Source organism: Eublepharis macularius, chromosome 18 (genome assembly GCF_028583425.1).
Source record: "Eublepharis macularius isolate TG4126 chromosome 18, MPM_Emac_v1.0, whole genome shotgun sequence".
NCBI classification, from domain to species: Eukaryota; Metazoa; Chordata; class Lepidosauria; order Squamata; family Eublepharidae; genus Eublepharis; species Eublepharis macularius.
Genome location: NC_072807.1, coordinates 26,550,360 through 26,838,717, shown reverse-complemented (window position 1 = coordinate 26,838,717; position 288,358 = coordinate 26,550,360). Strand labels below are relative to the sequence as shown.

Below are 288,358 nucleotides of genomic sequence, written 5' to 3'. Positions count from 1 at the left end.
TGCCAGAAGGGCAACTTCAGCCCAGTACAACCTCTCCAAGTCCTAGCCCAGCTCTGGAAGGCAGTTCCAGCCCATTTCTATTCCTCCCTACCCTCTGGTTGCGATTGCACACAGTTTTAGACTGGAGAGGTGAAATTGCCAGAGCTTTTGGGGAAGTGAAGATGAAATTGAGAAACCCTCTAAGGAGCAATCTCTGCCGGCTCTGTCTTTTAAAACTACACTTCCCAGCTAACATTGCTTCTCCTTACACTTGATGAACATGTGCCAAGGCATCTCATGTACAGAGACTTTACAGTCTGTGTGCTCAGCACAGCTGCATTAGAGTGCAGAAGGAACTGAGTTTAAAATGTGTTGTTTGCCATTGTAGCTTCTGGGCCTTGCATGGCTCTTCGCCCCTTCCTGTGACTTGCAGAATATAATGTATACATTTTGAAATTTAAGCAAATATATGCATTTTCACAATTGATATTGTTTGTAGAATCCGTGGTTTTTTGGTGCAAATTTTTGATTTTTCTTTTTTTTGCAGAAAATCCACACAGCCGCCTGGATACATGCAGAATAAGGAAAACTACATAGGCCAGGTTGCTAAGTGGCACTCCGAAGTTTCGAAACTGGCTGGTAAGTCATGCAAGGCACAATGAAAAAGGGACCTTTGGATTCGATCTGAAGCCAGTTATTAATTGCCTAAGGAAGGGCTATCTGAGTCGAATGCCCTGAGCAAAGCCAGAATCGGTGCCAGGTCTGGAAACACTATGGATCTTTAAAAAGAGTGGCCTGAATTTTTTTCTTCACCTGATGCAAGGTTATTGGTGAATTAATTCACCATCTGGCAGCGACGGGGTGGATCTTATATAACAGTTGGATATGGGCCACAAGAGTACAATGTAGCAAATTAATTTATGCTTCAGAGATATGCAGAAGGAGGATGAGGGGTCAGAAGAACCATGACGGAAAGACCGCAAGGGCATTGTCATGCAGGATGGCTGCTTCAGCTGGATTCGCGGAGGGGATGTCAAACCCACGTGGTGCTAATTTTTGCATGTCAAAAGGCTCTCCTGCTCTGTCTTCTTTTTGGCACCACTGTGGGATGTTGGAGCTTCATTGCCAACACAAGCCTCCGTGTGGAAGCAGAAATTACAAATTCTGTGGTGTGGAAGTCAATTACAAATCTATGATATTTGTAAACCATGTCTCCAATTTGTAATTGACTTTTAGACAATGGCTAATACCTGTTGGCAATTTTGTCCTATAGTTAAGTAGTGGATGATGGTGCATTCTAAGCATTGGCAGGTATTTGCACATACATCGTCAGAACTGGGTTGGATTCAGATTAAATTTTCCAGTGGCAGAATGATCTTTCCTCCTTCCACTGAAGTCTATAAATCTCCACAAATTGCTATGCCTAGGGGACAGGGGGACCTGGGGGATGACATGAGGGGGGGGGGCCTGCAGCAGAAAGGGGGAAGCAGTAGAAATTTCCAGTTTAGTCTGGATCCAACCCACTGTGCGCACCCCAAGTTTCCCCCAGTGGCAATAAAAGCAGCTGGAGGGTAGATCTTCAGCAGGGAAAATGGTACAAGGAGAAAGGGTTAAGAAACCTCTCTGCCCCTGTACCAGTCTTTCACGCACATAAAGCTGCCTTGTACTGAATCAGACAATTAGTCCATCAAGGTGGTATTGTCTACAGCACCTCTCCAGGGTCTCTTTCGCGTCACCTACTGCCCAGTCCTTTTAACTGGAAGAAGCCAACAACTGGCAATTGAATCTGGAACTTTCTGCAGGCTGAAGGTTCTGCTCTCTACCACTGAGCCATGCCCCCTGCCTTTAAATCGCAGCCCCAGGAGCTGTTTCTGTTTTTAAAGAGTTGTGGGGCGGGGGGGGGGGGAAGAATCACAGGAAGACACGCAATGGGAATTGATGGGTATTGTTGCCCCCTGAAGAAGATTCCAAGTCAAATTTAAACCTCATATGAAAAAGCACAGAACTTTCAGAACCAGGAAAAACCAGTTTCGGGCACTTCTTTCTGAGCCATAATAGTTTTTCTTTTTAAAATCCAGAAACGTCTGGTGCAGCTACATTTCTGCTGTAATTCCTGTAATTAACCCCCCCCCCCCCAGCTGCTGCTCTTCAATGCAAAAGTTCAGTTTTTATGTAATGTGAGATAGGCAAACGTTCCAAAGGTCAAGGGAAAATGGAGTCCAGTGGGAAAGCGCTTCACCTATTGGAGCGGTCTGATTTGAAAAAGACCAGCGTGAGATGCTGAATCACCACTTTTCAGGCGATGCTTGCTTTTACTATCGCCTTTGTCTGTACCACTGTTGGACCAAAGCTACGGGCTTCGGAGCAGCTGTGGGATTGCCAAAACTGGGTTTGAACCAGGGTGCTGAAGGGGGTGGTGGTGGTGAACACTGCCCTGCACAGTAGTTTCTCTGCTTAAACCCCCAGCTGACGGTAACCATAATGGGAGTGGAGGAGGAAGGCATAATAAGATGGGCATATTTTTCACCCACAGAAGTATAAGTACCATAGGGAGGAGGGGAGACTAAGTGGCTATCAGTTCAATTTGTATACTGCCCCCCACCCTCAAGCCTTTACAAAACATTTGGAGATGTGGTCATGGATTTTCTGTATAATGTGAAGTTTTTCTCTGAGTGCTTCACCGCTGCAACATTGATTTTGAGCAAGAACTTGGCACTCTGTGCATGCTCAGAGGTACCTGTCTGTACTACAAAATATTTAGATATTTTCCTGTAGAAAGGCACATAGTCACAGGCGGAAGGGTATTGTGCTAAATATGCATGGAGCAAAAGCAGTGGTGGGGGGCGGGTGCAAGCAAGAGAGCCACACACACACCCCATCCTGCTTAAACTGTTGCCGCCATCTGATCCATGTTTCTTTGGAAGCGAGCCCTGCTGAAGTCAGGGGGACTTCTTCTTCCAAGGATGTAAATCTCTGCATGGGGAAAACAATGTCTCTTTGTACAGGCCAGATCTACACAAGCAGCAGGATGTAATGACAGACTCCTGAGGTGGGGGAATGGACTCTACTACTTCAGGTGCAGGTAGGGAAATCATATTTATATGGTCCTTTGGCTCCCCCCACTCGAAGCCCAAGTTCCTGCAAGCAGAACAGTAGTACAGCAGGGAGAAGACTGGGCTGGAACCTTTCTCCCTGAGGTGCTAGTTTTCTCCTTACAAAGAACTTTCAGATAAAATAAACAGGAGTCTTGTCGTGCTTTAAAGACTAACTAAATGTCATAGTAGCCTGAGCTTTCATGGACTATAGCCCATTTCTTTGGATGCTGGAATAACGCTGTGATAGGCTTTTAGGGGCCACTGGCCTCCTGATTATTTCTGCTGCAACAAACTAACAGGGCTACTGCCCTGGAACTCTCTCAGAAGAAACCCAAAGCAGAAGCCAAGCCTGGCCAAAACGACACGACACCTTGCGGAAGTGCTCCAGTTCCCCATAGCAAAGCATCCGGCCTGATGAAGAGTTTTCCAGAAAAGCTTGCTCAGTACAGTTGAGTAATTTGAGTTGAGCCTTAAGACAAAATATTATGTGGCTTCTGTTTCTTTCTTTCCTTTCCTTTACTGTTTCTTGATTTTGCTAAGCACCAATGTGGCTGACCTGCCATGACCCAGATGGCCCAGGCTAGCCCAATCTCATCAGATCTCAGAAGCCAAGCAGGGTTGGCCCTGGTTGGTGCTTGCGATGGGAGACCAACGAGGCAGTCTGGGGTTACTATGAAGAGACAGCTCTTGCCTAGAAAATCTTGTGGGGCTGCCATAAGTTGGCTGTGACTTGATGGCACCTTATACTTGCAAAATGCTGCTTATCTACTTTTACAAAAGAGAGATTTGGGTGTAGGGAAAGCATCCTGAAATTTGCTGGCTTCAGCCTGATGTGAGGCAGCACATTCTGGATTTTACCATTTCCATCTGCTGGGACGTTGGATTGTTGGGTTCAGGATTTTATCGCCTCAATCTCTCCATTGGTGAAGTTCCAGCCACATGGAGCAGCCAGTGATAATTTATTCATTTACTTCATTTCTACCCCACCTTTCTCCCCCAAGGTGGCTTCCATTGCTCTCTTTCATTTTATCCCCACAACAACCCTGTGAGGTAGGCTAGGCTGAGAGGATGTGATTGGCCCAAGGTCTCCTGGCGAGCTTCCATGGCAGAACAAGGATTCGAACCTGGGACTCCCAGTTCCTAAGACTCCCAGATCTAACCACTACACCGCAGAACCTGAAAAAGAGAAATCTGACGCTGGGAAGCCTCGTTGGTCTCCAAGCTGCCCCTGGACTCCTATCGCGCAGCCACACCGCCCGGGCTCTCCAATGCAGCTTTCTTGGGCAGCAGAGATGTGGGTGGCGGACCCTTCCCCGTCCCCCCCCCCCCGGCCTCTGGGCGCTATAAATGGCAACGGAGGCGCCTGGCCCGGGCGGCTTTGGCTAATTTCGGGCTCTCCCCAGCCGCCCCCTCCCTCCCCGCGGGCCTCGGGCAGCCAATCGGGACGCGGCGGCGCGCACGGGGGAGGCCGATATAAGCGGGCCCGGCCGCGCCTCTCGCCTTCGCCTTCTGCTGCTGCTGCTGCTGCTCGGCGCGGGGAGCGGAGCCGATCGAGCCGCGTTGCCAGCGCCGGGCAGAGAGAGGGATGCTGCGTGTGCGGTGCCTGCGAGGAGGCAGCCGGGGGGCCGAGGCCGTGCACTACATCGGGTCGAGGGTAGGCGCAACCCCCTTCCCTGGGCGCGGAGGGGACCCCGGGCGAGGCGCGGGAGAGAAGCCCCCCTGCTGCCGCTTTAAGGGGCTCCCCGAGCATCCGCGCGTGTTGCACGGGACACATTTTGTGCCATCCAAAGCGCGGCAGCAGTTAAGAAAGACTTCTCCCTCCCCGGGAAGATGTTTTGATTGCCGCTGTTGTTCATTCATTTATACCCTGCTTTTCTCTCCAATGGCTTCCATCTACTTTATCTTCACAACAACCCTGCGAGGTAGGCTGGGCTGAGAGTGGATCGTTGGCACGTCACCCAGTGAGCTTCCATGGAAGGGTGTTTCAAATGAATAGCTGTGTTGGTCTGCAGTAGGTGAGCAAGCAAGGTTTGAGTCCAGAAGCACCTTAAAGACCAACTAGGTTTTCAGGGTATGAGCTTTCAAGAATCAATGCTCTCTTCTTTAGGTGCTGTATCTATCAAGCTATCTACAGCATGCGTTATAGCTAGTTTCCTGACACTCTAATTTACAATACCCTTCCCACTCTGTGCCTGGATTATAAGGATCCCTTCCTTTTCTCACTCCTTGTATCTGACAAAGGGAGCTCCAACTCTTGAAAGCTCACCCTGCAAATCTAGTTGTCTTTAAGGTGCTACTGGACCTGAATCTTGCTCTTCTGTATCTGCAGAAGGGAGCTTTGACTCTTGAAGCTCATACCCTGGAAATCTTACTGATCTTCATAGCAGAGTGGGGAATCGAACCTGGGTTTCCTAACCACTACACCACACTAACTCTCCATCTGCATGGAATTTCTACCAGGGATTGATTCAGGGATGGGGTAATTTTTTTTTTAAAAGGCAGAATATTTCTGAACATATGCAGAGTACATTTCACTGCCTCCACCACAGATTGTGTGGCAGGTTGGTCAGATTCCACAGAGGCTGGAAGCCTGGAGTCTCTCTTGAGAATGGAGCGACTAATGATAAGGTCCACTGCATTCATTCATTCGTCCGGAGTTGGAATAAAGTTTTGAGAAGCGAAGAAGAGTTTGGGCACCATTTCAGAATCTGACATTTTAACCATGAGGTGAGTTTTGCTCCTGAAAGTGGCATTTGAGAGCAACTTCGGAAATGTGAAATCTTGATGGAAATACCAGCTCTTCAAACTCTATTTACATTCTTAACCCCCCCCCCCGCCCCAACCCCAAACTCAAACTACAGCAATAGCTGAAAAGAAGAACTAGTTGGAATAACTTTGAAAGTCACTTTGAGTTTGCTTAAGACACTGTCCCTCTTTAATGGACTCATCTCTTGAATCTCCCGAGTATATAAAATGCTTAACAGTCTAAAAGGTTACTTGGTTACCTGTCAAAAGAACATATGGTGATAATTCCCTTCCTGTGCTTAGAAATATCAACAGTACAGTACTAAGTAAGGACTCTTTTCTGGAAGTAAGCCCCATGGAATAGACCTGAGAAGCATTCTGAGTATACCTGCTTCGGTCCACTGTGAAAGTCGCACATCATACCTAGCTCATCATACTAGCGACCTAGTGAAAGTCGCACATCATACCCCCCCTTATTCTACAGTTTCGAAGGCGATGCAATTTATCATGCATGTTGGAAACACCTCCTGAAACATTCCTTCTGTTCTGTGGAGTTGCTTTGATAAGCATTGTTTTATACCTGAAAAGCTTATTAAGTAGCAAGTATAACATAGTCTGGGCATGGGCCAGCTTTCCAAACTTAAGGTCTGCATAGTTTATGGACTGGAGATTTCAGGGATTCTTTGGCAATTGGCGCCTTTTTTTGGCGTGCTCGTTGATTGGATTTTCTGATGCAGCAAGTTAATTAATTAAGAAAGACAAGACATGCCGTTTCAAGTTTTGAGAACTGTTTTAATCTAAATTGTAACTTGTATTTACCGAGTGGAAGCAGGGACTTGAAATGCAGTTGGATGTTTAAACAAAAAGCCACTTTTAAGAACAACTGAGAAAAGTGCGTAGAGATTAGAAAACCAGTTAAATTACTCACAAAAAATCAGCCTTGGGCTTGCCCCCCCCCATGTGTCTATCATCATCATTATGTGGAGTTGTATGCATATCTGAATGGTGCCTGCAGGGCAAGGGAAAAATGAGCCTTGCTAGTACTGCTTGAAGTGGCAAATGACTAACCATTGAATTAAAATCACTACTGCACCACAGTAGCGGTTAGGGTGTCAAACTAGGATCTGAGAAACCCAGGTTCAAATCCCCACTCTGCCATGGAAGCTTGCTGGGTGACTTTTGGGCCAGTCTCACATGCTCAGCCAACCTACCTCACAGGGCTGTTGTGAGGATAAATTGGAGGAGAGGAGAATGATCTTGTAAGCTGTTTTAGGTTTCCATTGGGGAGAAAGGTGAGGTATAGATGAAGTACATAAATATACACGAACAATTAGCAGCAGTAATAACAGATCACCCTGCTTACAAATTAAAAATAGCAGGAAATTAAAAGCATCCTGCATCATTCACTTACAGTATGTGCCAGTTAATACAGTCAAGGTGATTAAAAAGAATTTTTTTTTTTGGAATGGTCCAAACTGTTCTAAGCAGTAGAATAAGGCGCTATTTCTCAAAATTGAGTGTTTCCCCCTCTCAACTGGAAGGGGAACAATGACTAATGTGGAGGTTCTTGTGCTATGAGGGGAGGGGAAGCCATTCCGAAAAGATAACATGACAAAATTGTTTTAAAAATGTCTTCCTTTCCATCTTGTTCCCTTACTCAGTCATTGCCAGCCTGTTACTACAGTATTTGTAACTCTGGTTTGGTTGCGAATGTGACAAGAACAATCTGTCTCTCTTTCTGTGTACCTGTATGTACCTGGCTATCCATCTTGATCTCTCTCTCTCTCTCTCTGTGTATTTGAATGGAGTAGCACATCGGTAAGATGTAGCAGCTTTAGATCGTACAACATTGTAGCATGAAGAACCCCAGAGCAGGTGGAGAACTCCTTCTGCACTGGGTAATGAAGCCAGAAAGTAGACCTCTGTGCTTGCTCACAGGCTGCTCCCTTTTACTCAGTCAGACCATTGCTCTATCTCACCAGCCCAGGTTCATCTGTGCTACGAGCAGTAGCTCTCCAAGGTCTCAGGCAGAGACGCTCACCTCACCTCACCTGCTGCTACCTGATCCTTATTAACCAAAGATGTTGTAGCCAGAATCAGGGACCACCTGCAAACCAAGCAGATGCTCTGCTATTGAACTTTCATAGTCCTTCCCCAAGAAGCCTGTGCGTATGGAGGGAGCGTTCATGGGGCCCAGCATTTCCTCCCCAAACTCCAGCTTCTGAAACTGACACCCAGGGACTGATTTCTGCGTTAACAGCCACAAGACACTCTGCACTTCCTACTCCTAAAAACGACAAAACTAGTCAGAAAACCAACATCATCTTCTCGGTTCTGATATTCTTACAAGACTCTTTCTAGCCTGAGAGACGGGCAGAGGAACTCTGGCCATTTATCTTCAAGCCAATGGATTCCTTTCCTATTAGGATGCGTTTGACCTTTGCCTTAAAGAGCCCAGATGACTGGAGGGGCGCTTACAGTTAATTTTTCCATATCTTGTCACTTGAGCCAAGGTCTGTGCACTGTATACACTAACCTGGTTCATAGCCTTGAGTTAGGTTAACCCCTGAGAATCCCACTCGCCTGTGCCAAGTGTCCCATTTCTAGCCTTCAGTATGCCTTGTGGATTCCCCCCCCCCTCTTTTTTTTTTTGCTGAAACGGCAGACATGCACACCCCTCCCGTATTGGGATAGGAATGTAGATCATTAACCCGTCTGCAACCGGATCAGGCATGCTTGCTTGGACACTGTCTAGCCTTCCCCAACAACTGGTGTGGAACAGCTGTGACTCCTTCTGCTCAGTAGCTTTGCAGCGCAAGGCATCGCCTTCAAGCAGCCATCCCAGTTAAACCAGATCTCTCTCGGTTTGAAGCCAGCTAGAGTGCTTGCTCCATTTGTGGGGAAGCAAAGTGTGCCTTCCGCTGCCTGCGGTGTAGCATCTGATGAATGTGGCAAACACCATCAGGGGGCAAACCGAAGCAACCCCCTCAGGCGATGGAGTGTGAGTGTGACATGGTTCTGTTTCATTAATGCAAGCCCATTCTTCTGTGTAAGCACAAGGGAGCGGCTGTGGCTTAGTGGCAGAGGCTCTGCTTGGCATGCAGACGGTCCCAGGTTCGATCCCCAGCACCTCCTGCTAAAAAGGATCAGGGAGTGAATGATGAAAGAGACCTTGATCTGAGACCCTGGCTCAGTGGTAGAGCATCTGCTTGGCATGCGGATGCCAGGTCCAATCCAGCTAAAAGGACCAGGCAGTATGTGATGCGAAAGACGTCTGCCTGAGACCTTGGAGAGCTGCTACCAGTCTGAGTAGACAAGACTGACCTTGATGGACCAATGGGTATGACTCAGTAGAAGGCAGCTTCCAGTGTTAAGGTGATATGAAAGACCTCTGCCTGAGACCCTGACTGTCAGCCTGAGTAGATCATACTGACCTTGATGGACCAAGGATCTGATTCAAGATAAGGCAGCTGCATGTGGATGTGTGCCCTCACTGCCCTCACAGGCTTATATAAAAAACAATTATTTTAAATCATTTGGCCTTTTGTAAGAGTTAGGGAGTAATCCATCAAAGGAAGGATCTGGGAGGCACCCTGGCCTGAACAGCTGGAGTCTGGCCACTGGACAGATGAGCCTTGCTGCATGATTTGTTTTTCCTCTCCCAACTGATATTTGGGCAGTTTGATGTCTTAAAAAAATTATTTAGTATGACGGAGATTGGAATGGCAAACCAGCCCAGATCTTGTAACTGCAGAGGGCATTCTGAATTTGACGCGGCTACAGTCAAAGCGCTTTGCTGCCTGCCCTGCGTGCTGGATGCTGAACACTGCTGTCTGGTTCTGTGTTTGGCGGTAGTCCATGGAATGCATTCTGGCGATTAAGGCAGCCTGCCGAGTCCCTCCCCCCCTCCCCAATACACGCACTCCGGTGCTTTTATTCCCGCCTCTTTCCAGCTGGAAACAGCCTTCCCATTCAGCAGCAGGAAAGCCGGCCCGGCATTCCGTTGGCTGCTGGCTGAGAAATGGACTTGCAGGCAGTAAAACCTTGGCGTTGGGTGATTCCCACCCCTCTTCTCAGGTGTTTTTCTGTTGCTAAGAGTAAGAGTGAAGCTAGACGAGAAGGAGGAGGAGGAGATCTGGGATCAGCTTCTCCTGCAGGATTTTTTTAAAAAGAGAAAATTAAAAGCAGTTCGGGGGGCGGGGGGGGGGAAGAGCGCAGATCAGATCATGACCACAGCAGTGGTAGAAGACCTGTGTAATCCTTCCCCTTTGGCCTTTCTGAATATATATGATCAGGGATTTTTGGAGGGGAAAAGAGGTGGTGGAACTCAGTGGGTTGCCCTCGGAGAAAATGGTGACATGGCTGGTGGCCCCGCCCCCTGATCTCCAGACAGAGGGGAGTTGAGATTGCCCTCCTGAGGGCAATCTCAACTCCCCTCTGTCTGGAGATCAGGGGGCGGGGCCACCAGCCATGTGACCATTTTCAAGAGGTTCCGGAACTCCGTTCCAGCTGAAAAAAAGCCTTGTATATGACCATCTCCTCACCACCCCATTGGATATTTTTTTATTTAGAAAAATTGTATGCCATCTCTCCTGATCTACCGGAGGTGGCTTACAGGTGAAACAATAAAACCAGTGAACAATAAAAACTAAAAAATTGTGGTGTTTCTGAGGGCCACGTAGCTGGTATAGAAGTGATTTTAAATAGAGAAAACAGTACTGGAGGAAGGAAAGCAAACATGCTTGGCACCTGTCCCAGGTGTTTAGGGGAGCCAGGCTGAAGATAAATGAGAAGAGAGCCTCGCTCACACAAACAGGGGTCCCAAAGCTCAAGGGAGGGGGGGGCTCAAAAAAGTGCTGGAAACCCTCATGGCATTTTTTTCAGCTTCATTGAGGTAAGTGACTCCAAGACTTGATTTGGGACTTTCAGAGGATGTGGCCTAGTGATGCCGAGCTACTGTAGATAGAGTTGCCAACTCCAATTGGGAAATTCCTATAGACTTGGGACTGGAACCTGGGAATGGTGATGTTTTGAGACCGGAGGAACCTCAGAGGCATACGATGCCATAGCATCTACCTTCTAAAGCAGTCACTTCCTGCAGGGGAACTGATCTCTGTAGTCTGGAGATCAGTGGTCAGTCCAGGAGATTGCCAATTCTCACATGGGGGTTGGCAACCCTAACTGTGGACTGGCGCTCTCTTAAGGGGATCTCTGTGATTGCCAGGCAGTATGGAGCCGATGGTTTTGCTCAACCTGGTATAAATACCCAGGGCCTGGCCTTCTGTCTTTGCCTGGTCAACACAGCAGTATCTTCTGCAAGCTGCACTTCAGATTCCAGGTCAGGGAGACAAAGTCCTCCAGGTCTGGGTTCAAGCACAACTGTTTGTGGGCTCATTTCATTCTCGCCCTGCCAACCCCTGTTTGTGTGAGCGAGGCTCTCTTCTCATTTATCTTCAGCCTTGCTCTCCTACACACCTGGGACAGGCGCCAAGCTTGGCTCATGCATTGGAGGAACTTCTCGAAAGCAAGAACGCCCTTTTTGCAGAACTGTGAGCAGGGGGGGTTGTGCGTACAAATAACTGTTGTTGCATGTGGGCTCTTTGAGCTGTGTCACTTGTGTCATAAAAAAGCTCTCCCCTTACGTTGCCTTGCTTCAGTGAGCATACAACACATATGAACAGTTAGCGGTACAAATAGTACTGTCTGGTAGGGTTGCCAGGTATCTGGTTTTCACTCAGAAAATATGATATTTCCTTAGTGCGCTTATGCTACTCGAATCACGAGGACTAGCAGCCTGGCTTCTCACTTAGCAGAATAAGCAGGGTTTTTTTTGTTTAAGGGTTGGCAGCTGCTTGTCTAGCTGGATGCCATTTTCTTTTTCATTCCCTTGAAGCTTGGAAGAGCCGTCACAGGATGGGTGCAGCGAACTTTCCAGAGCACCCAGGCAGCCACAGCCTCCCAGACGTCCTGTGTTGCTGCTGAGGAAAACAACAAAGCCCCTGACCCTGTCCCCGAAGATTGCCCCGTCTGCTCGCACAATGAATGGGACCTGCTCGAGGAAGTCATTGTGGGGAGAGCCGAAAATGCCTGCGTCCCTCCTTTTACTGTGGAGGTCAAGGTAAGGCCCCTCCCATCTATATACTGGTGGAAAGTTCCATCAAGTCACAGCTGATTTATGATGACCCTGTAGGATTTTCAAGGTAAGAGATGAACAGAGGTGGCTTGCCGTTGCCTGCCTCTGTGCAGTGACCCTGGACTTCCTTGGCAGTCCCATCCAAACACTAACCAGGGCTGACTGCGCTTAGCTTTCAAAACCTGATGAGATCAGACTAGCCTGGGCTATCCAGGTCACGGCTGTATCTATATAAAAGGCTTTAAATGCATTTCATGGCTTCCCTCTTCCTCAAGTGAGGGAAAGTAGTTTTGCAGAGCACTGAATTTTACAGGATCTATTTCCTTGCAAGGAGAGAGAACAGGCAATTTACAAGTGCATGATTTGAGCATAGAGGATTCTGGCAAATGCTGAATATCTCCTTTAATGAAGATGTTCACTTCTATACAGTCTCTGTACATTGCACTGACGGGCTTTGCGCATGTGCAGAGCAACAATTCTGAAATCCCCTCCCCCCCGCCGCCCTCTCTGCTTGGTGATACTGTTTTGGATTTTGAAAGGGTTGTTGTAATTTGTTTTCTTTGTTGATATTGCTTGGATGTTTGCTAGTTACCTTGGGTGTATAATAGTGGACATTAGGCTAGAAATATTATAAATGAATCACATCTAGAAGGATTGACCTGGCCCATGGGGGCTCAAGTTTGTCCTGAACAAACTTATACTCCCAATTCTTTTGTAATTTACACAGATGGATGTCTTTAGTTTTTAGGGTCCCCCCACCCCCGCCCCAGATCTTGGTATTTGCATGCAATCAGGCTGTCCAGGTGGAAAAAAGGATGGCTTGGGGCTCTTGATTAGCCTTGCTCTATTATTTTTTCCTATGAGCTGATTTGGTTTTTTGCAAGAGAAGTAGGAAACTTAATAGAGATGCCTGCTTCATGGATGGATTTGATGGGTTTCTTGTTCCCAGGGCTTTAAATAAAACCAGATACATGAAACATCTGAATTTGATCACAGCTCTTACTGTTGGATTTACTCTGCAATACAGCATTCGTTGAGGAAGCTGATTTGTTATCTGTGTGCACTTCATTTAGAAGACTGGGTAGAAGTCAAGTCCTGTAGCGTTTTGCATTTGGAAAGTATTCTCCTTAGTTAGTTGATTCATTCAATTGACTTCTTTCTCTCAGCATGCCAAGGATGCCACCTTTAAAAAAACCCCAAAGCATCTTTCTAATCTCCTAACATTAAAGTTTGAAAACTTCATCTGCAAAACAGTTTTCACTCTGACAGTCAGTGAAGATTTTGCTTAAGTTATGGGCTTATTCCTGGCCTCTTGTAAGGCTACGAGACTGCAGTCTGTTGGCAGAAGATCTCTTGTCTTGGGCTGTGCACTGTACCACTGTACGTTTGGCTGCCACTGCCTCTACTGGAGCGATTAATCTTCTGGCTGTCAAAGCCCTTCTTAACATTTCCCTGCTGAAACATGAGCAGAGTTACAGATGTGAGCTGTTGGCTGAGGCTCTGCAGCTTGGCTGATTTATTTTAAGAGCCAGGCTTTTTAAAAAGTGATCTTTGCATATTCATTGACACTTTGAAAACCGTAATACGTGGCACACGCATATTAAAACAAGGCGTATGCACACAGCTCGCTCATGCTTTGCTTTGTGCCTAAGGGCATTGGTTCCCCTTGCTTATGGATTTTTCAGCACGTGCTTAGAAGCAAGTCCTGTAGATGAGAATACATGAGCTTGGATGGGCTCCACCGATACCATTCGACTTTGAGCAGCATGAAATCTGGTTTCCTCTGTGTTTGCATGGCAGATGAAACCACAGCCTGGCCATCTCAGGCCTGATGCCAGCCAGGCAGGAAGCTGCTGTGAGAATTCCTTCCTGGCTATCATTCTTTCTTACTTCTTACCTATAGAGGTGCCATTTCAGACTTCAGCCAAGTTTAGGACGAGCAGATAATTGACTTCTGTAGGAGGGGTTGGAGTGAACAAGGGTCATACTCAAGACTAACCAATTTTATTGTAGCATAAGCTTTCGAGAATCAAGTTCTCTTCGTCAGATGCATGGTACAGAAACTGGTCTGCTACAAACTAACACGGCAAACTCCTTTGAAGCCTCACACCAAAAGGAGATGTTTACATTTACTAGCAAAGGAATGTTTTGGTTGCATCCTCCCTCTCCCCCCCTAATTGCATCTTCTCTCTCCTCCCCTCCTCCCCCCTCCTCTTTCAGTTTCTGTACCATGCATCTGACGAAGAGAACTTGATTCTCGAAAGCTTATGCTACAATAAAATTGGTTAGTCTTAAAGGTGCTACTGGACTCGTTTTGATTTTGCTACCACAGACTAACACGGCTAACTCCTCTGCATCTATACTCAAGACTGAATTGCAAAACAAACATTGTATTTTAAGAGCGTTTCCTGTGGTTAATGTTTGGTCCTTCAATAATTATAGCAGTATTGTCATCTCCATATGAACATAGGGGAGGAAAGACAGAAGAGCAGAAGACAGAAGAAAGACAGAAGAGCAACTGATGACTGTTCCAATATAATCCTCCCATTATTGGTGACTTACAAAAATGTACTCTCTAGTAAGACACGGCAAATGAGAAAAGGGAATCTAAATGGCAGAGTCGAAAAGAGTCCAGTAGCACCTTTAAGACTAACCAACTTTGCTGTAGCATAAGCTTTCGAGAATCACAGTTCTCTTTGTCAGAGGGATGCCATTTGTCAGTCAGGGGGAGGGAAGGAGACGGAACTTAAAAGGATCAGTAGGATTAGTAGGTTTAAGAAATTTTGTTGTCTAGTATATGGGCATCATTAATTTAAACTCTTTAAGTACTTAGAACTCTTCAATTAGTTAGAAATAAAATTTGGTGGGTTTGTTTGTTTGGTAAGTGTTATGTAATTCTAACAAGCTATTTAGTTGGACTCTCCTTCTTTTACAATTTTTTACCCAATAGGCGAACACCTATGAGAAGTACTGGGGATTTTATCAGAAACATGGTGGCCAGAGCTTCCCCCCAGATCATGTCAAGAAAGCAACTGCTGAAATAGAAGAGATGTGCAATATTTTGAAAATGGAAGGTGTGGCTGTCAAGAGGCCAGAACCACTTGACTGGTCGGTCCGATATAAAACACCTGACTTTGAATCTACCGGTAATTACTGTGGTTGAGTTGTAGTTATGGTGGAATGGCTCATAATGTGTGAACTGGAAATAAAGTCAAGTTTACCATTTTAAAGTTGGAGGGGCATAACTAGGTGTGCCTTGAAGATCTCTTCGGTGCTATGCTTGTAGCCAATTTTAGCTTTCATTTTCAGCTGAGGTTTTTCTGTGCTTCAAAGTAGATTCTCCTTCAGTTGTCTTTTCTGTTTCCCTTTCCCTCTTGGTTTCTCCACAGACAAAGAGGGAGAGCTGTGCACTGGAATAGCATTGTTCTGTTCATTTTGCCCACTGATCCCTCTGCTCTGCCCTTGGCACACGGGTCATGGCCTTTGACCACATCACGTGCCATTCCATGACTCTACAGGGCCTGCCCCTGGGTGGCTGAGCCCTGGGCTGGGCTCCACCCCAGGTGTGTGCCTTCCAAGAGTTGGCAACCTTCAGTGTAAGAAAAATCAAAGAGCATTATTCAAAGGGTGTGGATGGATGCGCATAATTGCCACGGGGAGCCTGTTGTAGATGGACACTCACAGAATCTGGGGCGCATACATAGTCTTCTTCACCAGATGGAGTGCCGTGGCAACTCGTTCTTCTCATGTTGCATTGTACTGATTGGCTGTTCCTTATGTCGGTTGCGAAGTCATTTCTCTTCCCTTCTTTTTGGAGCAGGGCCATGCATTGCAGTGATTGGCAAGGCTGCACTTGGCACTGCCTTGCTAACAGTCGCTCATCCCTCAAGCTTACCACTGGGAGTGACAATGTAAACAGTATCCAGGTTGCTATGAATGGAATGACAGGGGCTGCTGGTCTTTTTCCTTTCTCCCTTGGTAGGTATGTACGCAGCCATGCCGAGGGACATTTTGCTGGTAATTGGAAATGAAATCATCGAAGCTCCGATGGCTTGGCGTGCCCGTTTCTTTGAATACAGAGCATATCGACCCATAATCAAAGATTATTTTCGCCGTGGGGCTAAATGGACCACAGCACCAAAGCCTACCATGGCTGATGAACTTTACGACCAGGTATTCGTCTGACTTTTCCGAAACGAAAAACCATCCATAGTACTTCTGCACTGATATCATTCCCTTCTGGCTCCTTCAGGGCTGGAAAACTGCAGCTATGTATAAGGCTCAGAGATGGCACAGATTGTTTACCAACTAGTGATACTGTTGTGGCTATAGTCACAGCAGCACCAACAGCCTGTAACCAGGGTGTGCTTCTCTGGAGGACCCCTGGTATGCTAGCGCTGGACTGCTTGGGCTAACATGGTGCAGGGCATGGAAGAGAAGTCAATTTACAGTCTAAATCTTCATCCTCTTAACAAGGCAGAGAACTAATGTTCCCATTTTACAGATGGGATGGAACTGAGGCCAAGTATCGATTTGTCCAGCAGTTTTGAATTCATACCTGAGCTCAAAATGTTAGCCAGGTGTGTTGAACCCCGAGCACCATCACTTTCCCATTGATATGGGGGCCAACAGGGCCAGTGTTAGCATAGCCCGAGGTGGAGCAGTAGCTGGGTCCTGGGACTTTGGTGGGAGCCACTGTTGCTGACCCTTCTGCCTATGCACCTCCCCTGCTGCCCATCTGCCCCCTGTCAGCTTGCTGAAAAGCTGCTGTAGCAGAGTAGTTAAATGGCTGGGCTGCAAATCCACATTCTGTTGGATTGAATCCCACTACTGCCATGAGCTCAGCAGAAAGCCTTGGGGCAGCCACTCCTCTCAGCTCCGGCTGTATTGTGGAGTTAATAATAACACTGACTTTGTTCACTGATCTGAGCGGGGCACTAACCTGTCTAGAAGAATGGTCCATAAGCACACTGATATTGTTATCTTATTCGGCCAGCCATACTCCTAGCTGTAGACACTGTCCAGCATCGTCAGGGCAAAGGCATGTAGGCTGTCCAGGCATCTGTGAGCATGGTTGGAGAAAGGGGCTCATCAGGGAGAGGGGGAAGGATTCACAGGCATATGGGTCAGCAGGTGGGAAGGGAGGCACAAGCAGGGGGCTAGTGATGGGCAGAGGAAGGAAAGGGGGGCTGGGCACTATTTGGAACATCCGGGGGGGGGGGCAACATTTCGCTCATTGTCTGTACTTCAGTGTTGTTTCAGCAAATGCAGAAAACAGACTTTCCTCATCCAGTGGCCCGCCCGACCAGAATCTGAGATGTACCGCTTCTCCCTTCTCTCTTAAAACCAGGATTATCCCATCCGCACTGTGGAAGACAGGCACAAGCTGGCTGCCCAGGGCAAATTTGTCACGACTGAATTCGAGCCGTGCTTTGATGCAGCTGACTTCATAAGAGCCGGAAGAGACATCTTTGTGCAAAGAAGTCAGGTGAGCAGACCTGTTAGCTTACACTTTTCCTGGGCTATTCATCCTTTGATCAGCTCTGTATTAGACTGCCGTCGTATGCTATCCAACAGGCTGCTTTTGAAGACCTCAGTTCATTTGACATTTATTTATTCATTCATATCCTGCCTTTCTGCACAATGGGGACCCAAAATAGCTTACGTTGTTCTCCTTTGCTCTATTTTATCCTCTCAACAACCCTGTGAGGCAGGTTAGAGAGTGTAACTGGTCCAAGCTCACCCAACATGCTTCTATGGCACACTAAGGATTTGAACTGGGGTCTTCAAGATCCTAGTCTAAAGGCTCAACCTGGATCTTACAAACTGGCAGTCATCTTCCCACTGAAATGTAGGTGCAAGACTGATTACTGGAGCCATGGCTTTCATTTATATGTCCAGGGCAAGGACTTTCCCATTCCCAATTCCCGCCCCTCCCACCCAGGGATATCAGGAACAGGAGAAAAAAATGGCCTCCCCATATTGACATTCCAGGAATTTCTCTTAGTCTCCAGGGTAAAGACCATAGAGACTAGGAGAGGTAGCCTAGAACATCACTGGGAAGTGAGATCACATCTTCCTCCAACTCCTCCCTCCCCAGGCATTGCCCCCCAAATCTTCTGGTGTTTGCTGAGGCTATGTTGGGAACCCTTCTACTACTGGGCGCAGGCAGCTGGGAAAGTGTTTTCCAAGAAGATAATACTGCCCTGTCGAAAGTGGATTTATATCATGGACCATTCTCAACAATTTGCTTGGTCGCTCTGTGTCCTTTCCTCCCATCACCACCTCCCAAAAACACACACATCCTTAGGGGAAAGGATGCCCTCCCTTCCTGCTTTGTCTTTCCCTTTTCTGTTAACATCTTAAATGTTAAAGATGCATGCATCTTAAATGTGTCTTAAGTCAGCTGCTGTTGAGGTCTTAAGTAAAGCTGTAGTAAATGTAGATCTGAAAGACTTTGGACCCAGATTTTGGTTTTCCTGTTCTTTTAATTACCCAAAAGCTAGATTTTAAAGCTTGTTTTCTGCTGCCACTCTAGGTTACCAACTTCCTGGGTATCGAATGGATGCGAAGACACCTCGCTCCTGAGTACAGAGTGCACACCATCTCTTTTAAAGATCCCAACCCCATGCACATCGATGCCACGTTTAACATCATTGGGCCGGGCCTTGTGCTTTCTAACCCCGATCGCCCATGCAATGAGGTCAGAGGAGAGGAGGAAAGAAACGGGGGTGCTATGTCATAACCTTCAAATGTTCAGGAAAAGCACGTGGTTTCAGGTTGTAGGCTGGCGAGGTGGGGGTGGTCTGGCCTTCTCAGAGATATTCCAGCCCCTTCCTGAGATTTATAGCTTTCATTACTCAGTTGCTCAGTCTCTCTCTACACGAGACCTCTTACACAAGGATGCTCAAGTGGAAGGAGATGTAATGTTAGCCAGGAATCATAGTTTCACCCCTCTAGAGCTGGCGGAGATCACTCTTCAGAGGGTTTGTTAATTTCATCTTAGCCTGGGATGGGGAGGTGAAATTGACAGAGCCTTCAAGGAGGCAAAGATGAAATAAACAAATCCTCTGAGGAGTGATCTCTGCCAGCTCTAGAGGGGTGAAACTGACAGAACCTTTAGCTCCGTCTTTTTAAACTATGATTCCCGGCTAACATTGCATCTCCCTTCACTTGAGCATCCTCATGTGAAAGGTCTCGTGTAGAGAGACTCTCAGTAAGAAGCACTGCTGGTACTGTCCTTCTGGAGTTCTTTCCAACAAATGCTAAAGGCAGAAAGGCATTGGAACAATCAACACGCCTTAGTCACATTTCGTCCATATATTCTACAATTTATATGTTTGACTAAAGTTTTAATATAGTGAGATGACTTTAAAAATAGCTGGATGCTGGAATTTTGCATTGTTTCTGCACTAGCTTGCTCTCTCACCTGCACAGCAGTTCTGGCAACAGGCCTGTGGTACAGCCATCTCAGGACTGCATTGCTCCAGAATACAAGCAGGAGGTGGCATTTCATTTCTTGAATGCTGCTGCTGCTTTTTTCAAATTCTGTTTATTGTTTCCAAAATCTCAACAATACAAATAACTTTTTACAAGGATAAGTATCTATAAGTAGACGTTACATTCAGTATACGTTTTCCAAATCGTTATACATTCATACTTTCAAAGATAACATGTATTTACAACACACATTTGATCATATAGCAATTTGAATCTTACTGCATCGCATATCTATCCTATTACGTGCTGTTGTACACGAGCATGTGAAAGTGGGTGTGTATATCTAGTTGTGGGGATTTCAATAATAGTCATGTTTGACTATAGAGATATTGTATACTTTCAATTTTGTCCTCGAATGCTTCTATTGCCAGCATGTGGAAAGCCAGCAGGGCTTAGAAGTGTCCATCCCAGAACACTGCAGGAACGTTTGAACATGTGATTCCCTTATGTGGGATGCAGAAGTAGTCGAGTCCTTCCAGGGCTCCGAGAAGTGCCTTTGCCCTCTCTTCATGCCTGACAAGGGAGCTTGCCTCTCGATAGCTTGGTGGTAGAAAGTGCCATCCAGATAGCTGATTTATGACAACCCCTACGTTGCCATCACCAGGAGTTTTCAAGAAAAGAGACTAAGAGCCAAGCTACAAGTGACGAATGACACTTGCCTGGAAAGTGAACAGACTCACATGTATTCCTCCCTGTTCACTTGTGCTGCACTTGATCAAGTGGAACGCAAGTGAATGGCAAGTGAACAGGGCGGAATACACGTGAGTCTGTTCACTTGCCAGGCAAGTGTCATTTGTCACTTGTAGCTTGGCTCTAACAGAGATGGTTTGCCATTGCCTGCTTCTGCATTGCCTGGTCTTCTTTGGAGGGTCTCCCATCCAATTACTTAATGAAGGCTGACCCAGCTTAGCTTCCTCTTCCAAGATCTTCCATCTTGGAAATCTTGTTGATCTTTAAGGTGTTACTGGACTCCAATCTTGCTCTTCTGCTACAGTACAGACCCACATAGCAACCCACGAGAAACAACATTTCCCTCCTTTGTTTGTCTGAATAAATTCTTTGGACTTTTCTGAAGCAACTGAGAAAAGCTCTTGTTTTGACAGCCTCAGTCAGGTGATCAGAAGACAGCCTGGTGCAAAGGTGGTGACGCTTTTTACAGCTCTTTAATCTGAACAGACTCTTCCTCTGAGGTTGTCTTACCTGTTTTTGATGAATTAGCAGAATAGCTGTCAGGCTGCTGCTCTCTCTGTTCTTGTCTAGCCTCCTTGGGGAGAAGGATTTGTGTACACATGGCTTGTGTGGAGAGCTTTATCGGCGAGGCAAGGATAGGGTGCTAAAGCACTCATCAGTTCTACAAGGGAAGAGGCGCTACTGTGTCAGCCACTTGTTTTAATCCTGTCCCTGGGGGTTAGATAAGCTGCTCTCCTCTCCTCCTTGTTTCCTTCTCCCAAGCAAAAATGGTTGCAGCAGGCAGAATACAGTTTAGAAACTATGAGCTGCCCAGCAGTAAAACTGGAGATAAAATTCAAGTAACAGACTAGTGATAGCAACGTAGGGGTAAGAAACAGGCAGCCCAGTTCAGCTCTGGGGGTTTCCTGTCTGGCCCCTGTTATAGCTCTGATCCAAGAGCGTTCCCTTCTAAGCCATTTCCTCCCATGAGAGTCAAGGTGGCGAGACAGGAAGATGCTTTATACTGAATCAGACCATCAGTCCATCAGGGTCAGGGTCATTTACTGACATTGGCAGCAGCTCTCCAGTGTCTCAAGTAGACGTCTTTCACATCATCTTCTGTCTAGTCAGTTGGAGATGCTGGGGACTGAACCTGGGACCTTCTGCATGCAAAGCAGAGGCCCTTCCACTGTGCCACAGCCCCTCCAATAGGAGCCCTCTTTTCCCACCCACCCCCAAACCATGGCCGTTTCCACATGTTCTTAAAGGGATGGCTCACTAACCAAATGTGGGCGGCTTTTCCACTTTAGACATCTATGTTTTCAAAATGGTTGCCAGCTGTTTGGCTTCCGTTTTTTCGGCGCCTTCTCTGGAACTGCACTTTCCCGCAGCGCCAGAAAAGGCGCCGAAAAAAATGGAAGCCAAACAGCCTGCAACCATTTTGAAAACATAGATGTCTGGATTGAAGTGGGAAAGCTGCCCATGTTCGGTGAGTGGGTCATCTCTTTAAGGATGTGCGGAAATGGCCCATGTGAGTTGCAACAGCTTTTTCGCAGTTCACTCTTTATAGACATCAAAGAAACCAAATGAGAAGATGGGGAAGGCATCCAGGAAGAACTCTGTTTCTATTCGCACCAACAAGGAGAAATTAGGAGCCCTTTGCCCTTCTGCATCTTAAGCAGAGAGCTGTACCAAAACCTTCATTGCTGTTCACATTGGAGGAGAGCATTCAAGAGCCCTTTGCCTGAATCTCATTTTGTAGTGGAAGGGAATCAGTGAGCACAGCCAGTGTCGCTGGCCTTTCAGACTTCATTTGGTTAAAACTAAGGAATTTAAAAAAATTAACCGCTGACCTGGGAGGTGACAAAGAAGGTTTCACGTGATCTCTTTGATAACGGAGGTCACGGCTGAATCTGAGGTGATGGTCAGTTTCATCTTGTCTGGGATCTTTACTCTTCCGGAATGTTTGTTTTGGACACGGCAAATATAGCAGCTCTGCTGGGCAGTTTCAGGTTGGAAAAATGGAGGGAAAGGCTTAAAGCTGCCCCCGCCTCCCTTTTGCTGTTCAGCTCTGTCTTGCGTACCTTCTATTTAAATACATATTTTTTAAAAAAGCTTGGAAGCAGCTCTGGACAAGCACCTCCCAGCATCATCACATCTGTGTTTGGCCTGGAAGAAGCAGGCTGTGTTTTAAGAACAATACAGTGTTTGTTAACACAGAAGCTGAGCTCCCTCTTGTGATAAAAATTAAAGTAGGCAACTCTTGCAACGCAAGGACGTTTATAAAGAAACCAGTCAATGGTTCTTGCTAAAAGTAAGAGCTTCATTTTGAAGAGTTTCTGAGAGGCCTGCGAAGATTTTTTTAAAACCCAAGTTAGTCCTAAAAGTAGGACAGAGCAAACATTTCCTCCCCCGCCCCCCGCCCGCACAGCATCCCTTTCCAAAGAGGAAAACGAAGTGAAATCTTAGGGTTTTTTCAAGATTTTTCTTCTTCTGTTTACTTCAAACTTTTTTGTAAGCCTCATTTGCTTTGCTCTAACAATACTCTAAATGCCATAAAACTGTTTCCTTGAAAGGAAGAGTCAACGCTTGTAGAACATTTCCTGAATTTTTCTTTAACTAAAATTGGAAAAAAAATTGCTGGCACAGATCTGCGTTTTAGAACATCACATAATGGGAGGGAGGAGAACAGACAGGGAGAGGGGAGAGAAGACAAGGAAAACAGCCAGCTCAATCAATCAAATGCCCCAGTGAATAAAGCTTATTGGCACCTAAAGCTAGTAAGATCATAAAGGTCAAGGTAGTCCCCTGTGCAAGCACTGAGTCATTACTGGCCCACGGGCAGACGTCGCATCACGACGTTTTCTTGGCAGACTTTTTTTAGTGGGGTGGTCATATGCCAGGTGAATAGCTGAGGATCAGGAGTTTCCTAAATAAGGAGCCATTGCAGAAAATGCCAGCTCCCCCTATAACTAACATTTTGTGGGTAGATGGAGTGTTAGAAATATTTGCTGTCTAATTGGTAAAAGATATTGGGAGGGTAGCTGTAATCCATACAGTGAGGGAAAAGTATAGTGAGACAATGAAGGAAGCACAATTGATAAAGCTGAAGAGTGCATTAAAAAGGAGCTGAGAGAGAGAGATCCAAGAACAGGTGAAGAGAAACATCTTCAAAATGCCAACTTTTAATATTTCTCTGGTTTTAGATCGAACTCTTCAAGAAAGCAGGTTGGACGGTGGTTCACCCTCCATTGCCCCTCATTCCGGACGGTATGTTTTGATTTACATTTAAAGGACCAGTCTCGTTCTATAACATGAGGCCCCAAAGGCTTGCCTCACTGTTCTATGCTTGAGCACTCAGAGGTTTGCATTATTGCATCTAGACCACCCGCTGTGGATGTCCTCAAAATGGCTGTCCATGAACGTCCTGATGTTGGGTGAAAAACGTGTGATGGTGGACGCCAATGAGATCCCGATCCAGAAGATGTTTGAAAGTTTAGGTAGGACGAACGATGAAGTCTAAGCCAAGGTTGAAGGATCAGGAGGGGGAGAGAGTGTGTGGGGGAAAGTTGGCCTCTTTGGGAACATTCCAGCTCCTTGCAAGATTGATCTTGATCATTTGCCGCCTTGGGGACCCTAAATTGGACGGAAAGGCAGCATACCAATAAACTGGGCCATCCTGAGGGCTCATTCGGACTTCCCCCTTTCCCTTCCTCTAACCTACCTGATAAGGTTGTTAGGCTAAAAAATGGTGTGTGGGGAGGGAAATCAGCTGTGTACCATCCTGAGTTCCTTGGAGGAAGGTGGAGCTAAAAATATGAGGTGTGCCAACTTAGGCTGTTTCCCATGTCTTAAAAATAGCACCCCGCTCACGAAATACTCGTGGCTTTTCCGTGTGATTTCTGACGTCACGAAAACGGAATCATAAATGCCTGCATCCGTTTTGGAAACGGTGGTGTCAGAAATGGCGCGGAAAAGCCGCCAGCGTTCTGTGATTGGGGCACTACTTTTAAGACATGGGGAAACGGCCTTAGTGTTGACTTCTTGGCAGCTCTCTAGGTTTCCAGGCATGGAGAGTGTTGGGCTAGAGTTTGGGAAACCCGGGTTCAAATCCCCACCCTGCCAAGAAAGCACACAGTCCGTCTCAGTATAACTTACCTCATAAGGTGACTCTTATGAAGGTAAAATGGAAGAGGGAATGACGTATGCCATTTTGAGTTCCCATTGGAGAGAAGAGTGGAATATTAAATATCTGAATTAAATATCTAAATAAATAGAGATCATTTCCTAGCACCTGATACTGAGAGCCAAGCTACAAGTGACGCCTGACACAGGTTGGACACTTGTCAGCTTCCCTCAAGTTTTGATAGGAAATGTAGGCATCCTGGGCCGATTCCAGACGACTAACCTGAAGGCGCTGCATGCTGCCATGTTCCAGATCACAACGGGGAAAACACGAAATATCGCGTTTTCTCACGTGAGTTTGGCGCAACGTCACGCCAAACTCGCGCGAGAAAACGCGATATTTTGCATTTTCCCCGTCGCGATCCGGAACATGACGGCATGCAGCGCCTTCAGGTTAGTCGTCTGGAATTGGCCCTGGTCTTGCAGCTGTAATGGAGAGCCAAGCTGTAAAACTAGGACGCTTACGTTTCCCATCAAAACTTGAGGTAAGCTGACAAGTGTCCAACCTGTGTAAGGTGTCACTTGTAGCTTGGCTCTGAGCTTGGTCTGTTCACACTGCGGAAAGAGAGGGCAGAGTGTTGGAGGTGGTGGTGGAATGGATTGCACTACCTGAAACTGCAAGTGGAGGATCACAGGTCAGGGTTACTCTCCAAAGTCTACAGCCACCCACAGCAAATTGAAAATCAGCACAGCAAGCCAAGGGGGAGCGGAGTGGGTAGAACCCATCTCTCCTTACAGTCCTACTTTGTTTCACCCTCACTGGAGGAACAACAACCCTACTGCATGCCTTTCCTTATATCTCAGCTTCATCGCTGAGCCAGGATTTAACCCCAGAACTCTCCTGTTCCGCACTCCATCCATTGCATTGCATTCTGCATGTAGCTCCATGATAATAAACCGGCCTCCTCAAAAGGGTCTCGCCTCTCCTTCACTTTATAGGGATTTCAACAATCAAGGTCAACATCCGCCATGCCAATTCTTTGGGAGGAGGCTTCCACTGCTGGACCTGTGACATCCGTCGCCGCGGCACCCTGAAGTCGTATTTCGATTAGGGAGGGACCGAGTAAGCCCTCCCTGCGGTTCAGTTTGCATAAAATAGCTGTAGGAAGAAGAGGCCGGTTTCATCTTTCTGCTTTAAAACAGAGAACGTGAATGCATGAGCTGTAGAACTTGGAACAATGGCGCCCTGAACAGAGGTCCCGCAGACGGTTGGTTTGAAGGGCCAGTTTGCACATTATGTGGAAGACAGCCACAGTGCGTGTGCTCCACAGGTCAGTCACGTGATGAGCATAATGTGTGCATTTGTCCCCTGCTTAACGCTTTTCAGTGTACAAATGCAGCCTGCTATTCAGAAGGCCCTGCTGCGTGCTGCAGCCTGAATCGCAGAATTCACTTCCCTTAACTATTCCTCTTACAGAGAAATACTGGTCTTGAAAGTGCTCCTACCCTGGGTAGGAGCACCTTGGTGGAGCTGAAGTAATGTAGTGACACACAACCGAACTGTACAGGGCATTGGGGATCTCCCACCAGATCCCCGATATATAGTTTAGCTGCAAAAAAGCCACTACAGGGGGCTAAATATCCATCAAGGTCATAGCACCAGGGAAAGGGAATGTGTGTTAAACCTCAGCTTCCCACACCGTATCACTGATTATCAGTGCATTTCTACACAGAGTTATATTCTTCTGAGTGCGCTGACTTCAGTGGACCGTAGCACAGAATGTGCATGCATGTACTTACGGTTGCACTGAAATACGTATCTCCTCTTCTCCTCCCTTTGCTACATTTAGCCCTGGTAATGAAAAAGACAGGTGCTGATAGCTTACCTAAACTTTTTCCCTAGCGGGGCTAAAAGCAGGCTAGCTTCCATGAGGGAAATAGAGGAGGAAGGAAGAGGGCTTTTTTAAAAAAAAACCCTTCTGGAGCATCACGGCTCTGATCCATATTGAGTGCAGCTGCATTTTGAGGCTAATTAGGAGATCCAGTTGTGAGTCCGCAGCGTCAAGCATTTTTGGCCCTTGAAAAGGAACTGTGATCCAGGCTTCAGCCCTTTCAAAGCTTGGCCACAACAATGGTTTAGGCAAGCAATACATCTCTCAGCCCCTGCCATATGATTTTTTTTAAAAGGCCTACCTTACAGGACTGTTGTAAGAATTATCGTGACACTATGCATGAAGTATTTTGCACACTGAAAGCATTAAGCATTAAGTATTACTAGGTTCTGAAACCATCTTTGGTGTATCCCATAAATCATGTAATTTGCAGAATGGCCCTTAGCTAGGGGAGTCCCATCCTCAGCAGCACAGGTCCTCTGGCTGGCTTTTTGAAAGATTTCCTTCTTTACGTGAAGCCCAGGTATACAAATGTTGGCAATATTTCTCATTCTCCTAGAGGTTGGCCAATGATGTTACCCATCTACCTCCGCTTGAACTTCTATCAAAAAGGCAGCTAGAAATGTTAGACCTGAGTTTAACGTTCTTTCCAATCAGTGTTTTTTAAAAAACTGCGTGTATGTATACCACACTTTCTTTTTTAACTAAAAAGAAAATTAGAGCAGCCTAAAACAGCGTGGCTTGGATCCTGAATTGCTGTTCTGTCAGGGTAACCGCAGTTCCTCTGACTGAACGGCATTTCTGTTTGCAGAGGAGTGGGTGATTTTCACCAGTTCTCCCCTTCCCACTGTTGGTTCCAAGCATTGTTCCTGGGGTGGGGGTCCACTGAGTGCAGGAGGACAATTTCAGGGGGCAAAGAAGACAGTGGAAGGGGGAGGTTTTAAGGAAATTTCCTTCCTATTGCCTGCCTCTGCAACCCTGGTCTTCACTGGAGGTCTCCCATCCAATTACTAACCAAGTCTGACCCTGCTTAGCTTCTGAGATCTGATGAGATCAGGCTCACCTGAGCTATCCAGGTCAGGGTTGAAATTCCCTTCCTCTGTGGCAACTCAGCCCCCAGAATCCAAGCCATCTTACATGGATCCAAGTTTTTACTCTTTTTTAAAAAAAAATAGATAATGCTATTTGGATTAGATTATATTTTTTTGCAAGAAAGTTTAAACCCAGTGCAGATGTGTCTCTGATTGTGCGGAGCCTCAGGCTGCCCCATCACATCTGCTTTGCCTCTGGAACTGTCTGATATTCGCACAGAAGAGCTGGATGGGTGGATGCACATATAAAGCCTGTAGGCACAATCCTTGCCTTCCAATTTGAAGGACATGGTAGAAACAGCATGGCATGGATTGAGCCTCTCTACACAAGACATCTGACAAGTGAAGAACACGTGTCAGGAGATGCAAGGGTAGCCAGGAAGGGTAGTTTAAAAAGACAGAGCCGGCATCAGGGCAAAGGCTTTGATATACACTGGAGCTGTGTGGGCTGTGAAATGCCAGAAGGGAAACTTCAGCCCATTATAACCTCTCCAGGTTCAAGCCCAGCTCTGGAAGGCAGCTCCAACCCATTTCCATTCCTTGCTGCCCTCTGGTTGCAATCCCACACAGTTTAAGACTGGAGAGGTGAAATTGACAGAGCCTTGGGGGAGGCAAAGATGAAATTAACAAACCCTCTGAGGAGTGATCTCTGCCTGCTCTGTCTTTTTAAACTACCCTTCCCGGCTAACTTTGCATCTCCCTACACTTGACAAACACGTGTCAAGGCATCTTGTCTAGAGAGACTCTCAGTGTGTACAAATCCATGTGCATGGCCCTCTGCTCTGCTGCATGGCCATCAGAAGGCCCCAGAGGTAAGGAAAGCATGCCTGGAGGCTGTAGGGAGATGATCTCACTCCTCCGCCATATGCAATTTGCAAACAGTGATCACATCCACTGTTGTTCTTTTTGTCTTCATTTAAACTTCCATGTTCCAAAAGCTTCAGTGACGTAGCCCTGGTTTGGGAAGTAGTTTATTTCAGCATATTCTGCCTCATCAGAGAGATTTTTATATTGTGTTTTTTGCTTCGCTTTGCTTCTCCCCCCACCCCCAGCACAATATATGGGATGCCATGTTTGCGCATCTCCCTTTGTGAACTTGTTTACATACAATAAGGTTTCTTATTAAATAAGGTTTACGATTGCTATAAACAGAAATGCAGATACTAGAAATCTAATAGTGCACACTGCTGCTGTAGAAATTTTTTTTAATACTGATTTCCTCAATGTGTATTTTTATGCTATTAAAACATTTTGCATTGACGGTGTTTGTTTCTTGTGGCTCGTTTTAGCTTCAGTGGTGGTGGGGACATCGTGGGTGGCTTTGGTACCAAATTAATTTGGATTTCTGGTCTAACTGGGGTGTATCAAATCATCCATGGACTTTGCGGAATAGGACTTTCTCTCTCTAGATACAAGCCATCTGAGCCCTCCAAAGTTTGGTGGCCAGCAGACCTCCAGGAACAGCATTAAGGCAAAATGGGCATCTGTAGTGAAATGGTGGGAACTTTTCTAAAGACTTCAGGCCATTTAGCTTCGAGATGGATATGTGCCATTTTCCTGGAGCATTTCTTCGGATCAAAACTGATACAAGGAGAAGCCTAAGGTGGGGGAAAGTAGCAGCAGAATCCTGATTTTGCTCAGGCCATTGAGCAAGGCTGACATGTGAAACCTTCCTGATAAAAATCAAGCAGTAACGTGATCTGCTCTCAACAGTCTGTAGGCTAGGCTTCCTGATTGGCTTTCCTGTAAGTCACTTCTGTTGACCACACCTAAGTAGTAATGCACGGGCTGAATCTGTGGCCCATGCCAATCAGGTTCCCACTCCAGTCCTCCTTTACAAAGTTTTGGTAATAGTCTCAACAGAAACCAGAGCAAGTTTCCTCAAATGAACTATTTGTGTTACAAAAGTTTACCCCCACGCACCCCAATCTGGAGAGGAGGTTGTAACAGTTGGTGGCCCACTTCCACCAAAGTTAATAGCTCCTCTGGGAAATTAGTGTGGAAGACTCAAGCTACAAACAGCTGAACTTGTGAGGACATCGTATCCTGGCAGCAAAATAAATATGCATTCAGGAATCCTGGGACCCCGCTGTGGTTGCAACACTAGAGGGCTCTCTAGCAGGAGCTAATAAGCTTCGTACCCATCAGAAAGAGGGCTGTTGCTTAGTTGCTTGTCATTGCTTAACAGCATTAACAGGTTTGTCCAATGCTTGTTTAGTGGAAAGTAAAGAAGCAGTGAGTAGGAAAGAGCTGGGTGCCGCTTTCTTCTACATAAGGAGTAAGACTGAACATCTATGAAGCTGCTTTATATAAGAGTCAGATCACTGCCCCTGCTAACTTTAGCATTCTCTCTTCTGATGCAATAGTTTTCCAGGTTGCCAGGCAGAAAGAAGCCTTCCCCACCACTTATTGCCCAAGATCCCTGAACTGGAGATGCCAGGAGCAAACACAACATTTTCTGCATGGGTGTTCTACTGCCGAGCCACAACTTCTCCTCTTAAATGGATTGGGGGACGGGGTAGCCCTAACTGTACTGTGTACTGATTTCACTATACAAGTAAGGCTACCTCTCCATCATTGGAGAAGGGTATCCTTGTGAGGGTTACTCTTCCCATCTGCTAGACCAGCAGGGTTGTGCTGGAAATTTATATAAACATGCAAAAGGTCCCAGGTTCAATTCTGGACAGCTCCAATTAAAAGGCTCAGGTAGTGGGTGATGTGAAATACCTCTGCCTGAGACCCTGGAGATCAGCTGCCGGTCTGAGTAGACAATATTGACCTTGATGGGCCAATGATCTGATTCAGTATGAGGCAGCTACATGGGTCACTTTTGACTTACGTCTGGCAGGCCCATGAATTAATGGCCTCCAAAACATCATTAGCCTGCCACTTCTAGTAGGAGGTGGATCTTCAATACAGGCCCTGCTTACTCCTCAGAAGTATGGAGAACAAAATGGCTATTCCCTTACAAAACAGCAGATAGAAGAGGAAAAGATCCACAGGGAATACAATACAAATTTACAAAATTACAAAACTGTATTAAGAGTGTGAAAGCTACAAAATTCCACCATTGTATTCATATAAATAACAACCTCTTGATGCAATGTTCAGGCACACACATCAAACGATACAATAATCTTTTACATAATCATACAGGGCAAGTTGCAGTGGACACACACAATTCCCAACAGTCTTCTTGGTACAGTTATAACAATTCTTTTCAGGACTTCCCTCAGCAATGAACGGTGAAGCCCAGTCGCGAAGCAAAGCTCAAACCCACGCTCGATCTGGGGCCGGCTATCTGTAGCAGATATCGGAATCCTTCAGGAGCGTGTGGAACACTTTACAGCAGAAAAGGAAATTTCCAATGTGTTTAAATCTTCCATGCCCAAAACATAGCCTTGAAAATCTTCTTGAAGATTATTGTATCGTTTGATGTGTGTGCCTGAACATTGCATCAAGAGGTTGTTATTTATATGAATACAATGGTGGAATTTTGTAGCTTTCGCACTCTTAATACAGTTTTGTAATTTTGTAAATGTGTATTGTATTCCCTGTGGATCTTTTCCTCTTCTATCTGCTGCTCCACAGAAGTAGCTTATCTGCATTGCTTGGCTTATTTTCTGTCTTTAGAGACCCCTCAAATTCTCTTCAGAGGAGATCACCAGAGGGTACCATGCCCACAAAGATGGGCAAAAGGATGATCACTTTTCCTGCCTTCTGGTGAGAGACGAGAATATCTCTTCCTCACTTCTGCCATGGAGACGGTTACCTGTACTTGTATAGGCTATCAGAAAGAAAATGCTGATTCTCAGATTGTTCTCAAAACACTTTCTGATTTGGAAGCTGTGACGGATTTCACTTTTTTAGAAGCCTGGGAATGCTGTACAAACATCTGAAGGACTGTTAGGGGTTAATCCCTCACAGATACAGAGAGCTTTGAGTGAGAGGCTACTGCAAAGAATCTGACTGAGTAGCATGAGTTGAAAAGAGGAGGGGGTGTTTTCAGCCCTAGCTGAGAGGAATTGACAGTTTGGGACAGAGTCCTAACAGAGCAATTGAACAGCAACAGGAGAACTGGGGGAAAGTGGGCAAGGAAGTTTGGGAAGTAGGTGCAGATTCCCATTCGGGCCAAAGAAAGGGGAGATTTCCCCTACCCAGTCAAACAGGGAGGTAGCTCTGGAGAGTGATCCCTTGTCAAGTGTGACTGGAAACTGTTTTTGAAGACCTTAAGATTCAGTTAACAACTAAAGAAAGCACTGGTGTTTGAAGAAAAGGGTTTGGGGTGCTAGCCCCAGCATTCTTAAACCAGCATTCTTAAACCCAAAAGAGAGAGAGAACACTAAAAGAAAGTGTGGCAGAGTGTTTGGGAAAAACATAGGAACAAAAGCCTCTAAACATAAGAACTTGCGTATCTGTGAAGAGCATAAGAACCAAAGTCTGTGCATGTATTGATTTTACCTCAGAGATATGTTGAATTACCTCAGAAATGTTCAGCCCCTGATTTCACCTGACGCTTCCCCTCTAAAATATATAAAATAGTTTTAAATTTTAAAAACGCCTCTGGTGCCATCCCTGCTGTTTAACAACAAAGAAAAGGGAAAGAGGAGGAGGGAACATCATGGAAGCCCCCTTCTCTGTGGTGCTAATGTGGGGTCTCTGTACTCACATAACAGTGCGGAAAATATACTCTGCACATGCTCCTGAGCACTTTCACCTTCTCTTCTTGTTTTCCAAGAATCAGTTCTGGCATTGAAAAGAGAAGTGATAACTGGCACAAATCAATCCCTGCGCAAAAGAAAAGTATGCACCGATGAAACTCTGTTTCTCCATCAAGAAAAAAACTTGAGTTTTAAAGCCTGTACAGATTGATGGACAGTACAAAATGAGTACCTATTTCTTTAGCTTCTGCTAACCCTGGAGAATGGCAAGGAACATAGCCACGGACCTAGTCCCATTGATACTATTCAGCCCTTTCTGCCTTCAGAGAAGTTTGCTGGTGATTGCTTGATTGCTTTAAGGCTTGGCTTTGCATCCCTGAGGACTAGAGACTCTTTTTTTAAATTGAAGCTGGAAACCTCAAGATGCTGGCAAGAGCTGATCTTGTGGCTTGTGTAGACCCGCAGGATGCACATAAACCTGGATGTAACCTGTATCATCCTAAGAGCAAAAGAGCCATCTTTATCCAATCACCTAGAGTCAGGGGAACCCTTTTCTCTCTCACATTTGGTCTCCCTTCCATTATCTACCACAAGGTGCTTGCAAACTTTTCCTAACCAAGACAAACCAGTTTCTATGTTACCCTATTAGAGCAGTGTGTTTTCCAACACTCACATCTCTGCCTTGAGACTTATCTTGGGGGAAACATTCAGATCTTGGTTTACTGTTTGCCAATAGCATTAACATTGTAGATTAACCAGTTCGTATAAATCTGTTTGCGTGCTCCTGGGAACGAACTGCTCCTGGGGTGATAAAGAGCAAGTACACCACCCACGTAAAGGCTGTGTAAATCTCAAATAAAGGAACAGAAAAGAAACATTAAACACACACACACACACATTAAGCCAGTGGCTACCCTAGGAGGCCCTCATGTGTTGCAAGGCCCTATAAAGCAGGCATTTCTGACTGCTTAGGGAGCCACAGATATTGTTTGTCTTTGTAAGCATGCTGAGAAAAGCAGCAGGAGGGTGACAGAGTTGCTAACTCTGAGCTGGGAAGTTCCCGGAGATTTGGGGGTAGAGCCTGGAGAGAGATCTCAGTGAATTATAATATAAAATCCACCCAACAAAGCAGCCATTTTCTCCAGGGGAACTGATCCCTGTAGGCAAGAGATCAGTTGCAATTCTGGGAGATTCCCCAGACTCTGCCTGGGAGTTGGCAACCCTAGGACAGGTAAGGTCACACAGCTGTGGAGGGGATTCCTCCATAGCTTTGAGCACCCTTGTTTTTTCCTTGCTATGATACGCTTTCTGATGTTCAGCTTGCATAACCTGTTGGTCTGCTGCCTTCCCAGGTCCTGGCCTAGGCACAGGTAATGTCATAACCCCGGCTTCCTCCTGTCACATGACTCTGTTATCATGTGACTTCCTACCACATGCTTGCAGAGTCTCACCTTTGGTTGATCTCAGGTAGGGTTCAGGTTGCCATCCTCTAAACGGGGCCTGGAGATCTTCTAGCATTACAAATGATCTCCAGAAGACCCCTGGAGAAAGTGGCTGTTTTGGTGGTGGGTAGACTCTATGGTATTATACCATGCTGAACTCCCCCCCTCCCCAAACTCTGCCTCCACACCCCAAATCTCCAGGAATTTCCCCACCTCGAGTTGGCAACCCTAATCTCAGGTCTGGAAAGATGAAACACCAGTACCTTCAGCCAAGGAGCCTGCCGACCATTTTCCCCAGAAGCCAGAGTCATCTTCAATTCCTCTGGTTTCTTAATAGCTAGCAAAATGCCCAGCAGTGTGGTTCAATGGTATGTGCTCCAGCACCCTTGCCGAAGCTAAGGCAATTTGCTTGCTGCCTGGAACGGGAAGACCCCCTAGGAATCATGTAAGCTGCCTGTTCGGTGATGGGAATGGGATAGAGAAATAAAATATATATAGTAGGCAGGATGGCTGGATGTGTGTGTTTGTGTGTGTGAGAGAGAGCATGAGAACATATGTTAGGCTTCTTTGTACAGACACAGTCTTCCCATGCAAGTAGGTGGGCCTGGAGATCAGCTAGGATTACCAGCCTCCAGGCGGTGCCTGGAGATCTCCCAGAATTGTGACTGATTTCCGGGCCACAGAGATCAGTTCCCCTGGAGAAAATGGCTGCTTTAGAGCGTGGACTCTATGGCATTATACCCTGCAAAGATCGTTCCCCTAGCTCAACCCCCAAATCTCCAGGAATTCCACAACCTGGGCTGTTTTTACCCGTCTTTAAAATAGCCTGATACTGACAGAAAGCTGCCAGCTATTTTAAAGATGTGTGAAAACGGCCCTGGAGTTGGCAACCAACTCCACATGCAAACAGATTACGCGCCCTGCCCCGCCAGCACTTCCTTCTTGTCCTTATAGCTGCAGCTACAGCACAGGACAAGCCTTTGCCGTGCCAAACTACAATTCCCAAGATTACTGAGGTTTTGTTCCTATTGGCCAGTATCAGTTTTGGATATCCAGCTATGGCAAAGGGTCCCAGATGGAGCCTGGAGAGCAGCTCTCAGCTGGGCCCAGCAGATGCTGGGTTTTGACCAACTGAACTAGGTAGGCTGAGAAGGACAAAACGCTCACACAAACGGAAGGACCGTCAGGTGTGTTATGATTTAATATCACGTTTGTGCTCTGGGCCTGATTCCAGATGGTGTTGTCAATAATATGCAAGTTCCTGATGAGGACGAGAGCCGAGGCAGTTTTGGAGCATCCATTTTGTGGAGAGCGCACCTGCCCGTTGAATCCCAACAGTAAACAACAACAACAGCAACAAAAAAGCCTTCATTTAAAACATTTATATCCTGCCTTATCCACTAAGTCTCAAGGCAACTTCCATAGAGTTTACAGGAACAAGGCCTCATTTGTCACAGAGGACAAATTCTGGTCACCAGAATTATAATGGTGGGGGAAGGGGTAGAATCATTCCCTCAGGGTTTATTTTTGTGTGAGGAAAAGGAGTCTCAGTGTTCAAATACAGGTTACGGAAGGGAGATAGTCTGCTTCACAAATAATGTGTGTGTGTGTGTGTGTGTGTGGTGTCTCCCTTCTCCCCAATTCATTTTAAGGTGGCTTCTTTTTTCAACATGTTTTGTTTCCTTGCTGTTTATCTCTTTTGCCATTCTCTTTTCGTTCTTGTGTATCAGTTCTTTGAATCAGCTTTTGGTCCTGCCTCTGGCAGCGGACCTGGAGCCTGAGATGCTACCAATGTGTGGTTAGAGTGTTGGACTAGGATCTGAGACACCCAGGTTCGAATCCCCACTCTGCTATGGAAGCTTGCTGGGTGACCTTTGGCCAGTCACACGCTCTCAGCCTAACCTACCTCACAGGTTTGTTGTGGGGATAAGATGAAGAATGATGTAAGCTGCTTTGTGTCCACACTGGGGGAGAGGCAGGGTATAAATGAAGTAAATAAAATTAATATTTTCCTGAGTTCTGAGAGAAACATAATATATAGTTAAGCCCTGAGGCAAATAATGGGGAGAACAAGGTATGTGGCTAGTAGTCACCTTACCTTAGTGTGCCTATTAAGCCCAAGAGCGTTTGTGAACAGTAATTATATTATTAAAATAGACTCATCTGCCTGGCTGGTGTCTGGTTGTTGTTGGTGTGGTGGGCAGAAAATGGGATACCCCTATGGGTAGGTAGCTTGACAGCATCATTAAAGTCTTTTAATGATTCAAGGTTCTGGTTTTGACCTATAAGGCCCTGTGTGGACTGGGGCCAGCATATCTACGGGATGGTCTCTCCCCATATATTCCCCAGAGGACAGCCCGATCAGGGGATAAACAGCTGTTGGTGGTCCCTGGCCCCAAGAAGGCCCGCCTAGCCTCGACTAGAGCCAGGGCCTTTTCGGTCCTGACTCCCACCTGGTGGAACGCTCTTGTCTGCTGAAATCAGGGCCTGGCAGGACCTACTATCCTTCCGCTGGGCCTGCAAGACAGAGTTGTTCTGCCAGGCACATGGCCAAGGCTGGGCCTCCGCCAGCCTAAAAAAAGGGTGCGTAACATTCTAACCCTCCCTGTGAAAGCTGTCCACCATTCTGTTTTTAAATTTGTATGAATAGAAATATGCTGCTGTTTTAATGATGTTTTAATGTAGATGGAATTGTTATTGTGTTTTAATAGGTTGTTATCTGCCCTGAGCCTGATTGCGGGGAGGGCGGAATAGAAATTTGAAATAAATAAATAAATAAATTTTAGCAGAAAGGCAGGATAGACTTTTTCTCATGGCCTCTGGAGGTTCCATTTAGAACCCATGATGACTAATACCCTGGAGCTACACCAAGAATTTATTGGCTCACGCTATCTTCAATAGCGGAGTCATTGGGCTGCAATGGTGGGCATAACGGTGTTTAGAGATGACAACTACAGATGTATATAATCCCTTTGTAATCATTTATTTATTTGCAAATATGTAGGTTGAGCTGAGATGCTGAAGTAAGAGCACAGGAAGGAGGTGCTAATTCCAAAGCATATCTGGCTTTGGAACCCCAGAACTCAACTGGGCAAACCAGTTCCCTCCTAAAAGTAAGTGCTACTCAGTGTAGAGATACTTCGGAATAGGATTGTACTGTATAAGGAGAATCACTTGGGACAACAGAACTATTCACAACAGCCAGTGAGCCCTCTTTAGACAACAAAGTTTCAGACAACTCAGCTGTTAAATTTCTGTCTGTCAAGCTTCCATTAAAGGCTCAGGAGCAGGGCCCAGGAAATACATTGGTATCTCAATCCTGCAAGATTCCATCTTCACAAAATAAAAAGATGAAGCCAAATAATGGAAGAGCACTGAAAAAGAGGGTGTGTCATTTGCAACTACTGTTACATCCAGTTTCTGCACATAATAGCTATTTAAAAATGGTCTTTAGACAAATATGAACATGCCTATTAATGATTGTCATAATAACGTATGGTCTCTTTTCTAGACTCCAGTAGCTAATCCTGTTCAAGTTACTCAGAAGTAAGCTCCATGTGGTTATGTGAGACTTACCCCCACATAAGAGTTAGGTCTTACGGATGCAGTAAGCCTTTGGGTGGGCTGTACCACTTCAGACAGCTCAAGTCAAGGAATGTTGCTCTAGGCACCCCAGAATTTCTCCATAGAGAAAGCTAGCATGTCAAGACTGGGCTAGAACCTTCATATGCTAATTTTCTAAGTGCAAGGGATTTTTGTCCTGGAGGAGCATTGAAGCTTGGGAGCACATTTTTGGTGCTCTAAAGCGGCATAGCCCTGCCACAGGTTCCTTTTCTCAGGAAAAACTTGGACTCGGTGTACATAGACTTACTGTCATAATTTTATTAAAAGAAGGGGAGGTTGGAACTATACAAGCATTTACAAGAATCTAGTGGCTGTGTTGAATTCATTTCATTTTGCAGAACGGAAAGGTTGCAAACTGATTCATAAAGCGAGCTGTGTGAACACTGCATGTGACCTTGGAAAAAGAACCAAAATAAAACAGTTATCAACAACACAAAGCAATTTGAAATTTCAGGTTGGCCGGCTGCCTTTTTCCTTCCCAGAATGAATGAACTCAGTAGGGAATTTGCAAGTAAAAAGTGGATTCCAGGCTCTTTATAAGGAGTGGAAGAAAACAACTTCCATATATCAGGGGGTGGAAGAATGGCTTACTATCTGTGCTAGGAGGGGAGCTTACAAATTAATTGTTGTGTAACTTTTATTTAAGATCTTGTCTCACTAAGACAAAGAAAGAGGGGCCTAGCTCAAGAAAGGCCTAGCTCACACATGCAAGGTGGAAATGAGATGTGGAAGAGTTCCTGTATGGCAAAACACTGTTTTAGACTGCATGTGATTGATTCTAGCATTGAAGGTTCCTTCATCTAAATATCTCCCTGCAAATACAAAATTAGTAAGAGTATAGCTTTTACCCCTTTCCGTTGCTTCCTGTGCTGGTTTTTGATTTACAGAGAGTGTTTTCTTAAACACAGAGGAGTGTTCCAAAAGGTTCAAGTCTGTCCATTTTACCACCTCCTTGGAGAATGAGCTGTATGTGTGAACAAAGCCTTTCTGAACCCAGATCAGAAAGCTGTTAGTATTGACTCCAATTCCACAAGTTCTGTCCATTTTTGAACAGTTAAGAGGCCTCCGGATGAGCAGTTAGAATACACTGCCCCTGTTTTTCTATACTGTGTGACTGACAGGCAGTCAATAGGATGTATACTGCCTTTCCTCCAAGGCACTCAGGGTGGTGGACCTGGCATTCTCTACTTTGTCCTCACAACAGCTATGTGAGGCCAATGTGATCACAGCATTCAAGTGGACAAGTAAGCAAAAATCGTGAACCCGTGTAAATAATTTCACGTGATAAACACACGATATTTGTCACTTGTAGCTTTGCTCTCAGTGAGCTTCATGGCATGAGTGAAGATTTGAACTCAGGTCTCCCAGCTTATACTCCCAGCGTCAGGACCATCATTGAGCCTTCCACCGGTCTCCGGTATTCAAGTACAGCTCGTGTGTCTGTCTACCTCCTCTTTATATACTGGGGTAGGGTTGCCAGGCCCCCTCGATCTCCCAGCGGGAGACTGGGGCCTGGCTCTTACCTTGGAAGAGCTTGTGTGCATGTGCGCAAAGCGCGCGTGCGCGCTTCTGCAAGCATGATGACATCACTTCTGGGAGTGACGTCATCACGCAGCCCCCGTTTGGGCGCTGATCGGGCCCGTTGTGGGTCCCTACAGAGCACAGGAATGCTCCAACGCCCCACAGGGGCCCACAATGGGCCCAATCCGCGCCAAAACGGACCCAATCCACTCACGTTTTGGCACGGATCGGGTCCGTTTTGACGTGGATTGGGCCCATTTTCGACCCCTGTGGAGCGTGGGAGCGTTCCTGCGCTCCGCAGGGGCCCACAACGGGCCCAATCCGTGCCAAAACGGACCCGATCTGTGCCAAAATGGGCGCAGATTGGGCCCATTTTGGCGTGGATTGGGCCCGTTGTGGGCCCCTGCAGAGTGCAGGAACGCTCCTGTGCTCCACAGGGGCCCTGATCCGGGCCAAAACAGGCCTGATCCTGGGGCTGCTGTGCGCGGGGGCGCGCAGCACCGCAGGGGGGCACGCATGGAAGGTGCGTGCCCCCCCACTGGCCAGGTAAGTGGGGGCGGGGGTGGGAGGGTGGGGGCGGGGGATCCCCCACCCCCACCGGGGGTCTGGCAGCCCTATGCTGGGGGCAGCAATGTGTAGCCAACTATATCAGGTTTTTGTGTATATATAATTTTAACTGCTGAATTTTATTGTAGAATTTGCTATGCAATTGTATTTTATGATTGTTGTACCCCGTCCTGAGCCCAATAAACTAAAACTAAACTAAACTAATCACTATATCATGCAAGTTCTCAGAGGAGCAGTCTGTGAAATTCTCTGCTTGATGATTATACGGGGGTACAAATGTAGAAAAGGTCTTATTTCCACCCACCTCTGCCTTATTGCTGTTTGCTGTGGGGGGGAAAAGTTACAGAACAGCTGTGGAGATAAGGAGACCCTGCGTAGAGTACAGGGCTTGTGGGGAGAATAAGAGAGAGAGACAACGTGTTACTGGCTACATTCCACACCAGTCAAAATAGTATCCCACTCTGGAGGCAAAAAATTGATAACGTTTCAGAAAGAACAAAAGCTATGATAAGAATGGCAAGAGGTCGCTAGAGTGACCAGACAAAAAGGAGGAAGAGAGCGTGCCTTACTCCCAAATTTCTGGTACCTACACACATCTTGAATTACAGTTGGAAGCACAACCCCCCCAACGATTTTCATTTAAGCATTGGAAAGAGTCTCCCCTCCCCACACTATGTGGCACGAATGCCTCTTGTCAATGTCACTTGATGAGGAGGAGGAGCAGTGACTCATTCACAGCTGTAACAAACACCCTCCATTGTACAGAGGTAATTCTGCTGCATTGGATTGAATTGAATAACTGACACTTGACACAGAGGGACAGTAGAAGTTATTTATCTACTTACTTCATTACTTTATTTACTTATTTACTGCAGCCTGCTTTTCTTACTGAGACTCAAGACACTGGAGAGTGTCTGGAATGAAACAAGTCTATAGCTGTAAAATATACATAGGCACTGCAAGCAGCACCCATTTTTGGCTGACTATTTTGGGCCCACAAGAACCTCTGTGTATTCCGCCTTTAGTCCCAGAGAGAAGGGCAGACTATAAATAACATCAGTAAAATTTATTTTTTTAAATGCTTTATTTATTTCTCATGGTATATGGCTTGGGGAAAGACAGACTATTTTTAAAATTATTTTATTAACCAAGAAAAAGAGGCAGGAAAAAATCATAAAATTAAATCATAAAAAGCAGTAATTGAAACAGCACTTAACAATCTGTTACAGATCCAAGAATCACAATAAACAAACATCTAAACTAGGGTTTTTTTTCTGGAAAAAGGGGTGGTGGAACTTTCAAGAGGGAAATGAGGAAGAAATACACAGGATTCTTTGAAATAATATTATTTTCAAGCACTATTACCAAGTATTTTCAAGAAGTTCCGGAACTCCGTTCCACCACGTTCCCCCTGAAAAAAAAGCCCTCTAAACTATGTTGCATTAAGGGAATTACATCTTTAGCACTTAGAAAATCCAGAACCGGTTTCTATATTTTATCATACTCGAATAGAGGAACTACCATACGTAAGTCCCCCCCAAAACGGATTATGTATAGTCCTACCCATCAAATGTTACTCCCAGATTTTCTGGTGCCATTGTTTGAGCAATGATCCCATAAGGGGTTTCCAGTTCCTGGCAATGACCGAGTGAGCTGAGGCAACTAATATTGAAACAAGAGATTTAGTATTCCTATCCAGCAAAGCATCAGGCCAGAAGTCCAATAACAAAAATTCCGGGGTATATGGCAATGAGAGACCCACCATGTTGGACATTTCTTTATGAACCACCCCACAAAAGTCTTGGACAAGATGGCATTCCCACCACATATGTAGGGCCATGCCCAGAAGGCACAAACCAGGATTCTTAGCCACCAGGCTCCAAAGTCCGATCACCACCAGATCTTGTCAGATTGTGTGCTTTAAAGGTGTTACCTAGGAAGTAGCACTAGCTCCGCCTCCTGTCAATGTACTAAGTCAGCTGACTACCAAGGGCCAATCCCTCTCTAGCGGGTCCTATAAAGTCCTAGGCCATACCTCTTTTTTCTCAGTCTGAGCATTTTGCCTTACTTGGAGAAGAACTTGTTTACCACAACTGTCCTCTCCCTCCTTAGCTATGTGGTGCCTGATGATAAATATTACTAGATAGAAATGATAAAAACTAGAAGAGGGAATTTTGGCAAGTGCAGGGGAAGGGAAGGAAAGGAAACCCTGCCTTTTCTGTCTAGTAACAAACTCTATGGGAGCCTGACCCTTCTTTACATCTGCTTTTCGCTTTGTGAAAAGTTACTTCATTAAAGGGATTCTGAATGCACATTTATCAGATGCGATTGGCTTTTGGGGCCATTTGATCATTTCATTAAGGCTTCAGAGTTTTAAAGGTATTATTCCAAAGGGAAATAGATCTTAAAATAAAAAATGATGAAAGTTGTTTTTTTTTGGATTCAGAGGCGTTTACAGCCAGGAAGAAGCCACCTACCTGGGGACATGATTCATTTGCAGACTCTTGGAAATCTTCCGAGGCAGAAAAGAGGAGAGAGAAAGTGAGTCACTTAAATGGGACAGTGTTGAGATTCTGTTGAAAGGAAAATACCGTGGTCTCTCTCTCCTGTTTGCAAGGGTATCCCCAAACTATAGTTAGAGATCAGATACAGTGAAGTACATTGCCTCAGAACAGAAGTTAGAGGGGCACCTTAAAGGTAAATCAACATCTTGTGCATTTTATGTTATGATGTGGCTGATCAAAACAGGAGAGTGAAGGACCTATTGGTAAGTGTCTGTGCCCTCTTTCCCTCTTCTTTACGTTGCTAGTGGACTATGCAATTGAGTCTAGACATGAAACTGTCTAATTTTTACCCTGCTCTTCCTCTAAGGAGCTCAGGGCAGAGTGCATGGTTCTTCCTTCATAACAGCCCTATGAGGTGGGTCAGGATGAGTGTGTGTGTGTGGTTGAGAGACATTCAGCATGTGTCATTGAGGAGTGGAGGGTTTGAACTCGGGTCTCCCAGATTCTAGTTTAGTGCTCTAACCACTACCCTAGCTCACTTTAATTACTATTACTAAGAACGATACCCAAGAGCAATAACTCTCTCTCATATGAATCGACGTGTTCATTCAGTTCATCTTTGGAGTTCCTTTACTGTGTCCTTTGATTAGTTTTATCCATTGCATTTCAGAATTGTGAGGCTGAGCCTTCTTGGTGGTGGGTCTAAGACTGTGGGATTGTCTCCCCAGAGGGTTCATTTGCCTTCCGTGCTGCTGCGATTCAAGATGATGCTAAAGTGCTTGTGCTTTAGAGGGCAATTGATGGGATCTAGCTCCTCTTTATTCAGAGCTGAATGAAGCTAATTAGTTACTCTATTCAGAGCTGAATGAAGTGATAGAACAGATAGTACCATTTCAGACTACATTAGGTTTGCTGTTTGCCTACCCTCAAGAAATTGAGGAATAGAAGAGAAAATGGCCTCTGTAGTGACACTCTAGGAACTTCCCCATGTCTCTGTGGTTATACCATAGATATTAGGGGAAATTCCTAGATCATCACCTGGAAGCGATGTCCATCCTTCTGGCCAGGAGTCACATCCTCTCCAGACTCCTCCCAAGCACTGCCTTCAAAATCTCCCATAATTTGTCAAGGCAGTGCTGGCAACCCTAATGTGTTGGGGTGGTGGGCAGGGTGGGGGAAGGTTTGCAAAAAACTCCTCACCTTGCAGATAGAAAATTAGCACATAAGGGACAAAGATTTTAGCCTAGCTCCTTGTCTGATGTGCTTTTTTTCTTTTTGCAAAGTATCTTTTTTTTTTTAAAGTGATCCTTTCTTCATGTAATGATGCCGTCCTTTCTGCCGCTTCATTGTGATTCATACATAGGCTTTGGCTGAGAGGCCTGTACTGCAGTACGCCGGTGTTAGATTATTGGTGGGGCTGTGATTTAAAGGCATGCTCATTTTGGCTCTGCTGTTACTGCTCTAACAAACGAAATGGAAAATATTACAGCCATCCTTTAATGTTTTGTCCTTGCTAAATCATACGGAGTGTAGCTGCCTGAAGCAGCCACTTTTGGTTAACTTGAACAGGGGTGAACCTTAGTGGTGCCTAAATGGGAGACCTCCTGGAAGGGTTGCCAGGTCCAGGTTGGGAAATTCCTAGAGATTTTGGGTTTGAATTCTGGAAAGAGTGGTGTTTAGGGAGGGCAGGGGCCTCAATGGAGTAGAATGCCATAGAGTTCACCCTCCAAAGCAGCCCTTGTCTCCAGGTGAACTGATCTCTATGGCCTGGAGGTCAGTTGCAATTCCGGGAGATCTCCAGCCACCACCTGGAGGCTGGCAACCCTATTCCTGGACAGTGCCCAGGCACTCTACCAAGCACTCTATGAGGGAAGAAATGCAGACTATTCCTAGAATAACAGCTATAAAAAATTAAGTGACATTTTGGCATTGCACTGTTTTGAATTGTGATTTAGTGAATTTTGTTTTGCGTCTAGAGTTTTATTGTGGATGCAAATATTACTGGGTTTTTTTTTCTTATCGTAAAACCACCCTGGAAGTTTTTTTTTTTAAAGTACAAAGATGAGGTATGAAATCGTATAAATGGTGGAGAAAGGCAGGTGATTTACCTGTTAATTGAGCCCAAACGTGCAACTTAAATGCACGCAAAATGAGGCCTGTTCTTCCTTCTTTCCCTTCCAAGGTTCGTTCCATTCTTACTGCAGTATTTACTCACCCAGATAATAAGCTTGAATGTAAGTTGACTTTATTACCTTGAGTGACGTGAAAGGATTGGTTGCTGGGCGACCTTGCATCTAGGTTGTCTTTTTTAAAAATTAAAAAAAATATATAATCTAACTCTGCGAACAGAGAGGAGTGGCTAACCTATTGAATTACCTGTGACTTGGGAAGGCGCTCTCTGAAAGTGTCTGTTCTTCTACAGAACCAGAGAGGAAGAGTAATTTGATTTTGTTTTGTTTTTTTAAAAGATGGTTATCTGCAGGATAAGATCAGGGAGAGGTTTAGTCTGACAACAGAAACTGGCAGCGCTGAGGAGGGGGTGGGATGTTGCATGCTCCTTAGTGTACCTGTGAAGTGCGGTCTAATCTGGGATTAGACGAAGTGGACTTAAAAAAAAAAAGAACCTACTTAGCGGAAATGGTTCACTTCAGTTATCCTGCTCAGCGGGACCCAAGTTTCTGTGTGGCTGCTCTGGAGAGGGCCCTTTGATGTTTGCCCTGGAAATCCAAGCTTATAAACTCAAGAAAGCATGGAAGAGAACGAAGCCTTGGGAAGCAGAATAGTCTTCAATGGCCCTTGGTACAAGGTGGGAAAACAATACGCGTCTCTTTCTTTCTCTCTCTCTCTTTTGTTGTGGTTGAATTTTGCAACAGAATTTGAGGGAGAACAGGGAAGGAATCCAGACCAATGTCAGTCTAAAAATGATGTCTGCAGGTGAAAGGGTAAAAAGCTGGGGTGAGGGGGGGCTCACAGAATGTGCTGGGGAAAGCTCTGACTTTGACGGTTCGGGTTATGAGAGGACCCCCCCCCCTTTTATATAAGAAAATAGCTCCCTGCCCCATCCTGTGGTACTTTGAAACCTGGCCAGTCAATCAGTATCTTGCAGTCTGGCTGTGTATATATAACCCCTGAACCAGCTGCAGTAAACAATTTTTTTAAAAAACGCCCTTGGTGCGTTTAAACCTAAGGGCAGAGTGGAACTTCTCAAGTGAATCTTGAAACTGCTATGACGTACAAGGCTTTGCTAATCTGGAAGTGACAAAATAGGGACTCTCTAGAGTAAACATAGCCAGTTTTTTTCCTTTCTTCCAAAGCCATCCTGATGTGAAACTGGAGCCGACAACTCTCGAGTTGCCTTGGATGGGTTGAACAAGTTGCATTAAGTGGTTATGATGACCATTAATGAGCACAGAACATAAATATATGACTTGACTGCCGAGCTATGGCGGTAAATCTCTACCCCTGATGTATTATCAAGTCTGTTCCTCTGGGGTAATTACAGTGAGGTCAGTGAGACAACTCCAGAATGTGTGGCTTTTGGACGCTGGATTACCTGTCAGTTGGATCAACGCCGTGGATTTAAAAGGCAGTATTTATACACCGTGTTTATTCGTGTGCTTTCGTTTTGTGTGTTGTAGAATTAGAATTGCCACCTGGCTAGTAAAACAGACAGTAATGTTCTTTGGTTTTGCCTTTCTAGTACTAGGCAAGGAGCAGTTTTCAGTTTGCATATGTTTACTTTATTTTGCATATGGAGAGAAGCTAAAGACCCAGCTCTTCTTGCCCGTCTGGGAAAGTAGACAGCTCAACTTGCAGTGGAAACTGTTAGAGCCCTTCAGTGTACTTCTCATTTGATGGCGTATCATGACCTTGTCCTTAGTTTGCCTATTAATGCAACAGCAGTTGTGACAGCCAGATTTAAAAAAAGAAACAAAAGAGGACCCCTCCTAAAAATTGTTTCCTATGTATGAGAACTTGACAAATTGCCAGTTTGGACAGGGTAAAGTGTTTATATTAATCTCATCCTGTTACACGAGTTAAAAAGATTAAGCCTTTTAAGAGCTGGGTGTATAATCTTGGTTGTGTTCTCCTGGAGAGGGGGAAATGATTTATTGTTGAATGAAAAGCTCTTTCGGCTTTGAGTTGTATAGGCCTGGGAGGGGATGTCTAAGGCATTAAAATTCTACACATACATATTCACCTTCCAAGTAGATGAGCTGAAATAATACTCTGTCGGCGTGTGTGCCTGGGTATGCCAGAGATCAAAACTGGTGGTTTCTGTAGAAAGAAAGTTACTTCTTGCTTGGGACAAAAATGTGTTCAGGAATGGTGGAATTCCAGATGTGTAATCTGGCACTAAAAACCAGAAACATGGACAGAGGGAGAGAGCGCAATCCGAAGTCATGGTAGTGGGATGGGGAGGGAGGTGTAGCTGTTTCACTGCATCCCATATCAGAGATGGTATGGTGTAGTGGTTAGAGTGCTGGACTAGGATCTGGGAGAACCAGGTTCGAATCCCCAGTCTGCCAAGGAAGCTTGCTGGGTGACTCAAGGGCCGGTCACACCCTCTCAGCCTAACCTACCTCAAAGGGTTGTTGTGAGGATAAAATTGAGGACAGGAGAACAATGGTAGCTGCTTTGGTCCCCATTAGAGAGAAAGGCAGAATATAAACAAAGCAATTTTTAAAAAAAAAATAGAATAACATTTCCCTAATTTGAAATTCCCCACTGGGCTGTTTTGAATTTTGTTCGTGAAAAATAAATGCCTCTTGTATTTGTCTCCCCATCCCCAGTGATAATCTTAAGTAGCCCTAAAAGGACTGAGGCATTTCTGATCAGACAAACAGCTGTGTGTGTGTGGGGGGGGGGAAGAGTTAATTCCCTTCCCCAAAAACGTGCGTCCGATCCTCTCCCTTGGTTGGGGGCCTTTTGGGGGCCAAACTATACACCTGGAGTTGCAGTCACAGAAATCCAGCGTCACATTGTAGTTCAGAGGTTTCTCGATCTTCCCCACGTACAATACGATCTGGTGTCCTTCCCTTTTGATGTGTATTATTTATATTTTTAATGGCTACTGCTGATGAATTGTGTAGTGTGTTTTAAATTGTTGTGATCCTCCCTGAGCCCACTTGGTTGGGGAGGGCGGACTATAAATGTAAATAAGTAAATAAATAAATAAATAATAAATTTTGCTCTATCGGTTTCTGAGTTCCTGAGACAGTTTCCTGGTCTTTAGGTGACTTTGGTACCCTTTCGTCTCTGCAAGTCGCTTGCCTCTTCAAGGTTCAATACGTTCCCTGTGATCTTGATGTTAAAATCTGTGTGTGGGATGGATGCATCTTATCTCTAGCAAGCATCCTTGTAAATGCATCTGAACCATCACATAAACACCATCCATAATATCTAATAAATATTTCCAACAATTCATCACATATTTTGAAATATACTGGAACAGCAAAATCCTTTTTGGGTTTTAAATCAGTGGAGGATAGGCTGTTGCAGAATAAAGGGACTGGGATGCGATAAGTGTCCTTTTACATGCTTCCAGAGGAGTTAGCCGTGTTAGTCTGTAGTAGCAAAATCAAAAAGAGTCCAGTAGCACCTTTAAGACTAACCAATTTTATTGTAGCATAGTTACATGCTGTAACTAAGTGAGAGAAAGGTTTGGAAAGCAGTGGAAAAGAGAACGAGGCTATTTCACGTATGTCCATGTTTTAATCTCTGAAATGCCAAAGGGTATGTTTTAGCTGTTTGTTGTGTGTCTCGGATGACTCATCTGCTCTTGAGCCTTTTCAGTCTGGTTTCAGGCCAGGCTACGGGTCAGGGACTCCACTGGTGTAATCCGCCTTCAGTCTCAGTAAGAATTGCAGACTATAAATAAAGTCGATGGTTGTTGGGGGTTTTCCGGGCTGTATTGCCGTGGTCTTGGCATTGTAGTTCCTGACGTTTCACCAGCAGCTGTGGCTGGCATCTCTGAAGATGCCAGCCACAGCTGCTGGTGAAACGTCAGGAACTACAATGCCAAGACCACGGCAATACAGCCCGGAAAACCCCCAACAACCATCGTTCTCCGGCCGTGAAAGCCTTCGACAATACATATAAATAAAGTCCCCAGTTCAAATTGCACTTTTGCCACAAACACACTTTGCAGAGGGGTCGGGCAGTCATAATCATAATCACAATGTCACAATCATAATAACTTTCTATTTATATACCGCCCTTCAGGAAAACTTAACACCCACTCAGAGCGGCCTACAAAGTATGTTATTATTATCCCCACAACAATCACCCTGTGAGGTAGGTGGAGCTGAGAGAACTCTGGAAGAGCTGTGAATGACCCAGGGTTACCCAGCTGGCTTCAAGTGGAGGAGTGGGGGATCAAACCTGGTTCTCCAGATTAGAGTCCTGCCACTCTTAACCACTACACCAAACTTCGCTTCTTCTCTCTTCCCATCTGCAACAGAAAATGCCACCACTTCAGATTTCAGTGGGAAGGGAAGAGATTATCTTCCTTAGCACCATTTTGGATTTTAGTGGTGTGGAAGAAGAGAGATTTCAAATGAGGGTCCGCTGGGTGCAGAGAAGTTCAAAGGCCTGTTCTTATTAGGTTTGGGTATTTATGCAGAAGGACATATGCTGGCTGAAACCAGTGAAAGCAGAATTGCGTTTTAATAAATACTAAACAAAATTGCAGATGGCTGAGATAAGAAAGTTAGTGATTAACTTCCTGAAATATCTGATCTTAAAGAATAACAACACATTGCAGCTTAACTTCCACAATTTACTGGGAAATTAATTAATTATATGCCAGACTGTGACGTTTGACATGACTTTCAAAGGGTACCTTGCTATTCTTATCTGTACCTACGTCTTAAGTCACTTTAAAACCATCTTGTCTTTCTTTGTCAAGTGCTGATGAGTTCCAAAGTCTAATCATAAGTTCCCTCATATATACTAAATTCTTGGAAATGGACTGCACGTAATTTTTTAAAAAATTTATTGATGTACATTATTGAGGTACATGACAGCCACGCGGGATTAAAATTGTTAGACGTCATCTTTCTTGGAATAATCTTTGCGGAAGTTGTGACGTTATCAATTTGATAGTAGGTTGATGCTTATAAACAGAACGCGATTCTTTTTTGTAAACCATCACAGATCAACAACAATAAAACTGAACTTCTCCAGTCATGGTAGGTATTTATTTTTAAGCAAGCATTTCTTGGCTTCTATGGATGGAAAATGCAATTGTTAAAAGTAGTTGAGTCTCTCCCCCTCCCTGCCCCCAAGAGCAAGGAACCTGGTGTGGTTTAGTGAAAAAGTGCAGCAATTGAAGGGTTAATCTCAGAGTCATGCCTGTGTGCAGTTTGCCTCTTGCATATGAATTGGAGATGTATAAAATGACAAGGTGCAAAGGAGGACAGAGTGTTGGTACCTAAAATACCTGGTACAGAAGAGGGAATCTTGGTAGCTCTAGAGCAGTTAGCCCTGTTAGTCTATAGTAGCAAAACAGTAAAAAGTCCAGTAGCACCTTTAAGACTAACCAACTTTATTAAGGCATAAGCTTTCAAGAACCACAGCTCTCTTTGTCAGATGCATGGCTAGCTCCAGTCATGAATGGGGGTGAAGTTACACCATAGAAACTTCCCTCTGCTACCTAGGCATCCCAGATCCTCCTGTGGAAGCAGGGAATTCTCCTCTCCCCCCTGCCCCCCCGGCCACCATTCACTTGGCTGGGGTGGGGGAGAAGGTGGGGGAACAGGCCTCCTTGGTGCACTTCTGGGGCAGCAGGACACTGTCACTCCTGGGAGTGACTTCCTTGTGCCTCCCTGGGAGTCCTCCTGTGCTTTGCAGCGGGCCGATAGAAGATCCAGAGCCCAACCCTCATTCCGTATCTGCTTACCCTAATATCTATGAGACATGTTTTGATTTAATAAATCTTGTGCAGTAAGACCTAATCAGGGCCGGCCCTTTCTTTAGGCCTGGTGAAAGAGCCTGTCTTAGAGGGCCAGCTTTGAAGAATGGTTAGGGCAGTAAATGGTCCTTGATTGTTTATTATAATACTGGCTAAAAGTTTCCTAGGTTTGACAGACTGGAGGTGGGTTCTTTCCTTAACTCTAGGATCTTCCCACTGTCAAATTGTCAACCTGCAGGTAGGACTTAGAGACCTCCAGGGATTACAGTTGATCTCCGGACGATGGAGATCAATTCCACTGGAGAAAACTGCTTTGGTGCATGGACATTAGGGCATTATACCCCTCTGAGGTTCCTCCCCTTCCTAAACCCTACTGTCCCTAGGCTCCAGCCCCAAATCTCCAGGAGTTTCCCAACCTGGAGTTGGCAAACCTATTCCATCCACATCTGAGGCCATTCTTTCACTGGGGTATGACCGAATGTTGCCAAAATTAAGCAGTGTCTTGGGAACTGGTTTTGGTTCTTAACATTACGGGGCTGCCATTTTGAATTTCTGCTTGATGCACCGAAACGCCTTACATCGTCCACGCAGTTGACAGTGTATTCCCTCCCGACTTCCGGTTTGGGATTCATGGAGGTCTAACGCAGCTCCATTCGTGGAGCTGACCGGACTGCCGTTTTAACCGGCCGGAGGGGTGAAAATAGCCCGCGGCCGACTGCTCTCAGGCGGGGAGCAGGCAAAGAACGCTCAAGACCCTAGGGTGAGCTAGATCTCGGACGAGGGGGGGCTCTGCCCAACGAGTCTCCCCCCGATCCTTGAGGTCCCACCTTGCGACGGGTCGGCTATAATCTCTGCGGCAGTTTTGGGGCCAATTCGGCTGGCATAAGACCTACATACCCAAGCTTCGATTGGGAAAGGAAGCTGAGAGGAGAATTTAAGATCGAAACAGCGATTACAACCCGAGAAAAGTGAAGAGAAGGTAAAGATCGCTATCTTTTGATACGGGACAGATTGACAAAAACAGAGAGGAAAGAAAGTAGATTTTTAAACTGCAACAGACTAGTGAAAAGGAGGTGAAGCCTCGGCAGGAGTTGTATTTTAAAAGAGACTAAGTTTAAAGAAGTTATTAAAGAAATCGGACTATTGTTTTGAATACCTGTGGTTTTGGAGCTGTGGGAAAAAGACACCATCGCGAGACCTGCTGTGGGAAGACGGGAGACAGGAAGTGCGTAACAACAATAGAGTGGCGGGAGAGAAGCGGCCCTTGCCGAAGGACAGGAAGTAGGGAATCGCCATTTTTGAAAGGGGAAGGGTCGCGGCTTCAGCGGAAGAGGAAGTAGGCCATTTTGGATTACAACAACATAGAGAAACCATAGAGAAAAGACGCCCGACATTTTGGACACTTTAAAATTTAATTTTGGCAAAGATTGGGACATTTGAAAAAAGAAAAACGTTTAATTTTACGCCACGGAGTTAAGGAAGAGAGCAGATTCGTGGGAGCGAGCTAAAGCAAGCCCCACGATGTCGAAAAAAGAGTGGCAATCGGCAATAGAAAATCTGGATAAAAATCTGGACAAAAAACTTGTAGATATGCTTAAAGAACTTAAGGACACGAAATTGGAGCTTATTAAAGAGGTTAAAGAGGTTACACAGACAGTAAAGTCGGAGCTGTCAGAAGTAAAAAAAGGTATGGAAACGATTCGTAGTGAATTACAAGGAACGCAGCAGAGAGTTAAAACAGTAGAAGACGCGATGGAGAATTTAATAGACACGCAACAAACAGAGATGAGATTGGTGAAGGGGAGGATGTCAGTTGCAGAAACTAAACACATGGAGAAGCAGCTTCGTTTTCGTGGTCTGCCAGAAGTGGAAGGGAAGTCAGCGCAAGAACAGATGACTGAGGTGTTGGCTGAATACCTGGGGAAGGAGGAGGAGGAAGTTGTGGCTATCCTAGATGTGGCGTACCGTGTGAACTCGAGAATTGCAACCCAGAGGAAATTACCAAGGGATGTGATTGTGCAGTTTACAACTAGAAACATGAAAGAGAGGATTGTGACAAAACAGTTTCAAGATCCATTGGAGATTGATGGCAAGACGATCATTATAATGAAGGAACTGCCCAGATCAGTGTTATTGGACCGGAAAAAATATAAAGTGCTAATTCAGATTTTGAAGGACATGAATATCAGGTACAGATGGGAGCTACCGGAAGGAGTGTCCTTTGAGTTTGGAGGGGCAAAAAAACGCATCAGATCTGAGCGAGAGATGGAGCGATTTATTAAGGACAATGAAAAAGACTTACCAACAAAACTATGAATATGGAGTGTAAAGTATTATCTTGGAATGTAAATGGACTAAACTCACCGAATAAGAGGAAAAATATTTTTCATTGGCTACTAAAACAAAAATGTGATATTGTTTGTTTGCAAGAGACCCATATTAGAAAACAGGATGTAAAATATTTAAAATCTGGAAAATTGGGCAAAGAATTTGTAGCGGCCTCCAACAAGAAAAAAAGAGGAGTGGTGTTGTACATAAAAGAGGAGCTACAGCCAAAATTTGTTATGAGAGATGTGGAAGCTAGATTTGTAGCAGTGGAATGCAATTGGAATTTAAAGAGAGTGTTGGTAGTCGGACTTTATGCACCTAATGGTGCAAAGGAAAGCTTCTTTGAGGATTTAAGGAAGCATTTAGACGATCTTGCATATGACCAGATAATTCTTGCTGGAGACTTCAATGGAGTGACAGACTTGGAACTAGACAAAAAGACTACAACAGCACAAAAGAAAAGAGGACTATTGCCAAAGCTCTTTTTTGAGCTGATTCAACAAGAGACTCTCGAAGATGTATGGAGGAGAGAATATCCTAAAAGTAGACAGTTTACTTTTTATTCTGCAAGGCATTTTACATTATCAAGAATTGATATGATCTGGGCCTCAAAAGACTTAGCGCTATGGACTAAGGAGGTAGAAATAATGCCGATGGTAGGCTCAGATCACAACCCAATTATGTGGAAATTTGGAAAAAGGAGAAAAAGGAAAGCCTGGAGAATAAATGAGGACTTGTTACAGGAAAGAGAGAATATGGAAATACTGAGAAGAGAGACAAAGTTTTTTATACAATACAACGTGAATAAAGAAGTACCAACCAACAAAGTTTGGGATGCGTACAAGGCGGTTGTAAGGGGCATACTAATGGACTTAAATGGCAGAGCAAGAAAAAAGAAAGAGGAGAAAAGACAAGAGATTGAGGAGAAAATAAAAGCCAAAGAAACACAGTTAAAAAAGAGACCAGGGAAAAAGAAAGTATACCAGGAAATTAAAATTCTTCAAGAACAGCTAACAGCAATGAGTAATAAAGAATTGGAGTGGAACCTTAAAAGACTGAACCAAAAAGCGTTTGAGGGTGCTAATAAACCTGGGAAATATTTGGCATGGCAATTGAAGAAGAAAAGGGAAAAGAAAATAATAAATAAAATCTGTGAAGAAAATAAAACGTACTTGGAGCAGACTACCATTAGTAGAGCCTTTTATAAATTCTATGCTAAGCTGTATAATAAAAAAGAAGTAAACAAAGAATCAATAGCATCATATCTGGAGAAAACCAAACTTCCAGAAATCTCGGAAGCTTGGAGAAATAAGTTGAACAGTGAAGTAACTGATGAGGAAATAAGCAAGGCAATACAATCTGCAAATCTAGGAAAGGCGCCAGGGCCAGATGGACTTACGGCTAAATTTTATAAGACAACGGCCAATGAACTGGCACCATTCCTAAAAGAGGTGATGAATGGAGTTTTTAGGGATCAAAGGATTCCAGATACTTGGAGTGAAGCGAATATATCATTGATCCCAAAAGAGGGCCAAGACCTGACTAACGTGAAAAATTACAGACCTATATCACTACTTAACAATGACTATAAAATTTTTGCGAAGATATTGGCGGAGAGATTGAAGGGGTGGCTCTCGGAAGTCATAGAGGAGGAACAAGCAGGCTTTTTGCCAGACAGACAAATAAGAGACAATTTAAGGACAGTGATCAATGCTATTGAATATTATGACAAGCGTTGTGACAAAGAGGTTGGTTTCTTCTTTGTAGACGCTGAAAAAGCGTTTGACAATTTAAACTGGGACTTTATGTTTGCCACTATGGAAAAGCTACAATTGGGAGAAAGATTCATCAGAGCAATTAAGGAAATTTATAGAGACCAGACTGCAGCAATTGTAGTGAATGATGAATTGACCAAGAAATTGACGATTAGTAAAGGAACAAGACAAGGTTGCCCGTTATCTCCATTGTTGTTCATTTTAGTATTGGAGATTCTGATGATACAAATACGACAAGATGAGGAAATTCGAGGAATAAAAATAAAGGACTATTCATATAAGGTCAGAGCATTTGCGGATGACATAATGTTAATTGTAGAAGACCCACTGGAGAACATGCCAAAAGTGATAGATAAGATTAAGGAGTTTGGAGACTTGGCAGGTTTCTTCATTAACAAAAAGAAGTCAAAGATATTATGCAAAAACATGACTAAGCAGAAACAACAATTGTTAATGGAAACAACGGATTGTGAAGTAACAAGTAAGGTGAAATACTTGGGAATTGAGCTGACTGCAAAAAATATAGATTTGTTCAAGAATAATTATGAAAAACTATGGACTCAGATAGAGAGAGATTTGATCAAATGGAATAGATTGAACTTGTCATGGTTGGGCAGGATTGCAGCAGTTAAGATGAATGTGTTACCAAGAGTAATGTTTTTGCTACAGACAATACCAATCATCAGAGACTCTAAACAATTTGAAAAATGGCAGAGGAAAATATCAGACTTTGTTTGGGCAGGCAAGAAGCCTCGAGTGAAAGTAAAAGTTCTACAAGATGCAAAGGAAAGAGGCGGAATGCAACTGCCCAACCTGAGACTTTATCATGATGCAATCTGCCTAGTTTGGTTAAAAGAGTGGATGACATTAAAGAATAAGAAACTATTAGCCCTAGAGGGATATAAAAAATTTTTTGGATGGCACGCATACCTATGGCATGACAAAGTAAAGGTCAACTCGATGTTCCTGCATCATTTTGTAAGGAGAAGTTTATATACAATCTGGAAGAAGTATAGAATTTACCTACAAGAAGGAACCCCCTTGTGGGTGGTTCCATACGAGGTGATAGATCCGAGAGCTGTTGATAATGAACAACAATGTTTAACGTACAAAGAAATAACTAAAACTGAAGTATCTAAACTTAGAATAAAGACGCAAGAGGAACTATCACCTAACTATGATTGGTTCCAGTATAGACAGATTAGAGACTTATACAATTCGGACTCTGCAAAGGGGGGCATACGAACAGAGAACTCGGAACTAGAGCAGACCCTTCTTAAAGAAGACAAGAAAAGAGTATCCAAGGTATACCAAGTACTGTTGAAATGGTATACTGAGGATGAGATAGTTAAAACACAGATGGTGAAATGGGCTATAAATTTCAACAAAGAAATAACAATGGAGGCATGGGAATACTTGTGGAAAACTACAATGAAGATAACGACATGTACTAATATTAAAGAGAACATTTACAAAATGATTTATCGTTGGTACATGACGCCAAAGAAGATTGCGCTAGGGAACTTGAATACTTCTAATAAATGCTGGAAATGTAAGAAACATGAAGGCTCCCTCTATCATATGTGGTGGTCGTGTGAGGTAGCTAGGCAGTACTGGGGGGAAATAATAAGAGAAATGAGTGAAATTTTACAGTTTCAAATAAACAAGAACCCAGAACTCCTGCTGCTAAACTTGGGAATGGAGGGAATTCCAGCCCATCACAGGACGTTGATATTTTATATGACAGCAGCAGCTAGACTTTTGTATGCGCAGAAATGGAAAGTACAAGAAGTGCCAACTATCGAAGATTGGATCTACAAATTGCTGTACATGGCAGAAATGGACAAGATGACAAGAAAATTGAGAAATCTGGACTCAGGGCAGTTTAACACAGACTGGGAGAAGCTGAAACAATATCTGGAGAAGAAATGGGAGGTGGGAGGAAAACTGTGGCAGTTTGAGAACTACTGAAGTATAATAAAAGTATAAAAGAGAGGGGTGACTTTACCGGGGGAGGAAGAGATAAATGTGAATTTATAAGCAGTTAGATTGATAGATTGATATATATATAGATATGTATAGGTTAACAGATAGAATATTGATAGAAAATAATTAATGATAAGGTTTAAATATGAGGACTGAGTAACTAACGATATTTTCTTTCTTTGATAAGATTTATACGCACCAAACTGAATATACAGAAGAGTCAAATTGATTGACTATGTGATGAGCTATATAGAATTACCATAAAAAGATAGAATGAGTAATATATAGAGAACAAGTCAAATTGTTTGATTTAAATGTAAGATTTTTATGGTTTATGATATATAGGTTTATGATATATAGAAATATTCAAAACTGGAAAATGGGATAAATTGTTTATCTAAAGACGTACAGTTTGGGTGTATAAAAAGAAAAGTAGTTAAAGATGTACTGCTTAATATAATGGAGAATGTATATCTGTTTTAGACAGAGGAATTTGATAGAAGTAAGGGAAAAGGGACAAAGGGTGGGAAAGCTGTTGGAAGTCAACAAAAGGGGGGGAAAGGGAGGGGGTTAGAAATGAAAAATTTGGGGAAAATTGAATGTAATGTAAAAATAATAATATTCTAACCCAATAAAAATTTTTTTTTTAAAAAAAGACAGTGTATTCCCTCCCAAATTCGTTCTCTCTCTTGCCTTCAGTTTTTGTTTTGAGCTCCAGATTTAGTATCTCATTAAATAGGTTCCGTTAATATTATCACCATGCCCCTTAGCAAATGTTTCACAGCACTTTTCCTTGGGGGCCTATGTCCTGCCCTTTTCTCTGCTTTTTATCATGGTTTGGAATCTTTTTTTTGTTTGGTTTTAATTTGATTACATGGTTGTGCACACAGCGTTACAAAACAAACCTATTCAGGACTTGTTGCATATTTTGCTGGCGGTGTGTGTGTGTGTGTGTGTGTATTTTATTTTATTTTTTTAAAGGGTCAAGTTTCCCATGAACTATTTGATGTGATATTTAAATGTTCTTTTATAACTAGTAAGGCTGTGTTGCCAGGGGCGGAAGGTTGTCATTCCCCAACCAGCTGAGTATTCACTAGTGATTCGAAGGCCTCATTCCTCACCCTACAGGCAAAAGTAGTCATGCAAAGATAACAAAAAGTGCATACAATTTGTATACACTGATTTACATTCATATGTATGTATCATTGAAATGAAATCTTGCCCTCAAGTCATAGTTGACTTATGGTGAGGTTTTCATGGCAAGAGACTAACAGAGGTGGTTTGCCATTGCCTGCCTCTGCAACTCTGGTCTTTGTTGGAGGTCTCCCATTCAATTACTAACCAAGGCCGACGCTGCTTAGCTCCTGAGATCTGATGAGACCAGGTTCTCCTGGGCTATCCAGGTCAGGGCGTTGTATGTATCATTAGTATAATTTAAATAGAATCTCCATTCGCCATAGTGCCTGCTCTGTCTGCTATCTAGTGCTGAGTTTTGATGGGGAACCTACACCGAACAGCTCAGGTAGCCCATCTTCCAAATGTAGATAGCTCTGGATATCCTGTAGCTTCTCTGGACATACAGTTGCCAGGCCTCTGCCCTCAACCCCCCCCCCCCATGAAGTTTTGGAGGGCAGGGCATGGGGAGGTGAAAGTGTTGATGGATGTCATAACATGGAATCCAGAAGTGATGTCATGACTCTCTAGGAAGCCCTTGAAACTATGTTTTTAGTATAGAGTTTTGGAGAACTCCTAGAACATTGTTGACACTGTGGCATCAATTAATACTCCTTGTCTCCCTACCTCCCTGTTGGTCATTTGAGCACTAGTGGAGGTGGGACAGCGTGGGTGGGAATTTGCCAAGCAGAAATGGGTAAATAGTAAGCCAGGCTGTCTGGAACTAAGATGCCACGATTACTTCAGCTGTTTTATAATACAGAAACAGACGCTAGACAGTTCAGAGAGAGAAGACAAGCTGGCTGCCCTGTTGCAGTCCAGTTTGCACAAGCGTGTTCTTTCCTGTGACTAAATCCTTGTAAATATGTTAAATAGCATGTCACATTAGGCCAATGCAGAGGAGAAAGGAGTCATGAATGACATTTCCCTATAAAGCCTGTGTGGTCAGCCAATGTCTACAGCAGGCTCCGCCAGCGTAGCTGCTATGCAACTGGTGTAGGGCTCGCTGGAGATCAGGGTCAGATCAGGGCATTTTGTCACCCCAAGCAGGGTACATCCATCCCTTTCTGGGCCCTCTGCCATCTGGTTCTAGACCAATCCTCTGAAGCAATACTGCAGTCCCAGGAGGAAACTCCAGTCACCTGCCGTGGCACTGATGGCCGGGGCAGACTGAATCTCTGCTTGGCATCAATGAACGAGTTCTGCAGTAGAATTTTGGTTGCAGGCAGGGCATTTTTTCAGCTGGAACGCGGGGGAACGGAGTTCCGGAACCTCTTGAAAATGGTCACATGGCTGGTGGCCCCGCCCCTGATCTCCAGACAGAGGGGAGTTTAGATTAACTCCAAGGGCAACCCACTGAGTTCCACCACCTCTTTTCCCAGAAAAAAAGCCCTGGCTGCAGGTGTAGGCTTTTAGGGATGAGGCCAGAAGAGGGGATTTTGGTTCCCCTCCATCCACATTCAGGGTCTGCAAATTCTAATATCTGCATAGAGTTCAGATTGATTTACTTCATTTCTGTCCTGCCTTTCTCCCCAATGGGGACCTAAAGGGGCTTGCAACATTTTCCATGTTATTTTCACAACAACCTTGTGAGGAAGGTTACACTGAGAGTGGTTGGCGGAGTCAAGGTCACCTAGCCACAGCGGGGATTCAAACCTGGGTAGGTGCTACTGAACTCTTGATCTTTTCTACTGCTACACACAGATTAACACAGCTACCCATCGGGATCTATCAGGATACAGTCTGATACTCTAACCACTACAGTATACTAGGCAGGGGAAAGGATAACTTCCCACCCACCTCAGATGTGATCTTTTAAGGACAGCCTATTCAGCTGGGCTACCTCGGTGTTTTTTTAAAGTAAAGGTTTTCTTTTAAAAGAAAAGATAGAAATGACAGTAGAAAGCGCATAGAAACTTCTATAAAATACAAGGAACTACATTTGAGTTAGATTTAAGTGACAACAGAAAGATATATTCAAAATATGTAACAGCACAACTAGATTATATAATATCAGGCTACCCTGGTGTTGAGGGATTTAAAGACTACTACTCCAAACAGCTGGTAATATTATTTTGCTGAGGGGTAAATTGTGATTTTGAGAAGATTTAAAAGTAACCTTCCTCACAGTATATTAAGAGGTGGTTCGTATGTAAACAGAAGCATTATTGTGGGAAATGATGTATTTGTTTATACGTGCATACATGGGAAAGAGCGGTTAATGTTCTAAGTGAGGAGAGGTACACGAACAATCAGTTGGAGTGGGAAGAATCGACCCCTGTTTGCTTCCTTGTTTTATGGGATTTTTCTAGATTTTTCTCCTTGTAATTGCACCACCTTTTCTGTAGGAGGGGCTTATGGACTGTTGAGAAGATTCAGTTGAAATTTGAGGGGAAGCCAGAAACAGGGAGCTGGTCTAACTCAATGTAACAATCACATCCTTGGCTGACGAGATAGGGAAGGGAGGAGAGAGAATTCCAAGGCCTGGTTGGGGTCTGGTTCATGTGTTGGTTCATGGGTTGAATGCCGTTTGTTAATGTGAAAATATTCCTTGCAAATTACAAAAATTAGCTCTTAAGGGACACTGTAGGGTTGCCAGCTTTGGGTTGGGAAATTCCTAGAGATTTAGAAGGGTGGAGCCTGGGGAGGGCAGGGTTTGGGGAGGGGAGGGACCTTAGTTAGGTATATGCCATAGAGTCCACCTTCCAAGGCAGACATTTTCTCCAGGGAAACTGATCTCTTTTGCCTGGAGATCAGTTGTAATTCCAGGAGATCTCCAGCTGCAACCTGGAGGCTGAGAACCCTAGGTTGTAGTCCGCCTTCTTCATGTTGAGAAACCTTTCTACTTATAGGGAGAAGTTTGCCAAGTAATGAACAACTGGAAGGAGCCACACAGTCACTGAGTCTAACTGTCCACAGCACTAGAGATGGGCATGAACTGGTGAAAAAAGAACTGTGCGGTTCATGGTTCGTGGTTTATGAACCACGATGAACCACATGGTTCATGTTTCATAAACCATGAACCCCGAACTTTCACGAACTGCCCCGGTTCGCGAACTGGTTCATGAAAACGTCACTTCTGGATCAGCAGTAGGTCACTTCTGGGTCAGCAGAAGGTCTGCAGAAAGCCCATTCCCAGTTGCCTAGGAAACGGATTGATCGGTGCTGGATTGTCTGCCGTGATGAACCGAAAAATGAACCAAACAAACCGGCTTAAAGTTCGTGGCGGTTCATCAGAAATCGGCTCTGACGAACCACAAATTGGCCTCTGTCCATCTCTACCCAGCACCCAAGGAGTGTTTCCCCATCAGCTCTCCAAAAAGAATGATGGACACACTACATTTCAGACTGCTATGGAGATTTACATAATATGCAAAAGACATAGCCAGGATTTGTGTGTCTTGGACATAAAAGCTAGATTACCCTGCACTTGGTGGCCTGTTGGCTGGATTTCTATTTATGATGTTGAATTCAGTGGCGTATTCCTTGGATGGCTACAGATGATGAGATGCTCTTTCCGTTACGGAGTCAGCTAGTTAAACACATTTCTCTATACCTAATTGAACTCGACAATGTAAAGTAATGATGGTAAGTGGCTGACTTGCCATCTTTTGTCCTAAGATGATTGTCTCGATTGCAGGCCGCCACAAACAATTGCAGGAAGCAATTGTTGCATTTATACTATTGTCCTGATGTAATTGGGCATGGCTTTCCTTTTAGAGTGCAGCTAATCTGAGGGCTCCCTTCTGGCTCGTGGAAGTGCAAGGATCATGACTTTGAATCGACATGGCAGCATTGACAGGGAGTGCAACCAGGATATAGAGTTCATATGCACAAGGGATCAATGTGTTTTGAAATCTGCATTCTGATCTCTTCCCTGTTGATTCTTTGATTTATTTCCCCCCATATATTGTGATTTGTAAGTTGCTTTGGAGCTATGAGGAAATGTGAGATAAAAAAGGTGATAAAACCAAATAATAAACACTGTATAGAAGATGAGGCTAGGTGAATGGTCGGACTGCATTTCAGGAGATGTACTTTGAAAAAAGGGCATCTGCTTTGCCTCCTTTCTTGCAAAGTCTAGTGGGGTAGCTGTGTTACTTGGAGCAAAACCGAAAAGGGAATCTATCTAGTCACTTTCCATCCTTCCTTTTCCTCCAAGGAGGCATGCTCCTCCCTTCATTTTACCCTCACGACAGCTCTGCAAGTTAGGCTGAGATAGACTGACTGGCTCACCAAGGTCAACGGGCAAGCTTCATGTCATTGTGAGGGCTTGAACCCAGCTCTTCCAGATCCTATTCCAAGCTTCTACCACTAACTTCACATTAGCCATCAAAGTCTAACACGTGATGGCTTACGCTTCAATAAATCTGTTACTTTTTAAGGAGCTGCAAGGCTCCTTTTCTTATTTCCTGCAGTTTGGTGTCTGATGCACTGGACAGGTGGAAACAAAGGGCCGTTTCACTCATGACAAAGCAACAAATGTGGTTTTGTGGCCAAACTCATCCTCAACAGAGGGCTGAACTGGTCCTCCATGTATCCCTGCATGATACGTGAAGGATTCCTGCAGCACCTTAAAGACTAACAGGGTTCTTCTTCATGGGCCAGATTCCCTTCCTCAGAGGCAGGGAAGACTCCTCTTTGTGTTTGCTGTGACAGATACAGCTGTCTTTCTGTATGAGGTGTGCACCTTATCATCCTTACCTCTCACATTTTTAGGTGTGTTCTTTACCAAACCCCACTCCCAGCGTTAAATGCATCTGAGTTTCTCTTTCACTATTTCTAGGTGCTGTTGGTGTAGGATAGGCATCTTGAACAGGAACTTACACTTCACATACATACAGCCATACACAAAGATAGGATGGTGTAGTGGTTACAGAGATATAGGATCTGGGAGATCCATGTCCCAAACCCCACAATGGCTGACAAACACATTGTGTGACTTTTACTCTTCCAGAGCCCTACCTACAACACAGGGTCGTGGTAGTTGTGAGGATAAAATGGAGGACAAAAGAAGAATGGTATAAACTGCTTTTTGGTCATTGGAGGGGAGAAAAGTGAGGTATAACTATATACATCAATAACTATTTATTAATTTCATTTACATTCTACTTTTCTCCCCAAAGTGACTTACATCATTTTCCCATTCTCCATTTTATCCTAACAGCATGCCCTGTGAGGTAGGTTAGGGTGAGAGTATGTGACTGGCCCAAGGTTACCCAGCATGTTTCCATGGCAGAGCAGAGATTTGAATCTGGGTCTCCCAGATCATAGTCTGACACTCTAACCACTACACAACACCTGCTCTTATAACTCCAGTAAATGCAGTAGGAGGGCGGAGGACTAGATAATAGCCAGTAGAGATGGGCACGAACCAGAAAAAAAATGAACTATGCGGTTTGTGGTTCGTCACGCTTCACGAAGCACGAACTTTCACGAACCTGCCGTGGTTCATGAACTGGTTTGTTTTGGTTCATGAAAACATCACTTTTGGGCCAGCAAATCACCACTTCCGAGTCAGCAGAAGGTCACTTGTGGGTCAGCAAAAGGTCTGCAGAAAGCAGGGCCAGATCAAGGGGGGCAGGGGGGGGTAGTCTGCCCCCGGCGCCGCCAGGGAGGGGGCGCCGGGAGCAGCTGCCAGCTGCTGGAGCACGCAGGCAGCAGCGCGGGCAGCCTCGCAGCCCCCCACGCTGCCTTTCGCCTGCCCCGCAGGACAGGGGGCGGCCGGCTTGCTGCGCACCTCCTGTCCTGCAGGGCAGGCAAAGGGCAGCGCGGCCGCCCACGCCATTCGCCTGCCCCGCAGGAGAGGGGGCAGCTGGCCGCCCCCTGTCCTGCAGGGCAGGCGCATGGCGCGGGTGGCCTCGCAGCCCCCCACACTGCCTTTTGCCTGCCCTGCAGGACAGGGGGTGCACGGCAAGCCAGCCACCCCCTTTCCTGCGGGGCAGGCGAAAGGCAGCGCGGGGGGCTGCGAGGTCGCTCGCGCCATTCACCTGCGGGGAGGCGAATGGTGCGGGTGGCTTCCCAGCCCCGCACACTGCTTCCGCCGCCCTGCGTGATGACATCACTAAATGATGACATCACGCGCATGCGCTCTGTGCGCGAGGTCGGACTAGGGTTGCCCCGGGTGCCGGCAATCCTAGATCTGGCCCTGGCAGAAAATCCAATCCCTGTTGCCTAGGAAACTGATTGACTGGCTCCAGGCTGTCTGCAGTGACAAATAAAAAAACGAACCAAATGAACCGCCCTAAAGTTCATGGCGGTTCATCAGAAATGGGCTCTGACGAACCGCTGGTTCACAAACCGCTGGTTCGTGACAAACTTTGGTTTGTATTTCTGTTCACGCCCATCTCTAATAGCCAAGATGTGCAAATCTTGGTTGATCAACCATTCATAAGACTATGGGCCATCAGAATAAGCCAGTTATTTCCAGTCTGAATGGTTCAGCACGCTCACTGAAGAGTGCCTTGAAAAATAAAGTCACCATCCTGAATGTATCTGCTTATCAAATCCAGAGGCGTCTTGAGTGGCCAAGATGGGGTGTGTACCAATGAAAACGACTCTCTCTCTGCAGGGATGAAACCACAATCACTCGTGTCAGAACTTTATCCTAAGCAACGGTGAGCATGATTTACCTTTTATTGTTGGGATCCCTTTTTTACAAGGGATCTCTATTATAGGACCAAACCAAAGTACACACTCTATAAGCCAGACACAGCTAAGAGAACAATTATCAAATCAATTCAAGCTTGTTCAAAGCGCTTGGCTGCAACAGAAGGCTTTGAGTACACAAAGGCTTAGCATAAAGGTATTTTCCCAGCATCTGTCAATCAATCTTTATTGAGTAATCATGATTTCCCGCCCCCCACCACTGCAGCAGATCCACTGTAGCTAAACAATAACATGTCATTCAACTCCTCCCTGCACAGAACATAATAAAATACACTTCATTTTCTTCATTTTTCCTCTCAAAAACATGCATGTAACCTTCAACTAGCTCTGCAAAATGTGATTTCCTCATAGGCTTCCTTGATAGTAGCTTCCTTGTGTACATAAGTGCTTAACATGGTTTCTTTGAACTGTGTCACTTACTGCTGTGAAGATACCTGATTTGTGGGAGTAATGATAATTCCCTATTTTGTGTCAGTCACTGGGATTTAATACAGAGAAGCTGTTTTTTAAAAAAGAAGCAATATGACTGTACAGCAGGGGTCCCCAACCGTTTTGAGCTTGCTGGCACATTTTGAATTCTGGCACAGTGTGGTGGACGCAGCAACAAAATGGCTGCCACAAAACAGCTGCTACACCTTACCTTCAGTCACACAGTGAAGATCCTTGTGCTATGGAAGCAGTTTCTGCCCAAATAATGTTTTTAAAAAATCTGCACAGCCAATCAATCCTCTATTGGCCAATCAGAAGCCATGCTTTGCAAAAGCCCCACCTGGCCCCACACACTTTCTAAAAAACTTGGTGACTAGCAAAATTGTGCCCATGGGCACTATGTTGGGGACCCCTGCTGTCCAGGGACAGGACAGAGGCTTGGTTTATTTTTGGCAGTTTGCTCTCCCTTTTCCAGGCATCAACAGTCGTGTAATTGGCATAGGTTCCAAGTTCCTCTACAGCTCAAAACCTAATATTGAACCTTAACAGAGGCAGGTGCTTTTGACTTTTAGAGTTGTCAGGTGCGTCTTCAGTTGAAGTGATTTCTCTTCCTTATATTTTTTTTTCTGAAAGGAGTTCCTCTTTTCTTGATGGAACACCATAGCCCCACAATATGGAAGTTATTTTTGGGGACTTTATTGCTCTAGAATTGGGTTTTACCCTGTCATTTACTCAGGCATTAAAGACCTCATCAGACACAGAAGAGAAGAAGGGTAAAATCAGCCTGTGTGATGTGACTGGTTGACTTTGAACACTTTCCGTTTGCTGTACCCTAGCTCAACTGTGAGTCTCTGAACTAGAGAAGACACTGTTCCGGTCTGAATTCCAGCACATGGTTCCATATAGTTATAGTTTCTTACACCAGTGCCTTGAAGTGTCCTTCGACTTGTTGATCTGGCAATCTTGGTTTGCAGAAAGTAAAACACAGGACATAGTTTTCAGTGAAGCTTGTACTGATTATGGCTTAGGCTGTGTGCGTGTTGCACGTAGGCTTGATAAAAGGATTAAATAAATAGAAAAAGACCTTCTGGTAGCGAAAAGCCATGGCTGCCAAATGTACAACCTTGTCAAACCCAACGAGAGCTGGGAGTTCAGTCCGCTGTGCCCCTGGTGATTTTTTTAAAGCTTAATTCTCAGGCATGTGGGGGAGTCCGATTTGGATTGGGACCATGGCTTAAACCTCCCTCCTGCACAGTTTTTCTGACCTGAAACTGTTGGCTTGGAGCTTATTTGTGCAAACTGCAAGAATGGGGGTGGTGCTGCCTTACGGATAAAGACCACATGATGCTTTATTGTTAAGAAACTACATTCTAGGATAGGAAAGAATTAACACTTTAGCTATCTATTTCTGCTAGGATGGAGAGAGAGACTGGGAGCACATCTTGGCCTCATGGAGGCCAGCTTAGGAAAACAATAGGGCGTCCCACCAGAAGCCTGAGGGGGAGCAAAATAAAAAAAAATTAAAAAGTGAGATTGGCTATGCTGCTATGGCAGTTCTGGGGAAAACCCAGGAATGACATGGAGTAGCTTTAGGAATCTCTGGATATGGTTAAAACTATAGTAAAAGTCTATGATAAAAACTGAGTTTCTGGCAATTCCTAGAGCTAACCTATATCACTGCTGACATAGCAGCATAACCAGCGTCCCCCCCCCCCATTTCCCTGCCCCTAACCCTCCTGCCGGTTCGCAGATATGGCCTGGCAATACTAGTAAACAAAGAGACCCCCGGCAGAGCAGATGAGGATGGATTCAGAGGAAATTGACCTATCTAGCTTGCTGGCTCTGCTGCCTGCTTTGGGGTACCAGTGTGCTCTGTACAACGAACCATTGCACAGTCCTTCACTTCCAGCAGAAACATCATTGGAGAACTGCTGTTTGCTCCTTTGGGAAAACTTACATATAGTCCATCAGTGTATGTAGGTTTCCCCAACGGGGCAATTATGCATCGTTTCAGGTTGGCAAAAGAATGAGGGAGGAATGCCTAAGCTGCCCTTTCCTGTGTGTCTTGGTCCCGGTCTGAATCGGTCTCGCACACACCTGGGAGTTCAACTTGGAACTTCCTTTGCACATTTGGTTGCGCAGTGCCTGGGATGGACCTAAGAACAACATGTAGCCAGTCCCTTGAGTTCCATCCCACAAAAAGACTGAAACCTTTGGAGTTCTGTCCTTGTTAGCCCCACCCTTGTCTCTAAATTTCTCACGAGAACCAAATGGTCAAAAGTATTAAATGCTGCAGAAAGATCTGTTCCCAAACGGTTTTTTAAATTGGCAAGATAGAGCGTCTAACACGTTCTATATTTAAACTGGTGTCCAAATTGCATCTGATAAGCCCTGCAAACATGAAGCATGCTTCTTGACCTTGGAATGTGGAGTGGGAGAGGAAGCTGGCAAAATTGGCCTGCTGAAGACCCCAAGGCATAGGCTTGGTTTAAGCATGATGTTGGCAGGGCAAAGAGCTTCCCATGTGACTGGTACAGAGTCTCTTTTAAACTATGCTACAGCCCATGCAAAGCAGTTTAGTTAACACAGGGTTGCCAACCGTCTGCTCGCAACTTCCAGGAGCTTTTGGGGACAGGGCAAGATGACATCGCGACAAATGACATGGCGGCATCACTTCCAGTTATGTATTATTTATTTATTTTATTACATTTCTAGACTGCCCTCCCCATCAGACAGGCTCAGGGCAGTGTAACAACATCCAATTTTTACATAAAATTTATACATGTACCCAAAAGTGGTGTCATAGCACTGTAGTGATGCTGTAGGAATTTCCTAAATCTCTACTGCAAAAACCCAGCTAAATTGCCAGTTGTTTTGATTTAGTAGACATTAGACTCAGCATCGAGGCTGCCATTTTACATCCCCCCCCCCCCTCGTCCTACATGTCGAAATGTCTTGGTTAGCCATGACGGCAGACTTAGGGCAGATTTGTGTCTCGGTTGGTATTTACTGGTAGAATTTTATTTGAAAGAGCACAGAAAGACGTCAACCCGTTCATTAGTTCAATTTGTACAAATGTAAGTAACTTAACTGTACTGGGGGGAGAAAGTGAGCATAAACAGTTCTCAGTCACTTCTTGGCTCAACATCAAAGTACTTCCACTTTTTTTTTTAAAAAAAGCTTGCAACATTTCTGAAAAGTCAGTCTACGCTTGTACATTATTAGTTACATAACAATGGCTGTTCTTATTTGCTAATGTGTGTTTCCTTAAACCTTGAGTAATAACAGCAGTATTTATATTGCATGCTTTATAAAGCATCTAGAATATGGATCGATGTCTTGTTCAGGGTAGACATTAAATGATTTGTAGTTTGGTGTAAGTGCCAGAATGTATTTGATCTGTAGATATATCTTTACCTGTTTTTAAAATTGCTTCCCTGGGAGACAGCATGGTGTAGCCCAATCTTATTGTGTCTTGTAGGCTAAGCAGGGTTGGTACTTGGATGGGGGACCACCAAGGAAGATTGCAGAGGAAGAAAATGGCAAACCATCTTTGTTTCTAACTTACCTTGAAAACCCTTTGCCGGGATTGCCATGTCAATTGTGACTTAACAGCACATACATATGTATAAATTGTTTCACGATAAAGAAGGTAGTTGTAAGCAAAATTTCCAGACATAATGCTCCCCAGAAACGGTTTATTATATTTTCATTGTTTTAGGATGTGCTTCCTTTCTGCTCCTTTGGCCTGTGAGTGCTGGCACTAAGGCTACAAAAGTCATACCTGGTGTAACCCATCTGTTAAACATTTAGTGGCAGATGAAATAACTTCTTAATTAATCAGTGAGACTGACAAGAAACAACAACTTCGAGATCTGAGAGGTTATGAGCAAAATCTGTGACTTAATTTCATTTTGTTTGTAACTCTCATCTCAGACCTATTTGCATGGTTAGCAACCAATGCACTATAGGAAGGTGCAAATATTGCTGTGAATAAGGCTTAAAACAAAAACCAGAGAACAGATCTGGGCAAACAGAGGTGACCAGCACAACGCCAATCTTGAAAAAACATCTGAATAATAGTGTTGGGTTTGGGGGAATGATTGGAGAAAACACTGCAAAGAGATGAGTGGGGGGAGCCAAAGGAAAGGTGGGTGAAGGTAAGCAAGGAAGGAGGACTGCCATGTTGCAGCCAAGAGAACATTTATGTATATTTCTAAATATAATTCCTGATGCAGTAAGTAAGGGCAGAGGGGAAGGAAAGGCTGCCCTTTCTTTCCCAATCTCTTACTTCCCCAGTTATGTCATTCTCTGAATAGGGCCCCTGCCTTAGGTATAACCTGTACAGTAGCAGGGAATGGGCAAAGGTCATATTGGCAGTCATTAAGTTAGTTTTTAAGTTATGTCATGTTTTCTTTTCTGTTTGCAATAATTCATCATACCTTCAAAAAAGCAAATCGTTTGTTGTTTATTGGTTTGTTCAGAGGCTTGGTGAGGGCAGCAGGCCAGGCACCGAGTGTCACTGGAACAGCTTTTCTTTAGTTCTTCTCTTACAGTTTGGTGGAACAAAGTACACTGAAAAGTGCTGGTGCGGGGAAGAGAATCAAAGTTATGGCTTTAGATCGCATCAACAAGCTGGTTAATTATTTGAAATATTCATAAACACCATTTCCAAATTTGTTCAATGCACTTTCCAGTAAGAAGAATACCTACAATCACAATATACAGTATAAAGAAACACTAGCAGACCAGGCTACCAATATAAAATAGGAAGTATGCTTGGCCTGAACAGGACATAAAAATTGTCCTAAAATTGCAGCAGTAAATGCTATATAGCAAAACCAGGAGCTAAAGTTTATCTCAACTGTGTTGTTCTCTATTTCTAAAGGTTTGGAAGTAGAAGCTGTCCAGCAATCTGTTGGGGATGCTTTAGTTTGTTTTTTCTGGATTGGCTGGAGATGATGTGTAAGGCCCCCTTTGACTCTGACTTCAATCCCAAGGATGCTTTCCTGGGAGTAAGCGCCATTGAATAATATGGAAGCCACTTCTGAGTAGGCTTGCTTAGGGTTGCTCTCTAAGGCCTAAAACTTTGATTTTTTTTTTAAAAAAAGGCATTACCAGCCAAGGAAGGTGGGGAACATTAGCCATTTACAAAAGTCTGGGAGAAAGACAGGTTTTTGGTACACCTTCTAAGCAGGAGCAGTCTGTCTGCTTAGTACACTTTGAAATTGCAGTAACAACAGCATTCTTAAGGATAGATGGCCGTTGTTAACTTTGCCATAGTGCCAATTCTGGAGACCACAGGTATAAAATTTGGAGCTTGTACTTGCATAAATACTACTGCTTATGACGCTGCCTGCTCACGATAGGGTGGACAATAAAAAGGAAGAAACCTGAGCTGCCTGTCCTCCAGCAGCATCTAGAGAGTTTGAAGCTACAGATGTGGTCTCTGCATTGCTGCCTGGCAGTCAGACCAGAAAGAGGACTTCTGTTTACCTGCGTCCCCGTCTTTCTGACCTGACATTGGACATTAATGGTCTAATAGGAACGAACGTTGTATACGTGAAGCATTGGATTGAGTTATCTGTTAACACCTGGTGTTTTTTGGCAGGCCAGGTGTGAATGTGTAAAGATTGCGAAACCTGACCCCCCCCTTTAACTAGATTGCATAGCACATACATGATCCTCCACATTCTTTGACATCCATTTAAGAGCACTTCAGATCTGTGTGGAACTGGATTGTGTTTATATTTTGGGCACTTCACAGCGGGGGGCTGGGGTTGGAGAAGAGGAAACCTTTGAGCAATGCTCAGCACCTTTAGCCTACTATCACAGGAGTCCCTTGAAGTACAGAACAAAATGAACGGCTTCAGCCGGAGCCATTTCTCTCTCTAGTAGATTAGCAGGCAGCTGCAACTGTGGCCGTGTGGCTTTCTGGAAGTCTGTTGCAAGCACGCTGCCTTGGTTGCATAACCCCCTTGGCTTTAGAAGGGAGAATTAAAACGGTCATTTTGCTGTGGTGCTGAACTTTTGTTCTGGTACCAGAAAAAAGGGGGGGCTACAAGATGTACATATCTGGGGTCAGGGCTTTTTTTCTGGGAAGAGAGGTGGTGGAACTCAGTGGGTTGCCCTCGGAGAAAATGGTCACATGGCTGGTGGCCCCGCCCCCTGATCTCCAGACAGAGGGGAGTTTAGATTGCCCTCCGCGGAGTTTAGATTGCTCTCCATGCAATCTAAACTCCCCTCTGTCTGGCGATCAGGGGGCGGGGCCACCAGCCATGTGACCATTTTCAAGAAGTTCCGGAACTCCGTTCCACTGTGTTCCAGCTGAAAAAAAGCCCTGTCTGGGGTGGGTGAGTGGAGATGGCGAATGTGTTAAAAGGCCAGTACTGCAGTAACTTCCTAAATTTGTGAAACGGAAAGAATACTGAGTAGGTGAAGCTTGTCATGCCAGAGGGCTGCAAGGGGAGAAAAGCTGCTCCAGATGGGATTCCCTTCCTGTCCTTTAACACACTGAAGGTTCAGTTTAATGGGAAAAGATAGGCACTTACTCCCTATCCACGTATGGTGCAAGATACAGAGATTCTCACCTGACCCAGGGTAGCCCGGGCACAGTAGAGGAATGGGTGCATTGGACCCCCACAGCAGTTACAAGTTACCTTCAGCTACTGGATAAACAAAGGCCTCATTTGTGTTGTTTCTCCAACCTCTTCTTTAACAAGGATGGGGAAGGGGTACAAATCCTTTGTCGGTGATGTTACTTTCAACATACATGTCCGGAGCAGGATAGGGAGACACTTGTTCACACAGTGATGGTGGTCGTGGTCTGGGGCGACTAGCCCATTTTGTCCCTTTCTCTCTCTTTCCAGGCAAGTTGCTCCTACATCTATTCATCCCTGGTCAAGTATCATATTTTCTCTCTGGGACCTCCTTCAGATGTGGGAGAGGGTGGTGGGTTCATGCCTCTTTTGGGTCTACCTTGGAACTTAAAGAAGGGGGTAGGATTTGCTCCTCGGAGAGAGCCAGTTTGGTGTAGTGGTTAAGACTGTAGGACTCTAATCTGGAGAACCGGGTTTGATTCCTCACTCTTCCACTTGAAGCCAGCTGGTTGACCTTCTAGGAGCTCTCTCAGCCCCACCCACCTCACAGGGTGTTCTGTTGTGGGGATAATAATAGCATACTTTGTAAACCGCTCTGAGTGGGTGTTAAGTCATCCTGAAGGGTGGTATATAAATCGAACGTTGTTCTTGTTGTTGTTGTTATTATATTTGATGTGGAAATTTCCAGATGCTGACCCTTAATGTGAACGCGCACACACACACCATTTGAGGAAAGCAGAAAGATACGCCACTCTGTATGGGATTACCAACCATTTCCATTGTTAAATCATTCTCTGGACGTGCTTAGATCTGTGTGAACAGAAATGTTTTACAGAAGCCAAAACAAATAAGCATGGCACCTGTTTCTAGAATCCAGCAATCACATGCCAAAAACACAATGGCCACAAATCGGATGCCAAGCTATACATTACATTATGGGAAAACTGTACAGTGTGTTCCCAGTCAAACAGGCTGAAGAGATAGCTTAAGATGGGTAGCCGTGTTAGTCTATCTGTAGCAATAGAAAAGAGCAAGAGTCCAGTAGCACCTATAAGACTAACAAAATTTGTGGTAGGGTATGAGCTTTTGTGAGCCATAGCTCACTTCTTCAGATACAGTATCTGAAAAAGTGAGCTGTGGCTCACGAAAGTTCATGCCCTACCACAAATGTTGTTAGTATTATAGGTGCTACTGGACTCTTGCTCTTTTCTACTGCAGCCTGAAGACAATTTGCTTTGCCGTATTAGATAATGATCGATCGCTTAGGTGGGGATTAAAAATGATACTTAAAAAAAAATCTGTTAAAGCAAAATAACTGTACCAAAGAATTACATCCTGTGACCTGCAGAGATTCATTACATGTCTATGTATTCTGCAAGGGGGTAATGAATTATAACAATGCTTAGCATTTGTATAGCACTTTTCCTCTTCTGCATAATTCATACAGCTAATTTTGTAATCCTTACAACTAACCTGTAATGTAGGCCTGTACTGTTACCCTTGTGGTGTTGATGGGGGGAATAAAGCTGAATTAGAGTAACTTTTTAAAGGCTGCTTAATGAATTTGAGGCAACACCTAGGTTTACCAATTCCAGGTTGGGAGATTTGGGGATGCAGCTTTGGAAGGGGGAGGGGTTTGGAAAGGGAGTGTCTTCAGCAGGTATAATGCCATAGACTCCACCCTCCAAAGAAGCCATTTTCTCCAAGGAAGCTGACTTCTGTAGTCTGGAAAGCTGTTGTAATTCCAGGAGACCGCCAGGCTCCACCTGGACGTTGGCAACCCTAGCAACACCCAAACTAGGCACTTACAGATGACAGCTTGTTCTCTTAGCCAGTAAGCCACACCGACTATGTAGCTTCCATTTGCTCACCAGCAAAACCCCTGGTTTTAGAGATAGGGCTGGGCCAGGCCAAGGTATTTTGTCCAACCACTCAAGGTACTCCCATCCTATCTCCTGGGTCTACACTGGTGATGTTCCTAAGAGGCAATGCCAACCACCTCCCATGCTGCTGACGGCTGTGGGTAAGCCAAGCCCTTGTGGGGTATCAAGGCCCTCCTAGTTTTGTAGTTCTAAGCAGTCACTAGTGGGGCATGGTTGGAGAATGGTCCTCTTTGGACCTACAGTGAGAATGGTCTTCACTGTACATTCCCTCTGAGTGGAGGGAAAAAGGAATTTAGTAGCAAACCTTCTAGGGAGAAATGCTTTAGACAGCCCTCTGCTGTCTTAGGACCTTCTGCTAAACTAGAAACAGAGTTTCTGCCTCTGACTGTAGACATTTTTTAAAAAGGGAGAAAAACTACAGACAGCTGTGTAGTTTGGCCCTCAACAATGTTGCCAATATGTGCTTCTGGGCAAAATCATAAAGTACACACAGCCCTGGATGTAGCTGCTGGTATTTTCCCTCTTGACTGCGCAACTGCAGCTTTTTAGTCCGTAGTCACCTAAGGTCATGTCATACCTTACTAAAGAGATAAGGTTGCAAATTCATCATGCAAAATCACATGCTTTGGACTTGCCGCTTGTATTTAATCTTTTTTAGTTCTGAACATGGGGACTGGCAAGGCTTGATACAGCAAAGATATAGCTAGAAAATTGGGGGTTTCCTTCTCTGTTAAACAATAAGGAATGGTTCCTTTGTTTGAAAGGAAGCTGAAATGCAGACCCTGTATTAATAGTGTTTGCACAATGGAGGCACTGATTCTGTGAACTTTCATTGTAATCATAAAGTGGCTGGCATGCCATTCCAGGAGGTAGAAAACACAGGCTGCCTACAGACAATCTAACTTTTCTACGTACACAGATTCCCAGGTATCAGGGTGACTTACTGAGAAAGTCCCCATCGGGATTGTTCTTTGGAAAGCCACTGTTTTTATAAACTGTAAAAGGGTTTTTAAATTGTACTTTCAGTGAAGTTGATCACAAGGAAGTTATCCCTGAGACCTGCTGGTTAAAGAGGCATGCAATAAGAGAGCGAACAAAGCTAATCAAATGTGGAGTTCTGATTGGGGGGGACGGGTTGGTTTACAACATCAGCGTGGAGCTCTGTTGAAGTGGCTTTGTAGTTTTCAGTGATGCTGACACAACCTAAGGCCCAGTTGTTGCCTACTTATATGTGGAACTCCACTGCAGTAGTAGTGGTTAAGGCTCCAAAACACATGTTGGCAAGGCAGTTGTCACAATGCCTACCAGATTGAGCGACAACCCTAAATTGGCACATGGAATTAAAGTACAACCATCTTTCTACACCCTGCAGCATGGGTGAAGCTGCACTTGTGTAACTTCATCAGATAGCAATTCTATCCAAGAGAATCCTCTATTTTTATTTTTTCTGTAGATAGGAAATGCTTTCTGTAGATAGGATATAGCTTTCTCTGCCTGTGGACAGGAAACTATCCACCCTTTTTTCTAGGATCTCACAGAAGATTATGTAAATATTCCATGGCTCGTCTCTGTCCATTTCACCTCTAATGATCTATCTGGATTCACAGAGACTTTATTCTGAGGCCTCGATTTCCTCTCCCACAACACTTGTGTATATATTTCTCTATTTATTTTTCCATGTTCACATTACCAAAGATGGTAATCCTCTGCCGTCCTCGCCAATATGTAAACACGTTAAGCATGTAGATCATGAAAACAGTTAAAACGGAAAAAAGCCAAAAAGTTACTCCGGCACCAAACACAAGGCAGCTGAGCTCATGCTGCCTTCTCTAGTGGGGATCTACCTTTCTGAATAAGGGACCAAGCCTGCCGCTGATGTGCTGTGAAAGGGCTTTCACACTTTCTCCACAGGCCAAAGGAATCTCAGTTCTAGACCTCAAGGAGTGGCTAACCTTTAAACAAGCACTGTCTGCCACATAATACTTAACATTTATACAGCAATTTTCTAAGTCTGCACAGTATTTTACATATGTTGTCCTGCCAAGGTAGGTCAGTATTCTTTTCTCCGTATTGCAGACTGGAGTATATGGCTGAGAGAGTGTGGATTGCCTAGGGCCACGATACTGACTTTGTTCACTGCTCAGAGTGAGGCACTAATCTGTCTAGAAGAGCAGTATATAAGTGTAGTTGTTATTATTTCATGGCACTGCAGAGATTTTAACTGGGAACTGGCCGACTCATTGCGAGTCTTACAGGCATGGAGAATAGGGCTGAATCACTTCAGAATGCAGGTGGAGAATTGTCTGTTGGAACACACCACTACGTTCAAAACTCCCTGGGTTGCATGCAGTGAAATGTGGCATCAAGGATTGTGTGTATTCTGCCCCCCTCACGGTCCCCTCACCCCCAGCAGTCTTTTCTGATCTTGGGAAAGTTGATTCCCAAAGCTGCGAAAGGGTGTCAAATGGACAGTGGTTCCTGCAAAGACAGACAAGACTTTTGGAGGGCAAGAAACATTTAAGCTGATGGGATAAAGGAGGAAACAATTTTATAGCACATGAGAAGATTGTGTGTGTGTGTGGGGGGGGGGGTGCTTAGCCCTTGGAGGGAGGGAAATAGGCAGATGCAGCCAGGATCCCCTTCAAAATTTGCACACACAAAGCAGTGTAATTATTCTTGGACATCCCCCTTTTGAACTCCATAACCTGACAATTAATGATTAAAAAAACCCTCCCACATATTGGACGGAACAGGAGTCAGTGCAGATCTTCTGGTTAAACATCCGTTTGCTTGACTGAATATTTGTTTATATGCATGATCAGCTGGTCTGTTTAAATATTCAGATAATGACAGGTTGGGATAAAGGGGAGTGCTATGAAGAGTGACTGCATTGACTTGGGGAAGCATAGTTGACGGATGCAGCACGACTGAACAACCGGGAGGTCTAGATTCGGGCTGCCAGCTTTTCAGCTGGGCGCCATAGCTGTGCCTTAAAGAGCAGTTGGATCAGCAGATATCAGCCAGTGCTGTGTGCTGTAAGGAGCCGGTTTGCTTTCTGGAGGCATGCACACCATGCAACTGTCAAAGGCGCAGGGTGTTTGACAAGCCATTCGGTGTGCACGTGTCAGCAGACAAAGCTTTGCACAATGTGGAAATGAGCATTCTCATGGCCTAATTGCTGCCGATCCTGTTCTTGATAACGGCCCAGTTGTAGCAGCTGGCTGAAAAGCTGGCCGCTCTAGGCTCAACTCAAGAAATGTACACAGTCTCTGTGAGATGTTTATCCTTCCTCCAAAGCATTCATATTTGCTCCCTCTGTTTTACCTGCACAACAGCTCTTTGAAGTAGGTTAGGCTGAGACAGGTCATTCAGTGAGCTGAACGATGGAGTAGGGATTTGAACTCGGGACTCCCTAGTTGTAGTCCAATGCTCTTTCAGTTGTACTGGGACATTTGTTTGCTCTGTCTTTTTATTTATTTATTTAATTTCATTTATGCCTTTTTCCTCAATGGGAACCCATAGTGGCTTACCTCATTCTCCTCTCTTCTATCCTCATAACAACCACCTTGTGAGGTAGGTTAGGCTGAGTATGTGTGACTGGCTCAAGGTCACTCGGCTGGTTTTTATGGCAGAGCAGGGATTCAGACCTGTCTCTCCCAGATCCTAGGCTGACACTCCAACCACTACACCTCACTGGCTTGTAGTTTGCAGACAGCCATGCAGCAAGTTCTGACATGAAGGCCTGAGCTGCTTTTAGAGTTATCTGCTCCTTGCTGAAGAATTTTGCTTCCCACCCCCCACCCCCGCTTGCTATTTTCTTGCATACCTGTACTTTGTCCTAAGTGAAAGCTGACTTAATTCCTTTGAACTTCTTTACTCTCTAGAAAAACAGTCTTTTTACTGACCTTGAGTTGTGGGGGCAGGGGGAGGCTTGTGAACAACACATTTCGGGAAGCATTTAAAGTAGTTTTAAAAAAAGTATATGTGTTAACTTCAAGGGACTGCTGGATTCTGCCCCCCACAATACCACCGCATGCACATGACTTGCAAAACCACTGTTATTTTCTCCTTCTCAGGGTAAACAACGACCTTGCCTTGCGGTTTTATTAGAGGAGGATGATAAAAATGATTTTTTAAAACAGTAAAGCATTTTATGGACACAAAGTTCTGTATGTGATTGAAGTTGGCAGAGCTATGAGATTATCAAGAGGTTAGAGTTTATGGTGAGTAGATGACAAAGAGGCAAGCGTGCATCAATGGAATAAAAAAAAAGATTATCTGCATATTTAAAATGAGACTCGAGATGAGTTCATTTTTTTTTTACACATACATTCCCTGCTGCAAGGAGATTTTCCTCTGGCAGCCCACATCAAGGGATTATTTACACAGAGCTGGGTCTTCTGAGGTGGTATACTCATTTCTGTAGGGTGGAAGGGATTGGCGGGGGCACCCCTTCAACTACCCCTGAGCCCTGTTGAAACTCAGCCTTGCCAAATCTTGACACTGGATATGACACCCCTCCCCACAAACCATGTTGCCACTCCCATCTGTCTCCCATTTGGGACTGGAGAAGTTAATTTGCCCATATTTCTGGAACTGAATATTGTTTGCTGTCCTTCAACGCTCCCCAAAACAGGAGTCCAGCTTGCACCCTGTTGAGCGTTCTGGGTAGCCGTGATTCTTCCCTGTGCGTCCTGCATCTCCTCTGGGGTATCCCCCGCCTGGGAGTTGGCCTCTCTGCCCTTTTGCGCCACCGGAGATCCCTGCAGAACAGAAGGAAGAGAGAAGTGTTGAATTAAGGAAGGGCTTTGTGGAGACTTGGGACTAGCAGGCGGGTCTGCTCAGTTCAATCTGCATATTCTCGTCATGCAAATTGTCTGTTTTCAGTTCATGTTATGTATATGGTTTGGGATTAGATTGTAGCCTGTAGAGCACCCAGCACTTTGTATAAAGAGAGTATTTTTGATAGTTACACACGAGTGTATTAACCTGTTAATTTATTAGCTGCACGGTGCACTTGGTAAGAATTTGTGGGTCTTTTAGACCATACCGCTGTAGGTCTTTATCTCTCTTTAAGTAGCTTACTACATGGTGCCCCCTTTGTTGTTTAATTACTATACCTGATCCAGCATAGACATGTAAAAATCCCAGAAATTTTGAAGCTATAGAAAGATCCCCCCCGCCCCCCGAAAAAAGAGAAATTTGGGGGAAATTGAAATATATATCATACTTACATTCCTGTCAAACCTGAAGTTCTTTTTCTGAATGAACAACATAAAATTCATAACTTATAACTTAATTAAAGTATAGATTTGTAATGGTTAGCATATTTATGGGATTTAAAAGTATAAATATGTTTATTTTCTATAAGAAAAATTGCAAATAATCTTGAGAAAGAATTGTAAATTGCTGCACACTGTTCTACCATAGCACATCTTTAATTTTGCTCTCTGAGAGGTTGGAAAAATGAAAGTGAAGGTAGAAAACAAATTTAGTAGTAAATAAAGTATATAACTTGGTCAGAAATTTGGTGAGTCATACTGAGAAATAACAACAACAACAACAACAACAACATTCAATTTATATAACACCCTTCAAGACAACTTAACACCCACTCAGAGCGGTCTACAAAGTATGTTATTATTATCTTCACAACAATCACCCTGTGAGGTGAGTGGGACTGAGAGAGCTCTGAAAGAGCTGTGACTGATCCTAGGTCACCCAGCTGGCTTCAAGGGGAAGAGTGGGGAATCAAACCCAGTACTCCAGATTAGAGTCCTGCCGCTCTTAATCACTACACCAAACTGGCTCTCTGGAAGAGCAAGATTTGGGTCCACTAGCACCTTAAAGACTTTTTGAAAGTCAACGCTCTCACTCATTCTTACTGAGAAATAGCTCATAGGAGATTTTTTTCCCAGTGCTTTCCCAAAGTTTCCAAAAAGTCCTCTGAAAAATCAGGAAAAGACTCTCCTTCCTCAAACTTTTCCCAGGCCTTGGTAGCTTGATAAATCTACAGATGTAAGCAGGCAGGTGGGGACAGACGAAATCTTCCCTAGAGGGGGAAGAATCCTTTCCTAATCGCAGGTGTTTTCCCTAGCCTTGTGCAAATTTACAGAATAGTGAAGATGGCTGGACAAGATTGCACGGCTCATTTTGTCTAGTTTGATGTGCTTGTATATAGACATTCCACAGCCTACTTTTTGGGGGGTGCAGTGCAGGGATCTGTTAAAACAATGGGCACATTAGGGTTGGTATATCCCGCCCAGTGCCATTTGCTAGGCACAGCTGGGGAGATGTTGAGAGACGAGTCTTGCCAAAGTGCTCGCCGTTTGTGCAAATGACACAACAACGGAGAGTCCCTTGCCCCAAAGTTCTTAAAGTTTAAAATCCCCATGACAACAGATGTATACGCATACTGTCTGTAGTTGCCTCCTTAAATAGTTTTTAAAATGCTAAGGATGGTGAGGAGTGCATTACCTCAACAGAGTTTATCTGCGCCTTATTCTGTGGATTTGTGCGCAACTTTTGCTACAGCACTGCTTGCACTTCAGGTGTGCCAGTTTTGGCTTTTTAAAGGTGCTGTTTGAAGCGGCAAACACAGATACCTTCAACATCCAGTTGTGTGTGTGTGGGGGGGGGCAGGATGCAAGCAAAGAGTCTCATGGTACCTTGCTTCTGGGATGTTAGAGAAGACCTTTGGGATGAGAGTTTAGAAAAAGATGTGCCCTTTCTAGATAAGACTTACCTTAAGTGGCTGAAAAAAACTAGAGCCAAAGGAGATGTGACAGCTTCCATGGGTCTGACCTATGAATGCCACCTTTTTAAAGAATTGAAAAATGCCACGGGCCCACAGCATGGTGGGCTGAGGCCCTACTGTACCCCAACCACCACACTTTTTCAAGGGCCAAATATGGTTGCACCCCCTCCCCACTGGTTGCCATTTTGGCACTTGAAAAGGTGTGTGTGGGGTGTGTGTGTGTACCATGCGGCAGGTCTGTGGCATTTTAAAATTCTTTCCATGGTTTGGGCCTGTGGACCACATCATTGTTTAGTTTGGCCCTTTGCTAGGCTCCTTTGGAGCCTTCCTGGGTACTATGGAGGTATTTAAATACCTTTTAAATCAATTTTCTTTTTAAGAAAAAGGGCATGTAAAAGCTGCTTCTTATTGTTAAGAAAACAATTCTTCTTATTGTTAAAATCCCCAGTGTTTACAACTGGTATTCAGTTGACCAAGAAAGAGAGCAAACTCGGGATTTCTCACTGGCCGAGGCACCCTGTGTGAAGAGATCCTGAGTCTGCAATCTTGTTTCTTGCCTACAAACATAACTGTTTTGTTGGATCGGGCCAAGGTACGTCTAGGCCAGCAGTCTTTGTAAGAAACCAATGATCCAGCAGGTACTGGGTGACCAACCTGGGTTGTTTCCATATGGCGATGATTCTTGCGTGGCTCACATTTTAGGAGCATTTGCTATTGCAACACAGCATCCTCAAAGCAGTTCCCCCACATTTTCCTTCCCTCAGATTCCCTTCTCCCTGTGGCCGTGATTTCCACCCTTCTCACACACAACTGGAGAGCTTTTTTTCAGTAACTGGCAGATCACTATAATGTTACAACGTCCTGCTGTAACAATGTACTAATTCCCAGCTTTTAAAAAGCTTCTGGCCCTTTTCATTGGGAAGTTGAGGAGAAATGTGCAGCCTGCATGCTGCTATACGGAAACCAAAGTGGAGCACAGCATCAGTGTAGAAACAGGCCAATAGGAGAGGTTGTCTGCTTAAAGAGCACTCCCCAAAGAAAAACCCCAACCCCTGGCCAAATGGAAGTTTTCTCCCTGGTGTGTCCCCCCCTCCCGCCCATGTAATGGAAGATTCCTCCACGCCACCCTGAAGAGACCTCTCTCTGCTGCTTTTAGGAGAGCAGTCCAGATAAACATTATCCGCTTGTTTCTGCTGGTCTTGTAAACTGGCTCTTGTAGATCTCCAGATTCTTATCCCCGCTTCCACCTCACTTCCTTGACAGCTGTGAAATTTACAAGACTTTGGATGTGTGCATATGTACTATGCCAAGGTACTTGAGAGGTCAAATAGTGCTTGTAAATTTCTCTTTATAGCAGGCCATGAACAACCAAGTCAAGTGGATGAGGGAGAACCCCAATGGATCCAAGAGAGGTGGGAGAGGAAGGAAGGAGGAGGAGAGTGTGTTGCAGGCGGGTGTGTCTGTGCATTGTGTGATTGACTACTGTTCTTCATGGGGATGTGGTGGAATAAATAACTAGGAATTTTGTGGCAAGTCTTTATTCAGGTATACTATTTCGTGGACTGTGTCAGATTTGGTTCTGTGTGCATCTGATGAAGTGAACTCTGACTCATGAGACCTAATGGTGGAATAAAGAATTGGTCATCTTTAAGGTGTCACAAGACTCTGATTTAGTACTGCTATTCCTTTGGAATTATTACACAGGTATAAAAGTGCCTATCTTCCTTTGTGTGTATGCCTGAACAGCTGTAATGCAGGTATGAATACAAATCCAGTCTTTTAAACCATTTAAGGGTCATATGAAGTTGTATTTACATTTCAACCTCTTACTCTGTTTCTTGATGATTTTTAGATCTGAAAATTCAATAGGTGTGAGTTATTTTAGCTTAAGTTGTTAGCATTTGTGGTTCCAACATACCAGTCGATACGTAGCATGATAATGACTGAAGGCCACTAGCAGTGCAGTCTTAACCAGAGTTATGGACCTAAGTCCATTGAAGTCAAGGGTAACTCCATTTAGGATTTCACGTGTGTAAGCTTCATGGCTGAGCAGGAATGTGATCCTGGCCCTAAACTTGTCCAGTGCCAACATTGTGTCTGCTGACTTTGTGGCAAGGCGTGAGTGGGTGTATTTTCGTCCCCTGCAACAACATTTGGGGAGTGGAAAAATCTCATCTGACACCAAAGATAATTCAAATGATTTTCAGGTCATGCCTCTTGAGAGACCCCCTTTTTAATGTTAGAAGCTGATGGCATTTCTACTTTTACAATTTGTACACTGGTAGCATATTAGTTGGGAAGACACCTGGGCTCTTCAGGGAATCGTTAGACCTGAAGGCACTCCTGCGCAGTATCTGGATCTCACCGCATCTGCTCTTTGAGGAGAAAAAAACACACATTTAACGCTTCACTACAAATCGTATTATTTGCTTACGGTTCCTGTAGCATTGTTTTCCTTTTCTTTTTTAGAAGCACGCGTCTCCTGATTTTTTAAAAATTGGCTGCAGTTCTCATAGACTGTTTAAAGAGCTCTATTTTCCAGTGAACCATGGCCAGCATTTCCCAGTGTGTGTGTGCACTGGTATATGCAGAACGTTGCCTCACCTGTTCGATCAGATTCATGGGAGTCCCACACTTGTTCTGTGGCCTTCAGTAACAACAACATTTGATTTATTTCTGTTATCTGCCCTGAGCCTGCGAAAGCGGGGAAGGCAGAATACAAATGTAATAAATTAAATTAAATTAAATTATATACCGCCCTTCAGGATAACTTAACATCCACTTAGAGCAGTTTACAAAGTGAGTTGTTATTATCCTCACGACAATCACCCTATGAGGTGGGTGGGACTGAGAGAGCTCTGAGAAGCTGTGACTGAGCCAAGGTCACCCAGCTGGCTTCAAGCGCAGGAGTGGGGAATCAAACCTGGCTTTCCAGATTAGAGTCCTGCTGCTCTTAACCACTACACCAAACTGGCTGCATATTAATGCAAAGTTAACAAAGGATGCTTTCCCTAGCGCATGTTGCAATAGTCAAGTTGCAATAGACTTCTGGCGACCCCGGCAAGGGGCTATCAAGGCAAGTGTGAAGCAAAGGTGGTTTGCCAGTGCCTTTTGTCTGCAAGGTCTTCCTTGGAGATCACCCATCCAAGTAGCAACCCTACTTAGCTTCCGAGATCTGGCAAGATCAGGCTCCACATGCCACCCCACTTTCCCTAGTAGGCACATAAGAGTTCACGGGATGGAAGTGTCCCCAGAATCAAACTACAGCCTGTTGTCTCCTGTTATTGCCCTGTGTCCAGCAAGATTTTGGAAGATTGTTGGTATTAATGGACTATATCCCACAGAAGCAGGGTGCTGGCTTTGCATACAAAAGTCCCAGGTTCAACCCACGCACCTCCAGCTAAAGGGATCATGTAGTAGGTGAGGTGAAAGTCCCCGGAGAGCTATTGCTGGCCACTGATAGACCGAGGAGCCAGTCCAGTATAAATAAGGTTGCCAACCTTCAGGGGGTGGCTGGTGATCTTGTGAAATCATAACTGATCTTCAGGTGACAGAGATCAGTTCTCCTGGAGAAAAAGGCTCTTTTGGAAAGTAGACTGTATGGTATTATAATTATAATCCACTGAGATCCCCCAAACTCCACCCTCCCTAGGCTCCATCCTCCAAATCTCCTGGAATTTCCCAACCCGGAGCTGGCAACACTATATAAGGCTTTGCATGCAGCACCGTTTAAAGGCGATGCGGAGGCCCTGCATACTGGCAAGAGGAAGCTCTGCCCTTCACTGGTCGGTCTGTTTAAACTAAGGTTGCCAGCTCTGAGTTGTGAAATTCCTGCAGATTTGGGGATGGAACCTGCTGAGCGCAGCCGGATATGGGGAAGAGGCAGACCTCAGTGGAGTGTAATGCCATACAGTCCACCCTCCAAAGCAGCCATATTCTCCAAGGGAGCGGATCTCTGCCGCTGTAATTCTGGGTGATCTCCAGGCCTCCCCTGAAGTCTGGCAACCCTCGTCTGAGCCCGCTCAGTTTGAAAGTAGCCGTCCCTTGCTTTGCACGGGGAGCGGCCTGATTTACATGAGGACCGGGGTGGTGGTGGTGGTAGTGGAGGGCCGCTTTTGTCTTGTCCCGGTCCAATCAGACCCCCCAGGGTCACCAACCTCCAGGTAGGGCCTGGAGATCTCATGGTATTATAACTCAAGATAATTAGAGATCACTTCCCCTGGCAGGAATGGCTGCTTTGGAGGGTGGACCGTATGCCATTATAGCACACTAAAAGCCAAGCTACAAGTGACGAATTACACTTGTCGGCAAGTGGAGAGCAAGTGAATGGCAAGTGAACAGGGAGGAATACACATGAGTCTGTTCACTTGCCAGGCAAGTGTAATTCGTCACTTGTAGCTTGGCTGTGAGGTCCCTCCTCTCTCCAAAGCCGGGCCTCCCCGCTACACCCCTAAATCTACAGGGATTTCCCAGTCCCGGAGTTGGCAACCCGACCTCCCCCGCAGTTGGGGCTTCCTCCCCCGCAAACGCGCCTCTCGCAGCCTCGGCCGTGCGCGGAACCGCGCTCCGTTCGCGGGCACCTTCCGGCCCGTGCGCCCTGGGCGCAGCCAAGCAGCGGCGCGGAGGCAGGCGGCAGTTTGAAGTTCGCTCCTTCGCCGCCAGCCGGCCGCGCGGCTCCAGATTGGCCCTCGCCGTTCATTTGCATTGACGCCAGTAAAGGCTGGAGGTCAGCGCTGGCGGGGGCCTTTATTGGCTACGCCGCCGCCGCGCTCGCCGGGCTGTCAAACTCCGGAGCCGAGATTGCCCCCCTCTTTTCCTCCTGCGTTTGGGGAGGGGGTCGGAAAGGGGAAGGTCGCGCACGGCTGCGGAGGGGGGGAGCGGCTGGCTTACCGCAGGAGAGGCGAGCCGAGCGGGGCGGGCGAGAGCGCGTTGCGAGCCAGCGAAGATTTCTCGCCCGGGGCGCCGCTGCGCGAAGGAGACTCCGCTGCGGGGAAGAGGCACCAGCCCCGGGTCAGCCGCCGCCGCCGCCGCCGCCGCCACCCAGCGCCTGGGAATTAAAAGTCCTCTCGCCATTTTAATTCATTCCGCGCAGGGCTGCCTCCGGGATCTCCGGCGCTCGTTTGCCGCCCTGCCTGGAACTGGCACCGCTTTGGGTGGCGCGCAAAAAAGCTCCCGCCCTGGAGGGCGAGGGAGGCGGCCACCGGCTCAGGGCTCTCCGGCTCTTCCTCGGGATCCTTTTAAACTTTGGGGCTGGTGACGATTCCTGCTGCTGCTGCTGCTCTTCTCCTGGCCGGCCGGGTCCCTCCTCTCTCCACGAGTGCATCTTCGGAAGGTTCCTCCTCTTCTCGCCCCCGCTCGGATTTTAGCCTCGATCTTTCTTGGCCAGGATGCGCTAGATTTGGGGACCATCTCCCCCCTTTTTGGGGATGTTTGGGGGGGATCGCTGTGCGCTGGAGGGAAGGCGTTTCCTGGAGGAAGGAGGGTAGCGTGGAACTGGAGGTGAGACAGCCTTCCCTTCTGAAGCTTCGGTCGGGAAAGGGGGGCAGGAACGTGTGAATGACTGCGGGCTTCAGTTGCAGCTGCTGTGAAGGCGGTGGAAGAGGCATCGAACCAGGAATACGAATTGGATGGGCGCTTGATGAGGATCGCTGCGTAGGACCGGGGCAGGAAAATCCCCGCTAGAGCCTGCCTTTGTGTGAACCTCTGGCTCTCAGGAGGAAGGAAGAACGGAAAGGTTTGGGGTGGGGGGGTGGGAGAAAGTGTGGGGTGCAGAAGGCAGGGGGTGGGGGCTTGGGGGCAGGAGGAGGATACCCCACCCACCCCCTCCTCTTGGGTTGTATTTTATTACAAAGGCACATGAGAAAAATTGTTTTTTCCAGTTTGGATTTTAGTTTTTAAACTCAGATGAAATGGTACCCTCAGGAAAGCATGTGGCTCTGACCTCTTCTTGAGACTGTGGGGAGGGGAGGTTAGATTCCCCCCCCCTTTCTGCCCCTATCTTCCAACTAGGAATGCTTCCTCCGCAGATATGAAGTTGTTGAACTCTTGATTCCCATTTGAACACTCCCCATCTACCTCCCCCCTCTCTGTGACTTTTCAGCCCCAATTTGCTGGGGCTGAGATCAAGAAAGTCCATTTTCTTTGTGGGGGGGGGGACCGAAGTGGAAGTAAAGGAGCTCCCTCCCCACGCATGCACCATGTTTCTTCTAATGGGATGTGGAAGTGATAGCTGACAATGTGGAGTGGGGTTCAAGAAGGCAATCCAAACTATTAAGGAGCGTAATATCGGAACAAGTTTCCCCCCCCCAAGTGGAAAGGGGACGACGACGACAAAGAAGTTGCCTTCAGCCGCACAGAGAATAACCATGGGCTGTGCTCCCAGCATCCATATCTCAGACAGCAGGGTGGTCTACCACAGCAACAAAGAGCCTGAGGACTCGAACTCATCGCAGCAGCAACAAGGCCACCCTGTCCCTGGGTTATTCATTAAATCCTCCAACACCTCCACATACAAGTTAAGGACGAACCCCTCCAAGAAGGACAAGCGTGACCACAGCCGGAGCATGGAAGTAGAGACTCAGGCCAGCAGATCCAGCATTAAGGTAATTACAAACAAACAAACAAACAGAGGCATTTTGGGGAATGGGGGTGTTTGGAGAGCCACTGGAACCATTTAGATGTGGCCGCTTTATTGACATACCAGGCAAGACACCAGACCCTAGTGAGTTGGTTTTAGACTGCCTAGTCGGTGGATGACCTGTTTGTGGGATTCTTCCATGGAAGAGGCACATGTACAGCCCCTTGCAACAAACTGAAATAGGCGTTTCAGATTTTTATCCTTTCCCTCCCTCTTTGGCTTTTGTGGGCCTGGGGTAGACGAGAGAAGTTCAGCGTACGTGTCAAATGATATTGCTTGGGAATGCACGTGAACACTCTTGGGCCTGTGTTTGCCAGTCGGCCAGGGTATGAGGGGATACTGATTGGTGTAAGCCCCCAGCAGTCTCACTGGTTAGCTCTGATCCCACAACATCCCCTTCTGATTTCTGAAGTTTGTTTGCATAAGCTAAAGTTTATTTTAAGCCCCCTTTCTAAGCAGAAGCAGAGCTGATAGAAATGTTGGCATGAGGCTGTGATTTACAGAAAGAATCATGACTCGTTGGCCTTGTGAGCACCTTCGGTAAGGATTTGTGGGTGTTGGTTTTGAGAACGGGAACAGAATATGCAAGAAAATGATTAATGGAAGGGGGAGGGGGAAGAATACAGTTGTAAGTCAAAGTAAATTTAAGAGGTTGAGGGAATTTGTATGAAGATGTGACTAGCAAATTTATAGGATGTTGATCTGATGGAGAAAAATCTCATTTGGTGACAAGACACACACCTATTGTAAGATGTTCCAAACAAACCAAGCAAATGTGTTTACAATTAAGATATCCAAAGCCAGGCTGGGAGAGAGATTGTCCCACAAGAACCAAAAGGCAAACCCCAAAGTATTAGGGATAAGGAATTCCATCAAGAAAATATAAAAAGATCAAAATGCCAATGATGATGACAGCCCCCAAGCAAGGATTTACTGTCTAATCCACAACCCACTTAGATTGTAGTGTAGGAGCATTAAATAAATGGTTGCGCACCTATCTGAGACATAAGACAAAGCATTTTGGGTAGGACTGAATTACATACAATTGATTTAGCTGCGATTTTATCTTAACCGTTCTCTAAGATACTTAAGGTGACATAGACAGGGCTTCCTCCCTTATTTTAGCCACACAACACTCTTGCAAGGTAGACTGGTGGTGGAGAGTGCCCTCAAGTCAGAGTTGACTTATGGCAACCCCTGGTGGGGTTTTCATGGCAAGAGACTAACAGAGATGGTTTGCCATTGCCTGCCTCTGCAACCCTGGTCTTTGTTGGAGGTCTCCCATCGAATTACTAACCAATGCTAACCCTGCTTAGCTTCTGAGATCCGATGAGATCAAGTTCACCTGTGCTATCCAGGTCAGGGTGTAAGGTAGATTAGACAGAGAGAATGTTTTGCTCAGGTGGTCAAGGGCCTTTCTGCTAGGGCTAATGCCATTATAAGCAAATGGTCCCAGGTTCAATCCCTGGCAGTGGCAATTTAAAAATACCTCTGGTAGCCGGTGTTAAGAAAGACCCTTCTGTGCCTTGAGGCATTGGATAAATGTTGCAAATCATAGTGGATGAAGCTAACTGAACAAGACGGATGGCGTGTCTTGGTATGAAGTATTTTTAGTTAGGATTTGAATTCAGGACTCCAAACGCAGCCCTTTGTCTTCCGCACCACACTGGATCTAATATGTAGATGAAAATGTAGTCAGCTTACTTATTTTGTGTTGTTATTGCATAGAGGTTTTAGGGTATTCTGCAAAAATGCACCTGCAATAAAACAAAAATGGTGTGTGTATGTGTGTGTGTGTACAGGGGCAGTCTCTGATCTAGGCTGCAGTCGTAAACATTCCTCCCAGGTAGTAAGCCTTACTGAAGTCTGTGCTGCTTTACTGGGCATAGGATTGGTGAAGCGGGCTGTGATTCTTTGCAAATGGGCTCATGTGGAAGAAAGTGCCGTCAAAATCATAGTGCATTTACTGTGAGTGAATTTCAAGTAAGTCAGTAACACTCATGTTTACTTGGGCGTAAACCCCAGTAAGCACAAGGTTTTTTTTGCATTTCCATAAATGTGCATAGGATTCAGTCGCACTGGCATTAGAGCCAGATGAAGGTTTGTCAGAATGCAGCCTGTGGTGCCTGCATTCTAAATCCAAGAAGCAAAGAACAGCGGCAAAAAAAGAGTTCTCAGACTTGCACGATCTGTAAATTTTTTATATATGCCACTTAGCAGCAATCTCTTATGACGTCATAACAGACAAATAATTCAGCGGGGTGTAAGTGACTTGCTTATTTTTAGTAGTTTTAATAAGCTTTCAAATATATATGAAGAAATAGGAAAATACAATGTCTGGCAAAAGGAGGAACTGATAAAGGAAAGACTAGGAGGTTGGGGATGCGTTATACATTCTCCAAAGAGGACTCAATCTGGACCCATCTCTGAGCATCCTTGTGCAGTTATGGGACCGAGAAATGGCAAAAGGCAGGTTAGGTATCCTAATGATACTCTGAAATGGGTTAAGGTAGAAACTTTGCTTCTTATAATTTCCCTAGTCAGAAAGTCACACAGACTTAAAGACAGAATTTATGAAGATCAAATGGCAAGGCCTGAAATCTTACACATTCTTAAAATCCTTCATGTCCCTAACAATGCAATCTTATGCTGAGTTACTCCAGTCTAAGCCTACTGATCTTAAGGGGCTTAGACTGGAGTAACTCTGCAAAGGATTGCACTGTAAATGCAGTAAAACTCGAAGGCAAATCGCCATTGGATTTCAAGATACCTGAATAGTTATTTCCATTGCTTGCTAGGCTGAAGATATCTGAACTGATTTCAAACAAATTTATCTTACATTGGCAATCTTATTAAGGCATCTTGGAAGTAGATCATATGAGTTTCACTTGATTAACAAATTGATTTAAGGCTGCCTAGGACATAAACACTAGCTGTGAAAGGGAGGCACACTTTTTTTGTTTGAATGATGATGCCCATATGTGCTACAGAAGGGGGCCGTCTGAGACCTTGTTCTCATTGGCTTCAGTCCCTGGTGTTTTCACCTGGAGGGTCTTGGGCTGCAGGCAGGTGTTGCAAGGTCTCCACTTGCCACCCTGAGGAGGTGCTGCCAGTCAGAGCTTCATAGATACGTATGCAGTTGCAGCTACTAGCTCAGACGTCATCTTTTCTCTCCAGACCTGGTTATCATTTAAACCAGAATTTCATCCGCTGTTGTCATAACCATCACTAGAGTGAATAGAATAATAACCTTTTGTAAAAGAAAAAAATGTTGGATAAGCAGATAAATCCCCAATCCAGCACAAGTGGGAGTTTTGAACACACTACGAGGGCTGTTCCGTCTGCACATGTGGCAAGCCCTCCTGTCTTGAACAGGATTTTCAGTGCATGTAAACAGCACGTATGATTGCAGCCAAGCCACGAAAGCACCATGACTTGGCATTAAAAGCTGACAAACTGGTACAATAAATCTAGCCATAAAATAGGATGTATACATAAATAACATATTGTAAACCAGGCACTGAGACTTATTCTTTATCTAATAATTTAGCGTGTCTGTCTGTCTGTGTGTGTTGTCAGATAATCCTTGCTTGGCCATATGGTGGATAATTGCTTTGGGGGGGGGATTGTTTTTAAATTCACGATGCCGTTACCATCAGACTGTATATCATGTAGTCTCTTCCCCTTAAAATCTCAAGATATTAACTGTTCAAAATAGCTTTTTAAAAAGATTTGTGTCCAAAGTTTAGCAGGTGGAAGAACATTTAGGTTATGTCTACAGTCAGTCAAATGTACTAAAGCGGAGGGGAAAAGTATACTAATTTTTCATATATAATGTTTAGAATTCACTGTCGCAAGGTGTGGGGCTGGCTATTGTTGTAGGTACATGGAGCTAAACAGAACTTCCTTGTTTAGAGGCACTATACCTCTCCGTAGCAGCTGCTCAGGATGAATGGGCAAGCGCTATGCTTGCCTTCATATTCTGCATGTGAGCTTCTGGGATGCATTTTATGGCTGTTACTGGAAACAGAGTGCTTGGTAGGATTTAGTCTAATCCAGTAGGATACTTTTAAAATGACAAAACTGAGGCTATCGTACTTTGGTCACATCATGAGAAGACAAGACTCACGGGAAAAGTCAATAATGACAGGAAAAGTGGAAGGCAGTAGTAAAAGAGGAAGACCCAAAATGAGATGGCTTGACTCAGTAAAGAACCAGTTTGCAAGGTCTGAGCAAGTCTGTTAACTATAGGACGTTTGGGAGGTCTTTCATTCATAGGGTCACCATAGGTCGAAGTCGACTTGACGGCACCTCTCTCTGTCTCTCTCTTATTTGTAAGCCAAAAGGCAAGGCACCTTGAAGCGGTCAACCATTTGCCCTAACAAACAGGCCCTGATGAAGCACTGAGCTCCAGAGGTTCACTGCTTCTGAATGTGGGTGTTTGTTTTATGACTGGTAGCCCCTGATAAATGCTTCCTCTGTGAATTCATCTAAGCTTCTTTTAAAGGCATTTTTACACGTGACCATCCAGTGGCAGAGAATTCTGCAGACCCCTAATAATGCTGCAGCATAGATTTCCCCCCCCCCCCCATTCTCTAGAAACCATTTTACTTTCTTTAGAGCGCTCTTTGATCCTTTAATGCATTCAAATATCCATCTAATTTTTTTTAAAAAGTGAACGAGGTTTTGACGTGCTGATTTATAATCTGACCCATTATGTCACAAAATGGGGCTTACTCTCTGGGAGAGGGAACGGCTTTCAAAATTCATATTCATCCGTCGACATGATAAACGTCGTTCTTTGACGGTGTTGTCGAATAAATGTTTGTTAGTGCAGATGTGCTGCCACTAGACCATCTCCCCTGAATTGATGGTGCGCTCTCTTCAAAACACCTGCGTGGGAAGGATTTTCTTTGCAGAAGTTCTCCCACATGGGTGATTTCTCTTTCCACCCTTTTCTCTCTTTTGCCTTGCCGACTGCAGCAGTTGCTCTGAACCCTCCTCACCCTTCTCCCCTCCTGTTTTTCCAGTGACGTCAAACCTCTTGCACAAAGCTTTGGCTCCCACTGAGTCAGTCCTTTCCCACCACAAGACATTCTGAATGCTCTTGGTTGCTACTGTTGTACGATCCTTAGGCCAAAATGCTGTGCTATAAGGGATGAGCGCTTTTTGTTAGATTTTGGGTTGACCGTGGCACGGACAGGAGGTTTTTCCTCCCTCTCTGTTGACATGAAGTAAACGTTTTAAAATTTATTCTTTTGGATGAGTACCATTGACTTGTACCCCCGCCCCCCTTTTTAATGTTTGAGTTGTGTCAAGGCAGTCAGTCCCAAATTATGTGTTGGGAAAGAGTTGCTAGTGAACCATGAGAGAGAAATTAATTAAATAAAGGCTCCTTCTGGGCCCAGAAATCTTGCCCATAACGTAAGCTGCCTGCTATGTCTCTGCACCATTCATTCCTTTGTCCAAATTTTTTTCAGCTTGGGGAGGTGGATAGTTTTGCTGCATCCTTACATGATAGGGTTGCCAGCCTCCAGGTGGTGGCTGGAGATCTCCCAGAATTACAGCTGATCTCCAGGTGACAAAGATCAGTTCCCCTGGAGAAAATGGCTGCTTTGGAGGGTGCACTCTCTGGCATTATACCATTCGGAGGCCCCTCCCCTTGCCAAACCCCACCCTCTCCAGGCTCCACCCCCAAAATCTCCACGAATTTCCCAGCCTGAACCTGGCAACCCTATTACATGAAGTGTAATTGGGCCAGTCAATCACGCCCATTACAGAGATGCAGAAGAATTACTTAGCTCAAGCAGAGGTTGACTGTTGTGTCCCTGAATGAGTCACCATTTTCTGTTTGCCTGCTTTTAATCAGGAGCCGCGCCTAGATCAGTGATTTATGCAGAGTCCAGGGGGTTGAGCTCCTAACAGGGAAAATTAATTCCAACCCCCGCACTAAAAGGAGGTTAAGATTGAGGTGTGCTTCAAAATGTTTAATTCAGGGGTGGGGGTGAGGAATATTTCAGTAATCCAGATGCATTAAGAGGAGAACGATGAGGCTCAAGTCTTGGCATACAGAGGTTTAGAGTTACAGACAGGCCTGGTGCATCTGTTGTTAATACCCAGAATGAATTCCACCTTCTTTCCAACTTTGTCCCACCAAAAGGGCTGAAGTGGCTGTGCTTAGAAATGTTGTGAGATGAGATGGAATTTGGTCCTAGCCAAGTCAATGTTACGCTTCTTGGGGGTCCGATGGATAGAGGCAGACCAGGTTGATCGGCAAGACACAGGCAGAAAGTGTGTGGTGGAGGGGAGAGGCTGGGAAATACGGTAGGGTTGCCGGCCTCCGGGAGGGGCCTGGAAATCTCTTGACATTACAACTGATCTCCAGGCTATGCAGATTAGTCCCCCTGGATTAAGTGGCTGCTGTGGAGGGTGGACAGTGGACTGTATGGCATTATACCCTTCTGATGCCCCTCCCTTCACCAGACTCCACCCCCCAAATCTCCAGGAATTTCCGAACCCAGAGTTGGAGACCCAAACGCAGAGAGGGGTTAGTTGTGCGGCTGTGATTTCAGCACCAAAAAGGGAGAGCTGACCCTCAGTGAGGAGAAGCTTGTTTAGGACTCCCTCAGTGAAATTTGGATTAGGATTTGCTTGCAAAGTAGTTAGACCTAATAATGCAAGTTTTTTTCATGCCCAGGCAGTCTTTTGTCCTTGATGTTTGTAAAATATGCTAATTATTGGGATCCTTGGGTAAATCTGCTCAGGGGGCTGGCGAGACAGATTTAATACAGTTAACATTTTTTCACCGGAATTTTTAGAGTGGTTTTAATTGTCTTTATTGGCGCCTGTTTGGTATCTTTTTTGTAAGTCAACCCATTAGGAGAAAGGCAGACTATCAGTATTTTAAGTAAGTGAATAGGTGTAGGCAGAGTTTCATGTACAACTTTCTTTCTGTTTACACACACAAACAAACACTAAAATGTTGTCCATATTGTTTTTTTGTTCCTCAAGGATGTAGTCTGATGGAAAAACATGAATTAAGACCCCGAAATATGATAACTGATCTCTTGATGTATGAAAGAATGAGGACTGGAAGCTTCTGCTTGCTATCCTAAATGTATTTACTAAAGAGTAACAACCTGATCCTATTCCTGTTTACTCAGAAGTAATTGCTATGGTGTCCAATAAGTGACTAGCGGTGCCATCTTAAACAGAATTATACCCTTCTAAGTCTTGTGTGGAGCTGTGGCTCAGTGGCAGAGTTCCTGACTTGCATGCAGAAGGTGACAGGTTCAGTTCTTGGAATCTCCAGTTTAAAAAGGATCGGGTAGGAGTAGGGTTGCCAGCTCCAATCTGGGAAATTTTTGGAGATCTGGTAGGTGAGGCCTGGAGATGGCATGGTTTGGGGAGGAAAAGTACCTCAGCATGATATATTTCCATGGAATCCCCCCTCCAAAGCAACCAGTGGGAGACCAGTGAGGTGGGGATGTAAGAGGGTATCCACCAATGTTGGCATGATATCACTTCTGGGAAAGCCAAAGTGATGCTACCTCTCTCTAGGAATTGCTAGAAACTTTATATTAAAATTACAGAGTTTTTAGTGATTTCTAGAGAAGACTGACATAACCTCTGGGGAAAACCATAGAGCTTCCGGCGATTCCTAGAAAGGTTTGATGAGACTTCTGGGTCCATGGTGAACCTAATGTCCCCCCCACCCCGCGAGTACATTGAAGTCAATGAGCTTACAAGAGTGCAACTGCTTAGAATAGCACTGTTCCAAGTGTAAGATGCAGAATGGCTGCCTAAATCCCAGTGAATTCAGATTGCAGCCCTGTGTAATTGAGGAAAAGTCCCATTCAATTCAGTGGTTTTTACTTCTGAGTAAATGTGCAAAAGACTACACTGTGTATGCTTGCCAGGTCCCCTGGAGCCAAACCCGGGGGATGGGAAAGTTTATGGGGGCTGTGGGAGGGGGGCTTACCTTGTGTGTGTGCAAAGTGCGCTGCAGAGCTCTTCCTTGTTGCACCGAGAAGAGAAGGCCCCTATGCAGGACTGATTTGCTGAACTCTGGAGCTCCTGGGCTGATTCCTCACACTCCCCCTGCCCCCTGCTGTCCAGGTGAGTGGTGGGAGGGTGGAAGCTGAGAGCGGGGATCCCCCACTCCCACTGGGGAGACTGGTATCTCTACTCATACCCGCATGATAGACATATTTGTTTTGAAATAAGGTTCTTGTATTATGCACACTTTCTAGACAGTAATTCCCATTGAAGTTGGTGGCATTTACCTTTGAGGTCGGCCTTGGTTAGTAATTGAATGGGAGACCACCAACGAAGACCAGGGTTGCAGAGGCAGGCAATGGCAAACCACCTCTGATAGTCTATTGCCAAGAAAACCCCACCAGAGGTCGCCATAAGTCAGATATGACTTGAGGGCACTACATACACACAGAAGTGTGTATAGGATCGGTAGGCAACTTTCACTTTATTGGAACTAAGCAGTCATTCAGATGCTTAATTGACAGTGTCTTATAAGCTAAAGTACTTTGACTGGAAGCAGTTTACTTTGGCCTAATCAAAGACTTAGGCTACTCACAATGAACGAATGCTACAGAATTGGACCCGTTTACAACATCAGCACTGTGTATTCTATTTATACTCCCACTATGTTGAGATTTGCTTTCCCAGCCAAAAATAAAAAGCAGCGGAGAAGATGGTCGTGACTGGAAAAATCAGTGTGCATTCCACACATGATGGAAAGCCTCATATAAATAAAACAGAAGAGCAAAATGATTTTGGCCTACTTCTTTTGAAAATAAAGCACCAGTTTGGGCATTAGTGGTAATACTGTTATTACTTTTGTATGTGCATACATATGTGCCCACCATGTATGGAGTTGTTTCTCCCCCTAAAATATAAAGCATGAACCAGTCAGTTGTGAAGATGTGTTAAAATGTCTTGAATGAATTGCTTTCAGTGCTTATGTGGCATCACTTATCACTTAGTTGTTTGTTGCCAGATAACTCTTTTCCTCATGACATCTTAGATCTGCCTGGGTCATATGGAGTAATACAATTTGCTCTGTAAAGAACGCTAGAAGCATCTTTGGTCCTATATTTTCAGGTAGGTAGCCGGGTTGGTTGGCAGCTGAAGAGCAAGATCCAGGTCCAATAACAATAATAATATTTGATTTATATACCGCCCTTTGGGACAACTTAACACCCACTCTGAGCAGTTTACAAAGTATGTTGTTATTATCCCCACAACAATCACCCTGTGAGGTAGGTGAGGTTGAGAGAGCTCTGAAAGAGCTGTGACTGACCCAAGGTTACCCAGCTGGCTTCAAGCGGAAGAGTGAGGAATCAAACCTGGTTCTCCAGATTAGAGTCCTGCCGCTCTTAACCACTACACCAAACTGGCACTATACCAATTAGATGACCAGAGTATGAGCTTTGGAAATCTAGTTGGTCTTTAAGGTGCTATTGGATCAGATCTTGCTCTTTGATCCTGTATTTGTCACTTAAAGTAGCAAAGGCAGCAGCCTTGAAGACATTAACTTGGTAGTAAACCCTGTTAAAATGGGTGAGGGTTAGTTCTAAGGGAGGATGCGTCACACTGAAAGCCAAGCTACAAGTGACGAATTACACTTGCCTGGCAAGTAAACAGACTCACGTGTATTCCTCCCTGTTCACTTGCCATTCCAGTGGAGTGCAAGTGAATGGCAAGGGAACAGGGAAGAATATACGCAGTCTGCTCACTTGCCCGGCAAGTGTAATTCATCACTTGTAGCTTGGCTCTGGGTTGCACGTGCAATAAATACGTGGCTTTTTTCAGTGATGGAGCAGTGGAGTGCCATGGCCTTTTCCTCCTATCCTGTCTGCGCTACTATTCTGCCTTTGGTGTGCGTTAAGAGCTCCTGTGCCTTTGAATTGCGTGAGTGGCAGGCATTTAACCTGCTGCTTTTCCCACCTGGGCTGTATTCTTTGAAAAGCTACCCTCCTTGCCCAAGCGAGGAGAAGGATGAGTGTGCAGAGCGCTACTGTCACAAAGGCCCTTCATCCTGCACTGATGAGTTTTCTACACTGTTTTTCTAGAGCGATGGGAACTGCAGGGGGCGGGGTATGGGCCTCCTCTGAGTCAAAGGTTTACTTGTTCCCTATTACCCTCTCTTCTCCTTTTGATGATCACTCTCCTGCCATTGCTGACGAAGCAATTCAAGAAATGGTGGCAGACTGACTGTGCCCGAGAAATAGATGGATGTTTTATTATAGGGTTCTTACTCTAATTTTAAAAAAAGACAATAGGCTCCCAAGTTTAGGGCAATTAAAACACTCCATAGCAAAGGGAAGCAAAAGCAAGACATCCCATCCACTTGTGGCTGCCATGGTAGCCTTCACGTCCTCTTGCAGATCAGCTAGTGGAACTGGCAGGGCTTAACGAGGAACGCTTGAGCAGATCGGGAATAGAAGCAGGGAACCTATTGTGTGGATTCATAACATAAGAAGAACCTGGCTGGGCCAGACCAGCAGTCCAGCATCTTGTCTCGCACAGTGGCCAACCAGTTATTCTAGAGAGCGTAGAAAAGGGCTTCCCCCAGCATTGCCTCCTAGCATTAGTATTCAGAGGCTTTTTGCCTTTAAACATGGAAGTTCCCTTTAGTTACCATGGCTAGTAGCTGCTGCCCTCCATGAATTTAACTAATCCCTTTTAAAAGCCTTCTGTGCTTATGGACATTCACTACATCTTCTGGCTGTGAATCCTACATTTTAATCACCCTTTGAGTAATCAAGTACATCCTTTCCTCTGTCCTGAATCTACTGCCCATCAACTTAATTGCGTGTGTCTGAGTTCTAATATTTTGGGGAACGGGAGAAAAAGTTCGTTCTGTCCAATCACTCTCCCAATATATAATTTTATAAACCTCTTACCATGTTCACCCTCAACGATCATTTTTATAAACTGTAAAGACATTTGATAATATGAAGCTACCTTCTCCTGTATTAGACAATTGGTCCGTCTGGCTTAGTACTGACTATTGCAGTTGACAGGGACCCCAGATGGAGAAGCGTCTTTTGCAATATCTGCAACTTAACGTCCTTTAACTGGAGATACAAGAAATGACTTCTGGTACCTTTGTGCATGCAAAATACCCTCCTATTAAGGTCTGTTTTGGAGTTTGCACTCCAAATTTACTTAAAGCAGGGCTTAAACCCCAATTTCCTATATACCCTGTACCAGGGTTTTTTTCCAGCTGGAATGCAGTGGAACAGAGTTCCGGAACCTCTTGAAAATGGTCACATGGCTGGTGGCCCCGCCCCCTGATCTCCAGACAGAGGGGAGTTTAGATTGCCCTCCGCGCCAGCGTGGAGGGCAATCTAAACTCCCCTCTGTCTGGAGATCAGGGGGCGGGGCCACCAGCCATGTGACCATTTTCTCTGAGGACAACCCACTGAGTTCCCAGAAAAAAGCCCTGCCCTGTACATCATTTCTGAAACCAATTCTAGCCTGAAGGTTTCCCTGTCTCCATCTTCCACTGAAATCAACTGATTTATTTTGCCTCTAGCTTGTTCCATTTCAGAAAAAAAATGTTACAGCCGCCAAGGTTCATAAATTATGACAATATGAACTTTGCAGGATGGGACATAATTAAATAGCAGTGCTTCCGATGTACACATTCTTCCAGATCTTCTTTTCTCTCCTGTGGGCTGAACTTTTGGCCTGAAATTAAACTCCCAGGCTGCTTTTCTCCCCCCCCCCCTTGTAAAATCTGTAAATATATCACTCAACATTATTTGAAAGCTTAATGTTTTATAAGCCAGAAGCTATGGTTTCCAATTGTTTACCTTCCATTTCTAACGAGAGGGGGTATATAAAGAGCAATCCCCCCCCCTTCTCAAACTCCTCTGTTTCAAACAAACCCCCAAAGTAAAGCAGTCCGGTGATTAAGAACACAACATTTACTAGATTACAGTATTTTTTAAAAAAGCTGTTGGCATGCCTGGCCGAATGTCGCCATTTGTGACCTAAAAAAAAAAAAGTAAAATTAATTTTGTAATGCTTCCATGCCTTGTTTGTCTGAAAGCAGTTTTTCTTGCCATAGATGAGCAGCTGTATATATGCCTGAAGAATGGGATTTTTTTTTAAAAAAAGGCTCTTGTGCTGAAGAGATGGTGCACATATAAACTGAATATTTATTGCATATTTCTTCCCAGGAACTCAAGGCAATGCTTACGGATCTCCCCTTCATTTTATCCTCACAAGAGAGAGTGACTCATGGATACCCAGTGAGCAGAAAGCGGATTTGGTCCTCTGGGACCCAGTCCGAAGTTCAGACTGCTATACCATGGTGTTGTTTTGCAATAAAATTGATAATGCAAAGGGATGGCCACAGTTCAGTGCAGATCTAGGTGTGCTTACGCCTTCTGAATATAATGGACTTACAATCACACCTGTCCTGGCGGTGGAGTCACATGTGTGCACACCCAACTGAGATCACCCATGTTTTTTTCTGGTTCTTGTACAGAGTTTGATCTTTGAGCCTCAGTTTTGCATGTCTAGTTTGCATGCCGAGTGAAATGGATTCGGTGTTAGGCGGCCTCTGAAAAGCATTCGTTATGTTTCAGCTGGTTTATATATGATGACTGATTGGATCTCATAGAACTGATTGCTTCTTGTTCATGCAGATATGAAGCTGCTTTATGCTGAATCAGACTATTGGTCCACCAAGGTCAGTGTGGTCTAGATTGGCAGTGGCTCTCCCAGGTCTCAGGCGGTGGTCTTTCCCATCACCTGCTACCTCATCTTTTTAGCTGGTGTTGCCAGGGATTGAACCTGGGACCTTCTGCATGCAAAGCAGAGGCTCTTCCACTGAGCCACAGCCTCTCCCCAAATGTCAATGTCAGGGTCACTTTTACAAGAGTGTTTTGCAATTGTTTTTGAGCTTTCACAGGACTTCATTTCCCAGTTTTTCTCCAACCATTCACTCCCATAGCTTCCCTCTGATTTGGTCTGTTCTTTCCAACACCTGGTCTGTTATGATCTTTCTGCAAAGATCGTGCTCTAAATTGGGTTTGCCCAACATGTGGATGAGAAGTTGCAGATTTCTACACCTCCCCACCCATAGCACTGCCATTTCCTCTCCCCCCTGTCACAGGGTAATAGAGGAAAGAATGGAGAATCCCTCAGTATGGATACCCTGTTGTCGCTATGAATGCCTTTGCATTCACAGCAGCCAAGAGTGCATAACAGAGAAATTGTTTCCCTGTGGAAGAAGGACGGGTCTAAGTTTTGGTTGCCCACAGCCCTGGCCTGGTCTGGGCAGGGGCCTCTTTGTACCAGCCACTACCCTGCCTAAAGCACTGCATGTCCACACCTTAATAATGATTCCTAAAGGGTTGCGGTCAAGCCGCTCATGCGAAAAGAACATGAAGTGTCTTAACCTTGAAATTACTTCCATTTCTTCATTCAGATCTGTTTCCTGAACTAATCCGTGCAAAGAAAACACAGGTTCTCTCTGTGAATAAAACTGAATGATGTTCCCTTTCCCTCAAGTGTGTTTTCCAGGTCATGTATTGGCCATACCTTTGTATTTATTTTGTAACTGAAATCTTTCAAAAAGGCTCAGTTTGTAGATGAACTCTTAAGAATCTTACAATGCAACCCTAAACAGAGTTGTCCTTCTAAACCCATTGACTTTAGGCCAAACTAGATGCCGCTGCCATTTTAAAGTAATTTAGAAATGCTATGAGCACAGAGCACCCTCAGGGGTGAGGACAAGAGTGTATCTCAGCCAGGCCTGATCCGGGGTCATTGTGACATTTTTAAATGACTTTAAAATGGTGGTGTTGGTGTTGTGATGGCCACGAGAATGCTGTCATGTCTCATTTTGCCCAGAAATAGTCTTAAAAGGGTGTCTCTGCTTAGGATTCCACAGCCAGTCCTTAAAGTCTTGCCTTTCAAATCATTTTTAAAAGATAAGTTAATGCAACAGATGGAGTAGATTTCAGAAACTTACCTCTTCAACAAGGCACCTTGGCTCAGAGAAGATTTTTTTGTTTTTAAAGGGACTGCGTATAATAGTGGTAATTGTTGTAAATTTATATTTATTTAATGAAGTTGTACCCTGCATGCTCAGTATAAGTATTCTGAAGGCACCTTTTCAGCATTGTGATACAATACCATGAAATGTGAAAAAAGAATAAAATCAGCAGCATACCAATATAAAATCAGAAGTAAAACCGTTAAGCAAGCAGTTAGCGGATAGGAATAAAAACATTCACACGGTAAGCTGACAGCGTTCCATTTAAATTTTTCAGTCAATGCAGCGTTTGTAACAGTGGAGATAAAAACAACCCAAAACAGAGGAAGCAGAGAGAGATTAACAGAGGGGAAAAAATCTACTTAGAAATCAGAAAGAAAGCAATTCATTTAAAAGCATTTTTCAGGGTGCTGAAACAACAACAGGTGGCAACAGGTGAATTTTTCTGGGGAGGCACTTAAGAAGCTTTTGCATTATGTTAGATAAATAAGACCACCTGGCGGTTCTGATGGGGCAGCACGCAGTGGCCGACTGGCAGGATGTCGTGGGAGAAGGCAGTGCTTCAAATATGGCCACTGACTGGGTAGGACTTTATAGGTAACAGCCAGCACTTTTAATTGTGCTTGGGAACAGTGAGTTGTCCACTGTAGGTTTGACATGAAGATGGTTTGAAGCAAAAGGACAGATGTAGAAATGAATTTTGTATGAGGCTAAGGTCACCTGGCTTCTATTTTCTGTTGTAATTCAGCCCTTCCGTCAGTGTGTTGTATAAAATCTCCTTTCCCTACTGCTGGATTTCGGTAATATTGAGAACAACAACCATGACTCTACCACTGAGCCATGGCCTCTACCCAAATCAGACACTTGCAGAAGAGGCACTGCTCAGAGAGCTAAACTATCAGAGATGAATTACACGAGGATGCTTACGTAAAGGGAGTTGCAATGTTAGCCGGGAAGCTGAGTTTTAAAAGACAGATCGGAAGGCTTTGTCAATTTCTCCTCTCTACAGAGCCAGCAAAGATGGCTTCTCAGAAGGTTTGTTTATTTCCTCTGCCTCTGGCAGGTTCTGTCAGTTTCACATCCCTTTGTAGGAGGGGAAGAAGAAATAAACAAATCCTTTGAGGAGCCATCTTTGCTGGCTCTGTAGAGAGGAGAAATTGACAAAGCCTTTCAATCTGTCTTTTAAAACTCAACTTCCCAGTTAAAATTGCGCGATTCCCTTCACGTGCACATCCTCGTGTAATTCATCTTTTGTAGTTTAGCTCTAAGACTTCCTTGCGTATCTGATCCCTTTTTCATTCTTTTACTCTATTTTTTCAGCCTTCTGCCACATTACAAGCAGTCCATCCTTAACCTTTTGAAACTGAAGGCCATAGCCAAAGCAGGATAGGCAAAGTAGTGATACTAAGATGGCATGCACTCTAAAGGTGCTTTGTAAGATAATTCACAGGATAACGGGGTACAAGAGGCTTTTAAAAGAAATGCCAACTATTGTCAAATTGTCCAGTTCCCACGTTGTAGATGGGTGCTGCCAGGGCAGGGTCAACACAGAGTACTGATTCATCCTCTCTCTATCGTCCGCATTTTTTGCACGATATTTCACGACGTTCTGGGAGCTGGTAAGCAGTGTGAAAAGGGCCATAGTATAGTTTCTGGCATTCCTGCTACCCATCTAGCATTCTGCTAGGAATTTTACCCATATCATGCTGAAGTTAGCCTGGGGGAAAACCTCCCCTTGTAGTCTGAAGCACATTTACTAGGGAGTGAGTCTCATGGAACAGAATGGGATTTACTTCTGATTAAGCTTACATTGCATGCCTGGGAACATGGTCTGAAGAGTGTAAGAGGCAGTAACTCAGGGGAGTTCTTATTTATTTAAAGGAGGTGTTCATTGGAAGAAGACAATTTTTTTTTTTGGAGTATGGCAAATGTTAGTTGAAGAAGAATTCCTAGATGCTAAAATGCGTATTGATGCATGTTCCTGGCCGCCAGGTTATAGACATTCTTATTGGTTTATATAAGCATTTATACCATGCTTTAGCATTGCGGTTGGGATGTGAATCCATACTCTGCTAGTTCGAATCCCACTACTGTCCCGAGCTCAGCAAGTTGCCTTGGGTGAGCCACTCCTCTCAGCCCAGCTCCCCAGCTGTATTATGGAGATAATAACAACACTGACTTTGTTCACCATTCTGAGTGGGGCACTAATCTGTCTAGAAGAGTGGTATATAAGCATAGTTTTGTTGCAGTTATTACACCACATTGGGGGACTCGATGTGGCTTACAAAATAGATGCAAAAATACCATTCGAACAAACATGCATATATGCATGCCGATCCAGGGCTGGTGGTGGCGACAGTAACCTAGCCTTTTAAAGGTTGCAGGCTAAAGACCTGGGGGCCTTTTAGCTCTTGCCTCTGGCCACACCCAGGCTAAATACCTGCAGCAGAGGAGAAACAGCCCTGATCTAATTCAGCCAGCAAAGATGTTCCCAGCCTCCCTCCCTGAGAGAAGATCCTCTGGCTACAGCTGGCTAAATACCTGCACTGAAAGAGATACAAAAGCCGAGCCCAGATCTCACTTGGTTGGCAAAGACGTCCCCAGCTTCCCCCTCCCGTTTTGAAGAAACTTCCTTATTTTGCCCCCCTTCATTTCTTTAAAGTCCATGTCTGTAATTGGGGCAGCCCCACTGACTGAGAATTCAGCTGACTGTGGCAGTCTGTTCTCTTCTTAAAACAGGAACGAAAAAGAAAAGCACACAGTTGAGTAGAATAAAACTCAAGTTATCTGCTGGTTACAGATTTTTCCATAACAGTTTGTGTGTCACCAGTGCAAGCCTTTCCCTCAGTGTAGGCTGAGGTCAGCGACATTAAACATGACTTCTGTTGGGTATTAGACAACTGCCTTGGACAGACTTTCCAAAGGCTATCATAATGAGTGTTTGCAATATCCGTCTGCTGCTATTCTTACAGTCGCATGAATGGCAGAAGTGTGGGACGGATGCCTGTTGTGCGAACTACTTTGTGCATTTATCTGTTGAAGGGAGTGGGGGAGAGACTGGTGCACTGCCTTTCAGTTGTAACCTTCATGGATCATATTTGCACTACTTTGCTGGCACCAGGGACGCCTCACCAGGGCTGACTTTTAGGGCTGAGTATTTTGGTGTTGTTTTGTTTAAATGCAAAACATTCTTTCCGCAGAGAATATTGTGATTCATACCATATGAATCATGCCCTTACTGTCTGATTTGACAAAACGAAGGCTTAACATTTTATATACATTGTATATTCACTGCTCTCCAAAGCGGAGAAAAGAACAACCTGGGGCCACTGTTTTTCTTGGTAGAGGAGAGAATTGAGAATTAGACTGCCTGCAGATGTGTCTTCAAATATGATGCTCCCCCCCCTGCTCCTCTAAGGGCACTGGTACAGCCTCTGGAGTCAACCCTGTCTCCCCCTCCATGCTCCAGGCAGGCTGTTTTGTTTTTGACTTTCCCTCTATCTTTCTGGCTCTCATCACATCTCTCCTGTTTGTCCCAACTCCTGCTCAAGCATGTCAGGAATGTCTTGTCCTGGTGACCGGCAACCACCAGTGGCTGTTGTAGACATCTCCCCTATCCATCAGAAGCCATGGCGCAGATGTTTTGAGCTACCCGTAGAAACAGACAGAACACATGCATGCCGCTACCTATTGGACTTTTAAAAAAACTAAAGCTCTTCAGTGTGCTGGCTTCCTGCACCCAATGCCGTCATTCATGACAAATAGCAAGTTTCAACTGGTGCAAAACACTTCCTCATCGGTATGAGTCATTGGGAGTGTATTACATGAGTGCTCCAGTGTCTTCACAGGACTGCAAAGAAGCACAGGGGAGGCTTCTTGGTGGCTGGTCCTCAATGCTGGGGGGTTCTCTAGGAGATTTGTTTGAACCTGAGCTTGTGTGTCTGAAGAGGGTAGGAGCTTTGAGGCCTGATTTTATGAGGAGTTAGGCATGCTTCGGATCATTAATTTCAGTGGGCTTAGGCGCACCTAACTTCATAGGACTGGGCTGGTGTGCTGATGAGCATATGTGCCCGCCAAGTTTTTCAGAAAATGGGCAGGGCTTGTTTTTTGGCTGCTCACATTCCAATGAAAGGGTTTTTTTGTTGGAGGATCAGGACTGGTAATTAGTGATTCCATTCCCCCTTCAGGCTTCCTTCTTCCCAGGAGGTGAAGGAGGTATTCTGTTTGGCTCTGCCTCTTGTGGCAGCCATTTTGGGTTTGGCTCCGCCTCCTTTGGTAGCCATTTTTGGGTGGCGCTCACCTCCCCCTCTCAAAATCCCAAAGGTGTCCACAGGCTCAAAATAACTGGGGACTCCTGACTTAGTGATTAGTACTAACTGCGTTGTTTAACTTTGAGTAAGGTCCCAAATGTACAATGAAATCAGAGCTGAGCCTGCTGAGCTAAGCACTGTCTTTGGGGGTCATATATAGGGAGGGAGACATCTGTAGTGCTGTGCAGATGACCCATTCATGTGTCAACTCACTGCATGGGGAGAAAGAGTGAGGACAAACACACTGTCCCCACTGCCTCACCTCTACACAACTGCCAAGCTGTCTGTAAAGGAAGTGCCCGTGCGTATGTCCTCCCGTGAACAGTGGCTCTGCTTTCCAAACATTGCTGATCATGAGGGGGTGGGGTGTATGCAGGTAGTTCCTTTGTGCATTTGTGCTGTGCAGATGACTTAGCCATTGTACAGAAGTGGGTGTCTCCTGTCCCTCCCCACAGGTGAGTCAACACTAGAGATGGGCATGAACCAGAAAAAAACCAAACCACGTGGTTCGTGGTTCATCACGTTTCATGAACCACAAACCATGAACTTTCACGAACCTGCCCCGGTTCATGAATCGGTTAGTTTTTGGTTTGTGAAAATGTCACTTCCGGGCCAGCAAATCACCACTTCAGGGTTAGCAGAAGGTCACTTCTGGGTCAGCAGGAGGTCTGCAGGAAGTCCATCCCCTGTTGCCTAGGCAACTGATTGATCAGCACCAGGCTGTCTGCAGTGATGAACTGAAAAACGAACCAAACGAACCAGCCTAAAATTCATGGCGGCTCGTCAGAAATGGGATCTGACAAACCGCTGGTTCACGAACCACGAACCAACCTGGTTCGATTCGAATTTTGGTTCGTATTTAGGCTCGTGCCCATCTCTAGTCAACACGTATAATGGTCGTCTGCATAGGCTAGTGAGACCCAATTTTCTGCTGAAAAGCAGAGAGGCTGGGGAGTTGGGGAAATACTGCCTTAACCATGGCTTGCTCAGTGTAGATGCAATATTTAACCGTGGGCAATGCAAAACCTGTCCACATTTTCATATTCTAGTTTGCAGCCGGATCTTCAACTGAATGTTTAATCACGGCAAAGGAAAATGAAGGATAGCAAAGCACCATGTCTGCTGGATCCATGATCTAGCACGGATTGTTGTGAAGCTAATGGAGTGAGTTTAGTCTAGCTGCTCCTCTGGGGCAATCATATCCCTTTCAGAAGTAAGTCAAGTAATTGCATTTTGTGTCTGCAGAAACATTTTGTCCCTAGAAATGATGATGCCTTCATTAGTCCTGTACTGTTCAGCAGAGCTTAAAAAAAATTCAAGAATGTTAACTTTTGAGTGATGTTGGAACAGTCAAGGCCACTGATGGGTTGTGTCTGCTTGGTAAAAGATAATAAGCGACTGTGCAAGGACTCCCATCAATTTGTTTGTCTGGAAATGCATGGAATGGGTCTAAAGGAGAACTTTCCCTTGAAATGCCATTTGACAGACCTCTAGTATGGTGGCTAAGAGTGCTGAGCTCTGAGCAAAAAGCTCCCGGTTCGAATTTCATGTCCGCCATTGACTCGCTTGTTTAAGTTCCTGGACCATTGATTCAATTGGGAAGGAGGGACGGAGGAGACTATTGCATATTTTCCAGGGCTGAATACTTAACTGGAAGCAGCCACAGTTACAGCAGGCACTTAGGAGTATAGGAGGAACCATAACCAGGCCTCATGGATTCAGGACAGTTATTATGTTTTTTAAATGGGCATCTGTACACCATCTTATTTTCCACGTAATTGTTGTTGCCAGAGAACTGCTCAGAGATGTGTTCAAGTTTATTATTCATCCTCCCCCAAATGTATCCTATTATGCCCGAATCAAAAATTACTAGAAGTAGTTTCAGAGAAAATGGGAGAAGGACTTTGGTTGGAATATTAGCAGCAATGTTTGAAAACAGGTATGGAAATGGCGTCCAAAGCAAGTATTTGCTGTAATTTAAGAGAGCCTAGTAAATATTCAGTAACAGCAGGATTTGCAGTGCAATCTTAAACAGTTATAACCTTCTAAACCCATTGACTTTATGGATTCAGAAAGGTGTAACACTGCTCAGGATTGCACTGTTAACGTTTTATAAACTCTAGGAGAATAACTCTGAATTATGATGAAGGTGGGTTGTTTTGTTTCGATTTGTTTTTAGCAATACACAGTAAAAGCCAACTTTTGCAAGTGGGATTTACAAAATAATCACCAGGTTTGTCTGATTTATCTCTTCCCCAAATATAATCAGGTGATCATTTTAGGATGGTTATTTTCAGTGAAACCCTAACAGAGTTGCACCCTAATAGCCATCCAGTTTAGAAAGGTCTTTTTAAGTATTGCATTGATAGAGTTAGGCATCAGTTCAGAAAAAGTCATGTTTATGATTGTGTTTATGTTTATGATTAAGAGAGAGAAAAGTCATGTTTATGATTGTGTTTATGTTTATGATTAAAAGAGAGAAAAGTCATGTTTATGATTGTGTTTATGTTTATGATTAAAAGAGAGAAAAGTCATGTTTATGATTGTGTTTATGTTTATGATTAAAAGAGAGAAAAGTCATGTTTATGATTGTGTTTATGATTAAAAGAGAGAAAAGTCATGTTTATGATTGTGTTTATGTTTATGATTAAAAGAGAGAAAAGTCATGTTTATGATTGTGTTTATGTTTATGATTAAAAGAGAGAAAAGTCATGTTTATGATTGTGTTTATGTTTATGATTAAAAGAGAGAAAAGTCATGTTTATGATTGTGTTTATGATTAAAAGAGAGAAAAGTCATGTTTATGATTGTGTTTATGTTTATGATTAAAAGAGAAAAGTCATGTTTATGATTGTGTTTATGTTTATGATTAAAAGAGCGAAAAGTCATGTTTATGATTGTGTTTATGTTTATGATTAAAAAAGAGCAAATATTGTGGAATGCACTTGGATTTGCTTCAGAGTCTGTAGGATCTAAACGTCTATCGGGAGTGAACTGCACGTCCAGTGAAATTAAAGTGACTGAAATTAATGGTGACTAATTTGCACCATTGAGTTCCATGACAAGTCAGTGTGGCTAACGTTCTTTGCGTCAGTGCCTTGGGATTAGTATTGTGCAATGGGATGTTGAACTAATAAGGGATTTGTTAATAAGTCTGCCAATGTAGGAGTTGCTAGTAATTTAGAAAGTTTCAACCTAACCAGGGTGAGGCTGCTTTTTAAAAAAAGATATGGGATATATAGCCCTTACAACAAAACTGGTGAACTGTAGGTATCTTATAGAAGGCAGAGAACAAAATTGTACATTTGTGGAAAATTTGATTTTATTTCAAGGTCAGAGGAACACTAAGTTTCATGATACTTTTTATGATGTTATGGTTTTGTTTTATTTTTTTATTTAATAACTGCAACAGCGAATTGTGAATCCTAAACTTATGAGCAGGGCTTTTTTTCTGGGAAGAGGTGGTGGAGCTCAGTGATGGAACTCAGGACTGCACAATGATATCACTTTGGGCCAGGTGGAACAAGGGGGAGTTTTTAAAAGTTTAAATTGCTCTTGGCGAAAATGGTCACATGGCCGGTGGACCCGCCCCCTGATCTCCAGACAGAGGGGAGTTTAGATTGCCCTCTGCACCGCTGTGTGGACGGCAATCTAAACTCCCCTCTGTCTGGAGATCAGGGGGCGGGGCCACCAGCCATGTGACCATTTTCAAGAGGTGCTGGAACTCCATTCCACCACGTCCTGCTGAAAAAAAGCCCTGCTTGTGAGGTTTTCTGAATCTGAATCTTCTCGTAGTCTGTTTCATAGGTGGCTAACCTGTGGGATTGGTAGGGGTTATTGGCTGTCCCAGGCAGAGCCTTTGGACCTGACTGTAGCAGTGGATTGGATTGGGCTGTAGCAGTGTCAGGCTTGCACTTCAGGGCTCTTGCCAAGGCGCAAGAGTCACGGCCTGCTCCCTGCTTTGTTTGCTTAGAGGCAAAAGTGCCCATATCTGTAGCTGTATGAGGCTTCAGGCTCTCGTTGCTGTAGAGTATGGCTTATTCAGGCTCGCAGAAAGCATTAGAGGGAAGGAGAAATATGGGGACTGTCTGCCTCGTAAGTGAGTTTTAGATCAGATCAAGCCTCCGTTCTCCCTAGAAGCTAAAATGACAAAACTATCATACTTTGGTCACATCATGAGCAGACAAGTCTCTCTGGAAAAGTCCATAGTGCTAGGAAAAGTTGAAGGCTGTAGGAAAAGAAGAAGACCCAAAACGAGATGGCTTGACTCAATAAAGGAAGCCACGGCTTCCAGTTTGCAAGATCTGAGCAAGTCTGTTAATGAAAGGACATTTTGGAGATCTTTCACTCATAGGGTCGCCCTGAGTTGGAAGCGACTTGACTGCACATACACACATCTGCATCATACATTATCAAATGCTTGAATTATGGCCCGCTTGCCACACACCAAAAAAACCCCTCCGATTCGGTCACATGTTTACTCCTTCATGAGGCTGGGACATTACACAGAATAGACCAAAACTTGTGCTGTAAATAAATGGTTTTTGAGAATTCACCCTGGAGCAGGCTTTAGCTTTCTGTGAATACCCCGTATTTACCATAGCTATAATCAACTGTGTTTTTGAAAGAAGCTTTCTTTAAAAAAAAAAGAAAGAAAGAAAAAGAAATGAAACAGGCTGGTGGTGTTTGAGGCAGCTGTTTGGAATGGACTTTGAAATTAGTTCCCTCACAACTGCGCCCCCCTATTAGAAAGGGTCACCCTTGTAAGATTGCTTCTAGTCCAAGAGTCTCTTTAGAGAGGTTTGTGTGACTGCCAGCCTATTGCAAAGTTTTGTGTGGGTCGAAAGAAACTAGGAGCCAGTAACCAGGAGCGTAAGCAAAATAACCCAAGGAAGGCACTGGCAGTTTGAGGTTTCTCCCCCCCACCTTTCTGGAGGCCTTTGTGGTTCCTGGGTTCAAACTGTGAATGGGGAGAATCTGTTGTCATAGTGATTTCTTAGCCAATCAGAAATGCATGTCGTCTTCTTTGAGCCAACTTGGCGTTTTCTGAAAGCTTGGTCAAAGCGATGATGGGTTTTCCATGATCTTTCTAACAGTTCTTTCTCTTTTCCATACCTACTGGAAAGTTTCCATTGGTAGAGGCATGGGAGAAATTCTCTCCTTTCCCCCTGCTTTCTGGGTTCACATCTGTCCAGATGCTGGGTTTGATATTTCCAAGCAGATGATGTGACACTGACTCTTTGTGAAGTGCCGTCTACAACGCTGGTTTTTGTAGTGAACAGGCTTCCCTTTTTCAGTCGGGATGTTGCATGTACAAGGGCTGCTTAAGTATTCTTTCCATTCAAGTAGCAGGAAGTATGAGTAGGGGGGGTGTAAGGAAAATAGAAGGTAGTGTAGCTGGACTAAATGTCATGCTAAGTAATGCTGAATGGGGGAGCTTGCACAATTCATTAAGATTGTCTTCTAAAGCCCTGCTCTCTTTGTCCTGCCTGTAGAGGTGCAACCAGAATCAGGTCTTTTTCAGTGGTGGCACCTCCCCTTTGATATGCCGCCCCCCCAACGCGCTCCCTAATTTATGTCCTTTAGATGCCAGGCCTTTTTACACATTTCTTTTTACACAGGTTTTTAAAATGAGGGGCTTCCAGTGTTTGAAGTCTGTTTTTACAATCTCTTTCTGGCCTGTTCTATGAATAGCATTTTAGGCAGCTGAATGTTGTTTAGCGATGTTTTTATGCCCCTGGCTTGGTTTTATGGTTTTGTTTTCTGGCTAATTCTGAGGCTGTTGTTATTTTATGATTGTATTGTTTTTACTTTGAGCGCCTGGAACAGGTCTATGGAAATGTACTACATAAGATAATAGTAATAAGCAATTGTATGGGAGGGAAGGCGGCATGGTATATATAGTCTGATCTTGTCAGATCTCAGAAGCTAAGCAGGGTCTGTACTTGGATGGGGGACCACCAAGGAAGACTCTGCAGAGGAAGGCGCTGGCAAACCCCCTCTGCTGCTCACTTGCCTTGAAGACCGCTTGCTGGGGTTGCCATAAATCGGTTGCGACTTGATGGCCCATGCACAAAAACACAAGCAAGTGTCTACAACTTTCTGGATTTATGGATTTAATCATCTCTGCTTCTCACACTAGGGTCCTTTTACATTTCTTCAGCTGAGAATATGTGGACTGCTCTCGTCCAGAATGGCCTTGGGAACTGGAGGGCTTGATCCCAATATTCTTGTGGTTTTGGTGCGTTGTATGCAACACAGGGTTTCCGTGGGTCATGTTTATAGATGCAGTGAGGATCAAGGATTGTCAGCAATTGGGATTATACTGGATCTGTCCCCCAGCCGTCTTCTCCCTTCTTAGTCCATGGGCACCTCTGATTTGGTAGCTGTGGCTGCCACTTGGGGACATGAATCTAGGTAGAGAATGTAGGAAGGTTGCTTGGCAACTGTCGCACGACCTTGCAGGTTACTAGGGAATGGCCACTGCTAAGCAACCACCACGTATAGTTCTTCCCTCTTTGCCACCCATGGACCTCTTGGTGGGATTCATCTTGGCATCTGTTGAGGAGTGGCTCCCTTATTTCACATTGGCAAAATTTGGGCTGCGGGCTTAGGATAATTTCACCGGCGAATGCCATGTTTTCTTTGGTGTCCTCTGAGGTTCATTTGTGTTTGTATGACAGCAGGACTGAACTTGTTGCTTAACCTAAGGAATTGCTTATGGAAATGTTGCATGGCCACAGGGAAATGCGAAGAAGTAAAAGAGGTAAGCCCGCCTATACGGGGAGCTGTGGGGAGAATTTAGGAGCCCTAGAGGGCCTGGAGATCTCCTGGAATTACAACTGATCTCCAGACTACAGAAATCAGTTTCCCTGGAGGAAGTGGCAACTGTATGGGGTGGACTGTACGGCAGCACATCCCAGCCAAGCTTCCTCCTCAAGCTCCACCTCCAGATTCTCCAGGAATGTCCCAAGCCAGAGTTGGCAACCTTAACTAGAGAGGATGCTCAGTCGTGGAGTACCCCAGGTCATTCTTGCCTTAGGTATTTGTAAACTGACCTTCAAATGGCAACCTGGCTATTGACTGTCATCTTCCTTTAGGTTCAAAGGCAGTAACTTCAAAGTTGTTTAACATTTAATTAGAAAGTTAAGTTGCCCCAGAGGTTTCTGTTTCCTTTGCTCAAACAGAGGTGGCCTCTAGGCATTTTTATAAGTTGATTTTAGTTAACTGAAAGCTTCCTTCATGTTATTAGACAGGGATTTAAACCAGGCTCTCTCCCCCGCCCCCCCCATCCACACACACTTCCCTTGTACAAAGGTGAAATAGTTGCTGCTCCTAGAAAGTCAACACCCCTGACATGAAAAGCAAGTTTCTGGCCCTGGTGAAAATGGACAAAATGTCTGCGGGTTGAATGTGCTTGTTTGTGCGTGCGGCTGATTTTAGCATGAGCCCTCAACCTCAGGATTTTGTGTTCTGTGTCAATCTCGTGCAGATCTAACAAAAAATGACATTCTGTAGCCAGACCCTGGTTTTTTTTGATGAGTCACTTGGCTGGGTGGAAAGCCAAGGTATGTACCCTTCAGTGACATGAAAAAACCGCAGATGTTTTATGGCAAAAAGCAAAAAGATCTTTCCCTCGCTGGTACAGTAAATGTTGCAATTTGGGAGAGCTTGTAAATAGACGGTGCAATGCTGATTTCTTGGCCTTAAATAATGTACAGTTGATGCCAATTAGATATTCCACACACACACGTACGAGGGAGTTATTTCGCTTTGGACAAAAGAAGGCGTGAGAAATCAAAATTCATCACACTACTAGAGATCTGTCATTAAGAAAACAGCTCTTGTTTGAATCCACTCAAGAACTCATCAGCTCATGAAAGAGGAAAAATGTTACTAAGTATTGTTTGGTTAGAATACCATCGAACAGATTTTTAAAGGGTGGCAAATCATACTCTTTATGGGGATGTATTTCCTTGTCCCAGTTTATTTATCTAAAATATTTCTATCTTGTGTCTCGACCGCATGGTACTCAAGAAGACAGCTTAAAACATCATTTCAGATGATATCTATATAAGATAATCAAGGCATATATTTTAAAAGAGCCTGGAAAAAAAGCCAGAGAGTTAAAAAGCGTAAGAACAGCTAAATTCCCTTAATATTGGATGTCATTAAATGATAGTTAAAAAATAATCGTTTTTAACCTCACACCTGAAACTGCAAAATAGAGATCCAGTAAATATGAAGAAGGAATTCCATAATCAGGAGGTACCATAATAAGAAAGACCTCCTTTCGTTTTACTTTTGATAGTGGAGACCATCCAGAGAAGGGTGTCCCCTTAAGATTTTAACACTGGGTGGATTCTGTTGTGCCTTTGAATATCCAGGTCCCAGACTGCAAGGGCTTCATGGATTAAAAACAAGAACAGTAGCTTTGAATTATATCAGGGAACAAATTGGCAGCCAGTGAAGACTTAAGCATTGTTTGGATGCTATCCATTCTGTTTACATCCTACCTTGCCTCAAAAAGGTTTTCCAAATGTCTCCGCAGACCACTAAAGGGACAAATAAGTGGGTTCTAGATCAAATCAATCCTGAATGCTCCCTCGAAGCTCCAATGACTAAACGGAGGCCATTATCCTTTGATAATATTATGAAAAGGTGATGGCAATAGGAAGAGAGGAAGACACAAAATGAGATGTATTAAGGAAGCCACAGCCTTCAGGTTGCAAGATCTAAGCAGTGCTGCTATGAGAGTATATTTTGGAGGTGATTAATTCAAAGGGTCGGCCGAAGTCGGAAGTGACTTACAATAACATGCACACAATGTCTCCATGTTTCTTGATGTTAACAAGACTGTGTGTCCAGGTAACATTTATCCAGAAAGGCTTGCAGCTGGGTCACGAGCCCAAGCCAGCAAAAGGTCCTTTGAGCCTCAAATGCCCCCTGAGCCCCGAAAACAAAGATGAGCTTAACTGCAGACCTGATCTTTAGAGACTGTGCGACTGAATCCCAAACGAGGCATGTCTCTGCTCCTTGGTCAGATGGACTACCAGCCAACAACATGTCCGTCAGTTTGGGACTGAATTTTTGTTTTAGCCCCAAGTGGAGAGTGCCTTCAAGTTATAGCTGACTTACGACAACCCCTGGCAGGGTTTTCAAGGAAAGAGACGAACAGAGATGGTTTGCCATTGCCTGCCTCTGCAACTCTGGTTTTTGTTGGAGGTCTCCCATCCAATTACTAACCAAGGCCAACCCTGCTGAGATCTGATGAGATCAGGCTCACCTGGCCTATCCAGGTCAGGGCGTAATCTCACCTGGGTTGCATGAAAGGCAGAAGAAGGAGAGCTGGGTGTATCAGCCTGCTTTGCTACACATGAAGCTGCCTTATACTAAACCAGACCATCAGTCCATCAAGGTCAGTGTTGTCGACTCAGCCTGGCAGCAGCTCTCCCGGGTCTCAATCAGAGGTCTTTCATATCACCTCCTGTCCGATCCCTTTAATTGGAGATTCCAGGGATTGAAGCTGGAACTTTTGCATGCCAAGCAGATGCTCTGCCATTGACCAGCAGCTTCTCTACCAAAAGTCCCACAACAGTGGTACCCAGGGCTTTTTTTCTGAGGAAAGAAGTGGTGGAACTCAGTGGGTTGCCAGCACAGGGGGCAACTCTTGGTGGGAGGTAGTGCCCCTTATACCACATGTGCGCGTGCAAAATGTGCGCATGCTACCAGGGCCAATGACATCACTTTGGGTCAGCTGGAACAAGGGGGGAGTTTTTAAAAGTTTAAATTGCCCTCAGTGAAAATGGTAACATGGCTGGTGCCCCGCCCCCTGATCTCCAAACAGAGGGGAGTTTCGATTGCCCTCCATGCCGCTCCAGTGGTGCAGAGGGCAATCTCAACTCCCCTCTGTCTGGAGATCAGGGGCGGGGCCACCAGCCATGTGACCATTTTCAAGAGGTTCCGGAACTCTGTTCCACCACGTTCCAGCTGAAAAAAAGCTCTGGTAGTACCAAAGGCAACTCTTTTTACCCCAGCAGTTGAAATTTAATTCTGAGTACATTTAAAATAGTATGTTTAAAAGTGATATTAATGTGTGAAGAGTTTATTTCCAGGTGAATAAAAAAATTAAGAGTCCATTTTTAAAACATTGACTCTAAGACCTTAAGAATTAGGAAGGGGGCTGGCTAAATAAACATGACACCCCCTCCCCTTTTTTTTGAAAGCGTTACTTGCTGTAAATGCACACAACTGTCGGTTTTTCAGATGAATAGGCCATTGCTTTGGGTTATGTCCAGCAGGAAATATTTGAGGTTTGGAAAGCTGTCCAAGTGTTGGAAGGGTTTTAGATCTTAGTTCACTGGCAGACTGACCCATGCTGGGCAGAGCAGAGTGGAACGAATGGCATGATCCAGTCCATAGAATCCTTGCATTTTCGTTGTGATGTCTTTATATGTTGTAGGTAAAGTACTTTCCTCCTAAAGCACAATTCTGTGCCGAGGAAAATGGAATTCTGGAACCTGATTATTCAAATCAGGCAAATTTGGATCATTTGTACTGCCAGGTTGTTTTGTATCATTTATTCTGATCCTGCTGATCATGAGCAATGAACTATGTAATGGTCCAAAGCCCCACTCCTTGGGAATCTTATTATGCAATTTCCATAAGGGCTAGAAACTTAATTTTTTTTAAAATGAAAGGTGATTCTTTTCCAGGAAACATACTATCACATTCTCTGCTCCTTCCTCCCTGTGTTTGAATACGTAATAATAGCCAGGGCTTTTTTTCTGCGAAAAGAGGTGGTGGAACTCAGTGGGTTGCCAGCACAGGGGGCAACTCCTGGTGGGAGGTGGTGCCCCTGGTACCATGTGTGCATACGCAAAGTGCGCGCATGCTTCAGGGCCCGCGCAATGATGTCACTCACTTTGGGTCAGCTGGAACAAGGGGGAGTTTTTAAAAGTTTAAATTGCCCTCAGCGAAAATGGTCACATGGCCTGTGCCCCACCCCCCGATCTCCAGACAGAGGGGAGTTTAGATCGCCCTCTGCGCACAGAGGGCAATCTAAACTCCCCTCTGTCTGAAGATCAGGGGCGGGGCCACCGGCCATGTGACCATTTTCAAGAGGTGCCGGAACTTCGTTCCACCACGTTCCAGCTGAAAAAAAGCCCTGATAATAGCATACACCTAGTCCTGGTGGTGACATCTAAAATACAGAAGAGGCAAAAGTACATTTTGACAAAACCATTTGCATCTACGGCTGATTGCTGTGGATAAATAATATGAGACTGTTTTGGTTTTTTACCTCATTGAGAACTTGCTTTTCTGGTGTGTGATCAGGAATTTTGTTGTAAGGGGGCCTATGGATACATTGAGAGGATGGTGAGAATGTGTGCAGCGACAATAGCCCAGTCTGGTCAAAGTGACTTAGTTGAATTTAGGGTTGCCAGCTCCAGGTTCAGAAATTCCTGGAAATTTTGGGAGCAGATCCTGGATAGGATGGGTTTAGGGAAGGAAGGGACCTCAGCAGGGTATAATGCCATAGAGTCCACCCTCCAAAACAGCCAGTTTCTCCAGGGGAACTGATCTCTATGGTCTGGGGATCAGTTGTAATTCTGGTAGGTCTCCAGCTACCACCTGGAAACTGGCAGCCCTAGATATTAATAAAATACCATGCAGTTTTGGAGTGGGATCTGGGAGACTTCAAATTCCCACTCTGCTATGCAAGTTTTCTGGGAAACCTTGAGCCACTCTGGAGTTGCCAATCTCCAGGTGTGGCCTGGAGGACCCCCCTCCCCCAGAATTATAACTGATCTCCAGATGACATAAAAAAATTCCCATGGAGAAAAATGACAGTTTTGGAGGGTGGGCTTTAAGGCGTTATACCTAGCCGAGAACCCTCTCTCACCAATCTCCATCTCCAAATCTCCAGGAATTTCCCAGCCCAGAGTTGGCCTCTCTAGGCCAGCCTCTCTTTCTCATTCTGATCTATCTCAAAGGGTGATTGAGAGGATAAAATGGAGCAGGGAAGAATAGTGGCTTTGGGAAGAAAAATACTTAAATGAATAAATAAATGATTTAAAAAGTGCTTGATGCTTGTCATTCTTTCCAGTGCCTTTGGAAGTGCAGAGCAGGTTTATTTCTTAATGAGCAGTTGGGCAGAATGTTGTCTGTGTATTTTGATTGTTTTAAGAATTGAACATGAAGGAACGGTCTGGAATGTGCCACGGCTGCCTCCCTTCCCCTCCCCTCCCAGCTACAGCATGCAGATAATCTGAGGAACTGTGTTGGTCTTGCTTTCGGGATCATCTTTTATCAACAAGGCTTTAGACAAAATCATGCATTTTCATGCGCATTTATGCAATCAAACTCTTCTGGGAGAAATTTCAGGGGTGTGATGTGTGATGTTTTGAATTTTGGCTTGACCACAGTATTTACAAATAGAGAAATGGTATCAGGAAATCTTAACAGAGGCAGCCGAAGCATATAAAACGAAGTGAAGCAGGAAGTGTAATTGTTTTTATGATTATGACATTACAGTTGACTAAATCGTAAATTTATTTTTTATGTATATGGTTTTATGGTCGTTAGTCAAAATAAATTACTTACTGGCAGTAATCTTGGAGATTTACTTAAGTTCTAAAGATGCTTGTTTTAGAACCGTAAAATTCACTATTCAGTCCCCTAACTTCTACACCACACTGGATTCGCTAGTAAAGAAACGGAACGGAATCCCAGATCCTGTTCGCCCTCTGTTTGTCACCTTTGCCGCCCCCCTCCCCCATTATTTTATCCTGCATTGCCTCAGCTCCCCTGACACAAAGTTAACGTGGGGGGAACCACATGTTCTGAGATTTTAGATGTTATCTGGGATGTGGGAAGATGCAGCACACTCATCGTGTCTGTCCTACAAAGGTAAAAGGAGAAAGGGCCCCAGCACGTATGTCCCCACATCTCGCTCTTACTTCCGTTCCTTTGGTGCAGTGCTATGGCAATCCTGCTTTCCTGTTATAAAATAGCCAGTGATAATTGAAATAATGAATCACGGAGGTCGTCCGCTGCAGTGAATTAAGCGTTCCTAAGTGTGCAATCCAATCTGACAGCAACTGGCACCAAATTGATGCTGGATGTGAACTTCGCATTCCTTCCGTAATCTGGACAGCTTTCTTCTTCCCTTCAGGGGGTTTAAGGCAAAACAATTAGGGCAAATTGTTCTGTCATAAGCAAATGAGAGATTTGCTGGACTAGCTCTGCCTAACTGAGCAGGCGAACACAGCAATTTCCTAGGGTTTTTTTTAAAGTGTGTGTATGTGGGGGGGGCACCATTCTGTTTGATACGCAAGATAACATTAGGTTTCTGAAGGACAGAAATATTCTCACTGGATTATTTACTGGGTTTTAGCTTCATTAGGGTAGATTTTGAGAGAGAACAAGGAAGAAAATGCAGTGCCAGAAGGAAGGTACTTCTGTGATGGATTGGTGGTCTACCCGGGATAGCTTGGGTCTGGTTCATACAGCCAACAGTGTAGCATCGTGGTCTGCAACAAGGCGGCAGGAAAATGCGATTGTGTGTATGGGTGCCTCTAGGAGGAGGTGGGGTGGGGATGTTTAAATAGTACCAGGTAGGTAGCCACGTTGGTCTGCAGGAGACAAGCAGAATTTGAGTCAAGTGGCACCTTAGAGACCGAGATTTTCAGGGTATAAGCTTTTGAGAACTGGAACCTTATACCCTAAAAATCCTGTTGTCTTCCAAGATGCAGCTAGACACAGATCTTGCTTAAATACTGGCCGTTTTCCTTTTCTTCTCCATGCACTCTTCTGTATGAGACGTTGAGGGAATCCTTCCTTCCCTTGATCCTTTGAGGCTTTCCATCTGAGCTGACACGCACTTACAGCTTGCTCCCCATTTGATGCCTGCTTTCTCATTCCTCCCCAGCTTATTCATGACTTGGCATATCCCATAACACTAGGGAGGGTGTTTCCATCGTTTGTCAACAAGGGCAAGGGCTTTTCTCCCAGCCACCCCTGCGCGGTATTAATTGAGCCGATCTCTGCAGATTTGGGCCGGAAATCAGCATTGCTCTCTTGCTCAATGCCTGGAAGTTCTTGACATCTTTGGGGGAATGAAATTGCATGTGGGCTTTAGAAATCATTTCACTGCTTTCAGGCAGGAAACGCCATCAAGGGTGTAATTTGTTCAGCCGTTAAGAATCAAAGGAATTAAAGCAAGACATGAATCAGCATTGCTGATGGGGGAATTGTAGAACGTAATTGCTCTAAAGACTGACACTAACCACCTCTGTTAGTCTCTTGCCACAACACCCCACCAGAGGTCGCCGTAAGTCAACGATGACTTGAGGGCAGGATGTCATTTTTCAGTGCTTGCTATAGGAGAGTCTGTATAATTGGGATGTTGTTTGCTGTCAGAGGCTTGTGTAGGAGCAGTCTATTGGCAGCGGAGTGGGGAAGGCGCAACGCTAACCAGCCAGACCACTCGAGTGGCTGGAATCCCAGATTTTCCTTTAATGACAAGTTTTGGTTGAACAAGAAATGTAGAACTGAATGTTTACTCTATAAGGCAGTGGGGGTGGGGACTTGAAGATTGTAGCTTGAAAATGTGTTCCGGGGTTTCATTTTAAGATCTTGGGTCCTTCCCCCCACCCCAACGAAATTAAACTCTTAAAGGCTGTAGGTCGCAGCAGGTGAGACCTAAGGCATCCTGTGTTTAGAGTACCCAGACTTTTTGTAGTGAGTGATGCAGAGGTCTGCTGCAATGATGGGAGTACCTTTCCCTTCTTTTCTTTTCCCCAGTCCACAATGACCTTGCAGAATTGTTGTTTGGCCTCCTTGCACAGTACTGAATACTTGTTTTGGGGCCATTTCATTTCTGGAATTTCTGGTCCCGATCTGAATCAGGCCCCTGAATAGTTGCTCTTGGGTTAAAAAAATAGCAGAAGTTTGGGGAACAATTGAAATATATGCAATACTTAGTTTCCTACCAACCCTAAATTAATTTTTCTGTTTTAACAACACAACATGCATAATTTGTAATGTAGCTAGCATATGTATGTCTATGTGTATGTGTTATGTGCTGTCAAGTCGCCTCCGACCTACGGTGACTCTATGAATGAAAGACCTCCAAAACATCCTATCATTAACAGACGTGCTCAGATCCTGCTAACTGGAGGATGTGGCTTCTTTTATTGAGTCAAGCCATCTCGTTGTAGCTAGCATATAAAATTGTTGTATTTGGCCTATTTGTGGATACAAGTATCAGTATCTTATGGAGTATCTTACAAGTATCAGTGTCTTTGTTTTCTACAGGGAAAATTGCAAATACGTCTGCTGCATTCTGTGCTACCTTGACACATGCATCTTAAGCAGGGCTTTTTTCTGGGAAAAGAGGTGGTAGAACTCAGTGGGTTGCCCTCGGAGAAAATGGTCACATGGCTGGTGGCCCCACCCCCTGATCTCCAGGCAGAGGGGAGTTTAGAGTGCCCTCTGCGCCGCTCAGCGGTGCAGAGGGCAATCTAAGCTCCTCTCTGTCTGGAGATCAGGGGCGGGGCCACCAGCCATGTGACCATTTTCAAGAGGTTCCGGAACTCTGTTCCACTGTGTTCCTGCTGAAAAAAAGCCCTGATCTTAAGTAAGAAACAATCAGAGTTGAAAAAAGAAAATAAATAGTGTACTAAACAAATAGTATATTATTTGGACAGAAGCAGTCTCATATAGGACAACTAGCATATTAAGATACAGATTTAACCTATATAAATTAAAAATACTAAACTCTTTCATAACGTGATACTATAGCAGAGTGGTTAGCACACTACTGGTTCAAATCCTATTACTGCCATGAGCTCAGTAGGTGGCCTTGGGTGAGCTAGGCCCCAGCTCCCCAACTGTATTGTGGGGATAATAATAACACTAACTTGTTATAATAATAACACTAACTAAACATATTCTTGAAACTATATTGTATGTGACTGCAGTATGCGCAGGAATTAGGTATCTAGTGTTGCAGGTTGTTTTACATTAAAAAAATCCATTCTACACATGCTGAGTGACTAACAGTGAAATCCAAAGCAGAGTTACTCCAGTATAAGCCCATTGAAATGGAGTAACTCTGTTTAGGATCCCACTGTTAATTCTTGTCTAGTTCCAAAACGAAAAATATTTTAGATGAATTTTCGCAGTGCTCCCTATTTTTCCATTGGGTAAATGGAAGAGAGGGGGCAGATCTCGTCTGTGGGACAAATGGTTTTATTCTATATTTTTCTGGATATAGGATTATTACCTATATCAGGTTATATATATATTCTGTGGTACGCTTATCAGAAAGCTAGAACAAGCCGCAGCTCTGACTACACTCTAGCTGGTGGATGAGAGCCAGCATAGTATACAGGCTAGAATATTATTGAGCTAACACTGGAAGACCCAGGTTCAAATACTGTGAATGACCTTGTACTCCTCATTCTCTCTGAGCCTAACCTACTTACCATGGTTGTTTAGAGGCCTGAGTGGTGAGGAGTATATGAGCTTCTTCGAGGAAGAGCAGAATAAAAATGTAGAAGAACGAAAGCCAGGTTTGCTGTTCTGTTGTGTGTGTGTGACTTTTACTGAGAAAGTAGTGGTTTTTCATTAGTGTAAGAGGACACTTCCTGTTATGTATTGCCTGAGTAGAATGAAGGCTTCTGAGGCCTACAGGGCTATTGGTGTTTGGGTGCTGGCACGGCCAATCAGAACTGTTGCTTTGTAGTCCAATCGCTGTGCTCAAAAGTAGATATTGGTTTATAGTTCATGCAAATGAAGGATTCTAGCTGCTGACATTGTTTTGTTTGTTGCAAAAGTGGGTGTGGTTTCTACAAGTATAAATTGGTTACTGTTGAGCCTCAATATACTATACTTCCTCTTTTCTTGACGGAGTCTTTCTTGCACAGGGTCTTGCTATTTGCACAGGGTTAATGGCCATTCGAGAAAGATCTAGCCCGCAGCTGGAAAGAATTCTTTTGAAAGAAATGGGTCCTAAGCCAGCAATGTTGCCTAGTGAAGAATGTATTGTCAGCCACGCTAATAATACCAGAGCTGTAACTCTGTCTAGTGGCGCACAGTTTTATTTATGTAGTTTCTAAATTATATCTCCAAACAAAAACACCTGAAGCAAAGTGATCAGAATTCAAGTAGTATGGGACTGTGTGCATCTCCTCCAAAGTTTAGCAAATGAAAAGAGGGATAGACTTGTATAACATCCCAATTCTCACTTGCTGCCCTTTTTTACACATTGCTGACAGCTCAATTGCAGCCATCTGTCAAGGGGAAAGTCAGTATTGAACACACTATCATAAAAGCCCACTAACAGTGAGATCTGAGGCAGTTATCCCAGTCTAACCCCATTGATTTCAATGGACTGACGTAACTCTGCTTCGGATTTCACTATAAATGCATTAACAATACACAGATATACATTCAAAAAGGTACATGCAACAGGCTTCCGTTAACGTATATGCTTTTTGTATGTGTATCTGCATGTTGCTAATATATGGAAATAAGGTGTCTATGATAACACATTAAATATTGACTATTTTTATGTTGAATGATATACCTAATCCAGGCCTTAGTAAACTTTTCTTTGTTTCTAGAAGTTAACCCAAATGTTTAGGTTCCAGATTCATATTTCAACCTTCAGGGTTATGTATGACTATATTTTCTACCACAAAAAAATTAGATGCCACAATTACATTTCTAGGTTCCATGGCAACCTGACATCTGGGATTTGTCAAGCCCTTTCTTAATCAATTGCGAGTTAGCAGTGCTTTATAAACACTTCTTTCTTTCTGGGTGTAGCTTTCTGTTCTACATTTGGGTTGAGAGCTCTGATCTATCTTCTCTTTATGTATTTCATTCTTGCTCAGACTTAAAGTGTATTACATTCAACATTTCCCTAAATGCACTTGTCAGGCATTCATATTGGTGGAAGACAGGTGTTGGTTCCTTTTGGGGTTAGGGAGACTTTAAAAGGTCAATGGATATCAACAGTTCCACATATTCGTCCTCAAGAGTAAGTGTGCAAAATGGCACATACTTTGGCACTAGAAGTGGTACGTCCATTCTGATGTTTAACTTCTAGGGAACCTGAGGGAAGAAACTGAACTCTGAAGAATAACAACTCAAGGAACTACCACTAGCAGTTTTAACAAGGTCAAACAAAAATCAATGATCTTATCTGGAACCTATCACTGGAAAGCCAGATATGTTCCAAATAAGATCAATTGGCTAAAAAAGATATGGGATACAGTGAAACCAGTGAGGTGTGACAGCCTTAAAAACTAGAAAATAAAACCTGCAACTAAGGACAATTGTAAGATTAGTTGTGTGTGTATGTATTACATGCAGTCAAGTCTCTTCTGATTTATGGAGGCCCTATGAATGAAAGACCTCCAAAATGTCCTATCGTTAACAACAGCCTTACTCAGGTCTTGCAAACTGGAGGCCGTGGCTTCCTTTATTGAGTCCAGCCAGGGCTTTTTTTTCAGCTGGAACGCGGTGGAACGGAGTTCCAGAACCTCTTGAAAATGGACACATGGCTGGTGGCCCCACCCCCTGATCTCCAGACAGGTTTAGATTGCCCTCCGCGCCGCTGGAGCAGTGTGGAGGGCAATCTAAACTCCCCTCTGTCTGGAGATCAGGGGGCAGGGCCACCAGCTATGTGACCATTTTCGCTGAGGGTGATTTAAACTTTTAAAAACATCCCCCTTGTTCCAGCTGACCCAAAGTGATGTCATTGTTCCTGGGAGCATGCACACACTTTGCGTGCGTACGTGTGGTACCAGGGGCACCACCTCCCGCCAAGAGTTGCCCCCTGTGCTGGCAACCCACTGAGTTCCACCACCTCTTTTCCCAGAAAAAAAGCCCGGAGTCCAGCTATCTTATTTTGAGTCTCTTTTACTACTGCCTTCCACTTTTCCTAGCATGATTGTCTTTTCCAGTGAGTCTTGTCTTCTCATGATGTGACCAAAGTATGATAGCCTCAGTCTCGTCATTTTAACTTTTAGGGAGAATTCAGGGTTGAGTTGATCTAGAATCCAGTTATTTGTCTTTATGGACAACCATAGTAGCCGTAAAACTCTCCTCCAGCACCAAATTTTAAATGAATCAGCTTTCTTCCCATCAGTTGTAAGTTAGTTATAATGGTGAATATGCCAGGACTGGTTGATTATTAACATGCTCATCAATTTTTAATGCCATTATTGACATTGAGTTATATATTGATGATCTATGTATTTTTGTAGGGTTGTTTAATTAAAATGTGAAAATCAAAAGAAAAAGTAAGGACAATGAATTTTGAGGGACAGTCACTGGCACGCCCCCCCCCCCCCATGGTAAATAGAGAATATACGAATCAGTAATTTATAATAAGGCTAATTGTATTGCTGAAAAATTATTGAACAATTTAGCACCACATCAGCATAAAACACCAGTGTCCAGTAACTGGATTATGCCCAAGACCTGATTTATATCGAAAGGACAGATAGGACAGATAAGAGGGAGGGATGCTGGCTGAGTGGCAGAGTATCTGCTTTGCATTCAGAAAGTTCCAGGTTCAGTTCTCTGCATCCCCAATTAAGAGGATCAGTGAGTGAGTGGTGTGAAAGACCTCTCCTTACTCAAGACCCTGCAGAGTTGCTGCCAGCCAGAACAGGCTAATCTGCCCCCCACCCCACCCTGAGAAGTACAAGCCATTTGTATGTGCGGCGGCAAGAGAGATGTGTGGGCCAAGTATTGGCTGCGGCAGTCAGCCTTGCAATTTGAAGTGCAGAAATAAAGCATCAGTTGTGCGCAAGCCCATGTATAAGCCCATCTCAAAGAGGAGAGAGTCTGTACCTCAGCCCTTGCTGTATGGCTTTGAAGACAGAAATAAATAATTCCCTTTGGTTCCAAATAGGCATATGATTGCTAATAAGCTTGAAGCATGGCTAAATGGTGTTTGGGGGGCACTTCTGGAGGGTCAGTGTGAGTTTTGTGCTTGCACATATGATTATCACGCTGCCCGTAAGCATTTTTTCTTCTCTTGTCCATGAGACGTCATATAATCGTCACAAGACTGGGGGGAGAAATGGCTGAGAGATGTCTCCAAGCTGTGAAAACACTTTATTGAGTAGTACTACTGCCCAAAGGGAGTACAAATGAATTTAAACTTTGATGTCTGTTGCAAAATTGCAATTGAAGAACAGACAAAGAGAAGCACACATTCCGTACGATTACGTTTCCACTGAGCAACACCACAATCCCCCTATGGTCTCGCCATGGTCTTAGAATTATTCAATTGATATGGACAAATCCAATCTTAGAGGTTCTAACGGGGCTATGATTTCAAGTAATAATCTTGTACGCTACTGGATAACATATTCCTTGGAAGCTGAGGGGGCTCCACCAAGTATTGTGTGTCTTGGGGGCAGAGAAGTGAGAAAATAAACAACTGGAAATTTCTCCCCGACACAAATCTGTTCCTCAAGGATACTGTAAGTTGTCAGGGATTCAGAAAGCCACTTTCCTATTTTCTTCTCCCTGTTACGTTACTCTTAATTTCTCTGAATGCTCCATGAGCAATGTATATATTGTTTTGTCCCCATGAGAGTGATTTTGGGTTGTGTTAACACGTGGACAATATAAGCTGCCTTATATTGAATCAAACCATTGGTCTGTCAAGGTCAGTATTGTCTACTTAGACTGTTAGCAGCTGTCTGAGATCTGAGGGAGAAGTCTTCCCCTCACCTCCTATCAGATCCGTTTAGCAGGAGATGCTGGGGTTGAACCTGAGGGGACCATCTTGCACGCCCATTAGATGCTCTACACTGAAACTCTGTCCCTCCCTGTATGTAGGGATCTTCTTCTTTTTACTCTACAAACTAATATCTTTCTGCGTAACTGGGGAGTCCCCCAAGAATATATGAACCCTAAGCTTCTTTGCTGGCGGATCTCTTTTGCTACCTTTCTGATAGGGGAGCATGATATTTGCTATCAGAGTGAATAAGCTGGGGAGTGGAAAGAATCACTGGGATGGATAGAGATAAACCACCTTTTTTTCTGGGAAAAGAGGTGGTGGAACTCAGTGGGTTGCCCTCAGAGAAAATGGTCACATGGCTGGTGGCCCTGCCCCCTGATCTCCGGACAGAGGTGAGTTGAGATTGCCCTCCACGGTGCTCAGCGGCGCAGAGGTCAATCTAAACTCCCCTCTGTCCGGAGATCAGGGGGCGGGGCCACCAGCCATGTGACCATTTTCAAGAGGTCCCGGAACTCCGTTCCTCTGCGTTCCCCCTGAAAAAAAGCCCTGTTTATCCCTATCAGAATATTTCCCTCCAGGGTTCTATAAGAGGCTTGAACAGAACAATTTCTTACCTTCCTTTATTTTTTCCCAATTGACTTTGATCTGGTCTGAAGTCTGCGCCTCCTACAGCAAGCACAGTCCTCATGAGGGTGTTTTGTGTGTGTGTGAGTGTGAGGGGGAGCTCCTTTATTTAATTAGTCTATTTTTGTTTTAATTAAGGTTTTTATTAAGTTTTGGGATTTCCCCCCGCCCCCAATATTATATTAAGAAAACCTTTAGAAGACAGAGTAAGAAGTAATAGCAGTAGTTTTCTTCTGCTCTAGTATTTATAAACTTCTAGGAAAGGTCTCCATATACTGTGAAATGTATATTCCATTCTGATGTTGTGCATATCTGGGGAATATCCACCCCCCCTTCCTTGTCGGTAGGTTGATCTTGATGCTGTTTCTGTTTGGCATTAAGCCAATCATAATGATAGTAAATAATGATAATAAACATTATTATAACAAATTATTGTTCTGAATAACACTTAGAGTAATTATGCCGTAAGGCACCACATTTGTGATACATTTGGGTGTATTAATTACTCCAGTGTTCTCAGTCTAAGGCCTAAACACATGCAGCCGAGAGAGGTGATAGAAGGTAATTTCTCATAGTTCAGTCTCCAAGCTGCCATGCATGTAGAAGACTAGCATCTCAGACAGGGAAAGTTACAACTTTGTCTTTTACCCGCTGCACTCTTTTTCTACTTGCAAGAAGATGTGTTAAAAATTATTTTGGGAACATGAAAAAATGTATGAATCTGCCTACAGTCTGAAACACCCTGGACCATTCTGCTCTGCTGCATGTGAGACTTGAACACGTGAAGAATCAGTATTCCCTTTCCTGTTAAAGGGGGCTATGAGCGCTGGTCTTGGCTAGCAGACAGTAACAAAAAGGTCACTAATAAGGTTGCCCCTCTTTTTTCTTTAGCACCGGCCCAATTGCATTGGAATGTTCCTAGTGCCAGCGCAATCAATTCTAATCTGGGGCAGTTCAGTTTATTAATTTGTAACCGTTATCTTGGTGTGCTTTTCTGTCTCTTACAATGAGTATTATTTTCTGCATTGACTAGTTATAGACGCTTCCTCATTGTTCAGGATGGGTCATCCGTGTTGGTTTTCTAAGTTGCAATGTTATTGTGTCAATACTGGAGTTTTTGTGTGACTCTGCATAGCCATATTGCAGCAAATTTTACATGGGGTGGGGGAGGTGTTTGGTTTCCTCATAGCAAGAGGGCACAGAGTACATTTTAGACTGTAATCCCCACAGGGGGGGCAGCAAGCTTTCTGACTTGCACTCTGTAAAGCCCCGTGCACATCAATGGCCAAGTATAAACAAACAATAGAATATAGTTTCCTTAAGTCTTGAATTTTTCATTCCTAGTAGATTTTTCTCTGACAGCTGCAAAGAGCCTTTCTGTGGTTCACACCTAAGGGGAAAGAAGGGGGGGGGGGACAGCAGCATGAATATGTAGAATCTGCATAGACTGTTGTTACAGAAGTGCCAAAGCTTTTAAGGAGCGCTGTAAATTATTAATATTAGCAACAGGAGATTGATATGGTAATGGATTTCTCACATCTCAGTTAATAATGAAATGCAGCGTGAGCCTGTTCTAAGTAGCATTATGCATATCCAATGTGTGCCAGTAATATTTCCAAGAATTTTCAGTTTCCTGGCTTCATGTTTTTTTCTCTTTGCAAGAGCTAGAAAATGAACCCAGACAGCGCTGAATGTGGATTGCATGTTTTTCTGGAACTCCAGAATCAATGTGGTTGAAATGCTTTTTGCTTCACCCACCTCACCGTCACCAGCGATACCAGCCACTCTGCAGTGCCCTGGATTGGAAAGACGTGGGGTTTAAATCCCCGCACAGGTGTAAATCTCACTTGGATCACTTTGGTTTAGATCAACGTCTGTGATTTGTATTAGCCTTCCAAACGATACGAGTAATTAGAGATGGGCATGATCCGCATTATGATCGAAAAAACCCCACGATAATGGCGATCGCGCGATCGTGACCTGGCGGATCGTGATCGTCCACGGCCAACGATCCAGCTATCGGAAGGGGCCTGGATCAGGGTGATCGGGCTTGGATTGGGGATCCAGACACTCAGGCGCCAGCAATCTATTCCCCTGGCAACGGAGCCAGGGGAATGCCTGAGCTGTGTTTGCCCTCCTTCTGTCACCCTGGAAACTCGAATGGAAGCCCAGCTTTCCTTGATCAGCAGGGCTTCCTTCCAACCATGGAGCAGCAAAGCAGTCACCAGTTGGGAGAAGACACCCAGGGGAGGGAGGGGGAAGGGGGTGTTCTGTAGCCATGGGCACTCCAATCTCATCCCTGCAAACCCTGATAGGCAGCTCTGACAGCCAAACACAGACCCTGAGGGGAGGCGGCTCGTCACCATCTCTCCGTGCCTGCCAGGCCTGGCGGCCACCGGCACTACCCACCGTTCCTTTCTTGCTGGGAATACCTGCGCTCTCCACTTTGGCCTGGTGGGCAGGCACATGGGGGTGCCGCTGGCGAGCGGCCAGACCCCCCGCCCCCTGAGGGGAGGTGGCTCGTCGCTGTCTCCCTGTGCCCACCAGTCCCAGCGGCTGCCGCCACCACCCACCTTCCCATATAGCTGGGAATAGCAGCGCGTCCTGCTTTGGCCTCCACGATCCACAGATCGGGAACGGGAGAAGATCGGTGCGGATCATTTATTCAGGATCGTCGCCGGCACCGATCCATGATAGCTGGATCGTTAATTTTTTTTGGATCATGCCCACCTCTATGAGTAATACTTAGCATTTATATGGCGCTTTCAGAGCGGTTCCCCTATGTTATTTTGTTGCAGTCCCTACAACAGCCCTGTATGGTAGGTCAGTATTATTGCCAGCAGAGGCAGACGGGAAGGCAGAAATAGATCTGGAAGTGGCCCCACCCCTGGCCACGCCCCCTGATATAGGAGGGAGAAAGGAAGGGCAGGTTCATGCCGAGTGCAAGCCATCCCTCACTTGGAACCAAGATGGCCCCAGCAGGGTGGGAGGAGAAGCCTCTCCAGGGCGTCAGCCTACTAAGACTTTCCCCAATAGCCTTAATGACCCATCCACCCATGACTTGCTGATGAGACTAAGGGCCAAGCTACAAGTGACGAATGACACAGGTTGAACACTTGTCAGCTTCCCTCAAGTTTTGATGGGAAATGTAGGCTTCCTGGTCTTGCAGCTTGGCTCTCTGACTGCTGTCTAATGGATTTTTCAACTGTCATTTGTCCAACATTCCGCCAAGCTGCCTACATTTCCCATCAAAACTTGAGGGAAGCTGACAAGTGTCCAACGTGTGTCAGGCGTCACTTGTAGTTTGGCCCATTGAATAGCTTTCCTGATGCCATCTAGTGAGGCACAGCGGTGAGACACCAAAAGTGCAAGCACGCTTCTGACCACATGGCATCAAACTGTGGCTTATTTTGTTGCGGTAACAGCACAGATACTTCTATGCTTCACTGTTTATTTACAAATTTCTCTCCCTCCACAACAGCCCCCTAAACTGGAAGGCCCAAGGGACTATTTAAGATGTGCAAAAAAATAAACCCAACTCCGAACCGTAGTTAGCAAAAAAAGTTAGAGTGGATGTAATACTAACCACAGTTATCTAGGAAATGGAAAAGGAGACGAGTGGCTGAGCCTGTGGCATGCTTCTAATCACTAAGCCATGTGGTTGGTTAACCAGGCTCTGTTATCTCTGCACTGGGTCATTTTGCAGACTTGACTTTAAGGACATGAAATTTTTAATTTATGAAACAGATTCTGGGCTTGATTCTATTAAGTTTGGTTCCATTCACTTGAAGTTAAGTTACATCCTAATATTTACTTCATTTATACCCCGTCTTTCTCCCCACTGGAGACCCAAATGGCTCTCCTCGTTCTCCTGTACGCCATTTTTTCTTCACAACAACCCTGTGAAGTACGGTAGGCTGAGATAGAGCGGTTGGCCCAAAGTCACCCAAAGATCTTCTATGGCAAAGTGGGGATTCGAACCTGGACTTCCTGGATCCTAGTCTGACACTCTATCCAAGGATTCTAATTGGTTGCTTTGGGGTATGGGGACAACTTAACTTGCAAGCTTTGTTCACCCTCCGCTGTGTTTTTTTAAATGTCCTGCCTTTAAGAAGCTGTTTCCACTTAGACTTTTCTGCTTGCGGGCTGGGGGGGGGGACGGGGGGGACACCTGAGCATTTACCATGGAATTCCTGTACATCGCAGAGAATTCTGTACATGTGCCAGGATACACAATTGGTTTGCATGGGGCATTAATAAAGACTGCTAGGCTTGAATGTTACTGATCCGTAGAATGCACCCAAGATTCCCTTGCAGCTGCCGGAGAGGTTTTGTCATGATCGGAAAGCTTTCTTACAGATGAGAAGTCCCTGCTAAAGTTCTGTGAGACACCAAGGCCCTTCGGAATGCAGTAAGAAAACTTTGTGGAGATGCATTTTTTCAATTCCAGATTTGTTCTGCATTCTGTACCACTTGAAAAATATTATCCGAAAACGTGTAGTGAAAAAAGGGTGAATAATTCAGGCAATAGTTGGACATTTTTTGACAAAGGGGACATAAGGTACCTCGCTGGCAGCATGAGTCACGGCAGGACAACTGGGAACCTATTACAAGAAAACAGCTAGTTTACAGAAATGAGTTACTGTATTAAAAACTATTTTAGTTTTATAAAATATAAACAAGGGTGCATGCTTCCTACCTATGTCACCCTTCCTCCAAGGAGTTCTGGGATACATGGCTCTGTTTGGCTCCATTATGCTCCATTGTACTTCCTGACAGCAACTTTGTGAGGTAGGGTAGACTGCGTGTATGATTGGCCCAAAGATAACTTCCTGCCTGAGTGGAGATTTGACTGGATCTTCCCAGTCCTAGTCCAATTTGGTAATCACTACACTGTACTACTTCTCACTCTTCAACTCTTCTCGTTTCCTTTGGACAGTTCCTATTTTGTGATCCATATCTGTGGTAATTTGATGTCCTTTTTTGTACTTATTGAAGATTATTATTATTATTATTATTTTTAACAACAACAATCGATTTATATACCATCTTTCAAGGCAACTTAACATTCACTCAGAGCAGTTTACAAAGTATGTTATTATTATCCCCCCAACAATCACCTTGTGGGGTGGGTGGGGCTGAGAGAGCTCCAGAGAGCTGTGACTGACCCAAGGTCACCCAGCTGGCTTCAAGTGGAGGAGTGGGGAATCAAACCCAGTTCTCCAGATTAGAGGCCTGCCGCTCTTAAAGATCTGTTAATAATCTGTAATCATCTCCTGTGGAGAAAAAGGTTGTATAAAATTATTTCCTTCTGAATGCAAAGTTCTGCAATTATGGCTGAACTTGACCTCTGACCAATTAGAGTTTCTGGTCAGCCGCTGAGGAGAACATTGTCTAAGCTTTCTTGCTTTCTGGTGAGCTACGTGAGAAAGGTTTAGAATGGATTTTGCAGCACTGGTGCGCCCCCGTCTACAACTTTTGCTTTGTACCAAATACAAGAATAATTTTCATGGAGTTTCCACACTGAATGTGAGTTGCACTCACGCCACCCCACCCCAACCCAATGTCAGCTTCACAACTGTAGGTGTAATAAAATGTTTAGGAAATTCCAAATGTAGTGGTAGAGCAATAACTAACAAACCGTGAAATCTTAAGCAGAGTTTAGACTGGAGTAATTCTACTTAGAATTTAACTATAAATCACCCCAAAATAGTGAAACAAATGTTCCCATTTCCTAAGGTTTTTGGGGGGGCAGGTAGGACACATTAGGTGCAAAACGGATTTCAGATTGCGTCTGCTGGGACAAAAAGATGAGCAGTGATTCTGCTCCCGTTGAAAGTGTAAAAATCAGTAATTGTTCAGCTCCTTCTCTAGTGCTATGGAACACATGACAGGGTTGCCAAACTCTAGGTGGTGGCTGGAGATCTCCCGGGATTCCAACTGATCTCTAGGCTACAGAGATCAGTTCCCCTGGAGAAAAAGGCTGCTTTGGAGGGTGGAATCTATTGCTTTATAACCCTGCTAAGGTCCTTCAAGTCCCCAAACCATGCCCTCCTGGCTCAACCTCTAAATCTCCAGGAATTTACCAACCAGAAGTTGGCAACCTTACACAGGGCCCTTGTAAAGGAAAGAGCAGAAGTAAAGAAACTGTGGAAATCCTTATATTTGCAAAGCTGGAGATTAATTTTAGATGAAGAGTCAAATAGCCAAACTATGTAGTGGTAAGAGGCCATGTAATCGAAAATAAAGCAAAAGCCCATTAGTAAAAATTAAAGGTCCTCTTTTCCGCTTCTAGGATCTTCCTCTTGGTGGGACCACCATGTTTTTCTTTACGTCTGGGGAAATGGTTTGTCTGCTACCTTATAATGGTAGCTAAAATCTGCCAGCCAAGTGAGCTGCCTTATCTTCATACCCACCATGCCTCTTTCCCAGAATCAGCTGGTGCTGTCCCCCCTCCCAGCTGAAACGGCAGAATGTGTTTTCCATGCTAGCGAATGATTGAAGTGCCTGTACTGGACCCCGCCCCCTTTCTCCTCGCTGTATCTATCATAGTTTTAAAACAGCAGATCAAAAACAAAGCACAAGGCAGAAGTTTACCCAACAAAAGAAACACCAACAATCGATAATAATAAAAAGGCAAACATTAATAATTAACTCTTGAGTAATAATGACCTCAAAGAGGAATTTCAGTTACAATTGTAAAAGTTTTAATAATGCGGAGGAAAATTAAGAGAAATAAAGTCAACCTAAAAATAAGAATATTTTAAAATTGTCGGTGGTTCATGGACAGGAAATGAGGTTGGGATGGTTTTGCAACATATTGAGCTGTATTAATCTCTTAAACCAGTTTTGCATCCTCTTAACAGCTGTTTTAAAAAATACTGTTAACATTTCGTGTTCTGGTTGAAAAAGTTGTCCCATGTATTGCTTTATTACTCTGCGCTCCAGAGTTTTTCGTGGATATTGATAATATTATGCTGTGTTGCCAACCATGCTATGATTTGTGGATGATTGGAAGTAAACCTAGAATGAGGACATCACATATAATATATTTGAGACTATATTTTCCTAGATCATGAGATACATACTCTTCAAGCAGAGTTATAATAAACTATGCTCGATTTCATTGATAGCCAGACAAACAAACCACCAGATTCTCCTTTCATCTTTCAAATTATGAAATAATTTGCTTGCTGCTTAGGGCAAGGATTGTATCATTTCCCCCCCAGGAACTGCTCCACTTGTGTGTTTTTTTAAAAGGTAAATCGTAAGGCTATTATTTGACCTAGGAAATACAAAAGATTTGTCTTTATTTTTTTTTGCTAAAGCAAGTTCCTCTACTTGCATTTGCAATTTTTAGTACAAAACTGATGGGTGAAAAAGAGGGGGCCAGAACCTTTAGGACTTTCGTTAGCAAACTAATTAACACTGGGCCGAACCCGGGAGACCTCACTGTTAGTAAGAGCTTAAGCAGGAAGTCACCCCTGGGACCTTCACGGAAGAGTCCAGTTCTTAAAGAAGCCCAAACCTAGGTTCTCTGTCTCTGAACGCTGCCGTTTTTCTTTTCCAAGAAAAACATCTGTTTATTCCTCTTTGTGCCAACTGGTTTTTCTTTGGAGGCTTATTGCCAGTATAAAAGATGGGGGAGAAGTCTCAGCGCTTTCTCTGCTCTGAATGCTCAACTGGCAGGCCCACTTGGGCCTGCACCTGGTTCCCACTGGAACTTCCAGGCCCCTTTCTGCGTCAGACGGGGAAGCAATGTTGTGGATTCAGCCAGCCAGCTCTGGCCATCAGTAGACTGGTTCCCTGCCCTATCCAGTCATTGTGACTGGTTGTTGAGGTAAGGACTGTGCTCATCTGTACACATCCCTAGAGGTGCATCTCCCTCTAGGAGGACTGAAATGGGTTGTCAAGGCAGCATTTGTGAATCTGTTGCACAACAATATTTGCGTGTTGTTAATGAGGCAAGCCCAACCTCCCTTCTTGGAAATGGGCTGCTAAAAGAAATTCAAACACAGAAAGAAAATGCAACATTTCTCTTTTCCTTTGGCCTTTTTTGTTTAAAGATAGATCAGAATTTGTTCGCGATCAGTTTGGTCATATTTCACCTTGGCTTTGAAATTTGCGTCTGCAAAAATAGACTTGTCTTTAAAAGCGAGGAGGAGGGGGATCTTAAACTAAGTTTTTTCATGCAGACCCTCTGATATTCAACAGAAGGAAACGGTTATACTTACTTAAAATGAGCAACCCTTTGGAAAGGGCTGATAACACAGTGACGGAGCACTTGTGTACCACACAGGTCTCCAGTATTGCCAGTTAATGATCTCATATGATAAGACTCAGAAAGACTCAAGCAATGCTGTTGCAACTTAGCTCAACAGAACCAATGTCATTCACAGCAGCGAGGCATTGCGTTCAGCCAGTGGGGGAACACCACAGAACAGAAACAAGCATTACCCGGCCGCAAGCACAAGGTTTGCTTCTGTTGGGCTAATTTGCAACAGTGTCCCTTGCTTCAGTTTTGTTTGGGTGGCAGGGATGTGATTCTCTGATGTGATGTGGGTCCCCTTCCTTCATTTTGGTTCTGGAGGGATTCCATTCCTGTGCTTCAGTTTGCTTCTGTTGGGAATTCCCTGGGATGACCTCAGCTTGCATTTGAAAGTATGCCTTGTCCATGGCAGCCTTGCCTCAGTGTGTTCCTGCAATGGGAGTCAGTTTTGACTTTTCCCCATAGGAAACAATGGAATGGCTGGGGGCATCTTGTTCAGAGGCCCATAGAATTGGTCCCTGGGGTCCAATCTTCTTGAAACTTGGGGGTTATTTAGAGGACAGTCAGGTTCCCTGCAAATTTGGTGGAGTTTGCTTGAAAATTTCTACCCCAGCCCACTAGATAGACCACAGATATTTTTTCCCCTAGGGAATAATGGAGAATGGCTGGGGGCACCTTTTTGGAGGCCCGTAAAATTGGTCCCCAGGGTCCAATATTCATGAAACTTGGAGGATCTTTAGAGGACCAGGTTCCCTCTAAATCTGTGAAGTTTGTTTGAAAATGACCTCCAGCCCATCGGATAATCCCCAGATTGATTTCTCCATAGGGAATAATGGCTGCACGTTACCAAATTTTTCGGAAATAGCAGATCCTAATTAGAGAATCAATTTGGATTTCAGGGAATTCTGAATTTTTTCTCAGATATGATTTTTTAAAAATGGATTTACTTAATTTTGGGGGGTGCATACCTCTAGTCTGGAGATCAGTTGTAACTCTGGGAGAACTCCCAACTCCCACCCGAGAATTAGATAGGCCAACATTTATTAGAACAAAGTAAGGCTACAGTCTTAAACGTACCTACTAGTAAGTAAATCCCATGAATTCTTTGGGATTTGCCTGTGAGCAAACATGTTTAGGGGTTATTATTGAGTCACTCGGTGGGGCCGTTCTTCTTGGTCACCCTGAAGTTTTCCCCCCCCTTAATAACGTGTTATTAATGGCTAAGATTCCACGTAGAAACCTACTGATATATACGAAGAGGATAGATGTACAAATAAAACCAGATAAAATCCAAATGTGAAACATGCAGTTTGGGCTGTTTTACATAAATTTAAATTATAATTTTATGAAAACCTACAGGAAAACAGATTAATAAAAAGGCCTGGGGACAAACAAGTCTCCAATTACACCCTCCCCTCTCCTTCCCACTAATAATGATTTGAATGTGGAAGTCCTCTTCTGTTGATCTCCTCTACGGGGGGGGGGGATATTGAACTTGGCCCTACTTCGTGCAAAGAGGGGAAAAGTTGTGAAATGTCACCCATTTGTTTATTTAGAAATATATATCCTGTAATTTTTCCACCCTCAGTTCAAACTGTTCAGAAACATAGAAGACATCAGTAAAAGCATTGAAACAACAATCTCAAAGTTCAAATCAATTTCAACTGGGCATTAAAATAAAGTAAAGGCAAACTTGGGGATTTACCTGCAGCTAGAAAAACAAGGCCACCCACCTACTTTACCTTCAGCCAAAACTTAACTGATCTTGGTACTCAGATTTCATGTCTTCATATTTTTCTTCTATCTGTATAGCACAAATATATACTCACCAATATCCAGAATTTAGAATTTTGAAACTCTGATAATGCTAATCTGCATAGAAAATCCCTGACTCCCCCAAAGAATAACTGGCGCCATGATAGGTCCTCAGTTCACACATGATAACTGGACCATGTTTACTTTCTGTTCCTTGAGGTCAGGCAAGTGGATCTACTATACAGCCTTTCCTACTTCTATAGGCTCAGAAGGGTGTAATTCTGTTTAGGATTGCCCTGTTGGCCATCTAAACCCGATAGCAAGGGACAGTCATAGCTGCAATGTGATCTCCTGGAATTATGACTGATCTCTGACAACAGAGATCTGTTCTCTTGGAGAAAATGGTTGCTTTGGAGGGTGGACTGTATGATGTTATACCCTGCGGAGCACTTTCTCCTTCCCAAACCCTACTTCCTGCAGGCTCTACTCTCAAAATCTCCAGGACTTTTCTAGTCTGGAGTTGGCAATCCTGTTTTTAGCCCTAGGATTTTTGGCCTTTGTTAAACAAAAAATAAGGGAAGATTCTCAACAGAAGAGGACAGCTTTCAGATAAAATCTCCTTCCCAAACCATTTTTGCTTAAAAGGTCCAGCAGTGCAGTCCTTTATTGCGCACACATACTCAGAAACAATCCACCCCATGTAAGACTGAGAATTGTTTTTCCATACATCATGGAAAGGATTCCTCTCTCTCTCTTTTTAAATGGATGGTGTTTTTGTGGAGACAGTTGTGCAATGTTCTTGTGGCAATGCCAGCTGCAATACCACAGGAAGAGCCGTGTCCGCTGGAAATATCACCAGAAGTACAGAATCTGCCGTCTTTCCCCAAAACTTAAAAGAGTCTTAACATCTAGTTGGGTGTTTCACAGAAAACCTGAACGATTAATTTGTTTTTAGTCTTTTTGCCATTTTGTGAAGTGTTCTAATGCTGTTTTTTTTTTTAAGCCTGAACTTTGCTAATGCTACCTGGTTTTCCCAGTGCTTTTCTCCCCAGGATTCAAGATGATTTAGAAAATAGCGGGAGGGGTGGTTCAGGGAGTTTTCTCTAGTTTGTATATAGATTTTTTCAGACTTTTCTCTAGTTTGTATATGTTTAGATTGTTCCCCTGGTAGGACAAAGATTTTCTGTGCAGCATATCTGCACTGAACTGGGATGACCACATCATGTTAAATCCAAGTTTGCTTCAAGTCAAGGAACTTAATTTACAATTCTGGATTTGTCTATGTACAGAACAAAATTATACCTTTGTCAAGGACCTCACAAGCCTACCTAGTAAACCATACAGCTCAAGCTCTCCTTGGATTTCTTGTAATTTGCAGGAGAAACACATTGATGTACACTGAGAATGCAAAGTCATGGATGAATGTTTTATGGGGGGTGTTGCTCAGGGGGGGGGGTAATCAACAGAGAGATCCCACTGCCAATGACTTAACCGTGGTTAATGGTGTTCTGTCACTACCAAGCCAATCACTCTTGCTTTCATTTTCAGATGGTGGGGGGAAGCTACTGGAGGGAGGCTCTAGAGAGGAACAGCAAGCATGCATTTTATATTTGCAGGGGGGAAAGCAGTTAATAAGGATAAGCTGTTCTTGAGAAATATAATGCCAAAGGACGTTATTTTGCCCACTCTGAAATTACAATGTAGAGGATAATAAGGGACTGTTAATGACCATTAGGCATTATTGACCTGCTCCTCAACTTCCTCTTTAATAACTAAGACATGATTAGATTCTGATTATTATGTTTGGCTTACGGGAACTCTTCAATGCCTTCCCCTGTTTTGCTCTGCTGGCGTAGGGAGCAGCCAGACATTCCATGAAACGCCAGGTTGAAAGGTAGCAGGTTTCTTCCCAGCGACAACTGTTGTTGTTAATTACATAATTTCCCTTTGACAAGGAGTTAACAATGTTTATTGTACTGTGGAGAACAGAGAGCCCCTTAGGAGGCTGCTCCCAAGACCCCAGACGATACTCCGGGCCATCAGAGGGCAGGTGGAACGGTTTCTAAACAGCATCTCAGAGATACAAAGCCTCTCTCCAGAGCCCACTGTAGTCATTGGCTACAAAAGAGAGACAACTGAACTTTTTTGTTTGTCAACTTTAAACACGATGTTCTTCTAGCCATTCATTTTTCTCGGTCATGGGTATCAACGAAGTCCGCACCAGCCCAATAATATCTCGTTCCTGGTCAAGGGATCAGCCACTGAATGCCTTAGGGTGAACCCTGGCTTCTCGAGCACCAGCCAAGGCAAGGGTTGGGTGGAAGGGGCAGTGGTCTAGCAATGGGATGTTAGTGGTCCACTCTGCCTTCCCTCCTTCAGTTGACCCTGTTGTAAAACAAGTGGCTGACCAAAGTTGAGTTCCTAATGTTCCTGTCTCAATCTGTTTGTCTGGTCTTAAATTTCAAGGGCAGTCTGAAGTCAGCCAGGAGCCACAAGAGCAGAGGGTTCTAGTGGCTCAGACCAGTAGGAAAGTCTGTCAAGAAAACCTTTACCAACAGCTAGGATCTGGGGGACCCAGGTTCAAATCTCAGCTCTGCCATGGAAGCTCACTGGGTGACCTTGGGCCAGTCACACCCTCTTAACCTAACCTACTTCACAGGATTGTTTGTGAGGGTAAGACAGCGGAGAGGAGAACAATGTGAGCTGCTTTGGGTCCCCACAGGGAGGAAAGTGGCATATAAATAATGCAACATTAAGAAAAATTAAAAATCACTTGACCCACTCTAGCCTATGGCCATTTGGGCTACCTTGATAGTATGGCTAGACTTCATCACTATATTGCCTTACATATTATCTGTTGCTTTAAATATGTACTCCTATGTACCACCTGTGCTCCATGTTGTCTAATGCTAGTCCTAGAATTGATTATGTTCTGCTTCAGTATTTTTTCTACTCTGTATTGGATTCTTGTGCATACTGTGTCTTTTAAACTTGTATCTATTTACCCTATGGCATTGTTTATGGAAATGTCCTTGATACTGTATTGAAATGTACTTGATACTGATTGTACTAATCTCATACTGTGTAATCTGCCTTGAGTCACAGTGGGAAAGGAGGACTATAAATGACATGAATAAATAAATAAATAAATAAATAAATAAATAAATAAATAAAATCTCCCAGCAGTTCCTGACTTTGACCCAGGGCGCATAGCAGTGCACCGAATAAATGTGGGTCTTAGAGTCTATGCTCCGGACTGTTTCATCTCACAGGCAATGTGTCAGGCTTTTTAAGGTACATGAGCAATTTCTTCTTTTGCTTTGGCTGGCCTTTGAAATCATAAACTGATGTCAGTGTATTGTGTTCATTGCTGGCTATAAGCCACCGTTATTCTGCATGCACTTGGTGACGTGAAAGTAAAGCTTTCTTTGTTTTGCTGTCCCTGATGGTTACTGTATCAAGTGTTGGACTGATCTGATGGAATCTAGAAAGCTGCATTCTGCCAGGACGCACTTTCAGTTTTTAACCCAGGCTGGGATACGAATATACTGGGCCCTGCAAAAAACATTCAGGGGGGCTGCGCACTCACAAAGCGGGAAAGTATTGTCATTGTTATTTCTAATTATTTTATTACTCGTTACATACCCTCATTGTATGTAAGCTTTGCAGCATAGTTTTTATTTGATTTTTTAAAGATTATTTATTAGCCTCATTCTCCATAAAACAAGTCCCAAGCCACTTACAAGATCAATACAAACGTAAAAATATGTTAAGGCTCAAATCGGTCACTGATACAATTATTAGCACAGTAGAATTAAAGCCTAAACTGCTGTCCTTTCTTAGCGTTTACTTTTCTTGTACAGAATATTTTTGTGCAGCTGGGACGGGGGCTGCCAGATGTTGGGATCCAGCTCCCTGCCCTGGATGGGACACCACTGGCAACTTTGCCAGTGGTGAAGAGTCTGGGCGTGCTCCTGGATGCCTCCCTGTCGATGGAGGCCCAGGTCAAGGCGGTTGCCAAGTCTGCATTTTTCCATCTCCATCAGATCAGGCAACTTGCCCCTACCTGACGCCCCAGGACCTGGCTACAGTGACCCATGCAACGGTCACCTCCAGGCTAGATTACTGTAACTCACTGTACGCTGGGCTACCTCTGGGCCTGATTCGGAAACTACAACTGGTCCAGAATGCGGCGGCGCGGATCCTGACTGGTATATCCTACCAGTCACATATTACACCTGTCCTGTGCCAGCTGCACTGGCTTCCAGTTGAATTCCGAATCAGGTTCAAGGTGTTGGTTATTACCTTTAAATCCCTGAGCGGGTTGGGACCGGCATATCTTTGGGACCGCCTCTCCCTGTATGTTCCCCGGAGACTGCTTTGATCAGCGGATAAATGTTTACTGGTGGTCCCCGGCCCTAAGGAAGCCCACCTCACTTCAGCCAGGGCCAGGGCCTTTTCAGTCCTGGCCCCAGCCTGGTGGAACGCTCTGTCAATGGAGACCCAGCGGGACATATTATCATTCTGCCAGGCCTGTAAGACAGAGCTGTTCCGCCAGGCATTCGGTGGTTGAAGGGGGCAGTGCCATGTCGGCCTCCCACCTTTGGGGTGGGGGGTTCTCCCCACCATTGCACCTTAATGTATTTGGTTAATTTATTTTATTATTGTTTATTGTATGTTGATTTTAGAATTATTGTTTTCTTGTTTTTATTGATTTTAACTGTTGTTCACCGCCCAGAGCCCCTGAGGATGGGCGGTTTATAAATTGAAATAATAATAATTTAAATTGGCCTTGGTAAGCTCCATTTTAGCAAAGGAAGCATCACCATTAGCCATAGAGTTGCCATTTTTACCAACAATTTTTGTTTGGAAATCCTAAGAGAAGTTATACCCTTTTAAACTCATGGACTTCAATGGACTTAAAAGGGCATGACTCTGTTTAGGATTGCATTGTAAATCCTCTGCTGTGCCCTTGCCTGAATTCTGTATCCTAAAATGCTTTAAAATTCCTGGTAAATCAGAGCCAGGAATGACACATGACATTATCATCTCATGGATCGCAGCTGGTTCTTGGGCCAAGCTGCTCGAGTGGCTGAGGTGGGGCAGCGATGATGACAGATGCACCCAGGGGTGGGTTCAACTCACTCCCAGCCACCAGCATCATGGGAAATGGCTTGCCTTCCTTTCTGGAGCTGCACTGCCTCTGGCTGCCTGGGCACAAGCCAAGTCTTTGAACTGAGGCATTGTCCGTGGAGACCCCCACGATGGTCTGCCCTCCCACCATGCTTTCTGCCAGCAGGTGAAGCCATTATATCAGAAGGTCTTCCCTGGATTTATTGTTTTGACGTTGCGTTTTGTCTTTGTATGGTAAACCATTTTAATTTTATCACTTTTACTGATTTGTGTTTTTAATATTGCTTTGCGCATTAACTAGACACTCAGGGCACATCAGTGGTCTAAAAGAAAAATGAAACTTGCTTTTGAAATGTTTCCCCACCTGGTGATCTCTAGGTGATTTTTACAGCAAAAGAGTGGCAAAAGTTTCATAACAGCAGTCCGAAACGACCCAAAATAGCAATAAAAGAAGATATTATCTAACTGTATAAAATCAAGCATGGTCATAAGACCAGCACCAAAAAAATCAGCAAATCAAACAAACCATTCAATTGGAAACCACTGAAAATATTCTTCAACAGGATTTGGTGAGGGTGAATCGCAGGGATGGAATCTGCAATTATTTAAAAACCTGGTTCAGAAGGAAACTTTTCAGTTAGCACCTAAAGCTAAGTAACTTTAGAGTCAGCCAAGCTGCCATAGGACGGAAGTTCCCTCACTGAGATACCACTTCTAGTCTAGAAGAGCCTATATTTTAAACCTGCTCTGGCAAATCAAGATGCCAGGCCTAGACAGAGGTTCCACTGTTGCAGTGAGCAGCGATCTGTTTGAACGGAGGGATGGCGCTAAAAAATGTCCACAACTTTTGGGTGTCCCCCCCTCCCCACTCCCAGTTTTGCCAAGAGCTATTATGAAGAATCTAGCTCTTGTGGCTCATAAACACCAAAGAAACCAGTGAAAGGTACCTTTTAAAGTGGCCTAATTTTGCACAGGGCCGTTTCTGTTCAGTCAGCCAAATGTCTCAATGATTTTGATAAAAGAGGAACTTTGATAGGGCAGCTCCTCTGTGCCGAGGCTTTTGAGGACTGCCTTAAAAAAAAAAGAAAGAAAAAAGAATGCCTCTGAGAAAAGAAAACTGCCTGTGATGCAACGCTTGCCAAGCCAATGGCTTCATATTCTTAATCATTTTTATAATCAGAATAATGAGCCCTTTTAATAACGCAAGGGAAATCATGTTAAAGGTAGACAGCAGCAATGTTTTCCTAACTAGGGCAAATCAACAACATAAGCCATTGTCCAAAGAGAGAAAAAAATTCATGACAAATAGCTTTTAGTTATTAAAATAATGAATAGGAACATATTAGTGGATGTGGATTAAGAATCTTCCCCCAGCAGAAGTAATTTGCTATACCTGCTTTACGTTGTTCTGCATCCCATTTAAAGGAACATTAAAAAAACCAAAACTTCAGCCTGGAGATTCAGAGGCAGTGCCTGTGGAGGATGCATTTATGGAGGGAATTCACCTAGAATCTATGGTATACCATAGAGTCTGCCCTCTGAAGCTGCCATTTTCTCTAGGGGAACTGATCTCCGAACATCCGATGCAATTCTCACCCCACTTGGACATCTGTTGCAATTCTGACGCCACCTGGAAAGCTGCTGGTTAAGTGGTTCAGCTGCGAATCAGCACTTTACTGGTTCAAATCCCACTACTGCCATGAGCTCAGTAGGTGGCCTTGGGTAAGCCCCTCCTCTCAGCCCCAGCTCCCCAGCTGTATTGTGGGGATAATAATAATAACACTAACATGTTCACTGCTCTGGGTGGGGCACTAATCTGTCTAGAAGAGCAGTATATAAGCACAGTTGTTGTTGTTGTTGTTACTATTATTAGGTGGCTCGGACAAGTGATCTATCTAGTCCAGCATCATGTTTCACACAATGACCAACTCAAGGGCCACCGAGAGGCCCAAGGCTTCGACTGTTGTTTCCCCCCACTCAAACCACTGGTATTTAGAGTCATTCGTGGTTCCATTAAGTCATCATGGAGGAACCCATCTTCCATAAAGTTCTTTAATCCCCTTCTCAAACCAACTAGACTAGTGGTCATCTGCACATCCTGTGCCCGTGAATTCCACAAGTTCATTATTTGCGGAGCGAAGAAGTACTTCCTTTTTTTGTCTCACCTGAATTTACTGCCCATTCTGGTATTAAGGTGCTAGCAAATTCTAGAGGGAGAAAAACCTCTCTCTGTCTCTCTCTACCCCTTCCTTGCATAATTTTATAAACCTTTTCCATGTGGTTCCTCCCCTCCAGTCATTTTCCCCCTCAAAGCTAGAAAGCCCCACACTTCTCAGCGATCAGTTTGGTTTGGTCTTTTGTTTTCCTAGGTGTCAAGTGAGAAATGCTTTGCCTCCCCCTTTTTTTTCCAGAAAAGCTGGCATGAAAAGCATTTAATGGAGCTGATTACTAGATTAGGATGTTGGAGATCTTTATTTAGATCTGATTGGAGAAAAGCTTCTCTCCCTATTGCATCAAATGATCAAGTATTGCTGCCGGAGCGGGAAAGACTTAATAATCTGTAAGAGACTCTACTCCCGTCCCCTCGCTTTTATGCCCCAACAAGCCATAGATGACTGGAGTGTGTTGGCAGATGGGCTGGTTTGCAAGCCAGTAACTTTTGTGGCTCCGTTTTCCAATTCTAATTTAGATGTATCTGGACCAATTATTGTCAGGCACGTTGCAGTAATCAGACGCAAGTTCCCTGGGATGGATTTTTGCCAGGTGGCCGAAGGGCTGAGAAAGCAGCCTCTTCAGAAAACATTTTTTTGGGACCAGGCTGGATCGGATGGAGGCAGATCCACATGTTTTAAATTAGTTCCAGTCTTGTAGAATTCCCTTAACCCTCACATTCTGTGTGAGTGGGGCTGATCTCAGAGATCACGCAGATGTGGGCTGTGGTTCATGGATGCTCATGCTAGAATATAAAAGCTTAATCAATCAATCAACATGCTAGAATAAGTTTGCACATTGTGGCTGCAGCCTGTGCAAAGTAGAGACAGAAAGGAAAAGAAATGTGAATTGACGGGTATGTTTTTTTGTGGTAGAACTCAGAAGTTGTGCTGAATCTACCCCTGCAGCAGGTGGTAGAGCAGAAGTGAATGGTCCCACTTTGGAGTGCAGGGAGGGGATCATACGTTTGAATACTTCCCTAAGCCAGTTTGGTGTTTTGGTTAAGAGCGGCAGGACTCTAATATGGAGAGCCAGGTTTGATTCCGGACTCCTGCACCTGAAGCCAGCTGGGTGACCTTGGGTCAGTTACAGCTCTCTCAGAGCTCTCTCAACCCCATCCACTTCACAGGGTGATTGTCGTGAGGATAATAATAACACACTTTATAACTGCTCTGAGTGTGGCATTAAGTTGTCCTGAAGGGACACACACACACACACACACACACACACACACACACAGAATGTTGTTGTTGTTGTTGTTGTTGTTGTTGTTGTTATTATTAAGTAAAAACAAAACAGAAAGCCTCTTTGCAACTAAAAAATCAGCATAGCAGGCTGACTTGGCTTGAACCCTACTCCCTGAGGTACATGTTTTCTACTTCAGTTTGTCTTTTTGCCAGAGGGGAGCATTCAGAAATGATGCCTTCTCATCTGCTGTCTGAAGTGGTACAGTCCTCTCTGATTCTTCCAGATCCTACCACCACCTCGTTTTGCAGCAGAGGCTGATTAGGGGTTAGTTCAGACTTGGAACTTGCCTGCTGTCTTTGTAAATTGCTTTGCAGCCAGGGCTGGGTTGCAGGAATATATATATATATATATATAGAGAGAGAGAGAGAGAGAGAGAGAGAGAGAGAGAGAGAGAGAGAGAGAGAGAGTACTAAAGGGTGTAAAGAGCCAAAGGCAATAATTTTTATGACTTGTTTAATGCCAAACATCAGGCCAGGAGGCCTGATCCCGGTCACTCTTTCTTACTTGCTTCTGAGCTGGGGGCTTAGATTAAAACTGTGCAGCTTCAAGTACAGCACATGAATCTTTCATGTTTTAGCTTCAGGCTTCTTCTGTGTTAGTCCTTAATTTTTTTTTTCCATGAAGTCTTCCAAAGCTATCATTTCTGATAAATGTGACAGAGACATAAGACCCACACACATATTAGAGGAGAAAAAAACTTCCACAGGAAGCACGTATTGATGATTCCCCCACCCCACCCCCGGCTTGTGTGCTTGCACATTCTTTAGGAGTCAAAGATTACCAGTGCAAATAAGACAGTACTATTGATCAGACATGCTTTCTCCAAGGAGCTTGGAGAGGTATACCTGGTTCCTAGGGTTGCCAGCCTCCAGGTGGTGGCTGATGATCTCCTGAAACTACAGCTAATCTCCAGCTTGGAGAAAACGGCTCCTTTGGAGGGTGGACTCTATGGCAGTATACCCTGCGGAGGCCCCTTCCTAAACTCTGCCCTCTCCAGACTCCACCCCCCCCCCCCAAATCTCTAGGAGTGTCCCAACCCGCAGCTGGCAACCTTAGCAGTTCTCCTTTCCTCCGTTTTATCTTCACAACAAGCCTGCAAAGTAGGTTAGGCTGCAAGAGAGTGCCTGGCCCATGGTCATCCCGTAGCAGACTGGGGAACTGAACAAGGGTCTCTCAAACACTTGTCCTGCACTGTTAACCATTGTAGTACACTGATTCCCATTCTGTGTGCTGCTTGTGTGCTGTGTGAAATAAATTCATTAACTAATGAAACTAGGTTCCCAAGACCCCGAAATATCCACCTACAGTGGAGGTTGCCTGCTGCATCTCAACATGATGCAGCAGTTCTGGTCCAACCTCATTCCAATTGGTCTCTGCTGAAGAAGAGCAAGTCAACCCTAGCTGCTGCCTTGGTTAAATGATTTAATCATTCAGTTCTTCACAGTGCAAACCGGTTCACGAACCAGGGGCAGGTTCGTGAAAGTTCGTGGTTCATGGTTCGTGAAAGTTGATGAACCACGAACCACCTGGTTCGGTTTTTTTCCAATTCGTGCCCATCTCTATACAGGAGTAATAAAGAGTGCTAGGTCAAACACTGCAAGAACTCTTGGCGCAGAAATCTAACTTTTTCTGTCCTTGCACAATTAATGTTTAAAGAATATTTTCCACTGGGTTCGGGTTATTTCACACATGTTTCAAGTATATCGTCATAGCCAAGTTTCTTGCATTCAGGGTTTAGCTTTTCTGCCTTTAAGAATTGTCTGATGGCTGCCTTAATTCTCTTGTCTGAACCCTTTCGCCTTCAGAGACATCCTTGAGATGCGTTTTAGTGTATGGATTTATTTCCTGCCACTTTCCTCCTTGTCATTGTTACTATGGAGATTTTAGAAAATATAAACAGTGCAAACAATATGTAATTGCATTAAACAATCAGGAAATGGCAGCAGAAGAAAAAGGGATACATTTGATGGTTGAGAGACATTTGTATGTGTATACAGGTAGGAATAAACAAGAAAAGAGACCCCTATTTCAACTCTCTCTTCAAGCATAATTCCTAGCATTGCCAGCTCTGAATAGGAAAATTTCTGGAGATTTGGGGTTGGAGCATGGGGAGGGACCCCAGTGGGGTATAATGCCATGGAGTCTGCCTTTTGAAACTGACATTTTCTCCAGGCAAACTGATCTCTGGAGATCAGTTGTAATTGCAGGAGATCTCCAGGCCTACCTGTAGGTTGGCAACCCTGATATTTCCACAGGTCCAAGCATAATTTCTCTAGGTCCAGGGACCTGTTTCACAGGCTCCTACACACATTTGATTCCATTCCACATATATCCTCTATGGAGCCATAAAAAAAGCATTTTCCCCTCAAAATGACTTACGCTAGCCCACATTATGTGGAAAGCAGGCCCCACTAAAGGGTACCCATTCTCCCCCACTCCATGTTTGGGCCTTGAGCACGCAACGTGGGGAGCTCATAACTGTTGTTCATAGCTAGGATTGCCAGGTCCCCTTAACCTCCTGGCAGCATCTTGCTGATGCTCTCTTGCCCATGCAAAACACTTGCTAACTCCTGGAGGACACAATGATGTCATTTCAGAAATGACATCATCACACCCATGGGGAGTGCGCCCAATGCGCACTGGCCCAGGAAGTTTCTTGCCTCTTGGGCCCATTCCCTGGGGACTCCCCCCCCCGACTGGCCAGGTAAGTGGCGGTGGGGGGTAGAGGCTGGGCGCAGGGGCTCCTCCACCTCCACTGGGGGACCTGGCAGCCCTATTCATAGCTCATATTTTCCATCCAGAAAAGACTACGGCTATTGTAGTCCAAACCCCTTTCACCTCTGAATCAGTGGTTGCTAGTCTTTTATATGCTTCTAAAATTTTCAGTGGTTTGAGCAGGGTCGCAGAACTTGAAGTGGAGGAGCAAACAGGTCAGGTGTATATGCGTAGAGGAGATAGAAAATTAGGCTTCTGGTCAGCCTCAGCTTGACTTTTGTTCTTTTGTGAAGTGGCGTTTTCGGGAGATTGCAAAATCGAGGCTTGAACACGTCTCTTTCCATTCAGTTCTGCAATGCCCTTGAGAGTTCTCTCTTTTTGCAAAGAATTTTCCGACACCGAGTTTAGTGCACTTTTGGTTTAAGAGCTTTTATCACACACTGACGTCAATTTGGAAGAAATAAATTAGTCTCCAAATCTACTATAAAAAGATGATGTGAATAGAGAGCCATAATAACCCTGTTTGGCGGGGGGGGGGGGGGTGCTACATTTAAATAGGAGACGGGTGACACAGAAGCCTTGACAATTGATTTTAAAGTGCAATGTATACTCTTAATTTAGCCTTGTTAATTTTAGGTGCTGTTTGAGTGCAGTTACGGCTTATTCACGTCATCAGGGATTTTCAAGGTTATTGATTCAGGATTGTACGTGGACTGAAAAACTCTTTGTTACAAGGTTTTTTTTAAAAAGATACAGTTCTTTTTCTGTAGTCTGGGGACTCTTGGAGAGATGCTTAATCCATTAAAATGTTGCACTTTAGAATCAATTCCCAAATATAAAATGGAGGTAAATTCCATCAAAGTCTTTCTAGTTTATATGGTCAAACTGGACTTTACACATCAGATTGTAGAAGGAGGGTTTACATGATAGAATACCCTTCTCCCACCCAAGAAAATTCCCTTGGCATAGAAAACTAGATTTTAGCAAGGATCATTTACTTAATGCGTATTTATCGTACTGTTGCACATTGCTCGGGAGGGGTGTGTGTGTGTCTTCCCCACTCTCTGCCAATAGTTTAAGATGGGATATCATCTCAAGGGAAGTTGCAAAGGAGCATCACAACTTCTTGATGCAGCTTGATGTACAGCTGTGGTTGCCAACTTCCAGCTGGGGCCTGGAGATCTCATGGAATTGCAACTGATCTCCCAAGTACAGAGATCAGTTTCTTTGGGAAAAAATGGGTGCTGTGGAGGGCGGACTGACTCTGTGGCATTATATCTCATTGAGGTCCCTTCACTCTCCAAACCTGTCCCTCCCTGGGTTCCATCCCCCAAATCTTCCAGAATTTCCCAACCCACAGCTGGAAACCCAATGTCTTCCACTCTGAGCTTCATGGAGGAGCAGTGGGAAATTATGCATTAAGTTTTAATCCAGTTTTAATCCAGAAAGAAACAACAGCCCAAATATTGAAATTGGGTAAACCTAGTACAGGCCTGTCCTGTTTTCGTTTGTTCCGTTGTTACCCATGGATTCTTTGCCAACCTTCTCTGTTCCTACCATGTCTTTGAATAGAAAGATCTAAATTTTCTCATTAAAAATTCGCGAGAATCAGTTCCCGACTATCCAAAGCCTGGCAGAAAGATAAGTTTCAGGCACACATTCTCGCCGGATGACCTTGTTGCCCTTATTAATATTGCACAGAAGCAACAAAAGGAAATGACATCGATAGATAAAAAATGGACAGGACCATAACAGGAGCTTTCTTCGTGTTGAATACACTATTCATGTCCACGAAAAGATCAGTGGTGAATTCAAAGAGGAATCTTCTAATTTAAGGCCTGGCTTCAGCCATATGTCACAATCTCTGTGGAAACAAAGACTGCTTCTGTGACGGAGCTGTCAATGCAACACACCCCTCTTTGTTGAGAAGCGGATGGTAGGTGCAGCTAATCCTCAGATTTTAAGTGCGTTTTTTTTCCTGGCAAGCACTTCTCACATCAGAAAAAACTGTGTCGCAAGACGCATTTGCTTCTGAAGCAGAAGTTTCAGTATGGATTCTAAAAATGCCTTTAAGGACTTGTGTCCCTGCAAGAATGATTTTTCCTTTCAGATGTCCGAATGGTTATAGAATTAATCTTGTATCTTTGGCTGTTTGCACACGTCTTAACCACCGTGCAAAATCGCACAAAACTCGCTGAACGACGGCGTCTTCATGGCGCAATTTCCCATCATGACTCCATTTCGTGGCGCAGTGACATCAGAAATTGTGCCACAAAATGGAATCATGACCGGAAATCGCGCCATGAAGACACCATCGTTCCGCGAGTTTTGCGCCATTTTGCATGGCGGTTAAGACATGTGAAAACGGCCTTTGAATATTTTTTTTAATTAAAATTTATTCCACATTAACTTAAAACATAACCATACAAAACCAATTCCACATAAACATAATAAACGGCCTTTGAATATTGATGCTTAATATGCAGCTCCCTTCTTCATAACTCCATTGGTGCATCTTCAGCTCAAGTTCAGTAGGATTTGCTTCCCCAAAAAGTATGGATGGGATTGAAGCCTTAGGCAGCTCCAGAGATGACAGCTGGCTGTTTTCCCCCCCTGTGTGTCATCTCCAGTGGCTTCCAGTTTTACTTCCTTGCACAGTCCCAAATGATGATGATCACCTTTAAATTCCTAAACTGCCTTTATCCAGGGTTCCTTAACTAGGGCTGCCAGGTTGGAAAATTCTTGGAGATTTGGGATTGATTTCTAGGGAGGGCCTGGTTTGGGGAGGAGTGGGTCTTCCGTAGGATATCACGCTATAGAGACCAGCCACCGTCCAAAGCAGCTCTTTCCTCCAGGGGAACCCATTGGTATACTGATCAGTTGTAATTCCAGGAGATCTCTACATCCACCTGGACTTTGGCTACCCTCTCTGTCTTACATATATGGATGGTGAAAGAGTGGTAACGGGTGTATTTAACATCCTTTCATTGTATGGTTATTGGGCAAATTTGGGCATCGTGTTTAACTGGCTGGTTTTCACGGTCTGTTAGCTAAGGTCTGTATTGGCTCTCTGCAGTGGGAGAGACTCTTGTCTTTCATACCATGGCCGTCGTCACACGGGCAACTCTTCCGTTAAATTTACAGCATATGGCGTCCTACCTGTTATCGGCACAGTAACGTTTCTTTGGGTCACCTAACGGCTCTTCGCGCCACCAGCTGTCCACACTGAAGCACTCTGTTCTGTTCTCTCTAACCGCGCAGAAGCAGCTCCTCCCCCCCTTTTTTTATTATTCTGGCGTTTAATTCTGCTATAACGGAATAACAGCATATAAACATTCCGTTAGAGCAAAACATTACGACCCTTTTGTTTTTCCAACATTGAAATCATATAAATAGCTGTTTGCCCGCAGAAAACTCCCTGTCTTACGTGATCCCCATCGCTGAAGACTCTGCCATGGCGACTGAGTCATTTTTACTTCAGCAGAAAGTTTGCATTGTGTTATGTCGTTATGGCGTTATAAGGACATAATAAAATAAAAAAAAGGGGAGTCGCAGGAAGAAATGGATTCTGGGATTGAAGGGAGGGCATAGGACGTTGCGAGGCGAAATACATCGATGTGAGGCATTCACACTGAGGCACAAAATAGCGCAACTATCAAGCACAAAGCAGAAGAGAGAAAATCGCTACAGTGTTGGAATAAGGTGGGTGTTTGCTGGGAAATAGCGCCATTTTAGCGCTAAATAAAAGCCCGTGTGACGACGGCCCATGTTGAGATGAACTAGCGCAAAACACAGAGAATGCTCCATGACTGCACAGTTCCCATCCATTGGTTTGTTGCCGTCAGGAAGCTGCTTATGCTTTGTATCACCCCATGCTGATCTTTGCTTGTTCAGTAATGTCATCAGACTTCCTGTGTTTTTTTGGGAGGAGCCCCCCCCCTTTTTTTTCAGCTGAGACATGAAGGTTTGTAGAGCCGGATGCTATCAGAAGGCAGGATGTATGTGGTTCAACGTTGTATAGTTAGGTAAAGAAAGCAGGTAATCAGCGAACTGACAACTTTTAATATTGAATGGAGTCATTATTTTGCAGTGGTTTTTGTTTTGGTTGTTGTTGTTGTTTCATGCAGAAATAGGCACCAATGCCTACTCCTCAACATATTTGGGGTCTGTGGCAAGTATTTTCAATTAATTATCTCACAATGCTTTAAACACGACTTACAGTAAAATCATTGAAGCTGAAATAATTAATAACTAATAAAATCGTTCAAAATACGTATAGAATGCCACAAAGCCTATATTTGTGTGTTAACCAATGGGTTATATTCAACAAGAGGTTGAAGCCTTTTTGCATCATTTAGGAAAATGGTGAACTTTCCTGTTAGACTGCTGCAATCTCCCCACCCCCACCAATCTGATTGAGATTTGCAAGTATTTCACTGGACATCATTCAGTGTCATTGTGGTTTGATTCACACATGCATGCCTGTCACTGAATGTGCACAATTTGATGCAGTGACTGTGTGTGAAACAGTTACTGCAAGATGAAATGCTACAGGCAGAACTTTTGCATCACTTTTGGAACGATGGAGGCAATTTGCAGGTCCAAGGAGCTAAGTTTTGTGATGGATTTTGTCCTGGTCCCAATGTAGCAGGAAACCAAGGTTTGTTCTGGCATGAATGGGTCTCCCGGAATCTTTGAGCTCATCCTGGGCCAGTGCGCTAAATGCTGCCGTATTTGCCATATTTGCTGAACTGGGAAAGTCAGAAAATTGCTTTGTTCCAAAGTCATTTGTGGGATCAAGGCCTTTTCCTGTGTTCAGTTGGAGATTGTGCAAACTATCTTGAAAGAGTCCAAGCTGACTGTAATTAAGCACAGAGATGGAACAGCATTGAAGTCGTTATGTAAAGAATATCTAAATTTCCAATCTCTGGTTGCTCCTGCGCACATCTGTTCTTACAGAACAGCTGTAGACCATACATGCTGCTTATACGAAGAGTTAGTCAAAACATCTGACTGCAGCAATACAGCACTGGAGAAAGAAAGCTGAAGACTGCTCAAGCAATAGTCTATTTGTTTGGTCTTTTGAAAGGGAGGACGGATCCAGCCAGCAGCAAAATAGCCAACCGCATAAACACGACTGTGAGAAGAACAGTTGTCCCGTGCTGAGCTAAATGCACAAACTCATGAAACAGAACAAAAGAAATTTCCCATGACTGATAAAAGCCTTTCGTAGGCAAAACACTGCTTCAACCCCCTTCCTCTGTGGGTCACTGTGGGAATGTATGTAATGACTTTTTTTTTTCATAGCAAAAGGGGTGCAGGTAAAAATATATCCCATCTGCCAAAGTGGCACAAAAAAGTTTACAAAAGTACGTGGAAGAAAATGGAAACACTTTCAAGAGCTCAGCAAATGAATCAAGTTGGCCATTGATGGAGGAGGCTTTGATCAGTGTTTTCAGGAGTTATCTTGCTACGGGTTCTTTGGTCTCTATCCTCTCTCCTTTTTAGAAATGGCCTTCTGTACTACTAAATATTCCATCCTGGAAATCCCAGCGGCGATTGTAGGTTTCCCAGGAGGTCTCCCGTCTAAACATGGACCAAACGCGGCGTTCACAAGGTTGCTGCGTTGTGCCTGTTTAGACCATATCCGGTGGACCAACTTGAGCTTTGTTGTTCTGTGCCGACTGGGGTGACGTGCGGTCACTGCAAACCTGAGGGTCGCTTATGCAGCTGCCTCCCCACTGTCAAGCACTGACCCACATGGTGGCTCAGGGGTAGTCAGATACCTGTCCTGAAATGATTTCAGGTAGATAGCCGTATTGGTCTGCAGTGGAACAGCAGAATTTGAGACCAGAGGCACCTTAGAGACCAACAAGTTTTTTCTGGGCGTAAGCTTTCAAGAGTCAATGCTCCCTTCTTCATAATCTGAAATCTTGTCCTGAAATGGACTCTGTAAGCACACGGATCTGATCCAGATGAGATGTGTGTGTCAGCAAGGATGTCGCAGTAGGAGAAATTCTCGTGTCTGTAATGGGGTCTCTGATCATATAACATCCAAATCAGGTTTTCAATGGCGTGTTGATTACTTGTGAGCCAAGTTCTTGGTCGTTCCCTCTGTGGCATCCATCTTTTTCTGATTAAATTCCACAAGGTTAATCTTACCCAGTCTTACTAAAGAGAACCTGGTTTTTCTCTCCTGGCTGCTCTTCTGGCAGATCTTCACTTTTGTTTTTAGTTTAATTCTCTTAAAAATCCAAGTTGCAGATTAAACACCTCTCTCTTCCCCGGTGGAGGGCAACAAGAAAGCTCTCCCCAGGAAAGGAAGGGTGCCAGTGAATTTGTTGATGGTGTTGCTGGATTTACATGAAAGGATGTTTGCTCCACACAGAGAACCTTGGGCCTAATAAATGATTCTCAGCAAGCTTAGATCTGCCCTGACCTTACATGACGTACAGTTTCTGATATTCTTCATAACGCTGAGCAAATGTGGGTGGAAGATAATTTTTCACTGTGCTCAAATATTTTCCCATATTGAGCCTACCCAAAAACTGCAGTCAGTGCTCAGGAACCCTTAGCTGTGGTTCCCAAGAGAGTCCCAGTAAAGAATATAAGCAAAGCTCTGATGTGGGTTTTGGGCCTCCACATCTATCCCACACTACTGTGGGAATGTCAGCGCCACTGATGGGTGGAAAATTTTCCGAAACAGAAAAATGTCCAGAAATTTTTTCCAATGCTATATTTTTCCATGGAAAATTTTCCTCCCCACATTTAGAAAATATAGTCTTTATAGCTGTCAGGATTTGGTGCTGCAAATTGATAGTGTTATTTCGGCTAAAATGTGGGGTTATAAGGGGTTATGAAGCATGGACATAGATCCAGAGGAGTTAGCCGTGTTAGTCTGTAGTAGCAAAATAGTAAAGAGTCCAGTAGCACCTTTAAGACTAACCAACCTTATTGTAGCGTAAGCTTTCAAGAGCCACAGCTCTCTTTGTCACATGCATCTGAAGAAGAGATGTTCTCGAAAGCTTATGCTGCGATAAAGTTGGTTAGTCTTAAAGGTGCTACTGAAGCATGGACAAACCCCGGTGCTTCTACACGGTGCATTTGCGCGCTTTTACTAAAGTTATTTAAATTTTGCAAACATCGGCCGTCGTCACATGGGCATCTGTTCCGTTAAATTTACAGCATATAGCATCATCGCTGATATTGGCACAGTAACGTTTCTTTGGGTCACTTCGCGTTTCTTCGCGCTCCCAGCTGTCCACACCTAAGCGCTCTGTTCCGTTCTCCCTAATGGGTGCAGAATCAGCTCCTCCCCCCCTTTTAAAAAAAATTTTTGGCGTTTAATTCCGCTATAACGGAATAACATTCTTTTCTCAGCTTCCTAATCTACTGCTGTTTCCTGAATAATCTGAAATCCGTGTGCACAACTGAAGTTGTTGTCAGCTGGATGAGGCTGCAGTCTTCTGCGCCTAAGATCCTCTCGGTAACGCAAAACTGAAAGCGGAAGTCGGATAGAACGGTTGCGGAGTTTAAAATTTTCCCGCACAAAAAAATAAAGGCATTATATCGCTATGACATTGTAATGTTTAAAAAAATGGAAAATGACTGAACACGGCCATTTTTAGCGAGGTATGGTTTTGGGTTAAAATAAAAATTTCTCTACTGGCAATTCAGTCATTTTTACTTGTTTTCTTCAGCAGAAAATTTTCATTGTGTGATGTCGTTATAGCGATATAAGGACATTATAATAAAAAAAAGGGGAGTCGTGGGAGAAATGGATTCTGGGATTGAGGAGAGAAAAAAAGGTGGGCTTATGGCGTGGCGAGGCGAAAAACATCGATGTGAGGCATTCACACTGAGGCGCAAAATATCGCGACTATCAAGCACAAAACAGAAGAGAGAAAATCGCATCAGTGTTGGAATAAGGTGGTTGTTTGCCGGGAAATTGCGCCATTTTTGCGCTAAATAGAAGCCCGCATGACGATGGCCATCGTTTAAATTTGAAATGGGAACCTGTTCCGGTTCAGGTTTCCCCAGAAAATCCACATCAACCAGAAAGAGACAGAAATGGGCAGGGCGGCATTACATTTTGCTGCTCACCTGAGAGGCCACACCTGCTATCCACTTGGTAAGTGCGCTTGCTAATTTCTCTTGTGGGACTGGACAGAAGCTCTGATGGTGAAGACAGCTTTGCACATACATGTAAATGGATGCTCATGCTGTCTCCTGGTCATTCACCCTTTCCTTCTTCCAGCTCCGTTGTGGGCTCTCCTTAGTATTGTTGTTGGGGAGTTCTTATGGCAACTCAGGAGGACTGAGGGAAGTGAGCATGTCCTTCTTTCCTCATGTGACCCAGAGGCATGAAAAAATGGTTGTGGTGGGTGGGGCATGCCTTAAAATCTGATCAACGTTCTGCGAGTGACCTACAGATGCATAATTTCCATGCATGACTGCATAGGTGAGGACAAAGTAAGGATAAGTTATGGCTAAGCGCAACACTGTTTTCTTGTTTACATAGGTGCTGCTAAAATTTAGTATTTGTATAACGGTTTAGAGTGTTCAAAGCACGGCATACAAAATCTCAGTAATCCTCACAGCAACCTTTTAGTGTAGGCTAGCATCATTGTAGACAGAAGGCTGATTGGAGAGCATATGGGGCTTACTTAAGCCACCAAATGAGTTCATAGTGGAGCTGAGAAGTGGATGCTTGGCGGTTTGCACACTTAACCACTATCTGGCACCAGCTTCTCTCAACGGGCCAGAAGTATTAGTGTCAATTATGCAGGAAGATCCTTAAGAACTGAGCTTTGGGTTGGATTTTTTAAGCCTTAGATGGCAGGGGAGTGCGTTTCATCTTTGGGTTAATAGTGTCTGGAACAGGAGATCAACTCCGGAATGATCTTCCCTCAACAGCTTCCTCGGGCATGTTGAGTGACCCTAGAAGGGCCCACTTCCATCCTTCTTTTTTGTGCCTGGGATTTTTGCTAAGAAACAGACCAGAATGAGTTCCTACAAGGAAATGCTGTCCTTTTACCATGTATGGCATCAGGACAAATTGGGCTTGGTCTACTGTTTACAAACAGTGAGAAATTCACTGCCTTTCCCCTCTGAAATTAAGTCTAAGGAATTCCTTTGTGCCACTTTAGAAATCTATTTATTGCACTTCTGTTGTGGCTTTTTAATATATATTTTTTATTTCTCTCCGTCTTCCCTTGTGTTCTGGCTGCCAGACAGTTTCTTTATGAAGAAGACGCTAACATTTTGAAGGCAATCTCTCAGGAATAGTGTGTGGAGATAAAAGTGTTGTTTAGACCTGAGTGTCTCCATTTTGTTTCTCAGTGTGTGTTGTCAACATCACTGGTATTTAAAGAATTATTTCTTCATCAGTTTTAGGCCCATTCATCCCTTAATATTTACCTGTTGGTTTTGGAGTGGTGTGGGCCTGCATACCAGCTTTTACAATTGGAAGCTCCAGTGTTCTTGCAGCTCTCTCCCATGTTCAAAGTCTTGCCAATGGACTTTGATGTTCAGATAATTCTATGAGAATATCCTCCATGTGTGTGGATGGCTGCCCCCTCCTTCAGATCAGTAAACAAGAAAACTTCTGTGTTGCTCAGCAAAATGCTCATAGAGCTTTGGACTGGAGCCTGAGGCATTCTCTAAACATTATAAGTAGAATCTCAGAATGCCTGCTGTAGATGATTATGTGTCACAGTCATAACACATGCCAACAGTAAGCACATTTTAAAATTATTAAAACATTTAAACATTGTCTTTTTGGAGTCCTGCTCAAGGAGGCTCACACGACATACAAAAAAAAATTATAGAACATAGATTCATTAAAATTGTCAATCATTAAAAACAAGCCACTGAAATCCAGAAGCATAAAAGCACATAAAATCCAGATGTATAAACCTTTGGGAGTAACAATCCATATAATCATCCTCAGGCCTGAAGCAGATTGTAGAATGTGTGGGAAAAAGAAATGTGTGGGCCTGGTGCCTAAAAGGGAGTATGGCAGGTGATAGGTGAGCCTGACAGGAGACAACATTGCTGATGCAATGTCACTTTTAGGTAAAAACCCTAAATTTTGTCACACACATCGTGCAAAACGCCAGGAACTTTCCTAATCTTTATGGTTTTTACCATCGAGATTTGGGGAATTCCTAGAGTGTTGCGAGGGGTAGTGTAGTGCTACTTCTAGGTTTTCACCAGGAAGTGATGTTGTGGAGTCAGCAATACTGTTTTTCAAAGGTGCTACCCCCCCATCCCCTTACATTTGCTGGCACCAGGCTGACAACCTTAGCTTGGTACCCAAGCACAAGACATCCTCCTCGATAAGGAAGTAGGACATGCTTACTGGTGCTATAGACTTTGGCTGTGAAGCAAACAAGCCCGCTACATGGAAACTTTTGTGCACAGCTAAGGGCAATGTGTGCGACTTCATGCATGTTAGAAGACTCCTTCCCCATCTTTTAGCGAAGTTTGTTTACTAATGGTTGTTGGAGGTTTTCCGGGCTGTATTGCCGTGGTCTTGGCATTGTAGTTCCTGACGTTTCGCCAGCAGCTGTGGCTGGCATCTTCAGAGGTGTAGCACCAAAAGACAGAGATCTCTCAGTGTCCAGAGACACTGAGAGATCTCTGTCTTTTGGTGCTACACCTCTGAAGATGCCAGCCACAGCTGCTGGCGAAACGTCAGGAACTACAATGCCAAGACCATGGCAATACAGCCCGGAAAACCTCCAACAACCATCGTTCTCCGGCCGTGAAAGCCTTCGACAATACATTTGTTTACTAAGTCGGAGTGTTGCCAGGAGGCTTGTTGTATGAAACATTTTCTCGCTCGTGGCTTGTTTATTCAGAATGAGAACTCTCGAGAGAAAGCAAATCTTCCGAGAGCTCGGTTTCCACAGTTAAGTTTGACGCTTTGTGAGGATGACAACATGAAGGCTAAGAATCTGTTTGTTTATAAGGAGAGAGGCATTTGCTGTTAAACTCACGCTAACAGCAAGGCCTTTAGATTTTGGCTTTCTGGCTATGAGAGACTGCTGAGAAGTGTGAAACAACTTACAATAACCCAGATCTACCACTCGCTCTTTAAAAGGCCATCTTTAGTATGTTATTTTTCCTTCCCTCTTAGCAATAACACACTAGAAGCCAAACAGCCTTAAAAAATAAGCATTCCGTCAACTTCCCTCCCGCTGATTAAAATTGGCCTCCCTGATTAATCAAGGAGAGCTTTAGTTGTCATTAAAGTTGATGGTCCTTTTTGAATCCTGGGGTGCAGCTACTTGGGGTTCGTGAAATATTTGGCCTAAGAGCCAAGCTACAAGTGACGCCTTACACAGGTTGGACACTTGTCAGCTTACCTCAAGTTTTGATGGGAAATGTAGGCGTCCTGGTTTTACAGCTTGGCTCTCCATTACAGCTGCAAGACCAGGATGCCTACATTTCCCATCAAAACATGAGGGAAGCCGACAAGTGTCCAACCTGTGTCAGGCGTCACTTGAAGCTTGGCTCTTAGCCTGGCAGCAGCTCTCCAGGGTCTAACACCCTGAGCTAGGGGAGAATGGCCAATCAGCTGGGCGACTATCAACACCATTCTAAGCAGAGCTACACCCATCTAAGCCCCTTGACTTCAGCAGACTTAAAAGGATGTAACTTTGTTTAGGATTGCATTGTATGTTCCCTTACAGAGAACCGTCCCCTTTCGCCACACCGCTGGCTGCTGTTTGCCCTTCAGATGCCTTGATTTTGTTGGGAGGGGACGTCTGCAAGAATATTATAATCCAAGTTCTCTCTTTAACATGCCGTTGATGTGATTTTCACACATGCTGAGGTCCTTGCGTCACCACTGACTTCAGAAAGTGTTACAATTATGCAGCAGCCTTGAAAACCAGGCCCTCTGTGCGCGCACATGTGTACGTGGAAGTCATTGTTTACCCTCCAGACAAGGACAGCTTTCTAATACAGAACAAATGACTTTTAAAATCCCATAACCAAACCGCTGCAAGCATCTGTCTGGCTTCCTAGCAACTTTTCGCCTACTGGGCTGCTATTTTTGTGTCGGGTTTCCTTTTCTCCTTCAGATATGATTGCTGCAGAAGCTGATGGAGCGAAGCACGAAAACTTTGCATTGCAATACTGTATAAAGAGGCTTTTGCTTGTCTCCCCCGCCCCAAATCAGAGCAAATAGAGAAGCTGACTGAATAAAATTCTGCCATCATGATGGACGCAGATTTTAGTATTTGGTGGTTCACTTACAATTTTGTAGGGGGACCCTATATATGCCATCATCCCCAACAAGCCCAGCTGCAGCCAGTTGGACAAAACCTGTCAAAAACTGTCAACATTTTAGCTCCTGTGCCCATCAACCCTTCATAGATGAAAATTGGAGCACCCTTGTATAAGTTTTCAGGCCAAGGATCCCAACCTAAAAGTCCACCCATTTTTTCATGCAGCCAGTGGCTCTACTTCCACCATGTATTTTAAAAATTCAGTATTTCATGCATCTTCATAGGCATCCTACTAAACAGATTAGTCTACAGATACAAATTATATACACAACAATCTTGCATGTAAGCCCTGATGTTTCTGGATGTGGACCTATGGGTTGTTAATATATTTACTAGAATGTCTGTTATTAAATATTAGGGCTATTTTATCACAGATGATGTAATAATCTTTCTTTTCCTCTCTGGATTTAGTTTTTTTTCTCCTTGTGTTGACAGCTCTACACTTTTGGCTTACTCTGCATTCAGTTGTCTTGTATCCACCTAAAAGCCAGGGGGATTATTGGTTCTTTTTGGTGAAAGGGAGGCTTGGAAAGATCAGTGAATTATAAATTATGCAGCTTCAATGTGTGAAATGGCAGGCTGTGCAATGCATGGTAATTTAGTGTTCATGTGTGTTCATTGACACTAAAGTTAATGCATCCATTTCAGCTAAGCTACAAGAGACGAATTACACAAGGAGGAGCACGTGAATGGAGTTACGGTGTTAGCCGGGAAGCTGAGTTTTAAAACAGATCGGAAGGCTTTGTCAATTTCCCCTCTCTACAGATCCTGCAAATATGGCTGTTCAGAAGGTTTGTTTATTTCCTCTTTGCCTCTTAGAAGGGGAGGTGAAACTGACAGAGCCTTTGGGAGGCGAAGAGGAAATTAACAAACCCTCTAAGCAACCATCTCCCTGGCTCTGTAGAGAGGGGAAATTAACAAAGCCTTCTTTTGAAACTCAGCTTCCCAGCTAACACTGTAACTCCCTTCACGTGCTCCTCCTCGTGTAATTCGTCTCTTGCAGCTTGGCTCTTATAGGGATCCTGAGAAGGAAGCTGACCCCTGAAATAGGATAACTCTAGGAAACGGCATGAAACATTTTATCAAGGTGTCCCCAAAGGCAAAGTTAGTAGCCAGTGTGGCACAGTGATTGAGCAGGGATCAGTACCAAAAAATAAAGACAGTCTCTGATAAATAAGGAAAGTAAAGAGAATGTGAGTTGACTAGTTAGTTCATCCTTCCGTGTACAAGGGCTTTCTACGTTGGCCATCCAACGTTTCACAGATGAAGTTGGTGGAGTTCTGCTGGACTTTAACACCCTGTTTCTGACCCTAAGCATCACTGCCTGAATGCTCCCAACAATGACATTGGCTGCAGGCTCTTCTCTTCTCGCTGTTCAGTTATTCTGTCACTCATTTATGTTGCATTCATTTACTCTGCAGTAGCCTATTCTGGACTGATTTCTAGAGCAGGTATATTCCGGCACCAACGGTTAATATTTTAATTGAATACATTCTTCAGCAGTGGATGTGCTCATACTTTATTATGGAATCGCTGTAATTCAAACTGTCTCAGCAATATTTCCTCTCTGAATAGGCTAGAAGATAAGGAAATGATCTCTCCTTTAGAGGTATTCAGCTGCCAGACAGAGTAGACAGTTCCAGACTAGCTGAACCAGCTGTCTGACTCATGCTAGGCCAGCTTCATATGAATATTTTGTATGAAATGTTTATGGAATTCATGTTTCCCTGGGGGAAAAGTGTGTGTGGGGGGGCAGGTTAAGGAACAGCATTGCACATATCATTGGGTTTTTTTCCCTTTGATTTTGTGCAGTAAAGAGGTAAGAAAGAACGTAGATTGAAGGTATGGGTCTGGAGGAATTATTTGTGTGGTCCTCGGTGGAATTGCCTGTGCGCCTAGAGATTAGTCTTTAACAAATAGCTTATAGTCTTCAGTGCTACCTCTCCTGGAGTTCTTACCTTTGTCCTTTTAATCCAGCAAGCAAAAGGCACACAACCTTGTTAGGGACTTCTTGTTCTCTTGTTGTTCTGACTTCTGATTACCGTGGGCTCCCAATTGTCAAAGGGACAAGAGCAGGGAGCCAGTTTGTACCTTTCTTTACACCCGCTGTATATCAAGAGAAAGTTGTAAACCTATCAGTGTTTAATAGCCTTCCTTGGGATTATTGTAAATGGGTTCATGATCCGTAAAAGTTTATTCGCTATTAATGCGTAGCAGTGGTGTGTGTTTGACAACAGCCCAGGAAAAGTGTTGTTACTTTGACTGATACCACAGATGGTTATAATAAAACCAAAGAGATTCTCTCAAGGACTGCTGAGTGCATGATAACGGCACTGCTAAATGGTTCTGAGAACAAAAAGCCCAGCTTTTGACATCTTTTAAACATTTCTTTGTTCAAAAGCAAGAAGGCCAGAACAGTTTAGAAGAGTAGATTATTCAATCTAGATGCCGTTTGGAGTGCAGGAGGGAAGCACAAGAAAACTAAATTGCTGAATATTTAGGCATGGCAGTGTTAGACTCCTTGTGTACAAATGAACATTTTGCACCTAAATGCGATTTAGGTTCTGCACAAATAAAAACCCATTTGTGGCTACCGCCACCCTCCCATTTCTCTTCCTTCAAATCCCTCCTTCAGTGGTGCTTGCTTATTATGTATGAATGCACATCCTTGAATGAAGTATGCATGCGTGCATATATTTGCATAATTTATTCTGCTTTTTCTCGCCGTGGAACAGTATGCATGGGGCAAACTCTCAGGAGCTTGGAATGTGGGCTCCTATATAAAGAGTTTTCCCTTCATATGTGGCTAGACTCTCTGCGGTTCTCTTTTTGTGGCCGGAGCTGAGTGAACACATGAATTTACCTTGCATCGAATCAGACCATCAGTCCACCTTGCTCCATTGCAGTCCTGAAGTGTTGACAACAGAGGGGAAAGCTGCTGTATATGTGTGAACCCCCAGGACTGATCCCAGTATCTTTAGCTGAAGGATTCTGGGTTAGGATGGAGCCCTTTCTCCGACTGCTAATACATCCACCCTTCTGATCTATTCCACATCCTTACCGCATCACGTATCCCCCATAATTTGATGAGCTTGTTTTTTCCATGTTCCCCTCCCCGTCATAGCTTGTCCTTGTTAAATCTCTTGTGAGCAAGCTTATTGAAGTTTTTTTTTTTAACTTTGTGGGAAGAGAAACCATTAGTAAGATTTCCCCTCCCCCAAGCTTTTGCTCTGGTTGGGTTAAGCAGGATGACTCAGGGCAGGAGAAGAAACTTGAAATGCTTTTGTGGGTTAAGCCAGGTCACCGTCAAGTTTATTTGCCCTTTGATTTCAATCAGTCACACTTGCTTGGCCCCTGTCTATTTTAAGATTGTTTCCAATGTTTTTTCAGTTAACGAATACACTATTTCTAGTTATTGGAAACTCTGGTGGGGATATGGAATTCTGTGGCCTGGGGGATGTATAGGTTACAGTTAGGGTGGACCACATCTGTCGAAGATTCATATAGCATCTGTCGAAGGTTCATACAGCAGAGAGCTGCTGTAGCACAGTGGTTAAGTGGTTCAGTTGCAAATCAGCACTCTACTGGTTCAAATCCCACTATTGCCATGAGCTCAGTAGGTGGCCTTGGGTAAGCCACTCCTCTCAGCCTCAGCTCCCCAGCTACATGGTGGGGATAATAATAACACTAACTTGTTCACCACTCTGGGTGGGGCACTAATCTGTCTAGAAGAGTAGTATATAAGTGCAGTTGTTGTTGTTGTTGTTCAAATTTCATGCAACACGCATAAATAGAGATCAGATCACATGTTATAATTTATTGGCATTGCTGAGCTGATACAAGTTTCCACCAGAGACCTAAGTGTTGTTGTTGTTGTTGTTGTTGTTGTTGTTATACTGACATATGGCTGTTGGCAAGCCGAGGTGAGCAGCACCCAACTCCTCTCTCACTCTTCTGTTTCTTTCTGTTTCCTGGACCGAATCCATATTTATTTATTTCCATTTAGAGATTTATACCCCACTTTCCCTCCCCAATGAGAACTCAAAAGTGGCTTACAACGTCATCGTCCCACCTCTGTTTTATCCTCACAACCACCACCATCCTGTGAAATAGTTTAGGCTGAGAGGGAGTGACTGGGCCAAAATCACTGGCCCAGGGTGGGGCTTCAAACCTGGGTCTTGTAGGTCCTAGTCTGACACTCTGACCCCTACGCCATGCCATGCCACTACCCAAAGACAGAGCAACCCACAGTGGTGTTCTCTTTGTGACTGGCTTTGCATATACTTACACTCTCCCTCTGTGCCAGGAGAGATGGTGATAATGGCAGGAAAGAGTGGCAAGGGGGCTAGGAAACGCTAATGGTCTCCTGTGAGCCATCTGCTGGTATGAAAATGTCAGCTGGAGGACACCAGTCCCTAATGCGGGTCCTGAAGGTAAGTTCCATACATGTTGGAAAACAGACCTATTTCCAGCTTGCAGGTGATTGTAACCTGCCCTGAGCCTACTTGCGGGGAGGGTGGGCTAAAAATCCAATAGATCGATCGATTGATCGATAGATAAACTCATCCAATCATTTATTGTGAACAAGAAATACTTTCAGACGAGCATTTGTGAACTGGAGTGTGGGTATATGTTCTTTGGGGCTTTGGGGGCACCAGAGTGACACATAGCTAACTAACGCAGGCATGTGTAGGCAGCCGGTCTGGTAAAGAAAAAAGCAAGCTCATCCCTTCTGCAAGCTGATTTGCACGGCGAATGCATTTTTCAGAGAGACCGGAGAGAATCCCACATACGTGTGACTATCAGTGTGCACGGATCCCTCTCTGAACATTGATAAAATTTTGTCTGTAATTAATAGTCAGATGTGACTGTTGATGTTCTCCATATTTTGGACGTCTGTGATGACGTGAGTGTGTGTGTCTTGATTCTTTCTAGCATCAACCCTGCCAAGTGCCATCACCCCACGTCTCAGGCCCAGTTAAGTAGAAAAAAGGAGCCGGTGACAGAGAGCAGACTAAATAAAAGCCCAGATACATTCATATTTTGGTGAGGTTTTCCTGGGGACAGGGGGACCCACACAATTTAACATTTGGAATTGCTTGTGGCTTTCTGTTGTAAGCATGAGGCTACTGAAACAAAGATTTCAGAAAATGTAATTCAGAAGTGTGGTTATTGTTAGAAACGTTGTTGTGTAAAAATGGTATCTTAGGCAATCAGATCCTTCTGCACCTTTGACTGTGCCAATTTGGTCCTCCCCCCCCCCCGCTTTTAAAAAGAAAGTCTTGCACTTAAGCCAACATCATTTAGGTCAGGGTACATCTCTGTTTTCGAGTCTTGTGCTCAAAGTTATTGGCTAACTCAGCATTGCTGTGTCAGGCAGCTACAGTAAAAGAGAGAGAGATTTCACGTCCTGAACGTCAACAAAACCCATCTTCCTGCGGGGGTAAATGTATTTTTGGTGTATAAAAATGGCTTTGAGGGCTGTCGTTATGACAGATTGCAGAGCCTTGCTCTGAAAGGAGCAGTAACCATGCAGGATGGGGGTGGAACTCGGCGCTAAAGATGACGCTAAGAGAGGATGAACAAAATTGCTAGGTTTTTAAAAAGGGTAACTACTGGAAAGGCTAGGTTTGGGAAGCGGGATCAAATTTCCTCTCTTTGTTTATTTCCCCCTACTGTTACGCCAGCAACACATTTGCATGCAAAGTGACCCTGTCCTGGGGTCAGGCAAGGCTTCTAGTAAGTCTGGGGTGGACCAGCAAGGCTCTCTATTGTTAGTAGCCCCTGCAAGGAGACCAGAACTGGCGTGTGTGAGAGAGAACTTGACTCCCCTTGGCAACCCAGATCTCCCTTTCCAGGCTGCCCCAGGTGGTTTCTAGCCTTCAGTAAGGAAGGGGAGACTCACCTCACTCATATATGGTTGCTACTGGTTTGTTTGAGGGGAGACAGGAACCCCTTCCTAACCCTTCTCCCAGCTCGAAGTGATCAGCAGGGGAATATGCAGCTGTATCTTAACATCTGATGCTCTGTCCCCGCCCCACCACTTAGTAACTATTTCAGGGGAGGAGGGAAGTGAGATGGAGAAGAGGACATGGGAAGACTGTTTGACACTTCCCAGCAGGTAGTTTCAGGTGTGTCACCGTGTTGGTCTGCAGTAGTACAGTAAGATTTGAGTCCAATGGCACTTTGAAGACCAACCAAATTGTCAGGGTATAAGCTTTCAAGAGTCAAAGCTCCCTTTTGTCAGATCTGACATGATGTGCAAGCTTGTTGGCTGATGCTCTAAAAACCTTATGGTGTTACCCTAGAATTTCTAGAGCATCAATGTCACTGCTAGGTTTTCACTTGGATGTGACATTGGCACATGGCGCAATGTCATTTCCACTGCTGATTATTTCTCCCGCTGGCCCCAGAGGTGAGGTTGGGTGGAGAGGGCCCATCGGCTGGGCAATGCTTGCCTGAAGCGGGCATATCACATCCCTGCTTGAAAAGAGGAAGACCTAAAACAAGATGGCTTGACTCAATAAAAGAAGCCACGTCCTTCAGTTTGCAGGATCTGAGCAATTCTGTTAATGATAGGACTTTGCCGAGGTCTTTCATTCATAGGGTTGCCATAGGTCGGAGGTGACTTGATAGCACATAACACATACACACTTGAAAGACACTCTTGGAAGTTGTTGCTTTCCGCCTTTGTCATGACTTTCATTGCTCTGGCCCTCCCCACCCGTTTCTGTTCTGGGGCTCCAGTTAAATTTAAAATTGAATGGGTGATTTCCAAAGTAATAAATGAAAGGGCATGCAAGGTGTCCTCGGGACGGAGCTCCGAGCAAAGAGCTGTGGAGAAAGCATGTAATTTTCAGTGGCCTTTATGTGGTGTGTGGGATAGGCTGCAGGCTCTTTAAAATTACTCATTGGAAGAAGTTTTGGACTGCAGCAGATTAAATCTGATCATAAAAGTGCGGTTTTACTGTGAATAATAACATTGTAAAAATGCCACTTTCATAGTCATCGGAATCTGTTCTTGCGTGTGTATTTAAAGTCTCCAGTTCAACTTCTGGTTCAAAGAGACCTTCCTATAATTCTATATCAGGACGCAGTGCAGAGAGGGCCACCTTCCTAGCTGCATTGTTGATTTATAGGCTTGGTACCTTCAGTCACTTCTGTAAAAGATCCTGCCTGACTAGGACTTAAACTACTGCTTAGTATTTATAAAGGGCTTGGGTTGCTACACATATATGGGGACAGTCTGTTGCTGAAACTGAGAGCCAAACTACAAGTGACGCCTGACACAGGTTGAACACTTGTCAGCTTCCCTCAAGTTTTGATGGGAAATGTAGGCAGCTTGGCAGAATGTTGGACAAGAGACAGTTGAAAAGTCCATTGGAGAGCCAAGCTGCGAGACCAGGATGCCTACATTTCCCATCAAAACTTGAGGGAAGCTGACAAGTGTCCAACCTGTGTCAGGCATGACTTGTAGCTTGGCTCTGTATTAGGGCTTGTATCAGGGCTTGTTTTCCAGTTCTGTAATCCTAGTCCTATTGCATTGTTTATTGGATGTCTTATGCTGCCTGGTCAAAAATAGATAGATACATAAATAAATAGAAATCCTCCTTGAGTGGGCTATAAATGAAATCAACAAAGAAATAAATCCTTCGGTTTTTAGAGCTGTATATTCCTGTGCACCCATCACTACAGGATTTAAGTGCTCTTTCAAATAGTAAATAAAATGCTTTGCTTCCTAAGCGTGGATGGAAGCTTTCTAAATATTGGGATTTAAAAAGAAGAAGAACAAGCAATGCTGAAAATGCAGGTAGCTGTCAAGCAAGATCATATGACTAATACCATTTGCTTTTGGCAAGAAATGGCAAATGGAAATGCCCCGGAGATCGGTTTGTTGATTTGTCATGCTGTCATCGTTATACTGAATATAAATTCCCAAGGGTAGCTTTGAGATGGTGTAATGATTGTCCTACAGGTACAGGGAGGGGGAGGTTAAATCAGAGGCGTCTTTTGTCAGGAAGTGACAAGAACTTTTCTTCTTCCATGTGCAGGAAAGAGTTGCTTAAAATTCTCCCTCTTCTTGTCTCTAGGCAGTGGGAACAGATGTGCAGTTTGGCCCTATGAGACTCCACCAAGATCAACTTCAGGTAAGCCTTGACAGAGAAGCTGGTGGCTGGAACAAAATCTTCCACCTGACGAAAGCAAAACGGCTTTGCTGTTTCTTGTTTCTTGTGTATTTAAGGATTTCAGGCACGAGTGGCCATACTTGTATTAGTAGGAACTGGGCCAGTCCCTGTGTAGATAATAAAAGGCACATAAGGGACTACCCATAGACAAGACAAGGTGTCTTGGCATATTCAGGGGGTGTCCCAAGTCAATAGAAAAATGGCTTTGTAAATTAAAACTGTAAGGGGGGGGACCCCCTGGTTAGAGTTTGAGAACACTCCAGGAGGCACAGAGAACTTGAGAGTCAGGCATGGTGGAGGGAAACCAGAGAGAGCATCTTCAGATGAAAAGACTAGATAGTAGATGTTGTCAGGACTTCTTCCTATGACCCTGGAGAGCTGCTGCCAGTCAGAATAGATTATATTGACTTTGATGGACCAAGGGACTGACTCAGCCCAGAGCAGCTTCATACATTGTTGTGCTTTTCAGCTTATCTTCTCTCTGTATTCTGTTACAAAAGAGTCCTTCTTGTGTCTGGTTTGTCATACAGCTTAAATTACTACTGCGTTCAGCAGGGACTGGGTTTTCTTCTAATAGCATTTTGTCCTTGCTGCCATCAGTTATTTTATTAATTTATTTACATCATTTATGCCTTGCTTTTCTCTCCAGTGGGTACCCAAAGTTGTTTACATCATTCTCCTCTCTTCCATTATATCCTCACAACAACCCTGTGAGGAAGGTTAGTGTGTGACTGTCCCAAGTTCAATCTAGCAAGCTTCCCTCGCAGAGCGAGGATTTGAACTGGGAGCTCCTGCATCCTAGTCTAACACTCTAACCTCAAGACACCACCCTGGCTCTTAATCAATTGGCTGTGAATGGAAGTGAAGATTAAAGAAGCCTCAAGTTTCTCTCCCTCACTTCCAAAGAACTCTATATACTAAGTTTAGATTTATGGGCAAGAGCATTCACCAAGCTAATCCAAAGCATAAGCACTGTTGTAACGCCTGGAATATTTTAGAATTATGAAATGAAGTGTCATAGTGAGAGGAATTACAGACAAATAGTGTCAGGACTGAAATCCACTGTGGGTCTTGCAGTGGTGACATTCATTCATTTATTCATTATTTATTTCGATAATATTTCTCTCCAAAACAGCATACAATGTGATTCTCTCCTCCTCCATTTTATCCCCACAAAAGCAACCCTGTAAAGTAGGTTAGGCTGAGAGAGAATGACTGGCCCCGCCCAGCAAGCTTCCATGACAGAGCGGGGATTCAAACCTGGGTCTTCTGGATCGTTGTCCAATGCTCTAACCACTATACCACTCTGTCTCAGAAGGGATATCAGGTGGGGATTCGGCCTGTGTACCACTTCCCAGCTCTGGCCATGGAGATGCCAGTCACACTAGCCAAAGAAGCTTCCTTTCCCTGCTCAGATTTCCTTGTCAGCCTGAGCAATCTGTCGGAGACCATCCCCTGCTAAGCTACAGATGACTCTCTGCCTTTCCCTTTCTGTTGCTACCTCTGCTCGCTGTATCCGCTACAATAGAACAACCCCCGTTGCTTTTTGCTCACATTTAACGAAGATGTAAAAAAAAAAATTGTTATTTAGCTAAGGGAGGAATGGCCAACTTGGCAGCTCCTAAACCAAATCCAGCCATCAAAGTGCTTTTATTTGGTTCCAGCAGAACTACCAAATTTTGATCAACATACGGCACTGTAACGTGCCCATCGCTTGTAAGGAAAAGAACATCATTTTTTCCAAACGAAAGATCTAGAGATATCCCCCCCCCCACACACACACACTTGAATCTTACATCCCTATTTTGGATTTTACTTGTAAGGCCCTGACTTGGTCCAGGCACATGTTTTCCATATGCTCAGCAACTGGCTAGGATATATAGTAGACAGATATAATTTATTTCATATAAGGTCATAAGAGTACTGCACTGGCTTAGGCCAATGGCCCATGTAATCCTTTGTCCCGTTCCACGCAGCGGCAAACCAGATGCCCTGCAAGCAGGGTCCAGAAGTCAAAAAGAGATTTGCTTAGACTTTGAGAGGTGGAGACCCATGGATCAGTGCCCTACGATGTCATTTCCAGTGGCATAACTAGAAATGAAGTCACCACGTTGCTGAACACTTTAGGATTTGCTCGAACCATAGAATTTTGGGAGAACGCTAGAGTGGTGCAGTGATGTTATTTCTGGTTATATTGCAGGAAATGATATCATAACATTGCGGGACACTGATCTGTCCCCTGCGTTTCCCCCTGTCCCTTGCTGCCAGAGAAGGGATGAGGGGTAGGAGTGGGAATTTCCCCACCTCCACCTTGGAAATGGAAGCTGTAGATTACCTTGCTGCCATGATTTGTAATGAGGGCCATGAGTTCAGTTGGCTTTAAAAGGGTTTAGATAAATTCACAAAGGATAAGTCAGTTGTGGCTCTTAGTCACGATCGCTATTAGTCGTCATGGTGTTCAGTGGTAGTAACCCTCTGATCACCAATAGGAATGGGGGCAGGGGACAACAGAGGGAGATTTGGACTGTTGGCCTGTCTGAAACTGAGTGGACCATAGGTCTGATTCCAGCATGGCTGCTCTTATCTTTTCTGTTATTACTTCTACCAGCACAGGTACGCAGAGGGTACTTTTTGTGAAAGCTTTTGCATCCCACGGAAAGCACCCGTTTAAGCGATTATTTGGAGGGAAAGGGGACAAAAGTGTCCAGCCATTCAGAGTGAGGGCAGGAAGCATTGCCCACACTCTGATTTGGCTCTTTGCTATCCTAAGCAAAATTATACCCTTCTAAGTCCACTGAAATCAATGGGTTTAGAATGGTGTAACTCTGTTTAGGATCGCACCATTGACTGTGTAGCCCAAACCTGATTGGCTGTGTAGCATCATGATGTCATCAAGCTCATCATTTGGGATACCTGATTGGCTGGAATCCTTGATCCCCAGCTTTAAAAAAAATATATGCACAGGACAAACATACATAGCACAGCTGTAAAAAAAAAAAAGAGGCAATCAAGTGAATTTTGGTGAACATTTTGTGTCCTCCAAAAGTCCTTCCCCACTCCTGGCTTTCATGCCAAAAATCTTATCCTGGAAGTATTTGGTGCAGCCGTATGACCGAAAGGTTATGCATTCTTACGTCAGTTAATATTCTTTAAAAGATTAAAAAAGAATGGGAGAGAGACCTTCCCCCTTCCCATCATAGCTTGCTTAGCTTGTACTTCATTTCCTGTAAGTGGTTTGGAAGATCCCTTATCACCTGCTGAAAAATAACATCATTACCACCCCCGCCCCTTTTTTGTTTTACTTGCAAAAAAAGGGTAAATATTTCCTGTATTCACATTTCTCCCATACTGAGGGGGAAATGGCTCACCAGTCACTTTCAAATAGCATTAATTTGATAACCCGTAATCCAAACTAGTTTATCTATTAAAGCAGGAGTATTGCTTGCCTGATTCTCGTTAGAGCTAAAGTCACAATCTGGCAAAACACATGCCAGCACATCGGTGAAGATGCTCAGGGCAATCTGCACACTGACTGGTGCTGATGGTCACATAGGGAGGAGAGGCCCTGCTGTTCTCCCAGTCCCTGAGCCAAGTGAATCTGTTTGGATGATGCTGGCCGGGCAAGTGTCTGGTACAGGCTACACATCCAGAGATGACATCAGTCTCAGGGCCAAATTAAAATGCTGGGGCCCTAAACCAGAAGTCCTCAATGTGGTGTCCACCGACATCTTTTCTGGTGCCCACTTTTTAGAAAGTGGGTCAGGTGCATGCCCAGCAGGTATTCTGATTGGCCACTGGAGATCTGACTGGCTGTGCAGATTAAAATAGGAGTGTTTTCACAGCAGCTGACACCGCAGTGTGGTTTTTATTCCTCTCGCACTCTTCTTTCCCAGTGTATTCTAAAAATTACCCCTCTTCTCCCCTTCTCCTGGGGTTTTCTTTGTGCCTGAGTATGCCTCCTGCAGCACTCATTTTGTGGTAGGCTCTGCCTCCTGTGGCAGCCATTTTGTAGTCAGCCTGCCTCTCTGGGTCAGAATTCCAAAGCTGCCCACCGACTCAAAAAGGTTGGGGACCCTTGCCCTAAACGATGCCAAGTTTAAGAGGCCCCATATAGCATTATTTTAAAAAGTGTGAAACTTGACATTCGGTCATTTGTTTTTCGCACTAAGAAGCCTCTCATATCGGAGGCCCTGAACAAGCTTACTTGGCTTGTGTGTAAATTCAGCTCTGTGCAGTCTGGAATTGCACATAACAGTCTCCATCTGAATGTTCTCTTGCTGTCGAATGTCTCCACAGTGTAATTTCAGGCCAGCATAAATTCTGGTATGCTGCATCGGTCGCTCAAAATGACTTATTAACCAACATTTTAGCAATTACGGTAAACTGAAACGAAAACCTCTGTTTATAACTAAGCTAAAATGGCGGTGGGGCGGGGACCTGCCTGGTTTCTCTTGCAGAGCCTTAACTGTGTGCGTCAGTAAAAACAGCCTGTCAGTTATTGTCCTCGTGTTGTGTTTTGGGAGATACTTTGTGGCCCCTCCTCTGAGGGAGAAATGTACAAAAATCTTATTTCATAGATTTTATTCTAGTGCTTGTGAAGTCTCAGAGCGGAACTACAAGTGACAAAAGGCACAGGTTGGACACTTGTCAGCTTCCCTCAAGTTCTGATGGGAAATGTAGGCAGCTTGACAGAATGTTGGACAAGTGACAGTTGAAAAGTCCATTGGACAGCAGTCAGAGAGCCAAGCTGCAAGACCAGGATGCCTACATTTCCCATCAAAACTTGAGGGAAGCTGACAAGTGTCCAATCTGTGCCTTTTGTCACTTGTAGTTCCGCTCTCAGGCGCATTTCATGTGCCACGGTATCAGAGTGTGCACTGCTTTCATCATACTGCCATCTCACCCCGCAGGCGAACACGTGTAAATAATGTGGCCGGGCCGGGAAGGTGACTGCCCATGTCGTTCTCACCCTGTCAACATCTTCCCTCCTGGGGTGCCGACTGTGTGACACGAGTAATTGTCATCACCTGTGCGTTTGCACTGTCCATATGCACTCACTTGCTGTGTGGAATTGTGCCATGCTGAAGCATGAATGGGTCAAATAAATGTGAATTGGAGGGTTGAATGTGGCCTGTGAACTCTCAGTTGACCATGTACGCTGAATGGTGTCCTTTTAAAAAAGTGCCCAAGCGCTGCTTCTCTCCTCAAGCCCCTGACAGCACCCCAAGACCTCGCAGCACCCCTGTGAGATAGGGTTGCCAGTTCCAGGTTGGGAAATTCCTGGAGATTTGGTAGGTGGAGCCTGGAGGGGGTGGGGTTTGGGGAAGGGAGGGACCTCAGCAGGTTATAATGCCATAGAGTCCACCCTCCGAGGCAGCCATTTTCTCCAGGGGAACTGATCTCTGTCACCTGGAGATCAGTTGAAATTCTAGGAGATCTCCAGCCCCAACCTGGAGCCTGGCAACCCTGCTGTGAGAGGAGATGATGGGCCTGGTCCCCTCCCAGATTTTTCTGGATCTGAAATGCCCCCTCCCTCGGGGGCTGGCTTGTTCCTAATGTGTCTGTCCTGGTCTCTTCCTTTCTCCTCTGTTGTTTGGTAGCCTGACAGTATCTTCACGGGCAGATTTTGTTTCTTTTTGTTTCTAGCCACTTGGGCTAAGAAAGGTTGCCTGTACCTAAAATATTTTATATCTCTATTGATGTTGAACGAAAAGCAAAAGAATGATCTCTTAGTGAGGTAGCCTGAAGTTGTTCTTTCTCAGGCCTGGCTCCTGAACAGTTAAGGGCAAGTGAAGCAAAGGATTGTACTTGATTTTGCATTTTGGTTTCTTTGCATTGTTAATTGCAAATATAATACTGATCTTATTTGCATCGCTTTTAATTGCATCCCACTGTCCTTGCTGCATTGTTTTTAATTGTGTAATATGCCTTGCGGCTCAGTGAGAAAGGCAGACTCTAAATGAAGTAAATTTATGTATTCATTATTTCTTTACTTCATTAATATCCTCCCTTTCTTCTCAATGGGGATCCAAAGCAACTTCCATCCTTCTCTTCCCCTCCACCTTATCCTCACAACAACCCTGTAAGGTAGGTTAGGCTGAGGGGTGTGTGATTGGCACAAGGTTACCCTGCAAGCTTCCATGGTAGAGTGGGGATTTGAACCTGGACCTCCCACATCTTCTTAGCCTAGCACTGTAACTGCTACATCACACTGGCTCTTGATCAGTCAGTCAATCAGTGAAATTATGTGTGTATCAATGTACTCCGAACATATTTGTCTCTTTATCCAGCTAATATATTTCATGCTCTTTAACTACATTTTGTTTTCCTTGAACTAGGTTCTTTTAGTGTTTGCCAAAGAAGACAACCAGAGTAATGGGTTCTGCTGGGCGTGTGAGAAAGCTGGATATCGGTGTAACGTTGCCAGGACACCTGAATCTGCCCTTGAGTGTTTCCTGGATAAGAACCATGAAATCATCATTATTGATCATAGGCATTCGCGATACTTTGATGCAGAATCACTATGCAGGTGAGTGAAAAGGAGTTCTGCCTTTTCTCTGTCAGAGAGGGAGTGATTGAATGATCCAGTCTAATCTGATGAAGAGATGTAGCAGAATTACTTGCTCGGGTTAGGCCTGAGCAGTGCATCACGCAGAGATGGCACAGCAGCCTCATTCCGGAGAAACGTCACAGGCACCTGTAGTTTTTGTTCTGCTGTATTTCTCAAGGCCCACAGTTTGGGAATCAGTGGCCCAGAGGTTTGACAACCCGTCTGCACAGATTCACTTGTAAACTGACTTGTCTGTGATGTGTGTTATGTGCCATCAAGTCGCCTCCGACCTATGACGACCCTATGAATGATACCTCCAAAATGTCCTATTATTAACAGACTTGCTCAGATCCTGCAAACTGGAGGACGTGGCTTCTTTTACTGAGTCAAGCCACCTCGTTTTAGGTCTTCCTCTTTTCCTACTGCCTTTTACTTTTCCTAGCATCGTTGACTTTTCCAGAGAATCTTGTCTTCTCATGATTGTACCAAAGTACAATAGCCTCAGTTTTGTCATTTTAGCTTCTAGGGAGAATTCAGGCTTGAATTGATCTAGTACCCACTGGTTTGTCTTTTTGGCTGTCCATGGTATCCACAAAACTCTCCTCCAGCACCACATTTCAAATGAATCAATTTTCTTTGTGTCAGCTTTCTTCGTGATCTTCATCTGTGATAATCCCTATATTTTCAGTCGCCACTCTTCACGAGTCTTGTGAGCTTAGTTCTGCAGATTTACTCCAAAGTACACTGGCAATCACAAAGCAAGTGAAAATGCTGCTCTTTTTCTCCCTGCAGTAGCAGGTCGTTTTCTCCGGCTTGGCCATTGTTGTTGGGATTACAATATATGGCAAGAGGCAGTGGCACAGGGTTGCCATAAAATTGTAACATCCTTTTAAAAAAATACATTTTTGGAAGTGCTGGCACATTTATATTCTGAATGGATTACATTTGATGTTTGATTATGGGTTTACACTTTGTTTATGACACCGTATCCCATCCTCCCACCTCTGCCGATAAATATATGATGGTGATATTCTACCCTCCCTCCTGGCCCCTGCGCTGTCCATTGTTCATTCAGCTCTTCCTGAGCAGACGAAAATTTTCACTTTGTGACAGAAGAGAAGAGTGAAACAATAACAGTTCATTAAGGGGAGTGGCCTATATCTGTATGTGCTTTGCTCTTAGGGTTTATTCTGCAGCCTTCACTGTAATTGTCTAATCCCCAAGTGAGCTTGTATAAGATCAGCTGATAGGACATCTTCACGTATCTCACTACTTTCACCTGTTTGCTTTTCAGGACATGGATAGTATTTCCCTCCAACAATTATATAAGTGTATTCATTCATTCATTTGGTTGATGTACTTATACCATGCTTTTCAGCCAGATTGGCTCCCAAAGTAGCTTACAATTCAAATGATAATTAATCTTTTTTTTCCAGTCTGAGTTTTTTTCAGCTGAAATGCACAGTCCCATTTTTGTTTTTGTTCTTTTACATCCTAAGAGAAACTTCAGGAAGGTTTGGCAGCTGGGGCAGTCTTGGTGATTCTGGGGTCCTAGTAAAATCTCGGTACCACTCAGGCAGTGGAAGGGGGGAATCGACATAAAACACTGTAAGGTTTATTTCAAACTGTAGAGTAAAACTGCATCAATTTTGATTTATTTTCTCAAAAGGTCCATTAGATCAACAAAATTAGCTGAAAACACTGTTATTATTGGTGTCGTGCGAAGGTAAGTGAGAAATGTCATTATTTTACAATACAATAATAAATGGATGCATGCAAAGTCCGCGGTGATAAACCTGTTAACAGACCCATGTAACCAGTCATGAGGGGCTTTGTGGTGGCACCATGTGGCCTTTTGAGTATTAGGCTTGAGCTTGGCTTAAAGCAAAACTCCGATTATTGGGAGTTTTAAGAAAATGCCTCCTTCTGTGACATGTGCTCAGCTATGAGTGACACTTCATGAGATGGTGGCACATTTGCGTCTTTGAACACGGCCAGTACCAAACAGCAGGAAGGACGTGTGCATGTGCTGGGCAGATGGAGAATGTTGAGTGGAGAGGCAGCAGGTGGGGAGGGGCTTGACTCCTTCCCCCACCCTTCAGTTTTTGCCTCTGAGCCTGCTGGAGAAAAGGTGCTATGGGGGCGAGAGGAAGGGTTGCCGGGGAGATCAACAGGCTGATGAAGGTTTACAATTCTCTATCCAGCCGTTGTCTGCTGGAAAGCCAAGTGGCGCTTGTAGCATTATAAGCCAGTGCTTCAGCGACACTCAGCTCACCTGTTTCATTCTCTCTGAAACCGATAGCAGTGCAGGAGGACGTCGTTGAGGACCCAATTCCCAATTGTCATCGCTGATGAAGGGCCTGAGGCAGGCAGCCCCTGAATTGGCAGAGTTACTGGGACTCAGCTCCCCTTGAGCAGTAGCTCCTCAGGAGGTTTATGGCCAGTCCACCCCTGCTTTTTACTGTTGTTTGGTAGCAGTTCACGTTGGATGGCATACAATCAGGAGTTCTGCCTCACATTTGAAATCTTTCATGGGTTGTTAATTTGGTTATGTCTGTGCTTTATAGTCCAAAGGAGCCTTTGGTTCACCTGTAGGGCATTTGATTTCCTTACCTTAAATACCCCCTGCCAAGCTGCTATTTACCCTGTAGGATAAAGGTAAAGGTAGTCCCCTGTGCAAGCACCGAGTCATTACTGACCCATGGGGGGACGTCGCACCACGATGTTTTCTTGGCAGACTTTTTACTAGCAAAGGAATGTTTTGGTTACATCCCTCTCTCTCCCCCCCTAACTGCATCTTCTCTCTCCTCCCCTTCTCCCCCCTCCTCTTCTATATTTGACCAGTTTCTGTACCATGCATCTGACGAAGAGAACTTGATTCTCGAAAGCTTATGCTACAATAAAATTGGTTAGTCTTAAAGGTGCTACTGGGCCCTTTTGGATTTTGCTACCACAGACTAACACGGCTAACTCCTCTGCATTTTTACGGGGTGGTTTGCCATTGCCTTCCCCAGTCATCTACACTTTACCCCCAGGAAACTGGGTACTAATTTTACCAACCTCGGAAGGATGGAAGGCTGAGTCAACCTTGAGCTGGCTACCTGAACCCGGCTTCCGCCAGGATCGAACTCGGGTTGTGAGCAGAGCTTGAGCTGCAGTACTGCTGCTTACCACTCTTTGCCATAGGGCTCTCATAGAAGAAGCATACAAATTCCAGTTCATTCTCCGCTGTGGGCCAAATAACTCTAGAAACTGGTGCAGAATATGGTGAGAGAGGGGAGCCATGGGCCAGTGTGATTAAGGGACACCCCCACACACACACACACACACAACTGCTATTATCTTTTTTAAAGGAAGCTCTGATTGCGGATTTCCCACTACTTCTTCTAGTTACATCCTGAGCTTTCCAAAGTAAACAAAAGAAGCTCCTTGGGTGTAACTTAGGCAAAACAATGACAGCTATGTAGACAAATTGCCCTCTTGCCACAAGTGTGGCCAGAGTAGACTGATTGGAAAGGGAAGGAGAATGGCAGTTTTAAAAGTTTCCCTGAGGAAAAAAAGGCCAAAAAAATATGTCTTCTTGCAAAAGATGAGGAGCCAGGAGAACAATTTGGCCCTCCTGTAGCAGCCGCAGGCACCTGTGCTGGGAGGCCCACTGTGGACTCTGAGACGGCGGCAGCACAAACCTGATCTGGCTTAGGGTTTCAGAAATGAAACAGCAAGACAGCAAGACAGAAATGATGCATGTTTATATTTTTATGTATTTTTATAAACCCATCCTCTGTCTCTCTTCATTCATTTCTGCTCTGTTTCATTTGTAATGGAAAATCTTCTTGTGGCCAATGGTCATTTTCACGGCAGCGGAACGCCCTTTAAAGATAAATGGCCTTTTAGAAAACAGCTTCTTTAAAAATGTGCTTGAGGCATTCCCACCTGACTGCATCAAGGAGAGAAGTAAAACAGCTTACCTGGGGTCCACTGCCATTTAGATCCTTCCTCCCAGAGCTATCTCTATCAGAAGCCATTTAATAACAACAACATTTGATTTATATACCACCCTTCAGGACAACTTAACACCTACTCGGAGCGGTTTAGAAAGTATGTCATTATTATCCCTACAACAATAATCACCCTGTGAGGTGGGTGGGGCTGAGAGAGCTCCAGAGAGCTGTGACTAGCCCAAGGTCACCCAGCTGGCTTCCAGTGGAGGAGTGGGGAATCAAACCCGGCTCTCCAGATTAGAATCCCGCGCTCTTAACCACTATACCAAACTGGCTATACCAAGGTCAGAGACATCTTGTTCATTTAGGGTTGCCAACCCGAGGCTGGCAACCGGCTGGAGAGTTTTGGGGGAGGGGACCTACCATCTGGTGTCCTCCGGCATCTCAGCATCACTCCCAGCATGAACGGGAAGTGATATCAAAAGGTCTGGGAGACACTCTTAACACGTGCCCATGGTTTCCGGTCCATGTTAGAGTGTTGCTGCCACGCACTGCTGTCTCTTCCAGTTTGCACTGAAAATGAGATTGTGACATTGAAAGGGGAATGCTGTGACTCCTCCATCCCTTCCCGCCCTGGCAAGCACCAGCAGGGGCACTGGGCTGCCAGCGGGAGGTCCCTTGCCAAAGTGGGAGATCTGGTTGGGACCAGCTGGCATTTGGCTTCTCTGATGGACATCCTGCTATTCAATAGCTAGCCATTTCGTTTTGTCCGAGAGATGGACCCTTAATTTGCTTATTTTCTCTTCTGCCTTTTCCCTCTCTTGTGTGACGTTGCAGGCAATTATTTTGCACTGCAAAAGTCCTTGAGTGCCGTAGCAGGAAGGCTGTGGAAGGGCAGTACATAAACAATATATAACGCAATTGTGTGTCCCCATTTTGCAATAAAACAAGTGTTTTGCAAAAACGCACACCTTTGTTCTATTGTGAGCCACTTCAGAAGCTACTGCTGGGAAGCAGGATATACATTTTTAGAATTAAAAACATGTGATTCCCATGGAATCTACTTGGATCTGTGCCAATAGGACCTTGGCTGGGATAGCTATCACGATGGCCATATCAGGTACCCACTTTGGAAAGTGTTCAGGAGTCTGACAGCAGCCCCACAGACGTCACCAACTGCAGACAGTGGCACTGAGAATAAGGTTCCAATAAATTAGTAATTTCTGATAATAAATTAGCAAGTTATTAGTAATGAATTACTAATTCCTGATATCTCGCCGCTATTCTGTTTTTAAGACATGCGGATCGTGAAGAGTCCTCAATATTGCCCCTCATTTCTGCTGGCTTCACAAGGGTAGGTATACTTTTTGATGGTGAAAGCTTTAGGCTGAATCCACACACCCGCGGGGCATCTCGGCATTGCGCTAAATGTTCGCGAAACACCCGGAAGTGTAGCGTCTTTCTAGCGCGATTCACGCGACGCCGAGACACTCCGCGGGTGCGTGGATTCAGTCTGCCCCTAACCCAGAGTCTCTGGGCAGATAATCTCTATCTCTTACTAAGAGAAGGACTGAAATGTGGTAGTGACTGTTGACATTTATATGTGAATGTTGACATTCCCCAGTTAATTTTATCACTGTCTGCCAATTTACTGATGTGTATGTGAGTGTTGACCGTCACCTTAATATGATTGTCAGAATTCCCCCTTGTGTGTGCCCAAAACTAGAGAAAATACACATATCTGGTTTAGATTGTCAGCATTCACATGTAAACTGGCTTTCTGTTTAAACATGAGAATGCCAACATTCACCAGATTTCGGACATTTGCTGCAACATAAACACGATGGCTATGAATGTCTTTTGGTATACCTCCCATATCATCATCACCAGCAAGTGATCCGTTTCTGCCTCCATCATGTAATCGTTCCTTCCTGGTCTTTAGAAAAGAAATGTCTTAGCTCATAAGAAGAAGTCAAAAATACGGCTTGGATCCTGTTTGCCGAGCATGATTTTTCCACTTTTCCCATCTTGCTGGAACTTGAAATGCATTTTAAAAATCCCAAATTTTAAAACACAGTTTTGTTCCTGGATAAGCAAGAAAGTGAAATGTTTTAATTTTTCGTTGTTGTTCTACAGAGGTATGTAGAAAATGCCAATATCATGGCCTGTTACAACGAACTCATGCAACTGGAATTTGGAGAAGTGCGGGCACAATTTAAACTAAGGTAATTTTAGCCTGAGTTTAGGTGGGGGAAATAATCCACATTAAACAATCAGCTTTCCCAGTACCAGAAGATAAGCACTTGCACTTTGTAGAGCCATGGCCACCATGATAGGTGCCCTGGTGACATTTAGAGTGGCCCATTTACAATTAAGCCTGTGTACTTTCAGATTTTTAGCTTGAGGTCTTTAAAGTATGTTCAAAAGTTTGACCCAAAATGACAGAGCCAGATTTTGAATTCAAGTTAGCTGGTGAGAACAGGTAACACTTGCTCTCAAAGGCTGCCTAGTAGGGTTGTCCACTTCAGCCTGGGAAATTCCTAAAGATTTGGGGGCAGTGCCTCTGGAGGGGGAAATTTGGAGAGGAATTTCATTGAGAATCTATGGTATACCATAGAGTCTACCCTCTGAAGCTGCCGTTTTCTTTAGATGAACTGACCTCTGTAGTTCGGAGAGCAGTGGTACTTTCGGGAGGACACCAGGGTCCATCTGGGGATTGTCAACCCTACCTTCCAATAACTTCAGTATTATCTTTTGTCCTTGGGCCTTTAGGAAAACAAAAGCCCAAGCTACATATTCTAGGAACATGCATGACTGATGTTGGAGGGCAAACAGCCCTATGTCTCTTTCTCTCTTCCTCCCTTCCCATAATATTTGTTTGTCTATTCATACCCCATGTTTCTCCCTAATGGGGACCCGAAGTGACTTACATTTTTCTCCCCTTCTCTGTTTTGTCCATACAACAATGCTGTATGGTATGCTAGGCTGAGAGGGTGTGATTGGCCCAGGGTCACCCCAGCAAGGGTCTGTGGCAAAGTGAGAATTCAAACCAGGTTCTTTGAGATCCTAGATGGACACTCTGACCATTATGTAGAGTTGCTGGTCCCCAGGTAGAGGAGAGAGAATGCCCCCCTCCTCCCAGCCTTTGCCCCTTCAACCACTCAACTGGCTGGCATGGGGAAAAGTTGGGGAATGGGCATCCCAGGCTATGCTCCCGGTGCAGCATGATGACATCACTTCCAGGAGTGACGTCATTGCGCAGGCCCCAGGAGCGCTCTTGTGCTTCGCACCAGGATGATTGGGGCCCCGAATGGGCCAATTCTTTAAGAATCAGCCTGGTGCAAAGTACAGGAGCACTTACCCCCACCCTACCCCCGTGCAAAAACAGTGCAGGGGGAGAGTTTTCCCATTTCTGCTGCTGCACGTGCACACAATACCTCCACGTGGAGCAGCAGAAATGGGGAAATGTCTCCCCACCAGAGTATTTTTGCACAGGAAAAAAAGTGTGAGAGAAAGGCAGGAGCTTTTCTTCCCCCAGTGGCTGCTTTCCGAGGCCATTTGCTCTCTCTCTTTTTTTATAGAAGCCAATCCCCAGAGCTGTTGTGTGTCTGCATGAAGCCCAGGTTGGCTCTGTGGAGAACTTGTAAAAGAAGTAGTGTGTAGAGTGACCCTGAGTAAAATACGCACTGGGTCAATCTTCCAATCAAATTGGTTAGTGCTGGTCCTCAAAAGAGAAGCTGGTTACTTAAACTCTGCTGTTATTTGTTTCTGTACAGACATAGTTTTAAGGTTCCAAAAATGACAAGCGATGCCACTCAGACCTAATTAGCTCGCACCTTGTGTTTTCAGGGCTTGTAATTCAATATTTACGGCATTAGAGAAAAATCAAGAAGCCATTGAGATCACAAGCGAAGACCATGTAATACAGGTTGGTTCCAGTTATTTCTTAGAAGTGTCAAAGATTGTTCTGTGGCTTTACTGTGTTCATTTCAAGTTCAAAAGAAGGCTATTTGGCCAGATAATTTTTTGTGTTTTTTGTTTTCACAAAAGAGTTGCAGAATGTGGTCTCTGTGCCAAACCGTGTTTCCTGTATGAACTTCAGATGGAAAGTATTTCCATCTAGATGTGATTTTAGATTTACATTGCAATCCTAAACAAACTTGCGCCTTTCTAAGCTCATTGACTTATACATTCATTCATTGACTTATTCATTCATTCATTGGATGTAGAAGGTCGGAAACTTCTCTTAGGATTGTACTATGAAATGCGTATTCACATGAAAGGCAACTGAAATCAGTGGAGTGATTTCACGCTACTTTTTTGCTTTTTCTCCTCTCACAGTACATAAATCCTGCGTTTGAAACAATGATGGGCTATCAAAAAGGTGAATTAATAGGAAAGGAAATAACAGAAGTGCCTATAAATGAAAAAAAAGCTGATCTCCTTGAAACTATTAATTCTTGCATCAAGATAGAAAAGGTAAGATACCGATATAATTTTGCATGTGCGTTGACAGTGAAGCAATGGATAAGGCTTGGATTTTGGAGATCTGCGAAGCTTGCTGGTTTAAAAAGCAAATGACGTATTGCTGAACAGGCATTATATTGCAGCTTTAAAAAAACCTCGGGGTTGCTTCTGCCAAGTTACTGTTTAGTTGCTATTCTCTTGGTGATTACTATTAAGAGCCCGTGCTAGTAATTGAATGTTGGGCTTTAATTGGAGGGATTTCAAATTGCCCATTGGATTTTTTTTTTCCATGTTGGTGCGCAACAATCTTAGATTCAAATTGGAAATTTTCTTGGTACGCACCCATGGGAAACATTATGCTGGGGAACCAAGGGCCAAACTAGACCTCATGGTGTCCTTGTTGCTGCCATGAGGATCCCACTGCCTTTTTAAAGTGATTCCAAAGCGATTTAAAAATGCTGCGAGGGACTGATCCTGATTGGGCCCACAGTGTGGTGGGCTGAGGAGCCCTTGTCGCCACCCCATGCCTTATCAAGTAATGATAAATGCCCTCACAGCATTTTAAAATCACTTTAAAACGGTGGTGGCAGCCATCGCGTCTAGTTTGGCCCAAAGGGTCCCGTATAGACAAACTACACAGCCATCAGAGTGGCACAATTCCATGGCCACCCACTGTATTTGAGGTCGGGCAAAATTCTGGGCTTCGTGATGCTACTTATCTGGCTACCAACGGCAGGCTTCCCCACGCAAACAGGAAGCAAATCCCCAAATCCTCTGTGGTGGTGATGTCACTGGACCCATGTGGCATGTTCCCGCTTCTAATGGGGGGACAGCTGGATGGGCAACAAGCAAAACATGGAGGCAGTCTGTAGTACAAGGAAGCTGTTGTTAGGGTCCCGGCACCAAAGGCGATTGAATGGGCTGACTGTTCCAAGACGTGCGCCTGTCTGTCATCGCTTCCTTGTAGCCCCATGTGAGTCAGGTGAAATAATTGGGTGACGGTGAATGCCGTGTTTAAGAAGCACCCGGTTATTGACGCTGCTGTGTCGGGTGAAGATGCTGTAATGAATCATGAACGACGTGTGCAGCTTGGCATTTTTAAATCCAGTAGTCCAGCGTAAGGGAGGGATGACTCACTGTGAGTGCATCAGAGCTCTGATTTGGAAAGGAAATGCTCTGGTTGCCACCACTTGCATCCAGCCCTGAACATAAGTGTCACATTGTTCCCTGGAACAATGTTCAAACTTGTCAGAGGAGCAAAAGCTAGAATGATGGCGATTTTGCTCTGACTGGAAGCATACTTGATTTTGTATCGTGCATTTCTCGATCACCTTTCGTTTCCTTGCACTTAACGACAAAAGAGCTCAGGGTGGCGGGTTTTTTCTCCCTTGGTTTATTCTCTATAAAACCTTCAGAGGCAGGATAGGCTGAGAGCACATCCAGCAAGCTTCGTGGCTGAACGCAGATTTGAACCTAGTTCCTCTCCTCCTCCCCCCCCCCCCCGGGAGGGGAGATTAAACCACAGTTTACAATTCCGATTTTGTCAGACTATCTCCTATTTGCCTAGCTGCCTGAATTTGGATACCATGGGATATTGGAGTTTGACTAGTGGCTTCAAATATCAGGAGGTTTTGGGTTGTGTTGCAAGCATTTGGGAAAATTGCAGGTGAGACGGGAAATAGGCTTTGTTGCAGATAAGCAGAGGTTTGTTGTGACGTCTGAACGAGACTGAGAGAAAATCTGATAGACAAACGGGACTGAAAGAACAAAGCCTTTTGAAGGGCATTTGGAAAGAATGTACAAAGGAAAAAGTAGGGGTTAATGCCTATTTGCTGCTTAAAGCTTTTTCTAGCTGTCTTCCCCCACTGGTGGCATGTTTCCCTACGACAAGCAGGAAAAGCAGTTTGAATGTTTTGTATGGAGTTTCTGAATCCCTCTGTGGCCGTGCAGGGGAAGTTGATTTGCAGTCGCATCCCAGCCTACCTGTGCTTTGTGATGTTCGTGTGTATTTCCTGAGTCAACCTAGGGAATGGGAAAGAGAGATGACATGATCCAGGTGTCAAGCAGCTCAGATAAAGTCAGGTGGAGGAAGAAGAGATTTGAGGGAACAGGCAGGGAGAGGCTGAGCAAGGGGTAATTCTGGAAAGGGCGAATGCAGTGGTGTGTTGTGGCTGGGTGGGAGGGGTGCCTTAGCAGCCCTTAAAGCGCGTCAGTTTCTTTTAGACGAAAATCTGAAATCCCGCTTTCTCTCTTTGGTACTGGAATAGCATTAAAAGAGAGCACCTGTTAAGTATGGCCTGTGAGCAGTCAACGTTCTTCTTACTTCTCTTCCCATCCACAGGAATGGCAAGGAACGTATTATGCCAAAAAGAAAAGCGGAGAGAGCATACAGCAAAATGTGAAGATCATACCTGTCATTGGACAGGGAGGGTAAGTGTGAAAACCAGCAGGTGTCGGTGTGTGGCTTGGTTTCATTGATGTATTTACAGAACAACCTAGACTTTCCGTGGTATCAAGTGGAATATCAGACGTCTTGAGGCTCTTGGCCTTCATTTTTCTAAATAAAAGAGTCATTTAGGGAGTAAGATGAGGCAGGGCCTGTAGCTTTCATCCCTGGAGTAATCCTCCAAGTGGCACACATGGACCGGGATTCTTTTCTAATAACAGCCAGTGGTGCAAAACCACAGTGTTTCCATTAGCCCCTCAAGCTAGTCTGGGTTTATTTCTTAGAAAAAATTAAATCGGAAATGGCTTGTTTGTATCGGCCTAGAATATTTTTCCCTTTATTTGTTCTTTACAGAAAAATTAGACACTATGTGTCACTTAGCAGCCCAAGCAACGACAATAATAAGGTAAGTGGAACAGGTCATGTAGGCCTCTTCAATCCATAACTTTATTCCTCTGTAAGGTTGCCAACTTTGGGTTAGGATGTTCCTGAAGATTTGGGGGTGGAGCCTGGAGAGGGGAGAAGGCTCAGTAGGAATGTAATGCCATAGAGTCCACCCCCCCCCCCCAGTGCTACCGTGTCTCCAGGGGAACTGATCGCTGGAGGGCATTTATAATTCTAGGAGAACGCCAGTCCCCACCTGGAGGTTGGCAACCCTGTTCCAAGGTGATCCTGGCATGTCTCCTAATTACCTTTTTTTCTCCCATCGATCTGTAGGCCGAAAGGGTACGCGAACATGTTCAAGCTGAGTCCCAGACAGGTACAACACTTCAAATTTGTCTTAAGAAAGCTGATGTGTTTTGGCAGGAACTTGGGTTACATTTTCCTGCCGGCAGATTTATTCATTTGTGCTAAGAGGTATAACCCTTAAAATACTATGTTTTGCTCAAGGCAGTTCAAAGCCCTCCCCCAAATGATTGAAATCTGGAACTGCGATGTTTAATTGTGATGACAAAGGTAACTTGACTAACCGACTTTTAAAAACCGTTAATTATTTTGAGAGCAAGGGCTTACCAAAAGGATCTTTAACGTTTTCCCCTCCTCTCTCACAAACAAGGGAATGTCTCACCTAAGATGGTCTTTGGAATGACATGCGCAGGGCTTTTTTTCAGCAGGAACGCGGTGGAACGGAGTTCTGGAACCTCTTGAAAATAGTCACATGGCTGGTGGCCCCGCCCCCTGATCTCCAAATAGAGGGGAGTTTAGATTGCCCTCCGTGCCGCTCCAGTGGAGCAGAGGGCAATCTAAACTCCCCTCTGTCTGGAGATCAGGGGGGGCGGGGCCACTGGCCATGTGACCATTTTCACCAAGGATGATTTAACCTTTAAAAACTCCCCCCTTGTTCCAGCTGACCCAAAGTGATGTCATTGTGCAGTCCTGAGTTCCACCACTGAGTTCCACCACCTCCTTTCCCAGAAAAAAAGCCCTGGATATGCGTATCGTCTGAAAACAAGAAAAAAAGATTCCCCCACCGCCACTGACTTGGATGCATTGTTTTAGCCATGTGCAAGGGGGTGTGCATGTAATTGGCTCACTGTGCAACTCTAAGCAATGTTGTACCCTTCCAAGCAGAATTAGAAAGGTGTATCTCTGCCTTAGGATTGCACTGTAAGAGAGGCTTGACAGCACCATTTTAAAAAAAAACATAATCCTAGTGCAAAATGTAATTTAAAACCTAATTTTAAAAAATGAACACACCTCACCCAGGTGTCAGAGTGCTGAATGAAATAAATAAGGCTTAAGAAATGCACAGCACATTTCCTGCGTAACCCACTATGATGCAACAGTTAAGCACTTCACAGAGCTGGGTTCACATTCCCATTCAGCTATCAAGCTCTCCAGGTGACCCTGGGATAGTTGCTCTCTCTCAGAGTTATGTGGGGAATTATGTTTGCTACTTTGGGTTGCTTGGAGAAAAGGACAGGACAAAAACTGTATACATGGACAGGCGCTCAAGCATTTCACACCCGCCATCGTTGTTTATCCTAATGGCATCCCTGTAAGGTGGTCCAGTATTATCATTCCTATATTGCAGATGGTGGCGGAAAGAATAGCAACTTAAAACCATAAGGATCTGCCTTATTTTCCAGTAAACCTGCTCTGACTGGTAGCATCTCTCCCAGGTTCCCAGTTTTCTTTTCTGTCCTGAGACCCGCCCCCCCCCCCTTTCTTAAATCATTTTAAACTGGAAGTTTTAAAACCTGAGACCTCTAGCATCAAAAACCATACTCTGCCACTCGGCTGTTTCCATTACTGTGACGTTTCTGTGGTCTGGCCCCTGCCTCGCTTCTCTGACATGGACTGCAGGATTCAAACCCGTTTGCTTCACAAATGGATACATAAAGCTGCCTTCTGCTGGATAGACTCTTGTTCTATCAAAGTGGATCTTGTCTGTTTTGGCTCTTGGCGGGTCTCTGGGGTCTCAGGTACAGGTCTTCCCAGTCACTTACTGCTTGATCCTTTCAACTGGCAATGCTGGGAACTGAACTGGGACTTTCTGCCTGCAAAGCAGATGCTCTCCCCACTAGGCCACAGCCCCTCCTCGTGCCAAAATCACGGAGTGAATTTTTCTGCTTAAATGGTTTTGGGAGATGTCCTATGCCAACTGCCCAGTGGAGGGAGTTTCTCACTGAAGAGGCTCCAACGCAGATTCTGCAAGCAACACAAGCAAAAATATTTGGAGAACTGCAGAACGGTGTTCCAGGAGGGAAGACTAAATAAAATCTGAACTATCTGGACTAAGGGAAAATGTGTTTCAAAACTGATGGGAAGCGAGGCAAATGTAATGGGGGCAGATAAGAGAAGGTGATCTGAAATTCACAAGTCACTTCTAAAAGCCTCCCACTCTGCTATGTAACACCTCCTAAATCTAGATTAAACGCATCAAGGACAGATGGCAGATTTTGTCATGGCTGGAATGGAAACAGTGAAGGACGCTTTTGCTTGGCTGCTTCTGGAACAGCCACAGGGGTTGGGTATTCCCTGTTCTCTTCTAGCAGGCTCGCTCAAGCCTCAGGGCGCAGAGTTTGGTCAACAGTCAAATGCTGCTAAATCGCCAACAGTTTTGTTTATTTTAACATTGAGGGTGGAGCTTGTGTTTTCAGCCTTAAGTGGCAAAACACCTTGGACCCCTTCCCCTTGAGGAAAAAGAGAGGGCAAGGGAAACCCGGTTGCTATTAGCTGGATAAACAGTTATCCTCCATTTAGCTAACATTTGCCTTCCTTGAAGGGAACCGTGAAAATGGCACCACGTGCACTTTTTAAGCGCCTCTTTCTGAAGACCTTATGACCGGGCAAATAACCCCGTGGGAGTGGTTAAATATGTTTGTTCCTGGCTGCCAACATGCACACCTGGCTAAACTTCAGAAACGGCTGAATCTTGGAGACAAAATATGCTCATGTGAAACCTTCCTTAAAATGACATTTTTATGAAGCCGCAACTAAAGATAGGGCTTGGAGCTGCGGCTCAGGGGTTGATCTGCAGACCATGCACTGACGCATTTGCAACCCTAGTTGTTCTTTGCAATATGTAAGCCCTTGAGTGACCAGGAAACACTTCTGTTGACTGTTCTGTCCCCGGTATTACACCAGTGTCCCATCGAAGTTCCTCTAAATCACAGTCCCTGGGTCTAGATCTGTGGATCTGACTGAAGTGCCACTGAAACCCGAGTTTCCTGAGTCCCATTCTGCTACTAGGCCTTCCTACCATCTTTCAAAATGGAAACAAACATTCTTGCAATAGTAACGTAAGTGCATTGTCTCTACAGATAACCAGTCCTCCAGACACAAAGACAGGAGGAAAGGATCTCTAGATGTCAGATCGACCACCTCACGGGGCAGTGATGGTATGTTATATACCTGGGTTTTTTTTAAATCTGCTTTTCAAACATGTACACAAAAGAAAGGGTCCTGTTGCAAAAATGGCCCAATTAAATCTTTCCCTGGCCTTCCATTGCTTTGTGTTTATACTAGTCTTTGTAGCTGCAAAGATATGCTGGGAAGCGTGCAGATAAAATCTTGGATAGAATAATATTTTGAGGCTCCAGTATCTTGTTAGGCTTCTTTGCCTCTCTTGATAACGTTGATGACAAAGTCCAAATAAATAATGTGAAACAGTAAACAAACAGTATGCAAAGAGAGAGAAATTGCACATGTTTGAATTAATCTACATAATGTATGCAGAGTATTGAATTAAGCTTTCATTTCCCCTTCCCCCACATATGAATTGCCTGGATGCAGTTTTAAAAACAACAGTGCTCAGGAGACACCAATTCCTGATTTTAACTTCTAATAAAACCTGTGGATTAAGTTTGAGCTGCTACTTTTAGGTGAAACATCAGTTGGGCCTTGTTGCTTTTGTTCGAATGTTGTTGAAACACAGTAGCTCTGAACCGTAAACACAATCTGCCCCCTTTCCTAGCTGTAGGGTTGCTAGGTCCCCTTACTCTCCCAGCATGGGGTGGGACAGGACCCAGTGCTTACCTTTTCTTTGCTCCCATCTTGCTTCTTGCATGTGCTCGAAGCGCGTGTGTGCCCCCACACTTGCTCAATGACATCATTTGTGGGAAGTGACATCACTTCTGGGAAGTAATGTCATGGCGCAGGCATGGGGGATGCATGCGATCTTCACCACCAGCTAATTTTGGTCCTAAACAAGCCAGTTTGGGGCCAGAATTGGCCCGCTGCGAAATGCAGGCGTGCTCCCAGGGCGCGCATGATGACGTCACTCCTGGGATGTTCCTGTGCTTTCCCCCCCACTGGCCAGGTGAGTGGTGGCGGAGGAGCAGAGGGTGGGAACGGGGGATTCCCCGCCCCTACTGGGAGAATGGGATCCCTGTCAAGGTACCATATCTGTTTGCTTGGGCTTTATGATGTTGGCAAATTTATTTGGGCATCTGAATCCTTAACAAGAGCTGTGTGGGTGATAGGTTGTCTTGAATAATAGGTGTGGTAGGTGGGCCATCATATGGTTGTACTCCCATCCAAAATGCCAGTGGATTAACAATGTTCTCTATTTTTTTTTCCTGTATAGGCAGTTCACAGAGAAGGCACTCTTCTATGGCCAGAATACATTCCATGACTATCGAAGCGCCTATTACTAAGGTAAGGCACCGTTATTGAGTTCTTTTCCACCTAGCAACTGTAGATTTCTTGCTTCTTTCTTTTGGGCAGTGGCACAACTCCTTCTCATTTGCATGAGCCTTTGCAAGAGAATTCCCTCGTCCATGTTGGACAGCTTTGCAATAGTGTCCCATTTTGAATACTTCTCTTAACTTCCCAAAGTAGCCTTGGCTACAGACATTAATCTCTAAGACACAGACTGCTAGAAGTTTCATCTGACTGAGATGTCAATAAAGGCCATCATTACTGATGATCAAAACCCACCCAACTTGATTTGGAAGGAGGCAGAATGTTCTGAGCCTTTGTGGGGAATTGTTGATGGGGATGAGGGGAGAAAGTTTATGGCTTCCCCAAGAATTCTGTAAAAGTTGCAGAGACCCAACATGTTCCTCTTTGCAAATGAGGAATTTTCAAACCCCCACATTTCTGAAAAGTTCCTCTATCCCGAGAGCCTGTGATAGCCAATAGGTTTAGCAAAATTCTTTATGAGCAAGTTCATGGAAGCATTGTAGTTGATGAACTTCCTCTTCCTTTACATATGTGTTCATCCCATTTATTTGAAAAAAGAAAATTAAACCCAAGGTTCTTGGCATCTTACTGTAAGTTATTGGTCATTCCAGTAGAAAACTGTGATCTTATTACTGACCAGTTATTAAATGGGGTGGAACTGGTTTTCCCTTCCTTGCTTAAATTGCTAGGAATTTAATTGTTGCTAATTTACGTTTTGTTTGCATCTTGCTTTTTTTATTTGTATCTTGCTTTTTTTTCTGCTGCTACGTTGAATTGTTTTAAATGTTAACAGCTGGTTGTTTTTTCATTGTTTTAATATTGCTACTGCTGCTGGTTTGAATTTGTTTTTCTTTTTTTAATGTTTATGCTTTGCCTCTTGATTTTTTTTTTAAATTGTACACTGCTTCCATAACCCTTTGAGGTAGCGTATAAACAATTTAATTAAATGTTTTTAACAGCAATAGGATAGGCTGTTTTAATGATGAGAAATGCAATATATTGTTTTACAGATGCTATTCGACAGACTTGTGATGTTGACAATAACATTTTTCACTGTGACCTCCGGTCTTTGACAGTAAACGGAAGTTTGACTCGACGTCTCCAAACGTAACGGCTTCTTTCTTTTCTTTCAACCTAGGTGATTAATATAATCAATGCTGCCCAAGAAAGCAGCCCCATGCCGGTTGCTGAAGCTTTAGATCGCGTCCTTGAGATTCTGAGGACCACTGAGCTGTACTCTCCGCAGCTTGGGACAAAAGATGAGGATCCTCATACAAGCGACCTTGTTGGAGGCTTGATGACGGTCAGTGGAAACGGTTCTGGTTGCGAACGTTGGTTAGAGTGTCACACGAAGCCTAGAGAGAGCCTGAATCAAATGCCTGCTCTGCCATGGAACTCACTCAGTGGCCCTTGGGTAGACTGCACTAGACTGTGACTCGGTCTCTCTCATTATTCAGAGAGAGACAGAGTAGTGTAGCCATTACAGTGCCAGACTAGAATCTGGGAGACACGGGATCGAAATCTCCACTCTGCCATGGAAAGTTCCTGGGTGACCTTGGGCCGGTTTGCACACTCTCAGCCTAAATAACCCCACAGTGTTGTTGTGAGGATAAAATAGACGAGGGAGGAACGATGTATGCTGCTTTGGGTCCCCATGGGGGAGAAAGGTGGGTTTAAATGAAGGAAATAAAGAAATAAATAAATTTATCAAGGCAGGGGGAGACCGGCTAGGTCTGCAAGCTCCCTATTTGTTTGCTTATTCAGATTTTAATACGACTGGATGATTAAAACTCCAAAAGCAGTTTCCAACAGTTAAAAAGTCGCATTATAAAACACATCGAAACTGTAATAAAATAACTATCGATGTAAATTGCTATAAGCAAGATTGCTGTAAGATTACACTTGGCACTGTTAAAGTTGCATTCTTAATGCAACATCATATTTGGTATAGTACCGAATACCTTTAATAGTATAAACTTTAGCTACCGCTGAAAGGAGATAAGTAAGGCAAATAACCAAGCATTCCATGGTTAGTGAGATCCATAATGTTGGGGCAACTACCGAAAAGGCCCTGCTCGGTAGGAAACAATTACGTGGCTTGCTTATGTCCTTAAAAACTCTCTTTCAAGACTCATGAGAAAGCAGATATTGAAATTGGATAGTGTGTGTGTGTGTGTGTGTGAGAGAGAGAGAGTGGGGGTTTGTATCAAGTCTAAAGGAACAATGCTTGGTCCCTGCCAGTCAAGCATGTCCATGGTACAAAACGTAACCAGATTCATTGTTGCAGCTGCTCCACAAGGCATCCTGGGAATTGTAGTTTGGTGAAGCAGGGCAAGGGGATTAGAGGAGAAATACCCCACAGAACTGCGGTACCCTGGATTCTTTTGGAGAAGCGCACGACGTTCAATTTGATATAAAATAGGGTTTAAGATCGTGGTGCCTTCGGTGCATGTGTTGCTAACAATCTGACAGAAGAATGACGTCCAATGATTAAAGGATAACTTAAGCGCTGTAAAGTGTATCACGTATTAAAAGTTTTTGCATACTAATGAATTGGCTGTTTAAGATATCCAGCCCTTGATTCTTGGAGGGCATCCTGAAAGCTTTGCTTCAACTGCAGCTTTGTGAAGTAATTGTTAAAGCAGCCTTAAAGAGCGAGGTGGGTTGCCCCTCCAGGTCGCACAGCTCCAGACTAATTGATTTATTGTTCTTAAAATAGAAGCTGGATGCAGGAATAGACTCAAAGCCGCCATCACCTCCAGCGTCACTGTTTACTTTGCCCTATAGCATTAGAAGGTGGTGATGTCTGTGCTCCTAGGTAGGCAGCCGCATGCACAGCCCTGGGTAGGGGGAGGCAAAGCTGCATGCAGGTCTGGAGGTTACTTTGAAAGTTTTTGTGGCAGCCAGTCCTCCAGGCCGAATTGTCAAACTCATTTTTAGACAGAAAAGCAGCTTTTGCTTACTCCGCCAGTAAAATCTGTCAAGGCTCTTCCAGCTGATGAGACAAACTGGTGAGCCCAGTACAGAAGAGAGCTTCCAGGATGATCCGGGGGGCGGAGCCCCCTTTCCTTTGAAGAAAGCCGGATGAGTCTGGGGATCAAAGGTGACTTGGGAGGGGCAAATTGGAGGTCTGCAGCAGGAAGAGGAAATTGGCAGAAATTACTCTGACCCTTCTGTTGGCGGAAAATTGAGTCTGGATCCAATCCATGGTGTTGGACTGCTAATTATAGAAAGATCATCAGTTGTTGACAATTTATTACTTTTGTTTGTTTCCCTGACAGGACGGTCTACGAAGATTATCAGGGAATGAGTATATATTATCAGCAAAACGTAAGTGTTGTTGTGGCAGTATTACTTATGCGAGAAATAGTGTCCTGCTTGCGTGACTTACTTTTTGATAAACCACAACTGAAATTTTATGTTTTTAAATTCTGACAATTTTTTTAACAATTACCACAGCAATCAGGAGTGACAAGATACATTAAATGGAGCTGTTGATGTATAAAAAATAATTTGAATAATGTTTCTATTTCTATAATTAGGAAATCTATAACTTTCTTTCCTTTTTTCCCCCCAATAGAAACTCATCAGGTACCAGGCAGCTTAATCTCGCCTATCTCCCTTAATGATATACCACCACGAATAGCACAAGCAATGGAAAACGAGGAACACTGGGACTTTAATATCTTTGAATTGGAAGCAGCGACCCATAAAAGGTTTGTTAACAAAAAGCAGCGTACACTTTAAGTTACTCTCAGTTTTGGGGTCAGCAGCACCCCACAATCAGCTACAGTCGATACTGTGAAATATCTCTTCACAACCTGGGTAACACTGTGTGACCTACAGCAAGAGGTACAGCCGTCGCAGAGGAGGTGATGGTAATACTTACTTTCACCGGTGCATTTCAGATATATTTGAGGCAAGCTTGTGAACAGCCAGTTTCCTGGTCCCACTAGATAAATTTGAATTAACTTCCATGCGATCAGGCTGCTGATTTTAGGGAAGAAGTGTTTGTTTGTTTACTTACAACATTTATTAGCTGCTTTTCTCCTTTACAGCATTCAAGGCAGCTTACAACAAACAGACAAATATACAAACTTTAATTTAAAATCGCAGTTTAAAATTACCCGTAAGTAGGAAAATTAATCAAATGCCATTCTAAATAAAACCATCTTCAGGTGCCTCGTAAAGAACACTATAATCTCCTGGGGAGATTATTCCACAATCGTGGGAACTGCCACGGAAAACGCCCTCTCTCATGTACCTACCAGATGAGCTTTTTTTTGCGAATGGGACAGTCAAGAGGGCTTTCCCCTGTGATTTTAACTCCCAGCCAGGAAAATATGTTTCTGCCACAAATATGTATCCGCCACAAACCAGATACAAGGCTGGTTTGTGGCAGGTACATTCCTAATCCAGCGGTCCTCCACATCAAGTAGTGAAATGTGGCACATGCAGACTGCTATTCTACATGCACAGCACCATACAACATCACACGACTTGTGGAAAATAATAGTAGACATACTACTCTGGTTCTCCGAATGCATACATCTGAACGGGTATCTCATTGCAAGCAGATAGCAAAGGAGTCCCATTTGAGTTGTCAGGAGAATGGGTGTAACAGGCATTGTTTCTGCGAGCCCTTTGTTTTTTCCGTGATTCTGGTGGGGACAGCTGTGTTGAGACAAATGTACACTATAGACCTAAAATGGTTCAGAGAGAGAGTTAATTTGACCGCGAGAGCTTCACATCTGAGTGGGGATTTGAACAGAAACATCCCTGGCCCAACTTAAGCACTCCACACTGGGCCACACTGTTTCTTTAATTTGGTTGATGCTAATCTCTGGAAGCAATTGTAAGATCAAGTTCATTTTTAAAAAAAGATGATCAACTTAAAATCCAGAAAATATGTCCAAAAATGTGCATTGAAACAATGGAGAGAAAGAGTTGGGATATACCTTTTACTAGGCTCTTATCACCAGAGTGTGCAAATAATAGAACAAATGAATTTTATCTGTAATCGGCCACCTGTAGATGACATCCTAAATGCTGGAGGAGCAATGCTATTATTGATTCAGGAAATTTACATGACACCTCTCCAGAGACTTGCTCGGAGAGGCTCACAAAATAAAATGGTACGATAAAATAATACAATCGCCACATAAAAACAAGCCAGTAGAAGTAATAGCAAAACAAGCCATTAAAAACAGCATAAAAACAGCAGGGCATTAAAAAAAGTATAAAGCAACTGTTCTACTCTTCATTGGTGTCTGTCTTTAATGGTAGACCTATACGATTTTTGGAATAAGCAAACTGGCATTTGCTCACAAAAAATAATGTAGAATAAAAGGATAATCGGGGGACTGTCCCTAAAGTCAGAAAGCCAGTTTAGTCTCAGGCATTATTAAAAGGGTCCATCTCTGTAAGTAGGCTGCATATTTCCCTTCCCAGCCAAAATTAACCCTTCCTGTGTCTTCTTAATTTTAGAGTGGTGGGAATACATTGTCGGAGGCAGAGATAGATGAGACACTTTTAGGTCTGAGGGAAGCTCCAAATGGTGTCGTCTACTCTTGGTGATAAGAACACAAGAATAAGCTAGCTAACTGACAATTTTCTGTCCTTAGAAAATCTCCCACCTTTTTGATTTTTGATGCCAAGTAAATAGCTGTACTTAACTGTAACATTTCTGAATTTAAAACAACAAGAGACTGGACTCATTTATGGGTGTATTTGGTCTAAAATACACTTGCTCGCAATGAAATTGCTTCAAAGAAAACGCCATCGTCATTTTCTGCTTCCCTCCAGGCCTTTGGTTTATCTTGGTCTCAAAATGTTTGCTCGCTTCGGAATCTGCGAGTTCCTAAACTGCTCTGAATTGACTCTGAGGTCTTGGCTGCAAATCATCGAAGCCAATTATCACTCATCTAATTCCTACCACAATTCTACCCATGCTGCCGACGTCCTCCATGCCACAGCCTACTTCCTTTCTAAAGAAAGGGTAAAAGTAAGTACAGTTTCAGGACAGAATGTGGAAGAAAACCAGAGCGGGACCGGAGATTGTAAATGAGTATTGTGCAATGCCGGAATGTAGGTTTCCTCCTGGATAGTCATAGATCCAGAGGAGTTAGCCGTGTTAGTCTGTAGTAGCAAAATCAAAAAGAGTCCAGTAGCACCTTTAAGACTAACCAATTTTATTGTAGCATAAGCTTTCGAGAATCAAGTTCTCTTCGTCAGATGCCTGATCAGGCATCTGACGAAGAGAACTTGATTCTCGAAAGCTTATGCTACAATAAAATTGGTTAGTCTTAAAGGTGCTACTGGACTCTTTTTGATTTTGCTCCTGGATAGTAACGCCCTCCCAGGGTATAGCGAGCAGACCAGCATTTGCCGAGACAAACTGGAGGTTGAGTGGTTGTCTGTGAGTTGACTTCTGGTTTCACAAATTAGCCATAGTTACAATAAGCCGTGTTTTCGCGAGATATCTGAACTGAGCCCATGTACTCAGGAACTTTGGAAACATCCCCAGTTAGAACTGTTTCAGAACCAGGGCTTTTTTTTCAGCCGGAACGCGGTGGAATGGAGTTCCAGCACCTCTTGAAAATACTGGACGATAGTGCATGAAAATTATATTATTTCAAAGAATCCCGTGTTTTTCTTCCTCATTTCCCTCTTGAGAGTTCCGCCACCTCTTTTCCCAGAAAAAAACCCTGTTCAGAACAACACAGGGCCTTCCTGGTACTGGCTCTGAAGCTGTGAGCTGGGTTTTGACAGAACACTCAGAAATATGTTTTGGTGTTTCAGAAAGCAAGATAGGGCCATGGTCAAAGTAAAGAAATTATAGTCAGTGAAACAGCTTTGCAAGAAACAATATACTTCCCTTTTTTTAAAGGTTGTCATAGCAAGTATTCCCTCTTGCCTATGAAAACTTTTCTAAGATGCCATCTGCAGGTTAAAATATATATTTATATTCAAAATAACCAGGCACACCTTTTTAGATGATCAAACTAATGGATTAATTCAGGGCTTTTTTTCTAGGAAAAGAGGTGGTGGATCTCAGTGGGTTGCCAGCAGAGGGGGCAACGCTTGGCGGGAGGTGGTGCCCCGGTACCACATGCGTGTGCGCAAAGTGCGTGCACGCTCCCAGGACCGCACAATGACATCACTTTGGGTCAGCTGGGACAAGGGGGTTGTTTTTTAAAGTTTAGATCGCCCTCGGCAAAAATGGTCACATGCCCGGTGGCCCTGCCCCCTGATCTCCTGACAGAGGGGAGTTTAGATTACCCTCCGTGCCAGGCCATGTGACCATTTTCAAGAGGTTCTGGAACTCCGTTCCACCACGTTCCAGCTGAAAAAAAGCCCTGGATTAATTTAATTTAAAAGGTAAATGTTTCCCCCTCATTCAAAACCTTTTTTCCCTCTGCATTTGACGGATGGCTCGTGGGTTGGTATCTGCTTGCAACTGCTGGTTTAGTTGAGGTATTTATAGTTGGTGAAGTGGTTAGAATGTCGGATTAAACTCTGGGAGACCCAGTTTCAAACCCCCTGCTGTGCCACCAGGTGACTTTGGGGTAGGCACCCTTTCTCGGCATAACTTATGTACATCTCGGGGTTGTGACAATACGATGGGGACGGGAGAACCACGTAAATCGACCCGATATCTTCCACTTGTTATTGTTTTGTTCTGAATGGACTGCTCTTAGATCCTATTGGATATTCACAGTTTTTTAAAAATACCATCTCACACTGGAGCCATGGGTGACTTCTTATTTACTGGCAGACATTGATCTGGAAATAAGAGTCTCAGTGGTGAAATTTTTGGCAATTATAATTTCATTCAAAACGCCAAGATTAGTCTTAAACTAGTTTTTATGGGAGATTCTGTGTTGTCATTTCCACTCTGTAAAGTTTCTGGTTCTCTTTCATATCTAAATGCTGAATCTTAACTATATGGGTTTATTTTTTATCTATTTTGTAAAGTATTATTACTTATCATTCACCATTTACTCTGTAGATCTTGTATTTTTAATGTATTGCTATTTGGTGACTGTATATTTATATTCAGGGCTTTTTTTCAGCGGGAACGCGGTGGAACGGAGTTTCAGAACCTCTTGAAAATGGTCACATGGCTGGTGGCCCCGCCCCCTGATCTCCAGACAGAGGGAAGTTTAACTTCCCTCTGTCTGGAGATCAGGGGGCGGGGCCACCAGCCATGTGACCATTTTCTCCGAGGGCAACCCACTGAGTTCCACCACCTCTTTCCCCAGAAAAAAGCCCTGTTTATATTTGATTTTAATTGTGTTTAATTATGCTTACGGCCTGTGGTTATATAAGCAGAATAAATTGATTGATTGATCTCTTGGGAGGAAGGGGAGGACAAATAGATAATGGATTTAAAAAAGAAACATGCATTCAAGTAAGTGGGTCCAGCCCTTGGGGGACAACCAGCTGTAGAATGCAGATGGGGGAGTTTCTCCTTTGTAAATCACACACACACAAGTCTCCCTGTTTGCAGAGACAGTCAGAGAGAATACGTGAGTGAGGTGTGATCTGAGAGGCTTCCAAGCCTGTGAACCCCGGCATGCATTCTAGATCTGGCCCGGTCCCTAACAGTCCGTTTCTTTCTTTATCTCCCCAGCAAACTTTGGATCCCATCGATGAAGTCGCAGCCCTGCTTGCTGCCACCGTGCATGATGTGGATCACCCGGGTCGGACGAATTCCTTCCTGTGTAATGCAGGAAGTGAGCTGGCCATTTTGTACAATGACACGGCAGTGTTGGAGAGCCATCACGCCGCTTTGGCCTTCCAGCTTACCACGCGGGACGATAAATGCAATATTTTTAAAAACATGGAGCGGTAAGTTATTTAAGTAGCACCCGCCAGTTGAGGAGGGGGAAGGGGTTGGCCCTTCATCGGATTCTTCCTCCTACACCCCTCCCCACAATTGCACCACCCCCAATAGCTCTTTCACCCTCCGCTCCACTTACTACTCACCTGCTCTCTGGCCTCCACTCCTAACTGTCCCGCCTGTACTCCTGAGAACCAAGAGGACAGATTTCCCCACCAAGTTGCCATTCTTTACCAACAGTGGCCAATCTCTTGCTCTTTCTTCTGCCAAAGAATTGTCGCCTACAGGGAGGAGAAGAGCAAATGAGGCCTGCTGCTGCTCCTAGTCTCCTCCCATTCCCAGGGTGAGCAGGAGGCCCGCAGAAGTGAGAAGTAGCAGCTGACACATCTCTGGGAAAGGCTGCTGTCACATAGCGTGAGATTGGTACAGTCGATATCAAGGACGTTCCAATAAACAAGGCAAAGAAATTTGCAAAGACAGAACGTCAGCAAAAATTCCAATACAGAGTCGAAGAAATGCTGAAACAGGGCACAAGCGATTCTGACATTAAACAACATAGAACACCCAGTAGGATCATACTTCAAGCAGCAGATAGGACACAGGGCAACTGATAGTACACAGCAGCACATAGTAGTGAAGTGTATGGTCCCTAGCTCTTCGGTGAAGCATCTCCTTGAGACTCTCTCCTTGCAGCGCTGGCCTCCTATCTGAGTAAAAAAGGCAACTGGATGACAAATAGCAGGGGAGGCCCAGAGGGCACAGGGCTTTAGCGGCCCCAAGCGTAGAGAGCCCACACCCGTGCACGTTTTCTTTGGACTTCTTTACACAGGAATGAATACCGAACCCTCCGGCAGGCGATTATCGACATGGTCTTAGCCACGGAAATGACCAAGCACTTTGAGCATGTCAACAAGTTTGTCAACAGCATAAATAAGCCTTTGGCAGCCCTTGATGAAATCGGGGTAAGTAAAATGGGGGGGGGGGGTTAGGATCTTTAAATGAGTGTGGGGGTGGAGGAACAGATCACTCCCCCAACGTTGCCAGTAGCTGTCACGTTGCTTTTTGGGGAACTACTTGCTTGCATGTGCCTACTCTTAGTAAGGGAAGAGCATCCACCTCCGTTGGGTGTCAAAGAATTATTGTTCGGTCAAATCACATTTTTATCTCTTCCATAGAGAAAAAGGTAGCCTATTTGATTCTCCCCTCCTCCACTTTATCCTGTGTGGTAGTTTAGGCTACAAGAGAGAGATGAAGCGCCAGTCCCAAGTTCACCCGGTGTGCTTCATGGATGAGTTGGGATTTGAACCCATTTCACCACAGTTCTGGAGGGACACACTCACTCCTATAGTATGCTGGCTGGTAGAAGATACTTCTTTGGCTAGAATAGGGGAACCTGTGTTCCGTACCTGATTAATAGCATCCAGACTGGAAGTCTCTCTACACGAGTCATCTGACACGTGAAGAACAGGTGTTTGGGGATGCAGTAGTAGCTGGGGAGGATAATTTAAAAAGGCAGAGCTGGCAGCAGGGCAAAGGCTTTGCTATATACTAGAACTGTGTGAAGGGGCTGTGAAATGCCAGAAGGGAAACTTCAGCCCATTATAACCTCTCCAGGCCCAAGTCTGGCTCTGGAAGGCAGTTCCAGTGCATTTTCATTCCTTGCTGCCCTCTGGTTGCCATCCCACACAGTTTTCAACTGGGAGAGGTGAAATTGACAGAGCCTTTGGGGAGGTGAAGATGAAATCAACAAACCCTCTGAAGAACAATCTCCGCCAGATCTGTCATTTTAAACTACGCTTGCAGGCTAACATTGCCTCTCCCTACACTTGAGCAATATGCCCCAAGGCTTCTTGTGTAGAGAGACTCTGTTTCACATTCAGTGTTTTTTCCCTTGCCTTTGTTTTGCCTTCTGTGAATCGCATTCTTAGGGCACAAAATCTAGATTTCTTTGCATCATCTCCTTGCAATTGACTAGCGTTGTTAATTCACACATCCATCCACCTCCCTGCAAGCGAAACCATTTGAAAATGTTGGGTTTTGTGAGAATAGACATTGGGCATCTCCCAGCAAGTAACTAATTGGTTTCGTTATGATTTAACAATTCTCTGGTTCCTTCCCTCCTCCCCGCTGAAGGCACTTTATCTGCTTGTAATTAAAATAAATGTATGAGGCTGAAAGAGGCAAAAAAAGATGGAAAGGTGGGGGAGGTTCCATTTACGTTGTATCTCCCTGAATGTGTTGTTTATATTTGTGTAGCGAATTTAAGGACTTCCTTCAAGTAAGTTGCCCTTTGTATAGTTCTGTGCAGGAGGTGGCTATTTTTCTGTTTCTTTACAAAGGGCTTCTTTGAGCTACCCTTGAAATCTTTCCATTTTATTCAGAGGAGAGTTGGAGCTCGCCCAAGGATTTTGAAGTCAGTAAAAACAAGAGCTGAAGCGCCCACTTCTTTTTGTGTTGGGCCATCCCAGCAGTTGGTCCTCAGTGAACAATGGGGGATCCCATTGAGGCGCCATTTGGAAATACGATCAAATGGGGATGCTGAGAATGGGACGGGCCTTCAGCCTCCAGGTTGAATGTCTGGGCTTTGCTGTGTACAGGACTGCAGCTTTTGCTATGACTTAGTCATATTTACTTATTTATTTATTTATTTAAACGTTTTCTGGGCTGCTTTTCCACCCTATTCAGGGTCCCCAGATAGCAAACATTAACAAATTTCAAACATTAAAACAAAAACCATTTGAAATACAAATATATAACAATATTTTTAAATAAAACATGAAAATGCATAAACTCGGGACTCATTTCGAGAGGGAATGCGCAGGAACGCAGTTCCGGCAGTTCCCCAAAGAGGTCACATGTCAGGTGGCTCTGCCCACCTGACTCGGCCATTTTGGGCCTGTTTCATCCTGGATTGGGGCCGAAACAGCCCGGATCGGGCCTCTGATGGGTGGTGGATCACACTCCTGTTCAGCAGTGGCCCAATCTTGACCATTTAGGGCCCCTTTTTGCCATTTTGGGCCCAATTTTGGCCCTGAATGGCCAGGATTGGGTCCAAAGCAGCCAGGAGAGGTGATGTCAGGGGGTGTGGCATATGCAAATCAGTTATGCTAATGACACATCTCCGATAATGTCAAGAGGCATGACATATGCTAATGAGTTGTGCTAATATGTTATGCTAATGAGTTCCTCCAGCTCTTTTTCTACGAAATGACCCCTGCATAAACTCATCAAGACACTCCAAGAGGGAGGGGGGCTAATAAAGAGTTCGTGTTAAAAGTTTGCCTTGGACCCTGCAGAATGTTTCCACGGACAGCACAATTTCCATCTGCAGAGTACGACTTTGTCTCCTCTCCCCTCTCACTGCAGCTTTTACCCTTGCTCGACTTAATGTCCTCCCATTTGATCTTCTGCATGCAAGATACGCTCGCATTCTGTATAAGAAACATCTCTCTTTATACCACTCTGGTATGGTAGAAACAATTGAGTGTGCCCTTCTATACTGTTGGTTTTACCAGAACATTCGGAACGTATATAATATTACTCCACTTATGCACAATTATCAAATCAATTTCACTCCTCCTTGGTGATCATTGTAATGAAATCTCTTTTAAAGTAGGTAGATTTCATGCCCTGGCATGATTCATTAGGCAGAAGAATGTGGCTTTGCTTTATGAACTGTATGTTTAGTATATTTTGTATGTTTATGACATGTATTTAATGTATATATCTGTGGGTGATTTTTGATTCCGATTTCTGATCATGGATCATAACATTAAACACACACACTACAGCCCAGAATGCCTTGGGAGAGATCATGAACCCTCCATTGGATCCAAGCGATTGTGACATTCTCAGGATTACAAATTTATTGCAGAATGAGTTTTCATACTACTTCAGTTGTATAATATAGTATTGTATCCTATATCGTATCGTACACACGCAAACACAAGTGCAAATAAAAGAGGAGAGGGATATGATGTCAAAGTGAGGCCAGAAGCATTCTCAAAAATGTGTGTGTGACTTTATTAACGTAATTTATAGTGTGCCTTTCTCATTGAGTAGAGGAAGACCAGATCTAGGCAAAAAGATTGATTGGTTGGATTTCTAGCCCGCCCTCCCCGCAAGCAGGCTTAGGGTGGGTTACAATCATAGATAAATTACAACAAATAAAACCAGTAAAATACAACTCAGTACCAACATGGATTTCAACATTCCAGGTAGTGTACCACTCCCAACTGGTGATGAATTGGCAAATTAAGATAAATAGTGTACAGAAATCCATCACTATCTTGAGTGTGAATGTGGTTGTAAAAGGTATATTCGGAGTGCATGCATCAATAATATTTTTGCAAACTTCCGTTCCATCAGAGTATGAGCAGCGATGGCGAGTCTATCAAAAACGTCCTCACGTCACCCGAAAACCGAATCCTGATTAAGCGAATGCTCATTAAGTGTGCCGATATTTCCAACCCATGTCGGCCTGTGGAGCAGTGTGTTGAGTGGGCTGGCCGCATTTCTGAGGAATATTTTGCACAGGTGGGTACGGTTGGGGCCTGTTCAAGAAAAGAGGAGGGGTGGGTGGCAATGGCAGTCCTTCCCTTTCCATGTCTTAAAGATGTGAGTAAGGAAAGAAAACAGAAAGTGCCTCATGAATACTTCTTTATCATGCCTTCTTCAAGGAACTCAGGGGTTACTCCTTCTCATTCTTGCAACCACGTCTAGTGTCATAGCAAACAATACCTCTTTAACATTTAAAGGAACAACTGTTTGCATGGCCAGCTTCCTGTTTTCTCACACATTGCTGTTAAACTCCTGAAATTCTGGAAGGTTAATTACCGTTTGTTTTGGGATTGGTGGAGTGTTTTGAGTCACTTTGGTTATACTCAAGCTAACCAAAACCAGAGATTTTGGGGTGTATTTTCAGCTTGGGTATCCCCAAATGCACAACCTGTTTGCCATTCTTTTTAGTAATCAGATGCATTGGCTGTTCTCAGCATAGGTTTATCTGCTGTTCTGGTCTGCGTTTTAATGCATTTTTGTTGATGATTGGCTTTACAAGAGCCAAGTACTTGACTTCAGGCTGCTTTTACCTGCCTCTTTGAACACTGACTCTTGACACATAGCTGTGCAGATTAATAATTGCTGAAATGATTAAATAAATGAGTCTGTTAACGTTCAGGTACAAGACGATTGTGAAATTGTTTTCTTTGCAGACAGATGAAGAGAAAAGACAAGGTTTGCCTGTGGTGATGCCTGTTTTTGACAGGAATACTTGTAGTATCCCCAAATCTCAAATATCCTTCATTGATTATTTCATCACCGACATGTTCGATGCTTGGGACGGTAAGCGATTTCTTACCAAGAAATATCTTAGCAGGTATTCTGGATTGTATCCTTGCTGGGGTTGAATGAGAAGAGGTTCCCTCTTCATTCTCAGAAAACCAGTAACCTTTGGCTTCATTCCAGTCCAGTCACTCTCGGAGCCCACTGTGATAAGTTAATACCAAACAGAAATTCATTCTAAGTAAACCTCAGTTGCTTATGGTCGACTGCATCATCATGTGGCTTCAACAGATTAATACTTTTGCAGATTATTTTTTATTGCACTCTACACACAGAGTAAAGTTTTCTGTGATACTTGTATCACTGGCCAAAACCATCTTATTGGGGTTATGTAGCACTTTGAGAGGTACCAGCTAAAACAGGAATCCTTCCCCCTCCTATCCAAAGAACAGGAATCCGTGGTACGTCCTTTGCAGGCACGGCCGGTGGCGGCAATCCTATGTTTCCTTCCCTTGACGTGTAAACACCTTGTTTCCTCTCTTTAGCATTTGCAGACCTTCCAAATTTGATGCAACACCTGGACAACAACTTCAAATACTGGAAGGGTCTGGACGACAGGAAGCTACGGACTCTTCGGCCCCCACCTGAATAGCCATCGCCGCCTCCTCCAAGTACATACTTTTAACCCATTGGAAAAACATATTCCACCGAGTCTAAATTTGATTGTGCATTTTCAGATTGATTTGGGTCTCTTCAGTATTACAGTAAGGCCTTCCTGTACACATCCTTGAGGGACTTCGGTGTTCCAGAAAACCCTTGAGATCAGCAGTAAGCTCCTGCAACCAGATGTGTAGGGACTCGGTATCTGGAAAACCTTTTCAAATTTAATCACACTGGATGGCTGCAGTGCCTGTACTGGAAAGGGTTGATGAGAAAACCCTTTTTTCCCCCCCTTTCGTCTTTTTTTGTTTTGGCATTCTCTTTGCATCAGAATGTGAAGCTTGAAGATGGCCTCCTCTTAAAAGGAAAGACTTAAAAAGCGCTGATGAAAATCCCACGTCGGTGGTGGATGCGCTCGTAACGATTCCGACGATGCTTTTTCAATAAGCACTTAAAAAAAAAACGTTATGTCGAACAATCCAATATTTGACATAAAGACCTTTCATGAAGGAGGCTTTTTTTTTTGATCTTCTGAAAAATGAACATATATTTTTAATATCACAGAAGGTGCAAAATCATTCACTGTTGAACACTACTGAGAGCGAGTTCTCTTCAAAGAAATTTAGTAGCAAATGTTGACAAACAACAAACCAACCCAACCCGGCAATTTTTTTTTTTTTGAAGTTGATTGTTAGGCCTCTATGATTAAAATGTGTTTTATTTATTTTGTCAGATGTTTAATATTTTCTATGAATTTATAAAAAGACTTTAAAAGCCAAAGCCAACTTTAGACACATTACAGATTTACATGATTCATACTCGTTATGCATTTAATTGAAGTAAAAACCTTTTATTTTCATAATGCAAAACGCCGTATAAATGAAGAGAGGACACATTTTTATTGCACTGTAAGGATAGATGCATATGTTGAGATATTGTCCAATTCTATGTTAATTAAAGTAAGCTTTTTTAAAAAAAAACAAAGGGTCTCATTGTAGAGGCAAAAAAAAAATTGAAATAAAACAGACATATCGTATCATCGGCAACAGAAGTAGATTCTGATCCTAACCTGGCTTGAATGTAAAACCAGTGTCTCCAGTGAGACTCTCAAGTTCACGGAAGTCCAGAGCTCCATATATGCAGGGCCTTACATCTCTCTTCTATGAAGGAGAATGCTCTGTGGAGGCAAAGTCATGTGGAGTGTTGCTCAAAGAAGAGAATGGGAAGGTTTACAGAGCCCCAGTCCAGAAACATGGAGAGAACTTTATGTACAACTTTTTTTTTCCTGAGTGCACAATCCATACCCAAGCAGGTAGCTGCGTTTGTATAATGGTTTCAACGTAGAGTCTCTCTGCACGAGACATCTGACCCATAAAGAACATGTGTGGGGAGATGCAATGTTAGCTGGGAAGGATAGTTTAAAAAGACGGAGCCGGAGGCAGGGCAAAGGCTTCGCTAGACACTGGAGCTGTGTGAAGGGGCTGTGAAATGCCAGAAGGGAAACTTCAGCCCGTTATAACCTCTCCAGGGCCAAGCCCAGCTCTGGAAGGCTTTTCCAGCCCATTTCCATTCCTCGCTGCCCTCTGGTTGAAGGTGAAATTGATGCCAGTCCCCTCCCATTCCCACGGCTACACATGCAAGGGGGATTGTGCCATATCTGAACAGCATTTTTAAAGGCTGTTTCTTAGATGAGAGCAACATTTTACAGAAAGGGGATACTGGGTTGTTCGTTTATAGTGGAATGCAGTGGCTATTTGCAGAGAATGGTTTCTCTCTTCTCTTGATGGTCACCTGTTTGTCGGCCAACAAGATCTAGGCAGCCTTCTGTGCATTGCTCAATGTGTTTTCTCCAGTGCGACTTGCCAATCTCTTTGCTACCATGTCTGCTCTCGAAAAGCAGGCGGCACGGATTTTTCAGTCCCAGCGACATCCAAAGGACCATTAGGACGGCATTGCAGTCGTTTACATCGGCAAATGCGACGAGCATTTTTCCAAGCATGGTGTTGTTCCTGCGCTGTGCTTTTCTCCAGAACAGTGTGATGGCAGAGCCTTGTCCGAGGAGACTCATTAGCTCCCCCACCTCCCTCAGCTCTGAGCATCTCCAGCACCTGTCATTCTTGGCAAGTCCTAAGACTAACCAGACAAAGGTGCAGGGGGGAAATATCCATGATTGGGTCTCCAGTGCATTTCTTTCCTTGATAAATAACAACTGTTGTGAGTGGCCCCTGATGTGAATTTGGTCATAAGATGGGGGGGAACTCTTCCCCGAGACCCAGTGTGTCTTCAGGTGAAATTAACCTGAGCTTCAGCTCTACAGAGAAAAGCTTTGTGGAAATCTTGCAAATAAACCACAGAGGTTATGAGCCCATCCATTCTCGGTTTGTTTTTAACAATCGCCTTACCTGCCTATATAATACAAGCGCTATGTGCAATCTGATGACCTGAAATCTTTTGAAAAATCTGTTCTTATTTACAATACCCCCTGCCTGAGGACCTGGGAGTGATGGACAGTGGCTTTTTACCAGGCTGTAGTATTCAGTTGAATAGCCCTGCGCTTGTGAGATGATGATTCACAAAGCTGTACCCTCCATGGATGTGAACAACACTCTCTTACCATGCACAAGTGCTGTGTAAGTGTCATGTGGCATAGCGAACTCTGGGTAAAAGCCCATGAGTTTAGAACAGCTTACAGTTTCAGGATTTGGTAGGGGTGGAGTGTCTTTTAGCAGGAGCGCTGGAAAAAGAATGCTAGAATACGTGCACGGAAAGAACATTGTTACAATTACAGGTTTAGGATCGTGGTTTTAGAAAAAAAATCCCAGTATGGTAGTAACATCCTGTAAGTTTAGCCCAATGGGGCAAATAGTTGCCTCCCCAGGGCCATTTCTGATTGGGAAATGAGGGTGGAGGGAAAGGATTAAAACTGCCTCTCCACATGCTTTCCTAATCCAAATCAGACCCCTCTGTGACCTGTCAATTCAGGAGTTGGGAACCCATTGATTTTCATCCTTTTTCCAAAAAAATGTATAATGGAATGGCCATTTTCCTTTATTTTATACAGTATTTCTTTCAGAGCTGTCGACTGTCTACCTAAAGAGAATAAGATCTTTAAATATTTAACAATCAACAGCGTTTTATAGCCCACGGGCAGAATCCTTAGGGAATGCTTCGTGCGCAGGCTTCACTGCGGTGAATGGAGACTCTGCACCTGTTTGCTTACCACAACGGTCATTAATCAATTTTAATGAGGTGTGTACCAAAAAAAAAACCCTTCCCAAGTGGATTGTATGCGCTTCTCCCTCGCCTCCTTTTTCTCTCCGTGGTGTTGAAAGAAAAATAACAGCAATGAAAACTTCTAAATTCCAGATGTTTGTCGAGGTTCCATCCCTTCGTAATTTAAATGAAATAGTCATCGCAGACAACAGACAATTTTTTTAAAAAAAATGTATTTTTAAGAAGTGTTGAAATTTTAGCCGGTTCCTTTTAAACCTTTTTTCTTTATTTTTAATTCGCACGCTATTGCATAAACGTGAGAATTTTTTTAAAAAAAAAATCTTAAAAATAAACCACAGAGGCTCTCTCTCTGTTTCTTTGTTCTCAAATGTCAGTGTCCCCTAACCTCTGCCCTGGCTTTTTTATACATGTTTATTTCTTCTTAATCCTTGTTTCTTGGGCAAAATACACAGGAAATCAGCATGGGTTGCGTCAGATACCCATCATGCCTCACTGTGTTGTGAGAAAGCTGGAGAATTACCATCTCCCTGGACAGTCGCATATACTAGCCAAATACTCAGGGCTTTTTTTCAGTGGGAACGCGGGGGAACGGAGTTCTGGAACCTCTTGAAAATGGTCACATGGCTGGTGGCCCCGCCCCCTGATCTCCAGACAGAGGGGAGTTTAGATTGCCCTCCACACCGCAATCTAAACTCCCCTCTGTCTGGAGATCAGGGGGCGGGGCCACCAGCCATGTGACCATTTTCTCCGAGGGCAACCCACTGAGTTCCACCACCTTTTTTCCCAGAAAAAAGCCATGCATATACTAGTAGTGCTAGCATGCAAATGTTTTCACAGGGTCATAGAAATCACTCTGATATTTTAGGCATACCCATTCCATAGTGTTTCCCTGTTTCTATGTCTCCCCCTCCCTTTGGTGAAGACAGCCAACAGGAAGAGAAACAAATAAATTTATTTATTTATTTTGTCCCTGAGACGCAAGGGGGAGTAGATGATGGCAAACAATGCAGTCAAATAGCATGAGAGAGTTAATAAGCAATGCAATAGGAATAGGATTTGCCCTGACCTGGATAGCCCAGGGGAGCCTAATCTCATCAGATCTCAGAAGTTAAACAGGGGCGGCCTTGGTTAGTGATTGGATGGGAGACCTCCAACGAAGACCAGGGTTGCAGAGGCAGGCAATGGCAAAGCACACTGTTAATCTCTTGCCATAAAAAACCCACCAGGGGTTGCCATAAGTCAGCTATAACTTGACAGCACAGCACCACTAGGAGTAAAATGAGACAGTGCAAAAGAGTATCAGGCATATGCCAAGTGATGCAGAAAATGGAATTACGAAAGTAGCAGCAGCTCTGGCTGCCTAGAATATTGGGCTCTCTGGGTTTTTGATATGGCTGTTCTTAATATGGATGTGTATTAAGTAAAGGTTAGCCACTGCTGAAAACAGCAAGCTTGTGATGAGTTTTCCCTCCCTAAGGCCTAGCTTGACCATCTTTGTTCAATGACATTACGCATTTTCCAGCCAATGACAGAGAGTATATATATCTTCAATGGATGCCTATGAACTTGAGTGCAGACGGGCTGACTTGTGTGATGATCACAGCCAACTGCCACACACGTCTTCATGTGGCTGTGTAGTGTGATTGGTTGCTCTTTGTGTCAATTGCAAAGCCACGGCTTCATTTCTTCAACCAGAGTTCACAGGTCTTTTTTTTTTTTTAACATACCGACGGATGAGTTGTGATGGGAAGAAAGCTGGCATTGACAGAAGACATCAAATAAATCATCAAACAGATAAATGTGGTGTGTGTGGTATTGCCAGCAGGCCTGGGGCAGGAGGGGAGGGATGTCGCTTTGATAGAGGCTCAATAGGCTGCTGTTAGTTTGCTTGCTTGCCTGTTTGTTTATTTATTTATAGCCCACTTTCCAATGGGGAACCGAAGTAGCTGTCATGGGCCAGTCTGGGCTGAGTGAAAGCGAGGAATCCTCTGGAGAAGAGGAGCTTCGTGTAGCCAGCCCTGACTCAGCTGAAGCCGGTGATCAGGAAGAACAGCTGCTGGCTTATCAGAGTCCACAGCCAGCAGCTGAGGCAGAGCCGCCAGCACCCTCCAGCTCCTACACCACAGGTGAAGCCCAGCCAGGGACGTCCAACACCACAGGTGAAGCCCAGCCAGGAGCTTCCACCCCTCCAGGTTCACCCACACCCAAAGAGCACCATAGAGGAAAGCAGAGAGTGGAGCTGCAGGAGAGACGGCGCAATGAGTAGCATCAGGATAGAGCCCAAGCAGCTGGCTGCAAACCACACCTGGCTATAAAAGCCAGTCTAGAGGAACTGCCAGGCATGGAAGCAACGTGCTGGATTCCTGCTACGGCTGCGACCACTCCCTTGAACCCTGCCCTGCTTGGCCCGGCCCGCATCTAGACGTGACCTTACTGGTAACTGACCTACGAACCCCCTGACTTGGCATTTGGACTTGGACTCACTCCTGGCTTTGAACTCATGCTCTGACTTTGGACTGAACTTTGACTACTCTGCTTGGGTTGGCCAAGCCCACAACACTAGCTTACGTATCATTCTGTTGTCCTCTATTTCATCTTCACAAAACCCCTGTAAGGTTGGTTAGGCTGAGTGGGTGTGACTGGCCCAAAGTTACCCAGCCAGCTTCATGGCAGAGCGGGGATTCAAACCTGGGCCTCCCAGATCCTAGTCTGACACTCTGACCCCTACCAGGTGATGTTATTTACCACCACTATGCCATGGAAAGCTTCACCTGCCCATTTCCATAAGTTAAGCTTCTATTAAAGGGGAAGGACATTTTTCTCCAAGCCTGTTGGTTACTTTCCCACTACCATTTCCATAAGAGGAAGACTCTTTAGGCTTTCAAACTTTGAAATGACGTGGTCTGTTTGTCTAAAATGAAGGCATGAGCCAGGCAAATGGATTTATTTTTTGCCCACTTGCAAAGCGTGGTAGTGAAACTTTAGTTCAAACTTTGATAAGCCAGGATATGTCAGTGTACATATCCATTGCAGTCAAACAAAATAAGCACTGAGGAAAAAGGAACGTACCCCACGGCCCCTTTCCCCATTAAACTGGACATGTCAACTCAGCTGCTCTTAGCCTTTGAGGTGCCTTCTTCCTGCTCAGCCCTTCAGAAAAATTCAGCCCTGATATAGCACAACTAAGTCCCTCTCTTCAGACAGGCAACTTAGAAAGACCCAGGCCAAGCCCCTAACTCCTTCCAGGCCACTCCTCAGTGCGAGATCCCAGTTATTCACAGGATAGGCCTCTGCTCAGCCAAAACTACAGTTCCCAGGATACCTGAGGGTTTGTTCTTATTGGTCAGTATCAGTTTTGGGAGAACAAGCCCTTGAAAGAGAGACAAAAGGGAAGGCACCAAAAGGGAGAGCAAGTATCAGGCAGCCACAGCCAACCACAGAAGCCTGACGGACTGAATAAGGTAGGCCACAAAGGACAAAACTTTTACACAGACTGAAAGACAGGTCAGATACATGCATAGTATTGAGTGTGCCCTGTCCTCTTCGTTCTCATTTTTCTCTTCCCTATTTCTTGTTGTCTTTCAGTTTTAGGAAGCAGGCAATGTGCCTGCTGTTCGAACAGTAGGGAAAAAACTTAGAATACCCCATGATGGGGTAACCACTTCTATTCCGCTTTAGATTTTCTTCACCATTTTTGGGCTTTTTCTTGACATGGCAAAAGCCTATGCAAAATTGTGAACTCGCCCTCTAGAGCCCACCATTCTGATTTGAGAGCCCCATCATTGGCCTTGCCTTTTCAAACCTGTCTTTGCAGCAGTAAGGACTAGAAACTTGGAGAGGAATATTCAGAATTAAGATGCTTAATTCTCTCTGTATGTAAAGCACCATCAAGTCACAGCCAACATATGGGGGGTTTTTAAGGTAAGAGACAAATGAAGGTGGTTTGCCATTGCCTGCCTCTGCATGGTGACCCTGGACGTCCTTGCTGGTCTCCCATCCAAGTACTAACCAAGACCAACCACACTCAGCTTCCAAGATCTGATGAGACCCTCCAGGACAAAGCGTTTGATTCTGTACTGGTGGAGAATTCCAGAATACACTGAATGCTGTTTCTGAGGCTTAACATGGAGTTAACAGCAAAACAAACAAAACTATGGCTGATTCCGCACACGTTGGATAATGCACTTTCAATGCACTTTAGCTATCGTTTGGAAGTGGATTTTTTGTTTCACACTTGAAAAATTCAGTTCCAAATGATCTCTAAAGAAGATTGGAAGTGCATTATCCAACGTGTGCAGAATCAGCTTATAAAGAACAAGCCAAAAAAAAGTACACCAGACATCCTGTGCTGACGTCCAGCGAGTTATCAAGGCCACAGGTTGCAAGCCATCGGCTAGAAGCAAAAGGGCAAATGCCCATAAATTATGATCATGTGAACTTGCTTAATCTTGAGTCCGACCATTGAGGCATCTAACTCAGTGTGTTGGGAGGTGGCTTTCCAAGGTCTCGGCCCTTTGGCAGTTTCCATTATCTGTTTAACTGACGATGCCAGCGGTTCAGATGCAGACCTTGTGCATGCAAAGCGTGTGCCTCTATCTTTGAGATGTGTGCTTCCCCTCATTCAAGGCGCATACATTTGCAGCCTCACACTGATCAAAAAGCAATGGAGGCAGAGATGAGCTGCTTTCTACCGAGTTGGCTCATCCGTCCATCTAATTGGGTATTGTCTGTGGGTGGCAGTGTGTGTCCCGGGACCTTCTAGCCAAGAGGCAAAGGAGGGTGGCTCAGTGACAGAGCATCAGCTTGGCATGCAGAAGGTCCCAGGTTCAATTTCCAGCATCTCCGGCGAAAAGGATCAGGTACTAGGAGATGGGAAAGACCTCCACCTGAGACCCAGGAGAGCTGCTGCCAGTCTGAGTAGGCAATGCCTTGATGGATTCAATATAAGGCAGCTTGATATATGTGAGATCCTTTTAACTGAAGATGCCAGAGATAAAACTTGGGACCTCCCGTATGCAAAGCATGTACAGTAGCACGCAGCTGCAGGCCCTCCCCTAGGAAAGGTTAGTGTGTACAAATCAAGAGTTCTGGAACTCTGCTTTGACCTTCTTGAAAAGGGCGTGGTAAGAACAGCGGTGCTGTTCGGACAGCGAGCACCCGACTGTACCAGCCTTGATGTCAAGACAGCCAGCTTACAAATTACTTGTTTTCCAGGCAATGTGACATCATTTCCCTGAGCAAATGAATCTTAACTCGCTGCTGGCGGGTACTCGCGTTAGAACTTACCCTTACCTATGAACTCATTTGGGTGATGGGATGAAAGAGCTGTGTCGTTTCTACATTAGCGAAATGATTCCTTCCCTGCTTGCCTGCATCAGAAAGGACTGGATCTTGGGAAGGAAATAAACGACATGCAAGAATAAGAGTTACACAAATGAGTGGGGGGGGGGCGCTTAACATTTTAACATCAAAGGATCAATGTTTTATTTCTTTATAAGCATCTCCAAAGGAGCTGAGTTGCAAGGATGGATGGAGGGAAGGCAGTTTTTTTGCCTCTTGCGATAGAGATGCAGAATGACTCTATGCAGGAAAGGTGGGATCGATATAATGAGTTCCCTGAAACCCACACTGAGCAATTAATTCCATTACATTGTATATGGATCCAGGCTGACCAGCCCTTGTGGCTACTTAATTCAATTTGCAACCATATTTTTGCAACCCATTTCATATAAGTCTGATTAATCCACGATGTTTAGACTGTCTGTTTCCGCTTTTCCTAGTTGCAGTTCAACAAGAACGGTGTGTGCTTAAACCCATTGAAACCAATGAGTCTATTAATAGCTGTTCGCCTATGGAGATCAGACTTGCCTCCAGATGACCAAGCAAAGAATTTTTTTTTGTTTTAAAAGAGAATTGACCTTCCCCTGCCCTCTTTTTTTCACCATACAGACCTTACAGACCATCTACATTCTGCAAGTGGCTAGTGGCTTTTGTGGATTTGTTTGCAAGTGTGTTAGACTGTTGTTTTGATGAACATCTCTTAAGATGCAGGGCGTGTGCACAATATATGGTGTTGTTGGGGGAGGAGTTGTCGTCTGGTCCTGTGCCATATTTAACAAAGCACTTCAAAGCTCAGCCTCCACATTCTGGGTGGAAGAAAAGCTACACTCAACAAGCAATATGCAAAGGAGGCCTTTTGGCATGTGATTGTTTTTATTTACATATTTTGTTCCACTTTTAATGTGGAGAGAAAAGAAACGAAAACCTCATTCCCTCAACAACAACAAAAAAGGATCCGATCAAAATGTTTTGCTCTTGGGACTTTTAAGGGATGCACAAAAGAGTTGGAGTGTAGTGTGTAGAGAGGGTATGAGAGGTGTCAGAAAGAATGAAATTCTCTCCACCCACTGCCAAACCTTCCGAATCTATGTGGCAGCTGACTAGTTGTCAATTTTATTTATTTATTTAACTTCATTTGTACTCTGCCTTTTTCCACAACAGGCACCCAAAGCAGTTTACAAACTTCTCTCCTCCATTTTACCCTCACAACAACCCTGAGAGGTAGGCTGGGGGCAGGAATGTGTAGCCAACTATATCAGGTTTTTGCATATATACAATTTTAATTGTTGAATTTTATTGTATAATCTGCTAAGTAATTGTATTTTATGACTGTTGTACCCCGTCCTGAGCCCACTTGTGGGGAGGGCGGGTTAAACACCGAATAAACTAAACTAAACTAGGTTAGGCTGAGTGTGCGCGACTGGCCCAAGATTACCCAGTATGCTTCCATGGCAGAGTGGGGATTTGAACCTGGGTCTCCCAGATCCTAGTCCAACGCTCTAACCACTACACAAGGCTGTCAAATCTAGAAGGGAAAGCGTCATATTGCTTGTGCTTAGTTGCTGTGTCCATCTCAGGAGAATGACAGTTTGGTTCAGGAGAGATCCCCAGACAGAATTTTCCCTTCCCCCCCCCACAAAAGGCTGCATATGACATTGTCTACATATTTTTAGATTCCCCCCCCCCAACATTATTGACTAGAAACTTGGGGGTGGGCAGAGTGAAAGTTGAGGCTTTCTGGATGCTGAATCCCACACACGATACCAAATCCTGCACTAGTCAGAACAGCAGTGCTGGAGGTAGACTGCATCTGTCTGGCGTTTAAGGGGTCTGGCTGGGCCAATAAATGTAAGAAGTGTTTTTTTTAAAAAGCGTGTTCGGTTACTCCTTGTGTTTTATTGTTGTCTTGAATAACATTGACATAGTCAATGGGGCGTGAAACAAGGGAACTCAGAAGAGAGACCATTATCCTGCTGGGATCTGGCTTCCTCTTGCAGGTGGGGACCAACTTGCTGCTTGACTCTTCCATTGTGCTCCGCGGGCGTTCACTTGAGTCTTACGTAAATGGGACTGGTGCTGTTGTCCTAAATGAGGCCAAACTTCCTATTTTTCTCAGCTCAGGTTTATGCAGATGCCTGATTTCTCGGGACTACAAATTCAGTTATATCCTTTGCTCTTTTTAAACACTGAACAAAAAAATCCTAGGTTATTTATTAAGTTGAGGAGCAAGATTGGGTCCAATAGCACCTTAAAGACCAACTAGATTTAGACCTAATGGACTGAGAATAAAAAATCCACTGCTATACATAAGAAACTGAGAATTAAAAATCTACTACTTTACCTAAGGGACTGAGAATTAAAAATCCATTACAGTCTCGTTGGTTTTGCTATTGGATCCAGATCTTGCTCTTCGACTGTAGACCAACATGGCTACCCACCTGAAACTTATTAAGGTGAGAAATCCTTTTTTTTTTTTTTTGCATTTGGAGAAAAAAAGTATGACAAGATCGAGGGAACCTTTGCTGTTGTTGTTGGTTTGAGAAATGGTTATGTTTTTAAGGTTTCATGGATTGCATCGTCTTTGAGGTGTGAGGTTTATATTCTGCAAACTGCCTTGAGGATTTTGTTAAGAGAGTTGGTATAAAAATATTTTTTTTAAAGTAAAGCAATGGCTTGGATCAAGTGGTAATTTTACACTGATGGAAGGAAGGTAATTTTCCTGCCTCCCACTGTAGGGTACTCTTGGGAACAGCATAAGAGGCAAATTAGGGGTCCTCGTTAGGATGTGCAAATTGCCAAAAATTGCCCCATTCCACCGGTATAAAATTACCGCTGCATTCAACCTAATGCCAGCCTCCAGATTTGGAGTGCCGTAAAAGATATGGCATGCCGGCAGGGATTATTTTATTTCTGCTTCTTTATGAATGGCCATGAACCTTTGTTAGTGCTAGGATCCTTGGAAATCCCTCTCTTTGCTTCCCTGGAGCCGGTTCTTTGTACATTGATTTTCGTTCAGTTTTGTAGACCTGGGAAATGCAAAAGCTCTGGAGGAAGGATTCAGACTCTCCTGAGAGGAGTAGCCACAAGGATCCAAGGCAACGTGTTTAATGGCCTTGTAAAGTTAACGTGGCTGAGAATCTGTCTTGGCGTCTTAACTTGTGGAATTGGCTTCGGCATACATAATGTGACTGAACACTATACACAGGGAGACCACAACAGCGATTGCCTCTGCCAAGCGGAGTTATCTTCCCCTCTCCCTACAGCAGAACTATTCCAAGGGAATCTCCACGAGTGGAATTTTGTTTAGTAAAACGGAAGGGGGAACGGACGTTACTTGAGAGCATGTCTAAACAAATCCTGCCTAATCCTAACAGAATCTTCATCATGGGTGGGTAGAAGAATCCGGGCCAAACTGTTCAATAGGAAAATTACTTTGAACCACATCAGAGCCCAAGCCCGAGCTAATTAAACATCTGTGACATGTTTAACACTGACTCAGTCAATATTTACAGAGCGGAATGCGTTCCATGATATGTTGTGGTAGTGGTTAGAGCTGAAAGGCCAGAGCCCTGGCAATTAACCTCATACAGTGAAGCATTCACGTCCTTTTCGCTATCCCACACAGAAAACCCACATCAGGGCTGGTTTGGGCCTGTGCATTGCTGGATTTTTTTTGTCCCAACCAGGGTCTTCCGCTGGTTGCCAGGCTGGTCCTGGCTAGCATTCTGCCCTGTCATTAGCATCTCAGTCAGCTCTGGGCCGTTTCCACACTACTCACCTTCATCTGGAACATCGTGGAAAAAACCCGCAGAAGATAGTGTCTTCTCGTGCGAGTTTTACACGATGTCGCGCAAAACTCGTGCGAGAAGATGCTATCTTCCGCGGTTTAGTCTTGATGTTCTGTGGCGTTCCAGATGAAGGTAAGCAGGGGTCATTTCATAGAAAAAGAGCTGGAGGGACTCATTAGCAAGACTCATTATCATATGCCTTGCCCCTTGGCATCACCAGAAGTGTGTCATTAGCATAACTGATTTCCATATGCCGCACCCCCTGACAGCACCTATCCTGGCTGTTTTGGACTCAGTCCTGGCCATTCAGGGCCGAAATTGGGCTCAAAATGGCAAAATGGGGCCCTAAATAACCAGAAGTGGCCCTTTTGGGCCTGGTTTGGGGGCCGAAACGGCCCAGATCGGGTCAGTGCTGGGCAGGGGAGGGTTCCCCCGCCTCCCCTGCCCAGCACCGATCTAATCCAGGCTGTTTCGGCCCCCTTGTGGCTGGCAACCATCTTCTTCCCTTTCTTACTCTTCTTTCCCCCCTTCTTCAGAAGGTCAGGGCTGTAGGTGGTTGCCCCTCCCCATTCCGGGTCTAAGGAATTGCCTTTGTGTTGGCCATTGGCTAAGACCAACCCTGGAGAATGATAAGAGAGGCAGCCAAAAAACATTTGAGTTTGGGGCTACCTGAAACCTGGGGAAGGCCCTTGACTACAAGGGCGCAACTCAATTAAGTTTTGAAGGTCCAGACTGTAAATGAAAGCTCATGGCAAATTTTTAAAATTTTGTTACTTTTATAACAGGTTATACTTTCTGTTCCTCTTTGCACCAGCACAAAAGAAAATTATTTGCTGCATTTTATGGAACAGATTTTTAAAAAAATAAAATAAAAAGAGAATCCTCCAATTTCAGCTTCTTGGGCTTGGAAGAACCATCAATGCATTATTTAGCTCTCCAAGGCAGCTTGTCAGCCAATAGCTCCCTCTGGTGTGTTAACTGTGTCTTTACTTAACGGTGAGATTTGCTATTACGGTAACAAAGAGAGCAACCTGGGATAGTTTTATGATCCTATTGCCTGTATTTGCTTTAGACATGCAGTGTTTGGCTGTTGCTGTGCCTTTGGGACCCCTCGGAGAATCCCTTTCTGTAATCTTCAACAGGAGAAGCTTGCGTTTGGGATTGGTAAGTGAATGTGTGAATTAGTTCCTACGGGTTAACTTGCAACAGTATATGTCCTTCAAAAGTGGTTCCCTACGCCAGGTGCAGACAAGGGTAAATGGTTCCTCATATTGCCACTAAAGAAAAAACATGGGCAACAGAAGAGAGAATATTTAGGGGCTCAGATATGGAGGGAAACTTGAAATCGTTTTTGTGAATTGTGCTGGATCTTAAGGCAGTGGGGAAATGGCATGTGTAAATCAGAACGGTTCAAGAGGGCATTTCTATAAAGAAAATAGCAGAGTGGAAAAACAGAATTCTACAAGGGCATTTTCTATAAAGGTAATAGGATTCTATTTTTTAACTGCCTGTGGAAAATAATAGGTTGTTTTCTTTCCCTTCTGCTTTAAATTGTATTGTGAATTCTATCTATTATGTGGAGCACAGTGGTTGGGCTGCAAATCAGCACTCTGCTGGTTAAAATCTCACTATTGCCATCTCAGCAGGTAGCCTTGAGTAAGCCACTCCTCTCAGCCCCAGCTGTGTTGTAGGGATAATAACAACTTTGTTCACTGCTCTGGGTAGAGCACTAATCTGTTTAGAAGAGCAGAAGAGCAGCATGTAAGCACAGTTGATGTTTTTGGCGGACTTATATTTAATTGCTCTCTAATTGTGAAATCCTGTTTATTGCATCCATTTGACTGTGAAATCCAGTTGAAGGGATGTATTCTATTGTTTTTATCTCATTGCTTTAAATTATGCAATCCAGTTTTATTGCATTGTTCATTGTTATGCATTATACTGGCGGGGGGGGGCGGGGGTTGCATTGTTTTTACAGCGTTTTAATGCTCTATATAGCTGAGTAATGTCCCCCATGCTCTCTGGGGTCTTCAGCAGAGGTTGTGCTCTATGTGCTAGTGTTCAATGACAAGTAACAGGGTCAAAGCTTAGTGGGGTGGTATTTCTGGCTTGGTGAAGGGTTCATCTCCACACCTAGCCGTTTGTACTGTCTGGGTAAGGTTTCCAATGCCAACATTAGGGCCGTTTCCACACGGCTTACCTTCTTCCAAAAAACAGCATCTTTGCGTGCGAAATCGCACCAGGAAGACGCTGTTATCGTGCGAGAAGACGCTGTTATCGCGGAAGACAGCATCTTCTCACGCGATTACAGCGTGTGAAGACGCTGTTTTTCGGAAGTTTTCGGAAGAAGGTAAGCCATGTGGAAATCGCCCTAGTTGAGAAAAATTCCTGGAGATTTGGGGAGGGAGTTTGGGGAGGAGAGAGAGCTCAACAAGGATGTAACGCCACAGATTCCACCCTCTGAAGCTGCCATTTCCTCCTGGACAATTGATCCTTGCCATATGGAGATCAGTTGGTGTCCCAGAAGACTGCCAGGACCCACTTGGGGGGCTGGCAACTCTAAGAATGGGTGATGTCCCCCAGAGACTCCTGCAGCTTCACAGAAGCCTCTTCGATCAATCTGTCATGCCATTTTATGCTGAGAGGAACTCCTTCACGCTCCCGTGGCCTTTGCTAGCAAGGACAGGATTTGTGGTGGGGGTTGCCTATGCGCCTAATGGGTGACATGCTTGGGGTGGGGGGAGCTTGCTGTCATGCTCTTGCCCAAAATCCTGAAATCAGCCTTGCTGGACCCTTGGCAGATAAGGCGCTAGTTGATGGCCCATCAATAGAGATACCGTTTTAGCAACTAAGGGATTATACCGTACAAAGTTGTTTTATCCCACTTTCTTTAACTGTTTCCCCAAACTGGCATTGTAGTTTGGTGCATTGCTGAGAATTCCCATCCACCTCCTGAACTGCAGTTCCCTGGAAAAAGAGAAAGCCCGGGAAAGCAGTTTGTCAGTGATGTAGTCAGACATGCCCTTAAGTGCATTGCTTTCATTGTGACAAAGAGGAAGAAGCTATTAAACAGTGACTCATTGTTGGCCTTGTGGTTAAGGTGCTGGACTGTGGTGCAGAGGGGCATGGGTTCTAGTCCCAAGGCAGGCTCTGTTGTTCATTGTAATATCTTGGAAATGTTGAGATTGGAGGAATAAGAAAGTAGAACCAGTGAAGTGAGTTGATTCTGCTGATACAGTCCTCCTAAATGAAAGGTAAAAGAACAAGGTCTGGCCAAGAGGGATACAGTCAGACTATACTTGGTTTGCCCACAGTTTGTTTGTTTACTTTATATCCCAGGAGTTTGAACTAACTACGTTTTTTTTAATTGCTCTCTCTGTTTTTTTAACCAATTATCAGTTAGTTTACTAAAATTCATTTTAAGAGTCAGAGTTTAATTTACAAAGGGAGCATGATACAGATTTATAAAATTATGAATGAGGTGGAGAGAGAGAGAAAAGTTATTTTCTCAGTCTTATAATTCAAGAGCTATTTGGGACTAGTCTCAGCACCCAGTTAGTTTATGGAACTCCTTACCACAAAGTCCAGTAATGGCCACAACTTAGCTAGAGCAAGGTTTAGGTCTGATAGCACTTTAAAGGCCAACTGGATTGCCAAGGCATGAGCTTTCGAGAGTCAACGCTGCCTTCATCAGGTAGGGAGTTTTGACTCTTGAAAGCTCATACTTTGGAAATCTAGTTGGTCTTTAAGGGGCTATTGGATCTGGATGTTACTCTTTGACTACAGATCAACATGGCTACCCATCTGAAGCTTAACTTAGATAGCTTTCTAGGAGTCTCTCTACACGAGACATCTGACACATGAAGAATGCGTGGGGTGATGCAACGATAGCTGGGAAGGATAGTTTAAAAAGACAGAGCTGGCGGCAGGGCAAAGGGTTTGCTATACCCTGGAGCTGTGTGAAGGGGCTGTGAAATGCCAGAAGGGGAAACTTCAGCCCATTGTAACCTCTCCAGGTCCAAGCCCAGCTCTGGAAGGCAGGTCCAGCCTATTTCTATTCCTCACTGCCCTCTGGTTGCCATCCCACACAGTTTTAGACGGGAGAGGTGAAAGTGACAGAGCCTTTAGAGAGGCAAAGATGAAATTAACAAACCCTCTGAGGAGCAATCTCCGCCAGCTCTTTTTAAACTACGCTTCCTGGCTAACATTGCATCTCCCTACACTTGATGAGCATGTGCCAAGGTGTGTGGAGAGACTCTGAAAGAGATTCAGATATGTAGGGATGGCTACTAGCTATGATAAAATGGAACCTCTTTGTTTAGAGGCAGTATATCTGTGAATGCCCGGAGCTGAAGACAAAGGATGGAGGAAAGGTGTTGCCTTCATGCTGTGCTTGTTGGTCCCTCCCCGCCCCCCGCCCCCCAAATCTGATGGGCCTCTCTTAAAATCTGAGTGTTCTTTGTTTATTTATTCTGACTCTTTTATCATAGCTCGGGATGTGGGTTCACTTTAACAAAACAGAATGCCGGGAGAATGAATTACACGACTGAATCTCACGTATATTCTGAGCCTCACAAATCCTGTTCGGGGATTTTTTGGAGGCCTGCCAGTCTTGTTATAATTTGGATTGTACAAATTGTTGCAAAGAGTTGTAGATTTTTTATGTGACTCTAACTACTGCCATCTAGTGGTCACCGTGGCTCTCCGTTCTTAAAGAGATGAATCCCGTACTTCTACTGTCTGGCATTTTCGCTGTCCCTTGGGGTGGTGCATTTAAGCTTGCAGAGTTCAGATAGTGCTAAAGGACAAATCCACAGAGAGAAGTTCATTGGAAAATTATTTGACCATGCAGTATGGGGGAGGGGAGACATCTTGTGCCTATTAAAATATATGAAGAAATAAGAGGATTATGCGTTAATTATATATGAAGATCCTGTCATCCTCAATGATTCTTGAGGACAGTTGCAGATTTTTTTTTAAATTTTAAAAACACTGAAGAGAATGTTTATGGGACTTAGATAAATCAACAAAGCTTGCTGATCGTTTTGTGCATTCCAAACTTCCCCAAGTGGCGAGAAGTTCCAGAGGCAGCTGCTCTGAAGGGTCCATTCCTTGCAGCGAGGGAGCTCTGGAAGTTTTTGTAATTCCTGTTTATTTACAAATATATACAGCAGAACGTGAGGGAGCAAGCAGAGCAGCATCCGTTTCTCCAAAAGCAAACAGCATCCGCTTGGTTCTCTCCAACCTCCTCACCCCCAACAGAAATCTTCCTCTGGTCAGCATCAGCCGCAAAACTTAAGACTCCTTTATCATAACTGGTTCTCCATCATCCAAACGGTGTGAGGCATGTGCCCAACTTGGTGGCCACTGACCGCCTATGTCCTTTGAAGAAACATCTGCCTATGAACGGCCAGCTTCAATTTCCTCCACAAACACCCACTGGCCGTTGGTGCTGAGTTCGTATGCAGCCATGTTCAACAGAGGATGTTCATCTCCTCTCATGATAATAACAACAACATTCGATTTATATACCGCCCTTCAGGACAACTTAATGCCCACTCAGAGCAGTTTACAAAGTATGTCATTATTATCCCCACAACAAAACACCCTGCGAGGTGGGTGGGGCTGAGAGAGCTCCAGAGAACCGTGACTAGCCCATGGTCACCCAGCTTCAAGTGGAGGAGTGGGGAATCAAACCCGGCTCTCCAGATTAGAGTCCCGCGCTCTTAACCACTACACCAAATTGGATCTCCAGTACCATTGATACACTCCAATACCATTTCCAGCCAAGATCAACTGTGAAGTCTTCTCTGCTTATTCATTCACAATCTGCAGCAAGGTGAGAGGGTCCTGGTAATGGGACCAAGGTGATAATATTCTTTTCCATGTCCATTTATCAAGCACTAAGCCTTCTGAACTTAGGTGCCAAGCAAAAACTTTTCTCCCTATCCCATCTTTTTGTTGACTATATTCTTCCTTCCTTCCTTCCTTCCTTCCTTCCTTCCTTCCTTCCTTCCTTCCTTCCTTCCTTCCTTCCTTCCTTCCTTCCTTCCTTCCGCTTAGATTCACTGCTTTTAAAAGAATAGTTTAAATCCATTCTTCAGTTTTACCACCAGTTTTGCTTCCTCGTGTTCTTATGGCAACTTCCAACAGTTAATAACATGACACGATTAGTAAAAGAACGTTAATTAATTAAAACCCACAAGAGACCTAATAAAATCAGAGGCAGGGTAAACATAGTATAAATAGCTAGTGATTTGTGTATAATTACCAAAGAACTGTACACAACATCCTGAGGTGGCATAAAATATGTTATATATCAAGTGGGCAGGTGGAGGAGTTGGGAGGGACCCCCCCCCCCAGCTCTAGCAAATTGGTTGTGTGTATAAAGTAGTTTTTTAAAAATACTTCTTTTGTACCCTAAAGCGGCTCCATGTTATCTTCTCAACAACCCTGTGAGGTAGGTTAGGCCGAGATGGTGTGACTGGCTCCAGGTCATCCAGCCAGTTTCCATGACGGAGCAAGGATTCGAACCCGGGTCTCCCAGATCCTTGTCCGGCACTCTAACCATGCTACTCCAGGCTTTTGATAAAATGTGATATACTTTATGAATTGTCCTCACCAGAAATTGCTGAGGTACCTGTGTTCGATGAACAGACTATAATAGAAATGGATCTTAATTGTGAAGGAGCAAACTTAAGGAACGCTCTCTGTGACATCTGGCTTTTTTCAAAAATTCCAGGTGCCGTAATGCGTCTTCCTTTGCTTTATAAATATTTATAAGCAAGTAATAAGCTTTGAACGGCTGATTCAACAAACCGGCAAAGATTTGCTAAGCTGAACAAGGAAAGAAAGGGAGAATATGTTATTTCCTATGCCTTGTGTTTTATTTGGGCTATTAGTTGCCGATCTGTTCTTCATAGATTTTTCTGGGGTCAGTATGAATCGCCACCAATAAGGGCCGCATCTGCTGTTCTCAGACCCCCATTTGCTTTTGTCCCCTTAGAAGTGTTCAAACATGTTTCTAAAACAAGTGGAACCTGAGGGGGAAAGACTCAAGGAGTTGTCACAACTAGGCCTGAATTTCTATAGGCTCTGAGATCAGTCCTCTACTATCAGTGAGCTATATGGATTCAAGAACTGTTTCCCTTAAAACATTTTTTCTACTAGCCCTCATGACTACAATGATGATGCGGAAACTGAGCCAAGAAAAAGTATAAGCTTTTGAGAACCACAGCTCTCTTCGTCAGATGCATCTGATGAAGAGAGCTGTGGTTCTCGAAAGCTTATGCTACAATAAAGTTGGTTAGTCTTAAAGGTGCTGCTGGGCTCTTTACTATTTTGCAACTACAGGCTAACATGACTAACTCCTCTGGATCAGAAAAATGTTGGTTTTGTAGAGGAGGGGCACAAACTCTAGCTAAGCTACAGTGAAGGTAATGGGACAGGTATAAACCTGGATCTCTTCATTATGCTGCACCAAGGGTGGGGGAAGTTGGAGTCAAATGTGCAGCAAGCAGGCACGGAAACAAGCTAAGTTTGTGCAAGAGTCACATTTGACATAACATCTGAATACAGCCATAGTGACGACGATAACAATGTAGGCTGGTACTGGATGGAGTCTTGTCTGTACACTAAGTGGACTGTGTTTAAAAAGAGGGAGCGTAGCAGAGTTTTTCATTTTTGCATATGCAGGGCATGCGAGACAGCTAGCCATAATCATAAAAGAGTGTAGGTGGGTACGGCGAGGCCGTTTCGAATTCTGAGTGTGCCAGGTTCTTCTATGGCAAAACAGGGACACACAAAATCTTGGAAGCTGCTGTGGAAGGTGTACAGGTGTTGCATGAGGTCTGCATTAAAAAACGACAGTGTCCCATTGTCATAGTCCAGCAGCAGGCCGACCTTCTTGGGGGGGATTGTGAGCCTGACATCCGGTGTCGTCCCATTGTTCAGAAATTCATAGGTATGTCTGTGCAAGAGAAAAACAAACAGGGTTAGAAGCATTTCATGGTCTGTCTCGGGCTGGAGGAAACTGGCCATCCGAGTGGCTAGTGCCCCTATCGTTCAAAAGATTAACAGCTTTGCTTCGCTTCATTAGCAAGGCTACAGACATGCTTTGGTCTGTTGGCTTAAGGCCAAGTTGCACATAATGTTCAGTCTTGTATAGTTTGTCCCCAACAACTTCTTTGCGGCCACCGAAGCTGCAATCTGTAGGGACACAGCTGCATGAGCCAGGTTGAGTGCTTTTAGGAGAAAGGGAGCATCAAAATTTCCTAAGTAATAATAAAAACCCTGGAGAGGTTTTCTGGTAAAAATAGCTTTTCACCCCCCATTAAGAAGGGAGTAGGAAGTCCCTCCCCACCGCTGGTCGTCTGTCGCACATGGCATCCTCTGTGGATAACAACATGTAATAAACTTCACGTCTAATTTGGTCCTCGGAGATAAAACTGGTGAGTGGCGGAATCACGGGGTGTATCAACATTGGCTGGGCTGTGTCAACATTTGAGACTATTGGGGCGGAGAGCTGAATGTCTGAATGTTCCTGCCACGTAAAAGACTCCTTGTACACGTAAAATTGGGCATCTGGGGAGTAGATTCACAAGCTTTTAAAGGCAGAACGCACCTCTAAACTTAACAGTACTTTTCCAGAGCAAAACTTACTGTAGTTTCAAGAACTCAGCTTGCAAAATAACTCCACTGTACATTCTTCCTCCCAACATGAAACTTAGGAATCTCACATCAGTTAATACAGAAAGTTTTTCAGGTTTAATAATCATAATATACAGTATTATACAGTACAATATATAGTATTTCTGAAATTGTATTTCATGGCTAGGGTTGCCAAACTCTCCCAGATTTACAGCTGACCTCCAGCCTACAGATCCAGTTCCCCTGGGGAAAAAATGGCTGCTTTAGACGGTGGACTCCATGGCACTCTAACCCACTGAAGTCCCCCCCTCGTCAAACCCTGCCCTCCCCAATCTCTGTCCCCAAATCTCCAGGAATTTCCCAACCCAGAGTTGGCCACCTGAAGGCAAACCCAAGCTTGCCTTTGAGTCTCCCCGCTTACCGTGTCCCTCTTTCTTCTCCTCTTGGCCTTACAACCCATCTACATATTCAACTCACATTTCTATGCCATCATGTCAAGAGGACCTGGAAGGGTTTTATACCTAGAAAGAGTGACAGTGTGTCTCATGCACCAAGATGCATGGCTTGTCCCCAAGTAGCAGTCTCTGGACACATTTTCAAAAGCCACGCCGATGCGGTATTCGACATTGTCATTAACATCCACCTCCCAAAAATGCTTCCCTTGGAATGGTATTGGGTTTCCCAGTATGGCAATGGACCTGGTCAAAGAAAACAGGAATGTTGTTTTGGTCAAATAAATGGTGTTCATTATTGAGTTATAAACAATAAATAGTTATTGTTATAAAATAGTCAAGAGTCCAGTAGCACCTTTAAGACTAACCAACTTTATTGCATGCATCTGACGAAGGGAGCTGTGGTTCTTGACAGCTTATGCTACAATAAAGTTGGTTAGTCTTAAAGGTGCTACTGGACTCTTGACTATTTTGCAACTACAGACTAACCCTGCTAACTTGTCTGGATTGTTGAGTGAGGCTCCCAGCTTCTCTGATGGTCCTGGATTTAATAATGTTTTTAATGTTAGTTTTATAAAATTGTTTTTACATTTTTCCCCACTCAGGAGAAAGGCAGGCATATTTAGAAAATGAAAACACACAAATACACTATTAGGGAACACTTGCAACCGCTAGACGATACTTTTGTGCCAAGAGCAGGCACATGTCCCACAGCATAAGGGGTACTGAGACATAAGATGACATGATCCTAGTGGAAGTAGTCAGACTAAGCCTTTCAGCCAAGTCTTTCTTCTGCAAAAAAATCTTGCCACAATCACCCCCGTGTTATTACAGAAGCCAGCGCATAGTTAACTGTGCTGTACTACACAAGAGTTTTTTAAAAAGTGGAGCCAATTCTTTAGCCCACTATGAACCTAACCTACAATTGTCACTGAGCATTTTGATAGCCCCACAGGTCAGATTACGTGTAAAAAGTCGTGCTGCTATAGCAACCATAGTCACTTCTGGAATTAAGTTGGAAAGAAGGGAGGGAAACACCCACCCACCTCCTCTAGAATCCGGTGACGCGTGTAAAACGACGGAGAGTCACTAGGTGGGTTGGTGTAATTATGCTAATTTTAAAAATCCCACTGCTACGAGATTAAGAGCGTTGAGCTCTGATTGCGTCCAAATGACGTTTTCCTCTTTTTGTGTTTGGGGGACTTTGCAGACGGGGGGAAGGGGGGCACGGGGGAATTGGATTTAGTGTCGGAGTGTGCAGAGTGGATTCAAGTGTGCAGAAGTGAGAGGGAAGGTACATGTCCTACAGAGTTCAATGACAAAGGAAATGGTAATAAAAGCCACAATGTGAACAGCAAGCCGGTTTCTCCTGACAGGCAGCGGTAGCAATTTCCGTTCTTGTTAATTGCTAATTGTCATCGTACAAAGTTACTGAGTCCCCCCCTCCCACTCCAAAAACTATTCGTAGTGTGGCATTCTGAAGTAGTACGAGTAAGCAAAGAAGGCGATCACTGTTTAGCTCAAGAGAGGAGGCAGAGTAGGTTGCCAGCCTCCAGGTGGGACCTGGAGAGCTCCCAGAATTGCCACTGGTTTCCAGATTAGGAGATCTGTTCTCCTGCCACTATGAGACAACCATAGTCTGGGATGACGTAGCAGATTATTACATCCTCCTCCTACCAAGCTCAAGGCAGTATCCATGGGTAGGGTTGCAAGGTGTCCGTTTTTTACCCAGACCTGGACTGCCTGGGGAAGGTATCCCCCAAATACTGGACACCTGGCCCCTCTCTCTAGCGGCAACTCTGTTGCACAGCACAGCCCAGGTGCCTAGCTGGCCTCCTGTGTGACGCCAGTGGGGGTGGACTGCTTGACCACCTGCAGCTGCGTGGCACCGCCCGGGACTGGCCTGCCAGCCCAAGCATCCAGTTGGCCTCCTGTGGCTGCACCGCCACCCAAGAGTGGCCAGCCTGCCCCAGTGCCCGGAAAACGAGTTGGTGCGATGACATCACTTCTGTAGGGACACCATAGCACCAGATGGGAGCACGTGTAGGTGTGAATGTTTTTTTTACAAGAGTGAGTGCTGCCCCCCCCTTCTCGGGGTCTGGTATTATTCCAGACCCCATCTGGCGAACCCTATCATGAGGGGCTCTCCCAATTTATCCTCCCTCCAGGCCTGTGATATAAATGGGGCACATATGCGTCACAAATGATCCCAAGTTTTCATCTCTCGTCTTGACTCCCCCTTCCAAAAAAGCGACTGCAAAATTGTATGTTATGTACCAATGATGAAAATAAGCACCCAAGCTCTGAACTCTGTACCTTGTAAAACTGTTTTCGCGAAAGGACAGATCGCTTCTTGGACTGTCAACTTGGCTGCAAACGATGGTAAAGCCGTCTTCTAGGACAGACAGTAAGGGATGGGCCGTCTCCTCGTTCAGCGTAAAGTAAGTACCTGTAACAGAATGGAACACCTGTGAACTGGCATTGGTTGCTGCTGAGCACTTGAAAATGAAGCGATTCGTATACAACGGCCTGCTTTACATACACAGCTGCAGAGATATGGGAACTGCTTCCCCTGCAGCTGTGACACATGTATGATTTGTGGAACCACGTGGTCAACATGTGGATTTTGATAGTTTGTTGTAACCCTCCCTTCCCGCAGTTGTGTAGGAAAGATTCATGGATAAAGCCATGTGGTTCCAGAGAGAGAGAGAGAGAGAGAGAGAGAGAGAGAGAGAGAGAGAGAGAGAGAGAGAGAATCGCTGCTGGGTGCTGCTGAGTTCTCTGTGTTGTGGATGCTTTGGTTTACTTTCACAGTAGAAGGCCTGGCAGTGATTATCCTACAGCATGGCTCGCTTTCGTGAGCAGTCCGTTGTGCACCGATTTTGAGTTATTGGCCCTGGATTCGCTGATTATCTTTTGAGCCAGAGAATCTCCGCCTCAGTGTTTCCCATAAAATGGACAAAATATTTTCCAGAACGTGTTCTGAAATGGCTGCACGTTCTACCCGGGTGCAGTAGAAGGTGACAGAAAAGTTAAGTGAGCAGATCTTGACCGGTCCATTCTAGCAATTAAAGAACGATTTGTCTGCTACTCTCGCCTGCTTTTAATTGGCTGTCAAAGATAAAAGGAACATCTGTGTGGTTTTACAGCCTGTTGAAAAACTACACTGAAGTTCATACACAGTTCACTAAAATACACATGTTCAGCTAGAGTATATTGTGATCTAATCCATATTCCCGTTACACCAGGGTGGCTTTGATTCTCACCTGCTGAGTTGGGGAGAAGGCAGCACTGAGGGAGGAGTGCCCCCTTTACGATATACCATAGGTGAGCTCACGGCTTTCTTTTTCCTGCCCATTAAACCCTGTCGTCTGTGCCGCTAGAAACACTCTTGCTGCAGCCAGAACAGCTGGGGTTTTTCACTTTTCAGGGCAAATCTCCTCTATTACTATAAATGCAATCTGTGTAATCAAAATAAAAGTTTGCCTCTATGCATGTGCTATGCCAACTGAGACGTGGGCCATCATTACTGGAAGCAAACGTACCAGGGAGAAGGCGCCTTGCAGCGTCAGGTGCTTAGTTTGAATTTAAGCCAGCAGCGACGTAGCACAATTGAGCATGTCGGTTATGTGATTAGGGAGGTGCAGGTGTAGAAAGTACAGCTGTTTGTTGCGACCCGTGGATCTGAAAACGACTGACTTGTTTCTCAAAGGATTAGCCAGATGACCTGAACATGGTATCAGGTTGCTGAGGGACACTGTGGACAGATTTTCAAAAAAACACAGGGCTGCCACAGAAAACTGCAGCTGCGCGGCAAAATTTCCCCTTCTGTAGTACAACTTACCCCCCATGACTTGATGTCATGACACGTTTTCCCTCACTCTTGCAGCACCCCCAATTCCCACTACACATCAGCTACTGCTTGCAAAGGTGGTGTAGTAAGTAGTGCTGCATTATTTATTTATTTATTTCAAATTTGTATTCTGCCCTCCCTGCGAGCGGGCTCAGGGCAGATAACAATGTATTAAAAATACAAAAATGAAATGACTTGCAGGTTGCTCATCTGCCCCTTCCAGAGGAGATTTCTAAACCTGTCAGGTACAACGAAAGGGCTTTGCCAAGGATTCAGTCAGGCAACATGTTACAGAAAGGGGAAAGCTTGGCGCAGGCTGCTGTCCTCTGCAGCATCTTGATGCTCCATGTTGCGGTTCTGCCTTAAGAGTTCATAAATTTATAGCTTTTGAATGTCCCTGAGGTGGTACTGGCTTGAGTGCCCTTGTACACGCATGCAGAGGAATGAGGCAGCAGAGTGGACTGCATCATTTTGGAGGATGACTGAGGATTGCATGTTGCTATCCTGTAAAAACAGAAAACTAGTGAGGCAAGTGTGACTCCTGTGAGGTAATTGGTTTAGGCCAGTAGCTAGAAGCAAACTGCTGAGGAGGAGGCTGGTTGCTGGGGAGCTTAATAATAACGTATATGCTCTTTATCACCTTGAATAAGGTAATCAAATGTTGTATGTAAACGATATGACTTAAAGTGGTGTTTGTGTATTGTGTTTGGTTGGTGTTACTGGGACTGTATTATTTTTGCAGGGCTGTAATTCCCAACAAGAGGACAGAAGCCTGGGCTACAGTTGCTTCGAATGAGTGAAAAAAGACTCAACACTTTGTGAAATGTTTTACCTTTTCGTTGTTGATTTAAAGTTTTCTGTCTGGTTGCACTTATGAGTTAGTTTTAAAAAAATAGTTGCATTTTATTAATTGTTAAAAGGTTTTTTAAAAAAGAAAAATTCATTCTTAACTTAAAGTTGTGTGAAAGTTTGCTTCCAAAGCCCCATAGAGCCCATAAAAAGAGAAGTTGCACAAGCAAAGTGAAGGGATAAAATCTTGTTGTGCTAGTTTACTATTTGTGTGAAATTTTTATGGGAAGGAATATTCACAGCTGGAACTCCCCGAAAGTTGACCATTCTACCGTTTTGTTGCCACCTCAGTCTCCTGCTTGTTTGAATCTGGCCTATCTTTTTCGAGCTGTCGTTCTGTCTCTCGCCTCCTCTCTGAGGTTTACCTATAAGTGTGGATAAATACAGATGACCATTTACTCAACAGCATCTTACTGTGGCTGTCAACTGTTGTGTTGATTTTCCAGGCCATCCAGATAAGTGACTCTTTATCGCTTTTCTGTCTCAGATTTCTTTTTTTTCTTTTTTTTGAAAAATTTTTTATTGGGTTAGAATCCGTTATTTTTTCATTTACATTCAATTTTCCCCAAATTTTTCATTTCTAACCCCCTCCCTTTCCCCCCCTTTTGTTGACTTCCAACAGTTTTCCAACCCTTTGTCCCTTTTCCCTTACTTCTATTAAATTCCTCTATCTAAAACAAATATATATTCTCCATTATACTAAGCAGTACATCCTTAACTATTTTTCTTATTATATACCCAAACTGTAAGTCTTTGTTCCATCTTAGATAAACAATTTATCCCATTTTCCAATTTTAAATATTTCTATATATCATAAACCATAAAAACCTTACACATTTAAATCAAACAATTTGACTTATTCTCTATATATTACTCATTCTGTCTTTTTATAGTAATTCTATATAACTCTCATCACATAGTCAATCAATTTGACTTGTCTATACCTTCAGACATTCAGTTTGGTGCATTATACAAATCTTATCAAAGAAAGAAAATATTGTTGGTTGCTCAATCCTTATATTTAATCCTTATAGTTAATTATTTTCTATCAATATTCTATTTGTTAACCTATATATATCTATATATATGTCAATCTGTTAATCTAACTGCTTATAAATTCACATTTATCTCTTCTCCCCCCGGTAAAGTCACCCCCCTATACATTTTATTATACTTCAGTAGTTCTCAAACTGCCACAGTTTTCCTCCCACCTCCCATTTCTTCTCCAGATATTGTTTCAGCTTCTCCCAATCTGTGTTAAACTGCCCTGAGTCCAGATTTCTCAGTTTTCTTGTCATCTTGTCCATTTCAGCCATGTACAGCAATTTGTAGATCCAATCTTCGATAGTTGGCACTTCTTGTACTTTCCATTTTTGCGCATACAAAAGTCTAGCTGCTGCCGTCATGTAAAATATCAGCGTCCTGTGATGGGCTGGAATTCCCTCCATTCCCAAGTTCAGTAGCAGGAGTTCTGGGTTCTTATTAATTTGAAATTGTAAAATTTCACTCATTTCTCTTATTATTACCCCCCAGTACTGCCTGGCTACCTCACACGACCACCACATATGATAGAGGGAGCCCTCATGCTTCCTACATTTCCAGCATTTATTAGAAGTGTTCAAATTCCCTAGCGCAATCTTCTTTGGTGTCATGTACCAACGATAGATCATTTTGTAGATGTTCTCTTTGATATTTGTACATGTCGTTGTCTTCATTGTAGTCTTCCACAAGTATTCCCATGCCTCCATTGTTATTTCTTTGTTAAAATTTATAGCCCATTTCACCATTTGTGTTTTAACTGTCTCATCCTCAGTATACCATTTCAACAGTACTTGGTATACCTTGGATATTCTTTTCTTATCCTCTTTAAGAAGGGTCTGCTCTAGTTCCGAATTCTCTATTCGTATACCTCCTTTTACAGAGTCCGAGTTATACAAATCTCTGATCTGTCTATACTGGAACCAATCGTAATTAGGTGATAGTTCCTCTTGCGTCTTTATTCTAAGTTTAGATGCTTCTACTTTAGTTATTTCTTTATATGTTAAACATTGTCGTTCATTATCAACAGCTCTCGGGTCTATCACCTCATATGGAACCACCCACCAAGGAGTTCCTTCTTGTAGATAAATTCTGTACTTCTTCCAGATTGTATATAGACTTCTCCGTACAAAATGGTGCAGGAACATCGAGTTGACCCTTACTTTGTCATGCCATAGGTATGCGTGCCATCCAAATATTTTTTTGTATCCCTCTAGGGCTAATAGTTTCTTGTTCTTTAATGTCATCCACTCTTTCAGCCAAACTAGGCAGATTGCATCATGGTAAAGTCTCAGGTTGGGCAGTTGCATTCCGCCTCTTTCCTTTGCATCTTGTAAAACTTTCATTTTCACTCGAGGCTTCTTGCCTGCCCATACAAAGTCTGATATTTTCCTCTGCCATTTTTCAAATTGTTTAGAGTCTCTGATGATTGGTATTGTCTGTAGCAAAAACATCACTCTTGGTAACACATTCATTTTAACTGCTGCAATCATACCCAACCATGACAGATTAAGCCTATTCCATTTAATCAAGTCTCTCTCAATCTGAGTCCATAGTTTTTCATAATTGTTCTTGAATAAATCTATATTCTTTGCAGTCAGTTCAATTCCCAAATATTTCACCTTACTTGTTACTTCACAGTCCGTTGTTTCCATTAACAGTTGTTGTTTCTGCTTAGTCATATTTTTGCATAGTATCTTTGACTTCTTTTTGTTGATATAGAAACCTGCCAAGTCTCCAAACTCCTTGATCTTATCTATCACTTTTGGCATGTTCTCCAATGGGTCCTCTACGATTAACATTATATCATCTGCGAATGCTCTGACCTTGTATGAATAGTCCTTTATTTTTATTCCTCGAATTTCCTCATCTTGTCGTATTTGTATCATCAGGATCTCCAATACTAAAATGAACAACAGTGGAGACAACGGGCAACCTTGTCTTGTTCCTTTACTTATAATCAGTTTCTTAGTCAATTCATCGTTCACCACAATTGCTGCAGTCTGGTCTCTGTAGATTTCCTTAATTGCTCTGATGAATCTTTCTCCTAATTGTAGCTTTTCCATAGTGGCAAACATAAAGTCCCAATTTAAATTGTCAAATGCCTTTTCAGCGTCAACAAAGAAGAAACCAACCTCTTTATCACAACGCTTATCATAATATTCAATAGCATCAATCACTGTCCTTAAATTGTCTCTTATTTGTCTGTCTGGCAAAAAGCCTGCTTGCTCCTCCTCTATAACTTCCGAAAGCCACCCCTTCAGTCTCTCCGCCAGTATCTTCGCAAAAATTTTATAGTCATTGTTGAGTAACGATATAGGTCTGTAATTTTTCACATTAGTCAAATCTTGGCCCTCTTTTGGGATCAATGATATGTTCGCTTCAGACCAAGTGTCTGGAATCCTTTGATCCCTTAGAACTCCATTGATCACCTCCTTTAGGAATGGTGCCAGCTCATTGGCCATAGTCTTATAAAATTTAGCTGTAAGTCCATCTGGCCCTGGCGCCTTTCCTAGATTTGCAGATTGTATTGCCTTACTTATTTCCTCATCCGTTACTTCACTATTCAGTTTACTTCTCCAAGCGTCCGAGATTTCTGGTAGCGTCATTTTCTCCAGATATGACGCTATTGAGTCTTTATTTACTTCTTTCTTGTTGTACAGTTTAGCGTAGAATTTATAAAAGGCTCTACTAATGGTAGTCTGTTCCAAATACGTTTTGTCATCTTCACAAATTTTGTTTATTGTTTTCTTTTCCCTTCTCTTCTTCAGTTGCCATGCCAGGTACTTCCCAGGTTTATTTGCACCCTCAAACGCTTTCTGATCCAGCCTTTTGAGATTCCACTCCAATTCTTTATTACTCATTGCTGTTAGCTGTTCTTGCAATATTTTAATTTCCTGGTATAATTTCTTTTTCCCTGGTCTCTTTTTTAACTGTATTTCCTTAGCTTTTATTTTCTCCTCAATCTCTTGTCTCTTCTCCTCTTTCTTCTTTCTTACTCTACCATTTAAGTCCATTAGTATGCCCCTTATAACCGCCTTGTAAGCATCCCAAACTTTATCAGTTGGTACTTCTTTATTCATGTTGTATTGTATGAAAAACTTTGTCTCTCTTCTCAATATTTCCATATTCTCTTTTTCCTGTAGCAAGTCCTCATTTATTCTCCATGCTTTCCTTTTTCTCCTTTTCCCTAATTTCCACATAATTGGGTTATGATCTGAGCCTACCATCGGCATTATTTCTACATCTTTAGTCCATAACGCCAAATCTTTTGAGGCCCAGATCATGTCAATTCTTGATAATGTGGAGTGCCTTGCAGAATAAAAAGTAAACTGTCTGCTTTTAGGATATTCTCTCCTCCATACATCTTCAAGAGTCTCTTGTTGAATCAGCTCAAAAAAGAGCTTTGGTAATAGTCCTCTTTTCTTTTGTGCCATTGTAGTCTTTTTATCCAGTTCCAAGTCTGTCACTCCATTGAAGTCTCCAGCAAGAATTATCTGATCATATGAAAAATCGTCTAAATGCTTCCTCAAATCCTCAAAGAAGCTCTCTTTTGCACCATTAGGTGCGTAAATTCCGACTACCAACACTCTCTTTAGGTTCCAAGTACATTCCACTGCTACAAATCTGGCTTCCACATCTTTCATTATGAGTTTTGGTTGTAGCTCCTCTTTTACATACAACACCACTCCTCTTTTTTTTCTTACTTGAGGCCGCTACAAAGTCCTTGCCCAATTTTCCCAGTTTTAAATATTTTACATCCTGTTTTCGAATATGAGTCTCTTGCAAACAAACAATATCACATTTTTGTTTTAGTAGCCAGTGAAAAATATTTTTTCTCTTATTCGGTGAATTTAGTCCATTTACATTCCAAGATAATACTTTACACTCCATATTCATAATCTTGTTGGTAAGTCTTTTTCATTGTCCCTTATAAATCGCTCCATCTCCCACTCAGATCTGATACGCTTTTTGGCACCTCCAAATTCAAAGGACAAACCCTCTGGGAGCTCCCATCTGTACCTGATTTTCATGTCCTTCAACATCTGGATTAGCGCTTTATATTTTTTCCGATCTAGTAACACTTATCTGGGTAGTTCCTTCATTATAATGATTGTCTTGCCATCGATCTCCAATGGATCTTGAAACTGTTTAGTCACAATCTTCTCTTTCATATTTCTTGTTGTAAATTGTACAATCACATCTCTTGGTACTTTCCTCTGGGTTGCAATTCTCGAGTTCACACGATCCAGGATAGCCACAACATCCTCCTCCTCCTTCCCCAGGTATTCAGCTAACACCTCCGTCATCTGCTCTTGCGCTGTCTTTCCTTCCATTTCCGGCAGGCCGCGAAATCTCAGCTGCTTCTCCATATGTCTACTTTCCGCAACCGCCATCCTTCCCCTCATCAGCCTCATCTCTGTTTGTTGCGTATCTGCTAAGTTCTCCATCGCTCCTTCTACTGTTTTAACTCTCTGCTGCGTCCCTTGTAATTCACTTTGTATTGTTTCCATACCTTTCTTCACTTCTGACAGCTCCGATTTTACTTCTGACAGCTCCGATTTTACTGTCTGTTTAACCTCTTTGATCAGCTCCAATTTCATGTCTTTAAATTCTTTAATCACCTCCAAAAGTTTTTTATCCAGGTTTTCTATTGCCGATTGCCACTCTTTCTTCGACATCGTGGGGCTTGCTTTGGCTCGCTCCCACGAATCCGCTCTCTTCCTTAGCTCCGTGGCGTTAAATTTAGTACCTTTTTTATTTCAAATGTCCCGGTCTTCTTGCATAAATTGATTTTAAGGGGTCCAAAATGTCGGGCGTCTTTTCTCTATGGTCTCTCTATGATTTTATAATCCAATATGGCCTACTTCCTTTTCCGCTGAGGCCGCGACCCTTCCCCTCTCAAAGATGGCGATTCCCTTCTTCCTGCCCTCCAGCAAGGGCCGCTTCTCTCCAGCCGCTCTATTGTTGTTACGCACTTCCTGTCTCCCGTCTTCCCACAGCAGATCTCGCGATGGTGTCTTTTTCTCACAGCTCCAAAGCCACAGGTATTCAAAACAATAGTCCGATTTCTTTAATAACTTCTTTAAACTTAGTCTCTTTTCAAATACAACTCCTGCCGAAGCTTCCCCTCCTTTTCACTAGTCTGTTGCAGTTTAAAAGTCTGCTTTTTTTTTTCCTCTCTGTTTTTATCAATCTGTCCCGTATCGGAAGATAGTGATCTTTACCTTCCCTTCACTTTCCTCAGGTTGTAATCGCTGTTTCGATTTCCAGTTCTCCTTTCCACTTCTTCCCCCAATCGAAGCTTGGGTATGTAGGTCTTATGCCAGCCGAATTGGCCCCAAGACTGCCGCAGAGATTGTAGCCGACCCGTCGCAAGGTGGGACCTCAAGGATCGGGAGGGGACCCGTTACGCAGAGCCCCCCCTCGTCCGAGATCTAACTCACCCTAGGGTCTTGAGCGTTCTTTGCCTGCTCTCCGCCTGAGAGCAGTCGGCCGCGGGCTATTTTCACCCCGCCGGCCGCTTAAAACGGCAGTCCGGTCAGCTCCGCAAATGGAGCTGCGTTAGACCTCCATGAATCCCAAACCGGAAGTCGCTTTTCTGTCTCAGATTTCTGAGTGGGTGTGAAAGAACGTAGAATTCCACACATCTGTTTCTTATTATAATGACATTTCTTTCGAGAGTGGCGCTCTTGTCATTCTTTTTTGCAAAACTAAAGCTTTCTTTACCCATTAACCTTGCTGCATCTGGAGGATTATCATCTCTGAGACTTCAATCTTACGCACGCTTAGCTGAAAGTAAGCTCTGTGGAACACAGTGAGGCTAAACCTCTAAGTAAATATGGATAAAGATAGAGGTGCAAGTCCCCAGTTCAAATCTCACCTCATCTAGGTGATCAGCTGCTTCTTCCCACTCTCAGCTGTCACTTATAAGAATGGCCTACGTTACATGGCTGTCACAAGAGCTACTGGAGATAATTTATGCTGCATGCTTTGAAAATGAACAATATCGACGTTAAGTATTATTACCGGTGCTGAGGATGGAGACTGGCTCACTTCTTTCACTGGAACCCCCCATGTTCATGGCTTTCACAGACAGCAGGTAGTTCATCTTCGGCTCCAGCTGAACGAGAGATTCACAGTTTGGGATCCCGACAATGGACCTGGAGAAAAATGGGGGGGAAACTGTAAGAAGCACTATCACAAAAAGAATGGCGAGAGAGTGGCGGTCCTTGTGGGAACCTCTACAATGATGAAGAAGTAACATACAATAGATCTGGAAGTTTCAGCCCTGCCTAAAATGTTTAGAAGATACATCTGTAAGAGGGGGGGAAAGGCAGTTGCAAGTAATTGGGCTAAATCCCTTGGAGCCGAACAGGCCACAGGAAAGAGGCGGTTAGCCTCTTCCATCCGTTGCTAGAGGGGAGGGGCCATGGCTCAGTGGTAGAGCATCCGCTTTGCATGCAGGAGGTCCCAAGTTCAGTCCTTGGCATCTCCAATTAAAATGGTGGGTGATGTGAAGGACCTCCACCTGAGACCCTGGAGAGCCACTGCCAGTCTGAGTAGACAAGAGTGACCTTGAGCAGGACCACAAGTGACAAAAGGCACAGGTCGGACACTTGTCTGCTTCCCTCAAGTTTTGATGGGAAATGTAGGCATCCTGGTCTTGCAGCTTGGCTCTCTGCCTGCTGTCCAGTGGACTTTTCAACTGTCAGTTGTCCAACATTCCGCCAAGCTGCCTACATTTCCCGCCAAAACTTGAGGGAAGCTGACAAGTGTCCAACTAGTGTCAGGTGTCACTTGTGGTTCCGCTCCTTGATGGACCAAGAGGGGCTGATGCAGTATACGGCATTTTTTATGCAACTCACTCTGTGATAATGTCCCCATCCGCTCCGTCTGTCAGCTTGGACAGTTCAACAGTGTAAGAGTCAACGGGATTTGTGTTCCCAGATTCCCAGCATACCAGCGCCGCACGTTCACAGCTGTGGACCTCCTTGCTCTTGATAATTGGTGGCAAAGGAGCTGAAACGTAGACGAGAGAGGTCCTTCTGAATCACTTCAGTAGGAGAGGTACTGTACACAACAGCATGCTTTTTTATTGTTGAAGTTTTAAAGTGTATTCCAAACGTAGAAACATGGAAGTCCCAAATGGCCCACGTTTTTGCTACGTGGCTCTTGTTTAAAAGATGCACTTAATTCCAGTTCCATCCAAATGAATATTTTCTGGATGAGCTTTGGTTTGTGCAGTGCTTTATAAATGGGAATGGGTGTGTCTCGGGAGGATTTCAGATTATTGGCATAACGAAAGAAGGGCATGAGCATTTGAGGATCGGACTGTCGCCTGTGACAGAAATGTCCAGGGTGTATTTTGGTGGCAGATGGGCGTGGCTTCTTAAAAATCCCTATCTGATTTCTGTGATTTGGTCTTACTTTTTTATTAATTTATTTTAATTCATATATACCCCACGTTTCTCCCTAATGGGCATGCAGAGAGGCACACACTGTTTTCTTGTCTTCCATTTTATCCTCACAACAACCCTGTGAGGTAGGTTAGACTGAGAACATGTGAGTGGCCCAAAGTCATCCAGTGAGCATCCGTGGCAGAGTGGAGATTTGAACCGGGGCCGCCCAGATCCTAGTCCAACCACCATACTACACTTTCTTGCTTTCATTTCAGTTTCTTAAACACACTCAGTTTTAAAGCTCAGGTGATTATTTTCATATTCCATTCTCTAGACACTGGGCAGGTATTGCTGTACAATATCTGACAGAAGGAACTTTGCCACTCGAAAGCTTGTACCCTGGAAGTCTGTTTGGTCTTTAAGGCGCTACTGGACCTGAATCTTGCTCTGCTATACAATCTGACTCTCCTAATATTGGAGAGGGAGGAGTCGCTCTCTATCCTCTTTCCATAAACAATGCATAAATTTGTACAGTTCTATCACGTCACCCCTCAGTCTCTTTTTTCTAAGCTGAAGTAAAAAAAAAAACGGATGCTTTTGCTTTCTACTGGCAGGTAAACCAACCCAACGTTCATTTTTTGTTGCTTCATTTATGCACTATCCCAGCTCTCTTGAAGCACACTTGAAAAAATTCACAACTAAATCTCACCCATTACAGTCACTGAAAGTGTTGAACTTTGGATAGACTGAGCTCTGGGTTATTTTGTAAATACTGCAAATTTTACAGTGAAATCCTAAACACAGTTATTGAAATCAATGGGCTTAGACTAGAGTAACTCTGCTTAGAATTTCACTGTTAAAAAGGTTAAATCTTAAAAACCATCCACAGAATACATTTAAGGTAAAAGTAGTCCCCTGTGCAAGCACCGAGTCATTACACTACTTACCCATGGGGGGATGTCACATCACAACATTTTCTTGGCAGACTTTTGGTTATGGAGTGGTTTGCCATTTCCTTCCTCAGTCATCTACACTTTACCCCCAGGAAACTGGGTACTCATTTTACCGACCTCAGAAGGATGGAAGGCTGAGTCAACCTTGAGCAGGTTGCTAAAACCCGGCTTCTGCCAGGTTGCTTAAACCCGGCTTTCTGCTCAGGTTGTGAGCAGAGCTTGTAGTACTGCAGATTACCACTCTGCGCCGTGGGGCTCTTCTTTCCCAGCTCTCTTGGAAGTGAAACAACTGGGATAATGAGAAAACATTTACCTGTCAAGTAAACAGCTCTTTCACTTGCTACACCAACTCCAGCACTGTTGAGTGCTCTCACCCAAAATTCATACTGTGTATTAGGCACCAGGTTAGCAACTATGGCATAGGTTTCTTTCACATGTAGCATGAACTCTGAAAGGAGAAAGGTCATTATTTTAAATTGCCATTGGGTTTTCCAAACTACATGCCTAACTAGGAAGAATTTTTGTGCCAAAGATGCCATTTTATGTTTCAATGGCCAAGGGGGCAGGGCAGGGTTTTAAAGGCGTAGGTTTGGAATTGGATTGATTCGATATTAAAATAGATTTTTTTAAACTTGTCTTTTATTGCTTTAAAACAAGCTTTGATAACAATATCGTAGGCAAAATGGTGATTCAAACCTGGGTCCCCCAGATCCTAATCTGAAACTCTAACCATTACACTATACTGGTGGCTATTGTGAGGTAACTGCTGTTGAACAGTAGCAAAAAGCGGGGCCTGCATAAGCCATACAAATAGTGTGATGTCAAGTTGCCAGTGGTTGCTGCAGGGGCTGACCCCAATTAGTCCTCCCTCAAAGGCTTAAAACAGCCCTAGAATGGGCCGCCTGCTCCCCCACCTTTTATTGACAGAAACCAAGACTTGAATGCTGGCAGTACTGTGGTGGTTGCCTAGCAACAGCTACCAAGGGAATTTGTTTCTAAAAGCTACAGGCGCTGCTCCTATTATTTTGGGATATTTCAACCCTTCCGTGTAATTGTTTTTAGAGTTCAGATTTTTCTGCAAACCTTGGGTGTTTTCCAGGTTTGTTGAAAGATCTGTCTTGTCTGTTCATAATGCCAATCTCCAGATTTAAAAATCCTCAGATTTGAGAATTAGATATATCGATGTCATGGCAGTCCAACTCTTCACTTAATAATTGAAATAAATCAATCATTTAAGTATTAAAACACATTTCTATTGCATGTCTTTGCCTTGCAGCAAACCTGATGTTATTAAATACCTAGAAATATACTTGGCTGCAATGCCCCCTCTTGCATTTATACTGTTTTTGCCCCTCTCGTGTAGACTGCTTATAATTTGTCTGATTAGGAACTCCACTGAGTGGCTGCCACTCTGCAATTTCCAAATTCAGCCATAGACAGGCATTGCTGCTAGCAGTCTGATATAGCCCTTCCCTCACTTATCACCAGGATTCTGTCTCCTTACCATCTTGCTCATCTTTTGACATATCGTTGCTTACTCGTCGGTAGTACAGCTGGTAGCTTTCAACAATATCTTCTGAAAAAAAGCTCCAGCATACTCTCACAGATGTACCAGTAGCCGAGTTGGGATCCTGGGAGTTCATCACTGGGGCACACGGAGGTGAAAGAACTGGGATAACGAGAAGGAAATATGTCAAGCGGCTTCATATGGTGAATGCCAAAGGGTCAGAAAATGAGCATTTTTTAACACCAGAGCCATGCATTCTAACAAGGGTCTAGGTGGGCAGGGCATTTAAACCCTTACAGTTTCTTCCAATGGAATCAAGGAATCATCTCAAAATGATAACGCGCAGTTCACTCTCAAGGTGAATGCAAGGTGAAAACAGACACAATATTTTAAACAATTAGGTTTGCCAGCTCTGTCTTGGGAAATTCCTGGTAATTTGGGGGCAGAGCCTTGGAGAGCAGAGTTGGGGAGGGGGGGGAGTCAGTGGGAATGTGATTCCACAGAATCTACCCCCTGAAGCCGCCACTTCCTCCAGAGAAATTGATCTCTGTAGTCTGGAGATCGGCTGTAATTCCAGGAGAACTCCTGTTCCCACCTGGCAAATGGCAACCCTAAAACAACAGTTGGATCAGATACCCTTGGTAAGATGACTGTGAACTTGCTATTTAATAAAGACATGCACAAGATAATACCAGGAAGTGAAGTGCTGGTTCACTTTTCAGTCTTGCCCTTTCCTTATTTTTCAGAGATCCAGAGGAGTTAGCCATGTTAGTCTGTAGTTGCAAAATCGTAAAGAGTCCAGTAGCATCTTTAAGACTAACCAACTTTATTGTGGCATAAGCTTTTGAGAACCACAGCTCTCTTCATCAGATGCATGCACCATGCATCTGACGAAGACAGCTGTGGTTCTCAAAAGCTTATTTTTTAGGTCAGCTGTCCCTTTTTTCTTTTTTTAAAAGCTGGACTTCTGTGTTACCCTGTCTTTTGAATGAAGGGCCACTTCCTATTTCTTTCCTTCCAACAAATTCCCCTTTAATAGGCTTCCATTAGCCCTATTATTCTGAGTGCAAAGCCAGGAACAAACAAGATAAATACCCGGCACTGCATTCACAGCATCCATTAATTCTCCGACATCAGAGAAATCTATAACTCGATCTTCAAAGTCCGCCGGTGTTGAGAGTTCTACATCCACATCCCTTTTCAAGAAATCATCCAATCTGTAAGTGCAAAAAAAAAATCAACTCCATCATCTCTAAGAGCTTGGCCACATTTTTGTTTTAATCAAATACAATTGCATACCACCTTTCCATCTTTTTGTTCTCATACCAACCAGAGATGATCTAAGCCATTTTGGTGCTCATGGCAGAAAATAAATCCAATTAAAAAATAATGTAAACCATTGCTACTGTACTGTGTTTTAATGATATCCGAAACTCGGCTGCTTGAGAAAGGATGTCCGTTAGTAGAGATTACAATCACGAAAAGAGAGGGTGACAGTATAAGACTGGAAAACAACAAATATGACCGTCACCAACTAACTAATACAACTCAAAAGAATATTCAATACTCTTATATGCAAAATTACAAAATTTACTCATACAACATTGAATCGTAGATATAATCCAACCAATTCAAATAGAACAGCCGTATTAGGGCACGTGTCGTATTTCAAAAGAAATTAACATGGGGGGGGGGGGGAAGTTTTCAAGCCAAACCCCAATGTTTTTTGCAGAAACACAATCACTTCAAATAGGGCTGAAAAAAGCCTCCGCATAAATGGGTACAGGTTTCAGTATATACAAGGCACATACATGTTGCTCCAAGCAGTATTTCAACACACTTTGAACAAAATCAACATATTCTAAATTGTAACTAATACAACTCAAAAGAATATTCAATACTCTTATATGCAAAATTACAAAATTTACTCATACAACATTGAATCGTAGATATAATCCAACCAATTCAAATAGAACAGCCGTATTAGGGCACGTGTCGTATTTCAAAAGAAATTAACATGGGGGGGGGGGAGTTTTCAAGCCAAACCCCAATGTTTTTTGCAGAAACACAATCACAATCACAAATGTTGCTCCAAGCAGTTACAATTTAGAATATGTTGATTTTGTTCAAAGTGTGTTGAAATACTGCTTGGAGCAACATGTATGTGCCTTGTATATACTGAAACCTGTACCCATTTATGCGGAGGCTTTTTTCAGCCCTATTTGAAGTGATTGTGTTTCTGCAAAAAACATTGGGGTTTGGCTTGAAAACTCCCCCCCCCCCATGTTAATTTCTTTTGAAATACGACACGTGCCCTAATACGGCTGTTCTATTTGAATTGGTTGGATTATATCTACGATTCAATGTTGTATGAGTAAATTTTGTAATTTTGCATATAAGAGTATTGAATATTCTTTTGAGTTGTATTAGTTAGTTGGTGACGGTCATATTTGTTGTTTTCCCGTTAGTAGAGATTGGCTGTAATACCAGATGATTCTACACTTAATTAACTAGTACTGTCACCACATCAGTAAATACAGGAGGTGCACACTGGAAATCCATCTTACTAAATGCTTCCAGTATACTAGCTCTGTACAAGAGGGAAACAATTAAAAATGCAACACTCAGTATTACCTGCGAGTCGTAGCTATTGCAGTCTGTAAGAAAGACAGAAAAAGAAAAGTTTTAGAGATAGATTGAATTGTTTATTATCCAGTTTTCCAGATGTGAAGATCTGTCAGGAACTGTCAGGCCCAATACATCTAAATCTATGTGGCGGCAGCAGGCCCGGCTGGCAGGTCTGTGCAACTAAAAGGGGGGGGGGATATAATTTCTTTATCTCTGACAATCAGTGCCCTACTGTTATGACAGCCTTTTCCTTTCTGAAATGCACCCCTATTATTTCTTAATAATGTCTGCAATGCATCTAATAGCCCAAGAGGACTCCAGTCCCACACCTAAATCACAAAACTCTTTCCTGATATTAAACATTATTTGACGTCGGAGCACTGGAATTTTTTAAGTACAGCTGACTGTACGTTGGAGCACTGGAATTTTTTAAGTACCGCTGACTGAATAATCCAGAGTGAATTATTTCTTCAATAAAGTATCCCTGTCTCATAATAGGAAAAAGTCCAACAATTATATAGCAAAGAATATAACAAGCAAAGTAGCTATATTTTCAAAAATAAAGCCCCTTTATTTGGCTCAAGGTCCTCCAGGGAATTATTTTTGCTGGGCAGGGCCGTGTGTGTAGAACACACACATGCTTTGGGGAATGATTGCTAAAGAAGGTTGCTTGGAAAAAAGAGTATTTAAAAGCCGGCCCCCCTACTCAACTGATACCAATTGCAAAGAGAATAAAGCTATAGCTTGAATCAGCACAGTGGAAAACTCCATGTGAAATGCAATTTTCTTCTTTCCCATCTTCCTCAAAAAGTTTCTCTCACTGTGCTATCAAGATGCCTCCCTCCCTAATATACATTATAAAGCCAAATTAGGGTGATCACTCACAAGAAATGAAAATCCCAGTTACAGTCTCGGGGAAAACACCTGTCTTAAGAAAGGCATTTCTTGAAATGTGTGGAGCTGCGAGATTCATTAGTCACAACACAGGAGCTTCTGTAATCTGGGTGACTTCGGTTTGGCTCCTCTGTTTGATCTCTGGCAAAATGAGCCCGAGGAGCAGGGAGGAAATAAATATCTCCCCAAGTAACATCGTCAACCTGCCTGCTGAATGCAAAAATAAGTCGATGGAGAGGCCCATGAATGCCAATGAATAATTTTAATCCCTTTGGATCTTTCTGTGAATAGTTTGTCTTGAAGGACAAATGATTCCTCTGTCTCGAAGAGGATTAAACTCATCCATCAATGGTTCCACTCAAGGAGAAGTTGCTGGTGTGTTTTGTTATCAGCTAAAATTGTGCCGTTCTGCAACACGCCTGGCACCTAATATGATAAGAAGCTAGCAAGTGATGCTCCTTGAGAGTTTGTGGTCATTTTTGAGAACTTCAGCCTGATTTAATTAGGGTTGCCAACTTTAGGTTGGAAAATTTCTGGAGATTTGAGAGTGGAACCTGGAGAGGACAGGGTCTGAGATGGGGAGGGACCTCAGTGGGCATTAATGTCATAGAGTCCACCCTCCCAAGTAGCCACTGTCTTTGAGGGAAGTGATCTCTGTAGATCAGTTGTAGTTCCTGGACATCTCGAAGTTTCCGATCATCAGGGCCATCAAGGCATTTTTTCCCTACCTGCTGACTCTAGCAACCAGCTCCAGGTGCTCAAGACTTCCGATGGCTACAGAAAAATTTCATCCCTGACAGTTTCCTTACCTTTAATGCCTCCAGTTTATCTTCACCTTGGCCGAGATCCTCAATGGCTTCCATCAGCTCTTTGCAGCTGTCGAGGTTTTCTCCACAGTCGACCAATTGCTTATACAAGGCCTCCAGCTTCTCCTTTTTCTCTTCCCCCAAAGCCTGCATGCTTTCTTCATACCTTTGTTCGAAGGTCTGCATCACGTCGTTGTAATGCCTCTCAAAGTTCTGCTCCTGCTTGGCAAAATTCTCCTGCAAAGTATTTTTTGGGTTTGGTTGAGCTTGCTTGGAATTTGTGCCCAAAGCCGCGGACAATCAGTGAAAAGGACATTGGTACATCTATACTACAAACCTATAGGTTGGATCCTAACCATTTCTGCTCATGAAAAGCCTCGAAGGTCCACAAATGCACGATGATACGGGGAGGGGGGGGGGGAGCAGACGAGAAAGAGCTTCCCAACAGCATTGAACCTGGAGCAAATAACCTGTGTGGAAATGGCCTCCATTGTGTGTCTTTCTTATATGATCCGTTGGTTTTAATCTGAATTATTTTGGATATTGTGATTTTTAATATTGCTTGGGTAAGCAGCTTTGCAGGGCCCTTTTCAGTAGAAAGGTGGGGTAAAAATAATTAACATTAACATTTTTTCTAATTGTAAACAGTGAACACACCTTCCCTTATGAACTGGGCATAAATCCACTACACTGAGGAAAGTAAGGTATCTACAAGATAAAGTGGCTTAGCAGTCCATTCCCTCTCCCTAAGGAACTTTGCAACTTGTAGTTCTTTGAGAAAGCTTAGCATCCACACTAGACCTCAGGAATATCAGGTTGCCAACCTCCAAGTGGAGCCTGGAGATCTAGAATGACAACTGATCCCCAGACTACAGAGATCAGCTCCCCTGGAGAAAACTGCTGCTTTGGAGGGTGGACTGTATGGCATTATACTCTACTAAGGTCTTGTCCCTCCCCAACCCAGGCCCCACTGCCAAATCTCGAGGAATTTCACCACCCAGAGTTGGCAACCCTGCAGGAATCTTTGGAGGAAGCCATGACAGGTAAGTTGATATTGTGTATGTGCTGTCAAGGCGCAACCGACTTACCTTGACCCCAGCAAGGGGCTTTCAAGGCAAATGAGAAGCAGGGGTGGTTTGCCAGTGCCTTCCTCTGCAGAGTCTTCCTGGGTGGGTGCCCATCCAAGTACTGACCCAACTTAGCTTCTGGGATCTGATGAGATCGGGCTATACCATGCCGCCTTCCCTCCCAAATTGTTATTAAAAACATAATATATGGGTAATCGGCACACTTTGTTGGTTAACTGTATCTTACCTCTACGGTGATAAAAATCTCTTCCAAGTGGCTGGAAAAATTCTCTAGGTGAGCAATCTGATCTTCCAGTTTACTTATATTTTTCTGAAGCTCATCCTATCAAGAAGAGCTGCTTTAGCATTCTGGGTTACAACTGAGTGATCCTCCCCCCCCCCCCCCGCCTTCCAGATCAGGTTGGCTTCCATTGTCCTTACCTTTGCAATTTCAATGACGCTGACAAGAGGCATAACCTCATGTTCAGGGTGATGGCACACCTGTTCCCCTTGCGCTGTGATGGGAATGCAGCAGATAATGCAATACGCATCCTTGCCTTTCTCTTGGCAGTTTGGCTCGGAGGGTTGCTGGTCCGTAGCCGCTTCTCTAGCTTTGTCTGGGTGTTGATCTTGAGAATCCTTGACCAAGATTGACTCCCCCTCTGTGCTTTGAATATGCTCCGTAAGTACAGCCTCTGCGGTCAGGTGGCCGTTCTTTGCCAAATCTGCAGTTGAACTAGTAGCAACAGGTCCCGTGTCTGTACTCTCAGAACTAGGGGCAAGTTCAACTTCTGCTTCCTTACCCTGGTCAGGCCTTGCTAGTTCCTCCACATCCTTCTGCGAGCTGTTCTGGACCTCTTCACCTATCCCAGCTGACGTCTCTCTCTTCTCCTGCAAAGCCAGATCTCGTCTTCGGAAGGGCTCTTCCAAAAACATTGCTAAATCCTCGCTCGAGTCATAGAGTTCCAAGTGATAAAATCTTGGGCTTTCTTGTTCGTTCTCTTTGGATTGTGGATCCATTGCAGAATCAGGGATATCAGAGACCAACTGAATATACAAGCAAAACTCGAGGGGTTTAAGGGCAGTAGAGGCTTAATATCTCCCAAGATCTTAAAGACAAGTAAAGGGAGAGCAGTTTAGCCAAGATGACTGTGAGGAGCATGGCAAATATAGACATGGCAATAAGCAGAAGAGTAGCCATGTAGTTTGTTGTAAAATAATAAAAGCTGCATTACACAATAAACTCTAGTAAAAAGGTTCTCAAAAGCTTATGCCTCAATGAAGTTGGTTAGTCTTAAAGGTGCTACTGGACTTTTTACTATTTTGCATCTACAACTAACACAGCGAACTCCTCTGGATCTATGACGACAAACTCTGGTTTGTTTAAACTCTATTTTGTGCAACAACTATTTAGTCTGCCAGATACAGATACCAATCCTTGGTTTATGCATAACTCCTCTTGCCTCTGTCCCACATCCTAGAAGGGAAATATTATATCTAGTAATGATGGAAGCTTCCTGGGCCAGACAAAAAAAATCCAAAGCATTCCATCCTCAAAGGCTCCATCCTCTCTCAACACATCTGGATTAATAACCTAGCTTTTTGTCTTGGACAGATGTAGAAACTTGAAATGCTGGGTAGCATTTGAGCACTGTTGAATTTTGATGACGAAATATTTCTTGTGAGCATTGCCGTTCTCCATGTTGACATAAAACACAATGAAGGGAGGTCAGTTACAAGCGCCACCTTCCACTTTGAAGGTTCCCTGCATATGTTGGGTTAATTGCAAAGTTCAAATTCCTCATAGGGGAATAGTCAAGAACAGAGACCAGCAATTAGTGGTTCCTGTCCAAATCTGGCTCCATTATATTTGCTTGTTGGTTGCCAACCTGAAGTCAAGAACTTTGGATGGAAAAGCAGCTATAGCTGTAGGTCTTGCTGGCATTGTGCATGTGTGAGTGGACTGTGATGCCGTACCTTTCACCCTCTACCCTAATTGGCACTCCAGAAAAATGAGTTGCTTACCCCAGAGGAGTTAAGGAACGTTAAAAACATAGCACAACATTATTCTTAAAAGGTATGTTCTTTTTTTACAAAATGTAAACTTGATTAACGAAAGGTGAATTCGTTTTACCAAACATCCGCTCCTTTGGTTCTTCCCCTGTCAATCTGCAATTCAGTAGCTCTCATTGGTCCATGTGTACTGAGAGTTTATGCCTTAAAAATCCTTTAAATGATTATGATCACTTTTACAAACAGAGATACAATTTCAGAACAGCACATTTATGTGATCAAGTATTAATAATCTGTAAGAAACAGAGGATGCTGGTAGTAAAAAAAACTTGCCTTCTGTTTTAAGGATCCATAAATTCTTCTTGTGCCCGAGATGACAACAAACTGCATCTATTTCTCCGAGCAAACTTTGATTTTCACATGAAGGCCATTCTCAGCCAGTTCTCTGTGCCTGCAACTGGAAGACTTATTGCTGTAACTTTAGACAGTAGCTTCTTTCACTGAGAAGCACGCCAGCAATGAGCCAGAGTGACAAATATAGTCTTGATCAGCTGTCCTTCAACCCAAAGGCTGTTTTAAGTGTCACGGAACAGAATGTCAAGGCTAAAAAACTGCCGAGAGAATTTTCATGGGGTTGGGAATCTCGTAAAGCACTTCTAAAACAGCCCTTTTTGTTTCATTAAGAGTCTGATGAATCTGATGCATCTCCTGTTGAAATCTATTATATAACGGATGAGTCTTTTTCAGTTTATGAAACAGGGATCGTGTGCTTCTCTGGAATTTGGATGATTCAAATAATTGTTTTGATGACTCTCAAAATTGTGGAGGGTTAGCAGAGACGATTGGTGAAATAGATTGTTACGGTGAAGATGGGTTTGCATGATTTGCGATTTACCAAATTGAATGCAGTCAACCTACCATGTCTGGTGGCACATTGGGATGTATGGTAGCCCATTGGGAGATTGAGAAGCTTCCTAGAACTACAATACCTGGCAGGTGAACTGGCTAGCCACCAATACCTGGCAGGTGAACTGTGTTTGGTTTGGTGCATACAAGTTGTGCAACCTGAATACTAAGAGAATGCACTGGAAGCTTGCTTGGAGAACACTAAATGGCAATACTAATATATATTAAGCAGTAGTGTTATAATCATTGTAAATTACTGTATCTAGTAATAAAATGAGTTTTAGGTGGGTAGGTGTATTGATCTGCAGGATTTGAGTCCAGTGGCACCTTAGAGACCAACAAGACTCCCGGGGTATAAACTTTTGAGAGTCAAAGCTCTCTTCTTCAGATACTCTTAATCCCAAGAACTTTGACTTCCATTGCTTCTTGGATCTGATTGCTTGAGAGTGAAAAGTTCACAAGAGGTGTCCTGCTTGAGAAGGACAGATACTTGGTATCTGAAGAAGGGAGCTTGGAATCTTGAAAGCTTATACCCTGCAAATCTTGTTGGTCTATAAGGTACCAGTGGACTCGAATCTTGCTCTTGTACTAAAATGAGTATCTCACGCCAGCCCTGAAAGTGGCACATCCAGGCCACCCACAGACAGGGTAGGGGTTTCTGCATAGGGGGTTCCTCAGATATATGAGAAGTACAACCTTGAAAATTAAAAGGAATCTTCTCCCCTTAAAAAGTTGACGACTGCTGAACATGCTCTGGGAGGGATGGCATGCTGAGGGGGGGGTTGAACATTGAGCTAAAAAGGGGAGGCAGGAAGGAAACAATTGAGGAGGAGATCTGGCCGAGGGGGAAACTTCCCAATCTGTTTAATGTAATGAATCTAAAATATTTATAAGTCACTTCCCCCCTGTATTACTGGACTTCTCCCAGTGATTACCTGTGGGCCTTCAACTTGATTTTTATTTGTATCGATATTATTTAGTTTTACTCCCTTATGATCTGCAGTTTACGGGCAACTGCTTGGCCACTGGGTGAGAGATAGGATTGCCAGCCTACAGGTCACGCCCGGAGATATCCCAGAATGACAACTCGTCTCCGGATGACTGAGGTCAGTTCCATTGGAGAAAATGGCTGCTTTGGAGGGTGGGCGCTATGGCATTATACCCTGCTGAGGCCCCTCCCCAAGCTCAGGCACTGCCTCTGAATCTCTAGGAAGTTCCCAATCTGGAATTGGCAACCCTAGAAGAGAGAAAAGGGTGCTGTTGAACTAAACGAACGGCTCATCCTTTCCCGCAAGGCGTCTCTTGTGAGCTTTTCCCCTGCAAGGAATCTGATCCAAGAAGCAATGGAAGTCAAAGTTACTGGATTTAAGAGTATTTTTAAGGAGTAACATTTATTGCCCGTGGTTGCAGGGACGCTGCCATCAAAGGAGTTTTCCCACATATAAATGAGCCCCCCCGCCAATCAATTCTCTGTGGGCTCAGTTCTGCATCCCAGCAAAGCTTGATAAAAGAGCGAGTTTGTAAATTAATGCGTAATTGATCAAGCACTCAGTGTCTAGGCTATCAACAATAAACAAGCTTACATGTACATTGTCCTAACCGGTTTGTGGATCAGAAAGAGGATTATAGCTAGGTTACTTTGGAAGTTCCTGTTCTATGCATTAAAGACTATTATATAATTGACAAGAGCTGCTCACGTCTGCTTTTCTTGTCTCCCTCACTCCCTAAAATGTGGTTTCAGGTTATTTTACTCATCAGCTATTTCCTGTTACTCCAAAATGTCAGTTTGCAAGTGCTGAGGTACAAACAGAGTATTCGAAATACTTGACAGCCGTTGACATGGGAGGAGAAACATTTTTGTAACCATGATAACATCTTCCCAGTACACCAGTATTTTGGCACGATTCTTCACATTAATTTTTCTACTGAAAGTGCAGTTTTGGCTTTACTTAATCCATGAAGTGATACCTGTACCATCTGTGAGAATGTTTGGTGCCAGCAAAACAAAGTTGTTACTTTATTTTTATTTTGCCATACATTGATTTGACTGTGTTAGAGGTTAAGAGCACAGTTTTTGGAGACAGTCATAGTTGTGGTAAACATTCTACATTTGGAGAAACGTCTGCAGCCTTAAAAATGTAAATGAGAGCGAACCGTGCAAGGAAAAGGAAAAACAAAATCACAAAAGGCAAGTTGTGGGCCAATAGAAGAATTTGTTACATCTCCGTAATTTCAGAGGTACAGTTACAGCCCAGTCCTTTGCATGGTGCGAGTGTGGTGTAACTATTAAGAGTGTCAAGACCGCAATATGGGAGCACCAGTTTCAAATCCTCTCTCTGCTATAGAAACTTGTGTGCTGACCTTAGGAGAGTCACTTTCTTTCAACCTAAGCTACCCCACAGGATTGTCGCGAGGGTAAAATATAAGAGGTAGAGAATGATGTGCTTCTAAGTCACTTTAGGTCCCCTCTGGGAATAAGAGCATAGTATAAAAATCAACATATAATAACAACAACATTTGATTTATATACTACCCTTCAGGACAACTTATCTCCCAGTTTACAATCAACAATATACATTTGTTTATTGGGAAGTTATTCCTACCATGTTCAGTGGACCTTACAGGTAAGTAAGGATATATAGATGTGTAGCCCTAAGTACCGCCAACTGCTCAACTGGATTTCCCCAAACATCTATATATTTTTGGAGTTTTTCACTTTTTAAGTAACATTTTCTTTTTCTTTAGATTTTGCTTCTTTTAGGGAGGCAGTGTTCCAAATCACTGCTCTAACCACTGGTGGTCCCCAGCCCAAAGGACATCCATCTGGTCTCAACCAGGGCCAAGGCTTTTTCTGCCCTGGCCCTGGCCTGGTGGAACCCTGTTACAGTTCCGCAGAGCCTGTAAAACAGAGATGTTCCGCCGGGCCTTCAGCCGAGTGCCAGTGGGTATCCTCCCATCTAAGACCGCCAGTTCTTCTGGGGCTGCCCTCGGCCATCTGCTATGCCCATATACAGACTTCCAATATTTGTTTAAATAGCCTGCTCCTGGACTATTTTAATGATTTTTTAAAAATTACTGATTTTATGTTTTTGTGATTTTAATATATCTTTTAATGTTGTTAGCTGCCCTGAGCCCATCTGTGGGGAGGGTGGGGTATAAATCGAATAAAATAAATAAATAATAAAGATAACATTTCTTGTTGAATGAAAAGGTTGTAGTAATACGAATCAAACAGGAATAACTTTTAAGGAATCTAATGATAACTAATCCAAGTCATGCGAGGGTGATGGGGAATTGTACATTCTTGCCTAAACGCCATCCCAGAGTCCACTCCATGCAAAAGTTCCCTTTAATAGGCACATCCGGGGAGGGGAGCGAAAAAGTGCTGGGTTGCCTCCCCTTTAAACTTAATCCGCCAATCGGAAGGGGAGGTTTAGCATGACGCAGACGCAGAACAACAACATCCCGCGTCGCTTTCGCTTTGCAAAGTTTCAGGGGGTTCTAGAATGTTGGGGGGGGAAAGACTTTGAAGTGGAAACCCCGTTTCCTTTTCCTCGGCGGGGTTCTAGAACGTTGGGGGGACCCGAAGGCTTTGAAGTCTTCGGAGAGGAACTCCCACTTCCTTTCCTCTCCCGGCCAGGCCAGCCGGGGAGATGGAGGCGGAGGCGCAGCCGGACAGCCTGGAGGGGTGGGTGGCCGTCAAGGAGGACGCCTTCGGCCAGCCCGAGGCGCCCCACAAGCTGCGCTTCTTGGTGGCCTGGAACGCCCTGGAGGGCAAGTTCGCCGTGACCTGCCACAACCGCACCTTGCAGGAGCAGCCCGAGGGGGACGACGGCGGGCAGCAGCGGAGCTGGGCCGGCCTGTACTCCTCGCAGGCCCTGCAGGGCCTCCACCGGCAGCTGGCGGCCCTGGACGAGCGGCTGGAGCCCTGCTTCCCGGCCCTGCCCCCGGCGCTGAGCGGCCCCGCCGGCGGTCTCTGGGCCCTGCTCTTCCCCCGCTGCCCGGTGCTGGAGGAGGCCGAGCTGGAGGGGCTGTGCCGGCGGCTGGAAGCCTACCTAGGCTGGGCGTTGGAGCTGTGCGGCCGCAAGGCGCTGCTCGACTCGCTCTTCACCCAGGATCGGGGCGAGGAGGAGGAGTACTTCGAGAACCTGCACGAGTTCCGGAGGAAGGCGCTGAAGGCGCAGCTGGCGGCCGCCAAGGAGGCTCTGCGGAGGGTACGGGCGAGGGCTGGGGGCCAAAGCAATGCCCGGGGGATCCTTAGCCCTCCAACAGGGTGTTGCAGTATTTGTTTAGTGCGAGTTTATCCCGCCCTCCTCCCGACAATGACAGTAACAATAATACTTATATACTGCTCTTCTATGCTGCGCTTAAATACTGCTCTTCTAGACAGACCAGTGCCCCACTCAGAGCAGTGTACAAAGTGTCATTATCCTCGCAATGCGGCTGCGGAGCTGGGATGAGAAGAGTGGCCAATCCGAGGCCGCTTCAGTGTCAGGAAGAAATTTTCTCCAGGCCAGTTTGGCCAAGGATCCTGGAGGTTTTTTGCCGTCTTCTGGGCATGGAGCAAGGGTCACTGGGGGTGTGGGAGGTAGTTGCGAGTTCCCTGCATTGTGCAGGGGGTTGGACTAGATGACCCTAGAGGCAGAATATATTCTCTTTTAAGTAAATACGCCAATGAATGCCTTCTCCGTGGCTGAGGCTGGCATTCCCTCCCCAGGAGGCTCATTTGGCCCAGTCCCTCTCTCTTTTCTGCGGAGGGCCGAATAATAATTAAGTGCTGTCAAGTCACAGCTGGCTCATGGCTACCCCCAAGTCCACAGAGTTTTCAAGACAAGAGACGAGAAGAGGTGGTTTGCCTTTGCTTTCCTCTGCGTAGTAAGGACCCTCGTCTTCCTTGGTGGGTCTCCCATCGCAGTACTGACTGTGGCTTAGCTTCCAAGTTCCGGTGAGCTCAGGCTATTCCGGCTGCTTCATAAAGGGTTTATATATCAGCAGGCCTTTGGATTGGGTCTGACATTGTAGCAGACTCAGAAAGGGCAGAGTCCTAGGAGCTTGCTACTACACAGTTTGTGTGCATGGACAGGTCAGCTCTTGGTAAACGGATGCCGTTTGCCTGCAGTAGAAGGCAGTCAACTTGAGCCGTATTCCTAAAGGGGAAAGCCAGTTTCTTAGAACCCGGGTTTGCCTTCATAGTTAGAAGCAGTTGTGGAAAAATAGCCCATGTAGATTGCACAGATGTGCGTTTGCTCTTGAGAATGTAGATGCAGCGCGGGCTCATGCAGACGTGATTCATGCAAGCCCTTCCCTGCTTGTAAAGATTAAACTTTGTTAGCGGATGTAGCTACTGTACATCTAACAGAAGTTGAAAACAACTAAATGAAATACTTCAGTTTCTGCTGTGTAGCAAAGCAATCAGTGCCCTGAAGAGCATATCAATAATAATATTTTCCCCGCTGGGAGTATTTGCTTAAATGCTTCTGATGGTCTTAACGATTTGGCGTCTTGTCAGTGGCATTTAATGAGGTGACGTTCCTCTCCTCTTTAAGCATGTATGCAAAGTGTGATGGGAAAACCGAAGAACTGCCTTGCTGGACTAGTCCAAGGTCCATTCTGGCTCCGCCACTGGCCTTCCAGGTAGTTTTCAATATTCCAGAAAGAAGGCACAAAAGCAGCCCCACCATCCCACGTCTGTCCCCAGCATCGGTAATCAGAGCTTATCATTTCTGAATGCGGAAGTTCCGTTCGGCGATCCTTGCCGACGGATTCCTTCATAGACTTGCCTAATTATTGTGTAAAAGCCATCTGAGGTGGTAGCTGTGATCGTATCTTGTGGCAGTGAATTATGCAAGTTGGTTACAGAGGGTTGTTTTAAGGGATAGAGGTGGGGTGATCCTCTCTGTCGGTGCCACTGTAAAGGTTGGTTCAACTAACTTTTCTACTGCTGGGGGGGGGGGAGCAAGATGGGGATCAAATTTGAACACTGGAAGGGCTAACTGTGCTAGGGATCCAGAGGGCCTGCATAGACAGAAGCCATTGGGATGGAGGGGAACTGGTTGAGATGGAGTGGAAAAGCTGGCTGGATCCAAGTCTGTGCAAGGATAAATAAAGATAATACCTGCGCTTATATACTGCTCTTCTAGTGCCCCACTCCGAGCAGTGAACAAAGTCAGTGTTATTTTTATTCCCAAAGTACAGCTGGGGAGCTGGACTGAGAGGAGTGGCTCACCTGCTGAGTTCATGGCAGTAGTGGGTTTCGAACCAGCAGAGTGCTGATATGCAACCCAGCCACAAAACCACAACACTTATTAACTGCCTCCACTCAGTCCAAGATACCTTGTTTGTTTTCTTTTTTTAGACACTAGTTATTTATTTAGAACATTTATATGCTGCCTTTCCACCCAAATAGGGCCCCCAGGGTGGGATAATAGTAATAACATTATAAAGAGCATGAGTGAAACTGTTGATTAATGATGAAAGAAGGGTTAACAATAACAGTACGCATTTATATAATCACATTATATAAAATTTGGGTGGTTGGTGAAATACTAAAAATACTCTAGATTTGACAACTTAATAAACCAGGATAGAGCTGTACTTCAAAGGTCTTTTTGTGAATTTGCTGCTTGGGTTTTCCAATGAATTCCAAAAAGAGCAGCCATCTGTTTGTAAAATTAGTTGTATATGATGGGCTGTTGTTAATTTTGAGCTGCGCGGAGATTTTGTCCAAGATCCCAGATCTTAAGATACCATTTTTAATCAAAGATACTTTTTATCTTTTTCCAAAATACTGTGCTGAAGAATAGAGCAGCCACTCGTTGTTTGTTTTCAAAGGGTACAGACCCTGTGTTAATTTCAGAAATTTCTTTGCCCTCTTAGATTCTCCATCGGCACAAAGACGCTGACACCCTGGTAGCCTTAATGGAGGTTTACGAGGAGGAAGATGAAGCATATTGGGAGCTGGTTACTGTGGCAACCACTTTCTATCAATATTTGCTGCAGCCGTTCAGAGATATGCGAGAACTGGCGACATTATACAAACTGGAGATCCTGGTAGGTTTTGCTTTCTGACTTCTCATAATCGCATTTAACGGACAATAATCATCATCTTAAAGACTGTTTTATTTACACCTAGGACACAAAACACTGTAAACTGGCCCTGGTTGTGGAGTCGTCTAGTGCTTTTCATCAATTTTCTAACCCTTAATAGTGCATATTTGCCCAGACCTGGATAACCCAGGTGATCTCACCAGATTTCAGAAGCTAAGCAGGGTCGGCCTTGGTTAGTAATTGGATGGGAGATCTCTGATGAAGACCAGGGTTGCAGAGGCAGGCAACGGCAAACCACCTCTGTTAGTGTCTTGCCATGAAATCCCCACCAGGGTGTGTGTGTCACCATAAGCAGGGCTTTTTTTCAGCAGGAACACGGTGGAACGGAGTTCCGGCACCTCTTGAAAATACTCGACAATAGTGCTTGAAAATAATATGATTTCAAAGAATCCCGTGTCTTCCCCATTTCCCTCTTGAGAGTTCCGCTGCCTCTTTTCCCAGAAAAAAACCCCTGACCATAAGTCAGTTATGACTTGAGGGCACTCTCTACCATAGTGCGTATTTAAGATTGCTTGTCACCCTATCGTTCGTTATCTGTACAGCAACTGTATATAAATTACATCTGTTGTATTCTGGAAGCTTTCTTAATCACTTTTTTGTCTTCAATATGGTATGAAAAGTTTTGGAATGTTCCACTGTGAGCCTTTTCCATACTAATTTTTCCTGCATTTGTCACTGGAGCCATTTGAGCGTAATTATTCACTTGGAAAAGTTCACGCAGATGCATATGTTGGGGTGTGTGTTTGTGCATATGTTGGGATGTGTGTGTGTGCGTTTCATGAGAATGGTGCGAACGTAAGAAGAGCTCCACCCTCTTTCCCTCTTAGGCCGGATCGGACCAGTGGCCAATCTGTTCTGTCACACACAGTGTCCAACCAGTTAGTGTGGAGGGCCAGCCACAGGCAGAGTTCCATCTGGCATGCCAATTAGTCCAGAAGTGATTAGTGCACAATGGGAAACTGTTCCCATTGGCTATTGTGTTGTGACCGGCGACTTGAACTGTAGCCTCTTCTTGTCAACTTCCCTGCTGTGTGCTGTGTGTCTTTCTGCACTGCTGTTTAAATGCGTGTTTGGCCTGAGATGTAAAAGAGAGATCTTTTTGCAGAAGTCCTTACAAGCGGATAGGCTGGGCCCGAGAAGGATAGAAGCCTTGCAGAAGGAGGCAGAGGAGTGGACTGCACAGGTGGAAGAAGCCATGTGCTCCATCCAAGACATCACTGTCAACTACTTCAAGGAAACGAAGATGGCACTAGCAGGTAAGTTGGAGCAGGGAGAAAGGAATTGCTGGAAGGGCCCTTATCACGAAGCCACTGACTTTTGGCATTGTTGAGGGTGGCCAAGGGGGAATTTGATGTATCCCTTGGGAAGTTCCCCTTGCAAAGGTTTACATGTAGGCCCTGTTTATTTAGCTGCTTGAGCAAGAGAACTCCCAGGTGTCTCATCCTTAGATTAATTATGGGTTCTGGTTTCACTCTGAAAGCTCCAGAAGTACCTGGAACATGTCTGTCATAAGGAAGGTTCTAGATTCAAGAAAAGTGTCCAAAGCTTTTTGTCTTATCTCAGTAATCCTTGCAATTAACCCTGCATGGTAGGCCAGCCCCCTTCCAGATGCATATGTTGATAGAGAAAGTGAGAGACTGGGTTGTCAAAGAACACCTAGTATGTGGTGCTTTACAGAGTACATGGAGACAAGCCTACGCCCCCAAGGAGCTTACAGACTGAAATTTCACGTATGGGAGAAGGCAAAGGGAAGAGAGGTGTATAGTGTCCTGACTTCCTCAGAGGAAGAGTGAAACAAAAATACGATAGGTTGAGTTCGTGGCTGAATTAAGATTTGAACCAAGGTCTTCCAGGCTCATGGCTTGTGCTGTTAACCAGAGTGCCACACTAACTCTTGACATTAAAGCCTTTGATTCGTTTGTGTTGCTGCTAAAATTGTCAATGTTCAGGGTTAATGGTTGGTGATAGAACATCTTCTGTTTGGCATGCAGAAGTCCCAGTTACAATCCCAACTAAAAGCATCCAATAGTAGGTGATGTGAAAGGCATCTCTATGAGATAACCTGGAAAACCACTGCCAGCCAGAGGAGATGGGAATGACTTTGCTAGACCGACGGTCTGATTTGATAGAAGGCTGCTTCGTGTGTCCATGTTTGTGAAGATTTTTTTCTCGTTGCTTCGTGAAATGTCCAAATATATTTGGAAATGCTAAGCAAATGCCACTCATAGGTTCCTGTCATCTAAAGGCTCAAGAGTGCTCTTTAACAACATGGAATTTATTCCCACCTTTGCCTTTGCCACTTTTTAATTGAGCAGCGATGCATAAACAGATGGAGCAGGACCGCCAACGGTTTGGCCAAGCCGCCTGGGCATCGGCTTCTCCGCGACTAGAGAACCTCAAGTACCTTTTAGCCAAAGAGACCCTTCAGCATATGAGAGCGAAAGAACTATGCCTCAACCACAAGAGAGCTGACATCCGGAAACAAGTAAGAATGCTGCAAATCTCTCCTTCTCCTCCTCCTGCTCTTGCTGTGAATTGACATCCAAATCTCTGCGGGTGAAAAACGGAGGCCATTACAAAGAGTGCTAATGGAGTTAGATTCCAAGCCTTTCTCAGTGTAGTTGTGCATGTCCCAAATACTGTGCTCAATTGGAACATGACTGCAGAAAAGCCTGTTGTGTTCGGTGGGTTGGATTTGACGACACTGTTCCTCCATGTTTCCCTTCAGCAAAGAAAAAAAACTTTTCTTCATCCGAAAAGGAAGATTGAAGGGAGAATTAGAAGGAGAAAGTTATCAGATCCAACCCAATATGATTTTCTCTCAAGTTTGAGGAGATCTGCAAAAAAATCAAGCAGTGAAATAAAAGTTTTTTGATTGTTTGTTTTTTTACCAGCAGTGCAATAATGGTTAACAGGAACATAGAAACTAGAAGTGTCCCGGGCTGAGATGATGCAAAAGACCTCTTTGCCTGAGAACTGCTAGGAGTGAAGGCATTTCTTTTAGGTGTGCAATTTCCCTGTCCCTAAATAAGCAGAGGAGGTTGTGAGGAAGTGGGGTTCCATTGGTTTGTGGCGGTCTGGAGGGGGGTCTTTCTAGCCACTGCAGCCTCCTTTCAATTAAGCCCCCTTCTCTTAGACTTACCACAGGGATTAGCCTGCTTCAAATCCCTAGTCAGCCACAATGCTTACTGGATAACCTTGAGGCAGTCACTGACTATCCTCCAACAACTGTCCAACCTCCAAGGATAAAATACTCTGAGCTCTTCTGAGGGCAATGGTGGGATAAAAAACTAGCGAAACCTGAATGAAAGAATCCAGAGCCGGTCTTTTCCATGCATCGTTTGTGGTCTTCATGCTGAATCCTTCCGTGTTTTGCAAACGTACAGATGGAGGCCTTTGAAGAGCAAGAAAACGACCTGACGGGACTCGAAGAGCTGGAAATCGAATATTACGAAACCCAGCTGGAGCTCTACGAGGTGCAGTTCGAGATTCTGAAGAACGAAGAAATGCTGCTCGTCACGCAGTTGGAAACGTTGAGGCGGCGGATGAAAGGTAGGACTGGGATTCTTGCTTGCCCAAGAGTACAGAATTGTGGATCGGGCCAGGTTTTTCACGTGACGTATGTTGTAACCAGTCAGCAGCATCTGGGAGGTGCTTTTCTTTTTTTCAGCCAGAAAGTTCTTGGTTCCTTTTAGTTATATGAAAATATGTGGCTGTCTAGCCCAGTGGTGGGTCCCAAATGTATCTGAAGTTGCCTGAGTGTGAACTTGGGCCACTTCAGAGCCCGCTACCATCTGTAGGTAGCCCGTTGTAAAGAATGAATCACAGAGAAAAGCAAGCAGAAAATAGGCCTGACCCTACCCTCCTGTGCTTGTCCAAATCCATCAAAAATCACTGCTGCTGCCTGTGCCGGATACACTCCCCACAATTCCTCTGTCTTTTTAGACCTTTGTCTCCAGCGTCTGAGAGTGGAATCACCCTTAAAGTGAGAGGCGCACTTTCCTCTTACACACGTTGATTGTAAAATCTTGTTTGGTTTGTGTGTCTGGCCTTGTAGTAGTCAACCCTCCGCCTAGCCAGCATTTCAGAAGTGTCCTGAATCTGGATGTGCCTCCAGACTGGAAGGAGCCGAGGCAGCAGAGCATACACAGACTTAATTGGGCAGCTCTGTGCTATGGGCAGGTGATAATTCGGTGTGTCTCCTGCATTGGGAATGATTGAGTTCGTTCGTCAGACATGATGCAAAGAGTGGGCAGAATTATTTGTGGTCCCCCCCTTCCCCCCTAGGCCCTGAGCATCGAGATATAACCATGAACTCCTTTGAGGACAGGTGATTCTGCTGCTTGTCTGTCTCAGATCTCAATCATCACGCCCAGAACAGGCAGATTGGAAGAAAGCAAGAGTAATAAATCAGGTGTTTTGTGGGTGTTTTGAGCTCACAGAAGCCTTGGATTTATTCCTTACCAGATTGCTGAGAAATGTAACGGTGAACTGTTAAGGAGTTTTTATCCCTTTCTGCCTTTCTCCCTGCTGAATGTCGCCTTCTTAGAAATTCAAAACGAAGTGATTTATTATGATACCTGCGAAAACCCAGATGAGCTGCAAGCCTCCGAAGAAGCGCTGGAGCAAACCCACACGCCTTCCTCCGAAATGGCCCAGCTGCGGCGGAAGGCCCAGCAGTTGGAGACAAAACGTGGGATTATCTGTTCAAGGAGAGCTTATCTCAGGAACAAAAAGGTAACGTGGCCCAGAGTAGTTGGCTGTGCTGGCACAGTTACTGCCGATGCACAGAATGGAGCATTGGGGGCACAGAGCTGGGAATCTGGGGAGACGCTGCTCTTTTCGTTTTTTTAAATGCCCCAGGCTTGTACTCCTTATGGCCATGAAGGTGGGAGAGCCACGTTTTTAATGCCTCCTGCACTATTTAGAAACAATAACTTCAGTGCTGGTAAAAAACAACTGGTACATCATATGGGATCTCTCTTGACCTGCTCTATACTTGTAAGCGATTTGGGGGGTATTGAAAAATGTGAATTGCCACACCTGTTGTCTGAAGCGGCACAATCCATTCTACCGTCTCAGGCTAGATCCATTCTACCGTCTAATTTTCTGTATTTGTAGACCAGGTTCATGCATGGCTTGGGTGAAGTCCAGCCAGCCTGGCCAGTGGCTGGATGAGTGCCAAGGGCCTCAGAAGTTGACCCAGAATCCTCTGAAATGAACCTAGAAAGTTGCCTTATCCCGAGTCAGACAACTGGCCCCTCTAGCTGTCTGCTCTGGCTGGCAGAGACTCTGTAAGGCTTAGGCAGAGCCTGGAGATGCCACAGGATTGTGCCCGATATCTTCTGCAGGCAAGGCACAAACTTTGTCACTGGCCAGTCCCTATTCCCTAATGCATGGGAGTTCCTTGCTATGGACCTACAAGTTGATGCGGGAAGGATTCCTTGAAGGCGAAACATGTGAAAACCATTTCCATAAAAATGTTCCTGCGGAATTTGAGTCCTTTCCCTTTCTTCTCCAAACCTGAGTTACCACCTTTTACAAAAAGTAACGCAGGCTATATCCCCATGCTTTAAAGTCACTTAACCAGGATTGGTTTCTTTTCCGTCAGGACTTGTGTGAAGAGAGCCGCCATCTAAGGCTTCAGCAGGCAGAAGAGAGCGCTCAACGTTTCCAGGAACATCACAGCATCCAGATTGTGTGTACCAAGAATGGGAGGGGAGGGAGTTTTCTGTTTGGGGGATATTTATTTAAAGGATTTATAGCTTGTCTTTGTACAATGCCCGAGGCAGCTTACAAAATATAAACATGTACGATACATGTATGTAGATATGCATCAGATATAGATATAGATGCGCATTATACATAGGGTTTCCAACCTCCAGATGGGGTCTGGAGATCTCCTGGTATTACAACTGATCTCTAGACTACAGAGATCAATTCCCCTGGAGGGAATGGCTGCTTTGGAGGGAGGACTCTATGGCATTATACTGAGGTCCGCTCCAGGCTCCACCCTCCAAATCTCCAGGTATTTCCCAATCCAGAGCTGGCAACTCTAATTATACAGGTTAAGTTGTAGCCAGGGCAGAATATAATAATTAATAATAATAACTGCACTTATATACCGCTCTTTTAGACAGATTAGTGCCCCACCCAGACGGTGAACAAGTTAGTGTTGTTGTTATCCCCACAATGCAGCTGGGGAGCTGGGCTGAGAGGAATGGCTTAGCCAAGGCCACCTGCTGAGCTCATGGCAGTAGTGGGATTCGAACCAGTAGAGTGCTGATTCGCAGCCGAACCACTTGACCACTGTGCTACAGCAGCTCTCTACAACTACTGCAGGCTATACATCCTGATTCCAGAGGAGCACAGGAAAGAGGATGGTTGCTAAACTCTGTGTCTTGAAAATCTTGGCTGTTTTGAAAAACCTGAAAATCCTAATCCTTGTGCGGCTGCAAAGCAAGTCAAAGGTTGGGGATGGGGAGGTGAACTCTGAATTAGATTTCCAGTGAGTGGTGGCAGGAGTCCTGCGTCATGCGCAGCTGTTTGACTTTCTCCCTTAGACCTTTGCAAAGCCAGAAATAAATGTAAGCTAAAAAAAAAAAAAAGAGTCCTTTCGAACTGGAAAGACTGACACTTGAATTCTGCAATGAGTGGGCTAAAGCTGATGGGATGAGAAATGTGCTGGCCTTTAAGATGCCACAGGGCTCCTGTTTTTTGCAGCAGTAGCTTAATAAAATTACCCCACTGGAAAAGTAAGTATGCAAAGCAGCAAAGCCCAGGTGTGTGGGAAGTGCCTCTGTGTTCATAGTTTCAGGTCTTTCCCACCCAGTCTTCACAAGGGCAGCTGAAGGTTTTTATTTTGTCATTGCTTATTGGGCTGTCCTATCACGATTTGGAGGAGTCTTCTTGGAACTGTTAACAGCTTCTCTGATCTGTTAGTGTTGGTCCATTTTAAATTTTTACTTTCTGGCCACTGGATATTTAATATGCTTAGAGTAGCCAGATCAGCGACATGGACCTATAGATTTAGGAAGGAACTCGGTGGGAGCTGCACAGGGCTGACGATCAAGTGTATGAGTTCGGTTTTTCTATCGCTTTATACTGTATTGAGTATTACATTTTAATGTATCGTTGCTATCAATGGTTAAAAGGTTTGTAGCTGACCAATAAAATGGACACAGGCGAAAGAAGTACCGAATTGTACGAATGAGGGCAGTAGGCATATCTACTCAGGCTGTAGAATTCTGCTTCTCTGGATAGAGAAGTACAACTTGCTTTGTCAGGGCAAGGCGCACGGACTTCTCTCTTCCAAAGGTTCAAGGAAAACAATAGCTATTCAGAGTTTTGATTGTTCTCACCATAGTCTGGAGCTGTTTGTGCTTGCAGCTCTGCTAGTACTGAAACAGACATTGGGATCGCACTGAGCAGCCTGAGAATTTCTGCTCTCTTGCCTACTTTCCCCTTTCAATAGTCTTCTTATCATTATGCCCATTTTATAGATAAGGATGTAAGACCAGTGCTTTCATTTCCCCCCCTGAGCGTCACCAAAGGTTTTTCTGGATTTGTGCTTCAGCCCTAGTACTCTTTTGTCCCTGCTAGGTCATAGGGGCTCTTAGCTGGGCCAGGAATGGAGACCACAAACTTACAGGAACAAAAGCACTTACGTGTTTCTTTTCCCGTGTGCTTCGCTGCAGAAAAGAGACAAAAGGAAAGAAGAGGAGAAAAAGAAGAAAGCATGGATAAAGCAGGAGCGTCAGAAAACCCTGGAGAGGCTAAAAACCTTCAAAGAGGTACGGCGATGGAGCTGGTTCTCAGTTTTCCTTCCGTGGTGGCGACTTACATTGGTTTAGTTGAGGATGCATAACTGCCTCCTACTCAGCCACAACAATGGTGTTCCCAAAACCTGGATGGTGAGGAGATGATGGGTAGGGGGTTTCCAAGCACACAACTCCCCCGGGGAATCAAAGGCCCGGATCGACTCCCCTGTAAGTGCAAATCCACCCGTTTTAATTCATGGATCTCAAAAATTCAGAGTTCTTCTCGGCAGCGAAAGCCAGGAGCTTTGGGATAAGCAGACAAGCTGAGTTTGTGACTGCAGTGTTAGGTTGGCTCTGGGCAGGGCCTTTGGCTGCCCTCTTCTTGTCTCTCTGCACCCCCCCCCCCCCGCCCCAAGCAAGAGGCAGGTTGTGATAAAAGGCCAGAACAAATTAAAGCTACAGCCACCCCAGGTTGAGGAAATAAACCATGAAAAACCCTCAGGACTGACAAAAAGTCTTAGCCAGCCTCTAGGAGGCTAAAAACCAGGGGGTGATGTGAGCCTTTTGTGGCAAGGAGTTTAGGGGTGGGGGCTGCTTCAGAGCCCTCCTGTGAAGAACCACCATGTGCCCTGATGGCACATGGAACAGAGTATGCCATGGGTTCAAGGCAGGCTGACCCCATTAAGAGAAAAATATCAACAGCTCTTGGGAGGAGCAGGGCTAGACCACAGATGGTAATTTCTCCCCCAACCCCAGGAGCGTGAGGCCAGGCTGCCGCTTCCCTTGGGACCCTGCCTCTCTCAGGTGGTCTCCACATGGGTAAATGGTGTGGGAGAGAGCCGGAGGGCAGCAGCAGCTGTGCCTGTCCTGTAATGGAGGAATCTTGTCTGACAGTTGGGCTGGGGAGACCTGGGTTCGAATCTCTGCCATGAAGCCATCTGCAGTTTATTAGCCTCAGTGGGACGTGGTGAAATTGGCTGCTTCTATTAGGGATAGCATTGTTGTATACAATTACAGTATACTGCAATTCTGTCAGCTGAGTGTCTCCTGTTTCTTCAGTATGGTTTGTCAAACTTTAGACACTTTCTGTTACCTTGGGTAGTTCTTCGACTGTTCTGTTGCCTTAGACCGTTTTTTATTATTTGCTTGCATTTATGTTCCAGTTTTTCAGTCCTAGCCCTGTGTGTTGTTTTGTTTGTTAGAGATCTGTGCTTATTTATACTCCACCTTTCTCCCCAATGGGGAACCAAAACAGCTCACTTCATTCTCTTCTCCTTTTTCATCACAACACCCTTGTGAGGTAGGCTAGGCTGAGGGGGTGTGACTGGCCTAGGGTCACCCAGCAAGCATCCATGGCAGAATAGGGATTCGAACCTGGGCCTTCCAGATCCTAGTCCGACACTACGCTGCTAGGGCATGTAATATTTGTTTTTCTGATTGAAACGTAGAGGTTCTCACTTTGCAGAAATGTCCAGCTCAGTTTGTGCTGAAGACTTCCCGCTCTCAGCCTCTGAACTCCAAGCAGCGGCAGGGCTCGTCCCGCCAGGCGCCAGCCCCCCCTCCTCAACCTTTGTCAGTAAGCAAGACGCCTGTAAAGCAGACCAGGAACTCCCACCCTGCACCAGACAAAGGGGTCAAAGCGCCTCGTCGGAAGCCACCAGCAGATATTCCTGTCCAGATTTTTCTTCCGCCTTGCGACCCAAAACAGAAGAGCAATGAGGGGGGAGCAGCGCTACTTCCCCCACCCCCTCCCCCACCTCCTCCTCCTCCACCGCCACCACTACCTCCTCCGCTTCCGGGCACTCATCCCATTTGCTTAAAGTTGACACCAGCTCAAGGCGAGCCCCTGCCCCTTGCATGTGAAGACCCTCCCAGAGAAAGCGCCTCCGGAGAAGATGCGCACAATACGTCGAAGCATGCAGCAAGTCATTATACAGGTAAAGAGGTCTCCCCTCCCCCTTCTTTCTGTGCATCATGTTGTCATCTCTTTATCTAGACTCATTAAGGTACACAGTCCAAGCAACGGTGGTGCATACGCCCTTTGCCAGCTCTTTGACTGGCTCCTTCGTTGCCACGGCCGTCTCATGCTTCCCAGCTCTCTATTTTTTGCAGCCTTGAAGAACTTTGGCCTGTGTCTGCCCTTCTGCTGCTTTCAGGGCTGGCAAAGTGATTGCATAGGAGATGCACACATCTGTGCTTTCTGCACTGGAGGATGGCAGCATGCCCTGTAAACTCATGCGATCTGAAAAGCAGGCTAGTTCAGTGGCTAGCTCAGGGGTGGGGCTGAGGTTGGTTGACCCCTTGGTTGTGGTCTGCGGGTCATCCTAGAGGATGGCTGACATGGGAGCCTTTTAGAGAAATATGCAAGGGATGATTTTGCTCGTTCTCTGCTCTGCTTTCTAGAGTAGTGTAGCACAGTAGCAGCAGGGAAAGAACCCAGCAGACAAGATTCCTCAGCAGCCTTGCAGAGGCCACCTGTGTGGGGCTCCTGGTCCAGGCATCAGTGATTCCCACCCCCCACCCCTTCCAAGCAGGAGTCTTGCAGTGAATGGGATGGCGTTGCAATGCACCCAGGCTGCTTATGGAGTGAGGACAATCAAAGCAGAGATGTGAGAATTTTTGCAAAGGGAAAGGATGCTTTTATTTCACCAGTGCTGCCCCCAAACAGTTGCCGAAACCAGCAGAGGCTCACTAAGTGGAGGAGGGCCTCAAACTTGGCTGAGCAGAATCCATGGATCAAGGCCAGGGAATGACAGGGCTTATAGTTAGAATAGATGAGCCAAGCAAAGTTTAGTTGACTTATTTATTTTATCACACTTGAATTCCACCCTCCCTGAAAACCAAGCTCAGTGCGGATCACTGTAAAACAGGCAGCATAATAGTTAAAACGCTTCAGTAAAAACCTTGCGGCATTCTTATTGCACAATTATCACTTGTTTTTCTTCCTGAGAGTGACCGATTGCTTTGCTCTGTCTCAGGATCCATGGATGAGGTTCTGGCTTCGCTCAAGCGCGGCGAGATCCTTCTTCGTAAAGTGGAGCCGTCCTCTCCGGCTCCTCCCTCCAGCTCTTCCCCCAACGACAACATCCTGGCAGCTATCAGGAAGGGAGTGAAGCTGCGGAAAGTCAGCCAGGAGCCCAAGAAAGAAGGCGAGAGAAGATCCGAAAACGAGCTGGAGAGAAGTATCAAAGCTGCCATCCAGAGAATTAAGAAAGCATCCGCTGATTCAGAAGAGGAGGAAAGCAATGAGCACAACAGCGGGGAGTGGAACAGCTAACAGAGCAGCTCTCAGACTTTTCTCATTGAGAAGATCATGAGTGATCGATAGACTTCCCAGAAAATATGTTTGCAGTGCACAGCTGTAGGAGAGATTTTGGCATATGTACTAGAACATGCTGTGTCCCTGCAGGGTGGCGCTGAGCCCTGGATGGAACCCTGCACAAACTCAAGCATTGCCGTAGAAAGTGTCCCAGACTCGTTTGCACTGGAGGGGAAGTGAATCTGTAGAAGGGATTCCTTCCCCCCAAAGGTGGGAACTTTGAAAAACCAATGTGTTTAACGGTCATAGAATGGCTTGGTTGTATAGAGGTTCTGCACACTTACAGGAGGTGAGATCGAACTCTTTCAGAAGCTGAGAGGATGGTGTTTGAATTTCACGTGATTGCCCAGCAACAAAGACGGTAATTGGAACAGTTTAAATTGCCATCTAAGGCTCTTCATAATCAGTGAGACACACTAATAATCAGTCATCAAGTTTACTGGCTATTGCGCATACTCGAACTATGGAAATGAACTGCCGCTTGAAGATAGACTGCTGCATTGTACACCAGGAAATTACCTCCAAGTTGAAATAGTTCAAAAAAATTCAGCCGTGGTATGGGCATAGAGTGGCTGGAAGTTTAAATGAAGTGCTGTTCCTCAAAATGATGATAGGAGTTATAATTTGGTATTTACACAGGCAGAGAGGACATACCACCATAACAGTGTTTCTTGTTCAAGTAAGCACTTCTCTGTTGGGCCATTAACAATGCCCTTTTTTGATTAAGAACAAATAGATGATTTTTAAAAGTATTGTGAACTGTGACCTCTACACAGATTGAGTGAAGTGGGGTGTGGGGGGGGGGAAATTTCCCCATCTTTTGCACTTTAGAAAGGCTTTCAAAACTTTTTAGATGTTGGTGGCGCAGAAATCAGCCATGATCCTGACATACAAAACCAGTTGTCAGTCTACCTGGGAGATAAAGAGAATGGCAAATGGCTGGGCCAAGGGGCAGCAAGAAGTAGGATTCTGGGTGCACCACACGTGCAACACACATTTGCCTCTTAATAGGAAAAACCATTTCCTACATTTGCCTTTAAACCATTTCCATTCTACTATAATTGGTAAAATAGATGAAGGTTGCCAGTAGCAGTATTGGTCTGTAGGCAATGTTCTAAAAGCCATCCCTTTTTATTGAGATCATCCAAAATAGCACAAAGCCGAGTTGTGAGCTCTTGAGCTCTAGGACTCACAAATTATGTGTACTAATTTTTTGCACAGCTCCTGAAGGTGAAAAGCTGTATTAAACCCCTCCTACCTACTGCGATCTTCCTAAATCTCTGCATAACTGTTGCATTTATATCTACAGTTAATGTGGAAGCAAATAATACAGTGAAGAACTAGGTAAAATACCTTAACTTCTGCCTCATCATGGGTTCCTTCGGCTCCCTCGTTAACTCTCTAGGCGAGGTCTTGGTAGTAAGTCACCCTGTAACCATCTCCTGCCTTTCTGTTGTGTGTCAATGTCTGCTATTTGTGTGGATCTCACCAAAAGCTCACCATGTAGTTTTTTTGGGTAATGAGATGCATAAGGGAATTTTTTGATTTAACCTCCTTGCGCTTAAATTGGTTAAGCATTCGCAGGTTCAAGGCAGCTGCAATACAGTAAAGGAAAGGAGGCAGCTGATCTATCCTATGGCACCTGATCTTGGAACAAAAATTAGATTTTCTCGTTCCTGTAGCCCTCTGTCATTCACATAGGATAGGTCCTACATGTTTTGTTGTTACAACTGGTGGCATATATGGAATACAGTTCTTTATGTAACTCCAGTTGGGAAACATGTAACCATGACTGATGATTCCACACACGTTGGATAATGCACTTCCAATCCTCTTTATAGATCATTTGGAATGGATTTTTTCATGTGCAGAACAAAAAATCCACCTCATACGATTGATAAAGTGTATTGAAAGTGCATTATCCAACGTGTGCGGAATCAGCCATGGTTAAGAATCATATAAACTGCTCCTAGAATCTGTCACTAGAAATGAAACATTTCTAGAAATGTTGAAGCCACGGAAAACATTTCTTTCCTGTTTTCTTTGAAAAATTGAAATGTGGGAGGAAATTGAAATACAGGCAATATTTTCTTTAAAAAACTAAACTTACTGTTTTTAACAGTATAATGCATAATTTATAATGTAAATGGTGCACAAAACTGTACTGGTTGACAGTAGCTCAGTATAAACGTCTTAGTTTTTTCCTCAAGCAACGTTGTGACTGCAGAGCTGCTTTTTGTCGGAGAGGGCTGGAGGCAGGCGCAGACTGAGTGTTTGTCTTTTTTCCTTACTGAGGGTGCTTGCGTCACACTCTCGGGGCGGAGGGGGGGACACGTCTGTCGCTTTGTCCGGGCTAGCTGTGCTGATGTACACGCACGACCTGTGCCTGGGCGCAAAATAGCACTGAGCACCTTGCAAGACTCATCAGAGCCCTCCCGGAAGAAAGCACCCCTGAACCGAAATAACTACTGCTCAGTGGCCAACATCCCATCCATGGCCACGGTGCTGGAGCCTGTGGCCCCAACAGAGGCAGATCACTGATTCTCCAGCGCCTCTTTGTGAGTTTTGATACCGTCGCCTGAGAGATCCCATGCTGGAGGCGAGGTGGGGAAGGAGCCGTGCTTCACATTTCCATTCCAAAAGGGATGAATGGAGGGAGGGGGGGAGTCCTGTTCAGGACTGTGACATTTGTGTTGGAAGAGTCTCCAGGGGGTACATCTTCCCCTCCTGCTGCCTTGACATTATAACATCTGCACAAATTTGTTGAGAGACATGGGAGATCTTCAGGGAGACTCAACAGCTATGCAAGGGACAACGAGCTCCATTTAATAGCTGAGTTGGGTGGGAGTATAGAGGGTCCCGGCAAGAGTGAGGTGCTGTTGATCCCAGAACAAAGCTGCTCAACAATGGAATCATCAGCATAAGGTTGGGGTTACACTTCCCTTGGAGGAGAGGGCTGATACTTTGGGAGCGTGCTGCTGGATCCTGCATCTACAGTTAGAAAGCAATTGGATGTCTTCAGGTGACTAGACAGGCATCCTACAAATTTCCAATAAGTCCCGAGGTTGTTATAGGTCACTTGGGTTACTTGAGGTCATTTCTCTAAATTTCCAATTAGCCTTGGGGTTACTATAGGTTGTTCCCCTAAATTACCAATTAGCCCTGGGGTTACTATAGGACAGTGGGGTTACTATAGGTCATTTTCCAAAATTTCCAATTAGCCTTGGGGTTACTATAGGTCATTGGGGTTACTTGAGGTCATTTTCCTGAATCTCCCATTTGCTTTGGGGTACTGTAGGTCAATGGAGTTACTTTATTTCCAAAAATTCTCAGTTGGTTTTGGATTGCTACAGGTTTTTGGTCTAGAGGAGTTAGCCGTGTTAGTCTATAGTAGCAAAATAGTAAAGAGTCCAGTAGCACCTTTACAACTAACCAACTTTACTGTAGCATAAGCTTTCGAGAACCACAGTTCTCTTCATCAGGTGTATGGAATGTATGAAGAAACTGGCTAGAGAGAGAGAGAGAGAGAGAGAGAGAGAGAGACACACACACACACAGAGAGAGAGAGAGGGGGGGTCTTTGGGATTACTTGACGTCATTCTATGTAATAGTTCAACAGAGGAGGTTCCTTCAACCTACAAACTTTCTAACTGTTAGCCATTAGTTTACTGGAGGCCAGTGGGAGTGTATCATGCACATATTCTGATGAAACCATGGTGGGTTGTACAGTACTATGGGGTGAACAGGAGCCAGGGGGTCTGTGCATGTGGTCAAGGCAGGCAAGTAGACTATTACAACTGTACACATTATCACTGGGTTGTAGAAGATACAGTGTGAGGGTTGCAGTGCAGGCTTATTAAGCCAGCCAATCAAGGCTGGAGCACCCCCCGCCCTTCCTGTCACATCCTTGCTGTATCCCTCTGGGGGACAGAATTTACTGGGGGAAAGCAGAATGCGGCCATTACCCCACCACCCCAAACGTGTTGCTACAGTCTCGGGCTACCACAAGAGCTTTTAGTGTTTGTTAGACTCCCTACCACCACAAACACACACTGCAACTTACCCCACTGCATGCCATACACTTCTGTTTGCCAGCCCCTGAGATGCAATGGGCAAATGTCATGTCGATGGGCAGCTCTGACACTTCTAAGTTCAGTTCCCTGGAATGCAACAGAGAAGCAACCATTTGTGTATGGGTCAGAACACCACCTCGCAGTGCGAGCAAACAGCTCAGATGTGGTGTGCTGCTGACACCCCTTCTCCCAGAGTGACACAGAGCAGAGCAGATGTCGGCTTTGCCCAGGAACACCCCGGCCAGCACCAGTCCAGCTCCCTGGCAGCTCACTTAAGTATTTGTGTTGCCTACCTGCTCAGATAGAGCACTGCATGGGTGAGAACAAGAATACAGAAAAGAGGACTACAGAGACGGGAAGATAAGAGAGGGATGGAGAAAGAGGGAGCATGCACAAGGGAGAGAAAGAAAAAGCAGTATGACAAAGACTGCAAGAAGAAGATGGATTTTTAAAAAGAAGTACAGAGATAAAGGGGGAAATGGTGTGGCAGTTAAGAGACTGCACAGGCCGACACCGGTTCAAATCTCCCTTCTATTGTGGATTCACTATAAGGCCCTTTCTCTGACTCAGCTCTTCCCCCCAGGAACATGAGTACTAAAAGTAGTTGCCTACCTTGTAGGGCTGTCGTAAAGATTAAAAGCTATTTTGAACCCCCAAACTCTATAACAATGCTTAGTAGTATTACTTTCAGATTAGAATAGGAACTTGCGAGTCAGGCTCCCTGTGTCACCAGGGGACCTGGAAAAGAACTGCAGGCAGTTCAAGGTGGAACCCAGATCCCAGAAACTTGGACCTGAAAATCTGGTGGGACTTGACAGCCAACCCCTCCCCCCAAGGAACGGCTGCTTTTCTTGCAATCTGGGTAACACTTGCAGAGGTAAGATGCTAGATTTCTCCTCTGAGCATCGTAACAACCCAACTCATCTATTGCCAGGTACTTGCCAGCCTTTGGAGTTAGGAAACTTTACATTTATTCTTTAAGGAGGCGGGAATGAAGAGATGACGTTGGAATTAAAAGTGAGCTATGGAAACAAAACCTGGGCATGTGCGACCTGCTGGGCTAAAACCCAACCCATAGAGCACTCACATGTAAACTGAGGCACTGAGGAATAAAAGGCAACTTCTGGTATAACCTCATATTCAAAGCATTTAAATATTTGTTATTTTCACCAACATCCAGTAATGCCTCTTATAAAACCATCTTGTGATAGAATTCTGCAGTTGTTACTGGTTTTCTTTAAAGAGACCCTGCACTGTGCTTTCAGCTGTGGACAGCTGCGTCATCTGGCTGGCATGGGACCAATCAGCATTCTCCCATGCCAGCTGATTGACAACCTTGCTCATCTTCCCAGAAGTAGCTCCTCCCCTCTTCTCCCCTGGGAGGAATAAGGTTGGCAGTGGTCAATGACACAGCAGGCGCTGTACGTGGAAAAATAATAAAATTATGTTGTTATCATTAAAAACTAAAGCTACGTCAACTGTGACACTACTACTAACACTTCAAGGAAGTAACAGACCCTCACGTGTCACCCTTGCGTAAGAAATGGCAGTCCTATGAACATAACAGGAAACAAAAATAGTTGAGGGGGGAAAGACTGATGCATATATAAACAATCTAAACAAAATATCCTTCAAGGAATGTGCAAAAAAACCCAACTGAGAATACCACAAAATGGTCATCGTCTGTATAAAATAAGAAACCAATTGTGTTTCCACATCACTTATCTTCGCTGGCATTCCTTCTAATATTAACATCATCCAAAATCCAAAAGTGTCACCTGTATCCAAAACCAGTCTGTACAAACCACTTCCAGGGATCAAAGCACTAAGTAATTCACATTGCAGACTCCCCCACTTCATCCTTTTTAAAGTTCTTCTGTCCCCCAGGAACAGCATTTCTGGGGGCATGGAGGACTGCACTGGGCTGGGGAAGGCACCAAACTCCCATCCTATTGACAGAAATTCCTTCTGTCAGCAGAAACTACTGCTCCTGTTTGTTGGGAACATTGGCCAATTGTCCTGGTTGGATGATGTCCCTTCATAATCATGTCTACTAAATTGCTCTTTCTTCTCACTGCCCCTCTGAATTCCCACTTGGAGAAACGATACAGAAAGGACCCAGAATAACTGTCAAACTGGTATTAAAAGATGTAAGTTGGTCCACAGTAGAATCCCAAAGCAAAAGTCATGCAATCCCTGTTATTAGGACCAACACAGACCTGGCGTTTGCTGCCTCTTTTCTGAGGGAAAGTTCAAGCATTTGTTCACAACAGGCACAAGCTTTACCTCTGAAGGTTCTACTTCACTGGTCCAATGCTTGCTAGCCTTTGGCACATCCCGTCAAATAAAAAGACACACCTGCTTACATTTGAAAGGCTTCCAATATTGGTTCAGTTAAGTGGAAATGCCTCATTCCACTGAAGTGAAGACAAACCACAGTCACCAAAGAAGCGGTAGAACTGGCAATTCAACTCCAGCCAGATGTTTGAGAACACTAAGAGCCAAGCTATAAGTGATGAATGACACAGGTTGGACACTTGTCAGCTTCCCTCAAGTTTTGATGGGAAATGTAGGTGTCATGGTCTTGCAGCTTGACTCTCCGACTGCTGTCCAATGGACTTTTCAACTGTCACTTGTCCAACATTCCGTCAAGCTGCCTACATTTCCCGCCAAAACTTGAGGGAAGCTGACAAGTGTCCAACCTGTGTCATTCATCACTTGTAGTTTGGCCCTAAATTTCTGCCCTAGGGAGATATAATCGCCCTTCCAATAGCAGGAAGTTGCTCAGCTTTGGTGGCTCCCCTAAGGCCCCCCTCCAAGCTGGATTGGAGAGACTCATTTAATCAATCAACACTCCTTGCTACTTCAGCTCATGTTATGTGTGCAGAACTCTGACAGATGTAGAGTGCCCCACAGAAGGGCAGTTCTGCACATGGGCTGAGTTGAGTTCATTCATTTCTCAAACAACCTTCCTCCAAGGAACTCAAGGTGGTGTACATGGACCTCCTCTCTTGAAATGTATCCTCCGTATTAGGCTGAGGGAGAATATACGGCCTAAGGTTACCCAATGAGTTTAATGGCTTGGGGGGGGGGTGAATTTGGCTTCCCCCAGTCCTAAACAGTGAAGAAAGCTGACAGGAAGAAAACGGATTCATTTGAAATGTGGTGCTGGAGGAGAGTTTTGTGGATACCATGGACAGCCAAAAAGACAAATAAGTGGGTACTAGATCAAATCAAGGCTGAATTCTCCCTAGAAGCTAAAATGACAAAACTGAGGCTATTGTACTTTGGTCACATCACAAGAAGACAAGATTCTCTGGAAAAATCAATAACAGTAGGAAAAGTGGAAGGCAGTAGGAAAAGAGGAAGACCTAAAACAAGATAGCTTGACTCAATCGAAGCCACGTCCTCCAGTTTGCAGAATCTGAGCAAGTCTGTTAATGATAGGACATTTTGGAAGTCTTTCCTTCATACAGTCGCCATAGGTCAGAGGCGACTTGACAGCACATAACACACACACACACAACACAATCCTAGTCAGATGCTCTAATGACTAATTGCAAAAAGCTGTTGAAGGCAGACCTCTGCACATCACACTCATCAAACTGGGCCAACAGTTTTCCTATTTCTGCGTATCTTTCCCACAAAATCCAACATTCAATAGGCTTAGACTGGAGTTCCCCTGCACAGCACTGCGCCAGTAAATTTCTTAGAATGGCCATAACAGCCACCAAAAACAACAACACAAAGCCACTGCACTGAGAGATGAAAATAGTAACCGGACAGCAGATTAAAATTCATTGCTACAGACAGGCATGAGGTTTGGTATCGCCACCTATGGCTTAAAAGAAAATGCCACTTAAAATTCTGCTTTCTTCACCTCAGAAAGCACTCCGTGTTCGACTTTTCTCTCTTTACATCAGAGAAAGTACGCCGGCACCCCTGGGCTTATCAGGATGATTTATTGCTGGGAAGGGGGAAGGGGCATATTGCTTCAAAGTCAAGACGAATGGCAGAATGAGATGAAAGATCCAGCAGAAAGCATCACGTCCGCCACCTCTGCAAACACCAAGCACAAGTCCCAGTTCAATAATAGATGAGAAATCAACACAATAACGTTGAAAGAGAATTTAATCTGGGCGGGGTGGACAAAGGGCACCGTCTCGTTCTACTCGAGAAAAAACACCAAAATCCACCTTTCCAGTCCCAGAACTTCCTGATATAACCATCTAACCAGGACTGGGAGTGTCAAGTTGATGCTCACAGCATAATTAAACAGAAAACAGGAATAAAACAGGGTTGGATCTGGTAGATCTGTTCTATTAGAGGAAACTTCTCCCTTCTCTGCTCGTCTCTTTTGTCAGAGGAAAGAGCTTCTACTAGTCAAACGGATCTGTCGGGTCCGACCCATATGCTGGCTCTCAAATTAATGCTGTCTATAGATACAAAAATATTTTCCCATGGTCTAATTATTACTTTTTTCTATGGATTTATTTATTTCTGCACCTGGCATATTATCACTGAGCAAGGCATGATGAAGCAAGAGCGATTCTTATGTCTGCAACGCCGGAACAAGCCCTTTTATTATTAAAACAGTCACTCATAACAGCTGAGCCACAGAAGAACAAATCAGTCACTGGAATCCATGCCTCCCTCTCTCCACGTGGGAGTGAGAGATTTCTAGCCTGCCAGACAAGGAACCAAAGAGGAACCACGCTGCCCTCCAGCTGGGACTTACTCCAGTCAGTATTATGATGAAATGAGTCACCAGCATTCTCACTCTAGAGCTCTGGGGCCCAGTAGCTGCCAAGGTGGCAGCAGCAATTATCTGTGTGTCCCCCGCCCCCACCCCTCCTCACCTACACAAGAACCTTTCACCGCCTCTCTCCTGACAAGCCAATTAAAATTAGCATGGGGGAGTAGGAAGGGGAAAGCGAACAGACACTTCCTAAAACACTATACAATGCACCAGGGCAGCTCAGGTGCTGCTTTTAATGTGCCTGTTATGTACGGCTGGAGGTGAGGCTCGCTTGCTGCATCAGCTGGGGAAGGGAGGCACGCCGTCTGTGGTCATCGCCCACGTTTAAGGGTAAGTGTGAGGATTCTTAAAGGAAAGTTTAACTCTAGGGAAAATGATTGTATGTGTAGGTGTGAAGCCTGACCCAACATGGACTTAGAGGAATGGCCTCCTCTTAGCACGTACTCCAGAGTAAGTGCACATACAACTGCAGCCTCCACTACAGAGGAAAGAGTGAATCAGCCCTGTCTGAAGAAATTAGCACTGCCGTCCTAAGCTGAGTTACACTCTTCTAAGTTCATTGGCTTCAATAGGTGCTTAGCTTAGTAACCTTGCTTAGGATGGCACTATAAGCCTGTCAATCAGTTAATGTGCTCTGGGTGGTTAATAATCCTCCTTGGAGTTCAACCTGAAAAGTCCAGCCCTGAGGGCACCACTGAGTGGCTAACTTTCCAAAACGTATGCATTATTTCAAGGTCTCCATAAACTATGAAGCTCATTAGAGATACATGTTCACATGCAAAACGAAGGAGGGGGTTAAGAATTTAACGTTGACCTTCTTCTTTGAGCAGTATTTAAAAGTAAAGCATCTTGTAAAACTAGCCCAATCTGTCTTTGTTTTGAGTGGGTGATTTGGTATACTATAATTAGGAGCATGTTGCAGAGATGTTCCTGTAGGCCACCATCACGGAGCGCTTCTGTCTCCATAGCAACAGCAGTTGCCTGGTTCCTTCGGGTAATCTATTTGGAACGAACGGTTTGGGCCCTCTCTTTCTGATTCCCCAAGGGATCTTTGTGGCTCAGAGACAGCGACCCAATGGCAGAAGAAGAACCTCCAGCAACAGATGGCATGAAATAGCACTTCTTGGCACCTAGCAGAGTTCACCATCACCATTCCTTTCAATGCATGCGGTTCAGGATGCTTGTAATTATAAAACAGAATTTGGCAGGAATGTTGGGAAGCTCCAAAGAAACAAACGTCTCTGGAAGGGGTCTGGGGGCCCTTAGAAGGTGGAGATCAGATGCTTAGTTTAGCAGATGGTAACAACCTGTAAGACGCTGTCCTCTTCTTCAGTTCCCAAGCAGTAAATAACACCATTTGGTCTTGCCTCCACTCCCAGGTTCTTTTTACGCTGGAGAAACGCACCACAGCTAGCAGAACAGACGTGTGGGGTTCAACCTACCCTTTTTAGTTTTTTAAGCATGCCAACTATATATATGAACATCACATACAATATCACATCATATATATTAGGTATATACAAGCCCATTCAATCTTCTAAGAGAGGAACAAATTGGCCAGAAATCTGGGTGCTTCTGAGAAAAAGTCTGGAATGCGGGAGAGGGGCGTTTGTCTCCCTAAATGATGATCTACAAGCTCAATCTAAATGATTGTGTCAGAAGCAATAAAAACTGCCCATGGGGAAGCCCAGCCAGCCCGGTTAGGAAGAGGCCTTGGCAGACCACGTTATTACCCCCTACAGGGTTGCAAAGTAGCCAGTTTTCTTCAGAGCCCCATTTTTACCCTGCCATATCCCCCAATATTATCACTAGGAGTGCAGTGATAAGTTCAGAGTACTTTCTTCTAAATCCTGGTGGCCTCTTCCCATTTACTTAACCTGGTATCAGTGGTAGAGACAGCAGAAGCCTTTAGGGAACCTGAAAAACATCCTTTCCCAAGGTGCTAGACATTCATACAAGGCTGTCAGGCACTCTGGGAAAACTGTATATCCAAGGTTTCCTTTTGTCACCCCCTTCATTGCCGTTGTCTTGTAATTGGGTAGGTGGGAGCTGTTCTTTTTAGCATCTTTAGTTTAAAATTACAATCTGAGTTGGAAAAATTCTCTCTGGTCACAGTGCTCACCTTGGATTGGAGACGAATATTATGAGGTGTTGAGGTTCATTTGCTGAATGAGACCATTATGACCTTTGGTGGCACCAAAGATTGCCAATCTGTTAAACCTCACCCTTCCTAGAATGGCTGTTGAGAAGAAAGATTTCACGACTCTATTAAATGTCTAAAAGCTCAGATGGGCTTCATTTGGCAGAGCACAAAAGGTTGGAGTCACCACAAAGTAGGCCTTACTATATCTGCTAATGATCTTAGGGCCTTCTCTGTGCATCTCCCTGTGTGATAGGATTGTGGGCTCGCAAGAGGAAAGAAGCTCTCTCATACAGGATCAGAAAGCTTCCTTGTAACAAAAAGAACTTCTATATCAGTTATGGAATCAATACTTAGAATTTTTAGGTCTACTTACAGCTTTGGGGGATGTCTGTATGCACCATCAACTCCAGACTTCATTGTAACCTGCGACAGGTAGGCAGAGAAACACCTGCAGAATTTGAATCCAGTGGCATCTTAGAGACTAACAAGATTTTCAAGGCATAAGCTTTCAAAGTTCCCTGCCTTGGATACAAGAATCAGACTTGTTGCTTTAAGATCCAGAATATGAAGTTTTCTCCAGGACAGGACTCTGAAAACTGAGTTGGTCCCTACTGAAATTGGACTTGTAGGGTGGGTGGACCATACTAAGACTGCAGGAGGCAGAAGCACTTTTTGAAACTTTCTCAAATTAAACACACACCCAACATCTTTAAAACATCTGTCTCATTTCTATTCTGCCCTTCCACCAAGGAGCTCAGAATTACATAGAATTACAAGCTAGCACTGCATGAAACAGACCAGGCTAAACCCTGTTCTCTCTTATGTGGCGGGCTTTTGTTGTCCTACTTAAAAGAGTTTTTCAGAGTAGGGGACATTACAAAATGCAATCCCTGCCTTTCAGTCTGGACTCAGATACTTCACTGTGCTCCACGCACAGTTCAGACCTTATATATTGTTATCATGGTAACCTAATTCTACTTTGTGATCCATTTGTCTTTATTTAAAAACAAATTTCCCCCGTCCCCATATAAAACAAAGCAACAAAGAATATATAATTTCAGAAAAACTGGAACTTCATGAAGCCATATAAGACTCAAAAGATTTGTTTTTAAAACTTAAAGTATATATATATTTTACATAAAACAACTCTATAATACAATAAAATCAGATAAAATCACAAAAATATGTTTCATAAAGAAAAAATCAAGAATCTTTTCCAAATATATAAAAACAGCATTTACTGATAACTTGGAAAGAGTGCAAACATTGATGGCTATGGTTTAGTGACACGGAGGAGAATTTTTTAAAATTAAAAATACTTATTCACAGTAGACCAATAACAAAGTAAAAGGCAATTTCACACCAAACTGAGTGATAATCATCCTGCAGAAATTAGCCATATATTAAATATTTCAGATTTGGACAAAAATATACATTTTAGTCACCACCGTGTTTTGCCACACTGTTGAATTTAGCCAGTCAGTCACTAAACCTTACTTGAAACAGTAAAAAAACATGTTGCAAATTCATTACTAAAGGCTGATAATGGTTTTAAAACATTTTGGTATAGCAAAATCACACTAAAATACTCTCAGATTGTGAACTACAAGGAAGGGCTATACCTCATTTAAAAAAAAATGTGATGTGCTTGGTGCATCAAAAATACAGTTTCAGACTCTGTTACCAGTTGAATAAAAACTCTAAATGTTGGTTTTTTCCAGCACTGTCAGCCACCCACCCCCAGACACACACACACAACTGAAAAACCCTGGGGAAATCAGAACGTGGATTTGGGGCAGAGGGTGGAATCCTGCTCAGTTGGAATATGGCTAAAAAGAAATTATTGCTAACCAGAGGTTTGAAAACAGAACAGTAGGCTTACTCACTCGAGTGCCTAGGATGCCTGTGCCATCACAATTTGAGTCACGCCACATTCCTAAATACTTTGGCTGTAACTAGGTATGTTTAACCTACTGAAATCAGTGGGTTCAAGAATGCCCAGCTCCATACTGGAGTGCATCCTCATTTCAGTTGTGGATTCCATTTACTTCCAAGTGACTCAATTCTAAGGAACAAGGGGACAGTTTTGTGTAGTGGTTAAGAGCACAGGACTCTAATCTGGTTTGACTCCCCACTCCTCCACTTGAAGCCAACTGGGTGACCTTGGGCCAGTCACAGCTCTCTCAGCCCCACCTACCTCACACGGTGTTTTGTTGTGGGGATAATAATAACATACTTTGTAAACTGTTCTGAGTGGGCATTAAGTTGTCCTGAAGGGCGGTATATAAATCGAACGTTATTATTATTATAACCCAACGCCTCAGTCCTTTACACAACCACAACTTCAATGGCACACAGAATCGTGAACAAATTAAGCAAACCCATAAAACTGTGCTGTACACTTACAAGTAGTCCACCAAGCCCAATACTGCCCACTCTGACCGGCATCAACTCTCCAAAGCCTTGTGCTGAGGTCTTGCTCCAGACTAGCTATCAGAAATCCTTTTGCTAAAAATGCCAGGGATCAAACTTGGGACTTTCTGCAATACAAAAAACGTGCTTTCTACGTCTGAGCTACAAGTCCTCCCACTATGGTGCAAATCCACTCAGCTACTTTGCTGGCTGGCAACAATCTCATTCTAAAAAGACCCCATATAGTGGGGGGAAACTAAGGTTGCCAAGAAAGCCAGCTGGCCAAGGCTGCTCATTGTATAGTGCCAGTATTGCCGGTGGCGGTAGCTGAGGTGGGTTATACAATTTCTAACTTTGGCTGGATTCAGATGGCTCTGTTATTCACACTATTACTTCAGTTTTAAGCCATTTGAAGCTTTCTTCAGACCCCGACTCCTCCATAAGAACTATTTCTGATCTCCTAAGAGCAGCATATGCGCCATATGGGATGGGGAGTGGGATCTCACCATGGGGTAAGATTATCACTATGCAAGTGGGGTGCCAATGTATTTCAGAATCCATTCTCAGCTATTTGCATGATTGGGTCCTCAGGAAGAGCTCTTAAGCACCCTTCTGTGGAAGCATCATTAAATCATTGGGAGGCGCATCCAAGAACATGGGCTCATCTACACACACAGCTAAAATCACATGGCTCCTGGGGCATCACCAATCGCAACTTGTAGGGTGGGCATTTCTCATCACCTCCACATTTGAGTCTTCTCATATAAAGATCACCATTCTCCTTGGCATGCTCACTTTCTACATGCAGGGAGTGGGTTTTTGTTTTGTTTTGGGAACACAACCAATCCACTATTTGTAATCTGAAACAGTACAATCACAGCAACTCTGTACCATGCAACTCATCCAAAAAAATGGAGGTTGAGCCAATAATTTTAAAACTGGAATGTAATTAACTGAAGCAAGATAAGGAACCCAATCCAACAGAAAGATATAATTTAAAAATACGTATATAAAAGTTTTTTACATGTCTAAGCACCTTGATATTTTTCACTCATTTTTCTCATTGTCGTGTTTGATATAGTAAAATGTCAAACTAGGTTAGACTCTCAGGTTCTTCCTCTGTTTCTTATGAAAATATTTAACTGAGCTGTGTGGATGTTATGTTGTCCCCCATCAACAGAACACTGAGTGCTTTATGGCAAGCTCATTTGTAACATTTTTCAATAGATGCCTTATGCACTCTTTATCCAGAGGCTCTTATTACTAAGACAACAGTCTACAATATTCAAGATAGTTTTGCAAACAAATACACAACAGTTAGTAGTCCATAACAGTTTCTATCAGCTTCCCCAACCACATTATGTATCAGGTGAATGACTTTTAAAAAACCAGCTTTTTTAAAGTTTCCCTTACTAGACATTCAGAAAATATTCTCTATCTATCAAAAAGTGATCAGGCAAATTTTCAAGCCTGAGTCAAGACACGGGAATTCTTGAACTACCATCTATTTTACATCCTAAAGCAAATAAAAGTGAGGAACAGAAGTCGAGAAATATGGAAGTTTTATGAAAGGGCTTCCAGACACAAGCATTTCCTCTTATCTAATGGCCCTGGAAAAATACTGTGGCATTAAGAGTGTTAAAATGTACTTTGCATTCCCCCCTTCCGCTCCAGCTGAACATTATTTAAAAGCACTTGCTCAAAAACTGCCTGTTTCTTAATGAATCCAATACACTTTCGAACAACTGCTTAAATGTTTCAGGGGAACTTTGAAAAGTTCCATGAAACAGGGGGAAAGAGTATAAAAAACCCAAAACACCAAAATGATGTTTTAACTATATTGAATCAAAAGGCTTGTGTATTTCCCAATGAATAACACGACCATCCATGCTGAAAAGTGTATGGTTATCCAGTGCCTGTGGCTGCGCAGTCTTCAAAGGATATTATATCCTCCATTTGTGCTGTAACACACGTACAGAACTCCCTGTAAATGCTAGCTTCCTTACTCCAGCAGAAGGGGCCACTCACCCTATAGGCATATGGCATGCAAAATGCTTTGTCCACTGAAATCTTGAAAGCAGAGGTGCTGTTTTGTGGGTATCCTGTAGGGCCTTGAGGATTAGGAGAGGAGCACAATCCAGAACATATTCACACGGACTTCAAACCCCATTGAAATGAAGTGGGGAATCCCTATGTTTAGTTGATTTTCATAGGACGTGGCACATGTTGTTTGTGTGTCCACGCCTACTGGCTGCAGCCACTCAAGTTTTACACAAATTTCATGAAAATGAAGGGGATTTACTGACACAGGACTGAAAATGCCCTCCTTCAAATATTCAGCCTGACATTCCTTCCATTTTATCTAAGGCATAAACCTGTTTGCACGTTACTTTGCCTTATGATTTTAATCTAGGGGTGACTGGAAGCAGGCCCTCCTATGCACTCTCTTCAGCATCCCACTCGGAGCAGACTATAACAGCATTCATACAGCACTTCGACATACATGTCCTTACAACCACCCTGCAAGGAAGGACGGCACTAACCCTCTATTTCAGACGGAGCATAGAAACAAAAAGTAATGATTGTCTAAAGCCAATTAAGGCAGGTGTGCTTTCAAGCAGGGACCACTGGCTACCAGCTGTCTTTTTAGACACTTTGCCACACCAGAAAGCTATATCTGAATGAAGGATCTCCTCCCTAACCCTTGGATGATAACAAAGTCCAACCAGTTTCTATTCCACCAGAAACACCCATAGATTTCCCTGATTCACGTGATATTCTGTCCCTATTGTGAGGACAGTAGAGAAGGGAAATCTCAAGGCTGATTTGGAGGGGGTGGTGGTGGAAATGGAACAGATACTCTTTTGTAGATAAATGAGTGTGGTGTGGAAGGGGGGAGTATTGGTATAAAATCAACATTTTTAGCTATATTGACTCCCCCCATCCCAAAATGAAATAAACCTTCCAATCTTAAAAGTGGAACAAATTTTGAACCTCAGTGTTCTTTCCCCCCAGACTGGCCAACTTCTGTGCTACGGGTGGGGGCACTTCTCCAGTCAGCCACCTGAAGGCGAGAACTCTGTTTTGCCTTGCCAACTCTCCACTGCCATGAATGGCCAGATGCCATAATTAAGATGACAACATCTAGCAATAATGGGCTACATGATTGCGGAACACACGCACGCTCAAACATAGCTGCAATATGAACATGTAGAAGCTTCATTAAAGTGGGAGTGCCTTCCTAAAGCTTAGAAATAATCTCTTTTTACAAGTGCCATGGAAAGTACCGCCACAGCCCAGACCCAACAGCTTCAGAGACTAGATCCTGTCTGCAGGTTGCCTGTTTATTTATTTAAAAGAGGTATTCTCTGCCCTTCGGTCTCAACAGGTAACTGGCTATCAGTGCTCCAAGGTGACAGCCATCCTGGGGGTGGGGAAGTAGCAATTCACATAAACTCACTTGCTTACACCAGCCTATTGTAACCTCTAGCAACAGACTGCCAGGAGGAAAAGTGTAGCCAACACAAGCCCTGCAAAGTTTTCCTTCAGTAATCTACACCTAAATAAAGAAGCTAAGATGTTGGTGCAGCAGATGGCAGGCTAAGGGAAAGAGCGGGAGGCAGAAACGTCAGGTCTCACATAGGCCATTAAAATGAGGCTTTAAAAAAATGACAGTAAGGCAGTTTTGGCATTATTTATAATGGTGATTCTGTTATGCTAGCCCCCGTTTCGGTTTTAAAATGTCAAGGAATTTTTAACTGGCAAGCTATCATCACTATGAGCCAAAACACACGTTAAGAAATACCTAGGTTCAGCACGTGTTCTCTTACCTCAAGGTTTGCCGGGATCTGTAGGCGTCCTGGAAGCTTAAAGTCCTGGAAGCTTAAAGGATCTGTAGGCGTCCTGGAAGCTTAAAGGCGTCCTGGAAGCTTAAAGCTTAAAATACCGGCGCCTGTATTTCCCTTCCCCTTTTTGCTGCTCTGTAAATGCTAAACTTTAAGCTTCCAGGACGCCTACAGATCCCAGCAAACCTTGAGGTAAGAGAACACGTGCTGAACCTAGGTATTTCTTAACGTGTGTTTTGGCTCTATGTAACTGCTGCAGAACCACAGCAGAGGGCGGGCAGGGCCACGGAATGGATGGGACAAGCACTGTTAGTATTGGCCCTAACCTGCTGCCACTCACACCTTCCTTGTCAGAGACTCAGTTCAGACGTAACACAAACCTATACTTTATTTAAACTACTACTGAAAACAGGATTTGGCTTGCGGGTGCTCACTCAGTTCTGGGTTTCTCTTAGCGAACTTTGGCTTGTCCAGCTGCTAGGCGTGCCCTGGTCACCAAAGGCCCTGGCTTCTTCTCTAGTCCCTGCTCTTCTTCCGTGCCCAAAGCAGATAATCGAGCATCAATCCAGCCAGAAAGGAGGTGCAAAATAGAGTGAGACAGCTCATCTGTTAGCTCACCTGCCAAATACTGCAAGCTTACCAAAGAAGGACCGCCTCATCCTTCTTCTAGCAGCAGCATGGCTGGCAAGAAAACTGTGTTCAGAAGGACACGGTAATATTAAGACTAGACTAGACTACTGCAATTAACTCTGTGTGGGGCTACCCTTGAAGAGTTTTTGGTGCAGAATGCTGTGGCCAATCTCTTTGCTAGTGGGGCCGCTTCTATTTCTGGCTTTCTTCTTTGGGACTCCTCATTGTTCAAGAGGTGAAAGCCCAAAGCAAAAAAGTGCCACACCAGGAAGCACTGAAATAAAGTCCAATTCAATAATTTCTCTCTTGGAATGAGAGCCTTTTAAGACAATATTTTACTCAAAATTTAAAGTAGAAAGACATTTCTGGAAGAAATCTATGGCAATAGAGAATAATTCCTTGGCATACTGTAGACATTTAAAATATTTATTGTTAAATTAATTTTGTCCTCAGTTAATATTGTATATTGTGTACGATAATACACTACTGTTCGGTGTTTTCAATGTTATAAAGCTTGATACCTGAATATATTCCTAGCCTTACTGTGACTGTATGAGATGGTTTCAGCCCCAAAACACACTTCCTTTGTGCTTATTCTTTTCAACTTAACTTTTTTCCTGCCTCTCAGATGGCAAAAACTGCACAGCAGTGCATACATTCTTTCTCTCTAGTCCTGTGTATACTTGCTATCCTGCTTGTAGAAAACTAAGGCATTTATCCTTTTAAATGTTATAAATATGCCAAATGCTACTGTTTTATATGCTAAAGTATAAATTATACATTTTGTTATTAAAGCACTAAGATAAATTTAAACTTGATAAGAAAGTATTGCATATATTTCAATTTTTCATTACACTCCCCCAAAACTCCACAACACGTCATGTGGTGTGGCCTCTCCCCATAGCTTCAAAATGTCCAGAAATTTTACATCTCTCTACACATTGTCCGACTCATCTTTCTTTTGTTTCCCTGGGACGGTGGTATTCGTCTCATTCCTCTCCCTGGCCCTTTCTGCTCACATTCTTCCACTCTAGGAGGACCTGAACACCAGGAGCCAGAGGCTGTTCTGCTTGCTTCCCTGCCCGTTTGGTGCAGCAGAGCGCCTTATGCAGTTGCTGGAAGAGGCTCTATCACTCCCACCACCTTATAATTCAATAGTGCATCTTAATACAGGGATAGCTGCAAAATAAAGACAACAGTTTTGACAGTGGAGCAAAGAACAGATATAAGCTTTCAACAGCTAAGGAGCTGCGACTAGCTTCCGCTAGACTAATTACATTCTCCGGAGCAGGAATGAATGCCGACATTCAAAGCGCCATCCCCAGTCTCTGTCCTTTGCAAGATGAGGAAGGAGGACATTCACAAGTGCACTTGCAGACTGGGAGACAGATTCATGTTGCATTACCAACTCTTTTTTTTTTGTGATGTATGTTTTCAAAACGCATTCCTGAAGAAGAATATGTTTGACATCTGGGAAATGATATAAAATGCCCCCCCACAAAACACAACCTGGGGTGCTGAGTACTCCTTCCTGCAGTGTCATAAGTGGTCTGAAGTGGAAGGGACACAGGAAACTGAATGGATGGGTAAGTGGGGCATGTGGTTCGAGTGCATGTGTAAATCTTGGCACTTCTGCATGAAGGCGGAAGAGCTAAGGTTCAAGGGCTTGGTGGCAGTAAAAAGGATTGATAATGAGGGTGACTGAGAAATCGTTGATGTTACCAGAGCAGTGTGTCATTGGCTTTCTACATGTTGTGCCAGCAGGGATTAAATTCAGTACTCACATGGGATGCAACCACACTGTTGCTACGCCTCCCAGTCCACTCAAGCTCTAGATTTAGATGTTTCTGGAATGATATGGGAAGCAGCAATGGGGGAGAGCGCTGAGCTCTCCTGCAACATGACAGGTCTGCAAAAAGCACAGGGTCATAACTGGCTCTCTCAGAATAAGCACAGTGACGGTGGGATTGGGACCCAATCAGGGCTTTTTTTCAGCAGGAACGCGGTGGAACGGAGTTCCGGCACCTCTTGAAAATGGTCACATGGCTGGTGGCCCCGCCCCCTGATCTCCAGACAGAGGGGAGTTTAGATCTAAACTCCCCTCTGTCTGGAGATCAGGGGGTGGGGGCAGAGCCACCAGCCATGTGACCATTTTCACCAAGGGCGATTTAAACTTTAAAAAAGCTCCCCTCTTGTTCCAGCTGACCCGAAGTGACGTCATTGTGCAGTCCTGAGTTCCACCACTGAGTTCCACCACCTCTTTTCCTAGAAAAAAAATCCCTGGACCCAATGATAACTCAGGCTCTGCCAGCACACAGTCAGCTGGATTTCACCCTCTCACTGGGTAC

At 44.3% G+C, this 288,358-nt stretch overlaps 4 protein-coding genes across 5 annotated transcripts; 3 read left to right on the top strand and 1 right to left on the bottom strand.

The window, feature by feature from the left end:
- Window positions 1–4,582: 4,582 nt before the first annotated feature.
- On the top strand, window positions 4,583–26,986 carry GATM (glycine amidinotransferase). The gene is made up of 9 exons (XM_055002524.1): window positions 4,583–4,728; window positions 11,713–11,937; window positions 14,903–15,098; window positions 15,935–16,125; window positions 17,303–17,440; window positions 18,491–18,655; window positions 23,328–23,391; window positions 23,505–23,621; window positions 25,246–26,986. The coding sequence occupies exons 1-9, from the start codon at window positions 4,660–4,662 to the stop codon at window positions 25,356–25,358; spliced, it is 1,278 nt and encodes a 425-aa protein (XP_054858499.1). The 5' UTR covers window positions 4,583–4,659; the 3' UTR covers window positions 25,359–26,986.
- Window positions 26,987–84,958: 57,972 nt separating this feature from the next.
- PDE8A (phosphodiesterase 8A) lies at window positions 84,959–205,597 on the top strand. The gene is made up of 22 exons (XM_055002786.1): window positions 84,959–85,664; window positions 167,165–167,221; window positions 173,599–173,789; window positions 175,480–175,536; window positions 179,048–179,105; window positions 179,888–179,976; window positions 181,601–181,679; window positions 182,093–182,230; window positions 184,560–184,648; window positions 185,019–185,070; window positions 185,382–185,424; window positions 188,432–188,509; window positions 189,697–189,767; window positions 190,933–191,097; window positions 193,076–193,124; window positions 193,375–193,510; window positions 195,600–195,798; window positions 198,430–198,647; window positions 199,469–199,601; window positions 203,008–203,175; window positions 203,853–203,982; window positions 204,468–205,597. Exons 1-22 carry the CDS (start codon window positions 85,428–85,430, stop codon window positions 204,572–204,574), a joined length of 2,544 nt encoding a protein of 847 aa, XP_054858761.1. The 5' UTR covers window positions 84,959–85,427; the 3' UTR covers window positions 204,575–205,597.
- An 18,644-nt stretch (window positions 205,598–224,241) lies between these two features.
- On the bottom strand, window positions 224,242–248,140 carry FSD2 (fibronectin type III and SPRY domain containing 2). Its single transcript, XM_055002738.1, has 12 exons — window positions 247,485–248,140; window positions 247,291–247,386; window positions 245,980–246,213; window positions 244,283–244,305; window positions 242,744–242,865; window positions 241,646–241,810; window positions 240,455–240,589; window positions 238,655–238,808; window positions 237,816–237,949; window positions 228,362–228,494; window positions 226,115–226,291; window positions 224,242–224,913 (listed from the first exon to the last, which is right to left on the bottom strand). The coding sequence occupies exons 1-12, from the start codon at window positions 248,061–248,063 to the stop codon at window positions 224,664–224,666; spliced, it is 2,202 nt and encodes a 733-aa protein (XP_054858713.1). The 5' UTR covers window positions 248,064–248,140; the 3' UTR covers window positions 224,242–224,663.
- Window positions 248,141–253,381: 5,241 nt separating this feature from the next.
- WHAMM (WASP homolog associated with actin, golgi membranes and microtubules) lies at window positions 253,382–268,949 on the top strand. Of its 2 annotated transcripts, XM_055002916.1 has the most exons (10): window positions 253,382–254,176; window positions 256,839–257,012; window positions 258,175–258,325; window positions 259,385–259,554; window positions 260,456–260,621; window positions 261,619–261,806; window positions 262,681–262,767; window positions 264,767–264,862; window positions 266,295–266,766; window positions 267,808–268,949. In XM_055002916.1, the coding sequence occupies exons 1-10, from the start codon at window positions 253,616–253,618 to the stop codon at window positions 268,104–268,106; spliced, it is 2,364 nt and encodes a 787-aa protein (XP_054858891.1). In that variant the 5' UTR covers window positions 253,382–253,615; the 3' UTR covers window positions 268,107–268,949. The 2 variants fall into 2 exon arrangements, with proteins under 2 accessions (XP_054858891.1, XP_054858892.1); XM_055002917.1 differs by lacking the exon at window positions 267,808–268,949 and having other exon boundaries at window positions 266,278–266,398.
- The last annotated feature ends 19,409 nt before the right edge of the window (window positions 268,950–288,358 follow it).

Bases quoted from the DNA above. Each gene is read 5' to 3' on its own strand.
- PDE8A (XM_055002786.1), top strand. From the start codon at position 85,428: ATGGGCTGTGCTCCCAGCATCCATATCTCAGACAGCAGGGTGGTCTAC. The intron at 175,537-179,047 runs GTAAGTGAGAAA...TCTGTTTTTAAG, and splicing joins ATTATTGGTGTCGTGCGAAG to ACATGCGGATCGTGAAGAGT. The intron at 188,510-189,696 runs GTATGTTATATA...TTTCCTGTATAG, and splicing joins CACCTCACGGGGCAGTGATG to GCAGTTCACAGAGAAGGCAC.
- GATM (XM_055002524.1), top strand. From the start codon at position 4,660: ATGCTGCGTGTGCGGTGCCTGCGAGGAGGCAGCCGGGGGGCCGAGGCC. The intron at 11,938-14,902 runs GTAAGGCCCCTC...TTTACCCAATAG, and splicing joins CTTTTACTGTGGAGGTCAAG to GCGAACACCTATGAGAAGTA. The intron at 17,441-18,490 runs GTGAGCAGACCT...CTGCCACTCTAG, and splicing joins TCTTTGTGCAAAGAAGTCAG to GTTACCAACTTCCTGGGTAT.
- WHAMM (XM_055002916.1), top strand. From the start codon at position 253,616: ATGGAGGCGGAGGCGCAGCCGGACAGCCTGGAGGGGTGGGTGGCCGTC. The intron at 254,177-256,838 runs GTACGGGCGAGG...TTGCCCTCTTAG, and splicing joins CCAAGGAGGCTCTGCGGAGG to ATTCTCCATCGGCACAAAGA. The intron at 259,555-260,455 runs GTAAGAATGCTG...GCAAACGTACAG, and splicing joins GAGCTGACATCCGGAAACAA to ATGGAGGCCTTTGAAGAGCA.
- FSD2 (XM_055002738.1), bottom strand. From the start codon at position 248,063: ATGGATCCACAATCCAAAGAGAACGAACAAGAAAGCCCAAGATTTTAT. The intron at 244,306-245,979 runs GTAAGGAAACTG...TCTTTCTTACAG, and splicing joins ATAAACTGGAGGCATTAAAG to ACTGCAATAGCTACGACTCG. The intron at 228,495-237,815 runs GTAATAATACTT...ATTCTGTTACAG, and splicing joins AGTCTCCATCCTCAGCACCG to GTACTTACTTTACGCTGAAC.